The sequence below is a fragment of the Crinia signifera genome, chromosome 1 (genome assembly GCF_055691185.1).
Source record: "Crinia signifera chromosome 1, ASM5569118v1, whole genome shotgun sequence".
Lineage (NCBI taxonomy): Eukaryota > Metazoa > Chordata > Amphibia > Anura > Myobatrachidae > Crinia > Crinia signifera.
In genome coordinates this window covers 291,082,022-291,370,023 of record NC_139217.1, presented here as the reverse complement: position 1 = coordinate 291,370,023, position 288,002 = coordinate 291,082,022, and the positions used below count along the sequence as shown (strand labels likewise).

Sequence of the window (288,002 nt, the reverse complement as noted above, 5' to 3'; positions counted from 1 at the left end):
TTGCGTGGGCCCGCCATCAAATGTCGCGTCAAGAAATATGTGCTGCACATAATATCTACCTCATTGAAGGAGCGATCGCATGTGTTTTTTAACCACATACGATTGTTCGAATGTAATCCGCAGGTGGGGGCCAGAGGGAGCGCGTTCAGCGGAATCGGGTTTGGAGAGAGGGGGCTGGAGGAACCGCTGGCGGCATCCGTCTGAGTAGTTTAGTGATGTGAAGGAGTGCTAGCGGGCTGCGGGGATCAACAAGTGCTGCGAAATATGTGTGCGCTATATAAATACCTAGTAATAAATAAATTGTCCAAATTCCCCAGGTAGGTAATAAATAAATAAATGCAATGGCTCTACTGACTTACCATTTATTCAATATTTACAGGAGTTTCAGTTTTGTTATGTATACTTTATTATATGTATTCTTAAATTAAGTGAAAACATTATGCACTATTTATTTATATAAAACCACTTTTATTACACTTTTTGTTCACAAATAAATTAAATCTGAATGGCAAAAGTTTGTTATACAGCGAATCAGACATATACAGTTAGGTAAGATGCATGCAGCACACAATCAGCTGTTACTAGGCATGCATGAGACATACATTTGACCTAACAAGGAAATATTAAAGCATATTTAAAATACAAACCAAAAATTCTCCAAGGGTAATGAAAGTGATATTGTGACCATAGGTGTGCGCAGCACATTTTATTAGGGGGTGCACCACCTATTGTGCATGTCTAACAAGACCCATTGGATGCATCTAACACCACCAATCAGGCGTGTCTACCATCAGCTATTGGCACTCACTACAATATAAAAGTCTCTCAGCCACAACATAATCTCCTGCCTATTTCAGTCAGTTTTTAATCTTCTTATTACTCTCTGTAACAGTTCATGCAAATAAAGTCAAAAACATATATGGATGACACAGGTATGTAGTGATACGACAATGGTCTAGTACAATTAACAATGCAAAACACACATAATTGAATGATGGGCTCTTCTTTTAAAAGAATACAGTTCTAAAAAGCAAAAGTCTTTGGTAAAAGGCATTGCTGGTTGCTAGCGGCAGGGAGGTGTTTATAAGGGCGAGCACAGCATTAGGGGGTGCCTGTGCACCCCAAACACTCTATGTGCGCATGCCTATGATTGTGACCTAATATACTTTGAAAATATAAATATATTAACAATATTCGATGAGGACGATATATAAGTAGCTATACAATATGGAGGGAAAGTTTTCTAGAAATCATATTCTAAAAAAACTGAACCTTATGCTGTGTACACACGGGGGAGATAGGTGCTATAATCGCTGGGAATATGGTCGCAGGCGACCATATTGCCAGTGATTGGAGTGCGCACCAGCGATAAATCTCCGGGTGCGCGCTCCCGTTTTCTGCCCCATTGTAATCGCTGGCGACCAGCTAATTACCTCTGCGGCTCCCCCAGCAGAGGTTCATTTTCAACAGCGACCATCTCTGGTCGCTTGTTGAAAAAGAGACACTGAGCAATATATTGCTCAGCAATATATTGCAAGCAATATATTGCTAGCAATATATCTCCCCCCGTGTGTACGCACCTTTAGAGGATTACCTTTCTAGCGCTGGTATCAATTGAAACATTTTTTGTACAGAATTACCATATATAACACAACAGATCTATGACTAATATTATTAAAAGAGAGTTGACCAATTTTATCAAAAGAGTAAAATACCCATAAATAATCAGTAACACATAAACAGGCATAAACAAACTATTCATCATGGGTCCGTTACACATACATAAAGATGCACTGCACATCCACAAGTCATGTGTGGACAGTCAGCTGGGTCTCATCCTGTAAGGTAAGGTGTAAAGGTGCCCATACACTGAGCCGATTTGGGCCGTCGCAATCGGTTTGATGTCCCCTCAGGTGCGCATCGGACCCGAGCAGGTGGTCGGACCTGTTGGTCATCCGTCCACCTGTCCTGGGACCTCCTCCGCGTGCAGCGGGGGGTGGGCTGCGGGGTCCGGCCAACTGGTTGGGTGGGCGGGCAGCGGGTCCTGACTCCCTGTAGTGCTGGTCAGCGGGTCCAGTGGATGGGAACTGAGTGAATAATCTCAGCCAACCAGCATCTGGCCAGTGTTTTCAAATTCAGCAGCACATCCCGCGCTGCCGTCCGGCGAATAGCGCTTCTCACTCAGTTCCCATCCACTTTTTTTACCCGAATGTCAATGCGATTTATCGCATGCGATTTATTGCATGTATAATTTGGCACATCAAGTGCCAAATCACAAGCAGCCTCCCGGGCAGCTACCAGGGGTCTTTCAAGGGCAAACTGGACCGACTTGTCCTAAAGACAAGTCAGACCCAGTGTATGGGGGCCTTTACTACCATAAGTGCAGAGAGCGCAGCTGTAATGCCCAGACCTGAAGGGGGCCCATCTTTCCTGTGTAAGGTACATGTGTATACCACTGATTAGTACATAGGGCCCTTACAATGTTCCGCTATAGGGCCTGCAAATATCTAGTTAAGCCCCTGACTATAAGGTATATACAGAAAAGTAAAGGTGGCACTCCAGAGGTTTCATTAAAAAAGTATGGATTTTATTCCATCCTAAGTGGTTAATTGATACTCATTTCATACAGAAAAGCAAAATGCAGGTTCAAACATTTCCGCCCAGTAATTTGACGTCCTTTTTGCTCAGGAATGGGGAACCTTTGGTCCTCCAGCTGTTGTTGAACTACACATCCCAGCATGTCCTGCTACAGTTTTGCTTTTTGCCCATGTTGCAGGGCATGCTGGGATGTGTAGTTCAACAACAGCTGGAGGGCCAAATGTTCCCTCTCGCTGTTTTAGCTATTAACACAGGTATTCTGTGTGAAAGGGTAAAACCGGCAGGTCTTCACATACTGTAATTCCAATGGAGTCATTTAGGAATAATCCAGTGGCAGGCTGAGATGTAATCAGTCATACTGTATAAACTCTCGTCTTGAAATGAACATCCCTATTAAAAGGATGATTTGTTTACTTCCCCAGTCTAGTTGTGTTGATAATATGAGAACTAGTATGACATAGTATCTATGGGAGTATATGTTCACATACCTCCAAACTGTCCCGTTTTTCTCAGGAATGTCCTGATTTTTTTGAGACGTTCCCACTTCACTCCCGGGGCCGGCAGTGTCCCGCGGCGTGGAAGGGGGGGGTTGGGAGTACCCCCTGTGAACAGATGCTGTGCACAGCGTCTATTCCTGCAGCCTGACGGTCTGGAGACATAGCCAGCAGCTCCCAGAGGCGCTAGCCATGACCCCACAGTGGCAAAAACAGGGGCGTGGCCTTGTGACAATATGCCACGTCCCCTTACTGCGAGGCCATGCCCCCAAAATTTGGGACGAGCGTCTCTGGCACACGAAGCATCCCTCCTCCCCATTCCTCAATGTTGGGAGGTATGGGTTCAGATGGTAACATCTAGGTGTGTTAGCTTACACAAATTACAAGTAGACCCTGGGAAAAGTTAGTGCAAAACCAAACATTTATCCAATGGACACATGTTACTTTATATATGATATCTTTGTATTATGTGGTATTGATTAAATACTGATATAGTACCTTTTTTAGAACTGTTCACTTGTCTTTTCATAATATTATCATTGTTATATATTGTATGTTACTTTGTCTTGTGTATATTTTAAGACCAAGGCATTGAATAGGCCACCAGATGGTACACTAGGGATGTAAGTCAAGGGTTGCTCTATACAGGCGCACACGGCAACCAGCACTGATACAACTGTTATGTTGTTCCGTCATTTTGATGGGCTGGCAACTAGTAATTCATAAAGAATGTAACTTGTATCTTCCAGGTGACCGAGGAAAACTAGGATATGATGTCTATCTCAAATGCACATATACCTTACTTCTATTCATCTAATCCAGGGACAGGAACCGTTGGCCCTCCAGCCATTGTTTAACTACACATCCTAGCATGCCCTGCTTCAGCTTTGCTATATGGCCTTGCTAAAACTGATGCAGGGCATGCTGGGATGCGTAGTTCAACAACAGCTGGAGGGCCAAAGGTTCCCCATGCCTGATCTAAACACTTAAAGTATGTTTTCCAGTATGCACCTTAAATATAATCATCCATATCTTTTCTATGTATCATTGTTTTCAGTTGAAAGCATTCTCAGTACCACTTATTGGGGTATGGATCATAGGATAGACCGACATTAGACCTACAAGCATTAGGTCAACCACTGAAGGTCGACATGCATGAAGGTCGATATGACTGAAGGTCAACATGTGTTAGGTCGACAGGGTCATTAGGTCGACACAAGCATTAGGTCAACACAGGGAAGGTCGACAATCAAAAGGTTGAGGTGGGTTTGTCACTTTTTTTACCCGAATGTCAACATGGACACTAAAATAGTGCACCGCGGCACACTGTTTTATTCTCCCACCACTCCCTAGTGGATGCTAGGGCATATGTAGGCTCAAAAAAGTGAAAAACCCCATGCTGACCTTCCCCTGTTCGACCTAATGCTTGTGTCGACCTAATGACATTGTCAATTTAACCCATGTCGACCTTCAGTCATGTCGACCTTCATGCATATTGACCTTCAGTGGACGAACTAATGCTTGTCAACCAAGTGACAGTATCCCCACTTAATGTAATAGTTCAAGAAAATGTTACCTAATTTCCTGAATACAATATAGCATTTCCGGATTACCACTGCCACTACTATTGGCTCTTACTGGTGTCCATAAGACTTGTCGCCCATATTGGCAAAGACTGTCCCATGATGAATATACCTATGTACAACACACTTGCATTCTTCCACCATCATTATAACCTTTACCACATTGCTAGATCCTGAGCAGTTCAGCGTCAGGTGATTCATGGTGAATTTGAAAGGCTGGCAATGGGAGCAGATGTTGAGCTGGTCCCTCTGGTTGGGTACGTAGATAGAGTTGCATATCCCAAAGCACAAATTATTCTGTATCACCAATTTGTCACAATTCTCATGTATAATATTCTGCAAAGAAAAACATTTGACTAATAAATATCAAGTAAATACACCACTCTATTTTACATTCAAAGTTATCATTTCATATTTTCAGAATAAAATGTGATTAGAACAATTGTACGTTGGCACAAATATAGTAGCCCACGAGTTGTGGGCAGTGCCTAACTTTCAGTTATTCTTTCATTACATTTGGGCCCTTTTCTTTCATATACTTGAAGGATGTCATTTTGTGGGTTGAACCAATATTCATTACAATTAAGCTGATCATTTCACTAGTGAACAATGCCATATACTGTATAGATTGTTCTTAGTGTTCCTCAGGTATGTAACTCTCCTTGGAGTCTTTGTACTAATCCTTGGCCAGAGAGGAGTGGCCAAAGAAAAAGTAAGAGCTAAATCAGCTCCAAACTGCCATGTTACAGGCTGTTTTGAAACATGACAGGAGCTGATTGGCTGATCTCCATCCATTTAACCTCTCTCCAAGGCTGCAGTCTTTATTGAGGCAGGCCACAAAGTGTGTCACTTCACTATGTAGGAGTGAAGCTTTGATATGCTACTTGTGGTTCCAACTTTATAAAAAAATATAATTAAACACCCTGCACCTGTTACATCTGCCCCACCTGCAGTGCACATGGTTTTGTCCATCTGCAAAAATTGCTGCCTTGCTAACAGGTCTGAATCAAGCCTTGTGTGCATTTTAACTATGCGATTTCGCTTGAACTCTCAAGAGCCATATAACCTTGACTATATTTAATAGAGATTTAGACTATACTAGTACCGATGGTGTAATGGTTTGCATGAGGTCATGGGTTTGATTCCCACCATGGCCCTAACTGTGTGGAGTTTTTATATTCTCCCCGTGTTTGAGTGAGTTTCCTTCGGGTACTCAGGTTTTCTCCCACAATCTAAAAATATACTGGTAGGTTAATTGGCTCCCAACAAATTAACCCTAGAATGTCTGTGCGTGCACATGTGTAAGCTCCACTGGGACAGGGATTTATGTGAATGTTCAACTGTTCTCTGTAAATCACTGCAGAATATGTGTGTGCTATATAAGAAACCGGTAATAGTAATAATATATTAGAACACTAGAGACTGTATAGAATATAGTCACAATTGGCTTGCCTACACAGTCTACTCTTTCTTGTGATGCCGAGTCTACAGATATGCACATCGGCATCACTGTGTGATTTGTGCTATGTGTTATTCTGATTTTGACTATATAGTCAAAACAGGAAGCTCACATCACACCGTGTGTATGCACCTTTACACCTGTAGGATCTTATAATTTTTAAGGGTCTTTTGTGAAAAGCAGAGTGGATGGGACCAGTGTTATGTTAGCGTGACTAGTGCCATATTGGCATGTACATTCCCTAAATTGTCTGCCAATGTCTCCCTAAATACGTTAAAATAGTAGAATTGCATAGTTTGAGAAAAACAGAAATACAAATATTATACTGAGCAGTTGGGTGGCTGGTCATCATCATGCTGTCAAGATTATGGGCTTATTTTTATGTAGAAGTCTGGAGCTTTAGTCCTGTCTGCCCCATTGTTAATCTGTCCCTTTATATGTGGCTGGAATATGACTGGAGGTGTGGCTTCACTGTGTTCCGAAGAAGCATAAACCCATAACACAATGCATGCAACTTTCATTTAGTAGCTATACAGTGTACATAATAAGTACAGTACTCTAGTACAAGGAGCATCTTATTGGTAAGGGAAACAAGCCCTGTTTTTTCCCTTTAAGGTCCATACACACTGGGCGATTTTGCCCAGCGTGCATGGACAGCGATGATGATTATTATTTATTATTTATTTACAGTTTCTTATATAGCGCAGCAGATTCCATTGCGCTTTACAATAGTAGACAGTGATAAGACAAACTGGGCAACAACAGACAGACTTGGAGGTAGGAGGGCCCTGCTGCAAGCTTACAATCTATAGGGATCGTTTTCATCGCTGGGGGGGGGGGAGCCGCTCATTGCATACACACTGAGCGGCTTTCCCCCTGCCCGCGGTGCCGACATCGGGGGGGGGGGGGGCAGACGGCTTTGCATAGCACAGAGGGCTGGGGCTGATGTAACATGTGCAGAGAGAGTTAGATGTGGGTGCGGGGTGTACTTCAAACTGATGTCTATATTGCAGTGTAAAAATAAAGCGACCAGTATTTACCCTGCACAGAAACAATAAAACAACCCCCTCTGACTTTCTCTGCACATGTTACATCAGCCCCACCTGCAGTGCACATGGTTTTGTCCATTAGAGAGTGATTGTGCCTTTCCGAGTGAATCAGAATAAACCCCAATGTCATTATTTACTATGAATACTGTATCTGCTGAGTACATTTTTTTTTTATTAAAAATACATGTAGGCACAGTGTAATGTAAGTAATGGCTATTCACTTACCTGGAAGAATGGCACTGTTTTACACACTTCCTGTTGTACCTCCTGCGTTTTAATGGGATAGATTAAGTCTTCCGGAGCTCCATTCATTTTATATATGAAATAGTCCCAGGACTTTTTGTCATACTTTTCATGGACATCTGATTTTCTTACATTGAAAGAAAGAGAGGGCAAAGAGTTTGTTCTGGTCCTGCTATGGCCCATCATCCTAGGCGAATCCATGGTCTGCACAGTTCTTTGTCCTTCTTTCACTAAGAGCTTTAACTTGGAAGTTTTGTTTTTCTCTGGATTATGTTCACTGGCTTCGGATTTGGCATGTTCCTTTCCCAGGAAGGTGTCTTGCAGCACAAAATTCCAGGTACGTCCACTCTCTTTTCCAGAGTGTTGCTGATAAACGGTTGGGTGATGCTTGGCTCTGCCGCTTGCTTCTACATGTTTCCCTTCTGCTTCAATAACAACATAAAATATAATGAGGTGGAAGATTTGGAACAACATGGTGCGGTCCACTTCTTGCTGCCACATAGCTCCCTGTGTGAGGCATTCAGGTTTTAAAGACCGGACTGATCTAGTTATCACATCCCCTGTGATTTCAGTGATAAAATCTTGGTCCTTTGTTTAATTTATGTTAATTCAATTGCTCTTTTATAGTGATGTGTATGTGTTAAAGTGTTTTTGAAATGTTTCTTTTATGTCTGACTTCTAATGTCTAATGTGCTACTTACCTGGGCAAGACCAAGAAGACTGAATGTGTATTAGTGGCATGATCAACATAAGCATTAAAGCCATCATCATGTACAGTGCACATATTGAAAGCATTTCAAGAATATTTTAACTACAGTTAAATTATACCTTTGTATAAGTAATATGTAGTTCCATCATTATTTATAGTCAAAGACGGGGGTGGTGGCGGTGTTCCAACATGGGAATGACCAGCGTTTCCATGCGAACACTGGGCGTTCCAATGTAAATTTCGGCAAAGCGAAACGGCGGTGGAAGGGGCGTGTAATCGCCGGGGCGGCGTTATATGGACCTCTGTAAGCTGCGAGCTTTGCGGCTTACCTACTCAATTGAAATCAGGGCATCTGTCTGTTATCTTCTAAGATGCAATAGAGAAATTATAGACAGAATCTGATTGGTTGTTTTGGGCAACATCACCTCTTTTCCTTTTTAGAAGCTTTAGTAAGTTTACCCGGTACTGTTGCTATAAAGGGTATGGATCATAAGGTCGACAAGTTTTAGGTTGACAGTCATTAGTCGTAGGTCGACATGGACACCATATAAGTGTACCACATCCCCTTCCATGAGTCGCTGTGATCGCCATGCTTCCGCACACTGTAATATTTCCCCCCCACATCTACTGATATGGTAAAATATGAACAAGCTCTATTATTGCAAATAAAAACATGAAAAACTTATGTCGACCTGTTTCATGGAAACCATTTGTTTGTGTCGACCTAATGCATGCCGACCTTTGTCATGTGTCGACCTAGTGCCTGTCGACCAATAGTGATCAACCTGATGCTTACACATCCACTCGCAAGCATCCACACATGAAAAATTCTTCAATGGTTACTTACCATCGAATGATTTTCCTCTGTTTGAAACCGAAAAGTAGCCCAGGACTTACATTTCCACTGCATGATGTTCTGCGAATTGGGGGCAGGGGCAGATGTCATGTGACATTATCCACCCGCCCCAATCAGGCAGGGGAATGCCTGTGTTCCCTGGGGCCCTTCCAGCATTTCTATGAGTGAGCCCACCGTTTCAGTTACAGATGTCCCCAGTTGTGCTTTTAGTGGGAAAAAAAAGTACATTCCGGAAAGTGAAGTTTTCGGAATAATTTGGATAACAGATATCCGGATAAGGGGTACTCTACCGGTTCTATGTATATTTTTTTACAACATTAGTTAAAATGAATATTAAAATGTGAAGATAAACACACTGGCCCTTATTCTAATTGAGTCAGACCGCTGTGTGTGCGTTCGGAAAGCTGATGTTTGGTGTTTGCGCATGTGCAGAGGCATTTCTGTGCATGTGTAAACGCCTTGCACGTCCGAACATGGTGTGAATTCCATGCAGAAAATGATGGGTCGGATCCATCTGAGCAGGGGGTGGAGAGGGGCGTGAAGGGATGTTTTGGCTCATTACCATATGCGTACGCCATGGGCGTTCCCCTGAAAACGCTGGGCTACGTATGGTAATGTGGCCGTCATGCACGTGTGGGGGGCGGACCGCTGACATAGCCGGATGTCAGCTGCCCGTCCATATCCCTGCTTTCATATGGAAAAATGTCCGAGTGGTCTGGAGCACTCGGTGCTGCCTGACCACTTGGTCCATCATTCTATGGTCTGCGACCATCCGAGGATGGGGGAGGTTTTCACAGATAAGGGAGGTGTTCAGATGAAACATCCGCTCGTGGTCTGTTCGCTCAGCGTTTTACCACATTCAGACGGTGTGAGCGATCCGTACGGTAGGCGGTGGCCATCCGAAAATACGCATCCGTCCGTTTCAACTAGAATAAGGGCCACTATGTAGATTGTAATTGTGCATTTTGATTGTGACAATAAATATTTTGTTTTTTTTCCTGCATGTGGGAAAAAGTCAATGTTCGATTCTAAGCACCTACCAATAGATTGAAGGTAAACATTGTTGGAAACAATGTCCAATTGGGAAAGAAAATAGACCTTTGGAAAAAAAATATGCAAATTACAGAGACACTGGAGACCATCTTGAGAAGTTGCAAAAACATTTACAAACTAAACATTTCCTTTGAAAATCTTAGCTGACAACATTTTAAATATCCTGTTTATGTGAAGAAAAGACTTGAAGGTTTAACTATAGCCTCACAAATCCTGACAGCAAGATAAAAAGAAACACCTATTTCCGAGGCTGGCTTTGACAATAATTGCTAGCTCAGTGCCAGGATTTGTAATCCACACACCGCTTGATTCAATTGGAAATTTCAATCAACAATTAGGTTGGCAACCATTTGCTTCAAAACAGTGTGATGATTACTGCTAATTATTGTCATGTTGATCCGAGCTAAATACGTTTGTCATTATTTGCATCTTACTTCAAAGGGATTCATTTTTATTACCTGCTAATTTGGCTGAACCAAGTGCCACTTATTATTGTGACATAGGACACAGATTTGCAGCCTGTGTATCTCTCATTGTACTTGTGGATATTTAAATCTCAATTCTTACCTCTTGCTGGTGGAGGTTTTTACATTGCAAATTATCATCACAGGATGTAACACAGATTCTGTTCCCTCCTCCTAAAGAATAAACTTGTCTTGGAAGTTTTTTTCGAAGAAGAAAATACATTGCAAATTAGCCTTTAAAGGCAAAATAGTTGCCTTACAAATGAATGCATTTTTTTTAGCATTCTAGATGACTCGTGGTCCTCCTAGTGTGTAGCTGGCTATCTGATATTCCAGTCAGTGGTACAGTTATTACATTTCAAGTGTTCTATTTCGGTTTAATCTATGTGGTGCTGATTTCCATCTGAAATCTTGTTTGGAAACAGGCTAATTGGGCCTACACTAATTGTGAGCAATTTCAGGACATTTTCTAAGCGATCTGGCACTTAGAAAATGCCCCTACATCGCTACGGAGCTGTAGGCTGCCACTGGAGGGAGTGTTGAGGCTTCCGCATACAGGGACCAGTATGTGGAAGCCTCAACACTCCCTCCAGCGGCAGCCTACAGCTCCGTAAAACTAGTGAGGACATTCATCGGATGAAAAGCGGAGCCCACCACTAACTACATTGATATACCTGTACCGGTAAAGTGCACTTACCTTGTGAGTTCAATTTATACTTGGGTCTCCCACCAATCCAACAGCCAATCCTGTGACGTGTCATTGCCAACCGCTTTATTCATTTTCACACATTTGTTATACCTTGTTTTTATATGTATTTAATGTGGTCATATTTACAGTAAAAGTAACTTGCCTTTTAGTCCTTAATGTTTTAGCGCTGCTCACATGCCTTGTGCGTGACTGTTGAAGTTTTATCTTTGTGGGGATTGACTACCGCCTCTTTTGAGCAGCTGCTTACATAGAAACTCAGCCCCTGTTAAAGCGCCTGATTCTTCCTTGTGAATTTTTCTTTCTTATCTGTGTGAAATTGCATTTCATCATAGATTAGAATAAACAGGTCCATTGGTGTCACAAGGTGTGTTGACACCCTGTGTGTGCTCTGCAAAGGCAGCCCCTCCGCCTGCTGTGCAGGAAGCCCAACCAGGCTGAAAAAGGGGTAGAGCCTAATTGAAGGGTGCAGGGCTTCATGGGAACCTGTTTTTGTCACTCCGGGAACATGTCCAGTATCCCCAGAGATATATAAATGTAGAAAGTAATAACTGTGTAACAAATTGTCTTGCAAACATGAGTGGCTGGCAATACCACCATAAGCTGCCAACACTTACAGCTCAGCAAGTGTAGCTCGGGCAGACTTTGAGACAATACACTCTTCCTACTACTCTATACACCAGTGATTTTCTACCTTTTTACTTTGTGGCACACTAAATAAGATTTTAAATGCAAACTAATTACACCCCCCTCCCCTCACCCCATTAGACAGAGACAGGGCCAGTGGTAGCGTTCCCCCTGCAAACTAGAATGCTTTTCTGTGAGAATTACTGTGCAGGGCCAATGTGGACATTAAAATGTTCCACCTCATCATTAGAGGTGGTCGAACTCAGTTCCACTGTGTTCCCCCTCACTTTAACCCCGGCCTATCGGCCCCCATATAGAAAAATACAATCACATTGGTCCCCACAGGTAACAAAAATAAAATACATTGGCCCTTTACATTAAAATAAGAGACCAGTAAATAACAGTCAAACTGGTGGTGGCTGTAAACTGGTTTGGGCATCTTTAGATCTGGGGGCACACTTGAGAGCAGCTCAATGCACACTAGTGTGCCACGGCACAGTGGTTGAAAAAAACTGCTATACACTTTGTATATAATATACACTTTGTATATAATGCTCCAATGCTTATTTTGTACCTTTCCATCTTTCCAACTTTTTTTCTGCCTCCATCCAGAGGGCATCCTGATCCCGATTGCTGCAAATCAGTTCTATTTAATATTTAGAAAACAACGTTCCCCCAAAAACTAGGAATTCCTCCTTTATAAGTATTCTGAGGTTGGTTTAATAAAAAAGAAGAGTTAATATTGTAATAATAATTGCCAAAACATTAATTTCACATGAAAAGGGGTTTTAGCTTTTATTCATTTGTGTAATATGTAATGACATTTCTGTGGCCATTGTTTTATTACAAGGATCTACCAAAGTCTCTGCACAGGCAGTGTAAGCAAGTTGCATCAAAGCATGTAATTATGCTGCAAGAGAAGTACAGAACATGACATCACCTGTTATTATGTACTCTTTGAATGAATGCCTATAGACAGAAGCTAAAACACAATATTCATTTCATTCATGTTCTCTTTAACATGTCAACATAGGCCATGCGAAATGCTGACTGCCTATTTGTGATAATTATGGTTCACTGATTGCTGAAACTCACTCCATCATCTCCTTAAAATACAGACCACAATACCATTACTTAAATAAGTCATTTACTAAAGGAAATACATGATGCTTGCCTGTAGAGTTCAGCTTCCTCCGCTATTATGCTACCTATGGCCTCTATGTATCATGCTGGGGCCGCTGTATTGCTACAGATAGTTTATATACATTGAAATAGGCTGGATTTTGTATTGCAAAAGGCAGAATGCATAAAACAATTTTATTTAAAAAATATTATTTATGGAAGTTTTTGTCAAAAAGATTATAGGAATACAAAGGGTGGGAAAACACAATCCAACATTCTTCGGATATGTGAGCAGTTTCTACAGCCCATGTCTTAGATTCCCATACTCCTCCACTGCTGCCCTGCTCTACTGCATAATGATGGGCACGGGTGTTGTATAGAGTTCCGACAGTTGGGATCCCGACAGTCATTAGCCTGATGTCGGGATCCCGACTGGCTGGACTCAGACAGCATTGCGAGCGCATGAAAGCCCCTGGCGGGCTCACTACGCTCACCACGCAGCGGGCATTGGTGGCTCACTACGCTCGCCATCTATTCTATTCTCCCTCTATGGGGGTCGTGGACCCCCACGTGGGAGAATAGCCGGTGGCTGTCGGGATCCCGTCTGTCAGTGTTTTAACAGTCGGGATCCCAAAGTCGGGTAAATGACTGTCGGGACCCGGTCCGGCACCCGACGGGCACATGGCTCGATCTGTTTTTTACTTGTGAACAGCTGATTAAAATCAGGAGTATATACAGTACTTGAATGTCACACTTTGCAGTGTCTTAGCTCTATACTTTGGGCTGTATTCAATGAGAAATATTCTCCGTGCATGGCGAGAGATTTTTTCTCTCGCCATGCACTCGCCCTGTTCCGGAGGGCTCGCTGCCACTCCTGCTCCCACTATTCAATGTGGTTAAGACTCGCCGCCACTCGCGGCGAGTCTTAACCCCTGCAGTGGACGAGCGTCCACGGCAGGGAGCCGGCAGGGAGCCGGGGGACGGTGGCAGCCAGGGAGATTAAAGTCTCCCTGGCTGCCCCAGAACATATGTTGAGGGGAGGAGGGCTCCCCGGGACCCAGGCAGCACAAGCTGCCCCCCCTATAGCCAGCAGGGGACCCAGTATTCACTGCACCCGATCGTGCATATGTAATGATCGGGTGCAGTGAATATATGAATATCTAATACACAGAGCTCCAGCCCCCTGCTGGCTGCTCTGTGTAAAAAAAAAAAAAAATTTAAAAAATATATATTTTTAAATTAAATATATATTCATGTGCTATAAGCACATGAATAAAAATAACATGCCCCTTCACAGAAAAAAATTCCTGATTTTTTGACACCAAAATTAAAAAAAAAACCTTTTAGTTTAAAAGTTCACATTCCAGTTCTCCATGAAAAGATGGAGAATTACTACACGGAGAAAATCACTTAGAAAGACGGCTAAAATATCACATTGAATAGGGTGGTTCACTTTTGAAGAGCGAAATGCTCCTTCCAATGCGAAAATAGCACAAACTCGCCATAAAACACGGCAAATTTTTCTCATTGAATACTGCCCTTTGTCTGCCTATATTTCAGATTCATATTTGTTCTGATGCTTCTTCTGTTTCAGTGAGGGAAATTTACTAAGATGTGTATTCTACTTCACATTAGATGTTGCTACAACATCATACTGTCATTGATTTAGTCTGTTGCCATTTGGGGGCAGGGAGGGTATGGATGGTTGCATGTTGCCGATATGGGGAGGGATGAGGCCAGGAACTCCAGATTTCTTGGCCTCATTGTTGTATCTGTAGAGGCTGGCTTGTGCGACTTAATGGGCCACACAGCAGGCCAATGGTGCTCTAGATGTTCCTATACTGCGTCCTAGACTTTACACTTCCTGCTGAATTAACATATTAGCACTTCCATGTAAGCAACAGTGAGAGCAAATCTGAATCAGGCCCCCTTTGCAATGGAGACCCATTTGGGCACTTAAGGTGCTTTATTATGATGAATTCACAGGGTTGGACCGGACCCAGGGACCTACCGACGGGACCTCAAGATAGGTAAGTATCAGTATGTATGGGCTTTGTATGTATTAAAGTTTTATTTTAAATGGGTGTCAGTGTGCTTATTTAACTATTTCTTTTACTGTGGAACTACAAGTGCCAGCGGGCCCTTTAATGCCCCGCATGCTGGGACTTCTGGTTCTCCAAGTCCCAGCATGCGGGGGAGGCTTGCTGGGACTCATAGTTCCACGGTATAAGATAATAGGGTACTTGTGAGTTATCTGGACGCCCGATTTTTTGATTGTATGCCTTAAGTTAAGGCATACAATCAGATGCGATGCGATGCGATATCGCATCGCATCGCATCGCATGCGACCATCGGATGCGATGACCCGATTTTTCCATAGGAATCAATGTTAAAATGATTCCTATGGAAAAAGGGGTCCTTTTCATACCCCTACTATCCAAGTGGGCATGGAGTTGGATATAAACCTGTGGCGAGCGTAGCGAGCCACCGAGCCCGAAGCGTGGCGAGCGAAGCGAGCCCCGCGAGGGGACGGTATTCCGTGTCCCCTCGCGGGGCTCGCTACGCTCGCCACGCTTCGGGCTCGGTGGCTCGCTACGCTCGCCACAGGTTTATATCCAACTCCATGCCCACTTGGATAGTAGGGGTATGAAAAGGATCCCTTTTTCCCATTGAATTCCATGTTAAAATGGACTCAGTCCATTTTAACATTGATTCCTATGGAAAAATCGGGTCATCGCATCGCATCGCATCCGATGGTCGCATGCGATGCGATGCGATGTGCCCGATCCGACCCGATTTAGAAATCGGGCGTCCGGATAACTCACAAGTACCGATAATAGTTTTTCATCTAATTTTTTACACCAAATATCAGCTCGATGCCCACCGCCCAGGGCATGGAGGACAGCCCCGGGCTTCAGCATGGGCAGGTAAGTTCTGGAGGGGGGACCCCTTCTTTGGGGGGGTCCCCACTCCCTCAGGACCCCTGCCCATGCTGACCGGTCAGGGGGATCAATGCTTTGGCCAGGGGACTTGTATAAAAAGTCTCCCCCCGGCTGTGGCATTCCCCTGCTGGCTGGTTGGGCCCGGTGCTGCTTCTTGAAATACTGGGGGCCCCTAGTCATTTTGTCCCCCGTATTTTAGGAACCAGGACCGGCCGTTGAGCCTGGTGCTGGTTTTATAAAATCAAGGGGACCCTATTTGTTTTGCCCCGTGATTTTATGAACCCAGGACCGGCTCTTTGAGCCCGGGGCTGGTTATGCTCAGGAGGGGGGACCTCACGCCACTTTTTTTCACCAGAAACATGCACAGATCACAATGATCTGTACATGTCTCTGACCAATTCGCACATCAGACCCTGGTCTGAAAAAAGTGTGAATTGTATAGACCAAAAAAATGTGATTTCCATTTGCGCGTGCTCTTAAATAAGCGATTTGTATACTTTTCTGTGCGAAAAACATCTGGATGCGAATTAAGTGCGATTTTAGTGCGATTTTTAACTCTTTTAGAAAGTGCGATTTATCGCCAATAAATGCGGAAAACGGGCCGTTGCACACCCTATTAAATGTGCGATTTGGCCAAAAAATACAAAAAAAAAAAAAGAGAAATCACCTTTTTTATGCGAAAATATCTAAAAAAAAAACAGAAATTGACTCCTATTAAATGTCACCCAGTATGTCACACACCATAATGCCCATTACATATTATGCCATAAAAGTGTGCTTACCTACATGCTCGTTGTCAGGAGTTACATGTTCGATGCCAGGGTTAACATGCTCCTTGCCATGGGGTTACATGCTCCTTGACACGGGTAGGGGGTGCATGCTCATTGCCACAGGGACTAAATGCTCATTGCCAGGAGGGATTACACGCTTGTTGCCCAGGGGGATTACATGCTCGTTGCCTGGGGGTTTACATGATCATTGTCTGGGGAGATTACATGCTCGTTGCCCACCTATAATGCCCCCCTTATTTCTACACACATAAAGCCCCCCATAGTGCCACATGCATAATACCCCCATAGTGTTACACATATAATGCCCCATATTGCCACACACATAATGACCCCATAAAGCTACACACACAGTGGTGTCTATATGGTATGGAGCTGCTGGAGCCTGCCACAGGGTGTGGAGACAGAGCTGCCGCTGTCAGGTGGGGAAAGATGGTGAGGCAGAGGGGGGATGGAGCTCCCAATGACGAACAGAGGGGGAGCTGCCACTGCCAGGCAGATGGAAGTGCTGGGGCGGAGGGGTGAAGGACTTCATGCTGCTAGGAGGGACACATTTGCAGCTGCTATGTAGAGGGGGGGAAAGGGGGCGGCGCAGAATCCGGGCAGTGGCTCAAAGAGGAAGGAGGAGGCCCGCAGAGGGGGGGGGCGAAGGTGGAAGGAGAACTAACGTCTCTGGTTGCCCGGCAACCATAGATGCGGCACGGGCTGATTGGAGCGCCAGAGCTCAATCAGCCTAAACAAGAGGCTGTGCCACTACCTGCGGCTGAGAATTTAAGCACAGCGGGGAGTGGGGGAGCAGGAGAGCGGGCGAGCAGGGCAGAGGAGCCGCGACTCCGGCGCCCTGTTATATGTCGGCGCCCAGAGCATGTGCTCCGACGGCTCCGCCCTCCCTACGCCTCTGGTCTTTAAAGGGTAATTAACACTTTGGTGTACTTCTACTAGATATATTTATGTGACTCACCATAAAGCAGTCTGATTAAACATACTAACTTCTGCAGGTATTAAGCACAATAAGGGTATCAGCGCGTAACTAAAAAATATTGCGCCCCGCCCACCGAAATTTAGGCAGCGCCCCCACAGTTAAATACCCCCCCAGCCACCTGTGGTTCAAAGCCCGGGACCCGCAGAAGATTTGTCTATGGTCCCGGCTCCCCTGTTAGTTCCTTGCTCCAACGTCTAATGCAAACGGACCATCACAAAATGTCTGCCCCCATACAGAAGACACTTTTTTGCTGTATGGGGGCAGACATTTTGTGATAGTCCGTTTAGATTAGAAGCAGAAGCCAGGAAGGGACAGGGGTGCCGGGACCACAGACAAATCTTCTGCGGGTCCTGGGCTCCGATCACAGGTGAGTTACCGGCACGTGGCAGTGGCAGCGGCTGTCACACTTGAGGACGGACTTGACACTGAGGCAAAATGAAAACTTGGTTGTTTAATGAATTTTGCACACATAGACAGGTAAGTAACATCAGAAGACTGGAGATAAGCAAAACATCACTGAGATGATGAGGACTGGACTATATGAAGAAAAGAGAAAGAAATCAGTTTAACTAGGATGCACTCCTCATCCATCTTGTCCCGTAGGACCTAAAAAGTATATAATGTATGATAGTATCTTTATTAGCAATTAAAGGTAAAAAGCCATCCTTTAATATTTGTACTTGTCAATTGTATTTATTGTTGCTGACCTGATATATTATGTCCCTGTATAAGGGAAATCGATGGCGAAATATAAAAACAAAGTAATGAATATAGAATAGAATAGAAAATAAGAAGATTAAAATCTGTAAACTGTTTATTGAATCTGTTTTATTTATTTTGGTACTTTTGTTTATAAGTAGCAGTGATATTGTACCATTGTGTACCTTTCTAATGTGCAATATAGGGCCGCTGTGTGCGCTGTATTTTATGCTAGATCTGCATCACTTAAGCTTATGTAGCTATTTTAGTAATTGTTGCGGTTTGAAGTTATTAGCATATACTGTTGCAACAAATTGGATACTCTTCTCTTTAGAGCCACAATAAATCTGTCTGGCTGCAAAGATTCTCAATCAGGATTTGTTTCAAATAGTGCTATAGTTTATCTGATCAGGGTTGTCAGGTGTTATAGTGAGAGGCTGTGATTGCTGTATACACTTTATTAGCACATATTTTCAACCTGATAGAAGAATGTTGGTATTTCATATGCAACAATGTTTGTTGGTGATACTTTAAAATAATATCCCCAATGTGCATGCAGCAGTTTGATACATAGTCTATGTTTCTAATGTGCACACTGGCCGCAAATTGCAGATCGCATCTACAAACACTCAGAGCGGGCCGATGATTGAGATTGGGGATATTATTCTAAGTGCCACCCTATCTCAATCATCAGCCCACTCTGAGTGTTTGTAGATGCGATCTGCAATTTGCGGCCAGTGTGCACATTAGAAACATAGACTATGTATCAAACTGCTGCATGCACATTGGGGATATTATTTTAAAGTATCACCAACAAACATTGTTGCATATGAAATACCAACATTCTTCTATCAGGTTGAAAATATGTGCTAATAAAGTGTATACAGCAATCACAGCCTCTCACTATAACACCTGACAACCCTGATCTAAACTATAGCACTATTTGAAACAAATCCTGATTGAGAATCTTTGCAGCCAGACAGATTTATTGTGGCTCTAAAGAGAAGAGTATCCAATTTGTTGCAACAGTATATGCTAATAACTTCAAACCGCAACAATTACTAAAATAGCTACATAAGCTTAAGTGATGCAGATCTAGCATGAAATACAGCGCACACAGCGGCCCTATATTGCACATTAGAAAGGCACACAATGGTACAATATCACTGCTACTTATAAACAAGAGTACCAGAATAAAACAGGTTCAATAAACAGTTTACAGATTTTAATCTTCTTATTTTCTTTCTATTCTATATTCATTACTTTGTTTTTATATTTCGCAATCTATATCCCTTATACAGGGACATAATATAGCAGGTCAGCAACAAGTAATACAAATGACCAGTATAAATATTAAAAGATGGCTTTTTACCTTTAATTGCTAATTAATAAAGATACTATCATACATTATATACTTTTTAGGACTGGACTGGAGCCAGCAACACAGTAACTAGAAATGTCCAATAACACAATATCACAGTGATCTGGATTCTGGAGGTTCACTTGGCAGTAACCGATGTTGACCATCGATGGCGTGTCAGAGACAACAATGGAGCACTGCAGGTAAGTATGTAGCTCGGGATAGTACCAATAACACAGTCACTGAAAGAAAGTACACCGATGATGATAGCTGTTCGATGTTAGGTCACCGATGGTGGCTGTAATCGATGATGACTCTCTGAAGGGTGTCTGGTAATAGAAGATGGTACCGGGTAGTAGAGCTGTAGGTGGATGGGAAGCGCAGTGGTCGATGACAATGTTGGTGAATCGATGGTGAACCAGATAGACACTGTGGTAACTACAGGAGCAGAACTGACTGGAATCAGCAGGAGAGAATGCAGCAGAACTGCTAGGAGTCAGGCTGTGCTGGAGATGACAATAGCACTGGTCTGGAGGCTGAATAACACAGGAGCAGATCCTTAGATGCTACTTAAGGCCCCCATACACTAGCCGATTTTGGTCAGATTTCGGCCAGATCAGTCGGATCTGGCCGAAATCGGACCAAAATCGGCTAGTTTTGATGTCCCCTCAGATCCGATGCGCGGTCCCGTGCGCATCGGATCTGCGTCGGGTGGTCGGACCTGCTGCACGTCCGACCACCCGACTAGGGACCTAGTGGGGCGGCGCGGCGGTGGAGGGAGCAGGGGGGGCTGGGGACGCTGCGGGGGACACAGGCGGCATAGAGCCGGGCAGGGGGAGCCGGGAGCTGTCAGTAGTAAAAACAAAAAAAGCCCATACAATGAATGGGCGGCCTGTGATTGGCTGAGCGCTCTCACAGCCAGTCAGCAATTGGCTGAGAGAGCGCTCAGCCAATCACAGGCTGCCCATTCATTGTATAGGCTTTTTTTTTCTAGCACTGACAGCTCCCGGCTCCCTCTGCCCGGCTCTATGCCGCCTGTGTCCCCCGCAGCGTCCCCAGTCCCCCCTGCTCCCACCAGCAGCCCCGCTCTGTAGCCCCCCCCTGCTCCCCAGGTTTTTTACATGTGATAAATCGAGATGATTTATCACATGTAAAAAATGGCACATCAAGTGCCAATCTAATCAAGCTCCCCCGGGGAGCAGCCGGGGAAACTCAGGGGGAAGTCGGGGGCGACTTGTCCTAAGGACAAGTCGCCCTAGTGCAGACCTGGCCAAAAGGTAGATCCTGATCTACCAGTAGATCTTGGGGCATCTGCTGGTAGATCACAGCCAAATTAACAAAATACACGTGAACTTGAACATCTGACGTTTCAGAACGCCAGCTCCCGGTAGTGCCCCTGATGTCATGACGTCACCGGAACGCTGTGAAGAGCCCTCTGCAGCTGCTATATATCAGTCTGGCCCCACACCCACAGATTGTAATGCTGGGCTTACCGCTCTGTACCAGCACAGAGGCTCCTCACAGCACCAAGTACACCCTGAGCGACTCCTGGATGTAGTGTGTGGGGTGTAATTGTCTGATATGGGTGGTACAGTGGCTGCAGGCTGATGCTGCTGGAGTACAGCCGCCGCCTGCTCCGTTATATGATATGATACCCGAGTGGTTCTGTGCTTGTGTCCTGGTTATCAGTTGCTGGCTGACTAATAGATCCTAGAACAGAAGAAAATGGCTGCGCCCCTGTCGGACCACGGTGTAACAATTTATGAGCAATCACAAATATTCTGTTCAGGCAGCAGTCAGATGCGGGTACTTGGACCACATATAGAAAGATCATAGAAAGATCACAAAGAGAGAAAAAGACAGACTGTGCTAAAATAGAAATCAAATGCAATCCAAAAATAAACATAAAGGTATCAAAGCAATTCAAATACAAAATAAAATATAACAATATAAAACCAATTTCATTTGAAGGTCACTATGGCCAGTATTAGTAATACTATTAGTAATCCAATCACATATAGCATCTACCATTCTTATATATGTGATTATATAATTAATAGTAGAGAAACTTGTATGCTGCATAGGTGCATATTGTGTGTAGGTATTTTAGCAATTGTCCCTGCGAATGTGGGGCAGAGAAGCGGCTGGCCTGCGAGGCGTGAGACTTACTTTTACCGAGCGAATGATTTTAAGCTCAAACAGTACGAGCGCTCTCACAGTGGAGCGAAGCCACCGCCCAGCACATGTAGTCACCACCCCAGAATACGCCCTGGTTACCGCCTAGTTGTGCCCAGATTTGTGGCCGCGCCAATCCATACGCCCACATTACGACTACTCTGCACAAGTTTGTTCGCTAGCGTATTTCTACTCGTATGGTCGCGAGTGTGCACGGTTGCCCAAACCTACACATGCGCCTTGCGAATGGTACGCATGCGCAGTGGGCTAAGATACACTATGCAAATGAATTGGTGTCTGAGCGAGGCAAGCAGAATATGGCCCTATGTGTGTAAGAGCGGTCAGCAAAACAAAATCTATTGTGGGAAGCATAGGGACTCTGAGCCTGGTTCAGAGGTGGATGCTACGTATGTATGTAAATATATATATATATATATATATATATATATATATATATATATATATATATGTACTGTATGTATGTATGTTTGTGTATGTATATGTATGTATATTAGGGCAGAGTGAAAAAACTGAAATTGAGAAATTCAAATTCGGCTAGTGTGGAAAAGTTGTGACTTGACTTGAATAAGAAACGTGCAAAAGCTTTTTGATCTGAGTCAACATCTTCTGTTCTGGCAAGAGGCCTGAAGTTTCACTTTTTTGGTGCAAATGATGAAAACTATGAAGATGCTACGATCTAGTTAAAATTATGTCAGGATGTCTTAGCGTGGTTCATTAATATACTTTAGCATAGTAAAAGAGTACGAGATTGTCCTAGTGCAAAGTGACTGACTTTGGTGGGAGAAAAAATCCCTAATAATTGACCCATTTTCATGGTCACAATTGTGAATATTGTGTGTTTTCTCCTGAACGTGTTTATAATAGAAGCACAAATACTTTCAGTGACACTGTGTGAAATATAACACTGCATAATAGCCCTTAATCAGACCTGATCCCAGTACAAATTTGTTCTCAAAATGGGCAAAACAAATGCTGCATTGCAGGTGGGGCAGATGTAACGTGCTGAGAGAGTTAAATTTGGATGGGGTGTGTGGAAACTGAAATCTAAATTACAGTGTAAAAATAATGCAGCAGGTATTTACCCTGCACAGAAACAAAATAACTCAACACAAATCTAAAGGTGGCCATACATCTACAGATCGATTGTCAGATTGGGCCGGTTGGAACAAACAGCTGGTAATATCTGAATGACAGTTTTTCAACATTTAAAGCAAATGGTCAACTGTCATTTGCTCTCATCTTTTACCAGGATTTTGTTCCAACCAGACAGATCGGACAATAAATCTGTAGATGTATGGCCACCTTAAATCTCTCTGCACATGTTACATCTGCCCCACCTGCAGTCCAGCATTTTTTTTGCCCATTTTGAGGTCTGGTTAAGGGCCATTATGCAGTGTTATATTTCACACAGTGTCACTGAAATACATGAAATTGGATTTATGCTGCTCTCTTTGCAGTGCATATACAAAGATAGACAATCCTGTGTATATAAATAAGAAATAACTGTTGCAGTCTGTTATTGAAAAACAGTAACTGTTACAATAAGTATTACAAGTAAGTGTAAACTGTCTAATGTATCATTTTACATATCACTTCTGTTTATTGACAGAAAAACAGTGTTGCATCCCCTATGCTGGGAACATAAAAGGGCTGCATTACAGCATATAATTATGCCAAAGATAAGCCAATATATTAACTGTTAAATACGTTGAAGTGTATTATGATGTAATAAATTGTAAGCTTGCAGCAGGGCCCTCTAACCCCCAAGTCTGTCTGTCATTACCCAGTTTGTTTTATCACTGTCTACTATTGTAAAGTGTAACGGAATCTGCTGAGCTATATAAGAAACTGTAAATAAATAAATAAACAAATACATCTTATGTTTAGGGGGAAAAAAACAAGAACATTGATTTAAAAAATAACAGGTTAATCATTCTATGAGTGGTGTCCAGCAGTACATATATGCCAATCACTGTGTTTATTTCTAGGCAGCAGGGCCGTCTTAACAGCAGTGTGGGCACCTGGGCAAAGCAATGCACTGGGGCCCTTACCCATTCTCCCCTCCTAGGGGTGGGGGGTGCTATCAGCAGCAGCTTTGATGTCCCACGGGTGGCAGGGGGTGCTCTATCTTCCATTCAACATGTAGGACCTGGAGCAGTAATTTGTGATAATTACTCCTTTACTGTGCAGGTGGTGGGAGGGTGAACACTAACGTGTGAAAGGGGGCACTGAGCTGTATGAAGGGTCCCTTGTAAATGACTTCCAGGGAGGTAGGGGGTGTTTTATACCCAGGGGATGGTTGGATAATGGAGTGGGCTTAATATTCGTCATCTTCCGGTGGAAGGGCAGCTTGTTTGACTGCAGATATCGCCATTATCTGGAAATAGATTTCTTAGCCTAGGATAAAAACCTGGAGTCCCAACTTTCAGGAGGTGCTGGGAACTTGGGTATCAGAGATCAGGAGCCAGAGCAATCCATTGACAAAAATATAAAACTACACCAGTAGTTTGGAGCTGGAGCAGGGACCGGCTGCTTGAAGGCTGATATCTCTGGTTCTGGGCATGATAGAGACAAGCCGCTAGTGTCAGAGAAAACCTGAGAAATATGACTGGAAATTGTATTTAACAGGTCGGATGTGGACTGCTGCTTTGAAGTTGGATATCTGCAGTTCCCCTGGGCCGATTTTCAAAATTCTGGTATCCCTGGAAAAAGGGGATCCTCAGCTATCAACATAGAGCCCTTATACACCTGGGGCCCCTGGGCAAGTGCCCATTAAGCCCATACAAAAAGATGGCTCTGCTAGGCAGGATTGATCAGCAATACTTATTACAGCATAATGCACTTTAATGTATTTAACTGTTAATATATTGGCTTATCTCTGGCATAATTATATGCTGTAATGCAGCTGCAGGTGGGGCAGATGTAACATGTGCAGAGGGAGTTAATGTGGCCATACATCTACAGATTTATTGTCCGATCTGTCTGTTTGGAACAAAATACTGGTAATGGATGAGAGCACTTTGCTTTGAAATGCTGGAAAACTGCCAAAAACTGTCATTCAGATATTACCAGGTTTTTTTTCCAACTAGCCAGATCTGACAATCGATCTGTAGATGTATGGCCACCTTTAGATTTGTGTTGAGTTATTTTGTTTCTGTGCAGGGTAAATACCTGCTGCATTATTTTTACACTGCAATTTAGATTTCAGTTTCAACACACCCCACCCAAATTTAACTCTCTCAGCACGTTACATCTGCCCCACCTGCAATGCAGCATTTGTTTTGCCCATTTTGAGAACAAATTTGTACTGGGATCAGGTCTGATTAAGGGCTATTATGCAGTGTTATATTTCACACAGTGTCACTGAAATTCCATTTAGAGTATTTGTGCTTCTTCTATTATAAACACGTTCAGGAGAAAACACACAATATTCACAATTGTGACCATGAAAATGGGTCAATTATTAGGGATTTTTTCTCCCGCCAGTCAGTCACTTTGCACTAGGACAAGCTCGTACTGTTTTTTACTATGCTAAAGTATATTAATGAACCACTCTAAGACATCCTGACATAATTATAACTAGATCGGAGCATCTTCATAGGTTTCATTATTTTCATCTAAAAAGTGAAACTTTAGGCCTCTTGCCAGAACAGAAGATGTTGACTCAGATCAAAATGCTTTTGCACGTTTCTTATTCAGGTCAAGTCACAACTTTCCCACACTAGCCGATTTTGAATTTCTCACTTTCAGTTTTTTCACTCCGCCCTAATGTATATGTATGTATGCAGGGCCGGCCACTGGAGGGCGGCAGTTCGACCCTCGCCCCCCGTGCAAAGGGGGTCCATGCCGGCTTCTGACAGGAGCCTGCAGTGGTGTCCTTGCAAGCTGCTCTGAGTATAAAGCTGGTGGCGGTGGCGGGGTCCCTTCAGTGAATAAGAAATAACTAGTGCTATGCGGCGGCGCGGGAAGCGCTTCTGTTTTGAAAACACTGGCCGCACGGCGCACGCTGATTGTGCGCCGACTGACTGGCTGAGATTCACGCTGATTGTGCAGTTCTTGATTATTATGTATTTATATCTACAGAAATATACAGTTACCATCTCTACTGGCAGCAATGCCATGTGCAACTCTGCCCGCCATCGTACAGTTAGATTTACGGGTCTGCAGTTTCCGGTACTTTCATGCATGCGGAAAATAGCAAAACAAAATATCAGTACATGGGCCACCTCCGAATCAGGCCCATTGATAATGGTAGATCTCTGCTAAATATGTGAACTAAAAGTACCTCCCAACATGACCCATTCCAGGAGGGACAAAATGCTCTGCTCCTGGACTTGCTGCCAGTGGTAGTTGCAGAGGTGGGACTGCACCAATGTCGCAAATTCAAAAAGGGGAGCCACACCTGCCAGTAAGTCCAGACTGTGGTGTTTAGAGTGGCAGTTGGTGGGGCTCCCCTATCCGAATTGTGGACTGTGCTGCAGCCCTGCAACTGCCACTGTCTGTCTCGCCCCTTTACCTTGTCTGTCTCTCCCCCCTACCTTGTCTCTCCCCCCCCATTACTGTGGACATGCGCGTGCCCCCCGGTGCCATCGGGTGCGTTCTTCATCATCTGGGAAAAAAGTTAAAATACAGATTTGGGGTGACAGAAGGGATGACGGGTTATATAAGGTTAGTGGGTGGGTGGTTTGGGCAAACTCTGCAAAGTCTCTTAATGCCTAGAGGGACGGGCAGTCCGTCAGCCATGGGTCCCCAGAGGTTTCCCCCACAGGGGGTTTTTCCTCTCCTGAGTGCTAATGGATGACTCCACCATCTTGTTCCTCTTATAGGACAAGTGTGTAAGAGTTCTGGAACAATCCTGTTCCAGTATTCCCTATTTTATAATGCAGAGCAAAAATAACATATACATTTTACTTAAAATAAAAGTTTGAATTTATTTATTAAATATATTTTGTGTGAATTTGTCTTTATTTATATTAATAAATGCTCCAAAAGGTCAGGAGGTCGCAATGAGGGCTGGTGGGTAAATGAGATTAGAGGTGGTAATGGAAAGTAAATGGAGTAGGCTTACACCCTGATCTCTGAGGTAACCATACAAATGGGAGGGGCGTATGGAGTAGGCTTACACCCTGATCACTGAGGTGACCATACAAATGGGAGGGGCATATGGAGTAGGCTTACACCCTGATCACTGAGGTGACCATACAAATGGGAGGGGCGTATGGAGTATGCTTACACCCTGATCACTAAGGTGACCATACAAACTGGAGGGGCTTATGGAGTAGGCTTATATCCCGAACACTGAGGTAACCATACAAATGGGCGGGGCTTATGGAGTAAGTTTACACCCCGATCACTGAGCTGACCATACAAATGGGTGGGGCTTATGGAGTAATGAATCAATGCCTCCGACTAATATGTGCTCAAGGTTTGGTAGGGAAACATTATATTTGTATGTGTTGTATGTGAATAATGCAAGTCGGTTATATGATATATGGGTTATTAACTCCTGATCAGGGCCGGATTTGTGCCTAGGCCCGTGAGGCACCGGCCTCAGGGCGGCACCATTTAAGGGCGGCAGGCAGGCTGACATTCTGTTAAATAGCAGCATGGCACAGCGGGTGGGCAGCGGCGAGTGACAAGCGCCGCCGCCCCAGACATGAATTATCATATGTCGGCGGCAGTGCCGCTCGTCACCCGCCACTGCCCACGCACTCTGCCATGCACATTACATCACCGCTTAGTGGCTGGGTCCGACGGTCCCCCTGCGTGTCAGGAAGTGGCTCAGGCTCACTGCTGCCGGCTCCCGCCCATTGGCTACTCTACACACACACAGTCTATTGGCTGCTGTGTATCCAGCAGCTGAGCTGAGCGGCGCGCAGTTCCTCCGGGCGCTCAGTCAGTCTTAATGACAAGACAATGTGCTAATCACTATTCTAATAAGTGCCTCCCCCCCCCCCCCCCCCCCCGGGTCCTCCGGGTCCTCCTTACAGTGAGCAGTTCAGAGTGCTTAAAAAAATATTGAGGTGGGCTAGAGTTTAATTGTAATGAAATATATAAATAACAATGTATATACATATATGATTACATTAAAATAGGGGGAGGGGGGCACAAAAATGTTGTGCCTAGGGGTGGCCTGACCCCTAAATTCGCCCCTGCTCCTGATAAATAATAATAATAATAATAATAATAATAATAATAAATACAAATAAAAACAAGATTTAACAAAGGAAGAAGAAGAAGAAGAATTATATTTCTACAATATTTTCTCCAATTCGGCACAGGACACGTTACAGATAACATGAACATATTACAGAAGTTTAGGTTTTCAGAGAATACAGAAATAATGAATAAAATACAAAGGTGTGACAGACATTTTGTGTTATCGATGCCAAGGATTATTCCTCCTACGCACATTGGGATTAGGAGAGATCATTGCATAATTATCAGAACCAGTCACGGCTCTTTCTACACAGGAGAGTCCCAGGCGAGGCGACCATCTTGGACGCACTACGTAGGTTAAAATGTGCAATTAGCAATACCTGACAATAGGACATACAAGGGTAAAATAAAAAGCAACCTATACCCCTTTCCCATCGCACCTACTGTGATTACCAGGTTCATGCCGGTTTCTTGCCGGTTCGACCCGGTAATTGGTGCGATGTGAAAGGGGTTACTGGGTCCTGCAAAGCGGTAGCAACACTGCAATATGAACCAGTAAAAAAGAAGGGTTCTTACCGGTTCGTTGCCGTGTTGCTTTGCGGTATGAACAGGTTAATAAGGTTGAGTGACTCGTTTCCCGTTCACACCAATGGAGGAGGCAGTGCTTGGAGCAGCGCCAGCACTAAGCGTTGCCTCCTCCACCTCCCCCGATGATGCTCTGCCACGCCCCTGGGTGAGGTCAGCGAACCGGCAATATTGGCAGTTTGCTGAGGGGATGTGAACAGAGTAAAATGCAGGGTTGTCCAGGGACTGAACCATTTCAAAGTCCCAGTGCGACCCTGCATTTTGTGATGTGAAAGGGGTAGAACAGGATTCACACTGCAGAGGTTCCAATCACAGACAATAAGTACATAACTGACCGAAAGTAAAAAAATAAATAAGAAAAACAATATTAATTCCGTGTTACATTTGGAAGATGTTAAACTCTGAATTGCATATAATATAGGCATGATCCCACGTGGATTGCTGACAGCTCAGGAGTGATAACTGTGGGCTGTGGTAATGGTTCCAGTGATACAGACTGTTCGGTAGGTTGTAAGCAGCCTAGCGAACATATGTATGTATGTATGTATGTATGTTTGTGTATGTATGTGCAGTTGCTGATTCTTATATATTCATATCTGCAGAAATATAGTTACCATCTCTACTGGCAGCAATGCCATGTGCAACTGTGCCCGCCATCCTACAGTTAGATGTACGGGTCTGCAGTAAGGGGTTTCCGGTACTTTCATGCATGCGGAATAGCAAAACTAAATATCAGTATATGGTCACCTCTGAATCAGGCCCATTGGTAGATCTCCGCTAAATATGTGAACTAAAAGTAGATCCCGGACACAAAAATCTGGCCACCCCTGCCCTAGTGTATGGGGGCCTTTAGGCTGTAGACACCATTGCACTGACAACTCCAGACCATTTTCCCAGCATACTTATAGGAAAGTATCAGGGCGGGCTGATTGGACCCAGCTGGATGATGTCAGAATCAGGCAGACAGGTTTTGGTTTCTGAATTTCATGTGAGAGAAATCAAGAGCACTGCACTGAAGTTAATTAGGTGTACACCTCAGAGCAAGTCTGGACAGGCACTTAGAAGAAAGGTAAGTGTTCTTTAGACTCTGGATCGTGACAGCGGCATTATAATATTATAATTAATAATAAATGAAACAAGCATGCTATTAGAATATATCTAGTTAGCATAAAATTGACAATAAAGCAACAAGATTAAAAAAAAATAATAAATAACAAGAATAAACAAAAAAATGGTGATATAGTTGGTTATAGTCATCCATGACCTCTAAATTCGTTGGCTCTTTTTTGGTAGTCCAATTTGATAACACTCCTGGTATTTTGTAAGGATTCTTCAAATAACTGTTGTGGTGGGATGATAGATTGCCAAGATGTCTGGAGCTCCACCATTATTGGTACCACTGCATAGCCAGTAATCTTAGCAATCCATTGATGGAGTCTTCTCTTGGCACTTTGAAATACTGCAATGATCAGAAGGATAAGGGTAGTTCCTTAGGCGTCCCAGTGGATGTTTTAATCATTGGACCCTTAGCAGAATTTCTTTCCTGGAACACTGGAAATACAGAAAGCTTTCTCACAGAGCCGGTCCTGGTTGTAAAAAATCAGGGAATAAACCAAGTAGGTTCCTCGTATATTTTAAAACCAGAACCAGGCTCAAGGGGCAGTCCTGGTTCCAAAAATACGGGGGACAAAATGACTAGGGGTCCCCCGTATTTAAGAACCAGCACCAGGCCCAACCAACCAGCAGGGTAATGCCACAGCCTGGGGGGGAGGCTTTTTATACAAGTCCCCCCAGAAAAAGCATTACCCCCTGACTAGTCAGCCTGGGCACGGGGTCGTGGGGACCCCTCCAATGAAGCCCCCCCCCCGAATGTCCCTGCCCAGGATGAAGCCTGGGGCTGTCCCCGGTACCCCTGGGTGTTGAGTACAGGGCTGATGAAAGTAGTAAATAATAAAAACTATTGTCTAATACTGTGGAACTATGAGTCCCAGCAAGTCTCCCCCGCATGCTGGGACTTAGAGAACCACAAGTCCCAGCATGTGGGGCATTAAAGGGCCCGCTGGAACTTGTAGTTCTACAGTAATAGAAATAGTTAAATAAACATACTGAAACACACATGAAAAATAAAACTTTAATACATACATAGCCCATACATACTGATACTTACCTATCTTGAGCACGTAGGTAGGTCCCCATCCATCGGTCCTGGGGTCCGAGGTCCGGTAGTCCTGGGGATCCTGGTGTCCGAATCAATCCTTTTGGGGACCTGTGAAAAGAAATTATTCTTACCAATGTCCTCTGGCATAGATCGGTCCTCTTGGTTCCGCCGGAGTCCAGGGATCTTGAAGAAAATAACAACCCGCAAAAGCCGACACCACCTCTCGGCTCCTGATTGGACAATACAATCATTCGTGGGGGAGGCGCTGAAGATGAAACTTCAGTGGCACTGGCAGGGAGGCTGCCACCCCCCTGCATTCCGCCATCCTCCCTGTTGTGTGTGGCGTTCGCCGGATTAGAAAATTTTCGCCTTCAGGGAAAGCGAGCCCCTGATGATTTGAATAGGGTGAGAGGGAGGGCTAGCGGCAGACAGGCTAGCCGGAGCATTAAATACTAACCATTAAATGTATATTAAACCTACTTCCAATAGACTCAGAGCCTGATTGAGATTTTGCAATGCTGAGGTTTAGGCACCTGAACATTTATCAATAGACGTGCCAAGGTATTCTAGTGATGCTGCTTGCAATCAGCAGCAAAAATATAGTGTTATGGATTGTTTTAGGGAGGAGGGCCCCAAGCCGGCATCTTGCTTAGGGCTCCTTGTGGTCTTAATCCATCTCTTTTTTGCCATGGTGAAGTCATTCGTATTTGGCTGCAGAGTCTTCCCGAAGCTAAAAGCGGATGACCCTGAAGCATTGCACAGATCAGTCAGATCTGCGCAATGCTTTTCTGTGAAGAAAAGGGTAACAAAATTAAATAAAACAATGGCGGACTCTTTGAACTGGAGCTGGTTCCAGAAATACAGGGGAACTGGGGTCCAGGAACCAGCTTTTGCCCCTTGGATCTATCCTAGTTACAAATATATGAGGGACAAAAAGATTAGTGACAAAAACAGTTAGCGATGACATGCCACTGCCGGCGGAAACTTTTTACACAAATTCTCCTGGCTGGTCAGTCCTGGCTATGTCCTTGGGGGAGTGGGGAGCCCCTCAATAAAGGGGTCTCCCCCTTTCTGGGCTGAAGTCTAGGGCTGTCCTCGGTACCCCTGGGTGGTGGGTGCTGGGCTAATGAGCGATCAGGTCTGAACCAGGTCTAATAATCACAACATAACATAACATAACCTAGTGACCAACAAATCTCACTATCTGTACCCTAGATCACCCAGAATTTGGTCTAAAAAATGCACTTAATGCTTACATTTCAGATACACAACCAATATATTCACATCACTGTCTGAATGTTATCAGTTGCTCATCTTTATCAGAAGGTGAAAAACACCTGTTGAGACCTGTAGACAGCTTTCACTGTAGGTGTCAGATTTTACAGCTGATTATCTAACAAGATCAGCAGACGTAAAACAACAGAGGACAATCCTTAGTAGACAATTATAAAAGGGACCATTAAAAAGATTAATGCTTGGTAAACATGATCATTGAAAAACAATGATAGACAAGTAAACACTTAAGGGCATATTTACTAATGTGTAATTTTGTGTTCGATTTTAAGTTTGATTCAAATGGACTAAAATCGACATTCCTTTCACTCATAAAATCCACCATTTATTAACCCCTTCCCGACATTTGACGTATATATACGTCATGGCCGGGATGTACTTCCCGACACATGACGTATATATGGGATGCGGTTAATTTCCCGGCGGTCGGGATCCCGGCGGTCGGAATCCCGACACTGGAATCCCGACCGCCGAAATCCCGAAACTTTCTCCCTCCGTGGGTGTCCACGACACCCATAGAGGGAGAATAAAATAGCGTGCCGAGCGTAGCGAGGCACCGGGTCCGCTGCGTGGCGAGCGCAGCGAGCCCGCAAGGGGGGGCGATCCATGTCCCCCCCTTGTCGGGATTTCGGCGGTCGGGATTCCAGTGTCGGGATTCCGACCGCCGGGATCCCGACCGCCGGGAAATCATATTGGATCCCGTATATATACGTCATGACTTTAAACTGTCCCCGCGTCTATAGACGCGGTGACAGTTTAAACATGTCTGCTGTCCCTGACAGCAGACATGTCCCTGCATGCCCAGGGGGGGCGGCGATGCCTCCCCACCGTCGGCGATCGCTGTGATTGGCTGTTCAATGTGAACAGCCAGTCGCAGCGTTTTCCTGTGTTACCGGCGAATCAGACGCTCGGTAACACAGGTGTCAATCACCGTCGGGTGTGAGGGGGTCACCAGTGATGACCACACCTCACCCCACCTGCCCCCAAGGCTGTGATTGGTCCGTCGGACCGACGGACCAATCACAGCCAAGGCGCGTCATTTAAACTAACGGTGACTGCGCTGCAGACGCCATTCCGGTCTGTAATTGCGTGCAGAGCGGTCACCGGCCAATCTGTCGTAATATACTGACCTGATCCTTGCCTGATACTTACCTGATCACCGCTGGTAGCGTGCTGCCAGCAGCTGGATGCTTCCTGGATCTTGTGACTTCCTGTGTGCTGCTGCTGCAGTGTCATAGTCACAGATCGTGAGAGATAGTGACAGATAGTGACAGAGAGTGACAGAGAGTGATAGAGAGTGATAGAGAGTGCTATATTTTGTGTCTGCTGCACCCCTTTTGTGCTGATCAGTATATCTGTGCTGATCAGCAACTTTTTTTTTTTTTTTTTTTTTTATATATATATACCTGTCAGATGCACCAAAGGTTGTGCTGCCTGTGCAACTGACTGCTGCCCCCCCTGCTGCCCCCCCTTTTGTGCTGATCAGTTTAAATTAATTTAGATCAGCAACTTTTTGGGGGTCCAGGTTTTTTTTTTTTATATATATACCCTGTCAGGTTGCACCCACAGTTGTGTGCCTGCTGCCCCTCACTGCTAATCAGTGTTGCATCACTGCATCACTGATCTGCATTTTTTTTTTTTTTTGGAGAGTGCAGTGGGGTTTTGTTTTTACACCCACGTTGCTTTTGTATTTTGTTTAGTCATCTTTTTAAAATTTTATTATAAATGCATATCTTTTTATTTATTTGTAAAATATTGTGATTTAACTAGTAAAATTTATAAAAATATACCGTCTCAAGTGTATGTTTCAGCCAGCGCCGGTACAAACCCTTTTTCTTTGCTTTTGTGGGTGTCCTGTGGCCGCTGATCAGTGACGTACATCACTGAACAGCATTTTTGGCACAGGGTTGATATAATTTTTTTTCTGCAGTTTTTTTAAATTGTTTTTTTTTGGAGAGTGCTGTGGTTTATTACACCCACGTTGCTTTTGTGGGTGTCCTGTGGCCGCTGATCAGTGACATACATCACTGAACAGAATTTTAGGCACAGGGTTGATATAATTTTTTTTCTGCAGTTTTTTTAAATTGTTTTTTTTTTGGAGAGTGCTGTGGTTTATTACACCCACCACCCACGTTGCTTTTGTGGGTGTCCTGTTGCCTTTGAGCGCTGTTCAGTGACGGACGTTACTGACCAACATCTGTGCTCAATTTTTGGCGCAGGACCTTTTTTTTTTTTTTACCCCTTCAATTTTTTTTTTTTTTATTGGGATCAAATTCCTGTATAAAGTATTTTTTCTTTCTGCACTACATACACACTACACACTACATACCCCCCGTGTTGAAATAAAGTTTGTACCCCCCCTACACTATACACGTGTTGAAACATTACACTTACAGAAACACAAAAATAAAAATGGCATCCCAAATGTCATCCCAAATGTCATCCCAGTCATCCAGAAGAATGTATTCAGCGGAGGAGGCATATGCCATGCTTGCCTCTGACTCTGACACAGCCAGTGATGCAAGCGGGGAATTTGAAGGATTCGTCTTAAGCTCCTCTTCCTCCTCTAGTGATGAGGGACCCCCTCAAAGACGCCCCCGTAGAGCAGCTGAGACCCCCCCCCCAAATGATTGATCCCGTATGGACCCCACCACCAGACAATTTTGAGCCCCAGGTTCCTGAGTTTTTGGCCATCCCAGGAATCCAATTTGATTTAACAGGTCTCAGAGAAATTGACTTTTTCAAATTATTTTTCTCTGATGATTTTATAAATTTAATGGTGGACCAAAGTAATTTATATGCCCAGCAGTTTATTGCTCAAAACCCCACGTCATCATTTGCTAGGTGGACCCCTGTAGATGCAGTAGAGATGATGACGTTTTGGGGTCTGGTGTTACATATGGGCATAGTAAAAAAGCCAGAAATTAGGCAATATTGGAGTACAGATGTTCTGTACAGCACCCCATTTTACCGTATGGCCATGACTCGGACTCGTTTTGAGACAATCCTTAAATTTTTACATTACACCGATAATGCACAGTGCCCACCCAGAGATGATCCCACCTTTGACCGGCTATTCAAAGTCAGGCCGGTCATTGATCATTTCAGTGCCAAATTTGCAGAGATGTACATCCCTGAAAAATTTATTTGTATCGACGAGTCCCTTATACATTTTAAAGGAAGGGTTAAATTCCGCCAGTACCTTCCCAGTAAGAGGGCAAGGTATGGCATAAAAATGTATAAACTGTGTGAAAGCACCTCAGGGTACACCCACAGGTTTAGGGTATATGAAGGGAAGGATTCAAGAATTGAACCGCCAGAATGCCCCCCCTCCCTCGTAGGTGTTAGTGGAAAAATTGTCTGGGATTTAGTGCACCCCTTCCTGGATAAAGGTTATCACCTCTATGTGGATAACTTTTACACTAGCATCCCCCTGTTTAAGGCCCTTGGTTCAAGAGGTACAGCAGCTTGCGGTACTGTGCGCAAGAACCAAAGAGGCCTCCCAAAAACGCACATTGCCCAAGTACTGAGAAGGGGTGAAAGCAGGGCACAATCCACCGAAAATATGTTGTTGGTCAAATATAAGGACAAGAGGGATGTCCTTATACTGACAACAATTCATGGAGACAGTACCACCTCCATCCCTGTACGAGGTACCAGTACCCACACCTCAAAACCTAATTGTATCCTAGATTACAATAAGTACATGGGCGGAGTGGATCTTTCAGATCAGGTACTGAAGCCGTACAGTCCCCTGCGGAAAACAAAAATCTGGTACAAGAAGCTGGCCGTGTATATCATCCAGATGGCACTGTATAACGCTTACGTGCTATTCCGTTCTACCAGCCAGAGGGGGACATTTATGCACTTTCAAGAGGAAGTCATAAAGAGCCTAATATTTGGGAACCAGCAGGCAGAGGGCCCCAGTACTTCTAGTACTGGACCCCGTATTGTACCAGGGCAGCATTTTCCTAACGAAATCCCCTCCACTGCAAGAAAGGGCAGGACACAAAAAAGGTGCAAAGTTTGCTATAAAAAGGGAATAAGAAAGGATACTATTTTCCACTGTGAAACTTGCCCCGACAAACCCGGCCTATGTATAAAGGAGTGTTTTAAAATATACCACACATCTATGGATTATTAGGTTCATCATTTCACCGTGCTTCGGGGGTCTTGCTAAAGCCACATAGCACCCACATTTCATTCCACCAGAATCTGTGCTGCAAAATCCAAAAATCACTCCTTCCCTTCTGAGTCCTGCCATGCACCCAACTGGTATTTTTTGGTCACATATGAGGCATTGCCATACTCGGGAGAAATTGGGGCACAGATTTTGGGGTGCTTTTTCTCCTTCATACCTTATGAAAATGAAAAATTTTGAGCCAGAACTGCATTTTTGTGTAAAAAAATGTAATTTTTCATTTGCACAGCCCAGTTGTTTTAAAATTGGTGAAACCCCTGGGGGTTTGAAATGTACACTATACCCCTAGATGAATTCCCTGAGGGGTTTAGTTTGTAAAATGGGGTCATTTGTGGGGGGGTTCCACTGTATTGGTGCTTTGGGGGTCTTGCTAATGCGACATAGCACCCACCAACATTCCACCAGAATCTGTGCTGCAAAATCCAAATATCACTCCTTCCCTTCTGAGTCCTGCCATGCACCCAAATGGTATTTTTTGGTCACACGTGAGGCATTGCCGTACTCGGGAGAAATTGGGGCACAGATTTTGGGGTGCTTTGTCTCCTTCATTCCTTGTGAAAATGAAAAATTTTGAGCCAGAACTGCATTTTTGTGTAAAAAATGTTATTTTTTATTTTCACTGCCCAGTTGTACCACAATTGGTGAAACCCCTGGGGGTTTGAAATGTACACTATACCCCTAGATGAATTCCCTGAGGGGTGTAGTTTGCAAAATGGGGTCACTTGTGGGGGGGTTCCACTGTATTGGTGCTTCGGGGGTCTTGCTAATGCGACATAGCACCCACCAACATTCCACCAGAATCTGAGCTGCAAAATCCAAAAATCACTCCTTCCCTTCTGAGTCCTGCCATGCACCCAAATGGTATTTTTTGGTCACATGTGAGGCATTGCCGTACTCGGGAGAAATTGGGGCACAGATTTTGGGGTGCTTTGTCTCCTTGATTCCTTGTGAAAATGAAAAATTTTGAGTCAGAACTGCATTTTTGTGTAAAAAATTTAATTTTTCATTTTCACTGCCCAGTTGTACCACAATTGGTGAAACCCCTGGGGGTTTGAAATGTACACTATACCCCTAGATGAATTCCCTGAGGGGTGTAGTTTGCAAAATGGGGTCACTTGTGGGGGGGTTCCACTGTATTGGTGCTTCGGGGGTCTTGCTAATGCGACATAGCACCCACCAACATTCCACCAGAATCTGAGCTGCAAAATCCAAAAATCACTCCTTCCCTTCTGAGTCCTGCCATGCACCCAAATGGTATTTTTTGGTCACATGTGAGGCATTGCCGTACTCGGGAGAAATTGGGGCACAGATTTTGGGGTGCTTTGTCTCCTTCATTCCTTGTGAAAATGAAAAATTTTGAGCCAGAACTGCATTTTTGTGTAAAAAATGTAATTTTTCATTTTCACTGCCTAGTTGTACCACAATTGGTGAAACCCCTGGGGGTTTGAAATGTACACTATACCCCTAGATGAATTCCCTGAGGGGTGTAGTTTGCAAAATGGGGTCACTTGTGGGGGGGGGTTCCACTGTATTGGTGCTTCGGGGGTCTTGCTAATGCGACATAGCACCCACCAACATTCCACCAGAATCTGAGCTGCAAAATCCAAAAATCACTCCTTCCCTTCTGAGTCCTGCCATGCACCCAAATGGTATTTTTTGGTCACATGTGAGGCATTGCCGTACTCGGGAGAAATTGGGGCACAGATTTTGGGGTGCTTTGTCTCCTTCATTCCTTGTGAAAATGTAAAATTTGGAGCCAGAACTGCATTTTTGTGTAAAAAAAATAATTTTTCATTTTCACTGCCCAGTTGTACCACAATTGGTGAAACCCCTGGGGGTTTGAAATGTACACTATACCCCTAGATGAATTCCCTGAGGGGTGTAGTTTGCAAAATGGGGTCAATTGTGGGGGGGTTCCTAACTTTTAGCATCTTATGGTGCCTAGAATCCTACATGGTGCCTAAAAAATAATCTCATAAAAAGGAGGCTCCAAAATCAAGTAGGTGCTCCTTCTATAATGAAGCCTGTGGTTTGGTCAACGTGCACACTAGGGCCACATATAGGATATTTATGAAAACAAAAGAATTGGGGGAATCAATTTTTAGTCACATTTCTCTAGTAAAATCTACTGTGTTCCTTAGAAAAATGTATTAAAATTGCAAATCTGCAAAAAAAATGAAATTTTGAAATTTCACCTACACTTTGTTTTAATTCCTGTGAAACACCTAAAGGGTTAACAAACTTCCAAAATGCTGTTTTGAATACTGTGATGGGTGCAGTTTTTGAAATGGCATCATTTATGGGGGTGTCTCACATACAAGTCCCTCAAAGTCACATCAGAACTGAACTGGTCCCTAAAAAAATCAGTGTATGAAATTTTCTTGAAAATTTGAGAATTTGCTATTCATATTTTAAGCCTCCTAGTGTCCAAAAAAATGAAAAGGAGGTTGTAATAATGATGGAAACATAAAGTAGACATATGGTCTATGTTAGTTATTAACTATTTTGAGTGGTATGATTATTTGTCTCACAAGCAGAAAATTTAACATTTTGAAAATTGCTAATTTTTCCATTTTTTAACGACATTTTGGTATTTTTCACAAAAAAACACAGACTGTATCGACCCAAATTTACCACTAACTTGAAGTACAATGTGTCACGAGAAAACAATCTCAAAATCACTGGGATAAGTAAAAGCAAAAAAAAGTTATCCCCACTTAAGTGATACATGTCAGATTTGAAAAAAAGGGCTCTGTCAGGAAGGCAAAAACATGCTGCGTCAGGAAGGGGTTAAGATCTGATTTTGAAATGTATTTAAAAAAAATTAATAATAATTCAATGTTGTTTGATTTTAGCTAGTGATTTTGTTTTCAATTTAGGATATCCATTTGAAAATCAAACATAAAATAACCTAAACAAAATCAAATATAAGATCGAAAGAAATAGAACACTTTCCTATGTTTTTTTTTATTGAACAAAATATATCACATGCAAGAAGCTGCTGTGGTTCCTTTAATTCTGGCTTTCATACATCTCTGATGGTGGGGTTTCTGTGCTGTGCACCTCTAGAACAAGTCCTACAGTACATCAGTGCAGGGCCGGTGACAGGGGGGGATCAAGGGGGATATCTGACCCATGCCTCAAGGATCAACGCAGGGGGCCTATAGCTGGGGGCATCTGTTCCAGTGTCTCCCGTCCCATGTTCTACCTGTTGTAGTAGAGTGAACTCAGTGCTCCGCTGAGTGCTCTGGTTGTGGCTGCGACCCTGGCTGCTGAGATAGCAGGAAGACAAGGCAGCGTGCAGGGAGGGGGCGGAGCGGCTGTCTGTCTCCCAGCAGCAGCAGTAGTGAATGGGAGACAGGTAGGAATGGCCATCGAACATCGATGATTCAAAATCATCAATGGTTTATGGCCGATGTCGAATACTTTTGCCATCGATGGGGGAGAACCAGATGGTTTCCTCCCATCGATGGCACAGCAAAACCAATGTTGTTTTTTTAAGTGCCGGGACACAGAGCATAGCTTCACCCCCGACACCCGCAAAGCCCCGCCCCTGTGTTTTGATTGGCCTACAGGCCAATCGGTCAAACAAAATTGATGACCATCGATAGGTAAAAATATTGATGGCCATTCATTGCATAATTTAGAACCATTGATGGCAATATCGCAACTGGCCATCGATGGTGCTAAACTATGCAACCATCGATGACAATAGCAACAATGGCCATCCGTAGAGACAGGACGTGCACTCCGTATGGGTGGGGGACTCGGAGTATGTGAGGGGTTTGCTGAGCATGGATAAGTGTCACTAATGAAATGTGCAGAGTACTCCCCTGCTGTCGTTGCTCAGCAGCCTCTTAGAGGCCCCCCCCCAGCTGTACATCCACATGTGTAAGGAAGCTGCCGGCTCCTAGTAGCAGCAGTTCATCAGGATGTATTCCAGCACAACACAGAAAACATCAAACAGTTCAGCAAGTTAGAGGAGCCCCCCTGCACCTGCTTACTGCCCCAACAGCAGGCCAGCACCCTTCACAGGTACTATCCTACTATGGTACATATTGTACAGTATGAGTGTCTTACAAAGTATCTAGATGAGGCCGTATACTTACAGTATACATAATAAGACAGACAGAAAGCTACTGTCTAGCTATATGGGCGCTGACAATGGATGTTTTGTAAAGCTGCTACCAATGGGACTGAGTGGGTCCCAAAAAAAACAGAAAGAACAAAGAAAAAGGTAGCACTAGGACCAATGAGGCAGTGAACCTTGTTTTTATTTCCAATTTTTAATGAGATTTAACATGTATGTGTACCAATAAATGTAATTTTTTTATTTCAAATCCTCATTGGTCCTAGCGCTACCTTTTTCTTTGTTCTTTCAGTATACATAATAAGACCTGCTCCTTACATAATTGGGTGCAGCAGCATACAGGATCTTATACAGTAAGTGAGTGCAGAATATGACCTTTTACGGGATACATACGTTATCCCAGCACAGGGGATGCTGGCAGACCGACCCCGGTGTCCTGATGCAGAGAATACCCACTAGGGCTACATTCTAACCCTCTATCTTACCCCATCACCATATCCAAGCAGCGTGCCCCCCCCCCCGCGTCATCATGAGCAGGTCGGAAGAAACAGTGACAACCCACTCACAATGTGCATCGTGAGCGGGTCATCCTGGTGTGTACCCCACACACCAGGACGACCCGCTCACGGTGCACATTGTGAGTGGGTTGTCAGTGTTTCTTCCGACCTGCTCATGATGACGCGGGGGGGCACGACCCGCTCACGATGTGCACCGTGAGCAGGTCCGATCCGATGGCGACTCGCACCCAGGTGTATGGCCGTTATTCAGATCCTATCTGCTGCAGGTAGGATCTGAATAACGACCGATCGACCCGCGGGACTGCACATCAGATCGGTATCGGTCCACACCAGGACAGAAAAGGGCCCAACCACCACACAATCAAGTCAGAATTGGATCTAGATTGATGGGATTGGACCCTTGTCGTCCTGGTGTGTACCCAGCATTACCCTTCCTCACCTCAGCCTGAACCTAAAACGTCCTCCCTGCTAGGGCCTAACAGTAACTTAGCTCTCAACTGTCCCAATTTTCCAAGGGCAGTCACTATTTTGAGTGACTGTGCTACATCCTAGCCACCTAAATACTCAACGATCGGGATGCTGGCTGTCAGTATTCTGGCATCTGCATCCTGATCCTTTGAAAGTGCCAGCGCTGCTCTTATGACGGCAGTCAGGAAGCCGGCATATATGTATGCTGACCGCATCCTCTTATGATTCAATAACCCATTTGTCATTGTATATTTGCAGCTATTTCCCTAAAAAAATACCTGTTTTTGGAGTATAGCCACAATTCAGTATCCCCCGAATTTATGAAGGAGGGACCCCCGCAGTTATCTCCTATACCTGCTGCGATCCCTCCATTAACTTCAGCAGTCCTGGACTTAGGTTAATGACCCAGGAGTTCACCTGTGCCTGAACAAAAGGAGAGAGCGCCCGTGGGTAATTCTATGGGGGAAGGGGCATCACAGTGTATTTTAACTCTGGGCTTCTAGTATGAACTTACACCTCTGATCAAGGGGCACAAAAAAAACCATGCAGCTTTGTTTGTATGATGCAGCTTTGTTTGTATGATGTCTGCTCCGCCGCCGGGTTGGAGCAGACAATAAACATCCCGAGTAAACCCCCGGTTTCTCGTCACATGATTTGATCCTGCTGAGACTGTGATGCCATGACGCTGCACCGTGTGGGTCCTACCAATCTGCTGCCATTGAGGAGCTGCTCTGTCCCCACCCGCACTGATCTTCAAACACCAACGCATACAGTGCTTCATACTCTGCGGCTGTTTCAACAGCAGCTCCGCCGAGCTGTCCATCAGGCTACATCCACATTCCACCCCGCTCCCCCTAAAGTGCACAGAGTGGAGCGGACTGCACTTATGGAGAGCAGCTGCCAAGGGGGACATGTTCAGCTGCTGCAAGCCGGTTGAAAGAAGTCACCACCAACGTGAGGCATGTGTGAAGGGGTGTGTGTGTGTGTATGGGGAAGGACTGGGGGGTGTAAGTGGGGGTTAGTATGCTAGTCATGTGTTGGTGGTCATAAGGGGGCCCCAGAGATAACAGTGTATGAGGTCCCAAGATTTCTGTTGCCGGCCCTGCATCAGCGTACACAATGCCTCCTAAGCTGCAGCGCACCAAAGATGGGGCTCTGCATTTATTTCTGAATGATGCCCATAATTACTATAGCCACAGAGAACCACGTTTGGGTCACTTTTCATTACACATTTTCTCAAGTGTTTCTGTATTTGGTACTTGTTTCCTAGCACGGCCACACCGATTTACATCGGGGTGGTCGTGTCGGAATAATCGGGTCGATCGCATCGCATGCGATTTGGTCGCATGCGATGCGATCGTCGCGACCGACCGATTTTGGACCCGATTTTTTTTTTTAATTAAATGTAAATCGGGTCCCTGGGACCCGATTTTACATTGGATTCAATGTAAAATATTCCCAACCCCCCCAAATGTCACGGCGTACACCCCACCCCACGATAGACGCCAACCCGAAGCGTGGCGAGCGCAGCGAGCCCGCAAGGGGCGGCGGTGCGCGTCCTCCGACCTTTTCATTCCCCTACTATCCACGTCGGCGTGGAGTTGAGAATAGAATAGTGTGGCGAGCGCAGCGAGCCACCGAGCCCGAAGCGTGGCAAGCGCAGCGAGCCCCGCGAGGGGACGCGGATACCTTCACAGGTAAACGCGTCCCTTCGCGGACTTCACAGGTGTCCGCGTCGCCACGGACACCTGTGAAGCCCGCGAGGGGACGCGTATAACTGTGAAGGTATCCGCGTCCCCTTGCGGGGCTCGCTGCGCTCGCCACGCTTCGGGCTCGGTGGCTCGCTGCGCTCGCCACACTATTCTATTCTCAACTCCGCGCCGACGTGGATAGTAGGGGAATGAAAAGGTCGGAGGACGCGCACCGCCGCCCCTCGCGGGCTCGCTGCGCTCGCCACGCTTCGGGTTGGCGTCTATCGTGGGGTGACGACGGGGACATCTAAAATGTGAAATGGGTCATATTGGCCCATTTCACATTTTTCACATTTTTTCAGGATTTCAATGTTAAAAAATCTTTTAACATTGAAGCCTATGTAAAAATCGGGGGCATCGCGTCGGGACCTATGTTAATGGTCCCGACCGACGCGATGCCCCCGATATTTTACCTTTCCCGACACGATTTCAAAGTTAAAATATTTTTTAACATTGAAGCCTATGGGGAAATCGCGGGCATCGCGTCGGTCGCGTCGGGACCATTGTTAACGGTCCCGACCGACGCGATGCCCCCGATATTTTGTCCTAGCCGGCCAAATGGACCTGATTTCAAAGGAAATCGGGTCCATCTTATGGATCGTGTACCTTAACTAAAGGTACACGATCCATAAGATTTGTGGCCGTGCTAGGAAACAAGTACCCTGTATTTTTTTTTAAACTGCTAACTCATCTAAAATCATGTCATTTGGCCCTGTCAAATAGAGCCTTTACAATATTATTAATATCTGGCCTGATTCATTGACAGACAGTATGGGTGAAATTTTATAGGATGAGAGAATGAGAAATAGAGAGATTTGGTAATAACTCTCCAATTTTTTTTAAATTGGCAATCATTTACACTGCAAAAACAGTTTGATTTGGAAGTGTAAATAATTTCTGCTTTAAAAAAAACTGGAGATTTCTTACCAAATCTCTCATCCTATTAAATTTCACCCTATATGTGTGTGACATTATTCAAAAAAATCCAGCAGCCGTGAAAACTACATCCAGTTGAGCAACTACAAAGGCACAGCAACTGTGTACGTATGGGTTTATTCAACATGGATCGCAACTTAGAGAAAACGCAAACCAAGCTATTATCGGCTGACTATATAAAAGTACATGTTTTGCTAATACAGGTTGAGTATCCCGTATTCGGGCATCCCATATCCTAATTATTCCAAAAACCGTGGTTTTCGGAATAATTTGAATTATTATTATTTTTTTTACCCCCCCCTAACCCTTTTTTTATACTTACCAAGTCCCCCGGCATCCACGGCATGGCCTTCAGCATCCTCTCCGGCATCTCCAGCAGTCCCAGGAGTGCACTGCGAGAGTGTGTGCATGCACCGGCGCGCCTGGGAACTCGCGCAATGCACTCCTGGGACCACTGGAGATGCCGGAGATGGTGCTGAAGGCCTGCCATGGACAGCGGGGGACAAAGTGGACGCCGAGGGACCATCGGGGCACCACCAGGGGACAGGTAAGTATGTTTAAAAAAAATATTCCAAAATCCTGAAAAATCCCTTATCCAGAATGCTCGTGGTCCCGAGCATTTCGGATAAGGGATACTCAACCTGTATTCAGTTTTGAGTGGGATTTTATTTTAAATTCTATTTTACATTCAATTTTGACTCTATTAAATGAAATGCAAAATCAGATGAAAATCTCCTGCAAAGTGAATGCACCAAAAACCCATATTTGAATATTAGTAAATGTACCCCTTAAAATAAAAAAATAAAAACCCTTATACGTTGTCCTTAGATTTAACCCATTGAGTGCCAAGTGAATTTGTCGAAATAGGTGTCAAAATTGCAAAGCAAACATTTTTATTCATCATAATGACCTGTAGTGTTTACCTTATACAGGAAATATAATCTTTTTTCCACGCCGACGTGGATAGTAGGGGAATGAAAAGGTCGGAGGACGCGCACCGCCGCCCCTCGCGGGCTCGCTGCGCTCGCCACGCTTCGGGTTGGCGTCTATCGTGGGGTGACGACGGGGACATCTAAAATGTGAAATGGGTCATATTGGCCCATTTCACATTTTTCAAATTTTTTCAGGATTTCAATGTTAAAAAATCTTTTAACATTGAAGCCTATGTAAAAATCGGGGGCATCGCGTCGGGACCTATGTTAATGGTCCCGACCGACGCGATGCCCCCGATATTTTACCTTTCCCGACACGATTTCAAAGTTAAAATATTTTTTAACATTGAAGCCTATGGGGAAATCGCGGGCATCGCGTCGGTCGCGTCGGGACCATTGTTAACGGTCCCGACCGACGCGATGCCCCCGATATTTTGTCCTAGCCGGCCAAATGGACCTGATTTCAAAGGAAATCGGGTCCATCTTATGGATCGTGTACCTTAACTAAAGGTACACGATCCATAAGATTTGTGGCCGTGCTAGGAAACAAGTACCCTGTATTTTTTTTTAAACTGCTAACTCATCTAAAATCATGTCATTTGGCCCTGTCAAATAGAGCCTTTACAATATTATTAATATCTGGCCTGATTCATTGACAGACAGTATGGGTGAAATTTTATAGGATGAGAGAATGAGAAATAGAGAGATTTGGTAATAACTCTCCAATTTTTTTTAAATTGGCAATCATTTACACTGCAAAAACAGTTTGATTTGGAAGTGTAAATAATTTCTGCTTTAAAAAAAACTGGAGATTTCTTACCAAATCTCTCATCCTATTAAATTTCACCCTATATGTGTGTGACATTATTCAAAAAAATCCAGCAGCCGTGAAAACTACATCCAGTTGAGCAACTACAAAGGCACAGCAACTGTGTACGTATGGGTTTATTCAACATGGATCGCAACTTAGAGAAAACGCAAACCAAGCTATTATCGGCTGACTATATAAAAGTACATGTTTTGCTAATACAGGTTGAGTATCCCGTATTCGGGCATCCCATATCCTAATTATTCCAAAAACCGTGGTTTTCGGAATAATTTGAATTATTATTATTTTTTTTACCCCCCCCTAACCCTTTTTTTATACTTACCAAGTCCCCCGGCATCCACGGCATGGCCTTCAGCATCCTCTCCGGCATCTCCAGCAGTCCCAGGAGTGCACTGCGAGAGTGTGTGCATGCACCGGCGCGCCTGGGAACTTGCGCAATGCACTCCTGGGACCACTGGAGATGCCGGAGATGGTGCTGAAGGCCTGCCATGGACAGCGGGGGACAAAGTGGACGCCGAGGGACCATCGGGGCACCACCAGGGGACAGGTAAGTATGTTTAAAAAAAATATTCCAAAATCCTGAAAAATCCCTTATCCAGAATGCTCGTGGTCCCGAGCATTTCGGATAAGGGATACTCAACCTGTATTCAGTTTTGAGTGGGATTTTATTTTAAATTCTATTTTACATTCAATTTTGACTCTATTAAATGAAATGCAAAATCAGATGAAAATCTCCTGCAAAGTGAATGCACCAAAAACCCATATTTGAATATTAGTAAATGTACCCCTTAAAATAAAAAAATAAAAACCCTTATACGTTGTCCTTAGATTTAACCCATTGAGTGCCAAGTGAATTTGTCGAAATAGGTGTCAAAATTGCAAAGCAAACATTTTTATTCATCATAATGACCTGTAGTGTTTACCTTATACAGGAAATATAATCTTTTTTCCCCTTTTTTTTTTATTTGAATTTATATAACAAATGTGAGTGATGCTGGCATGTTTAGAGGATATTCTGCACATCTCTCACAGAGATGTTGGCACTCAAAGGGCTAATAGTGCTGTAATTATTCTCTTAGAATTCCAGTACACTTTACTAAACACAACAGCTGTGAGGGTTACCCAGTTGTTAATTGTCGGATAAAATCCCTGTTTGTTTAGAAAGGCTACAACATTAAATAGGCTTTTTCCTGCACCTAAAATCAAGGATTGCCACACAGTAACCCACTGATTCTGCGTAAACTGTGGAATCAATGGGCTTTCTTTGCATGTGAACCCCCGATTATGCATTTTTTTGTGTGGACTTTACCTTGCAGCTATTCAGTCAACTATTGGAGTTTAACACGAAAGATAATCCAGCTAATTGAATCAGTCCAGCCTCGCCAATTGACTATGCCCATAACATTTTTGAAAGCTGTAGGTAACATTGAAGCCCACAGGAAGCAAGGCAGAGAGGGCACCTGTCAGAAAGTGTGTTTGGAAAGGTTGTTTCTTATCAGTAGATCTAAATGGGATTTATTTTCTCTGGATAACCATTTGCACATGTGAATCCTGGGTGAGTCAAACTTTTATCCCCCGCCCCTAGGAGAAGCAATTAACATGTAGTAGGCCTACTTTCAAATTGCATAGTGTGTAGCTAGCTTTAGGGTTCAGGAGGATTGGGATTGAGTATCACTACTGTAGTGAATTTCTTCTGAGGTACAAACCAACAAAAGAAAAGCAACAGGATTTATTCAAAATAGCAATAAATATTCCTACAAAATGTACATCACTTAATGAAAATCAGATATACTATACATTTAATGAGCATATATAGTGAAAAGTCTTCTGGCAATTTTTTGCCTGCCATTTCCCTCTCTTTTGAACTGAGACACAGTTCCTCCCCTTCCTTGACCTATGTTGTGGACTTCTTCTCCAATTGGTGAATACAGCCTTCTGCCCGGTACTCCATTCCCATTTGCCATTGGTTACTCGGTCACTGAGGCCTATAAAAAAAAAAATTTGCAGTTTTGCATTTGCTGTAATCTTATTGTCTTCTGTATATTAATAGTGTGGAATAATATGGAAGATGGACTTGGCTTCAGTACATTTTTTTCAATGTTCAAATGTAGGTCTAGTATTTCATTCCTTTCAACATAAAAATGTTTGCAATTAAGGAAATGAGGCACCAAAAATGACAAGCATGAGTGTTTGCAAGTGTCCAGCAGATTAAAGTTAAAATTACTAATGTTCTTAATATGTAAGCAGCCTGAACCACACCTAGGAGCTGATGTAGTGAGTAATATGCCAATTTATGTATTATGCGTTATAGTTTGGGTCTTCTACACACCCACGTGGCTGTAAGTGTGTACACCAGTGAAAGGATCCCACTTAAATTATATACATACATGGGCTGTTCATACTGAAGGCCGCAGTCCCGAATCAGGCACCAGAAAAAATATTGGCGGCCCCTATATGACACATGGTCGCCCTGTCATCCAGCCCAGCCCACCTACTGCTTGCTGCCCATGTAGAGGTATAGATAACCACTAACGCACCTTCTAGGATGTGTATCTATGTAAGATGCTCTGATTAAAGAGTTCACAGATGATAATGACAATCTGCAGCAATTTTTCTAATATTTAAAAGTAAATAAAAGTTACATAGAAAACATCCCCTTTCCTGAAAGTACTTCCCAGGTCTAGCACTCATTACTTGGCTGGTAGTGGCAAAATCAGGGAAGAATGTAAATAGCTGTTATGCCAGACCATGGGGAAGGTGTACTGGAATAGATAGAAGTAATGGTCCAATTCATTGACATTCTTTTTTTCTAGTTATTGTGGATTTTGTATTTTAAAACAAGAAGGAAGCAAGATAAACAGTTGGTGCTGCAGTTCCGAGTAGGCAAAAGAGATAGCAATTAGCCCAGTTTCTTCCTCTACCACATATACATTAAGCGTCGGATTCCCGGGTCATTTTCGTCCTATCCGACAGTAACTAGGCACTAGGTCAAATTGACAAAAGGTTGTCACAAACAAATTGTCGACATGGAAATGTTCAACACAGGAAAAAGTTGACATGATTTTTTTTTTTAAACCGACTTGTTCTTACTTCAGAACCCAAGTAGGCATAGAGTTAGATTATGATTGTGTGCCGAGCGCAGCGGTTCATGGGTCTGATGTATCAAGCTTCAAAAAGTGATAAAATGGAGAGTGATAATCAGCCAGCCAATCAGCTCCTGCCTATTATTTTTCAAACCCAGCCTGTGACATGACAGGTGGGAGCTGATTGGCTGGCTGTTTATCACTCTCCATTTTTTTCACTTTTGAAGCTTGATACATCTGGCTCCATGGGAGAGGACACGGTACCCTTATTGGGTGATATGTCGACAGAAAAAAATGGTGAAAACCTGTATCGACCTTTCCCTGTGTTGATCTTGTGCATGTGTCAACCTTTTGTCACTGTCAACCTAGTGGAGTTTGACCATTTTTAGGTGTTGACTTAATCACTGTCGCCCATTAGTGGTCGACCTAGTGACTGATGACCTAGACATTGTCTACCATTTATCCCAGAACCTTCCACCCCTACTGAGGCTGTTTTGATCATATGGCCCAGAGATCCCACACTGTTATGAGCACACAGCCAGTCTGACAAAGCAAGGTGCTGGTTATTACTCCTGCTGAGACCCCATGCTTAGGTGAGAGCTGTTAACACTGCAACTTTATTGACTTTACTGTAATTTATTGTGGCCACATAATTCACTTTTATACATTGATGTGAATGTTTTATGGCAGGTTTAGCCATTTTTTTCTGTTTTATTTACCATTGCAATGCATATGATTTTAGGTAATAAAGTGTGATAGATCATCAGATATATCATTTAAATTATTGCCACATTGGAGCTCTTTGTAATTTTTCTGAATAGTTAATTAAAAAATCTTCGCAGATAGAGTTCTCTGAAACTTTAGCTGATGACTGGATTAGATGATAATGATGATTTAATGATTTATTTCATTATGCAGGTTCACAACTAGGTCCAGACTAGACCCAGGGATACAGGGGAAATCCCCAGTGGGCCCCACTGCCTGATGTCTCCATCCGTTACTCAGATACATGGTCTCAATTGGCTTTCTAAGCCTCTGTGTGGGCTGGTCTCACCCGATGGTAACTGGCCACACCCATTATCCATGAGCACCAACCACTGCTTTCCCCCAGTGGGCTCTTCATGCCCATGTCCGACACTGTTCATAACCACCACTTTCCAAAATATGGAATGAGGATGAATTGTGCAAAATTGTTGTTGCCAGGCAATGATAAATTGTGAAACAATTGGTCTTGCCCTAATTTCCTCCCAAATACCATGCACACCAGTGAAAAGTACATTATTCATAAGGGAAACAAGTATACTGATAGTCAGTATTATTCCAGCCACAACCATTCAAGGGTGTTTTAGGTGAGATTAGCATATGCCCAGTGTCAGACTGAGGCATAAAGGGCCCATAAGGGAAATGCAGTGGTAGAGGCCCATGATCATGGTGTGGCCAACCTCTATATCGTGTGTGAGCATGACTGTATCCTTTTATAAATATATATGGCAATACTCATATAGATGGAGCAACCACCGGAAAGGGGGGGGGCATGCACGAGACGCTCGCGTGCCCCTTTCCGATGGAAACCCTCTGTCACACGCTGTAGCTCCCCTGATGCCCCCAGCAGCTGCCCCCAATTTTTCCCTAACCCTGCCCGACTCCCTGAAGCAGAGAAGGGCAGGAATTCTGTTCCTCACCGCAGAGTGACAGGGATGCCTGAGTGTGTGAGACACTTGTGTTTCCCCCGTCAGATGGTGCGCCTCTCTGCCGGCAATCGTCAGGTAAGGAAATCTAGCGATTCCCAGTTCTGGCTGAGAGGCGCACCATCTGTAGTTCACACAAGATAATGTCCCTTATTAATAACAGCAATACACTGTAGTGAATACACTTTAGTCCTAGGCAGTATAATATAACATATGCATCATGTATAATTGATTTGCACAGTGTAGAACCTGGTCCCTAGAGGAGAAGGTGGGCCAATGGGCAGTTGGGCTCACCAGAAATTCCCCTGTACACATGTGGGCCAGTCCAACATTGCGGATAAGCCCCACTTTAGTAAGTTTGACATGTTTCCATTAATCTAAGAGAATATCATTCCATTTGTATTTGTCTGGGACATTGTCAGCTCTATATAAGGTTCTAATGTTAGAAGTAGTTATATAGACCCATCTGTCTACAAAGAAGCTCTTATCTGCTGTATTATGGCAAGTAGACTTCAGCCTTCACTTCACCTGTACTGTTCCTTATGAAATGCTAATATTTGTAGATATTTATCAGTTTAATGATTATTAGAGACAGATAACGTGTTGTTTTATATGAATATATTAATAAATACTTGCCTATCCAAAATGGCTTTCTGCCGCTGAAGTTCCACAGCCAGTCCATCTGCTCCTTACTGGAAATGTCTACAAGAGTGGCTCGGTGTCTGTATAGAGTTACAAACAATATAAATAAGCGCAACATATTAAGGCTATGTACATATTTCAGATGTTAGAAAACATTCATATACAGTACAGTTATATTTACCATATTCCAATTAGTATAAGAGATATTACATTCTGCACAACTGTGCTTATACAGAAGATGTACTGTATGCACACTTTCCACTTAGTTACATCGTTATATAGGAGTTAAGGCTGAATAAAGACATGCGACCATCAAGTTCAACCTTCGTTATTAAAGCGCATGATCAATTTGCTACATCCCTTATATAAACTGAAATCGGATTTAATTATATACAGATTATGATTGTTATTTGTACCCCTGAATGTTTTTGCCCAATAGATGATTGTCCAACCTTATTGAATGAATTTATTGTCTCAGCCGACACCAGGGCCGGTGCTAGGGTGTCCGGCGCCCTCCTGCAAACCATACATTTTTCGCCCTTTCACATTGCCATTGCAACAAGCTGCAACCCGATTGTGGGAGTGTATGCAACATGCGATCCTATGGAGGATCTTGGGTGCATGTACATGTATGCATACACCATCTCAGTGCTTGGGTGCATGCACTGAGCATGCACTGAGATGCATACACCATCTCAGTGCCATCTTCTACCATCTCCTTTTTCTCTCCCCTCCTTTCCCCCTCAGTCACGAGTGCTGCACATACTTTTTGTACAGCTTTCGGATCGCATCGCACACACATTGCATGCATGCTGTGCGATGCGATCTAGCCCATAACGTATGCGATTTGTTATGGGCTAGATCGCATCGCACAGCATGCATGCAATGTGTGTGCGATGCGATCCGAAAGCTGTACAAAAAGTATGTGCAGCACTCGTGACTGAGGGGGAAAGGAGGGGAGAGAAAAAGGAGATGGTAGAAGAGGGGAGGAGATAGAGGGGGCGGAGTGTTGAGGACTGGCAGTGGCACTGGCACAGCACACTGAGAAGAGGGAAGGAAGGGGAGGCGGCGCTGCTGCCTGTTCGTCATTTGATTGACAGCTGACAGGCGCAGGGAGCAGAGGCAGAACTCTAGGAGGCAATGGAGTCATCTGCCACCGGGCTCCTGCTCCCAAGGGGGCACCTCTCTTCCCCTTGGAAGTTTAAATCCGTTATTTAAAGTCCAACTATATTGTTTTTATGGCTGAGTTTTGAAATATTTATGTGTTCTCCGATCTGTCTGTCTATCTATCTATCTATCTATCTATCTATCTATCTATCTATCTATCTATCTAGAAATATATATTTTATATAGGGGTGTGTGTGTGTGGGGGGCACTAATATATATCTTGCCTCCGGGCAACTGGAACGAACTTACGCCACTGGCAGGGAGCAATGGGTAGGGGGCGGATCCGGACATGACATGTCATCCAGGCATTCACAGACAGCGCTACATGCCTCAGTGCAAGTGTACGTGAGGAAGAGGGGGCAGGTCGCAGGAGGAGGACAGTGTGTGCGTGGTGCAGGGAGCTGCTCAGCCTCTCCATACTGCCGCCCGCTGTCAGACAGCCGCTGCGGGCGGTGTGCAGGAGGCAGTGACAGTGGGGCTGAGGCAGCTTTAGCAGAGCAGGGAGGGAGACAGCGCCTTTTCAGCATGGCGCCTCCCTGCTTTGCAGGAGCTGCTGAGTGGGTAGCGCCGGCCCTGGCCGACACCACCTCTCCAGGAAGAGAGTTCCACAATTTTACTGCCCTGACCGTAAAATAGTTTTTTCTTTTAAGGTTACAAAATCTTCTCTCCTCTAGTCTAAACTCATGCCCACATGTTCTTCCTCAAATTAAAAAGGGTACCTGACAATTCGTTATATTGGCCCCTGATATATTTGTACATGTTAGGCATGTCTTTAATTAAATGTCTCTTTTCTAGGGTAAACATTCCCAATGTTTCCAATCTGTCTTCATGATTTAATTTCTCCAAACCTTTTATTAGCTTTGTTGCTGTTCTTTGAACTTTGTCCAGTGCAGGGCCCAGAATTATACTCCATATTCAAGGTGCAGTCTGACCAATGCTTTATAAAGTGGCATAATTACATTTGCGTCCAGGGCCGCCGACAGGAGGGTGCTGTGGGTACACCAGTCACGGGCCCTGCCTCTCTGATGGCCCGGGCCACTCATTCTGCCCACCGCACCAGATTGGAACTCTACTACGATCCGATCTGTGACACAGCAGCTGCAGCCGCAGCCATGGGAACCCTTTTGCAAAGCAGGACAGCTGCAGCCTTCCAGCATAATATCCACAGAAAGCTTACAAGCTTTAAACTTGCAAACTTTGTTTTATGTTTATCGTGTGGTACCAAGGGGGGTGCAGATTATTGGCTGGGGGGGCAGACTAGAAATCAGTACGGGCCCCAAAATTTCTAACGGCAGCCTTGTTTGTGTCCCTAGTTTCCATACCTCTTTTTATACAGGCGAGTATCCTATTGGCCTTCACAAGTGCCCACATGCACACTTTGCACAACTTACACCCAGGTCCTATGTGTATTCATGGTAAGATACTACTCATCAGTATTTGTGTTTAGGTCCAGCTCTACATAGCCCTCACTGAACTCACTGTCTAGAATATGTGCAATGTGAGAACGCCCAAAAGGGCCACTTCATACCTGATCTCATGGCTGCAAATTAGCAGTGCCAGCGATCAGTCAAGCCCACTGCCCTGCTCCAGTTAAATCCGACCTTGCGAATTAATGGGCTCACCCATGCGAATATGTCCGAAATCCTTCATAACAGGCTCACTATCTAATGATTTTTACATAGGACACAAGACATTGCACGACACTGCAGTCGTCACGTAGCCTAAGACTTACTTGGCGCTGCAATGAAAAACAGGCACATATGGACTGATGCTGACGTCACAAACCCTCCACTAAGCTGTCTTGGCATGCCAGCGTGTTGCCCAGCACTGCCAGATTTTTTTCTAGGCATGTCTAGCATTTTTTTTAGCACTCCCGCCTACTTCCTGTCTATCGCCTTGCAAATGGCGTGCGAATAATAAAAGTAGCAGGAGTACATCGCAGGATGGACTTGTGCATGCGTACTTTGGGCCGTACGCATGCGCAGTGTATTGATAATCACAGCCATGCGATTAGGCGCACATTTACCTCTGCATCAGCAGCACAAGGTCATTTTTCCTAAGTGGACTCCTATGTGTTCAGCTTGTAAAGAGCCTTATTATTTTTTTTGTTCAAATTTTCTTCTTTTATAACTACTATTTCCGATTTGTTAAATATATTTATTGGCATAATACATATTATTATTAGAGATGTGCGGCGGGCACTTTTTCGGGTTTTGGTTTTGGATCTGGATCTCCCTTCGTGTTTTGGATCTGGATTGGTTTTGGCAAAACCACCCTTGCGGGTTTTGGTTTTGGTTTTGGATCTGGATTTATTTGGAAAAATGCTAAAAATTGCTAAAATAATAGTTTTCAGGCCTGTTTTTGCCCCTAAAGTGTTATTAAGCTCAATAACATTAGTTTCCACTCATTTCTAGTCAATTTTGATCACCTCACAGCTCACAAAATCGTTTTCATTTACTGTAGTAGGGCCAAAAGGTTATCCTGAGGTAGCTGGATGTCTAGGCTAGGCGACAGCAGTGGGCATCACATACAGGTGGACCTTACACTTCCAACCTGGCACATGTTAGAAGCAGAGCAGCACTGCAGGGGCAGATAGGGTGGCAGTTGAAATTGTCCTTGTAGCTGCGCTCCTCTGTTAGAAGAACCTCCACACAAGTACCAAGAGCCCAATGTGGATTGATTTTGCAGTTTGGCATGTGCAGCCAAGGAACAGTGGGCAAAAAAGGGGGAGTGTGCCGGCGCTGTCTGCTTCAATAAGGTATACTCAACGGTTTTGAAAAAGTATAAATTTATTTTACCAAATTAATCTAAACATTTTATATAAAACACAACTGTGTATGCATACATCAACACTAAAAATATGGGAAAGATAAAAACAAGAGAATCACTTGAAGCTGTGGAATAGCACTGCTGTGGTTTTTTTTTGGGGTGTATAGCAATATTGCACAATGAAAAGTCTATGACTCCATATTAGGAAATAATGTTACCATCCTTATTGTTGTTTGTCTGGATGTAGAATGATCCGAGAAGGGTGACTCCAAAATGTCCTTGCCTTGGTGATGAAAGGCTCCCTATTTGGCGATGTCCTCTTATTGGGCTGGAATTAGGGATAAGGCGTCTATCCCAGATGAGAGTCCAGTTAGGAATGAGGCTCTTGGTCGTCGTCGGGAGTAGGACAGGTCACTTGTAGAATGGATGGAGGGTCCAATAGTGGAATATTAACAGGCTCAACGCGTTTCCCCAGCTGTATCAGTGGCCGGCTTCCTCAGGAGCAAGGAACAGTGGGCGTTTGGTGCAGCATTGACTGTGTCTGCAAGTTAGTATCTGTTTGTATCAGTTTAATATCTAATAAGACCACTATCTGGCGTGAGGTCAAGTGGTTTCTGGATGCTGGGAACAGTTGCCTGCTTATCAAGCTTGAACAGACTGGATAGGCGTGCATTCCACCACTTCACCACTTGACGTGTGTTCCTCCCGAAGCCACGCGCTTGGTCTAGTACGCTGACCATCAGCAGCTGTTGGGCCTTCTTCTTCCCAACCAACCATCCATCAATCCATCCATCATATCCCAATGATATGACCAATTCATGATTGTTCCTCCCAAAGCCAGGCACTCGGTCTAGGAATGGATAAGACCATGGATGTGCCTGAGGACATTTTTTCATCCATTATGGATGAGGTGGAGAGCGAATCACCCATCTCCCCACCATTCATCCATCAGATGCCCAAAAAGTCTTTCTTGCTCCGAAGAGCCAAAAAAGACGCAAAAAGATGAGGAAGGAAATGATTGGCTGTGGCCCCCCCACCCAATAAATATATATATAATAATTAGAGGAATGGCGAAGACCACGGATGTCTCTGAGGACATATTGTCATTCATAATGGATGATGATGGAGAGCGAATCACCCATCTCCCCACCATTCATCCATCAGATGCCCAAAAAGTCTTTCTTGCTCCGAAGAGCCAAAAAAGACGCAAAAAGATGAGGAAGGAAATGATTGGCTGTGGCCCCCCCACCCAATAAATATATATATAATAATTAGAGGAATGGCGAAGACCACGGATGTCTCTGAGGACATATTGTCATCCATAATGGATGATGATGGAGAGTGAATCACCCATCTCCCCACCATTCATCCATCAGATGGCCAAATATTTACTCTTGCTCCGAAGAGCCAAAAGACACCAAAAGACGAGGTAGAAAAAGATTGGCTGGGGCCCTCCCACCCAGCCCGACATCCGGGACATCCCATCCAATAAATATATATGATAATTAGAGGAATGGCGAAGACCATGGATGTCTCTGCTCCAAAGAACCAAAAGGCACCAAAAGACGAGGTAGGGCCCTACCACCCAGCCTGACATTTACATGTCCGATTGTACAAAACAGAAAGAAAAATGACCAAGCCATAGTACAGAAATGCAACAGAAAAATCTACCAAATGATCAGTCTCCCAGGAAAAGGATCTGCAATGGAACCTCTGCAGAGAGTACAACTTACTCCACGCCCAAAAAGCAAAAGGTGATGAAGTCTTCAGAAAAGTCTTCCGAAAAGAAAAGTGAGGAAACCAGGGTGAAACGTCGATTAAGTGCAAAATCACCAACTGCTTTCCAACGTATCGACCAAAGTCCTGTAAAAAAGAGTCCTGCAAAAAATTCTGTACAAGAGTCCTACGAAAGACTCACCACAAAAGGAAAGCAAAGCGCTTGTCAATTCAAGTCAAAAAAATAAAAGGCGAGAATATGTAAAAGATATATTTAGTATCTGTTTGTATCACTTTAAAATCTAATAAGACCCCTATCTGGCCTGATTTTCTGATTAATTATTAATTGATAATATAATAAACTGATGGGTGTACTGGGGAACATTTCCAGTCGCCTCTTCATTTATCACCTAATTGGTGGAGGGGAGGGTGGTTGTTGCTTATTAATAAAGTTGTTGCTTATTAATACTCAGACTATTGGGAGGGAGCTCCCATTACAGTAAAATCACTTAAGTTATTGAGAACTGTTTGTAAGGTATGAATCGCTTGTCATCGCTTACTGTAGTGCAAGATGTGTTTTTTTTTGTATTGGTCACAATGATCCTACTATTAGATAGTGATGTTTAGTGCTGCAAAAGTTTGTTATTTATGTATTACATCCTCTAAAGATTAATCCGCCTCTGCTTGCAGTAAATAAGTGAGCCCCTGGACAGTGGTCACTGCAGCCCCTGCGTGGGAGCACTGCAGCACCTAGTTAGTTAAATGACTTGAGTCTACAACACAGGGCAGTGAGGGCACAGGACAGGTCACGGAGCACAGCACAGGGCAGTGAGGGCACAGGGCAGGTCACGGAGCACAGCACAGGGCAGTGAGGGCACATGGCAGGTCACGGAGCACAGCACAGCAGGGAGCACATGGCACGGAGCACAGCACAGGGCACACGGAGCTTCCCAACCACCCTCTTCCCTCTCCAAGAGTGAAGATGGCGGGGCGCGCGTGCGTCTTTTATAAGATCCCGCGAGAATCCGACAGTGCGATTATGACGTGTGGGCTCGTTATCGGATCCCCGTTATTCTGATCTGTCGGATCTCGGGTATCAGGACCCGCTCATCTCGAGTTAGTATCTGTTTGTATCAGTTTAAAATCTAATAAGACCCCTATCTGACCTGATTTTCTGATTAGTGATTAATTAATTATCAATTGCTATAATAAACTGATCGGTGAACTCTGGGAACATTTCCAGTCGCCTCTTCATTTATCACCTAATTGGTGGAGGGGAGGGGGGTAGTTGGTGGCAGATGAACAAATTCCTCCACCTCTCTAGGACCCCAGGTTTGGAGATCTAGTCCACCCTAGACTGTGGTGTTTGTGAGGTCAATGAGTCTGCGACATCTGTCACCCAATTTACCGCTAAGGTTAATTTGTTTGGTATGGCTGGCTAGAGCCAAAAAAAGATGAAAAAAGAAGAAGAAAAACATTTGCTGGGGCCCTCCGACCCAGCCATCCATCCGGGACATCCCATCCAAAAAGAAGTACGATAATAATAGTTAGGGTGAGTTCATGGATGTCCCCGATGACATCATTGAATCTATAATAGATGAGGTGGCGAGATAAATCGCCCATCTCCCCACCATTCATCCATCAAAGATTTTAAAATTAATGACGCTCCAAAGAGCCCACAAAACGACGCAGAAAGAGGTGCAAGATGACATTGTCCTTGGGCCCTCCCACCCACCCTTATGTTGAATACAGGACATGCACAGTTTAACAAACCAATCATTTCAGCGACAGGGACTGCAGCGGGAGGGACTGTCAACTGTGGCTGAAATGATTGGTTTGTTTGGGCCCCCACGAAAAATAAAAGGCAATGGGCATTGCACAAACTGGCTTTACAAGAGGTCATCCTCAGCGTCAGATTCCTCAGCCTCATCCTCTTCTTGACACACAATTAATTCGTCGTCGCTGGAATCAACCAATACAGGAGGACTGTGTGCAGTAGGAGGACGTAAGTGTTGGCGAAGGAGGTCCAGTTCGTGGAATTTGAAATTCATTTTTATGAAGAGCATCTTCTCCACGTTTTGTGGAAGTAACCTCCTACGCCGATCGCTAACAAGGTTCCCAGCTGCGCTGAAGACTCTCTCAGAATAGACACTGGAGGGTGGACAACTTAAATAAAGCAAAGCCAGTTTGTGCAAAGGATGCCACATTGCCTTTTTTTCCTGCCAGTAATGGAATGGACAGTCTGACATACCTATATTGATGCTATCAGCAAAGTAGTCATCCACCATTCTTTCAATGGTGATAGCATCATAGTCTGTGGCAGTCGACGTGTCCATGATGCTAGGAAGCTCCTTCAGTCCGGACCAGATGTCAAATAGATTTCCGGACTGAATAGCAGTCGGTCTTCTAGGAAAATTGAGCTTTTTCCTCGCAACCCCTGTGGTAGAAATTGAAGGAGAAGTTGTGCGCCTGCCACGTTCCGCTTCAGCTGACAATTTTTGGACCAAGAGGTCTTTGCACCTCTGCAGATTTGTTCCCATTGGTAACAAAGACACGATGTAAGACTTAAACCTAGGATCCAGCATTGTCCCCAAAATGTAAAGATCTGATTGTAAGACATCCGCGACCCTTGGATCGTTGCAAAGGGAACTAATGGCGTGATCCACTAGCCCAACATATCTAGCAGAATCAGTGTACTTCAACTCCTCCTTCAATTTCTCCAACTGCTTCTGCAAAAGACCTATCAAGGGAATGACCTGGCTCAAGCTGGCAGTGTCAGAACTAACTTCGCGTGTAGCAGCCTCAAAGGGCTGCAGGATCTTGCACACCACGGAAATTATTCTCCACTGAGCTTGGCTCAGGTGCATTCCCGTTCCTCTCCCTATGTCATAGGTCGAGGTGTAGCATTGGATGGCCTTTTGCTGCTCCTCCATCCGCTGAAGCATATAGAGGGTGGAATTCCACCTCGTGACCACCTCTTGCTTCAGCTGATGGCAGGGCAAATTTAGCTTTTCTTGCAAGTCTTGCAATCTCCTGCACGCACTTGCAGAATGGCGAAAATGTCCACAAATTTTCCTAACAACGGACAACATCTCTTGAACACCCCTGTCCTTTTTCAAGAAATGGTGCACCACCAAATTTACTGTGTGAGCAAAACATGGGACATGTTGGAATTCGCCCACATGTAATGCACTCACAATATTGGTGGCATTGTCGGATACCACAAATCCCGAGGAGAGTCCAAGTGGGGTAAGCCATTGCGCAATGACTTCCCGTAGTTTTTCTAGGAGGTTTTCCGCTGTGTGCCTTTTACTGAAACCGGTGATACACAGTGTAGCCTGCCTCTGAATAGCAATGGGAGATGATGTTGCTGCTGCTGCTGTTGGTGCTGCTGCTGAAGGCAATACATCCACCCAGTGAGCAGTCACAGACATGTAGTCTTTTGTTTGCCCTGTTCCGCTTGTCCACATATCCGTGGTTAAGTGGACAGTGGGTACAGAGGCATTTTTAAGGACAGTAACAACGCTTTTTTTAATGTCCGTGTACAGCCTGGGTATTGCCTTCCTGGAGAAGTGGAACCTAGATGGAATTTGGTAACGGGGACACAGGATCTCTAGCAACTGGGTAAAACCCACAGAATTAATTGCGGATACTGGACGCACGTCTATTACCAACATAGTTGTTATGGCGTCAGTAATACGCTGTGCAACGGGGTGACTGCTGGCATACTTCATCCCCCTTTCAAAGGATTGACTTACAGTCAGTTGCTTGGCTAAGTGATCAGGACTAGCATTCCTGGTCCCTTTCCTTGAAGCAGCAGCAGCAGCAGCAGCAGAAGCAACAGGTGTACCTGATAAGGATGCTTCTGAGGAATCCAGGATAGGAGAGGATTCAGTCAGGATCATGACATTGGGTGCAGGACTACTTCCCAATCCCATAATCTCTGAGGATGGGGATGATGCAGTTGTTTGAGGAGATTGCAGGACCTTGGATTTAACAGAGAAAGGGGAGCAGGACGGTGACGCTGGGCGGGCTGCTACATGTTTGTTCACAGTTTCTTTTGACAAAAACTTCTGATGGATGCGCTGCAAATGCCGTAACAGTGAGGAGGTCCCAAGGTGCTGCACGTCCTTACCTCTACTTACAATAGCTTTGCAAACGCTACACACGGCTTGACAGTTGTTGTCCGGATTTGGGTAGAAATAATTCCATACATACGAGGTGGATTTTTTGGTCTTTTGCCCTGGCATGACAATGGGCTTTTCCACACCCCGGACAACAACTGTCTCCGTCGGTGCCTTAAAACAAACAACATCATCCCCAACATCGTCATCATCCGCATCCCTCTGTGTGCCAGCTTCACCAACAGAATCCACATCCAATTCCTCAGAAGCATCCTCAATAACCAGGTCAAAATCTTGACTGGGGATGCTCTTGCACACACTTGCAGAGGGCATGCAAATGGTGGAATGAACCTCCTCTTCACAAACAGTATTTGAAAGGTCCGGCTCACATATGGCATCCACGGACACACTTAGACTCTCCTCTGGGATTTGTGACATTTGTGAACTCGCCTTTGTCTTAAAAACTTTCATTCTTTTTTTTGTAGTAGCAGAAGGGCTACCATCATTCTTCTGAGACGCTGTACCATCAGTCAGAAACAAAGGCCAAGGCCGTAGCCTTTCCTTCCCACTGCGTGTGGTGAACGGCATATTGCCAATTTTATTTTTCTCCGCACGTGACTTAATTTTTTTTTTATGGACCATTGTAAAATTTGATTTCTGCTTTGCTTTTACATGGCCTCTAGGCCTTTGACCATCGGCCTTGCCATCATGAATCTGACTGGTGGTAGCAGCTTCAGAAGTTCTATCAGGTTGCTGATCTCCCACTATTTCCTCCTCCATCATCCTCCCCCCAAAAAAATTTTTTAATACTTTTTTTTATTTTTCTGATTTTTTACACTGGACACAGCCTGTGACACTGGACACTGCCCCTGGTCACTGGACACTGCAGCACGACACAGCCCGTTACACAGGATATATGTCGTCACACTGGACACTGGATTTATGTCGTCACACTGGACACTGGATATATGTCGTCACACTGGACACAGAATATATGTCGTCACACTGGACACAGGATATATGTCGTCACACTGGACACAGGATATGTCGTCACACTGGACACAGGATATGTCGTCAGTCGTCACACAGGACAGGACACAGGATATATGTCGTGAGTGACTTGTGACACTGGATAAGATATAGGCCGTCACACTGGACACAGCCCCTTGTATTAATGCTGCCCCTGTACACAGTGTACTACTCAGCAGCACTGCAGCCCCTGCGTGTGAGCACTGCAGCACGACACAGGATATATGTCGTCACACTGGACACAGGATATATGTCGTCACACTGGACACAGGATATATGTCGTCACACTGGACACAGGATATATGTCGTCACACTGGACACAGGATATATGTCGTCACACTGGACACTGGATATATGTCGTCACACTGGACACAGGATATATGTCGTCACACTGGACAATGGATATATGTCGTCAGTCGTCACACAGGACAGGACACAGGATATATGTCGTGAGTGACTTGTGACACTGGACAATGGATAAGATATAGGCCGTCACACTGGACACAGCCCCTTGTATTAATGCTGCCCCTGTACACAGTGTACTACTCAGCAGCACTGCAGCCCCTGTGTGTGAGCACTGCAGCACTGAGTTAGTTAGTTAAATCACAAAAAAAACAAAGGGTTCAGGGCTAAACACAGGGCTTAGGGCTAAATAAATCACATCAGGGCACGGGCCACAGGACAGCCCCTGGACAGTGGACACTGCAGCCCCTGCGTGTGAGCACTGCAGCACGACACAGGATATATGTCTTCACACTGGACACAGGATATATGTCGTCACACTGGACACAGGATATGTCGTCAGTCGTCACACAGGACAGGACACAGGATATATGTCGTGAGTGACTTGTGACACTGGATAAGATATAGGCCTTCACACTGGACACAGCCCCTTGTATTAATGCTGCCCCTGTACACAGTGTACTACTCAGCAGCACTGCAGCCCCTGCGTGTGAGCACTGCAGCACGACACAGGATATATGTCGTCACACTGGACACAGGATATGTCGTCAGTCGTCACACAGGACAGGACACAGGATATATGTCGTGAGTGACTTGTGACACTGGACAATGGATAAGATATAGGCCGTCACACTGGACACAGCCCCTTGTATTAATGCTGCCCCTGTACACAGTGTACTACTCAGCAGCACTGCAGCCCCTGTGTGTGAGCACTGCAGCACTGAGTTAGTTAAATCACACAAAAAAAACACAGGGTTCAGGGCTAAATAAAATAAATCACAACACAGGGCTTAGGGCTAAATAAATCACATCAGGGCACGGGCCACAGGACAGCCCCTGGACAGTGGACACTGCAGCCCCTGCGTGTGAGCACTGCAGCACGACACAGGATATATGTCTTCACACTGGACACAGGATATATGTCGTCACACTGGACACAGGATATGTCGTCAGTCGTCACACAGGACAGGACACAGGATATATGTCGTGAGTGACTTGTGACACTGGATAAGATATAGGCCGTCACACTGGACACAGCCCCTTGTATTAATGCTGCCCCTGTACACAGTGTACTACTCAGCAGCACTGCAGCCCCTGCGTGTGAGCACTGCAGCACGACACAGGATATATGTCGTCACACTGGACACAGGATATGTCGTCAGTCGTCACACAGGACAGGACACAGGATATATGTCGTGAGTGACTTGTGACACTGGACAATGGATAAGATATAGGCCGTCACACTGGACACAGCCCCTTGTATTAATGCTGCCCCTGTACACAGTGTACTACTCAGCAGCACTGCAGTCCCTGTGTGTGAGCACTGCAGCACTGAGTTAGTTAAATCACAAAAAAAAAACACAGGGTTCAGGGCTAAATAAAATAAATCACAACACAGGGCTTAGGGCTAAATAAATCACATCAGGGCACGGGCCACAGGACAGCCCCTGGACAGTGGACACTGCAGCCCCTGCGTGTGAGCACTGCAGCACCTAGTTAGTTAAATCACACTACAGGGCTCAGGCCACAAGTCTACAACACAGGGCACAGCACAGCACGGAGCACATGGCACGGAGCACAGCACAGGGCAGTGAGGGCAGGTCACGGAGCACAGCACGGAGCACATGGCACGGAGCACAGCACAGGGCAGTGAGGGCACAGGTCAGGTCACGGAGCACATGGCACAGAGCACAGCACGGAGCACACGGAGCTTCCCAACCACCCTCTTCCCTCTCCAAGATTAGAGTGAAGATGGCGGGCGCGCGTGCGTCTTTTATAAGATCCCGCTCCCGCGAGAATCCGACAGCGCGATGATGACGTTCGGCCTCGTTATTGGTCCGGAATTCAGGCGGGAACACCCGAGCCGGCTCGGATCTGGCCCGGATCCCCGATATTCGGATCTGTCGGATCTCGGGGATCCGGACCCGCTCATCTCTAATTATTATACACACCATTTTGATTCCATATATATATTGCCTTTATTATTTGGAATAATAATGTTAATAAAGTAATTACCATGTAATACAATGCATGGCCTATATACCATATTTATCAACATTAATATAGATATACATACTTTTTCTTATCTTTTGTACAATATAGGACAGATTGCGTTAATGTAAGTGTAGGAAACATCATAAATGTGATCTATAGAGAATGGCAATGTTTGAGCATTGCAGAGGAGTACAGGATTATTCCATTCCAAGTAATACAGAAAACACTAAAATGTTCTTACTGTTCTCGACATATTCGGGCTGCGGTGATCCATGTGGCCTTCTGCTCAGTGATGTGCCTGTAGCAGCTGCTGTCATGTGGAGTCCAGCCAAATGGACATTTTCTTGCCTGAAACATATACAATTTATAATTGATAGAAGAATGGCTTCCTTCCAGGAAATGGGCTCAACCACCTCATTGTGAGTTCAGCTTAATAACTGAGCTTATGTGAAACCACAATGTAGAAAATGGCTCTAATATGGCCAGGACTGTGTTCAGCCGTAAATTCTGCTCCAGGACTCTGGATAATAATTACAAGAACTCATGCACCAAAAATGTGACAACTATGGAAGTAGAATAATTGGAACCTCTCTAAGGCCCTTATTCAAATCTGATTTCAGTACATTTTTTTGGGGGAAAATGGGCAAAACCATGTGCACTGCAGGTGGGGAAGATGTAACATGTGCAGTGAGAGTTAAATTTGGGTGAGGTGTGTTGAAACTGAAATATAAATTGCAGTGTAAAAATAATGCACCCAGTATATACCCTGCACAGAAACAAAATAACTCATACAAATCTAACTCTCTCTGCACATGTTACATCTGCCCCACCTGCATGGTTTTACCCATTTTCCAAACAAATTTGTACTGCAATCAGATCTGAATAAAGGCCTAAGTAACAACATCATGGGGGGAATTTAATAGGATGAGAGATTCATAAAGTGAGAGATTTGGTAAGAAATCTCCATTTTTTTTAAAGTGGCAATCATTTACACTGCAAAACCAGTTTGATTTTGAAGTGTAAATGATTGCCGCTTTAAAAAAACTGGAGATTTCTTACCAAATCTCTCACTTTCTGAAACTCTCACCCTATTAAATTTCACCCTATATATCTAGTTTTTGAGTTGTTCCTTACATGTTATTAGTTTTTATTTGATTCATTCATCCAAAACATTTTAAATATTGGGTGCAATGTAATGTGGTGGGAGAATCAGAAAGTGAGACATTTGGTAAGAAATCTCAAGGTTTTTTTAAAGCGGCAATCATTTACACTGCAAAATCAGTGTAAATGATTGCCGCTTTAAAAAAACTGGATATTTCTTACCAAATCTCTCACTTTCTGATTCTCTCACCCTATTACATTGCACCAATTATGTGCATAACAGAAACACAGCTTAAAGGGTTGTTCCTACAGGTCGAGTATCCCGTATCCGAATATCCGTTAAATATCCAGAAAGTGAAAAAAAAATTTTTTTTGATAAAAACTCACTGGGGACATTTGTAACAGCATCACTGGGGACATGATATGTAACTGGCACTATATATGTGCAAGACAATGATTGCTTGGCATTCAAATTCAGTGCTGAGATAGTACACACATTTTGTTTCAAGTTTTGAAACCTTGTTTTTTGAACAAATAAAATATATTTGTGTGTATTTTATGTGGTAATAAAATATATTTGTGTGTATATTATGTGTTTATACAGCATACATGCAAGATACTTCAAAATACATCATTGAAATATTAAAATATTCCGAAATACGGAATAATCCGTTATCCAAAATTCTCCTGGTCCCGAGCATTTTGGATAAGGGATACTCAACCTGTATTAAGAAAAAAAATGTTCTCAGCAAATGCCTTAAGTAGCAAGTTGGAAGGAATGAAAGAATATATAAAACCTTTTAAAAATAGGACACCACTTTAATCCAAACCTACACTCTCAAACTGCATTAATGCATTTCATTATCACACACCATACAATAAGTAAGGCACAGTATACAGAGCCTTATTCAGAGATGTACATTAAGGCACATATCCTGATTCTACGATGTTGTCCAAAAGCTGGGCTTGCTGAACCAGTGGCTGCGTCTTTGGAATTAGTTTCACTGATTCCAACAGAATGATTTCACTGGACAATCTGCATAACCTGAGGGTTACTTATATGGCCATGTAGATACTGATGATCCAATGCTTCATCTTTGGATGCAGTAGTGGATCAAAGAAGCGAGCAGGAGGCGTCTATTTACATGAGTTGCCTCCTGTCTCTTTTACATAATGTAGCACAGCCTTAGTGTCCACCTCTGAATCAGCCCCATAGCGAATTGTTCAAACGGGGCAATTGAGAAGTATTCATAGATAAGGTAGTTATAATATCTACTCTTAAGTTCACCTACCACCATTCAGCAATATTTACGCATTTAATGGCATTTAAAGGAAAATATATTTATTTTTTATTAGCTGTTTATATAGTCTAGAAATTATTAAATCGCTTCTTTTTTTTTAATTTTCCAAATTTAATTTTTGTTGTTTTATGTTAAATTTATTTTGTCAGTATGCAAGGGAGAGAATACATCACGTATATAGGTGTAAAATATTGATGTTATACTTTTTAGAGAGATAATAGATTATTACATAATGCACCGTATCTAATGCATAATATACATGAATGTGACATTACATTTGAATGACAGGTCCAATTTGAAACTTTTATAATATAAGAAAGTGAGCAGCAACATAGTACAATAAAACCAGTATAAAGCTGACAGATTCCTTATACAATTTTGAAAGGTTTAATACTTGGTTAAGTAACTCCTGACTATCAACACAAATAATATGATGTAGTAAGAAACCAGTACCTTGGCTGAAGTTAACCAGGGATCCCATGTTACACCATTACACTGGAAAAGCTTTTGGGTTTTATCATCAAAATGCAGGAGACCTTTCAAATCCGCAGTACATTTCTTAGGAAAGGGAATAGTTTTCGGTACTTGTGAGTTATCTGGACGCCCGATTTTTTGATTGTATGCCTTAAGTTAAGGCATACAATCAGATGCGATGCGATGCGATATCGCATCGCATCGCATCGCATCGCATGCGACCATCGGATGCGATGACCCGATTTTTCCATAGGAATCAATGTTAAAATGATTCCTATGGAAAAAGGGGTCCTTTTCATACCCCTACTATCCAAGTGGGCATGGAGTTGGATATAAACCTGTGGCGAGCGTAGCGAGCCACCGAGCCCGAAGCGTGGCGAGCGAAGCGAGCCCCGCAAGGGGACGGTATTCCGTGTCCCCTCGCGGGGCTCGCTACGCTCGCCACGCTTCGGGCTCGGTGGCTCGCTACGCTCGCCACAGGTTTATATCCAACTCCATGCCCACTTGGATAGTAGGGGTATGAAAAGGACCCCTTTTTCCCATTGAATTCCATGTTAAAATGGACTCAGTCCATTTTAACATTGATTCCTATGGAAAAATCGGGTCATCGCATCGCATCGCATCGCATCGCATCCGATGGTCGCATGCGATGCGATGCGATGTGCCCGATCCGACCCGATTTTGAAATCGGGCGTCCGGATAACTCACATGTACCTAGTTTTCTTCTAGAAATACATAATTGCAAACATTATACATGAAGAGAAATAATACCACTTAAAGCATCTCCAAATTTAATGCTAGGTACACACCAGAACGATCACGATCATGAGCAGATCATGAGCAGATCGTGAGAAGATTGTAGGATCTGTTGGAGCACACGATCTGCATACGATCTGATCAGTACCCAGCATGAATGGATCTTTTACAGATCCTGACTGCAGCAGGAAGGATCTCCAAAACGACCAAACGAATAGCAGGGACGCGCATCGGATTGGAATCTAAAACATGCCAAAACATGTCCAATTTACATACAATCGGTCAAGAATGCATCAAAATTGGAGGAATTGAGGCCAAATTGTTCTGGTGTGTACCCTACATTAGTCCGACAGAATGATATGAACTAAAACTGTTAAAATGTAGTTTGCTTTAATTAATCTTAAAAATGACTTAAACAATAAACAGTGCTAAAAACCCAAAACACATTGGGGGTTTTTAGACCTGATTGCACAACTTCAAATTTGCAGCACAAGAGATTATCGATAGATTGTGCTTGCATAAGGATCCTAGAACGCAAGCTGACTGACAGAAAGACGGCGTTTGTGGTTGGGGTGTGTTCAAACTGAAATCTATATTGCAGCATAAACATAAAGCTGTCCAACATCTGTGGGGTACATACAAAAGCAGCCAGTATTTACCCTGCAGAGAAACAATATACATGTATTTGCTCCCCTTTCATAGCAATATGGGTGCCAATTTAGACCCGTTCATTACGGGCCCAATTCGCTCCCATCCCCAATGGTTGGGGTTTGCGTATGCATAAACCATGGGAACGAATGGCTTGGGTGAGTTTCACACTCTGAGCGTCCCCATAAAAATATTGGCCATTTCCCTGTAGACACAGGCGTGGCAATGTCTGCTTGGGGCAAACAGCTGACATCACATGACATCAGTGTCCGTCCTGAATTTGGAGGACAGCGGGCGCTAGAAAAGCCAGTCTAGGCTGACTTTTCTTAGCGAAGGCAGCAAAAATTATTCAATGGTGAGCGATCATCGAATGATTTCTCCTCCTTGCGGTGGCTTGCGAGGGAATCTGTCAGCGCACACATCCTGTTGCATGTTAGAGAGCCTGGCGACGGGCTGCATTTACCTGTCCGCTAGGCTGCGAACATATGCAGCTTAGAGAACAGGTCTGAATTAGGCCCTTAGTTTGTTCCAGACAAAAAATGACTTTCTTTTTTTGCTATACTAAATCTGGCCCATAATCTTTTATAAGGGAAGTTATCTACACCTATGATGGTAGGCACACTCATTTACTAAAAAGGTATGCAGACCCCATTTTTTTAGCTCAAAATTTAAAAACATAATAAGCATAAATATAATAACAAAGTAAGGCCCATAATTAGTAGTAATGTTGGGAAAGGCACACACACCCTTTCTAGTAGCTTTGCAAAATGAAGGTATAAGGTAAATGGCTTACAGTTTACAAAAAAGCCATCAACACGGTGCTATCGCCTGGTAAAATAGACAGGCAAGACAATTTTTACTAAGCCATATATTTGGCCTATGACCAAAATGGCCTTAGTCAAAATCGCTCATAGACTTAGTCAAAATCCCCCATGGGCTTAACCAGAATAGGCTTATTCAAAATTGCACTGTCTGTACGACGGTAGATTTAGTCACGTGGCATACAAGGGGTTATTCTGGTTGATTCACAGCCTTGCAAGCAGAGGCGTACCTAGATATTCGTGGGCCCCATAGCAAAAGTTTGTAAGGGCCCCATATTTAGAAACTGATGGTGATAAATGTATGTAAAACATATTACTTAGACAGCAAAGATGGGCCCCCTTCAGCTCTGGGCCCCATAGCAGCTGCACCCCTTGTAGTTACGCCCTTGCTTGCGAGTCCACCAAATCCCACCCGGTGAATGCCGGGCCGCCCACTCCCTCGCAGCAGGTGTTCGCACGCACTGGCTGCGAATGGATGTTTAACATAAACATCCATTTGTAGGCTGCGGGGGAAAACACACATCATTCGATGGTCAATGACCACCGAATGATATGGAAGGCACACACATATCTAAGGTTGCTTTGAGGTAACCTTAGATGTGTGTGGGCATTCTAAAGGAAGTCAGCTGCCCGCCCTCGGCACCCAAAGCACCGGGCGATATCCATGGGAACACCCATGAAACGCTGGGCATTCCCATGGTCAAATCCCCCCCATGCTGTACCTCACCTGCAATTTTGAGTGCGTGCACCTGGTGAACAGTTTATTCGCCAAGGCAGTTTACTTACTAGATTATACTAATGTGTATATCAGCTTGTCTGTGTGAGTACACGTGTCTACATGCATATGAATCACTCAACACCTTGTTATTTACTACTGTTATTTACTACTGTGCATCCATCTTCATTAATACTTACACTTCCATCCATCCCATACTCAGCTAAAATGCTCTGTCTTAAAAAGGAATCTCATCTCTGTCCAGATGCCTCAATCAATTTCCAAAGTTGGGACATATGCCCAAGACACTCCCACAAGATGCATCTGTTCAGCGGGTCTGCATGCTCGCCCTCCACAAATGCCCATATGAAGTGAAGATACCTCCATCTAAGGTATGACCCACACTAAGCTAATGTCTCATGCTGACACGTCATGTTATTAAAGCCCTACGATTAGCTGCAAATCCATTTGAAACCGCTTACCATTCAGTGATTTTACCAGTCTGTGCAGTCAGTGCACAGCCCAGGAGCCACGATAGAGACAGGCAGATTAGGGGCAGAGCTGACGTCACACACCCTCCCTGAAAACACCACACATCCTCCCTGAATTCGCAGCCATGCAATCAGGTCTGAATAAACCCAATAGTTCCATACCTGGCTTGAGGCAGATGTATCAGAGGTCCCCACAGCTCTATCTGACTGTAGAAATTCCATAGTGTGCGGGGGAGCTCTCAGCCTCTGCTGCCGATGGCTTGTTGCTGCTAGTTTGGTTGTTTTGGTTGAGTTGCGTGATGGTCTTTCTTCTTCCACTCGAAGAGACATCATACCATGATACTGTAAAAAATGCATAAATAATGCTTCATTTATAATTAAGCTACATTATTTATGATGTGAAAATATATACACATATTAAAAATCTCCCAGACTGGTTATTACATTACATATCATGTTGTACATTGGCCTACAGTATGTCCTTTGCAGCCAGAGCTCCACATTAAGGCTTCATTAACCCTTTAAATGCCACGTGAATTATTTTTTAAAATTGGTGTAAAAAATTGCCAAGCAAACATTTTTAGACATCATAATGACCTGTAATGTTTACCTTGTAAAGGAAATATACTTTTTTTTACTCATTTTCTATTTGACATGATATAACAAATGTGAGCGTTGCTGGCATTTTTAGCGGATATTTTGCACATCTCTCACACACAGAGCTGTTGGAAATTTTGGCGGACATTTTGCGCATCTCCCACAGAGATGTTGGCACTCAAAGGGGTATGGATGTTTGCAAGGGTCTTACATTGTACTGTGTATGGAAGGGGTGCGGGTGCAAAGGAAAGCCCTATGATACTGGAAAGGATGTGAGAACAGCATTTTAAAGTGAACATTTACCAAAAGTATAAATGGATTTTATTATTATTCAGAAAAGGACATTATTGTTTCAGGGATCATGTAAAAAACACAGAATGCTTTGAGTGGGCTCAAAGATCCACTTTTTGTTCAGAGTATATATTGTAGTGACAGGGTGTGGGGCCTGCCTGCTAATGATGCTGGATGCACACCATTAAATAGCTGGCATCAAAGCACAGTATTGCTGCTTGAATGGGGGCTACTATGACACTGACATCTGGATTACTATTTACATTTGAGGCCTAAAATGTATTCTACAGCTTCACTAGTGCATCTTTTCTCCCATGGAACTGAGCTAAAAGCACAGGCAGACACCTTCTGGATTGGCTTTTCCTGTAACACTTGGTTAATTCATAAATTTCTTAGCCAACAAGTCTCAACAATCTTTTGGTGCCATTCTAGTGCAACTCTTCTTTGGGATATATACAGTTTTTCAATAATGGGGCTGACAAATGTGTTGTTTTTTCCAAAACTTCTGCTGCAACATCTCATCCTACTGTACTGGCGCTGCTTACATATTAGGTTATGGGTTCCCTACCTCCTACTACACCTGGCAGTACTCCCTCTTATGGACCTTGGAGTACTCTGCGCTTCAGGAATGCAACACTGTGTTCAACATGTAACATTTTCTGTGAGTAAAACATATATTACATCTGAATTTTAACTTCCTTTAGCTGAAAAAACATGTTCAGGAACTGTGTGAATACACATTGGCCCTTTTTCTGGTTCACTCGCAAAGGCAAATTCCTTCTCAAAACCATGTGCACTGCAGGTGTGGCAGATGTAACTTCTGCAGAGAGAATTAGATTTGGGTTTTTTAAATTAGTTTTTTTAAAATCTCTCTGCACATGTTACATCTGCCCCACCTGCAGTGCACATGGTTTTGGCCATTTGAGAAGGAATTTGCCTTTGTGAGTGAACCAAAATAAGGTCCATATTTGTTGCACGCAGGAGGCGTGCACCGGAGCTGCAGGGCCGCCCGGCCGCTCACTCCCCCTTCTCCGGCGGCGCCTGGTCTGGTTGCTTAGCAACCAGGGACGCCGGGGATGATGTGGCCGGACGCAGCCGCCGACGGAAGCTGCTGGTTTTGCCCAGCAATGGTGGACGCCAGCAGGAGCAAGCGGCGGAAGCGCTCATCCCCACTCTGGCGTTGCTGGGCAGTGTGCAGGACTTCTTCTTCTAATTGTTGCCGTCTGGGTAGTCACCTGGTTACGGCTTATTCTGTGTTTATTGTGGTTTGTTCTGTTTGTGGTGTGCTATTGGTGTCAGGTCTGGGGTCTGTTGTGTTCCCGGCCCTGACCGTGGTGGACCAGTGGAGGGCGCTGTGTATCGGAAGGCTGGAGGCCTGATGAATGACATGCACAGAGGCAAGGCCTTGCGTACCGGAGTGTTGGCGGAGACCGTAAACAGAGGCGCGGAGTCTAACCTGCCAGCGGTATTCACCAGGGACCCCCGCAAGGGGATATGGACTTCGTTGCGTCTGACAGGCAGGTCGCGGCCCTCTGCCCTGGCCCTCTGGACGTAGGCTGTGAGTAGTAATGATACTGGAGACACGGGTAGGTGGAATAGTCTCTGGGAGGCTCAGTGTGAAAGTGTCAACACTGATGTCAACAGCAGGGTCGAAGGGATCACTCAACTGCACGGTGGTAATTGCAGGAGGCTTCTGGAGATGGTATGCCAGGTGAGGATGGAAACAGGAGTAGTTACTCGACTGCAGAGTGGAATGGCAGGAGTCTTCTGGAGATGACAAACCAGGTAGTAACGGCAGAATCTGCGAGAGGTACACGGGGAGACCGGATAACCAGGAGCCTTTGGAAACAGCTGAACACAGGAGGTACTGAGGTCAGATGAACACAAATTCAAGGCGATGACTGAAAGTTAGAGGCCGGAATATATCCCCCTCGCTGAGTACTGATTGGCTAGCTGCAGCAGCACCACCAATCAGTACAGGGAAAGAGTGAGCACACCTGAGAGGTATGCAGGTGTGTGGGTCAGAGGTTACCCTGGCTGAACAGCGGGATTGGATCCTCTGGTCAGCTGAGCGCAAGTGTCATGGCGGCGCCCATGACGCGCGGAGTCCAGCGTGCCGGCATGTCGATTACACGGGTCAGCACCAGCCACACATGGGACATCCTGCCAGACACTGACAGCGACCAGAGGCCTTACTCTCAACACTGACCACCGGGAAGGTAATGGACGTGGTCTCAGACGGGGCTGAGACCCACGGTTTGTGACAGTACCCCCCCCCCTTTTAGGGTGGGCACCGAACACCCTTTAGGCTTGGACGGGTTCTCTTCATGGAATACTTTGAGTAAACGGGGGGCATGCACATCTTCTGCATCTGCCCAACTCCTCTCCTCAGGACCGTATCCTCTCCAATCAATAAGATACTGGAGACGCCCATACCTCCGACGAGAATCAATAATTTTGTTTATCTCGAATTCTACTCCCCTGCTGGTTCGAACTTTGGGTAATGATGGTGAAGAAGTATGGAAGCGATTCAGGATGAGAGGACGTAACAAAGAGATGTGGAATGAGTTGGGAATGCGTAAAGATTTGGGTAACTTCAGTTTATATGCCACAGGATTGATCCTTTGTAGAACCGTGTAAGGACCGATAAATCTGGGAGCAAATTTCATAGAGGGAACTCTCAGTCTGAGATTCCGTGTAGAAAGTCAAACTCTATCCCCTGGACGCAACTCAGGAACAGCTCTCCTCTTGCGATCTGCAAAGAATTTGTACCTTGTTGAAGCTTTCTTGATGTTAGAATGAATCTCTCGCCAGATTTGAGAGAAATGGTTAACGGCTGCTGCGGCTGCAGGTACATCTAAAGCAGGTAAATCTTCAAAATTGGGGACCCGGGGATTTTGTCCATAGACTATAAAGAAAGGGGAATGACCAGTGGTAGTGTGGTACCTGAAGTTATGAGCAAATTCTGCCCACGGGAGGAGTTTCGACCAGTCATCTTGAGAGGATGATATATAAAGACGTAGGAAGGTCTCCAGATCCTGGTTCACCCTTTCTGTCTGACCGTTGGACTGGGGATGATAACCTAAAGAAAACTTTAATTTGATTTGGAATGCATCAGACAGGGCTCTCCAAAACCGTGCTACAAATTGTACCCCACGATCGGACACAATTTTGTTAGGCAAGCCATGACTTTTGAAGATATGTTGTACAAACAGCTGAGCCAGACTGGGAGCGGACGGTAGCCCGGGTAACGGGATGAATCGGGCCATCTTGGAAAATCTGTCAACTATTACCCATATGGTGTTATACTCTTGAGATTTGGGTAAGTCGCAGATAAAGTCCATTGAAATGTGAGTCCAGGGACGAGATGGAATGGACAGAGGATGGAGCTGGCCGGCTGGAGCTTGTCGGAACACTTTGTGCTGTGCACACTCTGGACATGAAGCCACAAACTCTTTCACTTCCTTGCCGATTTGCGGCCACCAATAGGATCTCTGAAGAATTTTTAATGTCCCTTGGGCGCCAGGATGCCCAGAGAATAACGACTTGTGTGCCCAGCAGAGAAGTTTCTGACGCAGTTCAGTGGGGACGAAGATTTTACCAGGAGGAGGCGCAGGCGACACTTGAGTGGGCGCAAAGGCGATGGGGTCAAGAATGGGCCGATTCTCCTGCAGGTCAGAATCCTCTTGCATGGAACGAGATAAAGCATCCGCTTTCACATTCTGAGTGCCTGGACGGTATAACAACTTGAAAGAGAAACGAGAGAAAAACAAGGACCAACGAGCCTGTCGAGGATTCATACACTGGGCAGACTGGAGGTATAACAGGTTTTTATGATCTGTGAAGATCGTCACGGGGAACTTGGCACCTTCTAAAAGATATCTCCATTCTTCGAGAGATAATTTGATGGCCAATAATTCTTGGTCTCCAATGGAGTAATTTCTTTCTGCTGGAAGAAACTTGCGAGAGAAGAACCCACAGGGGTGGAGTTTTTCATCATTGTTCTTTTGGGATAGTACAGCACCGACTCCTATGTGAGAGGCATCTACCTCAAGAAAAAAGGGTTTGTCGACATCAGGCTGGGACAGGATAGGAGCAGTGACAAAGGCTTGTTTTAAAAACTGGAAGGCTGCGACGGCTTCTGGAGGCCAGCTGGCTGGATTAGCCCCCTTCTTGGTGAGTGCGGTGATGGGTGCAATCAACGTGGAGAAGCCTCGAATGAATTTCCTATAGTAGTTGGAAAACCCTATAAAGCATTGGACTGCTTTGAGGGAAGTGGGTTGTGACCACCCATTAATAGCCTCCAACTTCTCTGGATCCATACGTAAGTCGAAACCAGAAATGATGTAACCCAGGAAGGGCACGGAAGGAACTTCAAAGGTACATTTGGAAATCTTGCCATACAGTTTGTTTCGGCGAAGACGAGACAATACTTCCTTGACCTGAGTTTGATGAGAGGATAAGTTTTTTGAAAAAATGAGGATGTCATCGAGGTATACCACAAGACAAACGTAGAGCATGTCCCTGAAGACCTCATTTACAAATTGCTGGAATACTGCGGGGGCATTACAAAGGCCGAAAGGCATTACCAGATACTCGTAGTGACCATCCCGGGTGTTAAATGCGGTCTTCCACTCGTCACCTTCACGAATTCTTATCAAGTTGTATGCCCCACGGAGATCCAATTTGGTGAAGACTCGGGCACCTCTTACTCGGTCAAAAAGTTCGGTAATTAAAGGAAGCGGGTAACTATTCTTGACTGTGATATTGTTTAAACCTCGGTAGTCAATGCACGGGCGAAGGCCTCCATCTTTTTTCTTTACGAAAAAGAAACCTGCGCCTGCTGGGGAACTTGAGCGCCGGATGAAACCTTTCTGAAGATTCTCTTGTATGTATGTAGACATAGCTTGGGTCTCAGGAATGGACAATGGATAAGTTCGACCTTTAGGAGGGAACTTCCCTGGGAGGAGGTCAATTTTACAGTCCCAATTACGATGAGGAGGAAGAGTATCAGCAGACTGCTCGCAGAACACATCAGCGAATTCACTGTAGACTTCAGGGAGCCCAGGAAGAATTTTTACATTGGCTGAACGAGTGGGTACCACTGACTTGATACACTGCTGTTGGCAATGAGAACTCCATTGCTCGATCTGTAGCGTCTTCCAATTGATGTTGGGATTATGAAGACGAAACCAGGGAAGACCGAGGACGATTTCATAAGAAGATTTGGGAATGACGAGAAATTTGATTTGCTCCTGATGCAGCATGCCGACTCTAAGGGTGAGGAGGCTGGTACAGAAACGAACCTCACTGCCTGGGATTCTGCTGCCGTCAACTGCTGTAACAGCTAGGTGTGGAACTAATGGTTCCATTGGAATCTTCAGTTTAGTAACCAGGTCTTGAGAAATAAAATTCCCGGCCGAACCGGAATCTGCCAAGGCGGTGCTAGAATGGGCACCGGCAGGGGTATCCAAAGATACGGGCAAAACAAAGTCATTTTCTGGGGGAGATTTCACCACTTGACCCAACCTGACTCCTCCCTTACAGGTTAGGCTCGGTCGTTTCCCGAACGCTCGGGACAATTATTAATGAAATGACTAGGAGCAGCACAATATATGCACAGACGATTGCGCTGCCTACGGGTACGTTCTTCGGGAGTCAGTCGTGATCTACCCACTTGCATTGGTTCTTCACGCGTAGGAGACTCAGAACGAATCTTGGGAGAAACTTTGGGAATTAACTTCTTGTGTTTTTCTAGTCCTCTCTCACGAAGACGTAGATCAATCTTGACACATAGGGATACAAGATCTTCCAATTGGTCAGGAAGATCGCGAGATGCCAGCTCATCTTTAATCCGGTCAGAGACTCCTAACCAGAAGGCAGCTGTCAGGGCTTCATTGTTCCACTGTAATTCAGAAGCAAGCGTTTGAAAGTGGATTACATATTGCCCCATGGGGCGGGACCCTTGCTTAATCTGGAGGATGTCGGTAGCTGCTGACATGGGTCGACCTGGCAAGTCGAATATGTGGCGGAAGGTCTGGATGAATTGGTCATAGTCTGCCAGCAGCGGATCCGCTCTTTCCCATAAGGGTGATACCCACTTCAGGGCAGAACCAGTCAATAACGACACCATGTATGCAATTTTAATTCTGGCCGTAGGAAAGTTCTGAGGGATCAATTCAAACTGAATTTGGCACTGGTTGATAAACCCTCTGCAGGTCTTGGGGTCACCATCGTATTTGGTGGGTGCTGGCAGGTGAAGACGGGAAGGTAGGGCTGGTGTTACTGACCCTACAGGAGAGGTTGACACAGAAGTCGACAGGGACTGTTGCAGGGTGTCCAACCGACTGGACACATCCTGTAGGAATTTAATCACCTGCTGCTGAGTGGCTTCTTGGGTCTCCATTCTGGCAGCAACATTTTGAAGAACCGCTGGTCCCACACTTGGGTCTTGAGCCGAGTCCATCGGCCTTGAATTTACTGTCAGGTCTGGGGTCTGTTGTGTTCCCGGCCCTGACCGTGGTGGACCAGTGGAGGGCGCTGTGTATCGGAAGGCTGGAGGCCTGATGAATGACATGCACAGAGGCAAGGCCTTGCGTACCGGAGTGTTGGCGGAGACCGTAAACAGAGGCGCGGAGTCTAACCTGCCAGCGGTATTCACCAGGGACCCCCGCAAGGGGATATGGACTTCGCTGCGTCTGACAGGCAGGTCGCGGCCCTCTGCCCTGGCCCTCTGGACGTAGGCTGTGAGTAGTAATGATACTGGAGACACGGGTAGGTGGAATAGTCTCTGGGAGGCTCAGTGTGAAAGTGTCAACACTGATGTCGACAGCAGGGTCGATGGGATCACTCAACTGCACGGTGGTAATTGCAGGAGGCTTCTGGAGATGGTATGCCAGGTGAGGATGGAAACAGGAGTAGTTACTCGACTGCAGAGTGGAATGGCAGGAGTCTTCTGGAGATGACAAACCAGGTAGTAACGGCAGAATCTGCGAGAGGTACACGGGGAGACCGGATAACCAGGAGCCTTTGGAAACAGCTGAACACAGGAGGTACTGAGGTCAGATGAACACAAATTCAAGGCGATGACTGAAAGTTAGAGGCCGGAATATATCCCCCTCGCTGAGTACTGATTGGCTAGCTGCAGCAGCACCAATCAGTACAGGGAAAGAGTGAGCACACCTGAGAGGTATGCAGGTGTGTGGGTCAGAGGTTACCCTGGCTGAACAGCGGGATTGAATCCTCTGGTCAGCTGAGCGCAAGTGTCATGGCGGCGCCCATGACGCGCGGAGTCCAGCGTGCCGGCATGTCGATTACACGGGTCAGCACCAGCCACTCATGGGACATCCTGCCAGACACTGACAGCGACCAGAGGCCTTACTCTCAACACTGACCACCGGGAAGGTAATGGACGTGGTCTCAGACGGGGCTGAGACCCACGGTTTGTGACAATTGGTGTGGTGTATTTTGCTTGTGTATACAACTCGGTCACTGGTGGATCGGCGACTAGGTCGCTGGCGCGCTCAGTAGCGTTAGCTATTTCGGCAATTCGCCGCCTACTTATTTTTCCCAGTTAGGTTCATTAGTCAGTTTACCTCTTGTTGTGTACTTAGGATTGTCGATACTTTGTCTCTCCTAAGACCTGGTGGCACCTGGCTGGGGCGAGACCTAACTTGACCCCACAAACGTGGCTATTAGAGGTGAAGCCTTAGTTCCGCAGGTATCAGCCATCCTCGTTCAAAAACAACAGAGTCAGAGTAGGACTTGCCGTGGCCGTCCTAAACAGTGGTCCTGGCTTCACACCCGAAATCCGTAACAATATTGTTTGGAAAGGGGAGAAAACTGGTTAACCTGTGGTGTGATCCACACATCCTGGGTTATCTGACCCGGGTCATGGTAAAAGGACTTGAAGATTATCTATCCCGAAAATACAGCAATTCGTATTCGTATTGATGTGTAGTAAATTTCCCCCTATATATCAACAGATCATGCAAACAACAGGTACAATTTAAAAGGGGTCGGGTCTGTGGTGTGAGATGAATTTTAGCTGCTGTAATTCAGCTTGAAACCATTTTCAATAACCCAGGTTTGACCCGGCATTTTGGTGTAAAAGGGGTATTAATCTTAATTTACAAAATGGTTATGTCATTGTTATTATTTGCCTTTTCCTCCTACAGATACATTGACATCCATCTTACTTGCTATACTTTACCAGAGTTGGGCAGAGGTTTCCTGTGGACCTAGCTTACATTTATTGGTGTATCTATAATAGGTTCATGGTGTGTGGTGCTCCAGGGGGGCCCACACTGTACACCATGCACCCATGTAAATATACTTACCTATTCAATGTACCACAGCAGCCAATGTGCAATTTTCCGGGTGATTTGTGCATACTTAGTGCAGATGGCCAAGGGAACAAGGGTGCCATGTTCCTAAAGACACTGTCCCACTCCTCTCTAAATCCACCCATGATTAGATCTATATCCTCAAGGTGAGTAAAGGCACTGCATTTATGAATCATAAGGTGAGTGATGAGATTCAGGGCTGCCACTAGGAGTTTTGGGGCCCGGTACTGATTTCCAGTCTGCCCCTCCCCACCCCCCCCAATCCTCTCCCTCCCATCATCATCTCCCCTGCCTCCCTTCACTCACAGCAGGTCCCGAAGCACAGGCTTCTTCAATGCAGGACGCCTGCGGCCAATTAAAATGCAGCACAAGCTCTGAGTGAATCAGAGCTTGTGTACCAGCAGCCACTCTGATTGGCTAATGGTACACGAGCTCTGATTGGCTCAAATGCCGGCACAGCGTTTTAATTGGGCCCCAACATCCTGCATTGAAGAAGCCTGTGCTTCATTCAGTGCGCTGGCATCACAGCGGAGGCAGTCGGGGGGAGGGGGAGGGTGTTTGTTGCGGTGGGCAAAATGAGCTTCAGGGAAATGTTGTGTAAAAAAATTATATTTCCTATATGAATAAAAATGGTTGCTAGGCAATTTTCACATCTATTTCGACAAATTCCCTTGGCACTCAAAGGGTTAAACTGCAGCCTGCATTGCAAATCATGTTTTGTGACATCACTATAATTTTGCGAAACAAAGCAGAAACAAAAACTTTTCTCATCTGCAGTTCTCCGGCAATAGAATATACTACCATTTCATATCTTTACACTTTTGTATACTGTATTCCTTTAACTGACAATGAGAAAATAGTACCTAACGTAATGAGTACTTACTCGATAGATAGTATCAGTTCCATTTTTGTACACAAAAGAAGGTTTTACCTGTAATAATGAGGGAGAAACAATTTAATTTCAGTTAAGATCATACATATACCATTGCATAATACAATAATACACAATGGAGGTCATTCTAGTTCATTCTCCCCATTGCGAATATGCATGCGCATATTCATTTATGCGCACATTCAGGCCATCTTTGTGGATGGATGTGGCGACTTGCATATCCGCTGGCCCTGTTCGAACGAAGTAGTGCGGGTGTGGGGCATGGGTCGCACACATGGGAGTGCCCAGAGTTTTATGGGTGTTCCCATAAAAAAACTGGGCACTTTCATGGTAATTAGGCTGTGGCGTGGGTGCCGGTGGCAGGCAGCTGACGTCACCTGATGTCAGCTACCCGCCCTGCTCACGGAGATGTGCGCCGCAAATCAGAAAGTGAATTAAATTTGCAAGTGCTTTAGAAATCATTCGATGGTCGGCGACCATCGAATGATTTCTGCCCTGCACGCAAGCTGCAAATGGATATTTATGCAAAGCATCCATTCGCATGCGGCGGCCGTTCGTGTAGCCGGTGTTTAGTTACAGTAGCTTGCAAAAATTCGAAATGCAAAATTCTCAGCTTTATGATACAACCAGAATGACCCCCAATACGTAGAGCCGGAGTCCTTGAAAACAAAATAACGTAATGTAGGATTTTGGGGTCATAGCATAAACTTATCTGAGGTTCAACAGTAGTAATTTTATGATAACCATAGCCCATGGGAATGCCCAGCGGGGGGCGGGCAGCTGCCCGCCCATCTCCTAGACAGGAAACTCAGAGATCTGAGACATCACAGAGGTGTCTCAGATCTGCGGTCGCTGGAGAAATCATTTGATGGTCGCCGACCATCGAACGATTTCTCCCCCACAACCAAGGCTTCAAATTTATAATTATGCAAATCATCAATTCAGGGATCGTGGCGTGCGAAGGGGGCGGGGCAGGTGGGCGGCATATGGGGGACTTGCAAGGCTGCGAATTTCAATATTAACGATATTGGCACTGCCGCGGGTCATCTAGTGTGTACATGGGTTCATTTTCCTTCTTTGAGGAGCTACAGTAAATTATTTGTGTTTTATTTTTCTTCAGCCATGTGTTTTATTTATTGCGATAGAATACATGTGTAGTTTTTGTATCTCCAGTAAAGTATATTTTAACATTTTTGTATTCTAAAATATTTTTTTTGCATTATTTCATAATTGGAGGACAATTGGAAAGGTTACTCCTGTCCATTGGTCATATTTTACTAAGTTCTACAATAAGGAGGTATAAAATAAGCAAATAGAATTACATGTGCCGGTTGTGCTGAATTAGAATTAATGGTGTGTAAGATGCCAGCAGATTACAACATTTGGGCATTCTGTTTAACAGTAAACGTGGGCCTTGTCATTAAGCGCCTAAGGCAAACTCCAATATGTCTATGGATAATTGGAAATAATTTTCCTATCTGAGTGTTGGGCATTCCAAATCATATTGCAACATTTAAGCATTATCTCACATAATTAGTGTGTAAGTCAAACATTTCCCCTGGGTTCCTATTAAAATACTCTAACACCAAGTTCCAATCACAGTGGAATTTGTATGTTGTGTCCAAGTTTTATAATGCTATGAATGCAGGATTACTTTTCCCCTGCACAATTTATTAGCTTAGTTGATATATATAAAAAGCATTATGCTTACAAATGACCTCTGTATATTTGATATTTATTAAAACATTAAATACCAAATTATTCACAGCCCTAAAATAATCATTTGGGGTTTTTATTTAAAAAAGATGATGGGAATATACTTTTCTATATTTATATATTTTCGATATTTTTATATAATTAAACATAGTATCAGCTTTTAAAATTCAGTTGACTGAATTAAGAGGTCATTCAGGTTAGGTTGGATTTGGATGAGTCTTGCTCATACTGGACATCTTCAGAACTGTCCATCTGCACAGTACAGCCTGTACCTGTCCGATAGTGATACTAACGTCACTTGCATAATTTATTGAATCATTCATATAGTTAATGATCTAATTATATTATCTATTTCTTATTAACTGTGAACAAATACCTTCATTTATCACTTTTGAGTCACATGGTCCCGCAGTGCAATTTATTTTATTATTTTAATTTTAATTATAATGCATATTGTTTAAAATATTGAAATCAAATTTGTGCTTTGTAATGTTTATATGTTTTCATGTATGAGCATGTTTATTCTGTTCTCCAGCTGATGCCAGGTGAGGTGTATCTGATGTGCTGTAAGTGTGATGAGATATAGCTCAGTTCCACTATTAGATACACAGGAGTCAATTTACTAAGATGGGAGTTCTTTTGAAGATGGGATTTTGCCCATAGCAACCAACTGGATTCTACTTACGTATTTAGCACCTGTTAAAAGATAATAGATAGAATCTGACTGGTTGCTATGGACTTCAATAGAACTCACATTCTGATTTTGATATAAAGAGGGAAAGGAGGTTGATTTCCTTCATTCATGTTCCTCGCCAGCTGTTATATCTCCTATCTATTCAATTATATACTTTTTGCAATTTAAACACCAAAATTGTGTTAAGATCTGAACCAGGTCGCTTTTCAGATGCAAAAAATTCACATGCTTGGGATTTCTAAAGAACCAAACCACACTTCTCTGTTATTTATGAAACAAAAGCACTATTAATTTAATGTTCAGTTGGTTTGAGAAGAAGCTACAATAAATAAACATGGGTGCTAAAGTAAACATACTCATTGCAAAAAAAACATATTGCTTGTATTTGAAAACAGGGCTCTAATATTCCAAAATTCTCCATCTGGCATCCTACTTGCTTCATAGTGCCGCTGCTATTGGACCCAGAGTTGAGAGGTGCCCACCTTCCCTGACAAATTAACATGTGTTATAGACATTTCACACCATTGGGTGATACATAAGGGTCCTTTTCTGTAGACAGGTAAGGGACATTAGTTATTGTGAAGAGGTATAAAATGAACTTGAGGGCATTATAATGTTACACCAGTGCACGATGTAGCATTAAAAGAAAAGCAATGTAACGTAGGATTTTGTATGCAGATTCACTCAGAATATAGGCATGCCACATATTATTTTGATCAGTAGAATATGCTTGTTCTATTTGCTCCATTTTAATGGAACAACTCACAAAAAGATGCCCTGCACTGCCGAATCACTAGATGGGCTGTTTAACGTGAAAGGAGGCTAAATGTATGTGGATACATCTGTATTGTTCAGAAAATGAACAAAAACATTATTATGGCATAAAATTAACAACTGCTGCAGAAAGGTGTTCCTCTAGAAGCATTGGGACAGGGTTCCTTTCAAAATTTTTCAATGGGCCCACAAAGTTGGCTATGCCCCTGTTTCCATTCCCTTCTTACACCATAACATTGCCCCTGTCACTTAACAATTCCATAAATGCACGGGATACGGGTCGGTTGGGTGACCTAAAGATGGTCCACAGTCATTAGGTCGACACCACTAGGTCAACATACTGGAAGGTCGACAGGGGTCTAGGTCGACATGGCACAAGGTCGACAGGACATTAGATTGACACAAGCATTAGGTCGACATGGTCTAGGTCAACAGTCAAAATGTCGACATGGGGTGTTTCACTGTTTTTTGAGCCGACATATGCTGACAGGCTGTATTTAATGCCCTACCATCCACTAGGGCATGATGGGAGAAGAAAATAGTGTGCTGAGCTCAGCGAAGCACCGTGCCGGAAGCATGGCACGCACGGCGAGCCATGCGAGGGGACGCGGTGCACCTAAAACAGTGTCCATGTGACTGTGTCGACATTCGGATAAAAAAATGTGAAAAACCCCATGTCGACCTTTTAACTGTTGACCTAGTCCATGTCGACCTAACGACCTGTCGACCTTGTGCCACGTCGACTTAGACCCCTTTCGACCTTCCAGTATGTCGACCTAGTGGTGTCGACCTAATGACTGTCGACCATCTTTAGGTCGACCATACAATCCATACCCAAATGCACTTGCTACCAACTCACTAACGTCTGTACTGTGGTGAATATTTAATGATGTGATTGGTCTGTTATAGTCAATGACAGGAGATAATGAATTCTAGCATATTGTTTATGTGGTACTAGTCAATGTAATTTTAACAACACTTCCAATTTAGGCTTTGCTAATGCATAGTTCTTACTGATTTCCCATTGCCAATGAGCTTGAGCCTTTTCTTTCCATTCTGTGCAGGGCTGAATTCTTCTGGTACAAATCCTCTAGTTTCTTCTCCTCCAATCCCTTTCAATCTATTAAACTGAGATTCCTTCAGACCTTTGCTGCAGTGCCCGGCTGCTGGCTGGGAGGTGCAATTTCTTGGACTGGATTCAGCAAAAGTTGCAGAGTCTAAATGGCAGCTCCCTAAAATACATATATAAAAAAGTAATAGCAGAAAACATTGCACCATTGGAATTATGGTCACATTCGAAATATCTGTTTTAAAATAAAAACAAAAAAAAAAATTTAAAGCTGCCTTCTAAGCTTAGCTGCATCTATAAAATTGCATTGAGGTTTTTTATTATTGTAGTCAGAGCCGTAACTAAGCATTTTGTTGTCCTTTAGCATTGGTGCACCCCACCCATATTTTGTGTGGTAACACAGAACTATCAATTCACATTACACCACACCACACAGTAGGATCCATTATTCAAATTACACCACACAGTAGTTATCATTATTCACATTACACAGCACAGTAGCCCCTGTTATTCACATTACACTACACATTACACCAAACAGTAGTACTCCTTATACACATTACACCATACAGTGGTCCTCATTACTAACATTACACAGCACAGATATGTCCATTAGTCCCATTACACCATACAGTAGTCCCTGTTACACCACACAGCAGTCTATTTTATTCACATGACACCACACAGTAGTGTTTCTTATTCATATTGCACCAGACAGTAGACCCCATTATTAATGTTACATTACATAGTAATATCCAATATTCATATTACACCACACAGTATTGCCCCTTAGTGATATGGAGACATTGCATACACATACAGTTATGGTACTTATGTCAAATGCAGCAGTTTTTTTCGATAAACAAAAATAAGGTACTTGTTTCCTAGCACGGCCACACTGATCATGATCATGGGCATCGTTAGTAAAAATCGGGGGCATCGCATGCACTAAAAAATCGGGTGCGATTTCCCATAGTGAACAATGTTAAATGCCTCAATTTACCCAAATCATCATAGGGAACAATGGTAAATGGTCCAGAACCCCCCAAAAACACCCCTGAACAGTGAAATGGCCCCCCAAAATTAGTTTACGCCACCCCACGATCAACGTGAACCCGAAGCGTGGCGAGCGCAGCGGTACGCGTCCTCCGACCTTTTCATACCCCCACTATCCACGTCGGCGTGGAGTTGAGAATAGAATAGTGTGGCGAGCGCAGCGAGCCACCGAGCCCGAAGCGTGGCGAGCGCAGCGAGCCCCTCGAGGGGATGCGGATACCTGTGAAGCCCGCGAAGGGACGCGTTTACCTGTGAAGGTATCCGCGTCCACTCGCGGGGCTCGCTGCGCTCGCCTCACTATTTTATTCTCAACTCCACGCCGACGTGGATAGTGGGGGTATGAAAAGGTCGGAGGACGCGTACCGCCGCCCCTCACGGGCTGGCTGCGCTCGCCACGCTTCGGGTTCACGTTGATCGTGGGGTGGCGTAAACTAATTTTGGGGGGCCATTTCACTGTTCAGGGGTGTTTTTGGGGGTTTCTGGCCCATTTACCATTGTTCCCTGTGATGATTTGGGTAAATTGAGGCATTTAACATTGTTCCCTATGGGAAATCGGGGGCATTGCGTCTGGACCATTTAAGCCTTTTTTAGCCGCCTGCGATGCGACTGACGCGATTTTGACTTTTTTCAATGCATTTCAATGGGAAATCGGGGGCATCGCATCGGTCGCGTCGCAGACCACTAAAAATTACACCCGATGCCCGCGATTGTGGCCGTGCTAGGAAACAAGTACCAAAAATAATGTATGAGCATTAAGCACCGGGTAAAAGGGACTGTCATAGATGAGAAGAAGGCATACGAGTACCCCAGGAGCTATGAGGCTGCATAGAGGGAAAATTATTTTTCTTCTCTGCCTCATTCTCTCTTCCCTTGCACTATTTTCTCACTTCTCTGCACTCTCCTTGCTCTTCCCATAGGATCTGATCTTTTTTTTTTGTCTCTTTCTCCCGATGCCCAAGGTTCTGATACAGATCAGCCCAACAAATTTGGTTCCAACCCTAATGGTGGGGGTTTGCATATGTGCATGTGAAAACCCCAGGAGCGAGCAGCTTTGGTGAGTTCCACACCCGCCGAGCTGTTCACTCCATAGTGGACGGCCAGGGGGCAGAAGAAACCCAACGTTTTATGAGTGCGCCCATCAAAATGCTGGGCGTACCCCTGCTAACACAGGCATGTTAATACCTGCTAGGGGCGGGCTGATGACGTCACATGACGTGAGCGCCCGCCCCCAATTTGGTGAATAGTAGAAAAGTCAGTCCAGGGAGCGACCATCAAATGATTTCTCCTCCTTGACAAACAGGTCTGAATCAGGCCCTAAGCTCATCTATCTCATTTTCTTATGTCCATATCCTTGTTTCTGATATAGTCCTCATCTATTTGACCCTCTCCCTATAAACACTCTTTTCTCTCCTGAACATTATCTCTATACTCATACCTTATTATTTAAAGCTGCTCCTGGTAGTAAGAGCCGGGTAGCAGCTCCGCAATGATGTTGACAGTGTGATTTGACTCCGCCCATCATGTGGCTTGCATGCCCTCCCTCTTCCTGGGAGAGCTGTGTAGGGACTCTTCCAGTTCCGTGTTTCTCTGCGGGAGCTGGGGCCGGTCGAGTCGGGCAAAATTGAGAACATGGGTGGGCAGTACTACTTATTGCCTCTAATTCTAGATCATTTTGACAGTAAATGAGGAAGCAACACTTCAGAGGCGCATGTAACCTTATCAGAGTAATGCAAGGAAATTAGTTAACACCAGGGATGAGCATTACGAGCATTTGGTAATGATGTTTAGATTAAGAAATGCCCCAGAAGTTTTAAGAGATTTACTACATTTCTTAGTAGTTCTCTTCTTGATTTTATTCCAGTGATTTTTCTACTCATTGAAGACATGCATCTGAGGTTATACAGCATTTGTGGGTCAACAAGATATTCTGAAAACTTGAGAAGTGTCTCCACCTCCCCTTCCTGTGCGAGCACCATGCCAAAAGTGCAGGTCGGCGAAGGCACCGGCACAGAAGCCCTGCACATGCACATAACCGATTATGTGCATGCACAGTGATTCAACATCGGTCCCCCGTACGAATATGCGGGAGACCGATCAAATTAGAATCAGGGCCAAAGTACAATACTATATATGTTATTCATCCGCAGATTAATGGTCCCAAATGTTATATAAACTGTATTAAGTCAATTGTTTCAAATCACTTTTTGTCATGAGGTTATCAGTATTGGCGACATTTTGTAGATGTTTTCCTAATGCTGTTCTAGATTTTAAAATGGAGAGCAAAAAGAATACCTCCTCTGGGGTCCACAATTTTCACTACAGCTCTTGTCTTCGTGCCAAGAACAGCATTCACAGGAGAATTTAGAATCACTTCAAAGGTCTCATCGTCTTCTTCTAATCCATCCTGGGTAATTGCTATATTCCACGTCTTGGTTGACACTCCTACAACAAGTAAACATTTCAATTACTCTTTTAATTGCTATTTCAAACAACCTAGTAATAGAGAAATATATTAATTAGCATGTCTGCAGTTAGATGGGAAGAGACGATGGATGCCATTGTGCCCGCGAAAATCTGATTGCTCGCCTACTGTTATCTTGAGTCACAGAGCACGCCTGCAAGAGCCTCTGGATAGACTTATTTAACCTCTGATCTACTGTATCACATGCAATATGTATTATTCCAAATCAATGTAGAAACATTCTTCCTTACCATAAAAGGTAATAAGCAACGTTCCATAAATCCAAATTTGAATGCTAACTTACTGGCACACAAATGGCTGTATAACTTATACAAATGAAAAGGAGACTTTTTCTGTAGCGGCATTGTATCTAATCGCAGTGTGTTAATGTGTTTGTTGATAGATGGCTTAGCGTTTCCCCCAGTTGCACATGTGTAGTGAACGGCTTCGCCTCAGTTTCTTCATTCCTGAAAAGCTATTTTGCGCAGTTGGATGCATGATGGAGTCCTCCGGATCAGTGCAAAGAGCTGTTATCCAATTTTTTTCATGCAGAAATGTGTAGAGCACGTTCAAATTGCAGACATATTGCTAAGTGACTATTTCATTAAGAAATAGACGATACAAAGACAACACGTTTAATTAGAAAAACAATTCAAGCACTATAGAGGATATAATATTGTAAAAAAAGAGTCTTATAGCCATCTACAGTATAGTGCATGCTATATAAAACACGTGGTTCATTCCACTGTAGGAATGTAATCCCTCCAGGAAAACCACAACTGGAGACTGCACTGGTGAGTATGAAATACTCCATAGAGTTTGAGGATGCTCGATAGTGTAATTCAAGATGGTGCTCACTTGAGGGATAGTTCACAATTAATCCCATCTGGTTATATTGATTTACCATACGGGATTGTAAAACTAATAACTAGATTTTCCATTTTTCCATTCCAGTATCCAGACAAATAACATCCTAGCTTAAGACACAAGCAGCGGCAGGTAGTGGATGCTGCAAGAACGAGTAGGAGAGAGCAGACAGTTTGTCAAATTCCTTGATTTTGGATACACAGGGCCATAACTAGGAATGTCCAAGACGTACCATTGCACAGGGCACCACTAGGCAGAGGCCCTATTCTGCATCACATGTTAGTTTTTGTTTTAGCCAATCACACCTATTGCCCTCACTTCTCCCTAAGCACCTTCAGTCACGCACTCTTCTATTTATAGCACACATTTCAAAATACTCTCATACTTCCAAAACAAGAAAAAACAGCTCCATAAGTATGGTGTCTGCAATACGGAAGGTCAGGGATTTTTTTCTGGTATTTTTCAATATGTGCTTTAAATAAAGGAGAGTACAAGTGGGTACTCCATGGGGGATCTGATGAAGCAATGTGCACTGCCCTGCCCCCCCCCCCCCCCCCGTTATACAGTGCCGGCTTTTTGCAGCACCGTATAGGGTGAGACGGAGCCATGATGATGCAATCATGATGTCACGCCCCCGATGAGCCAACCTTCCCACCCAGTCATATGAATACCACACTTCCCCTTCCTGTAGAAAAGGTCAGCAAAGTAGGCAAGTATGAACTAGGCATGAAACAGTTACCAATTGGTACAAGATTCAGGCGCTTTAATGGGTTGGATTTCTAGAATCAGCTGCTAGAGGAATGGGTAGTCAAACCCTTTAGAGGTAGATATACAGAGAATATGTGTTAGAGCACAAATAGCAGTGCTAAAAGTAAATTAATAGTGGGATTGTCTGTTTAAAAATGAATAACCATTTATTAACATAAAAAACACAGTGCAAAATTAAAATACACACACACATAAAGTATATCAATGTTTGTCGCAATTTGTTTGGCTTTTGGAATGTAATAAATTGGAGAGCATCCATAGGGTTTAGTTGCTTGTGGTGTGACAATCATTGATATACTTTGTGTATATATTTTAATTTTGCATTGTGTTTTTTATGTTAATAAATTGTTATTCATTTTTTTAAACAGACAATCCCACTATTAATTTTCTTTTAGCGCTGCTAAGTATGAACTAGGGGCAAAATGAACTGGGCGCACACAGTGAATTAACATTTGCAACAAATCTGTGGGTAGATTTTGCAGTTTGTAATTATCTGTATTGGCGCATTTGTAATGCAGGAAATATTTTTTTTTTTAAACAACCTTGACACTGAACTCAGTCAACAACTGCTATTTGGCAGTAGCTACAAATTAAATGCAATTTGCATAATTGTATCAGATGGGCTTGCTTGTAATAGTGTTGACGTCTTTTACTGGCCTTCCTTTCCATGCTATATTTTCTTTTAATAACTCTGGCAGAAAGATTCATTTTTACTAGTGAGACATTACACAGTAACCTACATTCCCACTTAATGAAGATCAGTAGCGACTGAATTATTTGGACTGGACAAAAATCTTCATGTTATTTTATTGCAAAATCATCTTTGCAAACTACAATCTTCATTTCACTCTATCATAGTTTACAGGTTATGAGTGAAATAAACACTAAAAAGTGCGCTAAGTCACACCTGTAATAGGGTAACAATAGTAAGAAGAATGTGCAATTTTTTAGTAAAGGGACAAATACGTTGGGCTCCTCAGTATTTCAAAAACAAGCACTGGGCTTTTGAACGGGTGCTGGTTCCAAAAATATGGGGGACATAAAGAGTAGGAGTCCCCCATATTTTGGAACCAGCACCGGGCTCCAGCAGCCAGCGTTATAATGCCACAACAAGGGGACACCTTTTATACAAGGATCCCCAGCCAAAGCATTATCACCTTGGCTGGTTAGCCCTGGCCGGGGTCCATGGGGTAGTGGGTCCCCCCAGCCATCTCCGTCCAGGGCTGAAGCCCGGGGCTATCCCCGGCACCCATATGTGAAGGGTGCCCTGTTGATAGTTTGTTTTAAAATAAAATAAATAGTATTGGGTTGTACTGTGAAACTATAAGTCCCAGCAAGCCTCCCCCACATGCAGGGACTTGATGACCCACAAGTCCTTGCATGCAGGGTATAAAAGCGTCCCCTGGGAGTTGTAGTTCCACAGCATAACTAATACTAAAACAAAGACACCAGTAAAATAAAAACTTTATTAACATACATACAGTACACTCATCTACCTTTGCATGTAGCCTTGGTCCACTTGTCCAGTAGATAAATCCAAAATGGACCTGAAAAATAATATATACTCACCTTCACCAGTGTAGATCGGTCCTCTTGTGCATGTCAGCAGTCGAAGGGTTAAAAAAACCCAGTCCAGCACAATTGAGGACAAATGTGAACCCAATTAACTTTGCGGTCAGGTTGTTTGGCTGGTTCCCATTGTAGGCATTCATGTTAAACTCAACATGGGCTCCTACAGTGAGAACTGCCCACAGACTCCCATGTTAATTTCTTAACATGGAAGTTTATGGAGATGGAAACACTTAATAACGCTCAGAGCTCCACTGGAGCTCAGCCCTGATTGGCTAAGGGGAGTCCCATTGACTAACATCACTGGGATTCCCCTCATGTGTAAGCATGCAGATCCTCAAGTGTGCTGGACTGGATTTTTTAATTTTTTTAACCCTTGGATTGCCAACATGGAGAAGAGGACAGATCTACATTGGAGTAGGTGAGTATATATATATATATATATATATATATATATATATATATATATATATTTTTTTTTTTACAGGTCTATTTTGGATTTATCTACTGGACAAGTGGACTGAAGCTACATGTCAAGGTAGGTGAGTATGTGGATTTATGTTTTTATATATGGTGTATGCATGCAGAGCTGGATTAAGGCTCTGGAGGGCACAGGGTACTTTAGACTGGAGTGCCATGAGTTCTAAAATTAAAATCATAATACAAATATAATATTATATATATATATATATATATATATATATAATGCAGATTGGTTTTGGCACTCACTAAAATGTACAGTATTACTGTCCCTACTTGCCTTCCATATGTTAAGGGGATGCACCCAAGACAGCTGCAGTAGATGGCACCACTCAGGTGAAAAACTCAGAAACTGCCTATTGATAGCCAACGTTTCAATGAGCTTTACTTTTTTGCATCAGGGCAAATGTATTACAAAAATGTACTCATCATTTATGTGTTTACATCCAATTACCCCAACATCTGAATGAGCCATGCGGCTGCCAGCCAGAGACCGTTCATCACCATTAAAAACTTTATAAAAACTGTCAAGAAATACAAACTTTGGAAATGGAACACTGTATAACAAATATATAATATACAATGTAGCTGAAACATAAACATTCTAACAAGGAATACAAATAATTAAAGAAAACAATTATGTCCTAGCATCTCATTCAACCGCGGGGACTTAGTGAATCAATAAAAAAAAATCCACTGTGCCTCTCTTTGCAATAACACTTTGGACCTATTCCCCCCTCTCTCCAATGGTGGGATGTGGTCGATAATTTTATGTTTCAATGCAGTGGGTGAGTGACCCATTACTGCATAATGTCTAGCAACAGGTTGTTCACTAGTACTTAAAACAAGAAAAAAAACTAACAACCAGATCTTCTGTCCAAATTGGTTCAATACAGCTAGTAGTGTGGCCACGTATAGCTGTAAAATCATACTGGCCAATAATTTTGTCAGATATTTACCTGGCCTGACCAATAAAAAGCTTGTGACCAGTTATTCCAGGATGCGGAATCTCTGTGATTTTCTTGTACACAATTTTGATAAATCGAACAGTAACACCTTCTTTGGCACACCTAAGTTAGGCTGTGTAAAATTTGCAGGATGTGTCACATGCAGCTATATATGGACAGGTGACACCATCAAACATCCATTTAATAATAAAACATTTCCCATCAAACATTAGATGTCCTGTTGTACTAAATTTCTTGTGTATTTCCCTTGTGGCAAATATTACATAGGTAAAACTGATTGCCAATTTAAGGTATGAATGGCACAACACAAGCAAGCCATTCATGCACTGGTTTTAAAAGGTACCAGTGAACAACCTGTTGCAGTAATGCAGTAATGGGTCACTCACCCATTGCATTGAAACATAAAATTATCGACCACATCCCACCATTGGAGAGAGGTAGAAATTGGTCTAAATTGTAATTGCAAAGAGAGGCACAGTGGATTTTTAACCCCTTCCCGACATTTGACGTACATTTACGTCATGGTCGGGATGTACTTCCCGACACATGGCATAAATGTACGTCATGCCATTAAACTGTCACTGCGTCTATAGACGCGGTGACAGAGGGACGATGTCTGCTGTCCCTGACAGCAGACATCTTCCCTCATTGCCCAGGGGGGGCAGCGATGCCCCCCCCCCATCGGCGATCGTTGCGATTGGCTGTTCAAATGTGAACAGCCAATTGCAGCGTTTTATGAGTTATGTGTATAATTTTGACTCTGCTGCCCCCTAGTGTCCAAAAAAAATAAAAGGAGGTTGAAATAATGATTAAAACATAAAGTATACATATGGTCTATGTTAGTTATTAACTATTTTGAGTGGTATGATTATTTGTCTCACAAGCAGAAAATTTAACATTTTGCAAATTGCAAAATGTTCAATTTTTTTTATGACATTTTGGTATTTTTCACAAAAAAAAAATGACTGTATCGACCAAAATGTACCACTAACTTAAAGTACAATGTGTCAGAAGAAAACAATCACAAAATCACTGGGATAAGTAAAAGCAATAAAAAGTTATCCCCACATAAAGTGATACCTGTCAGATTTGAAAAAAAGGGCTCTGTCAGGAAGGCAAAAACAGGCTGCGGCGGTAAGGGGTTAAATTGATTCACTAAGTCCCCGCGGTCTGAATGAGACGCTAGGACTTAATTGTTTTCTTGAATTCTTTTATTATTTGTATTCATAGAATATTTATGTTTCAGCAACATTCTATATTATATATTTGTTATACAGTGTTCCATGTCCAATGTTTGTATTTCTTGACAGTTTTTATACATAGAAACATAGATTTTGACGGCAGATAACAACCACTTGGCCCGTCTAGTCTGCCCCTTTTTAAACATGTTACCGCAAACCATATTTGATCCTTATTTTTTTGGATATCAATATGCTTATCCCAAACATGTTTAAATTGTACTGCTGTATTTGCCTCTACCACCTCTGATGGGAGGCTATTACACTTATCTACTACTCTTTCTGAGAAGTAATTCTTCCTCACATTTCCCCTGAATCTTCCTCCCTCTAGTTTCAGTGCATGTCCTCGTGTTCTGCTGCTCCTCTTCCTGTGAAGAATGTCTCCCACCTGTACCTTGTCAAAACCCTTGATATATTTGAAAGTTTCTATAATATCCCCCCTTTCCCTTCTTTGCTCTAAACTATACATATTAAGATATTTAGTCTTTCCTGGAACATTTTGTGATGTAGGTCATGCACCATTTTAGTTGCCCTTCTTTGTACAGTCTCTAATGTATTTATATCCTTCCAGATATATGCCTCCAGAACTGTACCAATGACCTATACAATTGCATTATTACTTTTTTCTTTCTACTGCTGATACCTCTCCCTATGCAACCAAGCATATGACTTGCCTTCTTCATTGATTTGTTACATTGCCTACCTGCCTTTAAGTCCCCTGAAATAGAGACTCCTAGATCCCGCTCTTCTTCAGTAGTTTCCATTATAGTGCCATTTATACTATATTTAGTCTTTGGATTTTTGAGACCCAAAAATCCAGCCCTGTTACAGTACTGCAATTGGTTCCCCCCCCCCCCCCCCACCCCCATTAGTACCTGGGCCTGATATTTCTCATGATTATGCTGATTACAGGCACCATTTGAAAACAAAATAATATAAAAACTATCATCTTGACCAGCACTTGCTCTATTTAGAGGCGACTTTGCTTATATAAATACATGATTACTACCGTTACATACAGTACATATTTCGGGGTTTATAACAAAAATACAAAGGAGTTATAATATATATTAATATAAACTGTGACTTATGTTTAAGTATTTTGCTGAGTAAACAAGTTAGTTCTATTATATTGTTTAAGTTTTTTTTATATGTTTTTTTTTCCTTTTAAAATCTTTCTTTACTAAATTTCCCATCAACCTGCCTGGATGTCTTTTTTAATGTTGACAGAGATTAAACGTTACAAGGTTACATCTGTCTCTCCAGCCGTTACACTGGCATGCATTTCCCACAACCTCATGCAGGACTGGCATACTGTCAGATAGCATTTGAGAAAGCACTTCCTACATTACTAAACATTTGGCACCTGTGTGATCCCCAATAGCAAGGTGTCAGTTCTATGCAATCCATAAATGGGGAGACAGAGCTTGTTATCTGAACACAGGCTGAGTTACACTGCAGTTCTTGATAAATTGCAATGAGAGAATCAGAATCAAAGGCAATCAAATACCATTGGGTACAGTATGTACACATTATGTATCAGGGTATCAGCAGGATTTAAAACATGCATACAGCTTGATTGATATAAACATAAACATCAATCCTTTCTATGAGAAATGAGCTGTCAGTACACTATAACACCATTTAAAGTTTTGCCAAAGTGTTATATGCAGCTTCTTAGAGAATGCAACCAGTGGTGCCAAGTAGGCTGGGCCGGTACTAGCTACCGGGGACTGGTAACTTTCTGCACATGCTGCTGTGTGCTGGCCTGTGGTGATTCTAGGGAGTGCTGCTACTGGGTGCTACTTTTCTCCCCAATCCCTGCTCTTTTCCTGTGCGAACTGGTGCCATTCAGTATTCAACTCTGAGCTCCTCTGACTCCTCTGACTGTACAGTGACAAACTCATGTAACACGAAGGGCGTTTATGAATGGACCTTTTTTCATTGATTTTAAATGTATTAAGCAGAAAATAAACTAAATAGTACAACAGTTATTTCACACTATGGGAAGGATGTAATGGAATCCGAAATTGCCTGACAAATGGGATGCTGGCTGATACAGGACATCTTTTTAAAGGGGCAATCATTTAAAGGTTTAAATTCCTTCAGACTCCTGCAAGTTCCAGGACCCCTCACACTAACACTTCCAGGCCTATCACCTGGCTTGCTTGCCCAGCATCTGGAGCCCTGTCTCTTGTCTTGGAAAGCATTTTTATAAACAATGGACAAGTGTCTGCAATTAGGCTTGCTTTAGACTTTACTACAGTATACCTAATACCTGGCCAGGATTCAATGCAACCATGTCTTACTGTTCTATACCCCTGCAAGGTTCATGCTGACCCATCACAATATATATATATATATATAGTTAGTGGTTTATATAAATCTATTACTATGTTCTATCCAAGAAAATGTATGTACACCTATTAATATTGCTACACAAATATACTTTTATATTTTTATATGAACTATTTTATTCTTATGAATACATATCTTCCAACTGTCATTCTGACAGTTTGGTGCATGTAGGTAAGCGGCACTTATTTGGCATATGTAAAATGCATTATGGTGTGTGGCATAATGTGTAATAGGTATTACAGTGTGTGATATAACATGTAATGGCAATTACTGCCTATGGCATAATGTGTAATAGGCAATACGGCGGTGTGTGGCATAATATGTATTGGGCATTATGGAGTGTGGCATAATATGTAATAGACATTATGGTGTGTGGTATAATATGTAATGAGCCTTATGGTGTGTGGTATAATGTGTAATAGGAATTATGGATCATGGTATAATGTGTAATGGGCATGTAAATATATGCAGCATGCCTTCGGCACTCTCTATATGATAGTCTAGCTCTAGCTCATTATTAAAAAGTTGGCAAAAATGTACTCTTTGCACGAAATCCTTTGTCCAGGATTGATGGGGTGTTCAAGGGAAATCTTTAGACGCATCTTATTTTTTTAAACATCTTTCTAATAGTGCGTGGGAACCTTCAGTCCTCAGCAATAATGTCAATGAAATACATTGATTCATTGCTAATTGTTTTCTGTATGTGAGATGGTACACATTTATTGGAGGATCAGTGTGTCAGTTAGTACTAATAAATACCTGTCTCGCCTAGCCTATTCATCGGAAATGGGATGTCAAAATCTGAAATATCAGTGAATATAGGACACTGCTAAAATTACAAACAACTTTATTGGCACATAAACTGTATACAGCATTATGTAATTATATGGTTGTAATATTTTCATAACCAAAAATAAAACTGTATGCTTGTAATAAAATGTTTAACTGTGCTTCAGCCAAAGTGATAATTCTATCCTATGAAGTGAACAAAAAGTCTAACTGTTGGCAGGCAAAAGCAAAGGCTCTCTACTTGTAAGGTCTAGGAAATGTAGAAACATGCCAAATTCTCTCTGCAAATAACTATGTTTTATAACAAATTAATTAGATATAATGTAACTAAGATAATGCATTGTTATAGCACATTCGACTCCTGCTGTTTAGATAAACAAGGGCTTGTACATAAATTTGTAGACATACTATAAGCATATTATTAAGTTTGAAAGGGGTTCCATTGGAAACTATTCCGAAAAATCTCTGATTTACATGTAGAAATTTAAAAGAAACAAGCAACTGATTTTTAAAAACTTTGGTCCTATAATGTGTAAAAGACGGGATACGGTCAATGGTTTGACCATAAGATGGTCTACAGTCATTAGGTTGACACTGTTGGGTCAACATACTGGAAGGTCGACAGGGGTCTAGGTTGACAGGGGTGAAGGTCGACAGGGGTCTAGTTCCACATGGGACAAGGTCGACAGGTGTCTAGGTCAACACATGCATTAGGTCGACAGGGGTTAGGTCAACAGACAAAAGGTTGACATGGGTTTTTTGACTGTTTTTTGTGAGCCGACATGTGCTGACTGGTGGTATTTCATGCCCTACCATTCACTAGGATGCGGTGGGAGAATAAAATAGTGTGCCGAGCGTAGCGAGCCATGCGAGGGGACGCGATGCACTTAAAACGGTGTCCATGTTGACTGTGTCGAAATTTGGGTAAAAAAAACTGTCAAAAACTGATGTCGACCTAACACATGTGTTGACCTTGTCCCATGTCGACCTAGACCCCTGTTAACCTTCACCCATGTCGACCTAGACCCATGTCGACCTTCCAGTATGACGACCCAACTGTGTCGACCTAATGACTGTCGACCATCTTATGGTCGACCAAATGATCCCAACCCATAAAAACTGCTATAAACTGTTCCATAGTATATGTGCAAAAAAAGTGGTATGGTCCATAGGAAGGAATCAGGGGGTTGTTTTCATTTTCAACTTGGTTCCTCGGACCGGCAGCAATTTTAAAACATTTTGTTCTGCAAGTTCTGATAATACAATTCTGATTTTAAACCTCCATACTGAAAGCAGGATACAGTTAGCACTTCTGATATTTATATAGGGAGTATGGGCTCGTGGGGATAGGAATAAACAATAATGAGGTTTTATGCCAAACAGAAATCAATATCAGAAAACTCCCATGGAAATAACACCAGAGATCAACCGGTTTCTATGGTTCACATGAATGTGAATATATTGAAGGAAATTGTGTACAATGAGAACATAATTGTGGCCATCCAGTGGCCATCCAGTATTCAACAAACTCCCAAAAATTTTTGGGGGTAGTTTGCCTGTAAGAATCAAGGACATCTTCAAATGTCATTAGTTCCCAGAGCACCCCTCCTTCCTATGTGGAAAAGAGTGATATGATCAGGTCCCTCTACTCCCTTTGACCAGGGCCAGATTTGTGACAAGGCCTGTGAGGCACGGGCCTAGGGGCGGCACCAATTAGGGGTGGCACAGCAGGCTGACAGTCACAAGTGACCTATTCAGGAAGCAGCATGGCCGACCCGAGTGGTTCAGCGGCGAGCGATGAGCCATGATTCATGTCAGCGGCGCCGCTCATCACTCACTGCTGCCTGTTCTCTCTGTCATACACATTACATCCCCATCAGTCCCGCATCGCTTCTGTAAGGCTCGTCCATTGACTGTCTCAGGCTCAAATGTATAGATCTCTAAAAGTCTGCCTTTTGGGGCCGAAACAAATTGCAAAAGTTATGACATAACTTAATAATGATATGATATGTTAACATGGGGGGGGGGGGCAGCTAAAAATGTTGTGCTTAGGGGCGGCCTGACCCTTAAATTCGCCCCCTGCCTTTGACTTTCCACTAAAAAGATACAGTAAAACAAATATTGACTTCATGAGCTAACTTACTACAGTAAATAATTATACTGTAAATACAAATTAAATGTGTTTGTATACTCAATAATAATAACACGGGGACATTTACTACGATGTGTATTTTTCTTCACATGTGATGTTGCCATGGGCAACCAATCAGAATCTACTTCTTTTTTATTTGGCACCCTCTAGAAGGTAGTAGACAGGATCTGATTGGTTGTCCATGGTAACATCACATGTGAAGTAGAATACACATCTTAGTAAATTTCCCCTAGAGTGTTCAAATAAAAAAAATATGTTTCAAAGATAAAAAAAAAAAAAAAAGCCACATATACAGCTGTTTTTATATATATATATATATATATATATATATATATATATATATATATATATATATATATATATATAGTTTGAATAGCCGGCACTCCTCTGCTTGCAATGTGTGATGAGCGCCCGGTGCCTTCCCAAGCTCTAGCCCGGCAGGGTTGGCAAATATAAACTGGTAAACTGGCGGCACTCAGATGACTTGAAATAACAGGAGACCACACAGGTTCAAGATCTTTCGAGATTAAATCTGGTATTTCGTTCGTTATTTACGCAGTTTCACTTCACCACTTTATCGTGGTGAAGTGTACCTGATTTTCTCCTGAATTTACCATTGCCGGTGCGACTTGCGGGGATAAGCTTCCTCCCATAACGAATGTTGAGATCCCGGCCGGCGGCATCTTCTGCACATGCGCCGGATACCTTGGTCTCGCATTGTGTACCCGGTGCACATGCATGCGCCGGGTAATGTTCGCCGGGGGTGCTGTGTACCCGGCGCATGCGCAGTTTGAATTTGCAGACTCCGGAGACCAGAAAGCGGTGAAGAACAAAGCAGGAGAGACCCGCAGTGCCAGATAATTCTGACGATGTGCACATACGAAAAACAGAGGAGCGCGCGGCCATCCAGCAACTTAATAAATAGGGTATATTAGGCAGGCGCCCAGTTAGATAACGTATATAGCGTTATCCCTCCTTCCCCGTAGCGCCGCCGTTACAGCACCCGCACAGCGGGTTTGATAGATGAGGGGAAGTGCTATCCCCTGCTTTAGCGCACCGGGATAGCGCATATGCCCCATAGCGCTGTTTGATAAATCTACCCGAGTGTTCTATAAGGTATACTTAAGAAGGATTTCCCAATGTTTACAAATTGTGTTCTCATGTTCATACCACTTTTCCACACCAGTGGAACCCATGCACATGCGTTCGCACATGCGTTCGCAGCCGTGCACAGTGGTGGGGAAGAATGGGGAGGGTGCATTCCACGGAGCAGCATTAACCTGGGCTCTGAACACTCGCAGCCCAGCGAGCAGGTGAATTGGGCCCCTCATCCCTTTAAAGGATGGGTCCTCAAACTGCAGCCCTCCAGATGTGGTGAAACTACAAATCCCAGTATGCCTTGCCACAGTTTTCCTATAAATGAGTGTTAAAACTGTGGCAAGTCATGCTGGGAATTGTAGTTTCACAACATCTGGAGGGCCGCAGTTCGAGGACCCATGCTTTAAAGGAAATGTATTCATTTGTAGAATACACATGGAAGTTCTGAAAAATATATAACCATTGAACCATTCAACAATGCAAAAGGTAGCAAAAAAAAAACTTTACCTATATAATCTCCTGTGGGACTCAAAAGCATTTTTCATACAGGGAAAACATTTGGAAAATCACTGTAGTTATCTGACTTTAGACCTTCATTTGCCAAATATTGTAGATTATAAACATATGGTATATAATATGGGTGCTCTAACAGGGCCGTAACTAGGGGGGGGGGTAGGGGGTCACGCGCACCGGGTGCTGGAGGGCGCTAGTGTGAGGTCCCGGGGATGTGCAGCGGGGGTCCAGGGACTGGTGGGTTAACACTGGCTCCTACCGGGGTCCCGGGGACGGGCAGCAGGGGTCCGGGGACTGGTGTGTTAACTCCAGCTCCTACTAGCGCTGCCGGGCGATGGGCGGGAAGCAGGTTTTGAAAAGACTTGCCGGACGCTGATTGGCTGAATTCAGCCAATCAGCGTCCGGCAAGTCTTTTCAAAGTCATCAGCGCTTCCCGCCGCCAGGCAGATAGCGCTAGGAGATGGAGTGAGTGAAGGCTGCCGCTACACCAGTCCCTGGACCCCTGGACGCTGCCTATCCCCGCTGGCTGCACACAGGTATGTTGGCAGCGGGGGTCCAGGGACTGGTGTAGCGGCAGCTTTCACATACACAGCCGCTCACTATTTGCCTGGCGGCGGGAAGCGCTGATGATTTTGAAAAGACTTGCCGGACGCTGATTGGCTGAATTCAGCCAATCAGCGTCCGGCAAGTCTTCAAAATCTGCTTCCCGCCCACCGCCCGGCAGCGCTAGGAGCCGGAGTTAACCTTCTCCAGTCCCCGGACCCCCGCTGCCTGTCCCCAAGGCAGTAATTTGGTGTTTTGTTTTTTTTTGGGGGGGGGGGGGGGGGCGCGACCAAGTAAATGCCGACACCTAGTTTCGGCCCTGGCTTTAATAAATATATCACTTTTCATTTCACAGTGGGCTTATAATGCTATGCATCCTCTTTTTAAGAAGGGTAAGTTTGAGTGCAGGTGCATACATTTATACCAGGCGCCGGGAGACCAAATACAGATGTAGCCATGTGCGACTCCTGTGGTGATTGGCTCAATCGTGTCTCCATGCGTATGTGATTGAGTTGGTCCCGCAGGTGAAAGAAACGCATTGAGCATGGAGAACGCTGATGCTGCTGTACTAAATATAGGGAAACCTTGAGTAGGTGCGCAATAAAGATGAAAGTGCAGCTAGACTTATAGTGCATTAGTGTGCATCCACATAAACACTTAAAACAGATCAATTAAAGTAAAATAATACTTAAAAGGAGAAGCACTCTTATCATCCACATGTTTAGAAACACCATAGGTGAATACAAAATAATGAAAAATCATCAGAAAAGGCAACTGCTGTAAGTCCCTTTTAAATTCATGTATTACCGTCGCACAAATTTAGTGCTCCTTATTAATAGATGGAAATTCCCTTGAACATTTAATAACAATTTGCACTTACAATGCAATAATGTAATGAATTTAATCTCCTCAGTGGCAATGCAGTAAGCCATTTGGTCATCCCATTTGGAATCCCAGATGTTATAAACCAGCATATGGTTTCCACATCTCTGCCAGAGGGGGAACCGGAAATTTGTCACTTGCGAGGAGTTCTAATAATAGAGCTCAATTGAGTCCTTCATCAGAAGCATGGATTATTGTAAGTGCAAATTATTATGAAATGGTCATCATTTACTAAAGAATTACTGCACTATTTTGTCTTTATGTAGCTCTACTACCCAGTCCGCTAAATGTAGGCTTAAGGCAGGAGTGGGGAACCTCCTGGCCACGGGCCGTAAACGGACCCCATAGCCAATGTGACTGGCCCACCCACCTGCCCGACGGTTTGGAAGGGTGTGTTCTTGCGAGAGGCCGGGAGATCTCACAAGAAGTGTCTTAATCAGCGGCAGCCAGAACATGGGACGGGAGCGTGGAACGGGTGAAGCTGCCAGCCGGTGCGCAGAACTTTAGTAAGTGCCTAATGTAGATATGGCCCCCAAACAATTTTACATATTAGAAATGGCCCTTGGAACAAAAAAGGTTCCCCACCCCTGGCTTAAGGGAAGGGAGACACTTATTTTCACAGCTTTGAACAACAAGGGAATCGTCTCCCCGCAATGAAGATTGTATTTTCGTGGTGGTGATACTTTAATTAAAAGAAGACTTATTTACCTTTTATGGTAATTATAATTTTTTTGTAGTCATGTTTTTAAACATGAGGATGTGAAGAGCGCTGCTACTGTACTGTAACATATTCCACACCTCTCGGCTCAAGTCCCTGACAAAGGGGCTATTTATGTATGTGTGGCACCCCAGAACTGGGATACCCCTTTTCTGTGCCCCTGGATAAACATTGGTGGCCAGTGCTGCCCTTTTCAAATATGGTGGCCTGTTACACGGGCCTCCGGGGGTTGCTAGGCAACCACCCCGCAGCTAAACTTCTTATCTTACGGGATGAGGGACCCAGTGCCTACCTGGACTCCCTGCAACCGAAGGGCCTTTCTCATTGGTGGCTCAGTGGGCGCCCACTCACAGGGGCGTCCCTACCTGTTGCTGGGCAGAAAAAGTTGTTGGAAGCCTGAGAGGAGGAGCGTGCTGGGCGCCAAGCAGAGTGTCCCGAGAGTAAGGAGTAAGCAGGGCATTACGCTGGGCGTGCTGAGGAGAGAAGGGAAGAGTGGAGCGGAGGTAGGAGAGCAGCCGGAGGGAGACCTCAGCAGCAGCTCCCGGCGGTAATTGACTGCGGGGACAAGCAGCGGCAGAGGACGGCTGAAGAGCTGCTGATGGCAGAGTGACCAGGCGCACCAGCGGAGAGAGGGAACAGCGGCACCCCGCGCCCACAGACCGGTGCAGAGGCGGTGATTGACAGGAGCCGCCTGGGACCAGAGAGGGAGAGAGTGAGCACCCGCATAGCTGCCTTTAACACTTGGAGTCCAGCGGTGACCCCCGGCAGTCGTGTAGAGAAGGTGTGCGACACCCCACAGAACTAAGGCCAGCATCAGTGATCGGTGACTGGCAGGAGCCGGCAACGGAACCAGAGACTCGGGTACCTTGACACTACCCCACTTACGCTTACCACTTACGCTTGCCACCCAGCATTGCTACAGGCCTGTTAACCACATTGACACCACCGCACCCAGCCGCCATCTTAGGCCAGACTACCAGCCGTTTGTGCCAGGCTGCCTTCACCTCCCCCATATTGGCAGTACTCCCCCACAACAGCAGCCCTAGGGAAAGGGCTCTCTATCTAAACAACCAGCTGCAACTACCCCCTGTTAGCCCCAGTGACTTGGTGCAGAAAACACTGAATCTCTATTTGTTGTGTTGGACCACAGTGATACAGGTATAGCCTAAGGAGACCTTCCCTTTTGGGAATGGTCTTAAGTACCGGCGCAGGACACCAGTACCTCGGATTACAAATCATGCATTCGTTTTATTACAAGTACGGTGCACCTAGGCCCAAACGGGTACCTTGTGCTATAGTAGAACTGCGCAGTTCAGGGACTTCTTCTCTTCAGCCTGGGCACTTATGGTTATTTATACAAGGTTTAAATTGCTGCATACTATTGTCATTCACTTGAAAGCTATTGCATGTCTCTTGGATGGTTTGAATTGTTTATACTGTAGTCTAATTGCATAGTGATATTGGTGACGCAGCATACCGTGTGAATTGCGGCCTGCAGGTGTTACAGGTGGCCCCATCGCGCACGATATCCTCTTTAAAGAATATTATAATTCTTTTGTCATTCGTTGCAATTGTTGTGTGAATTAGTTCATTATTTTGTGCGCAGCATATTGTGTGAGGTGCGGCCCACAGTGACCCAATTGCACACAATATCATAATATTATTTAGACCTTTATTCATAAAACTGTCCATTGTCATTATTGTTTTTGCATTGCCTAATGCCTTTCGTAGTGGTGATCTGTGATTTCTTCTGCTGTATAATAAATTATTTTGATCACCGTCCTCACGTGTGGTAAACATTCTGTGTAGTTGTTTTGGGGTATTGTCTTCCCGGGGTCCCTTTGTCCCTCCGCCCTCTGAATTTTACGCGGATGAAGCAGACAGGTCACAGCCAAGCAGTGTCGAGAAGAGAACGGGAACACCAGGTAACGGTTACACACCTGCACGCAGTCTGACATCATCACATATGTATTACAAGCTATTATATAGCGCACACATATTCTACATTGCATTACAGAGAATATTTGAACATTCACATCAGTTCCTGCCCCAGTGGAGCTTACAATCTATATCCCTACCACACACACACACACACACACACACACACACACACACACACACACACACACACACACACGCATATTCTAGGGTTACTCATTGTTGGCAATTAACCTAACAGTATATTTTCAATTGAGGGAGGAAACAAGATTGCCCTGGAGGAAACTGGCTCAAGCTGCTTGGGGGAATGTACACTCTCCGCACAGTTAGAGCCATGGTGGGAATTGAACCTACAGTATGACCTCAGTGCTGTGAGGCAGTAATGCTAATCATTAAAACATCTGTGCTGCCCATCAAGGGGGCTTAGAAGCAAGGACAGCCATCAGCAGTGACTGCAGAAAACCCCTTATGAAATGTGTGAAGAGAGACAGTGACATAACTAGGTCTCCACAGTCCTAGCAGTGGCGGGGGCGGCAACACACGTGGACGCACGTGGACCAGAGCCGGTGCTAGCTGCTCAACAATGTATGTGAAGCAGGAAGGCCCTCTCCCTGCTCTGCTCCCTTGCTTAGATGAGGTGCCACTGCCCGGCTGCCAGCTGCCACAGCCTGCACCTGTCTGTGACAGGCAGCGGGGCCAGCTTCATGATGATATCACTCTCTGCTCCCATTACTACACTTGATTTATATAGACTGGGGCAGACTTTACAATCAACCTAAAATCCACAGTAAAGCACATTACAGTGAGGCTTAGATTGATTATAAAGTCTGCAGCAGTCTGAGGGCGGGATTCTCTAAAATCCGCAGCCCAGTATCGCCGGCATTCGCATTTCTAATGACCTCATATTCTCTAAAATATGCGGTCATTAACGCAAGGGACAGTTCTTGCGGTAAGAGCTGTCCCTTGCGATGCGGTGCCGTTGCTGTACTTCCGGGTCTATGACGCATGACGTCTATGCCGGCCGTGGGGCATGCTGGGAGGGATCCTTGACGGATCCCTCACACAGCGCTGCGGTAAGAAGCCCATAGGCTTCTGCAGGGGATCGCCAGCTTTTTCTGGCGATTCCCTCCGCAGCGCTGACACTGCGAAGGGGGATTAGAGAATACAGAAATGCGGTAAAAACCCCGATAACGGGGTTTTTACCGCATTTCTGTGATAGAGAATCTCGCACTGAGTGAGTTGAGTGCTGAAAGAAGCACATGAACCCTGCTGTGTCCGGACACGTGCTCCTGGAGCATGCCTGCCACCCACCATTAACATCAGGAGAACCTGGCACTCTGACTCCTATCCTGTGTCAGGTCTGAAACGCCTCTAAGTTGTATGTTTAGTGGGGGAACAGGCACATTAGGGATATTTGTGATGGTGGCACAGGAGGGATAACTGTGATATGAGGGATAATTTTGATGAGGGAACAGGAAGGATATGTACAGCATACAAAATATAATTAATGTATGGGAGGGGGGGTCATCAGAATTGTTTTTGCCAGGGTGTGTGTGTGGGGGGGGGGGGGGGTGTGCCACTGAAGAGAGATCTGTCCTTCTGTCCTTTCTCATCAGCCCCCTTGCTCCTTGGTGCCCCTCTGACAGCTGGTGCCTGGAGTGAGTTAAACCACTGTTCAGGTGAGATTTGCAGGTGTATAGCATAATCTATCAGATCATTATAGTCCTCCCCCACATAATGGGGACAAATACAGGGTGACAACTTTCACTGGTTAATATGGTAAGACCTGGGATGGTTGTCTAATTTGTAAGTCTCTTAAACATTGTAGGAGAATAGGCAAGTATGTTCATACCTGTGACTCAGGACTCCTGCCCCCCTCGCTCATGTGAATAGCATCTATTCACTGCTGCTCTGCAGAAGCGATTGACAGGTGGTCTTCCAACTGCAGAGCAGCGAGTGACAGGTGGCCCCCGGCAAACAGGACATAGCTGGCCGTGGATTGGACAGCAGTACAGTATACAAAAAATTGAAAATCAGTACAATTGGGAGGCATGTATTTGCTTGCAAAGCACCTTATGAACTAGCATTAATAGTGGTATATGTTCCCATACAAGGTTTTTGAGGTGAGTAAGTAGTTTTCATGATTTTACCTGGGTCAAACTGAATGAGTCTTGATGGACTTGCAGAAAAATCTTTCCCATCCACAGCACTTATTCCATTCACCTTAAAAAAAGGATAAAACATGATATACTAATAATGAAGAAATAATAATGTATATACAATATATTGCAGAGGTTTGTGCCGCTCTGTTCAAGTTGCATGTTTCTTTGAGTCTCTAAGGGAAGAAAAGATTACACGGCCTCTGCAGGATACAACTGTATAATTTAAAATATTTCTGCATAAATACTATTAATTTTTTTCCTACAGATTTAAAAATAACAAAAGTGAAAATGTTATGTACAGACATTTGGGCACCTGTCACTCAGTAATTAGTAATATTTCATTTGTCAATAATCCCAGCGTCCACATGTTTCTGGTCGCCAGCTGAAATCTTTATATTCTTGCTTTAGGCATTTGTTTCCACTGATCTCTGAACACTTGTAGTTAAGGAATAAACTTAGGTCTTTCTTGCATGATCTGCGTGTTTAAGATCTCCCCACAGTGTCTCAGTAGAATTCAAATCTTTTATTACTTTAAAGGTGCCCATACACGTACCAATTACCCAGTACTTTTTGTGCTAAAATAGCATCGCATCCCATGCACAACGATGCTATTTTAGCACAAAAAGTACCGGGTAATTGGTACGTGTATGGGCACCTTAAGTTTGTTATGGTGATTTTTCAAGTTTGTTTTTGGATTGTTGTATACGATATCGTTGATGATAGAATGGTACACTCAGTATGGTTAAAGATGCATGCTCCTGCACATTGTTATTGACCCCTACCCCCTTCATCTGTGCTGCATGCCCAATGTTGACAAAGAGGCATGCTATCTGCAAGGGTGCGGAAAGTTACAGAACGATATCGTCAATGATATTTTTCAGTATGTACACACTAGTTCGCCCGTAGCACAGCCGATATCGTTACCAATACTGGCGATGACAAAAATCAAATAGTGTGTATGAGGCTTAACCTATTTTCATCTTAATATCTCTAGTGACTGGCATATCCGCTTTGATAGTACAGTAGGTAGGAATTTATGATGTGCTACATCAGACAATATTTCCCCTGCCACTGGTTGCCACACAGTCACAGCCCAAAGCGTAATACACTCACATCAATCCGTAACAGCTCACGCGGTGGTCTTTTCTTTAAATGCCCTCTTGTGAACATCTGGTTATATCTGGATAATCCATGCACTGTCTGGAGTGCCTCTAGGCCACTAGTGATCAAAAGCCCTTACTGGAATATTAACATGTAAAGGATTGGCTCTAGACCAGTGGTCAGGGAACTCGGTCCTCATTACCCCACACAGTGCATGTTTTGTTGGTAACCCAGCAGGTGCACAGGTGTACTAATTACTCACAGACACATTTTATAAGGTCCGCAGGTGGAGTTAATTATTTCACTTGTGATTCTGTGAGGAGACCTACAAAACATGCACTGTGTGGGGTAATGAGGCCCGAGTTCCCTGACCACTGCTCTAGACCTGGGGTAGCCAACCCTAGTCCTCGAGAGCTACCAACAGTGCATGTTTTGCAGGTCTCCTCACAGAATCACAAGTGAGCTAATTAGCTCCATCTGTGTATATTTTAAAATGTGTCAGTGATTAATGAGTGCAGCTGTGCAGCAGCTAGGTTGTCTGGAAAATGTGAACTGTTGGTAGTTCTCGAGGGCTAGGGTTGGCTACCACTGCTCTAGACCATCAAGCCATGATCTGAGACTCGAGAGGCGCCAATTGGAGCCACACAAAAGACAAGGCCTTGATATGAGCCACCAGTCTTCTCAGAAACTGCATAAAAGGAGAATAGACACCTGACTCTGACAAAACAGAGTTTTTATCTAAAACCGAAGAGCTAAAATCTTGGTCCACAAAAGAAACACCTTCTGTCTCTTGTTTCTCAAGGAGAAGGCCCAGAAAAAACACTTAGAATTAGGGTAGCAAAAAAGAAATCTGGAGGGACAACCCGACGGCTAACCATTCACAAGGCAGGGTTAGGGTGACTCGCAAGGATGCAAATTCGCATCCGAGCAATTCAACCAGAATAAGGACCATAGTGTAGCAATCCAGGTGCCACCCAGGGTGTTTGCAGAAAAGGATACAGATGTTCCGTTTCCCCAGGCCAAAACGACTTGGGTTTAGGACTAAGAGAAATACTGGAGAATCCCATCCATGTAGGTCCTGTCCAGGTGTTGGAGCAAGTACTTCCAGTAATAAGGCACACATGTGTTACACTCTCTTAAAGATTGTTAGTGCAAGGGCTCAGGGCTCTTGATGCCAGCAAGTGACCAGGCGATAGAGGGTGGTGGGCCAGTGGGCTAGAGACAGGAAGCCAGTACGCCAGGAAGCCTAGCGGCTGCAGGAGCCATCAAAGCTGTGACACAGACTCCACAGACTTTGCAAACTTCCTCTGGTCTGGTGGAAGGTCATTTGTTACAATAGAAACAAAGAAACAGAATTTGATGGCAGATAAGAGCCATTCGCCATCCTTATACCAATCCCATGTTTAAATGTTCTTCTGTCTTAGTCTCTATCACCTCTGATGGGAGAATATTCCACTTGTCCACTACCCTCCCTCCAGTTTCAGTGCATGTCATCGTGTTCTAATACTTCTCTTAATTTGAAGAATGCTTCCCTCCTGGACATTCTTACAACCCTTTATATATTTGAAAGTTTCAATCATTTCCCCCTTTCCGTTCTCTGCTCCAAACTATACCTATTAAGATTTTTTTTAGTCTTTCTGTGTATGTTTTGTGATGTAGACCATGCACCATTTTAGTTTCCCTTCTTTGTACCATCTGTAATGTATTTATATCCTTCTGGAAATATGGCCTCCAGAACTGGATACAGTATTGTAGATGCAGGGCCACCAAGAGGTATGCCGGGCCTGCTAACATTTTTAGGGCGTGGCCTAATCGCGGGAGGCACGGCCACCTCCCACAATTAGGCCACACTTTAAAGTTGAGGGGGAGTGTTATTGTCACTCCCCCCCCCCGTCCTCAGCAGCAGCAGCACACACCTACACCTCATTGCTTTGTTACATTGCTTACCTGTCTCCTGAAATAGTGACACCTAGATCCCTTTCCTCCTTAGTAGTTTCCAATATAGTGCTATTAATACTACATCTACTACTGTATATTTAGCCATTTTATGTTTGATAGTGCATGATTTTAATATTATTGGCATTAAACTGTAAATGCCATGCTCTTGACCATTCCTCTTGTCTACCTACGGTAAGTCATCAACCATTTGTTTTACCCCTCCTGGCGTGTCTACCCTGTTGCATACTGTACCTTTGTGTCAGCTGCAAAATGGCATACTTTCCCTTTAATACCATTTGCAATATCACCAATAAAGCTATAAAAAAGCACTGGTCCAATACAGATCCCCAGGGTGATCTGCATGTGATTTTTATATATTTATCTTATTATTTAACCCCTTCCTGACACAGCATGTTTTTGCCTTCCTGACAGAGCCCTTTTTTTCAAATCTGACATGTATCACTTAAGTGGGGATAACTTTTTTTTGCTTTTACTTATCCCAGTGATTTTGAGATTGTTTTTTCGTGACACATTGTACTTCAAGTTAGTGGTAAATTTTCGTCGATACAGTCTGTGTTTTTTTGTGAAAAATACCAAAATGTCGGAAAAAAAATGGAAAATTTAGCAATTTGCAAAATGTTAAATTTTCTGCTTGTGAGACAAATAATCATACCACTCAAAATAGTTAATAACTAACATAGACCATATGTCTACTTTATGTTTCCATCATTATTTCAACTTCCGTTTAATTTTTTTGGACACTAGGAGGCTTACAATATGAATAGCAAATTTTCAAATTTTCAAGAAAATTTCAAACACTGATTTTTTTAGGGACCAGTTCAGTTCTGATGTGACTTTGAGGGACTTGTATGTGAGACACACCCATAAATGATGCCATTTCAAAAACTGCACCCCTCACAGTATTCAAAACAGCATTTTGGAAGTTTGTTAACCCTTTAGGTGTTTCACAGGAATTAAAACAAAGTGTAGGTGAAATTTCAAAATTTCATTTTTTTTGCAGATTTGCAATTTTAATACATTTTTCTAAGGAACACAGTACATTTTACTAGAGAAATGTGACTAAAAATTTATTCCCCCAATTCTTTTGTTTTCATAAATATCCTATATGTGGCCCTAGTGTGCACGTTGACCAAACCACAGGCTTCATAATAGAAGGAGCACCTACTTGATTTTGGAGCCTCCTTTTTATGAGATTATTTTTTAGGCACCATGTAGGTTTCTAGGCACCATAAGATGCTAAAAGTTAGGAACCCCCCCACAAGTGACCCCATTTTGCAAACTACACCCCTCAGGGAATTCATCTAGGGGTATAGTGTACATTTCAAACCCCCAGGGGTTTCACCAATTTTGATACAACTGGGCAGTGAAAATGAAAAGTTACATTTTTTTACACAAAAATGCAGTTCTGGCTCAAAATTTTTCATTTTCATAAGGTATGAAGGAGAAAAAGCACCCCAAAATCTGTGCCCCAATTTCTCCCGAGTACGGCAATGCTTCATGTGTGACCAAAAAATGGCAGGACTCAGAAGGGAAGGAGTGATATTTGGATTTTGCAGCTCAGATTCTGGTGGAATTTTGGTGGGTGCTATGTCGCATTAGCAAGACCCCCGAAGCACCAATACAGTGGAACCCCCCCACAAGTGACCCCATTTTGCAAACTACACCCCTCAGGGAATTCATCTAGGGGTATAGTGTACATTTCAAACCCCCAGGGGTTTCACCAATTTTGATACAACTGGGCAGTGAAAATGAAAAATTACATTTTTTTACACAAAAATGCAGTTCTGGCTCAAAATTTTTCATTTTCATAAGGTATGAAGGAGAAAAAGCACCCCAAAATCTGTGCCCCAATTTCTCCCGAGTACGGCAATGCCTCACATGTGACCAAAAAATACCAGTTGGGTGCATGGCAGGACTCAGAAGGGAAGGAGTGATTTTTGGATTTTGCGGCTCAGATTCTGGTGGAATGAATGGTGGGTGCTATGTGGCATTAGCAAGACCCCCGAAGCACGGTAAAATGATGAACCTAATAATCCATAGATGTGTGGTATATTTTAAAACACTCCTTTATACATAGGCCGGGTTTGTCGGGGCAAGTGTCACACTGGAAAATAGTTTGCTTTCTTATTCCCTTTTTATAGCAAACTTTGCACCTTTTTTGTGTCCTGCCCTTTTTTCCAGTGGAGGGGATTTCATCAGGAAAATGCTGCCCTGGTACAATACGGGGGCCAGTACTAGAAGTACTGGGGCCCTCTGCCTGCTGGTTCCCAAATATTAGGCCCTTTATGACTTCCTCTTGAAAGTGCATAAATGTCCCCCTCTGGCTGGTAGAACGGAATAGCACGTAAGCGTTATACAGTGCCATCTGGATGATATACACGGCCAGCTTCTTGTACCAGATTTTTGTTTTCCGCAGGGCACTGTACGGCTTCAGTACCTGATCTGAAAGATCCACTCCGCCCATGTACCTATTGTAATCCAGGATACAATTAGGTTTTGAGGTGTGGGTACTGGTACCTCGTACAGGGACGGAGGTGGTACTGTCTCCGTGAATTGTTGTCAGTATAAGGACATCCCTCTTGTCCTTATATTTGACCAACAACATATTTTCGGTGCATATTCCCCTGCTTTCACCCCTTCTCATTACTTGGGCAATGTGCGTTTTTGGGAGGCCTCTTTGGTTCTTGCGCACAGTACCGCAAGCTGCTGTACCTCTTGAACCAAGGGCCTTAAACAGGGGGATGCTGGTGTAAAAGTTATCCACATAGAGGTGATAACCTTTATCCAGGAAGGGGTGCACTAAATCCCAGACAATTTTTCCACTAACACCTACGAGGGAGGGGGGGCATTCTGGCGGTTCAATTCTTGAATCCTTCCCTTCATATACCCTAAACCTGTGGGTGTACCCTGAGGTGCTTTCACACAGCTTATACATTTTTATGCCATACCTTGCCCTCTTACTGGGAAGGTACTGGCGGAATTTAACCCTTCCTTTAAAATTTATAAGGGACTCGTCTATGCAAATGAATTTATCTGGGATGTACATCTCTTCAAATTTGGCACTGAAGTGATCAATGACCGGCCTGACTTTGAATAGCCGGTCAAAGGTGGGATCATCTCTGGGTGGGCACTGTGCATTATCGTTGTAATGCAAAAATTTAAGGATTAACTCAAAACGATTCCGGGTCATGGCCATACGGTAAAGTGGGGTGCTGTACAGAACATCTGTACTCCAATATTGCCTAATTTCTGGCTTTTTTACTATGCCCATATGAAACACCAGACCCCAAAACGTCATCATCTCTACTGCATCTACAGGGGTCCACCTAGCAAATGATGACGTGGGGTTTTGAGCAATAAACTGCTGGGCATATAAATTAGTTTGGTCCACCATTAAATTTATAAAATCATCAGAGAAAAATAATTTGAAAAAGTCAATTTCTCTGAGACCTGTTGAATCAAATTGGATTCCTGGGATGGCCAAAAACTCAGGAACCTGGGGCTCAAAATTGTCTGGTGGTGGGGTCCATACGAGATCAATTATTGGGGGGGGGGTCTCAGCTGCTCTACGGGAGCGTCTTTGAGGGGGTCCCTCATCACTAGAGGAGGAAGAGGAGCTTAAGATGAATCCTTCAAATTCCCCGCTTGCCTCACTGGCTGTGTCAGAGTCAGAGGCAAGCATGGCATATGCCTCCTCCGCTGAATACATTCTTCTGGATGACTGGGATGACATTTGGGATGACATTTGGGATGACATTTGGGATGACATTTGGGATGCCATTTTTATTTTTGTGTTTCTGGTAGTGAAATGTTTCAACACGTGTATAGTGTAGGGGGGGGTACAAACTTTATTTCAATGTAGTATGTAGTGTGTAGTGTGTATGTAGTGCAGAAAAAAAAAAAAAGGTCCTGCGCCAAAAATTGAGCACAGATGTTGGTCAGTAACGTCCGTCACTGAACAGCGCTCAAAGGCAACAGGAATTTGATCAAAAAAATTTGATCAAAAAAAATTAAAAAAAGACCCCACAGCACCCTCAAAAAAAAAAAAAAAGGTGATCAGTGATGCGACACTGATTACCAGTGAGGGGCAGCAGGTGCACAACCTTTGGTGCAACTGACAGTGCAACTGGCAGGTATATATAAAAAAAAAACCTCTGCACCCCCAAAAAGTTGCTGATCACCTCAGATATAGTGATCAGCACAAAAGGGGGGGGGCAGCAGACACAAAATACAGCACTCTCTATCACTCTCTGTCACTATCTCTCTATCTCTCTCTATCTCTCTCTATCTCTCTCTATCTCTCACTATCTATCACTATCTATCACTATCTATCACTCTATGACACTGCAGCAGCAGCACTGACAGTTATATATATAAAAAATAACCCCTGCACCCCCAAAAAGTTGCTGGGGGTGCACAAAAAGGGGGCAGCAGACACAAAATATAGCACTTTCTATCACTATCTCTCTCTATCTCTCTATCTCTCACTATCTACCACTCTATGACACTGCAGCAGCACTGGTATATATATATATATATATAAAAAAAAAACCTGTGCCCCCAAAAAGTTGCTGATCAGTTAATTTATACTGATCAGCACAAAAGGGGGGGGGGGGGCAGCAGTCAGTTGCACACGCAGTACAGCTGTATATATATAAAAAATATATAGCACAATCTGTCACTATCTCTCTATCTCTCTCTATCTCTCTATCTATAACTCTATCACACTGCAGCAGCACAAAATGTAGCACTCTCTGTCACTAGCCCTCTCTATCTCTCTCTATCTCTCTCTCTCTATCTCTCTCTATCTATAACTGGAACACACTGCAGCAGCACAGCAGCACAACACAGCACAGCACAACACAGGAAGTCACAAGCTCCAGGAACGCTACAAGCTGTGATCAGGTAAGTATTTTGCAAGGATCAGGTCAGTAAAACGGCAGATTGGCACGGTGACCGCACTGCACGCAATTCCAGACCGGAATGGCGTCTGCAGTGCAGTCACCGTTAGTTTAAACCCCCCTCCATGGCTGTGATTGGTCCGTCGGTCCGACGAACCAATCACGGCCTTTGGGGGCGGGTTGGGTGAGGTGGGGTGACACCAGTGTCACCCTTACACCCCGTGGTGATTGGTGCTGTACTTTACAGCACCAATCACCACCGATCCCTGTGTCACCGGCGAACGTTATTCGCCGGTGACACAGAAAACGCTGTAATTGGCTGTTCACACTGAACAGCCAATCACAGCGATCGCCGACGGGGGGCGGCATCGCAGCCCCCCTGGGCATGCAGGGACATGTCTGCTGTCAGGGACAGCAGACATGTTTAAACTGTCACCGCGTCTATAGACGCGGTGACAGTTAAATGGCATGACGTACATTTATGCCATGTGTCGGGAAGTACATCCCGGCCATGACGTAAATGTACGTCAAATGTCGGGAAGGGGTTAAATTGTAGCTATAGTGTTAAATACAAAATAACAGAGCCTGCCTGCCCTAGATCCTCCAAACAATAAAACTGCATTCAGCATCAGTATGTGTTTCCAGGAAGTAAATGGAAGAGATTGGGGTGTTACCTTTAGTGATATGAAAGCAGAGTCTACAGGGTAACCTCTTCGTGTCATCCTCAAAGACACCACTGCTTCGGTCTCACACACCACATACATAGCCTGCAGCAATTCAATGCAAGACCATTTTATCTCCAAGCTGTGAAATATAGAAAAACCCCAGTGAAGTAATTAGTGTAGGTCATACTGGTGTTCATGCTGACTGATGCACTGATGTGGGTATATATATTACATCTTCTGTTACAAAACTGAACACATAACACTTACACTTCTTAAAAAACAAGGACTGTGGCTCTCACCATGCTGCCACCTCAGCAGACTGAAGTCAGAGCATTTTGTGTTTATTCAAACAATGGCATTTACACAAAACAAACACAGATCCCAGTAAACAATTGAAATATAAGTAAGAACACTGTAATTAAAACTTTAGAATTCACTTGGGTTTCATTTAGAACTTACTGGGTTTTACTTTGGAACTAGCTCTTAGTACATAGGGACTAATTCATGTTTGTATGCTATTGCCTACGCAGCTGCAAATTTTAAGGCTACAGAATTTCTAATCATCACAAGTGAAGCTGCCATCCAAAAAAGATGAGGGATGCCCATCTGTATCATCAACAACTAATTCACAGTTGTGTATGTTCTGTATCCACAGTTCTGTATCCACAGAGTATATGCTATAAGGAGGAATACTGACAGCTGGGGTAGACCTACGGCTACACAGACTGAACACAACAGCAGTCATGCAGGAGCCATGTTTTTTGTGCATACATGATTTTAGCTGACGCCCAATATATGCCACAAAAGTGGCCATGACATACATGTTGTTTTGCTGCCACTCCATGTTACCATCTGCAAAAGGTGACTTCCTGTCAATCACTCTGCAATGAAATCCTCACTGCGGTCAGCGTCACAAAAGGTACCTTGGTGCATATGCAGTACAGAATTTCTTGGGCAGGACCACCAAATATGTTGGAGAACCCGCCTCTCATCACAACCACGTCAACAAATTGAAGTAGAGGTAAACATTTTGAGAATTCGAGAAGATACTTTTGGATCCATTTATCATTGAATATTTGTAGCTTTAACCACAAATAGATAGCATCTCCTGAATGTATTACCGAGGGTCCATAACAGATATCTCCAATACTTGCTGCAATCCCTGCACTGCTGCTGATTTACCAACTGCCGGAACTGGCAAACTGGCATCCCAGGGATACTGCCATCTGCCATCTGAAGACAGCCTGCTATTGCCTATGGTGTACACACAGCAATCTAGGCAGAGGAGGGTTCCACCTCTTTCACAATGGCTGCCACTCATGTGTGGTCAGCAGCACTCAGAGCACATTGTAGGGGCCAGCTCCTCTCGGAGCCTCTGTCCCAGCATGCCTGAAATTATACATCCCGCCAATGTAATCGCATCCTGCAATGCAAGTCTGGGATTTAATATCAACCCAGATAGCATTGCAAATGTGATTCCTAATAAATGTGTCCGCAAATACGGACTTTATTTCAATTTTCTTATTAAGAATAGAGGCCTTGGCAACTTTAGACACAACTCTGCCAACTATGTACAACTGGCAGCGGGCCTAAATCTGTCTTCTAGTCCAACTCATGCTTTAAAAGATAATCTACATGATTGGAAAGCAGCATATTATACAAAATGCAGATAATACATTTTTAAGAGGGTTATAATAGCATCAACATCCAAATGCAATATGATATGAAAATCAATTTGTATTGCTACAAAAATAGATTTTATATTCATAATCATCAACAAAATGAACTACACAGATGAGACATGTAATAACCGGCAAATACTGTTAAATCAGATCGCCTAGGCACAGTTTCCATCACGGCACTAAAAGGCCACAGTCTTCGATAGGTCGACAGTATTAAGGATGATAGTCAATAAGATTACCACTATTGGTCAACAGTTAGGGTTGACATGCATTAGATTGACATGGTGAAAAGGTCGGCATATGCGTGAGGCACCGTGCAGTTGGGAGTCCCCCCAGTCTGAAGGGAATAGACACTGTTCTGGGGGAACAACAGCGATGCAGAGGGCGAAACCAGGGTGCTTGGCCTTGAGGCCATGGCAGCCCCACGAGGTCACGCCCTCTGTTCATAGGCCACGGCCCTTTATAGCCGCGCGACTATCCCTCTTCCGAGCCACCTGAAGTTGGGAGGTATGTAGTATTACATTATAGAATGGGTTTCACACTGTAACTCATAGACAAAAGATATGCTTTGAGATTTGAGTTGTTCCTACCATTTAAAATATACAATGATTGTTGCACTCAAATTTAGGGCCATATTTTAATCAGCTAGGTCCCCCGCACGTTCGCATTTTGGCTCATGTGCAATTCTACACAAGTGCATACGCTTGGTGCGAGCAGGCACGGCAAACTGCTAATTTGGGCAGTGGTGAGGCTGGGCGTTCCCATGAAAATTAGGCAGTGATGCGGCTGCCGGGGCGGGCAGCTGACATCACCGGATGTCAGCTGCCCACCCTGTTCCCGTACAAGGAACACGCAAAACTAAGGCACCTGAGAGTGTCTTCGTTTTGCGTACTCATTCCAAATCTTTCGATGGTTGGTGACCATCAAATGATTTGGTCCTTTCACCCAAGGCTGCGAATGGATGTTTCTGCAAAATAGCCATTCGGGGAACTTGCCGAGCCAGGGGTGGGGGGCGGGCGGCTGTGCGAGCAGCATTAAAACCACACGCAGCGCTGGGAAATTCTCTACACGTGAACTAGAATAAGGTCCTAAATGCAAAGCTATAAAAGTATATATTTTCTGGTTATGCTTACAAGATCTACAGTGTTTTGATAGACAGTCAATAGGTCTACCCCAAATGGTCAACATGTAATATGTAGACAAGGTCAAAAAGTCGACAGGCTCAAAAGGTCAACATCAAAAAGGTCAACATACAATAGGTCGACAGGAACAAAATGTTGACATGAAAAAGGTAGACACATAACAAGATCCACATGAGTTTTTAATTTAGCGTGTTCTTACTTCGTAGAGGGAGAATATAATAGTGTGCCAAGCGCAGCCATGCGAGGGTACGCGCTAAACTAATTGGTGGTCCATGTCGACAGTTGTTAACATTGACACCAAAGAAATTTGAAAACTCATGTCTTTTTATGTTGACATTTTGACTCTATTGACCTTTTGACCCTGCTGACCTTTCCCAGGTTGACCTTTTGACCCTGCCGACCTTTCCCAGGTCGACCATTTGACCCTGTTGACCTACTGATTGTGACTTTTGTAAGTTGACCTTTTGACTGTCTATCTAACTGTCTACCTAAAAATCCTCACCCATATGTTCAGATGTCTTGTGTAATAATATACAGATTTATATTATATACAATACACAGATAAATAATTAGATATTCAGAGATATGTGTTAAAGTGCAGATTTGCTCCCTGGGTGCACAAATGGGCTAGACAGAACATTGGCCCTTATTCTGATCGGTGCGGATATTCCCGCATTCTTACGGAGCGGTCCGCACGCCACGGTGTTTTGCCGCATGCGGCCATCGTCCGTAGAAACGCCCACGTGTCCTCCGCATTCGGACGGACTCACTCTTTAAGAACAGGGCGTGTTTACGGACGACATACAAACCATGCGTGTGCGGGAGAAACACTCAGATTCTGCACGGTATTACAGAGTATTACAGAGTATGCTCGGAAATACCGCATCCGACCGGGAGCCAAGCGGTGCTACCGCACGTAAGCGGAGTATTTACGCCAAACAACCCACTATTATATATCTTCTGTATTGCTAGTATTAATATTCAGTCATGTCCATTGTTAGCAGTTTTAAAGTGTGTGACAAGTACAGCATATGTGGGGGATTAGTACGGTTTCCTTGAAGCAGCAATGGTTTCAATTAAAGCACTGACAAGCGTCCTATTAGTGAGTAATGAGTAAAGGAGTCGATTCTATTGGGTTCAGGTGTTAATGCTTGTAGTCATTAGGCGTACGTTCGCCTACCGCATGGTAGAGTGGTGTCCGCAAAGCAATAGTACACTTGTGGACACCGCACATTTCTTCCCTTTTTGATCGCGTGCATTCGGAGTGGTATCCGAATGTACGCCCCCCAACATAAGTGTACTCCCCCGTGTCCGCCCATGTTTCCGCCCCGTTTTGCCCACTTTGAAACTACGCCCATGTGTCATTCCGCATGACGCCCATAATACGCCCATATTTCCCGACTGATTGCGGGGAACAGTTTTGGACGGGATTTGGCCGAACAGGTACGGAGTCAAGGCGTGACACATGCGCGTTGCGTTCTCCACGCATGCGCAGACGCCGTAAAGACGCGATCCGAAAGTATGCGGTAAAGTCCGCGTCAATCAGAATAAGGGCCATTGTACTGTACATTTGTTTGTACTGTTAGCACTGTACATTTAAATGCTTTTCTGTCCATACTAAATGTGCTTAAGCAGCAAAAAGCCAATTGAGGTCTTTTGTGGTTGTTTATATTATAACTGAAATTGTATTTTTGTGGTTGAAAAGATTTTAGCAGATACTTCTAGGTATCCCATTAAGGTAACAGTGTACACACGATCATTCCAAAGGACTCGTACGCTAACAGTTTCGCTCTACCCTATAAGCAATGGTGCTGAAATGTAGAACAAGAGGGACATCTGCTGGTGAACTTTAGGTAACATGGCTGAGTACAACAGCTGGATAGGAGTTAATTTAAAACATTGTAAATAATGTTTAGATCCAGTTTAGAACATTATAGAGCCTGGGAATCTGCAGCATAATATGAAAGCTATAGCTCGGATCATTGTCAACTTGAAACGACTGGTATATGTAGAAAATAGAGATAGACATATAACTTGTGACAATTCTAAAATTCAGTTTTTCAGAAATGTATCTTTTTACAAATTTGTGAATGGCTCATAATTACTAAAAAAAATGGATAATAGCTATCACCCACTGGAGATTCAGAGTAGCGCATCCCTGGTTACTAATCAACTGGAGCCACTACTAATCTATCATTACTTTCTGATCTTCACCAGGGGCCCACTGTACCAAAAAAGTATATAAAAACCATTCACATCATTTAAATTCTTAATTTTGAAAAATTTGCAAATCGACAAAAAAATTGGATTTTCATCCAGACCTAATCCACTAGCAACAGAAAGACATCATGTGGCTGCACTCAATGGTCAAGATGAAAGTGAGATAAAATAAGGGATCAGAACATTCTGATTTGTTAATGGAAAACAAAATGTAATACAGACTAATGAAAATGTCCAATTGCACATGCAGATTATTTCCCAACGGTGAATATTTGAATCTATCATGACTTACACTTGAGGCGCAGCTTTGTTTCCAGCTGGATCTGTAACTTGAAATTCCACAGTATCGTGATATACATCAAGTGCTGGGTTTATAATATACAATACAGATTTGCTGCTTAAATCCTTTTGAGTGAATTGTTCTTTAATAATTCTACCTAATAAGAGAAGAGATGATTAGTTGGGTTCAAATATCTATCTATCTATCTATCTATCTATCTATTCTATTCTATTCCTTCTATCCATTCCATTCTACATTGGTACTATTTGGACTGAAAATGTAATGGTATATATTGATCCTTGTTGGGTTAAATTTCATTAGGAAACTGATCTCCACATTTCCGTTCTTGTCAGACTGCTAAACCCACATAATATCCCAGTGCACCAGTCCAAATAAGGATTTGTGTGAAAATATATTATACAACAGATGCGCCTGGCAAACCGCTTAGTTGCTTCATGCTGCTGGTGGGTCCAGCCAATCGTGTGTATTCATTTGGGACATCCAAAAGTGCAGAGTTTTCTGGGACTGTGATTTTTGTGATAAGCCCTGATTTGCATTTACATCTTATATACACATTATTTGATTGGTATCCAAGGAGTGTTTATTTATATTTTTATGATGTATTTATATGCTTTTATGGTACAGTATTTTAATTTATTTGTGTTCATTTTTTCTATATGCTAAAATTGTTTGTGGAGAAATGGATCCCTACACAACAATGTAGAGGAATGATTATCGATGATTTACTATCTGGTAGGCAAAATGTATAAATAGATGTTCTCCTTTCCATTTACTCTCTGGTATTTTGCATACCATATGCACACTATATGGAGGGGAAATAGTGTGTTACATTATGGAGCACTTGCACTCCAATGAAGTGCATTATGAAAAGGAGGGAACTATAGTATGGCATAATATAAACTAGGGCATTGCAACATAGTATAACTTGAACTGGTGGGCACTCTAATGTGGAGCGGAAAAGCGGGGCACTGAAATGTGGAAAATTGTCAATTGGGAATACTGTGTGGCGTAAAGTGTACTGGCAGCCCTACCATGTGACATATAATTCAGGGAGCTAATATGGTTCCAAAATAAACTATTGCACTTCTTTGGGGCATAATATTAACTAGGGTACTACTGTGGATCAGAAAATGAACTATGCACTATTATGGGGCATAAAATGAACTACTGCAGAAAAGTACTTGGGGCCCACAAAGCTCTAATTTCTCCAGTGTGCAGTTAAACAATCACTTCAATTCGTGCAATAGTAATGGCCCTTTGTCCATTCCTCCTTGATGAACGCAGATCTGTTGAGGTAAACACACCTGGATACTTCAATCCTTTTTCTTCTACTTTAATACCGCTTTCACACTGCCAAAACGTTTAAAGAACCGGTATTTTTAAACTGTATTTAAAACGGGAATGAGCCTTCACATTGCAGTAGATTACCATTTTAAATAGAGTCAACCCGTTTAATCCCTTGAACACGTTTCAAGGCAGAATGCAGGGGACAGCCTATCACAGGTCTGTAATCTGTTGTTTTTACTAAATACCGTTTCATAGCCATTCTCACTACATAAAAAATGGCTCTGAAACGTGCAGGACTCTGCTTTTTAAACGTGTTGAAATACCAGTTATCTTTAACCGGTAAATCAACTCTGGCGCTTTCCCACTGCAGCCTTAAACGTTTTGAAGTGGGAAAAAAACAGCAATGTACCGTTTAACAAGTGCAGTGTGAAAGGGGTATACAAGTTTTGTTGTATAGTGAAACAACTTTCCAGAATTATAAAAAACATAGAAGTCACAGAATTTCTGTGACCATATGAAAGACACTTCTACTGTACTTACCTGAGGTAACATTTTCCAAGTAATTTTTCTGAGGACCACTTAATATCTTAAAGACAATGTTTTCCTCCTCTGTCCCTGGATCATTAGCCTTTAGCTCCCTAGATGTTATGTAGATTCCATATCGACCATCACTTAGGAACTGAACTTTAGTAGCACAATTAATGTGCACAATTCTAGGGATTGTGCTATCTGGAAAATCAACCTAAGAAAATATATTTAAAAACAGATTAGATCATAAGTAATTGAAAATGAAAGTTCCTGGTGAAACTCACATAAAAAAGAAAAGTGCATTCTGTTTTGCACAAATGCCTCGGAGCCAGGTTAACATACAGGTTCAGATGGAGCTACAACTCTACCCCCCCCCCCCCCATACACACACACACAGTAGCGCGCACACCAGAACCACCGCCCCCCCGGGAGTAGCGAGCGCACAGAGGCCCTGCTTCGTGTATGCTCCCGGGCCGGATTGTGTTGCCAATCAGCCCCTGTGCATAGTGTCCTGATTGCCACCACAGATATGACTACAGTTTAAGTTTGTCACGTTTGAAATGTCTCATTGATATTAACTTAAGATAACATTGTATCATAAAGTGCTATGTGAGCTATTTTCATGGCTCACTAATCATCATACAGGATTTGAACATGGCTGCATCATATAAACATGTTTTAGTTTTAAAGTCATTTTGAGTTTGGTAAACATACCTTTGCATTAATGCGATATATGCTTTGTTTTATGATAAAAAAAATAAAAACGTCATTACTTCAATATAATAATAATATTAATAAGAATAATACATTTTATTTATATAGCGTTCTTTCTCCAATAGGACTCCGGGCACTTATATAGTAATATCCAATAATCTGAAAGTACTGTAGAAAACTATTTAGGCTTTGTGCAGTAAATTGCAGCCTTGGCCACCAAACCGTTGCTTGCGAACTACTGGTAGCTTGCACAATGATCCGGGTAGCTCGACCACTCCGTCTTTCCCTCTCCCATACCTCCCAACATGACCCATTCTAGAAGGGCCAAAATGCTTTGTTCCTGGGCTTCCTTTGCAATTGCAGTTGCAGATGTGGGTTTGTAGAATAGTTCAAAATACAAATAGGGGAGCCACACCAACTGCCACCTCAAACACTGCCAAACATTACAATCCAGGACTCACTGGCAGTTTGTATGGCTCCCCTATTTGAACTTTGCACTGTGCTAAAGCCCCTCTTTTGCAACTGCCACTGGCAAGGAATTCTAGGAACAGAACATTTTGTCCCTCCTGGAATGGGTCATGTTGGGAGGTATGCTCTCCTCCACCTGCCCATCCCCCTCCTCCACCTGCCATCTTCCCTTGCAGCCTTACCCAGGAGTGCCAGAAATGTTTAGCACTGATTCCACATGGAGAAAGGTGCATCTTCTACCATGCAACTTTGTGGCAATGAGCATTAACCTTGGGCAACAAGCATTGACCCTTTATAATGTGCATTGACTCATGGCAACGAGCATTGACCTTTGCCAGTGAACATTAAACCCTAGCAATAAATATTGACCACTGACAATTAACATTGCACCCCTGGCCATGAATAGGTAATTTAAAATTTATTAGAAGTATATGGCATATTGTGTCAGGGGCATTGCGGTGTGCGGCATATTGAGTCAAGGGCATTGTGGTGTATGGAATTTTGTGTCAGGGGTATTGCAGTGTGTGGCATAATGTATCAGGGGCATTACAGTGTATTACGGTTAGTGGCAGAATGTGTAAGGCATTTTTTGTTTTTTGTTTTTAATTTCTTTTAAATTTTTGTAACTCTTCAGGTTTATTTTGTCTCGAGTAGATCACACCCAATTAAGGTTGGAGACCACTGCATTACAGCATTCTACATGCATTTGAAACACAAGTATAACACATCAATATGGTTTCTAAGAGACCATACACACAGTGTCGGACTGGGGCATGAAGGGCCCACCAGGAAAATGCACTCACAGGGGCCCACAAAGGGACGTGGTGTTTTTGAAGGGGTGTGGCCACCTGACCAGAGAGGAGTGGCTATACACTATGCAATTTTGGGCCAATTTCATCCAATTTCGGCACTTTTGGCCGATAATCGGGTAAAATCGGGCCAAAATCGCAGGTGTGTGACATCTGATCAGTAAATCCCCCACCCTGATAATAAAGCACATAGGTCCCACAGATAATACAGCAAATAGCCCCCCAGATAATAAAGCACATAGGTACTCCACACACAGATAATAGTACAGCACATAGGCCCCCCATATAGTACATTACATAGGTCCCCCACTCAGATAATAGTACAGCACATAGGCCCCCCCCCATAGGCGAATCTAGAATTACGGTAATGGGTGGTCCCAAATCCAAATTCACAAGTAGGGGGGACCTTTGCACGGGGAAAAGGGGTGTGGCCTCATGGGACAGAGGCGTGGCATTACAAAATGGGGCGTGGTATTACACTTTAGACCACACTCCATAATACCCATTACACATAAATCAACATGCCGTAATGCCAATTACACATAAGGCCACACACCATAATGCCCATTACATACTATATAACAAAACATTATGCCCATTACATATTTGACACATAAGTGCCACGTACCTATGTGCTCATTGCTAGGGGTTCTTGCTCTATGCCAAGGGTGCTTCATGCACGATGCCAAGGGGGCTTCATGCTCAATGCCAAGGGGGCTTCATGATCTGTGTTTGGGGCCCTGGTGGCAGCTGCTCCCATCCTGTGCAGAGTCCTGTGCTGCACCGGCGGGAGTCGGGAGTCTCGGGACAACTGTGGAGTGGCGTGTGGCGTCTGATGTCATGACAGTGTGACAGGGTCCCAGGCAAGCGGCTCCTCTGCCCTGCTTGCAGCCGCCGGGATATTGCTATTGTGGTGGCGGGGGGAAATAAAGAGCGATAGCCTCACCCCCTAAACAAGTGGGCGGGGGCCAAAATCACCGGGGCCCACCAGGGGTTTTCCCCGGTTCCCTGCCAGGCCAGTCCGAGCCTGCATACACAGGCAGTGTAATGTGCACTCCCAGTAAAGGCAGGCTGCCTTTCGGTTAAACATTTGTACATGCATTTCAGGTTCATTAAGGTGATTTATGTTTTTCCACTTCTGTAGATAATCAAATGATTTTAACTTATATCATAAAACTTACTTGTATTATGAATGATATTGGCTCAGACTGAACCTTTCCATTAACTATGAAGCCTTGATTTGTCTTATCCGTAACAACAAATGTGAACTTGTCAATCTGAGCATCTTGTCCTCCATGTCTGTAGGCAACATCCATGTTATCAATATCTTTCTGTGTAAAGTTGCTCTGCTGCAGGGGTACACCTCTCAGATACAATTGCCCATATTGAGGTGGATCCACCAGCAAAAATGTAATATTCTCCACAGAAGTATCTGGGTCTGTTGCGTGAAGGGTTTCTGGCAAGATCACCGCCATTGATCCTTTGCCTTGTCTGAGACCATAATTCTTGGATAATGTTGGAAGAATTCTGTCTACCATCTCCACTGCAATGTCCAAGATACCATGTTTTGTTCGCAGCCCATTACTGACAAGGAATCTGGAAAAAAAAGGCAAGGGAGCCTTCAGTAAGATTTCCTTTTTCACCATCTACACAAAAGAAATAATAACATACCTTTACTGAAAGGCTTTTCCATAACTATGCTTACCTCGTGTATTTTTGTTATGTTCTGTGTAATGTCAGAAAGTGACAATTTTTTTTCTTCGTAAATTCTAATTGACTTTTGATCATTTTGTATTGTAGTATAATTAGGACAGTTGTCAAAGCCCATAAATCTCCCCTTCAGACTTAAGAAGTTGATATTTCAAACAGTGAAAAGAGAGGAGAAATTGTCCAAAGCAACCAATCAACTTATACCTACAGTTTTATAGAATGTACTTGAAAAATGCTCCCTCAAAGCTGATTGGTTGCTATGGACAAGTTCTTTATTTGTCTATTTCTGTGCAGTGCATGTGATACATCATACATATAGAGTGTCAGTTCTAACAGTACTAGGGCTAACCTGTTTTTCATGGATGTAGGCAACTTTACATACAGTAGCTCAAGTCTGGCAGGTCAGGAGAAGACATCTGGAAATATATTTACAATTTGGTCTCTTTATACACTGGATACTATATATATAATACAGTATAATCAATATATATGTCTAGTGTCTGATTGTGTGTCTCTGAAAACCCTGGCATCTGTTGGCAGCGAGTGAAACTCCATCTCTTTCTCTCTCTCACACATGAACGAACACAGAGGCAATCACAAGGTAGCAGATTAACTTTTGAGGCATTTGCTTCGAGCAGGCTTACTAGTTAATGATCAGCACTATATACTGTATATCCTATACTAGTAAGCCTGCTCAAAACTAATGCTTTGAAAGCTAGTAGATGTAGTTTCACTTGCTGCCAACAGATGGCAGTGTAAGCCCACTCAAAGCAAATGCTTCCAAAGCTAGTAGATATAGTTTCCCTTGCTGCCAAAAGATGGCAGTGTTTCATGGATACATGGACACTAGACATATATATTATAGATTATAGGCTAAAGGGCTGAGAATCTAAACACAACATTCTTTACTAAACTCCATGTTTCTGGAGACCTGTGCATGTGCAATAGACTTAGGCACAATGCCAGAACCTTCTGTACTGGGAAGACGAGGGGCCACCCAGAGACTGTACAAGGACCATGTACTCTGTTAAAGCACCTCTGTCCAAGCCGTACCATTTATGGATGCCTGTGGGTAAGTGCATATACACTCTAATGACAATGTTGGTCACCAGAACTACTTAACTGGTTCTGATTGCCCTGATTTCAAATGAATCTTTGGAGATGATTGGTGCTTTCTTCACTATTGTTTTTTCATGCAGCTTTTGGAGTGGAAAGTAGATCCAGCATGCAGGCGCTTAGTATCTGGGTTCTAGCATTTAGCTGAAAATTCTAAATGAGACATTAGAGAATTGTGACAGTTGTGGGTGAGCAGGCATGGTACAATATGTGCAGAAGGTTTCTTGTCACCCAGTGAAAGTCACTAAATTCTAAGTACTAAATTGTAATACATTTTCTGATTTTATAGCAGTAAAACCATCCTTTGGCTTGCCATTTTAATATGTCTATGTAATGTTCTCTTAATTTGAATATAAAATTATATCACAACGTTAACTATGTATATATTTTATTTGCTGTTAGTTATTTATATACTGCACACATATTCTACAGTGCTTCACAAAGAAAATTTGTTGTCAGGACCTAAATAATCTACCAGCATATATTTTGATTGTGGGGAGAAACCAGAATACCCAATGGAAACCAATATAGCAGTGTAGGAATCTTCTCCACACAGAGCTATGGAGCGAATCAAACCCTAAAACTCAATGCATTAAGCCAGCAATTCAACCATTCTACCCACATATTTATATGTTTTATCTGCATTTACCCAATATTTCATTGGCATAGGTCTTTGTTTATCCTTGTCCTAACACTCAGGCTGACACTCATACGTTTTACCAGTGTGGTTGCTTACAGGGATCTTTTTCAATTTAAAATATCAAATTATTCATACCAAAGCATTGGCTTCTTCTGACACTATAGAGAAATATCCATTAGTATAGTTGTTTGTAATGTGTGATGGGCTTATTTATAAAATTCAACAGTCAAACAGCAGTTTCTGATATTTCCTGTGCTCGGCTAATACCCCTTTCACATCGCACTTTTAAAACGGTATATTGCCGTTTTTTTCCATTTTAAAACGTTTAAGGCTGCAATGTGAAAGTGCCAGAGTTGATTTACCGGTTAAAGTTAACCGGTATTTCAACACGGTTAAAAAGCAGAGTCCTACACATTTAAAGCCGTTTTTTAGGCAGTGTAAATGGCTCTATTTCAATGGCTTGAAACGTGTCCCTTGGGGGTTAAACGGGTTGAATGTTTGAATGGTATTAAATGATTTTTAAAACGGTTTTCACCTGCAATGTGAAAGGTCTCAAGGCTCAGACCCGTTTTAAAGTCCCATTTCAGAATACCGTGTCATTACCCATTTCTGCAATATGAAAGCAGTATCAGTAAGTCAGGATACTGGAGACCCCTTTAATTGGCACAGCAGAGCAGACTTCTCCAATTTATTAAGCTCTGAAAAGCAGGCTGTCTTCAGATGTTGCTAGCCATTTTAATGGTAAATTTACTAAGATGGGAGTTCTATTGAAGATTGGATGCTGCCCATAGCAACCAATCAGATTATTCTACTTATTCATGAAGCAACTTCTAGAAAATAATAGATAGAATCTGATTGGTTGCCTATAGCAACACCCTATCTTCAATAGCACACCCATCTTAGTACATTTACCTCTTAGTCTGTGGGCTACAATTTAAATTTTTCTTTCTGAGAGGGAGCCTTATTAACCTATGCCAGAACATACATATACTGTACAACCTCCTCACCAAAAAAGGTATTTGCCAAGTGTTTCCCCCCCCCCCCAAAAAAATGATATTCAATTACCGTTATATGAGGTGATGAGCCGTGTTCATTTTGAGAGCTTTGAGACAAAAATAAACAAATAGATCTGTTTTGTTGCCGTCAATGTTAAAATAAACTGATTTGAATTTTAAATTTCAATTTTGCCAACTGCCAAATAATTTCTGGCTTGTGGCAAAACAAGAAAGAGAGATGACTTTCTTCAGTGCAGTGTTCCATAAATTCATAGACAGAACTAGACGTAACTCACAGAAATAACTGCCTTAGCTGAAACAGTTAATATCTGAGAGTGAAAGTCTTTGGTACTCAGCAGGGTCCACATATTCAATGGAACATTACAGATCCTCTGTGCTGCCTGCAGCTCCATGGTGATGAATCTGGCTACAGAGGCTGCCATCTGTCATGGAATTTGAAAAGATAAAGAGGAGGAAAAAAAGCACAGGAGCAGTAAATAGTTCCAATTCTATGCAGAATCAAGGCAGCGTGTCAAAATGGAGGACATTTGCGTCTGTACTTGGCATACCGCTGCCGGCACCTGATGTCAGGGGTTGCTAATCACTCGGTGTCATCTGCCCAAACAAGAAGTGCCACATTCTTCTTCCAGCCCAGAAGCATCAGACAATACATAGTAATATTTCTGACTCACAGAAAGTGCAATAGTGGAACATAAAATCTGTACTCAGACACGCATAAATTGATGTTGCCCCGGCTGTTCTGGCCTTCTACCGAAAACAGCCAAGGGAAGAACACCAGGTTAACAGACATAGGGGTTTCTGCCAGATTTTTAACAGCAAGAAATGTTAATTAAAAGAGTTTCAAAAATTAACAAGTCTTTGTTTTAGGCATCCTAATTATATTTTCATTTTAAAACAGCCTGTCCATACTGGCTTTATATCACTGACTTGGACCAGTGACAATCTCCTGTGAGATAACACTGTAACACCAGGTGCGCCCATCCCGCCACCAGATGCAGGGGCTACTGAAAACACTCATTAGCATTCATGGTTTATGTGTCCAATTTTTGGTTATTAATTCTTAAAGGACTATTAACATGGGACCTCAAAGCTCAATGTCCCTTGCTTTTTTATAGCATAATAAATGTGCCATGCTTTTATTATTAGCTAGAATGAAAAATAAAATTAAATACTGACGTTATAAATTGCAAATGACTGGGATTAACAAGGAGCATTGATTTTATAGGGCCGGCTAGTGAAAAATACAGATCCTGCATCCTAACTGCATTGATATTTATGTGCTAACTAAAATTCATTAACATGAAATTGTCTCAAATATGTTTGAGTTTCCCAGCTGGTAAGGTGGGCTCTATGGTCTGGTCTTTGGGAAGCACAAGCTCTTTAGAGACTACAGAATACAAGATATTGCTGTAGCTTCAGGCAATCAAGATTTATGTAGCATTTATCATCAACAATTTCTGTGTTTTTTTTTAACATTTTTGCTCGCTTCCATTTATGGATGCTTGAAGGTAAATATATTAATATGACCACGTCACATTTATGATTGCTAAGAACAATCAAAGTTGATTTTTGTACTGCTTCTTGAAAATGATTAATGAACTAGTTAAAAGGCTATCAAAATGACGGCTTTTGCAATGTACTTTCACTTTGAGCTGTGACCGTTTTTTACTTTTGCTTTGAGCTGTGACCGTTTTATTTTAACTTTGATCTCTTACTGTTTTTAGCCCACAAATTCTCCACCCCACCTCAGTCCCTTTCTGCTCCAATCTCCAATACATAGTTGCCTACATTTTAGATTTCCTCTCCGGGAGAAGCCTTAACAGACATGGTGGAGGATGCAGGGGAGAGGCTGATGTCATGAAGCCCCACCCCCATTCCACAAAAACGCAGTGATTCGCGGGTCCGCGAAGAGGGGGCAGGGCTTAAATGCAGCAAAAAAACCCACAATTTTCATAATTTTAGCCCCGCCCCTTCCCCGGTACAGCGCGAATTCCAGCATTTGTAGTTGCGGGAAAGGGGATGCCTGGGCTCCTAGAAAATTTAGACTTGGAGCCTTGCCAACCATCCCGGGGGGCTGGTAGGGGGACCCAATTTTCGGGAAACTCACGGCCATTCCGGGAGGGTAGGCAAGCCTGCTCCAATATCTGTCTTCACAGCTCCCTCTCTCCATATCCAGCAAGTTTGAAACAGATCAGTGTCCCTGCAAAAATTGCTTTAACTTTCTGTTAGAACATCTTTTAGCACACAAAGCAGTAATTTGGTCTGTTGAGTGGCCTTTAGTGGTCTCTCATGGTACTTCTGCGCATAGAGGTGAGGAGTAGTTAGCAATATATATATATATATATATATATATATATATATATATATATATATATATATATATATAAAGCACTTACCCCCTTGGTTGTAGAAGGATAGGAACCGGCACACGGGAGTATGGTGAAGAAAAGTTGATTTATTGTACAAACATGATTGCACACAACGACAGCTGTACACCTGTTTCACCCAAAATAAACCTCTGATGAAAACCGTTTATTTCGGTTGAAACAGCTGTCAGGTGTACAGCTGTCATTGTGTGCAATCATGTTTGTACAATAAATCAACTTTTCTTCACTATACACCCGTGTGCCGGTTCCTATCCTTCTACAACCAAGGGGGGTAAGTGCTTTTCATGTTCTAAAACTTTATGTTCCTGGCACCGGGATTTTTTTCTATTTAGAGTGCCATCCTGCAAACCAAAAGTCTATATATATATATATATATATATATATATATATATATATATATATATATATATACACACACATATATATATACACAGGTTGAGTATCCGGTATCCGAATTATTCCAAAAACCGTGTTTTTTTTTAATAGTTCAAACCACCCCCCCCCCCCCCGACCCTTTTTTTATACTTACCTAGTCCCCCAGCGTCCACGGCAGGCCTTCAGCTTCATCTCCGGCGTCTCCAGCGGTTCCAGGAGTGCATTGCGCTAGTTCCCAGGCTGGGACCTCGCACAATGCACTCCTGGGACCGCTGGAGACGCCGGAGATGAAGCTGAAGGCCTGCCGTGGACGCCAGAGGATTCCATGGATGCCAAGGGACCATCGGGGACCCACCAGGGGACAGGTAAGTATGTTTAAAAAATATATATTCCAAAAACCGGAAAAATCCCTTATTCGGAATGTTCGGGGTCCCGAGCATTTCGGATAAGGGATACTCAACCTGTGTGTATATATATATATATATATATATATATATATATATATATATATATTTTATATGACTATGTGAACATGTATGAACAATGTATGAATCTAAATGCGTATTTATCCCCAGCTTTAATAACTACAATTGATATGCATATAATAATAATAATATGGTTAGTAATAAATCTGTGGCAGATAAAACAGCAATGTAGGGCTAACTATAGTGCAGTGATTATTACATTATGAATTAAAATATTTGACCATTGTGTCTAAGATCCATATATATGTAATATAAATAAATGGATTTTAAACGAAACCTTATGAAGCATTAAACTGTAAGAAGATGATTTTGGACAAGACCTAAAGCTTTAAAATAAATATAGATTAAAAAACACTTCATGTGCTTTTTTTGGTGCCAAGAAATGCCAGGCTACCAAGTGGTCTCCTGGCACTGGAGAGATTAGGTCAATAAATCATCTGTTAGCTTTGAAAGAAAAGACAGACAGGGGAGGCTTGCCATCCAGACACCTACTTGAACATATCAGCAGCAGCTGCAGCTTTGCCATTGTGGACATAGCAGACAGTCTGAGCAGCCACATCCATCTGACTGAAGCTTGTTATGGGAATTCCAGGATGGTTAACATATTCAATCTGCCCGTACTGAGGCGGCGAGGAGAGCAAGTAGAGCAGATCTTCTGGTTTATCAGTGCCATCAGTAGCCAGAAGGACATTAGTACTTAAGATGACCCTGTCTCCCCTTGATACATGAAGTGTTTTCACAAATATTGCAATGTCTCCTAATGGTGGATAAAAAATGATCACTGAGGACATCATAGCAATCTATATAATAAATTACATGCATTTACCAACATGTGCTATTTGCATAAGTAGCATTGCTATCTATCGTGATATGTGGATTTGTACAGCCATCGATTTATAAAAGGAGAGATTCAATAACAAGCTGTGAACAAGCTGACAGCATCCTTCTTTATCCATTTGTTTTGAAGCAGGTGTGAGCTAACTTTTCCACTGCTGAAGGAAGCATTTGCAAAGGCACCATTTTGTATTGTATACAAATCATAAATGACAAATATTTACAATGAAATAATGAAAAGATCGACCCAAGATAGGAGGATACTCCACCAGAACAATTAGAGACTTATACCCCTTTTACACCGCCGCAAAAACCCGGGTCAGCGGCGGGTCAGACCTGGGTCAGCGGCGGTGTAAATGGGTCACACCATGTCCCTTTGCACGGGACTTCTACCCAGGTCCTGACCTGGGTTGAACACGGCTAGGACCTGGGTAGAGGGCAGTGTAAACGGGTACGCAGGGTCATCCGACCTGGCTCCTGTTTACATCAATAGGGGGGCACACACAGCCTCCGCTGCTGTCTGCTGTACTCTGCAGACAGCAGCGGAGGAGGTGAATGGATGCTGGTGTTCGGCATCCATTCACTTGCCGGACGAGGGCTGTTCTGCCCCCGTCTCAGCGGGGGTGATTGCGGTCCCGGCGCCTGGAGATGATGTCATGTCCAAGCTCCGCCTCCGTCTACACTGCGGTTAGGCACCGCAGTGTAAATGGTGACAATCCCGGATTCGACCTGGCTTGGATCTGTGTTCAAAATGCCGGGTCGGATCTGGGTTTTTTGGTGTAAAAGGGGTATAATGGTACTTGTGTAGTTTATGCTGGCACCGTGCGTCTGAGTCCCCTTGCGGGGCTCGCTTCACTCGCCCACGCTGCGGGCTCGGTGGCTCGCTACGCTCTAAAATCAACTCCATGCCAACATGTATAGTGGGGGTATGAACTATCCACGTTGGCATGGAGTTAAGTTACTTTATTTTAGATAGTTTACAAACTACACAAGTACCGGTGTAATTTAGGAAGGCCCAAAATAAAATAAAAAAAAATACTTTAATATCTATTTAATAATCATTACAATCATTGTACGTGTAAAAGATTCACATTTGTAAAATGCACACGGGTTAATTCCTATATTTGAAGGGAAGTCATGTGACATCAGCTCTGGCCCTGAACAGCCTATTTCTATGGCAGATGAGTAGGTACTGGGCTACTCACAGACTGCACACACTGAAGAAATCATTAAATGTTGAGCGGCTTGCAAATGGATTTTCAGTTATTCACAGGCCTGCAACATTTTTGGAAGCCGTGCTACAGTAAGCAATTCACAAGCTTGCACAAGGAAGGTTTTTCACTCTGGCAGGACGGCGTATACCTGATCGCAGCGCTCTGAAAATTAGCAGCCGTGCGAACGGGTCGGAATTAGGCCCAATGTCTGTGCTATATAAATAACTGGCAATAAATATTATTGAAACATCATTTCACTACTAAATAGTCTCCATAGTATATCTTTCAAATGTGTTCTTTAATACCCCTTTTACACCCAAATCCTGGATCCAACCCGGTATTTGAAACACGGTTCCAAGTCAGTTCAGATCCAGGATTTGCACCGTTTAGACTGCGGTGCCGACCCACAGTGTAAACGGGGGCGGCGCTTGGAGATTACATCATCTCCAAGCGCCGGGACTCCCAGCACCAAGATAAACTGCGGGGCAGCCCCTGTGTACCCCCATCCCCTGTCCATGAGGTGAATTGATGCCGCACACAGGCATCCATTTACCTCCTCCCTGCCCCCGCTGCTGAGTACAGAAGACAGCAGTGGAGGCTGTGTGCGCCACCCGCCCAACCTCCGTGTTGTCCGCAGGACGCTGTGGTCCGGAGGTTGAGCTTCCCCCATTGCTGTAAACGGGAGCCGGGTCGGATGACTCGGCATACCTGTTTACACTGTCCTCTACCGAGGTCATGCCCATGTTCTACCCTGGTCAGGACCTGGGTAGAAGTCCCATGCACATGCGCAGTCTAATCCCAAAATCCTGGGATTGGAAACTCCAGTGATTTTGGGGCCAAATCCCAGAATCCCGCAGATCCCGATCCCGGGTTTGGCCACACTAGCCATGACAGATTTTATGGTTTTGACTTGTCCAAATTATCATACACATGTTTCTATCTTACCCTTCTTCATATCTTTGATCATAATATGGAACTGCAGCTCGGGTGATCTGTTCTTGCTGTCCCACAAGTGGAAAGAGAAGCTGTCTTGATTATTTGAACCAATTGATCCTTTGTGAACATATCTGATGAGGTTCATATCAATATCCACTTGAGTGCACTTCATTCCAGTCTGTAAGCTCACCCACTTGTCATGTTCCTTTAATTGAACACATTTTTACACTTAAAGTGACAGTTCTATTTTTTAATCACTACATGTAAAGTACCACTGACAGGAAAGAGAGAAACATAACATATTTTTATAATACAGGCACAAATAACAGAATGTTAAAGAAAAAACATAAAGACACTCTGGAAATGGTTAATATAATAGAAATATTGTTTTAAAATATGCCCTTTATAGTGTTTAATGAAAATATATATTCTGAGTACATTAACAAACACAGTCAAACAACAATTTAGAGTTGGTGTACTCTGGTCAGGAAACTGTCCTACCTACCTACAAAAGTCTCCTTTTCATTTGGGCACACCTTTTATGTGGGCCTATGTGTGCTTTTGGCAAAATATGAAGGAAATTACATTGTTTGCAAATAAGGTGCCCTTCTGGGATGGCACGGGTCACAAACAAAAGAACTACTAGTAATAATATCATAGGGTATTGATATCTCTCATGTAATTATTGAAAAGTAATTTTACCCTTGCAAAGTAATTTAAAAGGATGTTATGCAAATAATGCAACATGCCTTATAAAAAAGGTCATATAATATCCAGTAATGTAAAATGGCAAATTGCACGTGAACTAATGCAAGCAGTAATAAATCACTTCGAACAATGGGCCTAATTCAGATTTGATCCCTGGGATAATTTGTTCTCAAAATGGGCAAGACTATGTGCACTGCAGGTGGGGCAGATGTAACAAGTGCAGAGAGAATTAGATTTGGGTGGGGTGTGTTCAAACTGAAATCTAAATTGCAGTGCGAAAATAAAGCAGCCAGTATTTACCCTGCATAGAAACAAAATAACTGATAACTGATACCGATAATGCAGCTGCCTTATGTTATTATTCTTTGGTCACAGTGATATATTTTAGCACATCGAACAATATTGCTGGTATCAGGATTCCAAAGCTATTTTAGCAAGGACATACGCAAAGACAGGGCCAGCCTAACGTATATGATGCAGCTGCTCAGGGTGCCATGATAGCTAGGGAGCTTTAAACAGGGGGGGGGGGGGAGCAGGGGGGCAGCCCGAGTGTCATCTCCCCTGGTCCAGTGCCTAAAGAGCTTTTTGTGAAGCAGGCAGAGAATGCTGCTGCTCTGACTGCAAATTACACACAATCATAGCAGCCAGGCAGCTTTCTCTACCTGCATTCTCCACCTGCCTCAGCCTGCAACCAGACGTTGAATAGCTGTCAGCATGCGGTTTAACGGATGGCTGGATGGCTGGAGCTATCCATCAATCCAAGTTCTGAAAGCCATTCACTGTATGGAAGCATGTGTAGAGACAGTGCAAGACTGCAGGAGGGGTAATCTATGATTTTATTTTTATTTATTCTCACGATTGGGTGATTTAGGGCACCAGTACATTGCTTTGTCCAGTGCCTAGAACACTGTTTGGTACTTATGTAGTAACTGGGCTGCCGATTTCTAAATCGGGTCGGATCGGGAGATCGCATCGCATCGCATGCGACCATGCGATTCGATGCGATGCGATGACCCGATTTTTCCATAGGAATCAATGTTAAAATGGACTGAGTCCATTTTAACATGGAATTCAATGGGAAAAATGGGTCCTTTTCATACCCCTACTATCCAAGTGGGCATGGAGTTGGATATAAACCTGTGGCGAGCGTAGCGAGCCACCGAGCCCGAAGCGTGGCGAGCGCAGCGAGCCCCGCGAGGGGACGCAGATTTCTTAAACAGTATTCTGCGTCCCCTCGCGGGGCTCGCTGCGCTCGCCACGCTTCGGGCTCGGTGGCTCGCTACGCTCGCCACAGGTTTATATCCAACTCCATGCCCACTTGGATAGTAGGGGTATGAAAAGGACCCCTTTTTCCCATTGAATTACATGTTAAAATAGACTTGGTCCATTTTAACATGTAATTCAATGGGAAAAAGGGGTCCTTTTCATACCCCTACTATCCAAGTGGGCATGGAGTTGGATATAAACCTGTGGCGAGCGTAGCGAGCCACCGAGCCCGAAGCGTGGCGAGCGCAGCGAGCCCCGCGAGGGGACGCAGATTTCTTAAACAGTATTCTGCGTCCCCTCGCGGGGCTCGCTGCGCTCGCCACGCTTCGGGCTCGGTGGCTCGCTACGCTCGCCACAGGTTTATATCCAACTCCATGCCCACTTGGATAGTAGGGGTATGAAAAGGACCCCTTTTTCCCATTGAATTACATGTTAAAATAGACTTGGTCCATTTTAACATGTAATTCAATGGGAAAAAGGGGTCCTTTTCATACCCCTACTATCCAAGTGGGCATGGAGTTGGATATAAACCTGTGGCGAGCGTAGCGAGCCACCGAGCCCGAAGCGTGGCGAGCGCAGCGAGCCCCGCGAGGGGACGCAGATTTCTTAAACAGTATTCTGCGTCCCCTCGCGGGGCTCGCTGCGCTCGCCACGCTTCGGGCTCGGTGGCTCGCTACGCTCGCCACAGGTTTATATCCAACTCCATGCCCACTTGGATAGTAGGGGTATGAAAAGGACCCCTTTTTCCCATTGAATTACATGTTAAAATAGACTTGGTCCATTTTAACATGTAATTCAATGGGAAAAAGGGGTCCTTTTCATACCCCTACTATCCAAGTGGGCATGGAGTTGGATATAAACCTGTGGCGAGCGTAGCGAGCCACCGAGCCCGAAGCGTGGCGAGCGCAGCGAGCCCCGCGAGGGGACGCAGAATACTGTTTAAGAAATCTGCGTCCCCTCGCGGGGCTCGCTGCGCTCGCCACGCTTCGGGCTCGGTGGCTCGCTGCGCTCGCCACAGGTTTATATCCAACTCCATGCCCACTTGGATAGTAGGGGTATGAAAAACACATATCTCACTCAATCTCACTTGCATCTGACACATTAATGACAACTGTAGTTAAGGATTAATGATATATTTGTGACAGAAAATAAAGCAAACAAACAAATTAATGTGACTTATTAAGTAATGTTAAGGCATGCAGGATACGGCCAAATACATCATCGCCAGCTAGGGACTTGCGCCATACAAATTCGGTCATGTAGCTGGTCAGATTGCTGCGAGCTGTTCCACGATGGCACTTATTCCTCCACTTGACACAACCCCATAAACGTTCTATGTTCTGGGTGTGTGCCCCACTTTCTGGATCCACAAAGTTGAAACGGTGGTTCACCCTGGCATGAGTGTAGCCAGCCGCCTCCAAATCAGTGGTTCGGTATGCTCGCCAGCAATCCGACATCACAGTGGACCCAGGTTCGATGTTAGCTTGAATAGCAGCCATCAGGGTTGCAGCATCTCTCTGGGCAACTGGCAGCATGAAGCATTGCCCAGTCTCTCTGCAGACACCGCCGAACACCCATTGCTGGGGAAGTAGTCGGCCCACATTGGACTTACGACGGACAAAAAGAGTCTCATCCACCTCGACCACTTTTCCTGGGCCTCCAATCTTGCGCTGCGGCTGAGCAAGAATATCCTGCTCACAGGCCTGACGCATAAACGCATTATATGCGACCACTGTCTTGATTGACAGATTCAGTTCCTTTTGACACAACTCCACTGATGTCAACTCCTGGCTCCACAAATATATGAAACGGACAATTGTGACAAAAGGGAGTCGGCACCCAGGACTAAATAGCGCAGCACGAACACTTTTTTTCTTGCCGCAAGCCTTGATATAACACCGCCACTTTTGATCAGCCATGTTCAGGCGCATGGGATGCCCGTTGTCGCAGGTGGCTGTGGTGGGCAGAAGGCCATGTTGCTGCAGGAAAAGAACAGCAGCTTCTTCAGTCTGCGGCAATGTAAACAGCCTTGCCGACGACGCAGCTGCTGACGTGGAAGCTGTAGCCATATCCGTATCCAAATCTCCTCCAAAATCACCTCTCTCAAAACAGCACTTTCTCCTCTCAAACACCCTCACATTTTACTCCTCCCTAACCTCCTAAAATACCCTTTCTCCCAATTTTTGCCACCTGTGCCAAAGCCTAAATTAAAAATTAGGTGCAATAGGTGAAAAATCGGGCCCATCGCATCGGATCGCATCGCATGCGATTTGGTTGTATGCGATGCGATGCGATGCGATATCGCATCGCATCGCATCGGATTGTATGCCTTAACTTAAGGCATACAATCCAAAAATCGGCAGCCCAGATACTACATAAGTACCCACTGTTTAGATGACCCTGCACAGATTTTATTAGATAAATTGATTGACTAGTCTCAGTTGGTGGGTAATAGTTGGCTAAGGTCACCTGGGCAAGTGCCGCCCTTCTCTTCCAGGGCACCCATGGGCCCGGACTGAAGCCTAATGCTATGCTTGCCACTCCTGGGCTGTGGGTGGTGGATTAATTGAATTCAAGTATGAAAAATATAATTAATATTGTGTCTTACCAGTGGAACTACAGGTCCGAGCAGGATTCACATACATGCTTCTACATGGAGAACTACAAGTTTGAGCATGCGGGGCATTCAAGCCAGCTAATCAGGGTGTACCATGTAGTAGTGCTTTCCTGATTGGCTGAGCTGTCACAAAAGTAGAGCTCATACACTTCTATGTTAAAAAAAATTATCATAGAAGTCTATGGGAGGGAACCAGCAGTTTGCATGGATAACTGAGGTCAATTGAGGTCACTCGAGCCCGGTGTTGGTTCTTTCAATAAAGGAGGATCTCAATAATTTTTTCCCCTGTATTTTAGTAACCAGGACCACCTCCAAGAATCCAGGGCTGGTTATGCTTAGGAGAAGGGACCCCACACAGTTTGTTTTTCTTTACATTTAACCCTTTTGTTAACTGTTAAACAAAGAAGCACTGCACTCATCCGTCTTCATGTTCGGGGGTGTTAAGCTGGCCATACATCTACAGATCGATTGTCAGATTGGGCTGGTTGGAACAAAAATGGTAATGGATGAGAGCAAATGATAGTTGACCATTCGCTTTGAAATGCTGGAAAACTGTCATTCAGATATTACCAGGTTTTTGTTCCAACCAGCCCAATCTGACAATCAATCTGTAGATGTATGGATACCTTTAGGCTGCCAGCAGCCAAACAAGAATGAGTGCACCATCAGAAAACACAAATCCAGCAAACACAGATTAGTAAAATACCGGATTTACAAAAAATAAATAAAGTACATTGTGTACATTCATAACCAGCCAAGCCAAGTTTAAACTGAGATACAAATGCCAGTAAATTTACCCCTGTGTGCCTATGGAAGTGACAGGGCAGTGAGAGAGCCGGGAGATCATATACTGATTTAAATACAGACAGATCTGCTTTTGGCAACTTCCTGAATACAAGATACACAGCGATGGTTGAAACATATCCATACATATATGCAGTTTACTTGGTATATACAATATGATATGGTTAATTAGTGGGAAGAAACTTTTATTGTCCAATTAAATGTAAGTGAATCAGTTTAAACCTTTATCTGAAGTTCTCCTTGTCCTGGAGCGCTATCAATTATATAATAAATTTCTTCTCTGGGAGTATCCTTATCTTCAGCTGAGAGTACAGCACTTGAAATGATGTAATGTTCACCTATGCTCAGCTCTAAATCACAATGCCTGTAATAGAAAATATTTAGAAATTTTCAGTTGATATACAGTAAGTAGGGAGTGTCTAATTTATGCACAATACATATCCCTTTAACTGTTCAAAAATTAGTTATACAATCATTATTAGTCATTTAGGGCCAGATATATCAAGCTCCAAAAAGTGATAAAATAGAAAGTGATAAACAGCCAGCCAATCAGCTCCTACTTGCCAGGTGGAAGCTGGCAAGTAGGAGCTAATTTTTTTGAAGCTTGATACATCTGACCCTTGGTTTGTATTATAGTATAAATTAAAACACACCAGACCACAATTTACTAAGCATTACTTTTTTTAAAAAAAAGCTGGGTCTCTAATGATTTTGGAAATTGTATTTAATTGGGCAAACATGTTGCAGTCATAAGGATTACGGGGCCTAATTTAGAGTTGTGAACTATGTGTGTTCCAGACTGTTAGCGGAGCCCTGCCACCTATGAGCGCTGATGGTCACAGTCACATGGTGCCTCTAATTAACAGACAGCTGTACATTTTATTCTGATTTATTTCTGTCTGTGAATTAAAGGCAACTCACAACCTGGGCCGGCGACAGGGGGGTCAAGGGGGACATGTGTGACGGGCCCCGGTGATCTGAAGGGCCCAGAGCCCGGCATGGGCCTGTCTGTGTTAACCCTGTTTCTACGGTCCGGGCCGCGGCAGTCTGGTGTCTGTGCTGGGCTGGCTCTGTACAGCCGACTCACTTGTGTTGTGCGCGCCGTCGCCCTCGGGTCTCTCCACCTGCCGCAGTGCTGATTGTCACTCTGTCCGCCCGCTGTCCAGGTCAGCCACTCAGCACTCGGAGGTTGAGCCTGAGTCGGCTGTCTCCTATGCTGCACTACGCACCGCGTCACTGACCTTACTGCGCATGCGCAGCACACATAATCTGTGTTCCGCACTGTGGTGGCTGCCTTCGGAATCCTGCCCTGCTGCTGTGGTCTTCCTGTGGACGGAGATTCTATTCTACTACACAGTTGAAGACTGAAGTGTAAAAGCCCCCCTGGATCCTCAATGGTATAGGTAAGGAGTGGACTAAGGAGGCAAAGAGCTGCCTGGAGCTCATCTCAGAGAGAGCCAGGCATGGCCGCATGCCAGGGGGAGGGGGGGGGGGGTTTGAAGGGCGAAGGGGGGGTTGACGGGCGGGGGGCCCAGAAATATCAGTGTACAGGCCACCAAGATTTACTTTGCCGGCCCTGCTCACAACCGGTGTAATTGGGACTGTCAGAGTATGTCTGACTGAGTGCCAGGAGTGCAGAGTGTGACAGGGGCCAGATGTACTAAGCTTGAAAAGTGATAAAATGGAGAGTGATAAACCAGCAGCCAATCAGCTCCTAATTGTCATTTTTTAAACACAGCCTGTGACAAGGCAGGTAGGAGCTGACTGGCTGGTGGTTTATCACTCTCCATTGTATCTCTTTTCAAGCTTAGTACATCTGGCCCCCTGTCACACTCTGCCTCCCCCTGCCTTACACAGTCACAGTCTTCCTTTCCCTGTCACCCACAGCCGTGTTGTATATTACGATCTTGGGTTGGGGTGGAAGAGTGGGGCCTAAATTATATTTTGCAATTGGGCTCACAAGCTCTGCCATTGACTGGGACTATATCAATTGTGATTGGATCTGCTTTTAAACTACAGTATGTTTGCTCTATTTCTGGTCAAAAGTGTAAATACTGGTAACCATTGCAATTATGTTTGACAAATATTGCTATATCCCAGTTTTATATATATGTCCCTATCTGTTTAAACCAGCAGTTATCAAACTGTGGGTCCTGGCCCCAAAGTGGGTACCGACTTTCTCAGCATGAGGTTGCGACTCCATGTTGCTGACCACCAGGCTGATGACATTTCTAATCTCAGTCAGTCTGAAAAATCTGTTGAATTGTCTGTTATTTTAGACTCCTCGCATCATTTTGTGCCTCCACAATGCTGCCATGTATGTGCGGTCTGCTGACTACACACGTGATGTGATGACCTTCTGCAGTCACTTGCTGGGGTCTTGTCATTATTTCTATTGTCTAATGGGGTCCCAGAGCAAAATAGTATGAGGACCCCTGGTTTAAGCTATACAAACAGTACTACTTAGGGTGCGTACACATTAGAAAATATCATTAATGATTTGCATGATAACAACCATCTGTATATTTTTGTGCATATACTGTACACACTACATTGTTAACAATGCATGCTCCCGCAGGTCATTAGCAATGTCCTCCATTGTCTATCCATGCAGGACGATGGAGGATATTGCTAGTTGCGAGTACATGTTGGTCAGAAAGGAGAGGCAGGAAGAAAACCACTCCTATTTGGACAGCACTGATGAAAGTATGATCACTGCAGTCTTTACTATGGACCGCTGCAGCCTTCACTATTAACCGCTGCAGCCTTCAATATGGACTGCTGCAGCCTTCACTATGGATCACTGCAGTCTTCACTATGGACCACTGCAGCCTTCACTATTGACCACTGCAGCCTTCACTATTGTCCACTGCAGCCTTCACTATTGTCCACTGCAGCCTTCGCTATGGACCGCTGCAGCCTTCACTATGAACTGCTGAAGCCTTCACTATTGTCCACTGCAGCCTTCAATATGGACTGCTGTAGCCTTCACTATGGATCACTGCAGTCTTCACTATGGACCACTGCAGCCTTCACTATTGACCACTGCAGCCTTCACTATTGACCACTGCAGCCTTCACTATTGACCACTGCAGCCTTCACTATTGACCACTGCAGCCTTCAGGGGCGGATCCAGGATAAAATGACAGGGGGGGCACCATGATAAAAGAGGGTTTAGGTGGGGGAGGGGTGGTGTTAGTGGTGCCAGTGTACATGCTAAGAGAGCGGCAGAGAGAGGGTGGGAATGGGATTAAAAATAGGCCCTGGCATTTAAAGTACGCAGGCCCACCATGGTGACAAAAGTGAAGGATGTAGTTGTGCGCGCGCCGAAGGCGCGCTCTGGAAAATGGGGTGTGGCCACTCAACAGGGGGCGTGTCCTTGAGTGTAGTGTACAACACCATATACAACTTCTACACATTATGCAACAAAATACTAGACCCCATTATACTTGCCCCTTACACATGATGCCAAATGGAATGAGCCAAAATTCACATAATGCCACACGGATTGAGCCAAAATTCAAATAATGCCACATGGATTGTGTCAAATTCACATCAAGCCACACGGATTGAGCCAAAACTCACATAATGCCACATGGATTGAGCCAAAATTCAAATAGTGCCACATGGATTGTGTCAAAATTCACATAATGCCACACGGATTGAGCCAAAATTTACATAACAACACACGGATTGAGCCAAAATTCACATAATGCCAAATGGATTGAGCCAAAATAAACATAATGCCATATGGATTGTGTCAAAATTCACATAATGCCACACGGATTGAGCCAAAATTCACATAATGCCACACGGATTGAGACAAAATTCACATAATGCCACACGGATTGAGACAAAATTCACATAATGCCACACGGATTGAGCCAAAATTCACATAATGCCACACGGATTGCGCCAGAATTCACATAATGCCACACAGATTAAGCCAAAATTCACAATACGTTTCATAAACAGGAACATTGTCCACCAAAGGCGCTCATTAAACATTTACACTCATTGTCCATTACACGTTAAGTTACACGCCATTATGTCCATTATGTATTATGTCAATAAAATATGCTACATAAGTGCTGCTTATCTACATGCTCATTGCCAAGGGTTCCATGCTCATTGCCAGAGGTTCCATGCTCATTGCCATGTAGGATTACATGCTCATTGCCAAGGGGAATACATGCTCGCGGTAAATGGGGGACAGCCGCCAGGCAGAAGTGATAGCCACTGACAGTGGCAGAGCCTGGCTGCATACAGAGCACTGCAGGTTCCGGCTATTTGAAATAATACCCCTTTCACACCAGAAAATGCATTCCCAGGTTGGCCCCTTTTACACCAGCCTAGTCCCTGCATTTTCTGGTGTGAGGGGGAGAGAAAACCACCCCTCCCCCTCTTTAACCAGATAGCTTATTTAACCGGCTATATCTTCGGAACCAACTGATCCATTTACATGAGACAAGTATCATATTGAGAACTTTTGTGTGGGCTTTGAATGATTTTGGTCCAGTGAAACTGGAACGTTTGGTTCCAGAGTAATCTGCCCTCAAAGAACATGAACAGCCATGAAATTACATTTCAAAAATAAAAAAAATAGTTTACACGTAATATCTCTGGAACCGATTGACCGATATGGACCAGCCTGGTATCATATTAAAGGCCCAGCGATTTGGAATTGGATGAGAACCACAAGCTTCTGTGATGCCAGGGGGGAACTAGCAGCCGTCGGAACCGGGTGGGGGTCGAAATTGACGGGTCCCATATTATCCTATGGGGAAAAAACGTTACAGCTTTGCCAGGCGATATCTCTGGTTCCAGGGGGGCTAGAGATACGGGGCTGGGCTCGTTGGAAAGCCCTCATTTCCTCAGCTACAAAATGAAATGACAGGGGGGCATGTGCACGTGCCCGGCTGGGCTCGTTGGAAAGCCCTCATTTCCTCAGCTACAAAATGAAATGACAGGGGGGGCACGTGCCCGGGTGCCCCCCCCCTGAATCCGCCACTGGCAGCCTTCACTATGGACCGCTGCAGCCTTCACTATGGACCGCTGCAGCCTTCACTATTGACCACTGCAGACTTCAATATGGATTACTGCAGCCTTCACTATTGTCCACTGCAGCCTTCACTATTGACTGCTGGAACCTTCAGGGGAAAATGTCACAGGTAAATATGACATTCATTTATGGTATTCCTTTTGTAATAATGAATCAGATATCATCTGTAAATAACATATTTCTGATTGAATACTGTACGTCATCTCCTCGAGTCGCCTGACCCAATCCCTCTACCCATTATCTTCTGGTACTTTTCTATATGGGAATCTGAAGCTGTGGGTAACAAGCTGTGGTTAATAATAACAGCAGACACATTAAAGTTTAAAAGTCCCATTTGGCTCTATGAAGCATAACATTATCTAAAGAATGGGATAATCTGCAACCTTACTTTGTCAATACTGGTTTTTCATCATTAACTCCTATGATAGTGACAAAAATCGTTTTCTCCAATTCATGTTGTCCATCTGACAATCGGATTGTAAAGCTGTCAGAAAGATTTTCAGAGTCATCATGCACATACACCAGCTTCATACCTAATACAATAAAGAATGGTTATTGTATCTGTCTCTCTACTTATCTACCTATATATGTAGGGATTTAATAGGTTCCAACATTGGCAAAGTTACATGGGACATATTGAGGCTAGCTGAATGACGACATATACAGTATGTATCAAGCATTCTTTGGAGTGGACAAGTGTAGAAGATACCAACCAATCAGCTTTTCGCTATCATTTAATAGAATGTACTTCATAAATATTAGCTAGAAGCTGCTTAGTGGCTACAGGCAACTTCCCCACTTGTCCACTCTTTAAAATGTTTAAAACATTTCCTCCTATAATCCCGACATGTTGATTAGCCACACACATTTTACAGAGAACATTATTATAGACTTGCCTTTGTCCTCCAATAACTTTAACTTATCTGAGTGTAGGCAGCATTAGTTGCATCAGGCCATTTCAGGAGCTTGGAAATGGAGATAAGCGACAGACACCAATAGGTATATGTCGCTTTAAGAAGTGCAGTCCTGTTCAGTAATTTGAATACAATGGATTTAGGTAAAGTGGAAATATTTATTAAAATCATACATATAATAATTCATACATATAGACAGTTGTGCACAATAATTTCAACAGACAGACAAGACTTACAACACATAACATGTATGATTTTAATAAATATTTCCACTTTACCTAAATCCATTGTATTCAAATTACTGAGCAGGACTGCGCTTCTTAAAGCGACATATACCTATTGGTGTCTGTCGCTTATCTCCATTTCTGTCTCCAAAAAAGGTTACACACCTTTGATAAGAAGCAGCAAATCCTGCACAGTAATAAGAAATTGCTCTGTGCAACAGCACATTATGAGTTTTGCTATGGACTTGGTTATATAAAATACAATACAAGTAATTATTGTGGCTTTGTGATTTTGCACAGCTAGCGCTCTCCAGCAGCCCTAGGGTTACTACCTCTGTTTTCTTGTTACAACATTTCAGTGATAGTGAAGAGGGGAAAGATGAGTTTCAGGAATTTCTGGAGGAACCCACCTGTTATCATCATCAAATAACTCACATACTGTACATTCTTTTTTCCCTTCAGTAGGATACTGTGCCCTGCCACACTGCAAAAATTGTTCATGAATGACAGAATTCATGAATGACAGAGTTCAAGGTGTTGACTTGGCATCTATTGTACAACTTGGCTTCTATGGAAAACAAGTCCGTCATATGGAGGTCCACCTCGCAATTTAAAGGACTTAAAGGAATTTAAAGGGGTTTGATGCTAACGGCTTGTTGCCAGATACTACAGGACATCTAGAGATGTTGTGGAGCCCACTCAGCAGAACAGAGCTGTTTTGGTGTCACAAGGAGGGCCTATGTAATATTAGATTGTTTTAATGTTATGGTTGATCAATATAGCTTTCCCTTTTTTCAAAGAGAGAAGCACCAAGCTATAACTTGCCTTCACTGGAAGTATCACCAGTGATGGCACTTGTGAGTAGCACATTCTGTGTGGGACAGGAGACATCCACCCAAACAAGGAAGAAAAGTAGTATGGGAACACACCTCGAGGCTGGCTTTTTGCACACAGCCCAGATAGGGTTGAAACAGTGATACAGGTAGGATGGTCATGGTTCATCCTGTGGGAGACAGAATGACCCTATACTGTAACTGGGAAACTGTGGCATGCAGACCAGCAATTCAAAGACCATGCTAGAGCCTATGTTATCCTGCAGGAAGCAGGACTGAAACTGCATGTGGGAACAATTGTGGCAGTCCAAAGCCAGATACCAGAGCTTGTGTTATTCTGCTGGAAGCATAATGTAGAGCAGGGGTGGCCAAACCTGTCCTCAAGATCTACCAACAGTTCATGTTTTCCAGGCCACCTGGGGATCTATAGCAGGAATGAATGCATCATGTTTAAAAATGTGACAGTTAGTAATGGCCACAGCTGTGCACCAGCTAGCTGGTTTGGAAACGTGGACCATCGGTAGATCTCAAGGACCAGTTTGGCCACCCCTGGTATAAAGCCTCATACACACTAGATGAGATTTTCTAAGATATCATTCAATAAATTTGTCTGTGATATATATGTACACACAGTCTGTCCCTTTTCTACATGTAAGTTCCATCATTCCAATGGATTCAACAGTGAAGTTGGGTGGTGTGCAGCGTAAAAGAGCAAAAGACCAGGCTGGACAGAGTGAGGGCAAAGCAGACAGCACTCAGAGGCAGAGCAGGGGATGAGACAGAGTGGAAAGCGGGCACAACTGGGTTCCATTACAAGTTACTTACTAACATACCATTCTTAAGGCATTCCAGTGTGAAGTCATGTATCATGGGAAATGTGTTACTAATGAGACCTTTAGTTAATTGCTTCAAGTAGTCTGTGCCATAGGTCTTTTCCATAATGAAACCATGGCGGGGCTGTACTGTAACAATAAATGTTAAGTGATTCTGCGGGACATCCATGTCTGATACATTAATTACAGATGGATTAAGTTCCTTCATTTGACCTTCCTCCAGCTGAAGAAAAGAAAAACAGAACATGCATACAATTGTCATTATTATATAAACCCAAAATCTAGTACCAATATTTTAATTGCACTCATGTTCTGAGCTTGGGTTGTTCGGTAAATATACAAATGCAGCAAGGTTGCTGAATCTCATACACTCTCTGTAGTATGTGTATTTTATGTGTCCAGATTTAAATAGCTATCATGACATCCTTGCTATTAGATACATTTGATAGCATAATACATATTTCACAATATAATGGCAAGTCATGGAAAATAGATATCTAAGATGCTACCTATTTTCCTTTAATAATTGAAATAGCAAATAGTTCTACAATCATTTAACTTCTCTCTAATATTCTGTGGACTAACATGAGACATTACGGTATAGGAAGAAAAATGCCCGTACACTGCTAAGATCGAAGTCTGCCATAAATAGACTCAAGGTATATGATACAGTAGGGGGATTTAGTATTCGAACAGTCATAATGCCGATAGCAGTATCTCGAGGGTCTGATTCCCAACAGATCCTAATGAAAAGTGCCGGGGTTAGGGTTAGTTTTAGGGTGGGGCTTAGGCTGTGTGTTCGTGGGGGGGCAGTTAGTGTTAGGCTGCAGGAGGGGTGGGTTAGGGTTAGGCTGCAGGAGGGGTGGGCTAGGGTTAGGCTGCAGGCGGGGTTGGTTAGGGTTCGGGCTAAAACACTATCAAATGTTCCTGTATTCTAATTCTATGTGACATGGCACACTGTGGTACTGGCCAGATCCGTTGCACAGGTGTTGGGACCTGGGACTGGTGGTTGTCTTCTCTCACAGCACAGAGGTAGTGGCAGCCTGCCTACTTAATCTAAATATGAGTCTCCACTGCTAATGAGAATAATTATGCTACACAGCTACTCTGAACTGGCAGAGAACAATGCAACATGCAACACTAAAGCAAAAGCCTTCTCCTGAACCAGAAGAGGCAGTAGCAGGGGTGCTTTATGAGAGGAGGAGGCCCGTGTGCAGCCTCCTCCATCCAGGTCCCATCCCCCCTGCTGGCAGCCGCACAGCGCTACACAGACTGAGCTCTACCGGGCTCAGACTCTAATGAGCATGTGCAAATATCCAGTAAAATTGTGTTGTGGCCATTTTTCCTGTGATTTCCGCAGCACTGCAGACATTGTGAGACTCAGGAGGGCAAAGTATCATAAAAATGGGTGCAGCATGTGCGGAGGGAGCCTCCCTGGACTCAGGGGCTTATGTGCACCACACACTGCATCCATTATAAATACACCATTGGGCAGTAGGTTACGTTATGATAAATGGTGACAGACCGTCATATCGGCCAATTGATGGCTGTCTTAAAATTTCAACAACGGCCACTGTAGTTTGTTCTTCATTTCCCACCATCCAACGACTCTCCTCATTCCAACTATAGCACACTCTGTTAGCTGCCTACAGATAGCATTCACCAAAGGCTGCTGTAATTTTGCTGACTGTTCATGTTTCTGCCAAACAGTAGCCACCCCCACCAACAGTTACCATTGTTATTTTACTAACTGTAATTAAAACTTTCAAATATAAAATAACAACACATATAATAGTTACACCTCCCCTTATTGCAATAAATTAATGAAGACAGTAAAATAACATCATATAAGTATAAGTAATACACAATGTATGATCATTATCCATGTAGAATCAGGCATGTCCAAACTGTGGCCCTCCTGCTGTTGTGAAACTACACATCCCAGCATGCCTTACCATACTTTTAGTATTCCCTAATAGCAAAACTATGGCAAGGCATGCTGGGACTTGTAGTTTCACAACAGCTGGAGGGCCATAGTTTGGACATGCATGATGTAGATTATTGTATACCCCATAATGTATGAAATATCTGACAATGAAATACATTGCTATGTCAATACGTTACGAAAAATCCATGTGGAACCGTATTATTATTTAGGGAAAAGAAAAGTAAAAGCGCACATAACATGGAAGAAGATGTGAAACAGTAGCAGCTTTTCCACATAGGTAAGCCAAAGTTTATCATCTTTGATCTACTCCAAAACATATAGTAATGAGCCAGCATGCTGCTAGGGGGACACATGATGCTATTATTCTGGTAAGACATTTTCCCTCATTTAGGGCCAGATACAATAAGCTTCAAATGTGATAAAATGTAGAGTGATAAACAACCAACCAATCAGCTCCTGCCTGACATTTTCAAAAACACTCTGTGACATGGCAGGTAGCTGCTGATTGGCTGGCTGTTTATCACTTTCCATTTTATCACTTTTGAAGCTTAGTGCATCTGGCCCTTAAGCTGTGTACACACGGAGCAATATGATCGCTCACAATGTATTGCTAGCAATATATTGCTCAGCAATCATATTGCTCAGTGTTTTCCGTTTTAATCAGCGAACAGAGATGGTCGCAGATGAAAATGACACACTGCCGGGAGAAAAGGCAGGGGAAGTCGCAGGTCGGAGGAGCATGCTCCTCCGACCAGCGACCATTAGGAGACTGAAAACGAGAGCGCGCACCCGGCGATTTATCGCCGGTGCACACTCCAATCGCTGGCAATATGGCCACTCATATGGTTTATGCCCGTGTGTACACAGCTTAAGACTGTTTAGAACACTTCCGTTAGATAACGCTTCCATTGCCAACATTCCTTACTGTAATGTTTCTGGCCATGTATTCGGGTACTTCATCATTTGTAGGGTTAATCAATATGTAAAATGGCTTCTCCAGCGAGCGATGCTTCCCGTCGGTGACATACAATGTAAACTGGTCAGCAGTTGGCTCTAGGCGGTAATGTCTTGACTGTACATAGTTTATGTTATGAGATAAGATGTCCTTCAGTAGAAATGAATCTGGGAGACAGAAGTATTTTACTTTTCTTTTGCAAGAAGAAATAAAAATATTTTCATAGCAGATGAATGTCTAACCCAAGCATGAACCAATTTTAAGGATGTTTATTCTGCCGACTGCAAAATAGGAATCTGTGATGATGGATATATGCATGTAAACAAACAGTCGCCCTTGGGTAATAAACATCACAAATGCAACTGAGATAGGCCATGTATATGCACATCCGCAGGCAAGCCAGTTATCTCCTTTGCACCTTAACTACTATAAGCTAGGCTGCAGGCAATGCTAGTACTTGGTTTGTAATACTATCAGCAGTATACTGTATACATGCTTTTACCATCATAGCTACAAAAAATAAAAACCAAGCTTCCACCCTTTCAGTTTTGACAGATATTTGCATAATGTACCATCTTTAAACAAGGTGGCAGCATTTCTGGAAAGATAACAACATTCCATTGTAGCTTTATAAAATAATGCCTCATGCTGTGGAAATTCTATTACGGGAACAATAAAATATGTAAAATCATGGTGATCATTTAAGAAGGAACTATGCATATTAAAAATTGACTTTTATTTGTTTTGTGAATGCTCCTTATCAGCTAGGAGCAGGAATAGACAACCTTCAGTACTCTGGTTATTGTGGTTAGCTTGCTGGGCATTGAGGAAAATGGCCTTCAGCAACAGGGGCTACAAGTTTCCCGCTCTACTGTATGAATTATCATTTAACTACGGCAGCGTACTTACCAATACTTATGCCCATGTTACTTTTCTCAAACCCTGGAGATGGGAGGATATTTTCAATGTAGCCGTACTGAGGAGGAGACACTAATATAAACTGCAATGTGTTATTGTCTGTGTCTGGGTCGTTAGCAAATAAATGGCTCACTGTAATTGTGCTTGACCTTCCCTCGTCCACAATAAATATTTCACCTGTTCAAGAAACAAGTTAAGATGTGGTAAGACAATGCTGGCATTTATTTGGTAGTCTGCTGTGTGTAATAAAGTGCAGCTAAACAGGTGTACATATCTTTATGCTTGACCACCATTTTAAAACATGTTAAAACTTTATTTAAACAATTTGTAGACAACTGCACCATTTTAGCACAGTTTCTTGTTTAAAAAAAAAAAAGAAAATTCAGATTTCTGTCTAATGCATTCCAAAAAAATCAGTAGTGCTTATTCCACAGTAGCACAAGGGTGGGTGTGGTGTTATAAAATAGTTTTTAATGGGACAGTAGCAATGCAGACACCATGGGCCTTATTCTGATCGGTGCGGCCAAACGTGCGTACGTTCGCTATTAACGTACGCTAGCCGCACGCGGCCGTTGGGGTTAAGTCCACCCACAACTCAGCCGCATACGTACGGGCATAAACAATGTAGAAGGGGAGTGGTGTACAAATGAGCGTACGCCAACGTACACGGACGGGCCGGCCCTTACACTCCGACAACTGGCGTACAACTGAGCGTACGCCGCCGTTTACGGACGTCTCTCGTCCGTCTTCCCACCGCCTTCTTGCGGAGATCTGAGCGTACGCCAGCTTGCACGGACGGGTCCCTATTGTTTTCAATGGAAAACTCAGCTTATGTCACCGCTCGTGAGAGTGAGCGTACGTCCGTGTCACACGCAGCCGCGGTGGTGCGCGGCGGGCATACTACTCACCCGTCCGCGCCCGCCGTCGGCTAGCGTGTAGTGGTCTCCAGGTCAGCGGCAGCAGGCAGCGGCAGTCTGGTGGGCAGCAGGCAGCGTGGGACGCCGGCAAGTGTAGCGGTGTGTGCTGTAGGGGTGCCGGGAGGCCGGCGCCGCCATCTTGGTTAAGGGCAAATAGCAGATTGGCTCATGTCTGAGGTTTCCACCCATACTGACCTGACAGCCAATGGCAGCCGCCCTCTAGGGATATAGGGGATCTGCCTAGGCCTGTTCAGTGTCAGTACAAAGAGTCTCCAGAGGCGTTCACAGCTCCCAGCTGACTCCGGCTCTCTGACTCACCTCTCCTGACTTGGTGCCTTGCTTCCAGTGCTCTGTGGTTGATCCAGGTCCTGCTTAACCCCATCGCTGCCAGTTCTCTCCACAGTCTGGTTCCTGCCTGCATCCCTGAGCTCCCTGGCCTCGCTCTTCAAGTCTTCTGCTTCCAAGCAAATTCTTCATTCTTCAGTCATCATCCATCTTCTTTCAGTCTTCAAGGATCCTTCATACCATCAAGTACATTCTCTTTCCGGATCCTCTCATTCTTCAAGACCCTAGCCTGCCGTCCTCAGTGCCTTGAACTGTCATTATTTAAATGAACTTTTCTTCTTTCAAAGTGCCGTGCTGGCTCAATTATTATTTACCATTAACTGCCACTTAAAGAAAGTATTCAAGTGTGTATTGTTCCATTTATGAATTCTATTATTAAACCTGCACGATTTAATCCTTCCTCCTCTGGTCCGTCTCCGGTTGCTACACACCACACGACTTCATCCAGCCCTTCAGTCGTGACAGTTTGTACTGACCCGATGGAGTCGGGTGAAGAACAGGCTTCCATGGCGGACGCATTTCACAGCATCGTGGCTCGTCTGGAGCAAGTAGAGGCTACCCAACGCCAAGTGGCTCAATTTCTTCAGGCCTTGTCTCCGCCCCAGGCGGCTCCCTCAGTTTCTGTGACTGCAGCACCAGAGGTTCCAGTTCCTGTTCCTATACCTGGACCCGTAGTTCCTCATCATATGCAATTACCAACCCCCAGCAAATATGATGGTTCACCGAAGGGATGCCGTGGGTTTCTGAACCAATGCGATGTTCATTTCACCTTACAGTCATCTCACTTCCCTACCTCCAAGGCAAAAGTGGCATATATTGTGTCTCTCCTGGCAGGGTCAGCTCTGGACTGGGTGTCTCCTCTCTGGGAACGCGCTGATCCCCTGCTCAATGACTATGAAGCTTTCATTACCTCTTTCCGTCGCATCTTCGACGAACCTGGCAGAGTTTCTTCTGCCGCTACTGAGATCCTGAGGATTCGCCAGGGTAGTCGATCAGTGGGACAATATGTTGTGCAGTTCCAGACTCTGGCTTCGGAATTAAAATGGAACGAAGAGGCTCTCGTCTCCGCCTTCTGGAATGGGCTGGCAGGTCGTATCAAGGACGAATTAACTACCCGTGACTCTCCTGCTACTTTGGTTGAACTCATCTCCTTGTGCAACAAAGTAGATCTACGGATGCAGGAGCGTCAACTAGAGAGAAATCGCTCCGATCGTCTCCGCTCTCGTTTCACCACCAACGCCGTTCCTGTTCCTAGACCAGGTTCCTCCACAACTACACCCCCAGATGAACCCATGCAGATCAACCGCTCCCGGCTCTCCTTAGAAGAAAAATCCCGTAGACGTCGAGAGAATCTTTGCATGTACTGCGGTTCTTCCGCTCATCTGCTGTCTTCCTGTCCACTGCGTCCGGGAAACGACCGCTCCTAACCTCCCCGAGGGAGGTCAGGTTAGGAGTCCTGCTTTCATCTCCCTCCTCAACTGTTTCCACCATTCCGGTTACCCTTGTGTGCCCTCAGGGGAAAATCAAGATTCAGGCCTTACTAGATTCCGGAGCGGCTGGAAACTTCCCTTCTTCTTCTTTCGTCCTTCAACATTCCTTGGCGGTGCAACCTTTGGCCCATCCCTTGGTCCTCACTGCAGTAGATGGGAGTCGCATCAGCAGTGGGCAAATCACTCTTCAAACCAATCCTGTGACGGTTCTCGTGGGTGCTTTACATCAAGAGACTCTAGAGTTTTTGGTCCTTCCTCAGTCGTCACACCAGGTAGTCCTGGGCCTACCATGGCTTGCTAAACACAATCCTCATATTGATTGGTCCAGTATGGAGATCAAAGCCTGGGGTACGAACTGCCTAACTACTTGCATGCCTCGTGTCATTCCACTCCATCAAACTAATCCTCAAGAAGAGGGAGGCCCCAGTCTTTCGTCTTCACCAGCTTCACCCTTGTCGATACCCACACCATATTCTTCTTTTTCTGACGTCTTCAGCAAGGGAGGTGCCGATACCCTGCCGCCTCATCGTCCCTGGGACTGTCCGATTGAGTTGATGCCTGGGAAGTTTCCACCTCGGGGCCGCATCTACCCCTTGTCTCTACCTGAGACCAAGGTTATGTCTGACTACATTCGTGAGAACTTGAATAAAGGGTTCATTCGCCCATCTACTTCGCCAGCCGGAGCGGGGTTTTTCTTCGTAAAGAAAAAAGATGGAACTCTCCGGCCGTGTATCGACTACAGGGGTCTGAACGATATCACGATCAAGAACCGCTATCCTTTACCCCTTATCACCGAACTTTTTGACAAGATCCGAGGGGCTTCTATTTTTACTAAACTGGATCTAAGAGGGGCGTACAACTTGATCCGGATCCGTTCTGGAGATGAGTGGAAGACGGCTTTCAACACCCGAGACGGCCACTACGAATACCTGGTGATGCCATTTGGTCTTTGCAATGCTCCAGCCGTCTTCCAACAATTTGTAAACGACATATTTCGAGATTTGCTGTATCATTCCATTGTGGTGTATCTCGATGACATCCTCATCTTCTCGTCTAACCTCCATCTCCATCGTCAAACAGTATCTGAAGTCCTGCGGCGTCTTCGCCAAAATAAACTATACTGCAAGCTAGACAAGTGCGTCTTTGAGGTCACCTCCATTCCATTCCTCGGCCACATCCTCTCCAGCACTGGGATAGAGATGGATCCAGAAAAAGTAAAAGCCATCTTAGACTGGACAGCCCCCACCACGCTCAAAGGCATCCAGAGGTTCCTGGGCTTTTCAAATTATTATCGTCGCTTCATCCGGAACTTCTCCACCCTTGCTGCACCTCTTACTGCTCTAACCCGTAAGGGGTCAGATCCAAGTCAGTGGTCACCTGAGGCCTCTCAAGCCTTCCAGCAACTAAAGAATGCTTTTATCTCCGCCCCAATCCTTCTCCAGCCAAACCTAGACAAACCCTTCATTCTCGAGGTGGACGCATCCTCAGAAGGGGTAGGGGCAATCTTGTCGCAGAGAGGGGAGGACCAGGAACTTCACCCATGTGCCTTCTTCTCCAAGAAGTTTCTTCCAGCGGAAAAGAATTACCCCATTGGGGAGCAGGAGTTACTGGCAGTCAAATCAGCATTGGAGGAGTGGCGGTACCTCCTGGAGGGGGCACGACATAAAATCACTGTATATTCAGACCATAAGAATCTCTCATTCCTCAAGCACGCCCAATGTCTTACAGCTCGTCAAGCCCGCTGGGCCATGTTCTTCGAACGTTTCAATTTTCAAATCAGATTCAGACCCGGGACGATGAATGCCAAGGCCGATGCTCTTTCACGCTCTTTCAAAACCCCAGCAGACCTTGAGACTCCGCCTCGACCAATCCTTGATCCGCTGGTCTTTGCTCAAGTAACAGTCCAGCCTTCACCCCCACCAGGCAAGACCTTCGTTCCTCTCAATCTCCGCAAGAGAGTGCTGTCCTGGGCACACGCTTCCCGTTTTGCAGGGCATACGGGGGCACAGAAGACTTTAATGTTCCTGTTGCGTTCATACTGGTGGCCTACCATTCGTCGCGATGTAACCAGCTTTGTTGCCTCCTGTGTAAAATGCGCTCAGCATAAGTCCTCCAGAACGTCCCCTGCCGGTCCTCTTCTACCTCTAGCCATACCAACAGAACCATGGTCCCACCTGTCTATGGACTTTATCTGCGAACTTCCTCCCTCCAAAGGGCATACGGTAATCTGGGTGGTAGTTGACCGGTTTTCTAAAATGGTGCACTTCTTCCCATTGAAAGGCCTTCCATCCGCTCCAGTTTTGGCTCAGCTCTTCATTTCCACCATCTTCAAACTCCATGGGTTGCCCAAAGAGATTATATCCGACCGTGGAGTACAGTTCGTCGCAAAGTTTTGGAGGGCCCTCTGTTCCGCTGTACAAGTCAAGCTCAAGTTCTCCACTGCTTTCCACCCACAAACCAACGGACAGACAGAACGTGTCAACCAGGACTTGGAAGCCTTCATTCGTTTGTTTGTCTCTTCCTCTCAAGACGACTGGGTAGACCTTCTGCCTTGGGCGGAATTTGCGCACAACAATTCCTATCATTCATCCTCCGGCACCACTCCCTTTTTTACTGTCTTTGGCAAACATCCTCGATCTCCAGAGTTCTCAGATTTATCGTTTTCCGATGTCCCTGCAGCTGCTTCTTCTCTACAACGGTTTGCAAAAATCTGGTCAGACGTTCATACCGCTCTCCTCAAAGCATCCGCTCGATATAAAAGGATGGCGGACAGAAAAAGAAGAGCGGCTCCTAGATTGAAGGTTGGAGATCGAGTATGGCTGTCTACCCGCCATATACGCCTTCGGTTACCCTCCATGAAGCTGGCTCCCCGGTTCATCGGGCCATACCCAATCACTCAAGTGATTAATCCGGTGGCCTACAGACTACAGCTCCCTTCTTCCTTGAAGATATCGAATTCTTTCCATGTGTCTCTTCTGAAGCCTTTGAGATTGAACTTATATCAGAAGAAGGTGCCTAAGCCGCCCAAGATTGGCTCAGAGAGAGAGACAGAGTTCGAGGTGAGGCGCATTATCGACTCACGTTGTCGCAATACCCATCTTCAGTATCTGGTAGAGTGGCTTGGATTCGGTCCTGAAGAGAATTCCTGGGTTGATGCTGCAGACCTCCATGCTCCCCGTCTGGTGAGACAATTCTTTCAAAGGAATCCACACAAGGTGCGTAGGTGCCCTGGGGTCACCCAGAAAGGGGGGGGTACTGTCACACGCAGCCGCGGTGGTGCGCGGCGGGCATACTACTCACCCGTCCGCGCCCGCCGTCGGCTAGCGTGTAGTGGTCTCCAGGTCAGCGGCAGCAGGCAGCGGCAGTCTGGTGGGCAGCAGGCAGCGTGGGACGCCGGCAAGTGTAGCGGTGTGTGCTGTAGGGGTGCCGGGAGGCCGGCGCCGCCATCTTGGTTAAGGGCAAATAGCAGATTGGCTCATGTCTGAGGTTTCCACCCATACTGACCTGACAGCCAATGGCAGCCGCCCTCTAGGGATATAGGGGATCTGCCTAGGCCTGTTCAGTGTCAGTACAAAGAGTCTCCAGAGGCGTTCACAGCTCCCAGCTGACTCCGGCTCTCTGACTCACCTCTCCTGACTTGGTGCCTTGCTTCCAGTGCTCTGTGGTTGATCCAGGTCCTGCTTAACCCCATCGCTGCCAGTTCTCTCCACAGTCTGGTTCCTGCCTGCATCCCTGAGCTCCCTGGCCTCGCTCTTCAAGTCTTCTGCTTCCAAGCAAATTCTTCATTCTTCAGTCATCATCCATCTTCTTTCAGTCTTCAAGGATCCTTCATACCATCAAGTACATTCTCTTTCCGGATCCTCTCATTCTTCAAGACCCTAGCCTGCCGTCCTCAGTGCCTTGAACTGTCATTATTTAAATGAACTTTTCTTCTTTCAAAGTGCCGTGCTGGCTCAATTATTATTTACCATTAACTGCCACTTAAAGAAAGTATTCAAGTGTGTATTGTTCCATTTATGAATTCTATTATTAAACCTGCACGATTTAATCCTTCCTCCTCTGGTCCGTCTCCGGTTGCTACACACCACACGACTTCATCCAGCCCTTCAGTCGTGACAGTCCGTGTACGCTGGCATACCCTTCACATATATGGACCTGCAAATCTTGCCTTTCAACTACAATTCTGACAATTGATTAATTAATCTATTTGTTATTCAATTATTGTTTTCTATTAACTCAATTGTCTACCTTAATAAAGACCTAATAAAACAACATTTTAACCCTCATTACATGTATATTTGTTATGTTCTAATGTGGCATTTTAATCACTATCTATGTGTCCCCATATTGCTGTTACTTTTAAATCAAGTTATGTTGGTGTTTCTGTATATGTACTAAATTATGTCCATAATTACTTTGTCCACAATGTGTAACATGTATACCTACCCTGATGTTATGTGTGATGTTTTAATCGAACAACATTAAACATTCATGCATTTTCACTATGTGTTATTTTACTCAAAAACACACACATTCACACATCAATCATTACCCCTCACCTCAAATTACAAATATAACTTACATTACACATCTGTATGTACCTACCCTTACAAGCCCTCTAACATATTTATTATTAAAAACACAGGCAATTAATAAGACAATAGAAACGTTTATTTAGAACAAAAATAATAAGGGGGGGGGGATAAAAATAAATTAAATGCGGGCCTCCAGAAGGCCAAAAAGAATCTGTAAATACAGGAGGGTCAGGACGATCTCCCGCATGAGGGCTGCCACCTCCTCCTGCTGCTGTTCAGTGTCTGTAGTGAAGGGATAAAAAAAAAAATTAATATATAACATACACAAATGTTTGTTGTATTTGTACACAATAAAAACTTCAGAGTTATGTGTGAAGGCCACATACATTTTTAAACTACATTGAAGATGGGTCTGCTGTAAACACAGTACTAAAAAATAATATGTTAACACACACACATACTGTACATAGTAAATAACATTAATTCAATTACTCCTTCTTGGATGAATGTATGCTGTATCCCAATTGGTAGTTTGGTTTTGGGGGACTGTCCTCTAACCTCACAATTAGGCTGTGCTATTTAAGGGTTATGACATTGTTGTGGCTTAAGCACTCCTTACTATTTTAAATTTAGGACATTGCTGTACAAATTATAGGCCTACATCTATGTTTGTAAAGCATGCATCCGCATGGCCTCACACACTATTAACAAAACAATCTCTACATTTATGTTGCACATCATGCTGGGAACTGGAGTTACCCAACACCTGGAGCCACATAACTACCACACCACTAATGTCGGATATCTCATTGGATGTACTGTTATGTCAATTATTCAAGGGGTGAGGCATGGCCACACTCCAAAAAACCACCAAGGGGACCCTTGTTCCTGGAGAAGGACAGGACACACCTCATGGTCGCCCTGCAGTGATATGTTGCAACTAATGTTGATGTTGGATACACATAGGTGGTTGTTGTGATTGTTTATGTGTAGAAATGTGTAGGTAAACATTAGACACATTATTTACTTACGGCTACTTGAGCCATCCTGGTCGCCGCTGGTTGGCTGTGCGGTGGTTGGGGGGGTCAGGAGCAAGGGGGATGGGATGGGAATTTGGATAGAGGTAGTGGGTGTGAGTGGGGATTGTAGAGGTTTGGGGGTGGGTGGTGGAGAGGTGTAGGGGGGTTGGAAATGGGGTGGGGAGGGGGTGGGGGTGGGGGTAGGGGTGGGGGTGGGGGTAGGGGTGTGGGTGGGGGTAGGGGAGGGGGTTGGGGAGGGGGTGGGGGTTGGGGAGGGGGTGGGGGTGGGGGTTGGGGAGGGGGTGGGGGAAGGGGATGGGGAAATTGTGTGGGCCCCAGCTTGAGCCATTGTCTCGGCCTCCTCTTCCTCCTCCTCCTCTTCCTCCTCCTCTTCTTCCTCCTCCTCTTCCTCCTTCTCCTCTTCCTCCTCCTCTTCTTCCTCCTCCTCTTCTTCCTCCTCCTCCTCTTCCTCCTCCTCTTCCTCCTCCTCGTCTGGCTGCTCCTGGGCTGCCTGGTCCCGGGCTGCCTGCTCCCGGGCTTCCATGCGTGCCCTTGCCCGTGCTGAAATGTTCATGTTGATGACATAGAAATCAAAGATTGGGTTGCATAAAAAAGGGGGAAAGAAAAATTCACATTAGTCATGCTCATAACCTTCCAAATTATCATTGCTGTTATATTTCAGACATTTATCATGCAAACTAATTGATATGCTACACCCAAAAACTGAGCAACTACTTAAACCCCCCCCCCTATACACCCCCTATACACCCCCTATACAACCCATATACACCCCCTATACACCCCCTATACACCCCCTATACACCCATATACACCCCCTATACACCCATATACACCCCCTATACACCCCCTATACACCCCCTATACACCCATATACACCCCCTATACACCCCCTATACACCCATATACACCCCCTATACACCCCCTATACACCCATATACACCCCCTATACACCCCATATACACCCCATATACACAGGAACATATTTATAAAAAGTACAGAAAACATTTGCAAAAAAACGCAGACATACTAGTAATAAAAACTTACATCGGGCAATATGGCGGCGAAGTGTGCAGAGCAAAACTGGCTGCCGCCGGCGCAGGTCAGACCAGCGCCGCTCCACTTGCCCCAGGCTTCTGCGGACGCCGGTCGTGGAGTAGATTAGGCGGCGGGCAGCAGTATACGCCCGCCGCTTGTCCATATTGCTGACATGTGGGCCCCTGGGCCCCAGGTGACGGTCCATGACCTCAACCAAGGCCAACAACTCCTGGGTCGAAAACGGCCTAGCCCTGGTTGAAGTCATAGTGCCAATGGCGCAGTTATTAATTGCAGGTACATATATCACTTTTGGTGCTTGCTGATTGGTGTAAAAAATGGTTTGTTTAGTATTAACTTTATTAATCCTTCTTACATTAACAAACTGGATGCGAATAGAAACTTACGCGGACCGTTCCGATATACACAGACCAAAACCAACAGCATGCATTCAATGTATAGAGAGGAACTGTATATACAGTGTGCGGAAAATAATACACGCAAGCGTCTACTTATAAATACGCTGCTTAAAGGGGCACAATACACCCATTTCCATGGAGAGACGTACTGTATATACAGTGTGCATAAAATAATACACGCAAGCGTCTACTTATAAATACGCTGCTTAAAGGTGCACAATGCAACATGTTGGTGTATGACAATTTCAGACTCATTACATATGTAAGGAAAGTATTATAACGTGATGTTTTGAAATGTGACTCACAAAGCATACACGAACTCCAACAGATACCAGCTGACAACACTCATCATTGGAATGACAGGTGCACACATTTCACGATGCAGAACACAATGCTCCACAACCTGTGTATGTGCATATACAGGTGATTGATCAGGTGCGTGGAGACCTGCGTAATTTAAGCGGCAATTATCGGCGGGAAATATCGGCGTAAATTAGCAAGTACATTGCGGGAAAAAATATACGCCCCCTTGTTCATGGCGGGAGATTAACATATAAATATTCAGTCAGATGCAGGCCAGAATTGCTGCAAACATGTCTAACTCAGACGATTCCGCAGCTGAGGACGCTCTGCAGAGAGCACAAGCAGAATCCCTGCTTGAAGCGTTACAGAAGAGGGAACAGGAGCGGAGAAGGAGGGCTCAAGAGAGAGGTAGCCTGCCAGACCAAGCGGGCCCCTCACTAACAGGCCCTGTTCAACCTCCACCAGCTCCACAAGGGCCAAGCAACCAGCCAGAACAAGAGGTTGCATCTCTCCAAACAGGTGTGACCCAGCAGGTGCATGGTGAGAGAACTGGGGCCACCAGAAAACGAGCTGCAACATCTAGGGTGAGGACTGAGCAGGATACCACCTCCAAAAAGAGAAACCCTGCATTTGTAGAGGCAGAATTAAGAATTTTAGTGCCCAGAGCACGTGAATGGATAGAATTGCCAATCAGGAAGCCGGGTGCCAGTGCAAGGAGAAACCTTTGGGACAAGATAACAGAGGAAGTGAACCAGGTGTCACTAGTGGTCAGAGATTGGCTATCGGTGAAGAAAAGGCAAGTGTGTTTGTCCCCCTGATAATGTCATATGTGTGTACATATGTTACATGTATGTTTTGAGAATAATAGAAAGGTGTGTTTGTAGATAGTGCTACACTTCAATGTCACATGTGAACACAACCATGTCTAATAACCCACATTGATATATGAAACATGCACCATTGGTGTGATGTGAGGTTATGGGCACAGTTCTGCTCATGTGAAGTATGTGAAGTATGTGATGGGACAAGAGAAAGTGTGTTTTGGAAAGAGTGGTTGTAAAGGTGCCCATACACGTTACAATTATTGTATACAATATTGTATACAATATCGCATCTCATAGCATATCGGTTTAGCGATGAGTACAAAAAGTATGTGCAGCACATACTTTTTGTACTAGATCTCATCTAATCTGATCTCATCGCAAAACCGATATGCTATGAGATGCAATATTGTACACAATAATTGTAACGTGTATGGCCACCTTTACATGTTCCATATGATGCAACTGAAACAAGAATGAGCAAACTGTGCACATGTAGCTGGTGAGAAACTACACATCCCAGTATGCCATCCCATAGTTAAATGACTCCATAATAACCACACTGTCAAGCTATGGTGGAATGTGTAGTTTCACAACAGGTGGAGGTGCCTAATTTGGCCAGGGATGATGTCATTTCTGCATAGTGATCTATGTATGTGCATTTAGTGGCCTAATGAATGAGATGAGACACTGAAATGCCTCCTAATGGAGACATTAATGTATGTGTGGGACACATATGGATAAAAAACATAAGATCACCCACACTAGGAAATGTAACGTAGTCATGATGTTCACTAGCACAGTGGTGCACATATCTCATGGTGATATTTGTATTTTTAAACTTGTAGGTGGACCGACTTCAAAAGTACACTGAAGAGGAAGATGACTGACCGGTACAACCACAGCATGTCCACCGGGAGAGGTCCTATGCCCGATACTTTGGAGTATACCCCCCTGGAGCAGGACGCCTTGGACGTCATTGATGTTGCCGAGGTCAGGGGGATCTCCAATATGGACAGTGAGCTCCCGGCGGAGGTCTTTGATGCTGCTTTTGATGGTAAGTCACAGTAATGCATTGTATTTTGAAAGAGATTTTTTAGTGCGTATGTGATGGTGACATTGTTTTCAATTATTATCCTAGCAGAAGCAGAAACCCAGGATGTACCGGCAGCATCTTCCTCTGCAGAGCCACAGGTGGAGCAAGTGGTTCAGCCTCCACCAAGAAGACACCCCCAGCCCCAGCCACAGGAGACATGGGAAGAGAGCATGATGGTGACGCTGGAGAGGATCGAGCAGCAAGGGGTGGATGCTGCGCTCCGTCAGCAGCAGATTGGGGAATTTTTGGAGGATTGGAAGGCCACAAACAGGCAGCAGTGTGAGGCCTTCAACCGCATTAATGACACTCTGGCGGCTGGCATGCAAAACATTGGCCAACACCTCAGCCGCCTGAATGTCATTCTTGCGGAGCTGCTGCCCACCGCCAGGTCCCTAAGGGACAATCCCCCATCTGCTGCCCCACCCCAAGCTGCTCCCCAACCTTCCACCTCTGCTGACCCTCCTGTGTCCACTAGGGAAGACGCCGAAAGCCATCTGACCCAAAGGCCCCTGTCCCCAAGGCCCCATCTAAAAGGGGGAGAAAAGGGCCCAAATAATGAGACCTGGTTCACTTCCTCTGTGGTTGGACCCCAAATGTTTCAATTGCACTGGACATCCACTTCCTGAGTTGGCCATCTATCCATTTTCGTGCCATGGGCATTAAAGTTCTTATTTTGACCTCTACAAATGCAGGATAAATTTTTGGTGGTGTGTATCTTGCTTAGTATTCACCCTGGTTGTTGCAGTACGTATTCTGGTGTCCCCATTTCTTTCACCATTGCATTTGCAGGGTAACACATGTTTGGAGATATGCAACCTCTTGTTCTGGCTGTTTTTTTTATTTTTGTGTCTATTTTATTTGTTTATTTGATTTATGACATTAAAGTGTCAAGCTGTGATGCTGAACAGCAAATAAATTTATTTTAGCAATTAAAACAAAATTGTTGTATGTGTAATTTCTTGTGTGAAACAAATACTAGATTTATGTGTACTTACTGACCAGGGTATTTTTGAACATTTGTTGAAGTGTGGTCGAAGTTTCCCATGTGTAACCCTCTCCATGGTCATTCCCATGTTCCTATCCAACTTTTCCCTGCTAATTAGTTTGTGTCAGCACATGTGCAGAGCAACTTAATAGGTGAGAAAGCAGTTTGTGTGCAGGTGAGGTAGCTCCTACAGTAGTAGGTAAAAGCAGGTCCAGAACAATGCTTTCCTCATGGAGTGGGTGAGGCAGACAAACAAGGGTCAAAAGGTACATTTGTGTAGGAATGCATATGTGTCCTCCCTAAAAAAAGATGTGTGAATCGGCCAAACATGATAAAATTGCTTGTGAACAAACATGTATAAGTTTTTAAATATATATGATTTTACAGTGTCATAAGCAGATGTAGGAATCCTTTGTTAGAGAGATGTGAGTGCAATAATGTGGTGGCATCTTACATCCAGAGTGTAGTCAAATCCAATTCATAGCAGATCAGATAGTGGTACAGTTCTGTATTTTGGGTACTATACAAAGATTGTGTGCAAAATAGTGGGCATGGGCTTCAAACATTGCTGAAACATCCTTTGTAGGTGTTAGATGTGGTTTATGTTATTGTATCATAAATACAAAACCTATGTTTGTATTAGAGTGAACACGTTGACACATGTCGACTTGTGTAGATTGAGTGTGCTACTGTGTAAAGTCTATGAAAGCACGTAGTGAATGTGTGTAACTGTTTAGCAAATAGCTACCTTAGCATATATAAGCAGGTCTTAAAAAGATTCTTACCTTAAATTAAACAAACCTTTAAATGTGGAGAAGTATAGAAAGATAAGCTTCCAATGTGTTTGAGTGCTGTGTGTGGCTTGCAGGTAGTGAAATCATGGTTTGGACTTAATAGACTGCAGCATTGGTTATTACATTCAGGTGTATGTGTTTGAGTAGTAATCAGCGTAAATTAGCAAACCCAGGCGCACGCTGGCATGCGGTATCTGTAGGGGTGGTTTGAGATGGCGGTTGGCGGCCGCCTGTTTTGTGTCCGAAATGAACGGTGCCTTAGTCGATCGTGCGGTAGTAGCACCGCTCATTTTTGGTGCACACCCCCGTGTACGCCCATATTTACGCCCATTTTCCCTCATTATTTCGGCCGCTCCCCTCTTCACGCCCCTATGCCGCCCCCAATGCCCGTACACTCGCGTATAGGTTTTTTCGCACGTAGAGGCCCGTCCGTAAGCGTTGTGGAGTGGTCGCGCCTGCGCATTAGCGAATGTACGCATGCGCAGATCATAAAAAATCCCGGGACGTACGCGTACGGCCCGGCCGCTCCAACCAGAATAAGGCCCCATGTTATTGTTTGCTAGGGCTCATGTTTTTTTACAGCCACTCCCTGCTAACACCATGTTAACACCCCCAAATGGTCACTTCTGTCAACCACTTTGCAGGAGCATCCTTGGTGTGTGTAGGCACGCAGCGGCACCTTGATGCATGCACAATGCAATTAGAGTGCATGTGCAGTCTGCATATAATTGGCCAGTTCTATGAAACATCGACTTTGTGCCCATCTCTGAATCAGGGTCACTGATAAATTGCTTGAAATCACATTATTAGCATGTTGGCATGCTGTGTTCAATCTGACAGTGTCCCCGGTCTCATTGCTAACATTTTAAATGTCCAAAATACATATTGAACTCATTTAGGACAGTCCCACCAAAATCAGTTTAGGTTAGAAAATGGTTATTTACCCGCAATTAATGAGACCCCAAGGGATATCATGTAAACACCCAGTCTATATGGATATGAAATATGTGTGCTTCTCTACAGATACTTATATAATGTACATGATGATATGTTTCATAGATGTAACTAGAGTGCTGTGGGAGCTGTACTGTGAGAGGAGGATGCTGACGCTGTGGTCACTGGTTCATTAAAGTTCCTATATGCATTTAATGACTTTAATTAAGGACAGCAGTACCCACGGCTGACACCCAATTTATAAGTCACACTAATGGTCATCTAAGGGTAGAATAGCCTCCATTGTGGCCTACTTCTAGGGCAACATGCTGGCACCTATTAGCAATATGTGATGTTTACAGCTTGCTATTTAAAGTAAAATTGAGCATAATACCTAACAAAAATATGTTTTAGTTATTTGTATTATTTATAATTATACAATATTGAATTCCTCTTACCTATTGTAATTGTTGGTGGCTGGTTATTCACTGGAAGAACCGTGATATTGAGGTCATATACAGGAAAAGAGTCATGATTTGGCAATAGAGGATTATGTAGTCCATTAAAACAGCACTTTTGCACTTCTGTGTCCAATTCAGCATCAGATATAACAAGTGTTAAAATGTCAAAGCAAGGCTTTATTCCAATCTCCCCACCTGCAGAATTAGATATTAACAGCTGTTACAAGCATGACATACTCTTTACAACATTTTACCAGGTGGCTCACACATTATCCTACAGTCACAGAAAGCCTATTTTACTTGTATGCTTTCAACAAACATTCAATCATTATACCGTGTTTGTTTTTTTAAATTTTCATTAAAGTTTTTGTTTCTTTTCTGAATACACTGTGATAACAGATGCACATAAAAAGCTAAATCATTAACTACGATTAACATGAGTGACACTGTGTTCCTACCGGTATGTGTGTATACCACAGATCCTTCCAAAACATCCTTTTGAGAGAATCGGTCAATGGTGATTCCACCCTTTTGGACAGTGCCCCAACGAGGCTGGCGAGCAATCATGAAGATCAGCTTGATATCTTCGCTATCTGCATCTGTGGCATAGATATAATCAGCAGAAAGGACCACTTCTTCACCCTCTGGACAATATATGATGGGTAAAAGGCTGTCCTTCATAACTGGGGGCTCATCATTTACTGGGGAAACCTGAAAAATTACAATAATTAGTAAACCACCTATTGCGGATCAGTTGGCTTTAAAGGCAATCAAGCCAAAGTAATAAGATTCCAAGAACAATTTATGTTGTATTTATTTTCTATTAGTTAAAATAGGTAGAGGCTGTCTAGACATCATCCCACTTACCTAGATCATCTGGCATCTTATATTTAGTTATTGGTCAGTTTTTTTGGTACTTATGTATTATCTGGGCTCCCATGTTAAATGAACCCCATTTTTTCATACCCCTACTATCCAACTACGCATGGAGTTGACTTTATATAGTGTGGCGAGCGCAGCGAGCCACCATGCCCGATGCGTGGCGAGCGCAGCGAGCCCCGCGAGGGGACGCGGTCTCATAAGAAAAACGGGAGCCCAGATATTACATAAGTACCGTTTTTTTCTGAGGACAGAACTCGTGATACTTATTCCTAAACAGACTCATCATCAATTATAGCAACTCTGATGGGTTTATTTACTAAGATGGGAGTGCTATTGAAGATGGGATGTTGCCCATAACAACCAATCAGATTCTATCTATTATCTTCTAGACGGTGCTAAATAAATAAGAAGTAGATTCTGATTGGTTGCTATGGGAAACATTCCATCTTTAATAGAACTCCCATCTTAGTAAATAAAGGCTGAAAAACTCCACTACGGAGGGAGTTTAAAGGAAAACAGATACTTGCGAAGGGAGGGTGGTGTTTCTGTTATTTTTATACCACAGATTTTGCTTTATAAAAGAAAAGGACATACTATTGTATTCTGCACATGAACATGGTATTGCAAGGGTGATTACACCTGGGTCCATATAGAGTTTGTGGTCTGAGTAATCTGTGTCTGTTTTCCACAATTTTGGGGCCAGTGATTCTTTAAGGATAAGTCAAATAAAGTTGTAACTGAGGCAGATGCTATACGTCTGAGTCAAACCCATGTTGATAGTGATATCTTGGTCAGACTAACAATGAGATGGGTGGGACTACAGTTCCACCTGCCACATCTGACCAGCTTTTCATACTCTGACTCATCAGAGCAATGGATGGGTTAAAAGCTAGATGAAAGAATATTATCCCACATTGAATTTGGGTGATTAATACACTGATAAAAGATGCAAATGCAAATGCAGAGGTTAGAAAATCTCTGGGCAACCCTGAAAAACCCTCCTCCTAAAAGGCAGCAAAATTCCTCTGTTTTCAGAAATGGAGGACATCTCCCCCTCCTCCCTACCCACCAAATGGCTGCAGCCCTACAGCTAGCATATGCTTAATGGATCCTATGCATGTACAAAGAAACCGATAACCAATCTCCAACCACATCTGAAAAATCCTCATTATGACTGGTGGAAGACTTGCCATGGGTTTCCTTTATATAGTGTAAATAGCCCAGCCTGCTATAGATTGGTGCTGGTGGTGGCAGTATCCCATTATGTTTGTCCAATCATAAACAGTTGATTTTGAATTTCACCTATTGCAAGATATGCACGACTGAAAATAAATTTATATATGTATGCCTGTCCTATGGATCCATATGCATCCTCTAGATCACAGGTTCTCAAACTTGGTCCACGCACAGTGCCTGTTTTGCAGGTCTCCTCACAGAATCAAAAGTGAAATAATTAGCTCCATCTATGGATCTTTTAAAATGTGTCAGTGAGTAATGATTGCACCTGTGCACCTGCCGTGTGACCTGGAAAACGTAAACTGTGTGGGGTCCAGAGTTTGAGATCCCCTAATATAGATGATCCTCAATTTACAAAAATATACTTTTTTAAACACAGTTCTTTATGTTAGATTAAACATGTCTAACTAGAAGGCCACTGTGCCTCTGCATAGCTGCACCCAACATGGATATTTCAACCCAGTTCAATTTTAGCACTCCAGATTGCTCAGTTCATAGAGAACAATAATTTAACTGTGAATACAGTACATCAATTATTATTCCCTTATGTTCAGAGCAAACATTTTACCAATAATAGATTGAATGTTATGCCTGTCTGTGGACAATGTTGTATTAAATATTACAATTACCATTATATAATACCACTAACCTGTATTTTTAGAAGAAACTCAGCAGCATTGATACCATCTGTGGCTATGAATTGAATGTCATCCTGCAGGGTCTCTGAGCCATCATGCCGGTACCTTGGGTAACAAGAGGGCACATTTACATACTAAATGTTAGTGGTCTTAATGTCATTTTATAAATGGTTATTGCAGATTTATTAAATCCCATTCAAACAGCTTGGCCAATGACATGCTGTTTGGATGAAATGGGGAAAAGCCTTCTTCTTTCTGTTATGCACATTATTCACAGTATTTTCAGTTTGAGCAATATCATCAAAGCAGATGTTTATTGCAATCAAAACAATGCAATTTCGTGACAAGATCAGTTCTTAACATTATCACTTTTGGATCACTAAGCTTAAAGCTTAAAGTGCATACACACCTATCCGGCATTGGCTAGTTCAAACACAACTGCCAATGCCAGCAGGCAACAAACAGCACATTTTGCAGCATGGCTCTTGTTAACGATCTGCTCCGTCATCTGTGCATGCATGGCTAGCATGCATTGGCCTCCGGGTGCAGCATGCACACGGTACGATAAAATGAGCGATATCACTCATAAGGGCTAAATTGAGCGATATTGATTATTTTAGCGCACAGTGAGCCAGATGTATCAAGCAAGTGGAGAGTGATAAACAGCCAGCCAATCAGCTCCTACCTATTATTTTTCAAACCCAGCCTGTCACATGGCAGGTAGGAGCTGATTGGCTGGCTGTTTATCACTCTCCATTTTATCACTTTTGAAGCTTGATACATCTGGCCCAGTGTATATGTATCTTTAGAGATATCTGTAACACAACTACAAATCTTAAAACTTTGACATATATTAAAACAATTATTGCAACAATCCTAACCTAACTTTTAACATGCTGAGGTCCAAGTGGCTGAATTGTTCTCCCTCCCTCATTGGTGTTCCGTCAAGTTGAAGTATGCCATGTAGCGGTGCTCTGTGCAGAATGATTCTAAGATGATTTTGCTTTGTGTCTTTGTCAGTGATATAAATATGATGCACTGTCATCTGCTGAAAGCCACCTTCTTCCACTCTCACTTCATGTGTTAATACCTGTCAAAAATAGGCTTTAAGTTATTCTAATACTTGTATAAAACCAAATCTACAAATTGCTTGAAAGCCAATGATGGCAGGCTACAAGCTTAGTCGGGCCTGTCCATTAAAATTAAGTAATTAGTTCAATTCTGTGTCACTGGTACACATTTTGAAGGTCCGGCGCTGGCGTTCTGACAGCAATTGGGATTCCGGCAGCTAGTATCTCGACCACTAGGAATATAACTGTATCCCATTACGGTATATGGTTCCTTTCTTCCCATTTGAAATCAATTTGTTACTGACAATACATTTCACATCTGGCCATTTATCAGCAATGATAAGAAAGCTTAAATATTCTTTTCAATGGCAACATTATAAAACTGGATACAACACCATAAACAAGCCCAGTACAATTGACATTATCATTGTACATGTGTTAAACATGCTCTCGAATGTTAAATTGCCATTAGTGGACCCAAAGGTTAGGTGGTCAAGTATTACATGATTATATACAATATAAATGCAAAGTATTCTAGCTAAATTAATATTAATCATATAAAATCTGTGTGCTATACAATATCTATTTTTAGTTCAGCAATAATTACAATAAGTGCTGTATATCCCAGTCCCGCTATACTAATGTAGGGTATACACCAGAACGACAAGGGCCCAATCCCATCAATCTAGATCCAATCCCGACCGATTGGATGTAGATTGTAGGTAGATTGGGCCCTTTTTTGCCTGTTCTGATCCGATCCTGATCCGATCCTGATCCGATCCTGATCCGGTCGGTCGTTATTCAGATCCTACCTGCAGAAGGTAGGATCTGAATAACGACCATACACCCGGGTGCAGGGCGCGATCGGATCGGAACCCGCTCACGGTGCACATCGTCAGCGGGCTGTGCGCTCCGCACAGGTCATTAGGAGGATGGGATCATTAGGTCGATATGGGTAAGGTCGACAGGGTCATTAGGTTGACATGGGTAAAGTCGACAGTGAAAAAGTTTACATGTTTTTTTTTTTAATTCACCCTTTTGAATTTCAGCAGAGTCAACATAAACACTAAAATGTACCACCGTGTCCCCTCACTATACTCACCTTGCTTTAGGCGCACTTTTTTATTCTTCCACCACGCCCTAGTGGATGGTAGGGAATGAAATACTGCCTGTTGGCACATGTCTTGTCGACATGGACACCGAAACATACCACCGTGTCCCCTCACATGGCTCGCTGCGATCGCTATGCTTCGGACATGGTGCCTCGCTGCGCTCGGCACACTATTTTATTCTCTCACCACGCCCTAGTGCATGAAATACCACCTGTCGGCACATGTTGGTTCAAAAAACAGTAAAAAAAAAAACATGTTGACCTTTTGACTGTCAACCTTCCCCATGTCGACCTCATGACCCTGTCGACCTAACCGTGTTGACCTAACTCATGTCGACCTAAAGTCATGTCGACCTACCTGCATTGTATGTCAACCTAGTGGTGTCGACCTAATGCTTGTTGACCTACTTGGTGGTGACCCAATGACCACATCCCACGGCACTGTAGAGCATGCTTTACAGTGTATACATACCATTAAATACAGTTTACAGTGTAATATATAATAAGATTTTTGTTACTAATTTCTATTTATACATTTGGGGGACACTGGATACCAAGATGGGGTTGTATAGTGATTGTGAGATGTATCCTCTTCCTCTAAATCCCATAGTGCAGAGCCCCTTAATTTTCTATTCTTACAATGCAGCTACATATTGCCTTATTGCTTCAATAGTCCATTTTCAGTGGTTATGTATAAATGCCATAAGCATAATTTATTTGTACAAAGACCAATTACAATGTCACCATTTCTAGTTGAACCTGAATAAAAGTAAATCTGGAAAGATATTTGGCACTGTGTCAGTACATGATAACATTAATATTTACTTTTGGGGGGGCTGTGCAGACTCCTGAATCAAATCATTGAACACTGTAGAATATATATATATATATATATATATATATATATATATATATATTGTATTTGATCATTATCCTGAACAGAATAGTCATGGTTGAGTGTAAAAAAGGAATTGGATAATAAAAGGAAACAATGTACAAAATACAAACGTCAATCTTATATTTTACGGGGATACAATGGCCCTTAAATCTATAGAAACTATATAAATATTATTAGAAAACTTGCAAAACGGGGGGGGGGGGGGGGGGGGTAATTATGGACTTTAATTATGGATTTTAAGAAAATACATAGACAGGTAAATGGAAAAATACACAAGAAATGAACAAGAGTTTGATTAAGAATTAATAATCCTTAACTCCTTTTACACTGTATATGTGCTCTCAAGAGGGGATCTTTAATAAGATGGAAGTTCTATTTCAGAGTGGATGTTGCTATGGGAAACCACAGTCTGCATAGTCTTCACAGCACTAAACAAAATATTTACGTTATCACATTTTGGTATTCGGTGTCACCCACTTACATGTCTTTAGTTGAAGTTAGGAAGAGCACTGATATATAAAATTACGACTTTTATCCCCACTGTGTCATTACATACCTGTGGTGGCTGATTGTCTACAGGCAGGATAGTAATATTGAAGCAAATTCCATGCAAGATACCTCCATTGCGGTTCTTAACTGATAACACAAACTTTATATGTAAAACATCAGGACCTATATCTTCTATTGGTGGCATATATGCAACTTTCATGTGACTCACAGCATGCTGCAAAATGAAGACATTCATATATGAAAAGTAATCCATCAATCAGAGTCCAGGATGTGTCATTCAACAAAGGACATGGAATATTGAGCAGAAATTGTCTGACTTTGGGCAGGGTTGCCTACACTCCTGGAATGGCCAGGAGGCTCACGAAAATAGGGTCGTCCCCCTCCCCCGCAGCAGTGTTAATTTCCCACGATTGCGGCTTTCCAGGGGAGGGGCGGGGCAAAAGATACAAATTGTGTTATTTGCAGTACTGGGGGGCAGGGCTTGAAGATGTCTACATCAGGCCCGCCCCCCGAAGTGCTGCTGACAGTCTCCTCACCGGGAGAAAGAAGACTTTAAAAGTAGGCAACCCTGGCTTGGGGCCTGATTCAGCATGGATTGCAAAAGCAGAATCTTTCTCTAATAGGCAAAACCATGTTGCACTGCAGGTGGGTCAAGTGTAACATGTTAGATTTATATTTGGGCGCGGTGTTTTCAACTGAATTCTAAATTGCATTGCAAGAATAAAGCAGCCAGTATTTACCCTGCACAGAACCAAAATAACTCACCCAAATCTCAAAACTCTCTCTCTCTCTGCACATTTGCTCAACCTGCAGTCAGTGTTCCCTCTAAGCTGTGCGCGCGCACACAACTCGTCAAGTGTGCGCACAGACATTACAACAGAGCGCACAAAGCAGCAGTGGTCCGTTTTTGCAGTTGTGGACTCAATTAATGTGTGTTTCACCCATTAACTACATTGTCTGCTAGGTTTTGAATGTTTAAATGTTTAATATAATTTTGAAGTAAAGTTAACACAAATGCTGAATGTCATTTTCCAGTTATATATAAGTGACGCACAAAAATTTCAATTTCCTTCAAAAGTTGCACAGCCAAAATCTTTTGCCTCACACAGCCTTCGTAAAATTAGAGGGAACATTGCCTGCAGTGCACATGATTTTGCCCATTAGAGAAAGATATTGCTTTTTGTGATCCATAATCATGTTTTGACATACTAAAAATAAAACTAGCTGCGCAGAACCTTACAGGTATGGGAAGTGGTATATATTAGCCGCTGACTGACTGGAAATAGCAAAATATTAAACTATTATGATAATGGCTATAACATAATTCCATTAATATATATATTTACTATATAGAAGTGGGCAGACCTTTATGTTTGGTTCCAAAACTAGGTTTGCATTTTGGTAAAAACTACACTGATGTGCTTTGATTTCTGGATACTATTATGCATCTGCATGCTTCACGTAACACTGGCAGAGAGCTCCTTTAAAACAAATGTGGCGAATGGTGCGCATGCACAGTTGTTCAATAATCGCTCAATTTCTGAATGATCTAATTAGAGATCCATGCTGAACCAGGCCCATGGATAGGTCTCATTGGTACTTGTTTCCTAGCATGGCCACACCGATTTGTATCAGGGTGATCGTGTCGAAAAAAATCGCGTTGGTCACGTCGCATGCGACCAAATCGCATGCGATGCGACCGACGTGATCGACCCGATTTTTACATTGAATCAAATGTGAATAGGGCCCCTGGGACCCTATTTTACATTGGATTCAATGTAAAGTATTCCCCAGACCCCCAATTTTACCCCCTCAATGGCACCCCACGATTGACGCCAACCCGAAGCGTGGCGAGCGCAGCGAGCCTGCGAGGGGCGGCGGTGCGCGTCCTCCGACCTTTTTATACCCCTACTATCCACGTCGGCGTGGAGTTGAGAATATAAAGTGTGGCGAGCACAGCGAGCCACCGAGCCCGAAGCGTGGTGAGCCCCGCGAGGGGACGCATATAACTTCACAGGTATACGCGTGCGCTCGCCACACTTTATATTCTCAACTCCACGCCGACGTGGATAGTAGGGGTATGAAAAGGTCAGAGGACGCGCAACGCCGCCCCTCGCGGGCTTGCTGCGCTCGCCATGCTTCGGGTTGGCGTCAATGACGCTCACAATGGGGTTGCGTAACTTTTGAACCATCACGGGGCCATATACAATGTGAAATGGGTCATATTGGCCCATTTCACATTGTTTCCTATGTAAAATGGACTTAATCAAGTCCATCTCATCTTGTGCCATTATAATGGCACAAGACCGACGCAATGCTCCCGATTTCAATGTTAAAAATATTTTAACATTGAAGCCTATGGCAAAATCGCGTCCATCGCGTCGGTCGCGTCGGGGGCCATGTTAATGCACGCGACCGACGCAATGCCCCCGATTTTGCCTTTGCCGGCAAAATGGACCTGATTTCAAAGGAAATCGGGTCAATCGCGTCCATCGTGTACCTTAACTTTAAGGTACACGATGGACGCGATTGTGGCCGTGGGAAACAAGTACCGTCTCATTTGATTAGGCCATGATTTAATTGTATACTTTTATAGAGCAACATAATTGGCATGAAAACTGGCATCTTTCATTTTTTTTTTAAATATACACTCAGCATGCCTGGTAGACATACTGTAGCAGTGAGAGGGCCAGATTCTATAAGCTTCAAAAGTGATAAAATGGACAGTGATAAACAGCCAGCCAATCAGCTCCTACCTGCCATGTCACAGACTGTGTTTGAAAAATGTCAAGCAGGAGCTGATTGGCTGGCTGTTTATCACTCTCCATTTTATCACTTTTGAAGCTTATAGAATCTGGCCCTTAGACATTTTAAAAACAACCGTAAAGGTGTGTACACACAGTGCAATATGGTCGCTGAGCAATTTTGGTTTAATATCTCTCAGCAATATATTGCTCAGTGTACCGTTTTCATCAGCAAATTTGGCCGAAATTTGCAAGCTATTCTATCTCTACCTCATTTTGACTAGAAATCAAATCGCTGGTCGCTGGTACACAGTGCATTGTGCGCCAGCGGCCAGCAATTTTTAGTCATTTCCTGGGACCAGTGACCATTAAGATCAGGAATGCTCTCCTAGCAATTTATCTCCAACGACAAAAAAACACACTGGCAATATGGTCGCTCAGCATCCATTTAGCCAGCGATAATGGCTTAAATCGCCCCGTGTGTACAGGGCTTAAGAAGGACGCTACTTTGATATTTGCCAAGACCACCCATGTCAAAATGATCGTGCATGCTATATTAAGTATCTAAAGACAGGTCTTACCTGGGTAAATGTTAATGCTATGTTAGCAGTGGGATCCTTTACAAATTTGGGGATGGTTTCTACTAGGACAATCTTCCCAGCTTCTAGATCACTGCTCAAATGAAGAGAAAAATGGAGGACTTAATTTTAAAAGGTATAAAGAAAGTTACACAATTAAATATTTAAAACAGGTAAAAAATGTCTGTTGATAAATAATGGGGATTATTCAGACCTTATCGCTGCTGTGAGAAATTGCAGCTTCCTGCGATCGTATAGCTGCCGCCTCTCCAGAGTGTAACCCTTCCCCGTGCAGTGTGTGAATTACTTCTTGTTGCACAACTGCAAATCCATTTGCAACTCACTCACCATCTAATTAATTTTCCACTGTGTGCAGTCCGTGCGTAACCCTGACTCTTCCACAACTCTGTGATAGGAACAGGCTGATCGATGCCAAAGCTGACGTCACACACCCTCCCTGAAAACGCCTGGGTATGCCTGCATTTGTCCTGGCGCTCCGCAAAAAAAAAGGCAGGTTACCACCCACAAATGGAGACTTGGGGGGTTAGTCCATTCTTTCTGACAAAATCCTTCTTAGATGGACAAAACCATGTGCACTGCGGGTGGGGCAGATGTAACTTGTGCAGAGAGAATTAGATTTGGGTGGGGTTTTTCTTCAAAGTGAGATCTATATTGAAGTGTAAAATCATGCAGTCAGTATTTTCCCTGCACAGAAACAAAATAACTCACCCAAATCTAATTCTCTCTGCACAAGTTACATCTGCCCCCCTGCAGTGCACATGGTTTTGTCCATCTAAGAAGGATTTTGTCAGAAAGAATGAACTAGAATAAACCCCTTCGTGTCAGTCAAACTGCCGGGTTGTGAATGAAAAAAGTCTGTGATTTTTGCCCCTGTGTGCCGTCATCACCATGCGAATTCGCACAGCAATGATCAGGTCATGATAACCCCAAATGTGTGTTAAAAGGCAAGGGGCTGAGTGATTGTCATTTCTGGGGTCAGTTAGCATTGATAAGTACTCTCACATTACTTGAAATACCCTTAATAACCCCATCAAATCTAGCAACTTAGTCCCAAAGGAATCCGAAGAGCTCTTATCCGGTATATTTCTTTTACTGTAAAGGGGGAGTACTTAAGAAGAGTAATCACGGCAACTTGGGGTCACCTGTGCATAGGGTTGCCGTAATACACCTTGCATCAGAGATACTACAGGTAAAGTGGCGGCTAGCCTTCAAGTCTCAATTTCACCTGGTTCAACTAAGCCATACAACCTGTGTAATTCCTATGTGTCTCTGAATAAAGGGTTTTGCATAGTTCTACCCACCTGCAATTGCAGTCATCAGGTTTCATGCATACTTGCAACTATAATGGGGCATACACAGGGTTCGATCCCAAAGGCCGTCGATACCGATTCCATATTGATGGCCGCCGGCACCCGGAGGGTTGCCGGAATCAAACAAAAGGGAGGGAGGGCGGCGGGGGGACTGCGTGCGGGGGGGAGGGAGGGGCGATGCGTCATAGAGCAGCATGTAACTACATTCGATCTACCAGATCAAAGCAGAAATAGATTTGCCAGGCAAGTCTTTTTCTGCTTTTGATCCTGGTGCTGCGGGGCCGTTCATCGGAATCCAATCAAGATGGAAGGCAGTTAACACTGTCCGAATTAGATTTGATTTTGATTCGATTTTGCTTCTAGAAGCAAAATCAAATCAAAAGCGTGTCCAAATCGAACCTTGTGTACACCCCTTAAAGCTCTGATGTGTCAATTTACAAAACAAAAAGTGAACTTGCTACTCTGGGTGTGGTATATTATGTCTACAATGTCTAGGTCCTCACCAAAAGATTAACATGCACAAGGTCGACAATGGAAAATGGTTGACACAAGCAAAAGGTAGACACAGGAAAAGTCGACACAAGGTCAATATGAGTTTTTCACTTTTTTTTGTGTCAGTATCGACATCTGAGCACCTGTCCCCACAATAAGGGTACCACATCCCCTTGCATGGCTTGCTTTATCATTACAAGTATTTATTTATAAGGTGAACGTGGAGCTGAGGAGCAGCTCTTTCATTGCATTTTATTACCTGGTAGAGGGTGATGAGCGACATGGTGGTGTAGTAACAGAATAAATAAGTTCCCTTTCTGGAGATTCGGTATCTATAAAGTGCAGATGTTTCTTTGTAATGTAAGCCATCTCAGTTTCTTTAAGAATCAAATGACGAACTGTTCCAGGGGCCTCCCTAGGAAGCTGATCATCCACTGGTGTTATATGTATGATCACAGACTAGAAAAGGAAAAGTATTGGGTGATTATTCCTGTCCAATGCACTGCAACTTAAATAAAATATAAGGGCGTATGTATTAATAATCAGGGGAACACTCCATTTTGCTGCAGATATTTTATATTTGAATGAAAAAATTAATGTAAATAGGGAAACGTGTTGGAACAGTGGTAGCGATCCAGCCTCATGCCCCCCACCCTGTGACTCTCCAGTTTAATTTCTCCTTACCCCATGTCTCTCTAGCATCATGCCCAGTGGCGCTTCAAGAAAGGAGGAGGCCCATGTGCAGTCTCCTCCATTGGAGCCCGCTCCTCTCTTTTGGCGGCAACGCCCTGGCTTGCAGTGCAGTATAGTCTGAGCAATAGTGCACTCATGACCTTATTCCCACAGGTGAGCAATGTTTTGCATATGCGCATGCACAGACACATTTCTACTCATGTGTAGACGCAGGGTGCATGCGGCCATGGCGAACAGGGTGTTCACTGGGCACACGCACCCAGGATAGTGGGTGTGGGGGGGGGGGGGGGGGGGCGTGCGACGGGCTGGGCGATTTCCCCATGGGAATGCCCAGCATTTCATGAGCATACTCATGAGAACACTGTGTGTTCCCATGCAAATTGGTCGGTGACACAGGTGTGGGGGCGGGCAGCTGACATCACCAGATTTCAGCTGTCCATCCCCTTCCTCCCAAGGGTGCACGTATATCTACGTGACCTGAGAGTCACTTAGATATACATGCACCTTCGCCATCATTCCATGGTCAGTGACCATGGAAAGATAGGGGTGGTTCCCCCTACCCTGTGAATGGATGTTTATGTTAAGCATCCATTCACAGCCAATGCGGGCGGACCCGCGCTGTGAGGGTGGGGACGGGTGGCCCAGTATTCACCGGGTGGGGTTTGGTGGACTCGCAAGGCTGAGAATTCACAGTCTTGTGAATCAACCAGAATAACCCCCTCAGACGTGCCCCTAATGTATGCCCAGCCTCATGCCACCCTGTGACTTTCCAGCCTCCTGCCCTTTGTGCCACTCCATTCTCATTACCCTTGTGTATCTCCAGCTTCATGACACATTTTGTCTCTCCTCCATCATAAAGGTGCAGCCTCATGCCTCCTGTGACTCTTCAGCCTCATGCCCCCCTGTATCTTTTCATTCTCTTTACCCTGTGTCTCTGCAGGCCCCTGCCCTTTGTCTCTCCTACATTACACCTATAATATATGCCCAGCCCCATGCCCACCATGACTTTATAATATCATCATATTCTTTTCATTCTCATGCCCCCATGTCTGCCCAGCCTTGTTGACCCCCTTATATCTCCCCTGCATCATGCCTCCCATGTCTCTCTAGCCTCATGCTACCCTCATGTCTCTGTAGCCTCCTTCCTCACGTGTATCCAACCTGGGGGGATGTATTCATAATCACACACCCCAAAGCTGCACAAAGAATTGTTGACAAAGTTGTTTTCAAACAGCTGCACATACCTGAGGTCCAGAGAGGTTAGGGGGGATATGACTGTCACAGAGAATAAACTCAAATGCATCTTCAAAAATTTCTCCTCCATGATGCTTATAGTATATAATGCCACTGAATAAATCTCTTTGCAGAAATGTGCTCACAGGATAAGCTTATAATTGAAATAAAGATAAAATGTATAAAAATAATAATAATAATAATAATATGTATATGTATATGTATATTTGTAGAGTTAGCCTAAAGAATATAATATAAATATTAACTTGTTTGCAAAGCAAAGAAAAATCATTTGCACAAATGTTCATTTTTTCTTTTAAATATAAAATTTGTAGTAGAACTTTTGTAGTATAAATTGGCTATATATGTTCTCCCAAATCATAGATCCACGTACGATATAAATGAGAAAAGTACAAACATATGTACTTGACTCAAGAGGGGAGTGGGGACTAATTTACCACTGCTAATAGCTTCACTTGGAGTATCCAATAAGCTCCTCTTATGGGGAATTATGCTTCAGTTGCTTCGGGTGGCTCAATCCCCATACACACTTGCCGATGCCAATGGGGAAGGGTGCAATGGTGGGGCAACGACAAGGGAAGCGACAGCCATTCTGCAGCCGCAACACGGCATCTGGCCCTTGGTGATATGGTAAAATATATATTTTACTATAGTGCCTAGTGTGTGTGGGGCTTTAGTCACCCAAAGCATAATCCATGAAAATCCAATCCTCGGAGCTCAGATTACCCATGAGATTGGGAGTTTTTCCTGGATTCCATTTGTTCTTGTGCAATCACAGGTCCTTTTTGTGGCAAAAGTGATAATGAACATCGGTCATAGGTTGCAATATCAAGCCATTAATATTGGCTGAAAACACAGCACATGTAATTGCATACCCCCAGTAACTGCAACTTGCTGACAGCAATCTGTTATGTGCAAGCACAGGAAAATAGAGTTATTTTAGATTTGGAATTTTTGCTTTTAACTTCTGAAAACAATAAAATGTTTTATCTTGTGTTATAAATCTCAGTATGATGTGTTATGTATGATGGGAAAAACCAGAAATTACATTATAAGTACCACACCTAATGCATTTTGTCCTGGTTTCTTCATAATGTTCCCAGCCACTGACTGCTTGGTAATATTGAAGTGAATATAGTCATCACTAGAGTCCATGTCCGAGGCACACAACATAGAGCCTTGAATGAGAATGGTTTGTCCTTCCAAGAGCTCAATGACAGTATTTGTGATGAGAAAAGGGGGACTGTCATCTTTAGGAAGGATGTTAATTGGAAACTTGTGACGAATGCTGTGGCGTCCATCAAATATTCTGAAAACCACAAAATCTTTGGTTGTGTCACTGTCATCATGATGGTAGCAGACAACTCCAGCCTGTATGTCCTTTATGGTGAACATGAATCCCTTGCCTCCTGAATGTAGAACAAATGAGATATTAGTATCAATTACATAAATATTAAATGAGAAATGTCAATTGTCTGTGAGTCTCTGAAACACTGCCATCTGCTGGCAGAGAGTAAAACTACATCTCTATCTCACAGGCTAGCTTTCAAAGCTTTTGTTAGACTACTAGTATATAATATCTATGATAAAAAGAAGAAGAACACGTATTATCCCTTCTGGGGCAGGTGAAGGTAAGTCTATTCTTGTAGCTATGACACTTTTACAGGTTCTATGTAGTTCCATACACACTGGGCAATTTTATGACCATTTTTGTGATTTTTCCCAAGCGTGGACGTCTTTCCATAGCAGGACGCTATGGAAAGCTGTCCACCCCGTCGCCTATATGTGGGTAATACCAGCAGCTGAGTGGTCGGGCCAGCGATGATGCAGGAGAGCGCATCAGTGCTCACCGCTCATCACTGCCCCATACACACTGGGCGGCTTTCAAGCTGAAAGCAGCTCAAACGAGTAAACTGAGCTACTAAGCTCAAAATCACCCAGTGTGTATGGGCTGTTAATGTTATTTTATGCATACTTTAATACTTAAAACATGTATGTAGATGCTGTGCATGTAGATACTACAATAAAGCACAGGGAAACATTGATTTGTGTATAGTACTATAATATATGTATATGTTGGTTTTTTTTTGGTGTGATTAACAAGTATGTAGGAACTGATAGAAAAGAGTGCACGGTGCATACTACTAATGGGTTACACATACACAGACTCTTCACTAATGTAAGATCACACATCACTGATTCCAGATTTGTTAATGTCCATTGCCATTTGTCAAAGTTCCATACCAATTTGTAGAACTTATTTGTGTAAAAGCTGAGCCACGTAAACTACAAGATTTTCCCTAATCTCTCAATTTTTCAGTTCAACGATTTGTTCCGGGCCTGTGGAAATTCAATTTATTTTGAATATTTAATAGCCAGAGGATTACAGACTATCAACTCAAATCTGACATCTAGGTGGATTTACAAGTCTGCTATTTAGGGGTTTAGCAGAATTAAATAAGGTGACTTCTAACCTCTCCAGTGATCAAGAGGCTTAAAACATATTGCAGTACTGTGCTTCAACTCAAAAGACTGCAAGAGTGTCATATTTTCAGGGTGGAATTCAGGCGATAATGTGAGAATTAGAAGAATCCAATATTTATCATTTAGGAGAGCAAATACTCTGCAGGACTGGATGTAGAGCCTACTTGGCAGTGGAAGAACAGTAGCAGGTGTGACTTTAGATTTAGTGTTGCTAGAAGATATAGTACATTTTGTTCAGAGTTCAGTTGGTTCCTTGGGTTTGTTTCAAGTAGCAGGAAGCAAAATAGTAACACCAATAAAAAGTCACATAACATGGAGTTATCCACAACATGGATCCAGACATTATGGGGGTTATTCTGGTTCACTCCTTCCACAAATTCCTTCTTAGATGGACAAAACCATGTGCACTGCAGAGGGGCAGATGTAACATGTGCAGAGTGTCATTAAGTTCTGTGAAGAATGGTTCATGTGACCCGACCACATTGGACCATTGTTCTTTATTCACAACTAAATTCAGTTGTGCTGAGCAGTATTTGTGTTGCAATTGGACAATAATAACCAGCTCTGTGGAATTCTTGTCTGAGAATTTTGTACACAGTTGCTGCTCATGCACAGTGTAAAGTTGTCAGTCAATTGTTCTTCAGTTGCTCATCTGTTTAGCTTTGTATTTTGAACAAAGGTAAAAACTGTTGCAAAATGCTGTCCTTTGGAATGCTAAATAACAAAATTCTTTCATGTTCCGAAACTGAAATAGGAACTGTAGTCTCCAGCAACTAATGTGTGAACCACCAGCTCAGCTGGGCTGGCAATTCTGGCAATTTCCAAAAAGGATGATGGGAAGGAGCAGCGTCAAGCCGTCTGGAGGCTTGGTCAAGAGGTACCACCCCCTGGCGCTCTGTTTAGATGGCAAGCTTTCTGTAACTTCCATGTGCAATGTGGCATCATGATGTCACATCAGACAATAATGGGTACAATGCAAGTCCATATCCCCAGGACTTGCGGCACACCCTCACGTTTCACAGCCAAGTCCCTTTTTTTTGTATACAGAATAAATGCTGTAGCTGATTACTAGCTCCAGTCCATCCATGAACACCAGCCTTCTATGTCTCACTCTAGTGACACCATTTCCTACTCATAAAAATGCCTTGCTACTGTATCTTCAAATTGCTTTATTCAGGAAGTCATTGGCAATCTTTTACCTTTAATTTGCTACATAGTGGCCTTTATTCAGATCTGATTGCAGTACAAATTTGTTTGGAAAATGGGCAAAACCATGTGCACTGCAGGTGGGGCAGATGTGACATGTGCGGAGAGAGTTAAATTTGGGTGGGGTGTGTTGAAACTGAAATCTAAATTGCAGTGTAAAAATAATGCAGACAGTATTTACCCTGCACAGAAACAAAATAACTCACACAAATCTAACTCTCTATACATGTCTGGCCCACCTGCAGTGCACATGGTTTTGCCCATTTTCCAAACACATTTGTACTGCAATCAGATCTGAATAAGGGCCAGTGTCTTCAAACCCACACAGGTAATATACATAGTAATGTAGGGTACACACCAGAATGATCATGAGCAGATTGTGAGATGACCATACGATGGTCGCACGATCTGTTGACGATCTGCTCACGATCCGATCACGATCTGTGCCCAATCGTTTTCAAATCCTGACTGCAGCAGGTAGGATCTGCAAAACGACCAAATGACCAGCGGGGATGCGCATCAGATCGGAATCAGATCTAAAACCTGCCCAAACATGCCCAATTTACATACAATCGGTCGAGATTGTATCGAAATTGGGGGAATTTTAGCCAAATCGTTCTGGTGTGTACCAAGCATAACAGTAAAACATGACACATCATGTAAACAAAATGTAAGTTAACATATCATAGGAATAACACAGCAATAAGACAACAAGTGAGGTACTGTAGGACTTGCTGTATCTTGATGAGCAAGTGGAGGTGAACAAAAGATCAACATGTGCCTAATAAAGGGGAGAAGACAGCATTAAAGTCACTGAATGGGACAAAGATATAAAAGTGGTCAATAGGGGCGAGATGTAATAGGATGCGATTTTTAGTCATGTTTTAAACTCGCACTAAATCACATATTCTTAATTGGAAGCCACAAGCACTGATTTTGCATATTTCATTGGCCATAAATAACTTGAATTGATTCTGGACCACCAACCTGAGGCACCCCTGCAAGTGCTCCAAGGCACCCCAGGGAGCCTAGGCGCAGTTTGGGAACCACTTTTGTAAGGAAATATGATTACAATTTAATATACAACCTATGGAAACAAAGTTATGCATAATAGTCATACAGTATGTTTTATAATAAAATATGTAAAACAGATTTGGAATGGACATGAGAAAATGTAAACTTTTACCTCTTAAAGTAATACGTCCATGCTGCAAGCCATCCACAATAACCAGACGAACTGCATTGATATTATCATTATCTACCACTTGAAACTGTTCCCATGTGATTGCTCGAGACTGACCTTCCAAGAGATCAAGACCTATACAAGGCAGATTAATTAGCAGATTATTTCTAAATTAGACTGCCAGCTGAGATTTTCCTCAAAATAAAAAATTGGATAACACCCTAATTACCATGTAAGCCCACAGAGGGAAATGTAATAAAAGTGTTTGGTATTTTGGTAGATTTTATGTTGATTTTGCAATCTGCCCATTTACTCAAGGCCAAACCATCAATATAAAACCCGAAAAACTGACTTTAGTAGAACTACGGGGGGGTCATTACATGTCAAATAACTCAGAAAAATCTTATTATGACATCCACCGACTTTTCATGAAATTGGGTACACTAGATAATGCCACATAGCTACAAAGCCCATGTAAGATTTTTTTTCAGTCTGATAGTTTTTTAGATATAGGGGTCAAAGTTTCAAATATGTGCTCATGTGGAATTTTGTATATGTAAAAAATATTCTATCTTACTGCTTAATTCATATATTACTTTGAAATGTTAAATAATTGTCAATCAAAATATGGAGATTCCATACCTCCCAACATTGTTTAGTGAGAAGTCAGGAATCCTGCACTTTGAATAGACGTGCCCTTCAGAAAAGAGCCTCTGCAAAAGGGAGAGTAACTTCCTGGGAATTCTGCAATCATGAACCACACCTCCTGTTTTTGTCACTGTGGGGGCATGCTCAGCATTCTGTCTGCTGCTGACCATGCCTCCAGTCCCTCTGTCTCCCGTAAATAGTAGGGTCGGTGGGAAAGGTGAGGTGCCAGGACGGAGTAGAACAGCATCAACCACGGGACCAGAAGGTCAGAAAGTCCCAGCGACTTCTGCAGCTACGGTTAGCAACAGAGGTGAAAGTCAGCCAGATGATGGAGGCTCAGGCAAAAAGGAAAGAGAACAATAAGAGGCATCATAGGAACCAGAGCAGTGAGGTGCATCTCCCTCCTAAAGCAGCCTCTTTACCAGCACTGGAGGGCCAGGTTAGCAGCCACAACCAAGTGGTAAAAGTGCTCCAACCTTAAGGGTTATCAGGAGCCAGCCCCATAGCCTAACCCTAGTCATAAATCACACCCCCACAAACCCCGCAGCCTAACCCTAACCATACACCCTCCCACACACACACACACTGAAATGACACACCATGGTTAATACTAGGACACAATAAATAGCCCGCTATTTACACATTTGTCACACTTTGGATAACTACTTAGAATACTATTTCAAATTCAATTATGACTATACCATTTTTTTTAAATAAATTAATTGTTGCTACCAAAAAAAGCAATATTAATTATTTGAAAATCAATTAAATTTATTGTGAATACTCACCCATATTCCAAGATACACGGGGGGCATTTGTGTCAGTTGTTCTAATAGATATATGAACTGTGATGGGAGAACTCCTTTCAAAAAAGAAATCGTGAACTTCAAACTCCACCTATAAATGGACAATGTCTTAGGATTGTAGTTAAATAAATTAATAACCAAATGTATTATATGATATTAATAGATTGTATATAATATGCCAAAAGACCAGCAGTCTTCATCTAATATTGACATACATATTTATTTGGATGTTTCAGTCTCCTATGGAGAGTTTCATCAAGGGGGATATTGTTGAAACCTGGCAAGTACTACTGAGCAGCTCCTACAGGAAGGGGGGGGAGGTGTCAGTGCCGGCAACAGATATGTTATGTTGGGGCCCCACACAGTGATATCTCTGGGGATCTCCAACCCCGCCGCCCTTGGTGTTAGGTGTGTGGCATCATGGGGAAGAAGAGTGGTCACATAATAGTACTAATTCACATTACACCACACAGTAGTGTCCATTATTGAACCCACATCCTGAGCTATATCACACTGAAGCATTCCCTAACCTTGCAACTTGCACTTTATTGAAATGATGGGCTCACTTACTATATGGCCTGTGCTCTATCCCTCTGACCTCACCTTGCAACCTGCACTCTGTACCACTGACACACTCCTTCACCCCATAACCCAAGCTCTCTATCACACTGTCTCTCTCTCTCTCTCTCTCTCTCACCATGCAAACTGCATTGTCACACTGATGTGCTCCCTCACCTTGCAAGCTGAGCTCTATCTAACTGACATATACATAGTTACTGTTACCAGCTGCCTCTGGCTGCTCTCTTTAATTATACTCTAACAGCCTGACTGCATGATTCCTGTCTTCAGCCCCAGCTGCTGCATAATCATCAGTTTAGAGCAGGCATGTCCAACGTTGACCCTCCAGATGTTTTGAAACTACACATCCCAGCATGCTTTGCAATAGTTTTAGCATTCTCTAATAGCAAAACTGTGGCAAAGCATGCTGGGATGTGTAGTTTCAAAACATCTGGAGGGCCAACGTTGGACATGCCTGGTTTAGAGCTATGTGCCTGGCTGCCCAGCTGCAGTGAATTTATGTATCAGGAGGCTTGTCCTTTCCTAGCCATCCTGAATGGGACTTGTTCCCTATATTACCCATCCTGCCCTAGACTCAATGCTGGTTATCCATGATCCTGAACATATCTCGACAATGCCTGTGTAACTCTCATCAACTCTGAAACTACCCTGTTAACCCTGATCCTGAACAGATCCGGATTAAACCTGTGTTCTTTGAACAACCCTGACATACCTTGAGCTGTAATCCTGAGATACTTTGAGCTTGCTGTTACTCTGCTAGTGCCTGAACCTGTGTATTCCAGCCTACACTGCCTAGGTTAAGAGCTTCTGTTTGTGTAGTAACCAAATCTGCCTCACAGTCTGGGCGCTGTGAGCGTCGATTCTGCTATCTTTTTGCCTGTTTACCTGTCTGTTACCGGTACTGTGTCGCTATTAGTGATTACTTCCACATACCAGCCCTGCCTGGAATACACAAATGTTGTCTAACTATTGCCAGATGCGTACACTTGTGTACTTGCATGGGACTCAGTACCTGTATGTGAATGTTTCTGTCCAATGAAGGTACTGTAATCTTAAAAATATTAAAACATATTTAATAAAAATTATATTAAACTATAGAAATACAACTGGACCAGTAGCGATTGCACATATCCTACTTACACAGATTATGCAACTGTTCATTTACCTCCAAATTTCTTCTTTCAGTGTGACTGCTGTTGGGTGGCTGATACGCTATGAGCATCTCATTCAGGTCTCTCCAAGTGAAAGACGTTATGGGCTTGGTGTGATCATTCAGGTTTGTAATGAATCCCTCACGTGGAGGGTCTGTAATGTTGAAGATTAGCAGAGGTTTGCTTGTTTCACTGTCCTCGGCATCGACTGCAGCTGTGGTCAATGGAGTGAGAATGAACTGATCCACTTCTAAGATAAACATTGACATGAATGCGGCTTTGGGGATCTGATTGGGCATTGCATCCTGAATGTGGACTGGAATCCAAGCACATTCTGACTGAAAAAGGTACAAATGTATTTCACAAAATTAATATACTCTTGAATTCAAAAGATCATGTTTTAAAGCATTCAATCAATGAAAGTACTATGAAAATGTATCAATCCATATCATTAAAGGGTCCTGGACTCTATATCTTGCTATGCTGCATAATACAATGCTCTTATTATATTTATATATTATTATTATTTATTTATTTTACAGTTTCTTATATAGTGCAGCAGATTCCGTTGCGCTTTACAATAGTAGACAGCCATAAAAAAAACTAGGTAACAACAGACAGACTTGGAGGTAAGAGGGCCCTGCTGCAAGCTTACACTCTATAGGGATATAGGAGGGAAACACAAGGACAGGCACCAGTAATAGCATACCAGTCCCACCAAGTTACAAGTCCAGAAGGGAAGCTATATAATACATAACTGCCTAATGCCCCCCCCCATACACGGTCCGTTTTTTCGGTCCGTTCTGTACTTTTAAAGTACACATCGGATCGGATCGCATCCCTAGTACATGCAGTGTGCATGCACTGCAATCCGTTCCAATGTGTACCTAGTACAAAAAGTATGTGCAGCACATACTTTTTGTACTGTACTATGTGATGCGCGGGAGCATGCATCGCATAGTACAGAACAGAGCCCTACACAACGGACCGTGTATTTACTCCTTTAGAGGGTTAAGCGTGTAGAACAGTGGTCAGGGAACTCGGTCCTCATTACCCCACACAGTGCATGTTTTACTGGTAACCCAGCAGGTGCACAGGTGTACTAATTACTCACAGACACATTTAATAAGGTCCGCAGGTGGAGTTAATTATTTCACTTGTGATTCTGTGAGGAGACCTGCAAAACATGCACTGAGTGGGGTGATGAGGACCGAGTTCCCTGACCACTGGTGTAGAACTTAACCCCTTCCCGACATATGACGTACATTTACGTCATATGTCGGTTGCGGGGGAATCAAGCCAGCTCACGGAGTGAGCTGGCTTGAAAGAGAGCAGGTAATGGCTGTATATTACAGCCAGGTACCTGCTCTCACGGCCACGAGCGGCGAGTTCGCCGATCGTGGCCGTTTAACCCTTTAAGCACCGCGGGCAAAGCGCCCGCAGTGCTTAAATAGCTGATCGGAGGGGGGGCGCCCCCCTCCGGCACCGATCGGGGCCCCCCGCGGCGAGATCGGAGGGTGCCGATCGGTTGCCATGGTAGCCAGGGGTCTAATGTAGACCCCTGTGCTGGCCGTGTCAGTATTCCTATTACATCCTGCCTGAGGCAGGATGTAATAGAAAGTGCTGAAAATCACTATGTTCAGCCATAGAGCTCTATGGCTGAACCTAGTACAGGCGATCGCGCCCCCTAGTGGTCAAGTACACTAGGGGGCCTTGTAGTAAAAGTAAAAAAAAAAAAATAATAAGTTTAAAAATAAAAAAAAATAAAAAAATATTAAAAGTTCAAATCACCCCCCTTTCCCCATTTCACAAATAAAAATAAATAAAAAATAAAAAAAATAAACATATTTGGTATCGCCGCGTTCCTAAAAGTCCGATCTATTAAAATATAACATTAGTTATCCCGCACGGTTAAAGGCGTAAACGGAAAATAATTCCCAACGCCAAAACTACGTTTTTTGGTCGCATCGCCTACCCCAAAAAAAATAACTAAAAGAGATCAGAAAGTCGCCCATGTCCCATAATGGTATTAATTAAAAAGTACACTTCAGCCCGCAAAAAATGAGCCCTCACCCAGGTCCGTAGGTGGAAAAATAAAAAAGTTATAAGCCGCAGAACATGGCGACGCGACGCAAATTAGAAAAACCGTAAAAGTTGCTATTTTTTTTTTTAGTGGTAAAACATAACGAAAACTATATAAGTTTGGTATCACCAGAATCGTAACGACCCATAGAATAAAGATAACCCATCATTTTAAACGAACTATGAACTCCAAAAAAACCGTAACCAGCGCAAAATTGTGGAATGGCGTTTTTTTTTTTTTTTTTACCCCACATTGAATTATTTCCTGATTCCCCAGATTATTATATGGTATAGTAAATGGTACCATTAAAAAGTACAACTTGTCCCGCAAAAAAAAAGCCCTCATGTGTCTATATAGCCGGAAAATTAAAAAAGTTACGCTTATTTGAACGCAAGGAGGAAAAAAAAAAAAATTAACAAAAAAGGCCTGGTCGGGAAGGGGTTAAATATGATAGGCTTGCCTGAAGAGGTGAGTTTTCAGGGAACACTTGAAAGTTTGGAGGCTAGTGGAGAGTCTTATTGTGCATGGAAGGGCATTCCATAGGGTGGGAGCAGCCCAATGAAAGTCCTGTAATAGTGAATGGGAGCTAGTGATCCGTGCAGATGAGAGACGCATATCATGTGCAGAGCGGAGTGGTCGAGATGGGAGATATTTTGTGATAAGTAAAGAGATATATGCTGGTGCAGTATGGTTAATAGCTTTATATGCGAGTAGAAGTGTTTTATATTGAATACGGTAAGATACAGGCAACCAATGGAGGGACTGGCAGAGCGGATAGTCAAAACGGGCGCTATAGTCTATAGACAGCTATATATAAGCGAATAGACAAAACGGGCGCTTCATAGTGCAGATATCATAAAAAAATTGGTACTTGTTTCCTAGCACAGCGCCACCGATGTTAATCTTATGTCATCGGGTCTATCCGATTGGGTTGCATCGCATTGCATGTGACCCGATCGCATGCGCAAGACCCGATTTTTAATTGTACAGCCACCCTGATGGCTGATTCCTATGTTAAATGCCCCCCAGACCCGATTTTTAATTGTACACCCACCCTGATGGGTAATTAGTATGTCAAATGCCCCCCCATTGCTAACTTCACCCCACTATCAACACCAACCCGTAGTGTTGCCAGCGCAGCGAGCCCGCGAGGGGCGGCGGTACGGGTCCTCCGACCTTTTCATACCCCCACTATCCATGTCGGCGTGGAGTCAATATTATACAGTGTGGCGAGCGCAGCGCGGCGTGCCCCGCGAGGGGATGCGGATTACTTCACATGTATTCCACGTCCCCTCGCGGGGCTGGCTGCGCTCGCCACGCTTCGGGCTCGGTGGCTCGCTGCGCTCGCCACACTATATAAAATCAACTACACGCCGACGTGGATAGTAGGGGTATGAAAATGTCGGCGGATGCGTAACGCCACCGCTCGCCACACTTCGGGTTGATGTTAATAGTGGGGTGGCGTTAACAAGGGGGGGGGGCATTTGACATAGTAATTACCCATCAGGGTGGGTGTACAATTAAAAATCGGCTCTGGGGGTGCATTTAACATAGTAATCAGCCATCAGGATGGCTGTACAATGTGAAATCGCATCGCATCGCATGCCATTGTAATGGCATGCGATGCGACGTGATCTTAAAATTGTACAGGAACCTCAGAAAACCCTTATATTTGGTCCCATCGGGTCCCATCGCATACCTTAACTAATGGTATGCGATGGGACCCGACGGGCGCCGTGCTAGGAAACAAGTACCAAAAAATTTTTTAATCACATAAAACACTAATACAAGTAGTGGATCACTTTCCCGAGATTGGCGGCTCCCAGTGCTGCACATTTAAAAGCACAAAAGGTCAGCACATGGCGTCTGACAGGTGAAGATGGTTACACTCCTCGAGACTCCGGCTTCCTTGACCGACGCTGAGCCATGTCCCTACGCGTTTCATCACGTCGATTTTGTCAGAGGGGTGGCACAGCATCGGTCACTATCCTCCATATACCTGGACAGCCGCCAATAGCAACCAATCCACTTCACAGAAAGTTATTTAACCGGCATGATACATATCATTCACAATTTATAAACAATTTAGTATATCCTTTAACCAGACATAAAATTATCCTTAAAAAATACACTTATAAAGTGACATTTATAAAAACAGAAACATACAATACAATTAAATATATTAAAGAAAAAATGTATATACTGTAAATATAAAAATACGCGAGAAGATATTAACCCCTTCGTATCACAACCACATATTAACCTATAAACGAGGCTATATCAATGCCCTCTTTAAGCCCTCTGGGTACATCGTATTTAAATCTTTTAAAAAGTAGTTTTTCTCGAATTTCCCCCCCCCCTTATATCCAATTTAACTTGTTCAATCACCATAAATCGCATACCAGCGGGGTCACTGTTCTGACAAGTAGAAAAATGACGTGGAACACTATGGTTCACAATCTTATTTTTTATGTTTCTATAGTGCTCTAAAATGCAGATTTTTATCATTCTTTTAGTTTGTCCAATGTACCTTTTTCCACACGGACAAGTGAGTAAATACCCTACATGACTTGTAGTGCAGTTAATTAAACTTTTTATCTCACATTCTTTTCCGTCTCTATTAGTCACTATTTTCTTCCCTTTTAGTCCATGAGCACACATCTAACATTTATTGCAGCAAATGAACCCCTTCAGAAGTAACATATTAGGAAATAAACTCAGCGGTCTGTTTTCTGGTATTTCTATTGGTAGCAGACTAGGTGCCAATTTATTCTTTAAAGTGCTAGCTCTTTTAAATATCACTTCTGGACGTTTCCCAATGGAACCTTGTAGAACTGGATCCATTTCCAAAATGGTCCATTGTTTTCTTAAAATTCTCTCAATATTCTTACTGTGCATATTGAATTGTGTCACAAAGGGGCAGAATACTGTTTTCTTTGTGCAAATTTTGGAAAAGGATCCAGTTCTACAATGTTCCATTGCTGGGTTCCATCCAGAATTCGGACAAATTGTCTACCCTAGACCGACCTGACATTTGCAAAGTTGGGGTGGTGTGGTGGCATGTAATCGGGGGGGGGGGGGGGACAGGGGACAGGGGACATCACTTAGAGCTGCCACTGTCTCCAAGCGCTGCCTCTTCCATAGTGTGAACGGAAGCCAGATCGCTCTACCCGGGTTACCCATTACCCAGGTTACCCATTCACACTGAACAGCAGCCCAAGTCCGACCTGGGATCAATCCTTACTTTAACCCAGGTTCGGATGCCAGGGTGCGGGTCATGGAAATTCAAAATCGCACAGAGACCTGGGTCGACCTGGCAACAACCTGGCTGGACCCGGGATTAAGGATATCAATAATACATTGCGCTGCTATGGAGGTGGAGGAATGAATCCTTGCGTGATGTGATCGAAGAAACCGGAAGTGACCTCAGCCGGAAGTCTTCAAAGCGTTTCGTTGCCGCTAGACTGGCAACTTTTTCAAGATAAGGGTATTAACCCTTCCAATCCCCCTATACTCAGCGTGAGTGAGTTTCTGCATTCCCAAACTCCCTAAAAGGAGTTAGATACCTACTAACACTTATAAGTGGGACATACTTCCGCTCTATTACAGCATTCACCTTGCTACTTAAGCATTCTCTATTAAGAAGTGACGTCCATCCATTTTTATTGTGTATTTTTTGTGCATTTTATTGTGTATATTATAGTTTTATTACTCATATTGTTGGTTACTCATTTTTGATTACATATAAAAATTACTAACTTGATCAGTGTGTCCGGCTTATTCATTTATGTGTAACGCTTAGTTCACTTGCTTAGCTAATGTTTTGTGCCTCCACCCAAGCTTTTGTTATAATGACCCTATGGGTAATTAAAATAGGTTAGCTAGGGATAACCTCTAATTCTAATATACAGATTAGTTATTCAATACAATTATAAAGTAAAAACGTCTTTATATTTTTTATGATAAATTAACAACACTTAGGCTATATTAGTATACATTAGTATAATAACAATTATCAAATATTAAAGTGGAAAGAAAAACAAATATATATATACCTGTACAACAGACTACTTGCATGCAATACAAAAAACTTTAGAAAACCAATTTGTTATATTTAAATATATATATATACCCGGGTATAAATAAAAAATTTAAAATATTATTATTACTAATATGTCAATACCAGCTGTGCGCAGTTGGGGCCCATATAAGATCCAGTGTAGCCACTTACTGGATAAAGTCTCTGTATGCTAGTAGAGCATTAAATTCCGCTATGTTCTCCTTTTACGTAGTTTGACCTCCAGTTAATAAAGTGTATCTTAGGTTTGTGTCTTTTGCAACAATGACATCCAAACTATACTTGTGCTGAATCACACCCTGAGAAGTATACTGTACAACTCTTCTCTATGGTCCAATTCTGAACAATTAAAGTTATTTTCTTTAATGTAAAGTAACTGTGTTCGCTGCATATGCGTTTATCTGAGCACAGTCCTGCAGAAGTACAACAGGCTATGAAGGCAAATGATACAACGTTGCAATCGCTAGCAAATCACTTGAATCTCTTGAAATGTAACATTTAGATGAAAGCATGTATCAATGTCCTCAGCTCAGTTTTGTAAGTTCAGGCCAGACTGTCAATGTATAAATGTATAAAGCTTTACTTTTATTCCTGAAACTGTTCCTCTGGAGCTTATATTGAGACTAAACTCACTTCTTAAACATGCAACGTGTCCTCATCAGTTTACGTTTGCAACAGATATTAGAAGCTGTCTGCACTTAGGATGTTAATAATTATAGTCTCTGTATTCATAAAACGACAGGAATTATCATCACTTCATATGACGTAGCTAGCAGCTCTAACATAGCACCACACACAGATTATACTGGCTGCCTGGTCATTGTACTACAGCTTGGCTGCTCCCCCAATCTCTGACTTGCTACGGCTGGCTTGTGTATGCTGCAAGTAGTGTCTGTACACAAGGCTGCTGGCTTCACTGATGCCACTCACCGCAGCGTGGACTATATACTCATCAGTCCTTCTTCACTTTATGGCCACTACAGCATCCATGGAAGAAAGTCTAGCACAGAAGCTGCTGCTGCTGCCAATTATAGTTAAGGCCCTGTATGGCTTTACTCTATTACTGACTCCTGCCGATGCCGAAAAGACCACCCTAACGACAGGTATTGCTCCCTTGATGCCCTGCCCTGGCTGTCACTCACTCACAGTGCCAGTCTTTGCTCTAGTTACAGCACATCTCCTTTACCAGTAGTGCAGGTAGCTCCTAGGATGTCAGTCCTGTCTGGGGTAATGGCGGTTTTTTTCTAACTGTCACTATGAGATGTTTTCCTACTCTTCCCTAGGACTGTCATGTGACTGGCATCATGTGACTGGCATCATGTGACTCCCTTGTCACGAAGCATAAGGTGGCTCTGGAAGTTTCCACAAGTGTCCCTTTATTCTCTTGCCAGCCGTGTGTAAATACATGAAATACATTAAAATGTGTAAACACATGCAATATCTAAGTATATACATCATACATTAATTATGTTCCATCAATAAAAATGACATATATACACATACATATACCTTCTCATGAACTACAGATTAACTTTTAAATCCTAGCCTGTGCCTATGGAAATATGTATTTATAGACAAATGTCATTCACAGATATGACTATATTTTCAGCAATGTATGCCTATCTGTTAGCATCTCTTGTAGCACCCCAGTGGGTTGCTAATCACTATAAACTGACATTTTGAGTATCTGCCTAAGGTATGGAGCACTGAGGGTAAATTGAGTGCAGGCCCCTTTAATGCTACCAGCAGGGGCGGGATCAACCCAGCAGGAAGAAGCTTGTGGAAGAGAGAGAGAGCAGCAGCATGGTGTCTGAGCTGAATGGAACTGAGGTGTGAAGAGAGTGACACAGAGAGAGTTCTTAATCTCCCCAGCTAATCTGCCAGCCATCCCTGCTAGCAATAAAAGTGCAGGCTACTGAGTGGAACACAGTGGAAATAACTGCTAACAGCAGCAGCAGCAGCAAGGTGCAAAGACACACAGAGCCCCATGTGCTCAGAGGAGACCCTGCAGAGCAGGACAGCATGCAGAGTGGAGGACACTGTAACAGCCTGTACCAGCAACATCCAATAAAGCGTGAGTCTGACTATAACACCCCTGTGTAAAAGTGTGCTCCCCACTAGATCCAAGTTTGCACCACTCACCCCAACTCCAGTATTAACAGAGGAAAGAATCCACAGAGAACTCAGGCAAAAGATAGCTCCTGGCTATAGAAGTGTGTCCCTGTCAGACCCCCCAGCAGAGTATAACAGGACTGCCCTAAAAAGACTGTAACCTTTATAAAAGGATCTCTCAGTAGACTGTGAATGCAGAGACTTCATTTAACCCCTTCATGCTGGAAGCTGCTTTGAATGTGGGATTCAGCATTAACTAAGCCCTGTCTAAGGATTTGAGAACAACTAAATGAGTTGGCCTTGGACTGTTTTCAGTTAGCAAACCTATTGCAAGACTCTCAGCCACTGACCCCCAAATAAAGACTGTGCTTTACTGCTGACTGAGCCAACCTGAAGAGACTGTTACACATCATGTGATCTGCAGGATCATTACAAGGAATAGTGACTATTGAGTTGTATCTGGGTACCCAGTAGTAGGATGATATAGCAGAGTCTAGTTAATGTATGCAGCTATTGCACATAATAGTAAGTGTATTGTGAAGAGAAGTTTGCATATATTGCAGGTAAACAGATTGTGTTACAAGAATTGAATTGTTCATCGGATTGGATATATTGTACTCTTCCGCTAAAGATGTGTACAGAAGTGTGCAGTGCTTTGTTTGTTTGATACCATAATTGACGTTATTACTGAAGGTGATCATTTATACCCTCACCCAAGTGTCACAAAATTAAACTGTTATAAATGTACCAACTTGTCCATTCATTGTGAGCAAAAAGACTCCTGACCGAATTGGAAAAGAAGAACTGAAGTAACCTCACAGTGTGAACTCCACCCAGTTCAGGTAAACCGGGCCACCACTGGCCTTGGGGGTGTCACATATGGCGTCATACCGAACAGGATCGGACATGGAAGTGCATAAAGGCAACCCCACTGCAGATGACAAAGCCTTTAGGGAATTGTCTGTAACATTGGATGGACTCCTCAAAATGACTGCAGAGATGAGGAAGACCCTAGCCAACCAGAGAATAGAACAGACTGTATACAGAAACGGGGAATGGCGTTCAGAACGCAGAGTGAAGCACCAATCCAGATGGGACGTTACCCAGGAGATGGGAAGATGGGGGACTAATCAGTTTCATGCTCGAGGGAGGCCAATATGTTGGCAATGTAGACAAAGTGGTCATATTGAGAGGCATTGTCAACAGTCCTCAGGAAGACCATCACGAGGAGGACCACCCTGGGAAGGACGACCCAGAAATGCAGGCCCATCTGCAGTATTACAGAGCCAAATGAGAGTGTCTGGGGTACATAATGCTGTGGCTGGTGAGCGAACCAACCCAAGAAGGATCTCTGGTCGTGTCGTGTGGTTCAGTGTACCACGTGGGTACGGGTTCATCAAGAGAACAGACACCAGACAAAGCGTGTATGTACATTTTACTGCCATTCAGAAAACCAACCGAAACTGGTTTCGGAGCCTGAGAAGTGGCGAAATGGTGGAATTTGAGTTGGCAAATGGAAAGAAAGGTATCAAGGCTGTACACGTGATCAGTCTAAATGGGGCTCAGGTGCAAGGCAACAGGCATGCTGCAGAGGGCAGCCAGCATTGGCGCTGTCCACCTTTCAGAGAGCATTCACGCTACTGCCAGCAAGATTACCATTACAGTAAAAGTAGAGAGGAACCAAGTGAAGTTCTGCTGGTTGAGGAAAGACCCCGGGGAGGTAACAAGATGCAACCGAAGCTGCAGGATGTAGTCAGATGGCAATTTCCCCCAGAACCAAGAGAACGGGAGGACAGAAAAAGGATAGAGCACACTGGTTCCAGGACAGCCAACCCCAGACCAACAGATTCCAGTGCAACTCACCGAGAAAGAGCCATTGAAGCTGTGGGGCAACTAGTTGTGGCAGAGAGATCTAGAGCCTTGGAAACCAATAGCAAAGAGTCAGATGTATCAATGTCTGAGTGTAAGGCCCCGGAACAAACCCCTAGTGCAGCTAAGGAGAAGGTGACATGGCTCTTCCCAGAATTGCATGGGCCCGACGTTGAGTACCACACGATAAGCAAGGAGGAGGTCACCTTGTGGTTACAGCAGGCATCAAGAAAGAAAGAAAAAAGATCCAAAAGGAATTTCTACCAGCCAGAAGCACAAGGAATATCTTGCCCGCCAGTTATGGGGATTGATGGTTCCCGTTGCCATTAGCTGTTGATGCGTGAGGACACGCACATGAAAAAGCGTGGGCGAATGTAGCACCCCAGTGGGTTGCTAATCACTATAAACTGACATTTTGAGTATCTGCCTAAGGTATGGAGCACTGAGGGTAAATTGAGTGCAGGCCCCTTTAATGCTACCAGCAGGGGCGGGATCAACCCAGCAGGAAGAAGCTTGTGGAAGAGAGAGAGAGCAGCAGCATGGTGTCTGAGCTGAATGGAACTGAGGTGTGAAGAGAGTGACACAGAGAGAGTTCTTAATCTCCCCAGCTAATCTGCCAGCCATCCCTGCTAGCAATAAAAGTGCAGGCTACTGAGTGGAACACAGTGGAAATAACTGCTAACAGCAGCAGCAGCAGCAAGGTGCAAAGACACACAGAGCCCCATGTGCTCAGAGGAGACCCTGCAGAGCAGGACAGCATGCAGAGTGGAGGACACTGTAACAGCCTGTACCAGCAACATCCAATAAAGCGTGAGTCTGACTATAACACCCCTGTGTAAAAGTGTGCTCCCCACTAGATCCAAGTTTGCACCACTCACCCCAACTCCAGTATTAACAGAGGAAAGAATCCACAGAGAACTCAGGCAAAAGATAGCTCCTGGCTATAGAAGTGTGTCCCTGTCAGACCCCCCAGCAGAGTATAACAGGACTGCCCTAAAAAGACTGTAACCTTTATAAAAGGATCTCTCAGTAGACTGTGAATGCAGAGACTTCATTTAACCCCTTCATGCTGGAAGCTGCTTTGAATGTGGGATTCAGCATTAACTAAGCCCTGTCTAAGGATTTGAGAACAACTAAATGAGTTGGCCTTGGACTGTTTTCAGTTAGCAAACCTATTGCAAGACTCTCAGCCACTGACCCCCAAATAAAGACTGTGCTTTACTGCTGACTGAGCCAACCTGAAGAGACTGTTACACATCATGTGATCTGCAGGATCATTACAAGGAATAGTGACTATTGAGTTGTATCTGGGTACCCAGTAGTAGGATGATATAGCAGAGTCTAGTTAATGTATGCAGCTATTGCACATAATAGTAAGTGTATTGTGAAGAGAAGTTTGCATATATTGCAGGTAAACAGATTGTGTTACAAGAATTGAATTGTTCATCGGATTGGATATATTGTACTCTTCCGCTAAAGATGTGTACAGAAGTGTGCAGTGCTTTGTTTGTTTGATACCATAATTGACGTTATTACTGAAGGTGATCATTTATACCCTCACCCAAGTGTCACAAAATTAAACTGTTATAAATGTACCAACTTGTCCATTCATTGTGAGCAAAAAGACTCCTGACCGAATTGGAAAAGAAGAACTGAAGTAACCTCACAGTGTGAACTCCACCCAGTTCAGGTAAACCGGGCCACCACTGGCCTTGGGGGTGTCACACTCTTACAATTATATGCCTATTCAGAGCACTGAGTTTAGTTTGAAAATAGGGCGCTACACTCTCCCCCTGGGGATTCTGACTTACATAAAGGTCAGGATCACCATACAGATTCATATTGGTCTTTCATGTACTAAATGATATCGTTTTAAGCTTCAATATTAATTTAATTTCCTACATATCCAAAATAAGGCCAGGACATTACTATTCTAGGATGTACTAGCAAAGGGATTTCTGTAGGATTTCCTAGTTGTTCATATGTAAAGATCCTAGGCGGTTTACATTCCCTTTTTGGTCTAGGTGATTTAGGTATTTCAGGTGCTTCTACACCTAAATCATCACCAGATGGGTCTTGTGATATTTGATCAATACTCCCACTCCAACACTCTTCATTAACATTGCTATTATTTTCTTTTTCCCAATCATTGTCAGTAAAATTCATCACAGGAGCCATGGGCCCAACTAACTTCTCACTACTGACAATTAGGGGCATATTCTCTTTGTACAGATGGGTCTTGTCCCATCTTGGCAGGGGATGGCGCTGGCGTCGCCAGCCGCCATCCCCCGCCAGCGCCATGGCGATCGTGAGAAGGGGACGCGCGCGCACGAGAGGCGCGCGCGTCCCCTTCCGACGGCGCTTCCATACGTTTCCCCGGGTCCCCGCCGGCTTGCCGGCGGTAACCCGGGGTCCCCGCCGACTGCCCGCACCCCCCCCTAACCCCCCCCTAACCCTGTCCGTCTCCCTGAGGCGGAGACGGACAGGGTTTCCGTCGCGCTAGCGACGGAGACTGAGACGCGCGTGCGCGTGAGACGCACGCGCGTCTCAGTCTCCTCGCTGGCGTGGCTGCTGGCGGGTCGCCAGCGCAGACGCCATGGCGACCCGCCAGCAAGGATGGGACAAGACCCATCTGTAGTAACACCCATGTCTATAGTCACAGGTATCTAACTCATCTCCATCTGCTATCTCCTCATCTGGTACAGTTGCCTTCAGGAAAGGTTTTGGATCAGTATCATTCAGTAATACATCAGTGTCTTCCCACCTTATATCTTGTGGTATGGGTAATAAATGCTGTCTATGATATGTTAATACAGGGCCTTGCCTGTTCTCTGATATTAGTTGATAGACAGGAATATTAGGTAGTTGATTTAAAACAATATAGGGTTCTGTTTTCCACCTATTTGCTATTTTTTTTCTTCTAGGTAACCCCAAATGTCTAATTAATACCTTGTCTCCAGGGGATAGTGGATGTTCCCTCACATGGGTGTCATATCTGAGTTTGTTTCTGTCTCCCAACTTTCTAGCAACATTTTGTGCCAGGTTGTGGGCTTCTTTTAATTGTCTCCGTAATTGTTTCACATATTTTGTGTGAGTGGGAGCAGAGGGGGTAGTAATCTTAGTTCCCAAACACACATCTATAGGTAAGCGAGCTTCCCTTCCGAACATGAGTAAATAGGGGGAGTATCCTGTGGCCTCATTTTTTGTACAATTATAGGCATGGACCAGATGTGAGATATATTGTCTCCATTGATGTTTTTGTTTTGTATTTAAAGTGCCTATCATATCCAGTAAGGTCCTGTTAAAACATTCTGGTTGTGGATCTCCCTGTGGGTGGTATGGGGTGGTCCTCGATTTCTTTATACCACAGCAGTCACATAACTCATGAATTAGACGGCTCTCAAAATCTCTTCCTTGGTCAGAGTGAATTCTTCCTGGAAGGCCATAATGTATAAAAAACTTTTCCCATAAAGTCTTGGCTACTGTAATGGCTCGTTGGTTAGGGGTCACATATGCCTGAGCGTAACGTGTGAAATGATCTGTAATAACTAAAATGTTACTTTCCCGTCCGCTTGGATCTTCCAGTTTCAGAAAATCAATAAATATTAAGTCCATTGGCCCAGAGCTGGTTATATTTACCATATAGGCTGATTTTGTGGGCAATGTTTTTCTTACTATACAACTGCCACATGTTTTGCAGAAGCGCTCTATGTCTTGATTCATAAGAGGCCAATAAAATCGTTCAGAGATTAACCCCTTAGTCTTTTCATATCCCAAATGGCCATGGTTATTGTGCAAGGATTTCATTACCATTGTTTTGTACTTTGCAGGTAATACTAGTTGTAATTTCTTGGTTCCATCCTGTCTTCTAATGCGTCTGTATAACAATCCTTGCATTACAATCAAATTCTTCCTTTGTCGAAAAAGAACTCTGGAATTGATGGAAAGGCTTGAATAAGTAATATCTGTTTGATGGTTTTCAACTGCATGGATAATGGGAAAAATATCTTCATCTTCATACTGCTCTTTTGACATCTCATCTTTACTCACTACTTCCAATCCCTCCATTATAGAATGGCTTAGCCAGCAGTACAGAGGAGGGATGGCCCTTTCTGATGCCCCTATCGATGTTATAATGATAGGTTCCACATGTCTTGTGATATGAATTTGACATAACCCTTTTACTTCTGCAGCTGGGACCTCAATCCACTCTTCCTGTGCAATATGGACATCATTCCTTGGCAATCTAGATAATGCATTCGCATCCTGATTATTTATTCCTGGACGGTATTTAATGATAAAATTATAATTGGATAATGCTGCTAACCAGCGGTGACCAGTTGCATCTAACTTGGCCGTGGAATGTATGTAAGTTAAAGGGTTATTATCTGTCTGAACTACAAAGGAAACACCATATAAGTAATAATGGAATTTATCAACAATGGCCCATTTTAAAGCCAAGAACTCTAATTTATGAACTGGATATCTTTTCTCACTAATGGATAAACCCCTACTGACATATGAAATGGGCTTTAATTTATTTTCTTGCAGTTGGTACAATACTCCACCTAGTCCTTCATAGGAGGCATCAATGTGAACTTCATAGGGGAGTTCTGGGTTGGCATAAGCTAACACTGGTGAATTGGTTAAACTATATTTTAACTTTAGAAAAGCTTCTTCACACTGGACATCCCATCTTTCTCCAAAGGATTCCTGAGGTTTATAATAATTATCTCTTTTCAGGGATAGTTTCTTCTTCCAATTAGTGGGAGGATATCCCTTGGTTAATTCAGTTAAGGGTCTAGCCAGTTTGGAATACTGGGGTACAAATTTCCGGTAATATCCACAAAACCCCAAAAAGGACCGTAGATCTTTCAGGTTATCTGGACGGGGCCAGTTCTTCACAACCTCAACTTTTTCTGGGTCGGTAGCTATACCTGCCCGGCTAACAATATGGCCTAAGTATCTTACTACTGATTGGCAAAATTTACACTTTTCCACTGATTTTTTCAGTCCTCTAGCTTGCAGCCTATCTAGTACTTTAAGGAGCCGCACATTGTGTTCCTCAAGAGTCTTTCCAAACACAATTATATCATCGAGATAAACCAATACTTCTCTGTAGCACATGTCCCCAACTGTTTTCTCCATAGTCCTCTGAAATGTAGCAGGAGCACCCTTAATTCCTTGGGGCATTTTCAAAAATTCAAAAAATCCGATCGGACAAATGAAAGCTGTTTTAGAGCGATCTTCTTTACTCATGGGGATTTGGTAATAACCGCTTCGCAAGTCTAGTACTGAGAACCACTGACTACCTTGAAGACAGTCTAGAGCTTCATCCACTTTCGGTACTGTGTATTGATCTGGTATAGTACGATCATTTAGAGTTCTATAATCAACACATAATCTAATTTCTCCATTTTTCTTTCGGGCGACCACAATAGGGGATGCATACGGACTTTCTGAATCAGCAATTACACTAGTTTCTAAAAGACCCCTTAAGTGTTTTCTCACATCCTCAAAGTCTGCAGGTGCTAACCTTCTTGACCTTTCTCTAAATGGGGTGTCATCTTTCAATCGAATATGATGTTCCACACCAGTAGCAGAACCTATATCCCACTCACTTTTGGAAAAAACTTGTTCTCTAAGTTGAAGTTGTTCCATCAACTGTTTTTTTCTTTCACAATCAATATCACTACCATCAAAACAGGGTTCTAAATTCAGGGACATTATTTTATTTGTTTTTCAATCTGTGGCAGGAAGTCCTGGTGCACAGTTCACTCTCTGGCATATGTAATTACTGTTACCTGATTTACTATCTACAAAGCTAGGTTGTTCTTTTTCTTGCTTTTCACACCACTTAATCAGATTTTTGAACATGTTAGTATTAGTTCCTACTATGGCAGGTAATTCTCCGTTATCACCAGGGGAGTCAGGACAAACTGAAGCTATATATGGAACAGTTTCATTTGGTGTGATCAACCCAGGTTCAAATGAAATTAGAGCCACAACATAGCCTAAATAAGGATACTTTTGTTCACTCAAGCCCCAGATTGTGAGACCACTATACCAGGACTCAAAAATAATGGATACTTGAGATCCACTATCCATTAATACAGTACATTGATGTCCATTGATCATTGCTTTAACCAGTGGAGCCTTTCCCATTAAGCTATCAGGAAGACTATTTGACCACTGGACACTCCCCATTGCTCGGACATTTATAACTGGGGAGTCTGTGAGGGGATCACAGAGCTCCCTTGAGAGTTTCCCGATTGGGATGGCATCCTCCGTGCAGCATAATTATTCTCTCTATTATTCCCAGAATTAAGGCATTCAAATGATCGATGTCCGATTTGCCCGCAACTATAACAAGTATAGGTAATGTGGTTACCCCTTTGCCTATTGGCTCCTCTTCCCATACCGGAAGGCATATTAACATTGTTGGTTTGTTTTATCTGTAATTCTATGAGTTGATCTATTTTCTTGTTTTGCTCTTCCAGCAATCTGAATAGCCTCTCATCCATAGTGGGTTGATCAGAAGCAGGAAGAACCACTTTTACTTTTTTTATAGTTTTCTCCCTATTTGCTATCTGGACTTCCTCCAATTTGACTTCTCTGACCAGCTCGGTTAAAGTAGGAGGAGGAACCTTTGTCATAGTACATCTTAATAGTTGAGCAACCGGATTATTAGTCAAAGCACCCTTGAGTATTTGCTTCATCCGTTGCTCATCCTCAGTTCCCTTAGCAAGACCTCCCTTATCAATAATTTTATAAATTAATCGATCAACTCTGTATATATAATGTGTTAATGTTTCTCCAGGCTCTTGATATGTGTTATTTAACCTGGCCAACAAATCCCCTACATCTTCCAATGTACCATATGAAAAATCTAAGGCTTCTATATAATCTTTTAGAGTAGCCTGGGAATTACTTCTTCTGGTAGCCTGAATAACTCCCATGGCTGGTCCCCTTAAACTTTCTACAACTCTCTGTTTCTTTATATGTTCCGGACACTGCCATTCTTCGGAGTGTTGTATTGCAGCCTCCCTCCACAATTCATAATTCTCTTCACCTGCAGGCACAGGTGATATCCCAGAGAAGATCCTTAAACGTCGGTATCCTCCCTCATAGTGCCACCTTTCCAGTTGACTAACAACTTTATCTACCACAGTTTCTACCTGGACCCCAGTTATTTCACCTTTATTCTCTTGTGGAACAGAATCTGAAGTGGTAGCATGGAAACAGCCCCCAGAAAATAATTCTCCTGATCCATGGTCCTCTGTTTCTGTGGCGTCTTCTCCCCCAATATTACCACCGTCTGGCCACAAAAGTTGTATCCTTCTTCCTGGTACATTTTCCATAGCAATCATTCTTGGAAAAAATACTTGGTCTAAATCGTTTCTGTTACTGATCAGTAAAGCAAATGGATCCCCATATTGTCCCTTCCACTTATCAACAATATATGGGTAACTTATTCCATACAATTTTTGTACCTCCTTTAGTACATTTTCCTCACTGACATCAGAGAAATTTCCTCCTAGCCCAAAACTACACTGCACATTAACCCCTTTATCTCTACACCAACGGAAAATGTCTTCCCCAGTTACTATTTCCATCTTTTAATTTTGGTAAACAGGAGACAACTATATGTTCGGATCTCGGCTGGTGCCTCCAAAATGTAACGCTTAGTTCACTTGCTTAGCTAATGTTTTGTGCCTCCACCCAAGCTTTTGTTATAATGACCCTATGGGTAATTAAAATAGGTTAGCTAGGGATAACCTCTAATTCTAATATACAGATTAGTTATTCAATACAATTATAAAGTAAAAACGTCTTTATATTTTTTATGATAAATTAACAACACTTAGGCTATATTAGTATACATTAGTATAATAACAATTATCAAATATTAAAGTGGAAAGAAAAACAAATATATATATACCTATACAACAGACTACTTGCATGCAATACAAAAAACTTTAGAAAACCAATTTGTTATATTTAAATATATATATATACCCGGGTATAAATAAAAAATTTAAAATATTATTATTACTAATATGTCAATACCAGCTGTGCGCAGTTGGGGCCCATATAAGATCCAGTGTAGCCACTTACTGGATAAAGTCTCTGTATGCTAGTAGAGCATTAAATTCCGCTATGTTCTCCTTTTACGTAGTTTGACCTCCAGTTAATAAAGTGTATCTTAGGTTTGTGTCCTTTGCAACAATGACATCCAAACTATACTTGTGCTGAATCACACCCTGAGAAGTATACTGTACAACTCTTCTCTATGGTCCAATTATGAACAATTAAAGTTCTTTTCTTTAATGTAAAGTAACGGTGTTAGCTGCATATGCGTTTATCTGAGCACAGTCCTGCAGAAGTACAACAGGCTATGAAGGCAAATGATACCAGTAGCGCACGCAGGGGGGGTTTCTGAGTACCCAGAAACCCCCCCAGGAGTCTAAGGGCCTTAGACTGAAAGCTGAGGGTCCCCTCTTTCTATGGGTGCAAGAATTTTAAAAATCGGCCCTTGGGAACCAGAGATATCTGACTTCAAAACAGTGGTCCCCATCTAAGGCTGTTAATTGCTCTTCCCAGTCAGATATTTCAGGTTCTGTCTGACTTAGGGTTTCTCTGAGGGTATATTCCAAAAGCCGGGACTCTCCCGATTTGATGGACACTAGTAGCTTGTCTTTACTGTTCCCAGAACCAGAGATATCAGCCTTCCAGCAGCTGGTTACTGCTCCAGCTCCACACACCTGATATGTAGTTTTATATACTCGTTGGCAGATTGCTCTGCCTCCTGAACTCTGATCCCCTAGTCCCCAATACAATTTAGTAGATGGGATTCTCTAGATTTTAATTCCATTAAAATCTAAGAAATCTATTTCTGGGATCTGGAGATATCTGCAGTCAAGCAAGCTGTCCTCCCACCAGAAAATTATGAATAATAAGCCCACTCCACTATACACCCCTCCTCTGCGTATTAAACATCCTCTACCACCCTGGAAGTTATGTATAAGGGCCCCTTCATTTAGCCCAATGCCCCCTTCTCCCACCCCATCTCCCACCATCTATGCAGTAAAGGGGTAATTAGTGGAAATTACTGATCCAGGCCCTATATGCTGAGCGGTTGATATAATACCCCCTACCACCCGCGGGACATCAAAGCTTCCCCACCCCTACCGCTGGAGGATCGGTAGGGGCCCCAATACATTGCTATGCCCAGGGGTCTACACTGCTGTTATGTATGTATGTATGTATATACATATATATATACATATATATATATATATGTGTGTGTGTGTGTGTGTGTGTGTGTGTGTGTGTGTATATTATTATTATTATTATTATTTATATACATTTGGTCTATCTATAATACTTTAACTGACCCGCATATACTGGGTCACCTAAGTGTCCATCTCCGTGCTTTGCTCCGCCCCTCTGGAAACCCCCTTCTGAAAATCCTGCGTTTGCCACTGGATACAACGTTGCAATCGCTAGCAAATCACTTGAATCTCTTGAAATGTAACATTTAGATGAAATTGTATCAATGTCCTCAGCTCAGTTTTGTAAGTTCAGGCCAGACTGTCAATGTATAAATGTATAAAGCTTTACTTTTATTCCTGAAACTGTTCCTCTGGAGCTTATATTGAGACTAAACTCACTTCTTAAACATGCAACGTGTCCTCATCAGTTTACATTTGCAACAGATATTAGAAGCTGTCTGCACTTAGGATGTTAATAATTATAGTCTCTGTATTCATAAAACGACAGGAATTATCATCACTTCATATGACGTAGCTAGCAGCTCTAACATAGCACCACACACAGGTTATACTGGCTGCCTGGTCATTGTACTACAGCTTGGCTGCTCCCCCAATCTCTGACTTGCTACGGCTGGCTTGTGTATGCTGCAAGTAGTGTCTGTACACAAGGCTGCTGGCTTCACTGATGCCACTCACCGCAGTGTGGACTATATACTCATCAGTCCTTCTTCACTTTATGGCCACTACAGCATCCATGGAAGAAAGTCTAGCACAGAAGCTGCTGCTGCTGCCAATTATAGTTAAGGCCCTGTATGGCTTTACTCTATTACTGACTCCTGCCGATGCCGAAAAGACCACCCTAACGACAGGTATTGCTCCCTTGATGCCCTGCCCTGGCTGTCACTCACTCACAGTGCCAGTCTTTGCTCTAGTTACAGCACATCTCCTTTACCAGCAGTGCAGGTAGCTCCTAGGATGTCAGTCCTGTCTGGGGTAATGGCGGTTTTTTTCTAACTGTCACTATGAGATGTTTTCCTACTCTTCCCTAGGACTGTCATGTGACTGGCATCATGTGACTCCCTTGTCACGAAGCATAAGGTGGCTCTGGAAGTTTCCACAAGTGTCCCTTTATTCTCTTGCCAGCCGTGTGTAAATACATGAAATACATTAAAATGTGTAAACACATGCATATATACATCATACATTAATTATGTTCCATCAATAAAAATGACATATATACACATACATATACCTTCTCATGAACTACAGATTAACTTTTAAATCCTAGCCTGTGCCTATGGAAATATGTATTTATAGACAAATGTCATTCACAGATATGACTATATTTTCAGCAATGTATGCCTATCTGTTAGCATCTCTTACAATTATATGCCTATTCAGAGCACTGAGTTTAGTTTGAAAATAGGGCGCTACATATGCACAGCAGGCACCACCCCATTATCTAAGTATAATATAGCAGCACAATGTATTATTGATATCCTGACTCCCCCTTTCTTTGTGTGAGTATTGGCTACTCACATTTACATTGCTGCAGCAACTTCACTATTTATACAAATTTCTGACATACCCATTAGCGCCAGATATCGGTTTAGGGAGCTACTTCAGCCTAGGCTGGGTCTCTCCTTATTCCCCAGTGTTCTCTTCGATCCGGGATTAACCCTTCCAGGTCAAAATGCCGGGTTGCTGGACCCAAGAAATTGAAAAAGGCCCTTTCACATCGCACAGAGACCCAAGTCAACCCGGCTACAACCTGGGATCGACCCGGGTTATTTTTGTGATGTGAAAGGGTTATTATGGAGCTCCTGTCAGGATTCTCAATATTGGGATGTCGGTTTGGTCTTTTGAAAGCTGTCATCCTATGTATACTATTACCACTATGGAGGGCAATGTATAGTATATAGCCGGTGCTAAATGGACATTAAACCCATTGCATAATAGATAATATTATTTATAAAAATTTTACCAGGAAGAGATACATTGAGAGTCACCATTCATTTTCAAGCAATTTCATATATAGTTGTACAATATATATGTAAAAAAGTGCGTGTTGTACGCCGATAAATACGGTATATATTTTAGCTTATTTTTGTATCTTAGAAATTCTCATAAAAGAAAATAAATCAAAAGAAAATAAACTTTGTAGACGTTCAAGGACAATGTTTCCAGTATAAACAGAAAGCTGGGTACATAAACCTGTGATTTGGGCTATAGTCACTCAGAAACTAACATATTTATTCATTATATTATGTTTAGCCTTTGAATATATACTGTACATAGTATTTATCTTAAGACTGATATTAGTGCTACTTTGTATTATTACATGCAGTTGAAAAGATCTCAGAAAAATTGTTCTTGTTATTTTAATTAAATACACATATTTGTTATTGACTTAGCAAAGCACCATCTGGATGACTATGGCAGATGTAAAACTATACAGCGGTATAACAACACAAACAAACAAATTAATTGTAATTCTTTCAATGACAAGAGTTCATATACAATTAAATGACACACTTTTTTTTATAAAACATTGACTGATTTTCAGTTATGTTATATAATTCTACACTATTTTCTCTTAAATGTGGATTTATTAATATGATGTCATATTTTAAATAGTAAATATATGAAATCAAGAAGGCTCAATGTTTTATCCCATGGCAACCAATCCTACATGTATTTTCATTACTTGTCTGACTTAAGTTGGCTTGTATGAATTACAAAAAGTAGTATGCATCTTTTAAGTTATACTATCGTTCATTTACTGTCAGATGTATAGTTAATGCCTTAAGGGTATGTGTGCGTAAATTAGACTACAAATAACTCTTGAAGAAATGTGCACAAATAATAATAATAATAATAATAACAATAATAATAATAATATATCAATATAACATTTTTCTCACATTATAATGTGTTATAGAAAACCGACTGGTGTGGGTTGTTCAAGGTGCTTCTCTCAGACTTTGCACACCTACAGCAGAGAGGCTAGTGGTTCCCCAAAACCCAATACAGTAATGACACTTTATATAAAATTATGTATATTTACTAAGGTGTTACTCTTTAATAAACTGGTAACCTCCAATCTACAGTATATAGGGATCAATAGTATATTACATATTATAATACAAAATCATATATTTTAAATAAAATACTATATACATTTATACAACCAGCTTCCTTTTCAATAGCTTACAATGCTAGAGAGTGGGACAGCAGCACAGCTACAATAATGTACCAATATTATAATAATCCTTTCATTCAAAACAGCAAGTTATGTGCTGACTTTATGTGCTGTGCGATGGGATGCCCGTGGGAGCACGCATCGCATCGCACAGCACCCTCGCCAGAGGCAGAACTCTAGGAGGCAATGGAGTAATCTGCTACCGGGCTCCTGCTCTCAAGGGGGCACCTCTCCACCACTGCCAGTTTAAATACATTAATTGAAAGCAATCAAATATGCTTCTGTGGCTGAGTTCTGAAAAATATATATGCTCTCTCTCTCTCTCTCTCTATATATATATATTGAATAACGTTGTGTGAGTGTTGTGGGGGCACCAATATTCATCTTGCCTCCGGGCAACTGGGATGAAGTTACGCCACTGACCCTCGCACCGTGTATGGGCACCTTCAGTCCTCACCAACTGTCACTTATATCTGTCACCATCTGACAATGGTCATGTGACATGCTCCTGGCCTTTTGTGCAGCTGTAGAGGCTGCTAGGAATGACCTGCTATGTGTAATCACACCCACTGTAGTGCACACTGCAGTGTCAGGCATAATACCTTGCATAGCAAAGTACAGTATTACATAATGATTCTGTGAAGCACAGTTACCTTGTACACAGCTCTGCTCCTGGTATCAGTTAGGTCTAGCCGGATACTGATGTAATCAATGTTTGGTGACGGAGGGTCTAGGTGCTGATACTTTATCCCCATTAATAGGAACTCCTCACAGCTGGTTTTCAGGACAGTCCTCAGCTTATTAATGCCTGTAATACAGCCCCCACTCTTGCACAAGGGGCTTGCTTTCTGATCTGAAAGAACATATTTCATTATTTCCATGTCATTCTTTTATAAGAGACAAAAAATATTACTACAAATTAGTTCTATATATTTAAAGAGAAGAATATGTATATAAAAAAGAGGATTTATGTTACCTTCTTTTATAGTTCAGCATAAACCCTACATTGCCTTATCGTATTCATTGTACTGCTGAAGCTAACTTCTACACATGACACACCAAATTATATAGTCACCATACCTTATATCTGATCTACATTGCAGTCAGAATTTCTGGCAAATCACTTTGATATAAAAGCACTTCTTTGCTATTATCCATCTAGTAAGCCCGGTGGAAGCAAATGCTTCGAAAGCTAGTCTGCTACCTTGTGATTGCCTCTGTGTTTGTATATGTGCGAGAGAGAAAGAGATGTAGTTTCACTCACTGCCAACAAATGGCAGTGTTTCGAAAACACACAAACGGACAGTTTGAGAGACATGATATTCAGTTTAGCAAATCAAATTGACCACAGCACATCACTAGTTCTTGATATTTTTTGCCTACTTTTTAATCTTAGAACAGGTTCAAGGGTCCATGATACTGCAATCAGCTGCATTAGTCTGCAGTATCGGCCATGGTGCAGCAGAGAGCGATTCCTCATTAAGATGCCCATACGCTAGTGTGATTTTACACTTATCTGCATGATTTCGATGCTCTGGACAATAAATCACATTAAAAGTATAAAATCGTACGTCATTTACGTAAAATGCACAGCGTCGTACCCACAGATTGTCATGGCTAATGCAAGGTTTTATCATACCCGGGGTAATGAATGGGATCCCTGGCAAAACATTGTATGCAAAATTTTAGCATACTGTACCATGTATCGCTAGCAATGGAGCTGCCGAGTCGGTTGAAGGGGTATCGCATGCAAGGCTAGCATGCAAAATCTCGCACAAGTGTTTGAGCATTTGTTACACTACTTACCATGAATGAAATCATCAAGCCGCACTTTACTTTTTTAATTGATAGGCCGCATTGGTGTAGGCCCATTGTAAACAGGCACTATAGAGACAAGTATTTGTCCCAATCATAACCTCAGCGATGCTTATCAGTATCTAATTTTTACATATACTACTTGACAGCATAAGTGACTGCAGCAAGAAATAACAAAGTTGTTTGTGTTCCCACTTTGCATTATACTTTTCAGAGATTGGCAACTAAAACTGATACAGAGACTGCATTATACACTCATCAGGACCTACTCATTAATATGTGTGGTCAATGCCTGTCAACTTTCACAAAACTCTTGTCAGGACAGTAGTCTTGGAGAGCAGCTCAGCATTGCACTGTCTATTCTGATACTGCACATGTATTACATACAATAAGGTAGCAAATGTGCAGTGTCAAATTGTGATTGCCAGAAGGGGCGGGGCATGTAGGCTACCATGGAGGGATCAGATGATCGTCCCTATGGCGATAATGCCTCCATAAGAACAAAATGGTAAATGCCATGTAAAAACGATAGGTGCTAGCATGACCAAGCTCAGAAAATCTAAGCCTTTGTACCATTGGGAATAATGAGGATTGCAGTCATTTGTTTTAGCTCGCACAATGCAGGACATATAGGTGATATTTCCTGCATTAGGAAATTCTTAAAATTAAAAAGTATGCATTATTTATGGGGGGAAATACCTTTTATTAATAGGCCCCTTTGAGGGATGAATATATGCAGTTTAGATATGGGATTATATCAAAAGAATCAGTAGATCAAGAAGGATGTATGTTTATTCAGCAGCCATACAACTGAATGCACAAAATGTTCATTGCTAATTAAAGAAACTCACTGAATCCACTGACGATGCTGTGTGGGTGATCTCCGCGTGGAGGCTGCTTCACAGGATCTCCAGTCACGAGTTGGCCATGAGCTGGCAAATGAGACTCCAAAGATGCCACTCGCACCGTGCACTCCAGATTTATTCTTTTCTCATAATCGAAGATCAGTACGTTTTTGTCAATAGGATTTGATAAGCCATAGAATTCTGTCACTTCCAGTTTCTTAGGTCCCTGATTTATAATATTACAATCAGGTTCCACTAACTTCACACGTAATATAAAATTTTCGGTGAATGTTTCTGTTTCTGTAAACCTGCGTAAACATTAATGGTAGAATTAGTCATGGACATTACATACGCTTCTGGAGACCTGACATGTCTAAATACTAATAATCTAAAAACAAACAAAAAACAAACAAACCACTGTCTAAAAGCTATATGTAGCCCATCTCAGCGATGGCTCCTACCTTCTCCTTGCAGGAGAACTGCACCGCAGTGTGCACAAATGTAAGGTCATGCGCACCAAACAAGAAGCCGCCATTGAAGAGCGGTATTGGCTGCAGCCCATAGAAACTATGAAGGGCTGCCAAATATGCAGGGGATTTGCTTTGCCTTGTAAGTGCTCTCTGCTAATCCCCCTGGACCTGCCTGTCCGGTATGTCACTTTCATTGGATAGCCACTGCCTGTCCACCCTTTGCAACTTTACTAACTGTGGGGCTAGGGGTCACTGGGATTGCTGAGGGATTTTACTATGTGGCTCCCACTGGATGAATCTACCATGCTGTCTATAATATATTAGTTGAATTGGCTTTTATATGGCTCTTATTGCCACACTTACGTGTACTCTTTAAGCCTATATGAAGGTCAGCATTATTTCATGTGCTTTACTGAAAGTATAAAGTCCCTTGTGTAAAGGTAAAAAAGAGGAAGCATGAAAATATAATAGAACAGTAAGGGGAATTTATTTTGAAAATAAGGCTACCAGCTCACGGGGCACATCTCCTTGTACCCAGCTTCCATCGTCAACAGTGCCAAATGCTGCTCAGATAGTCTCTTCATCATTAGAAGGTCACGTCTGAGGTCACGTCTGCTGGTGTGGCTCTCAGCACCAGAGAAGACAGATGGAGGAAATGCCAGTTGGAGAGGTACCTGTCTGTAAGGTAAGAATAAAGCAGGGAACGGAAGGGGTCCTCTGTTTGGTATAGGACAACATGTGGTATGGAGGTGAGGGTGAGAGGTGGGGGCAGGGCAGGACTGGCCATCTGGCACTTCTGGCAAATGCCAGAGGGGCTGATGGCCAGGTTGGCCGATTTCTTCATGCAAGGTGGAGGCTCTGCCTTCCAATCGGTGCACAAAGAGAGCTGCTGGACTTGTGGTGGGTCCGACATCTCTCTCTGTGTGCTGCTGAGGTCCAGGAGAAAGGGCGGCATCACACGCCGATATTCTGCAAGCCGGGAGAGGCAGTGCGCGCATGCACAAATGCCAGGGCTGATTCAGTGACCCAGTTGGTCGCTGGGTGGGGGTCTATATTACATATAGGAAGATTACTGGGTACTTATGTAGTATCTGGGCTGCCGATTTTGTGATTGTATGCCTTACCTTAAGGCATACAATCAGATGCGATGCGATTCAATGCGATTTTGCATAGGATTCAATGTTAAGAAGGTCCTGTTCATTTCCCCACTATCCAAGTGGGCATAGAGTTGATTTTATATAGCGTGGCGAGCGCAGCGAGCCACCGAGCCCGAAGCGTGGCGAGCGAAGCGAGCCCCGCGAGGGGACGCATATTTCTTAAAAAGTATTCTGTGTCCCCTCGCGGGGCTCGCTACGCTCGCCACGCTTCGGGCTCGGTGGCTCGCTACGCTCGCCACAGGTTTATATCCAACTCCATGCCCACTTGGATAGTGGGGAAAGGAAAAGGACCCCTTTTTCCCATTGAATTGACTCAGACCATTTTAACATTGAATCCTATGGAAAAATCTTGACCATCGCCTCGCATACGATTTGGTCGCATGCGATGCGATCCGATCCGATTTCTAAATCGGACGCCCAGATACTACATAAGTACCGATTACTGCCATGGTGCTTATTATGAACTAGGGTGGATACAATCCTCTGAGGCAAAGTATACACTACTAGGGGCATTATTTGTAGGCATATAAAGAATTGGGGCACACTTATATGGCATAAAAATATCTAAGGCACTACTATGGGATATAAAATGGACTATAGTAGGGCAATACTAAGTTGCATTAAAGAAACTCAGGCACTAGTATGTGTCATAAAATTAACCCGGAAATACTGTAAGTTGTATTATAAATTGTTGTCACTGCTGTGGGCATATAATGGCATTGGATCACTACCGTGTGGAATATTTACTTGATGTAACAATAGTCTACATTTGAATAATACAATATTCTACATATTAATATTGTAGTTTTTTCATTGTTCATTCATTTCAGCTGCTCCCACAGCCCTGCTTCTTCTACCAAGCTTTCTGTATGTGTGGATCTGAGCCCTCAAGCAATGCAATAGACCAGAGAGTGGCTGCCAGGAGGAAGAGACAGGAACCTTAACATAAGGTGGGTGAATGTGAGCTTAGAAAATGCAGTACTGGTTATATTATGTCTGTGTATTCATTTATTATGGCATGTTAAACTTTCCTGACCACTTATCTTATTTAAATGTTTGCAACAGCCTATACTATAGACCAGCGGTGGCCAACCCGCGGCTCGCCGTCTAACTTCCCTACTAATGATGCCCGGCAGCATGCCTTTGATGCGATGCGCGGCTCTGCGGCGCCGGCTCAGACACTACCTTTCATGTGTGAGGAGCTGCGGCCGCCGCAAGCCAGCGCATGTGCAGTCACATTGGAGCTGTGTCCCCGGCGCCATGTTAGTCACACTGACTGCGCAGTCGGCATCACTTTGATCCACCCTTCTCTCAGTGCTCTGACAGTGACTGGCTTCTTCATTCACCGCCCCAGCCGCCTGCCATCCTAGTAAAGTGTATGTTATCATGCACAGAAATATATTTATTGAAGCCTGAAGTGTGTGTATGTGTGTGTGTGTGTGGGGGGGTTTCTTTAGGTCAGGATCTGGGGGCATATGTGTGGCACTGTGGGGGCATATCTGGCACGGGGCATATGTGTTGTACTGTGGGGCATATGATATCTGGCACTGGGGGCATAACTAGCACTGTGGGGGGCATATGTGGCATTGTGGAAGCATATCTTTAGCTAGGCGCATAACTAGCACTGTGGGGGCATATGTGTGGCATTATGGGGCATATCTGGCACTGGGGGCATAACTAGCACTGTGGGGCATATGTGTGGCACTGTGGGGGCATATATGGCACTGTGGGGCATATATGTGTGGCACTGGGGGGCATAAAGTTTTGTCATGTAGCCACTCCCCCTTGTGTCATATGACCACGCCCCTGACCACGCCCATTTTTTAGCTCTTTGGCCTGACTGCCGGTAATTTTCGTCTCTTTACCTCTGACCGGTTGGCCACCCCTGCTATAGACCATTTGTACTGTTAATACTGTATTCCATACTGTATCCATTGTAAAAAAAGACTAATTATCAGGGCTGTTACCACTCCCCCAGACTCCCTTTCTTTATTCCAATGTGCTGTAGAGTGGGAGACTTTGGATTATATTTGGAAACACCCCCTCTAAAAATCCTGCGTTTGCCACTGGACCTGTAGTCTGCGTCTGTTCACAATTATGCGAATGTGCCTTACTGTACATTAGACAGTCCCTTCGTTCTATCAGCTGTTCAATGGACCCCTCCAGTCACACGCAGGATCACATTCATACATGCACAAGCACACAGTATATTCCGGAGTATGCACAGAAACATTTTGCTTATTTTTCAATCTGCAAACTATTTTATGTCCAAATGAGCATCTGCCCCTTTGTGTTTACTTACGTGTGTGAGCTTACTAATATAATCTGCTTCATTCAGGGGGTCGTCCCATATTCACAGAATCTACTGTACATATAGAGCAGGCAGCAATGATATGCACTGGTAATAGATGATTTAGTGCCACATGTATCAAGCTTCAAAAAGTAATAAAACAAGAGTGATAAACAACCAGCCAATCAGCTCCTACCTGTAATTTTTCAAACCCAGCCTGTATCATGACAGGTAGGAGCGGATTGGCTGGCTGTTTATCGCTCTCATTGTATCACTTTCTGAAGCTTATTACATCTGGCCCATAGTCTCCATTAATGTAAGCTCACTTAAAGGCACGTTACTCCTAACTTCTTTTCCCCTTGAACAACCATACAGAACACTTTGGCAACCTATAAATAAAAGAAAGTAACAATATCTGAGTTGTCCCTTGTGCGTATGTAGTAAATCTCTACATATTTGAAGCAGTTTGTAAAAATGTGATGCACAGTGGTTTAAAATATAAAATAACCCCTTAGGTAAAGGTGCATTAACAATATAATAATAATAATAATAATAATAATAATACTAGTAATAATAATAATAATAATAATAATAATAATAATAAAAATAATAATTCTGTGCCTTTATTCCAACTATGTATAGCTATTTTCGGTTGATAGATCTGCAGTGTTTAGATAGACAGTCAATAGGTCTACCCCAGAAGGTCGACATGAAGGAGGACAACAGGGTCAAAATGTTGACAGGGTCAAAATGTCACCATGAAAAAGTTAGACACATTGGGCCAGATGAACTTAGCTTCAAAAGTGATAAAATGGAGAGAGATAAACAACCGGCCAATCAGCTTGTGCCTGACATTTTTCAAACACAGTCTGTGACATGGCAGGTAGGAGCAGATTGGCTGGCTGTTTAACACTCTCCATTTTATCACTTTTGAAGCTTAGTAAATCTGGCCCATGATAAGAATAAAAATAAATATAGATTTTGGCAGCCTGCGCTCTTGAAACTACAGCCAAGGATTCACACAAGGGTACCAATGTCAAATTTTCCAACACTCAACACATGGGCCCTTATTCTAGTTGCTCGGACGGATGTGTATTTTCGGACGGCCACCGAGTATTCTTAGCCCTGCCTACCATATGGATCACTCACACCATCCGAATGCGGTAAAACGCAGAGCGAACGGACCGTGAGCAGATGTTTCATGCGAACACCTCCCCTATCTGTGGAAACCTCTCCCATCCTCCGATAGTCGCCGACCATCGAATGATGGACCGAGTGGTCAGGCAGGACCGAGTGCTCCAGACCACACAGACATTTTTCCGAATGAAAGCAGGGATATGGGCGGGCAGCTGACATCCGGCTATGTCACTTGTGCGCCCCCCAAAAGTGTCTCATTCCACTTACTAGAAGTCCTTCAGAGTTTGTACTGACTTTACTGGTCCTACTTGTGTAAACCGCCCATTCATTTTAAAGTGTTTTTGTGTTTTTTATGGAAATCTGTCAATAAACCCCCCTGTTTTAATGGAGGATTGATGATGTCAGTTACTGCATTGGAATAAGGATCCAAGTTCAAAGATACCCTTATGTGAACATAGGGATTATACTTCAGGTCAGTACTTTGGTCCATATATACTATTTGTGATGTGTGGTAACAGATGAAGTTGAAATATCCTTTACATGAAAATAGGGATTGATCATAAGATCAGTACAAACTTTGAAGGACTTCTGGGAAGTGTAGAGCGACAATTTTGGAGATAAAGATACCTTTATATGAATATAGGGACCAGAATTAAGGTCAGTGTGGTCCCAAAGAGAGGTCCATAAATAACACCTGGCATTGATTATTATCCATTACAAACAGCGCCGGTGGGATCCCACTAATGTGTTGAGTGTTAGACACATGACAAAGTCGAAATGGGCTTTTCATGATTTTAATTCTTTTAACCAGCTTGATTTACTTCACCATGGCCATAGAGTATAGAATATAAGAGTGTGCCGAGCATAGCAAGGCATAGAGCTTGAAGGATGGCAAGCCATACGAGGGTACATATTACACTAATTGGGTGTCCATGTTGACAATTTTTAACACTGACACCAAAAAAAAAGTGAAAAACTCATATCAACCTTTTCATATGTCTCCCTTGTCGATCATGTCAACATTTGACCCTGTCGACCTTTCCCCTGTTGTTTTGACCCTGTTGACTTTTTGCATGTCGACCTTTTGGGGTAGACCTAATGACTATCTAATAATCCACAACAATATTTCTGTCAAAGTTTTTATGGGGCAGATGTATTCAGCCTGGAGAAGAGATAACTGGAGCTAAACTGGAGATAAAGTGAAAGGAGATAAAGCACCAGCCAATGAACTGTGTTTGAAATTGACAGTTTGGAGCTGATTGGCTGGTGCTTTATCTCCTTTTACTTTGTCTCCACTTTATCTCCAGTTTATCTCTTCTCCAGGCTTAATACATCTGCCCCTATGTTTCTGTTCCACAAAACCACCAATATAAACTGACCTGTAAAGCCGGAGCATAACTTCATCCTCATCTAAAATGGGGCAGCCATTATGAATATATTGCACTTCATCAGCCAGAAAATGACAGTCAAATACCTGGGCAAAGTATTACATACTGTGAATACCATCAATCTGACACAGTATTATTTGTCTGATTTTAACTGTAAAGTAACAGGAAGTCCATTGTACTTTCCATCCATCCCCTGAATATCAGGGCTTTAGCAAAAAAAACACGCTGTATAATTAGTATAAGTGTATTGAAACCTTTGAATGGATACTAAATATTGAATGAATATATACATATATATATATATACAAAAAAGATAAGGGTAGTCAGCGCCAGGTACAAGTAAAGGGAAGACGGGTAATACAAAGGGTACTTGACACACTAACTCCCCTAAAGTATATGGGGTGTCAGCACAGGTCTTGGTTGGAAGCGGTGGTGTCCCGCCTTTTAGAGCATAGATATGGGAAAAAAAATTTCAAGAACCCGGCGACTGAGTGGACAAGAATATGCAAGATAGTATAGGTGTGAAAAATTTATTTTCACAAACAGGACATGTAAAACATATATATAAAAAAAAAAAAAAGATATATCTATTAAAAAAGGGGGGGGGGGATGTACCACTATAAATCGGAGGGGAACAACACGTTTAGTAGAAAAATTGAATAAGATGACCAAATAAAAATATTTTTTTGACTATGTAGGTAAAAAACAGTAATGTGTTAAAAACCACCTAAAAAGTCATAAAAAACCAAAATAGATGAAACGAGGAATCATAAAACAAGTATCATGGAAGATGTGATAAAAAGGAGGCTTAACTTAGTGCAGTGAGGTAGGATTTTCAGAAGCTGCCCAACATGTTTCGTCACAAAAGGACTTCCTCAGGGGGTCCTTTTGTGACGAAACATGTTGGGCAGCTTCTGAAAATCCTACCTCACTGCACTAAGTTAAGCCTCCTTTTTATCACATCTTCCATGATACTTGTTTTATGATTCCTCGTTTCATCTATTTTGGTTTTTTATGACTTTTTAGGTGGTTTTTAACACATTACTGTTTTTTACCTACATAGTCAAAAAAATATTTTTATTTGGTCATCTTATTCAATTTTTCTACTAAACGTGTTGTTCCCCTCCGATTTATAGTGGTACACCCCCCCCCCCCCCCCCCTTTTTTAATAGATATATCTTTTTTTTTTATATATATATATATGTTTTATATGTCCTGTTTGTGAAAATAAATTTTTCATACCTATACTATCTTGCATATTCTTGTCCACTCAGTCGCCGGGTTCTTGAAATTTTTTTTCCCATATATATATATATATATATATATATATACACGTGTGTGTGTGTGTGTGTGTGTTTGTATCTGTCGTAGGTAGATTGTGTCACTAACTAACTTGGTGCAAGAGACCACTACCAATATGAAACGATTTTTGGGATACATGGAAGAAGCATGTATTGAATTATATACTCATTTCTGGATTATGCATTTGAACACTTTGAACAATTTTTTTGTACATGATAACTCAGTGTAATCTAAGTAATGCACTGTTCACTTTTCAACATAGTCCTCATCCCAGGCGGAGGAAGAATAAAAAAAAAATCCACGGGCGTCTATTCATTTCTAATTTTTTGCTGCCCGGTTCCCCCAGCCCCGGCTCTCTATGTCCCCCGCCCAGCTCCCAGCATCCCTCCTCGGCTCCCTCCACCCGGCTCCTGGCGTCCCCCTGCAATGGATATGATACATCGTGGGTGCTAAAAAGTACGCACACCTCCTCCATCTGTGGGAACCTCCCCCATCCTCCGATGGTCGGCGACCATGGAATGATGGACCGAGTGGTCAGGCAGCACCGAGTGTTCCAGACCATCGGACATTTTTCCGTATGAAAGCAGGGATATGGGCATATGGTAATGAGCCCAAACAACCCTTCACACCCCTCTCTACCCCCTGCTCGGATGGTTCCGTACGATCATTTTCTGCATGGACCTCACGCCGTGTTCGTACTATGAGGCATTCGCACATGCGGAGATACGCCTCTGCACATGCACAAACACCAACCATCGGCCGTCCGTCCGCACTCGGAGCCATCTAACTCAATCAGAATAAGGGCCAATATGCTGCTGCCAGCTGCACATAAGATTTATTTTATGTGCTGCCTGTATGATCTCTGGCTCCGATACAATGCGCGCGGGACCACACATTAGATCGGATCGGATCGGATGTCATACATGTGATTTTTCTACAGTATTGGCTGAAATTGACGGGTTTGCCCAACTCCTCCCACATGCATGTTAAGGAATGGGGACTATGTTGAAAAGTGAATAGTGCATTACATAGAGGATAAACTGAGTTATAATGTACAAAGTGTTTAAATGTGTTCAAAAATAAAAAAAAAACGTATAGCCATGGAGGCATTACTTTTCAATCCAGCTTCGTATATACATGTGGATTACTATATATTGCAAAAATCTTAATATATTATATACCCTTATGGGATGGTTTATGACTGGAAAAAACGTCACCTTATGAAGACAGACTAAAGCCCCCCATACACTATGCGATTTGGGCACAATTTCCCCCGATTATTGTGAAATTGGCCCATATTGCATGTGTATGATCTCAGTGGCACAATGTGGGTGCTTTTTAACAACTGCGATGTATCGCATCCAATGCAGGGGGACCCTGAGAGCCATACAGAGAGAGCTGAGGAGGGGTGCCGGGAGCTGGGCAGGGGAATGCCGAGAGCCATGCGGAGAGAGCTGAGGAGGGGTGCTGGGAGCTGGGCAGGGGACGCAGAGAGCCAGGCAAAAAAACATAGAAAAGAATAGACGGCTCTCTCATCCAATCATTGGCCACCCATTAATTTGTTTGGATATTTTTGTATTCTCCTCGCAATCTGATTTATCACATGTAAAAAATGGCACATCAAGTGCCAAATCGCATGTAAGGCCACCCAGGTCCGATTTAGCCTTACAACAAGTTGGCCTAGTGTGTGTGGGGGCTTAAAAAAGTGTGTGTACAAAAACAACAACTGTGAGTGTATAAAAAAAAAAAAAAGAAAATCCGTTTTCTGCCAGCAGGGGTCAGCAATGTATTCGGTTGGCCAGTGCTGCTGTATACATTTCTGAAAGATTGTAAAAGCTGATCCAGCACATTTTTTTCATTTCATTTGATGTTATATAACTAGCAAATGGAAATTGCACTAATAATATAACATGCATTATAGTGTGGGACAATCTCAGAAATGCTTCAATTCTAAAAATTAGTAAATCTCATAGCATCACATATGCCATAGAAACCTATGGGGGATGCGCCTGCATGCGAGAATGGAGGGATCCTTAGTAATAGTGTAGTATGAATATAAACTAGCCCATTTTCTGAAAATGTGTTACGTGGAAAGAGCATTACATGTATTTTAGTTTTATTATTACACATTTTCTTAGCACTACTACTCTCACCAGGTTAATAATGACAATATAATATTGAAAATACACAGTCCACTCACAGAATATGGCAGATTACTAGGAAATATGTGATATTTGGAAATAAAAAGGTGCAAGACCTGACTACTCTTTCTTAAATATGTCAACACCGCATAGAAGGCCTAGCTCAGAGCATAATCTACATATACTGAATTGTGTTACATGTGATCATCCTTGTGTACGGGTATGGAAGATAGGGTCGACAGCACTAAGGTTAACATGAATTGGGTTGACCACTGAAGGTCGACATGAGCCAAGGTTGACACATGGGAAGGACGACATGGGCTTAGGTCAACACAAGCTCCACATGTGCTCGCTGTGCTCACTATTTTATTCTCCCACCACGCCCTAGTGGATGGTAGGGCATGAAATATGACCTGTCGGCACATTTCGGCTCAATTTTTTTTTTATTAAAACCCCATGTCAACCTAGCCCATGTCAACCTAATGATTGTGTCAACCTAATGACGTTGACCTAAGCCCATGTCGACCTTCCCATGTATCGACCTGCAGTGGTCAACTCAATGCATGACCTTAGTGCTGTCAACATAAGGACCATATACCCTTGTGTACAACAGGAATAGAGAGTGTGTAAATGTACATGTGGTACCCCTGGTCATCAGTTCCTGTGATATTCATGTTCAGCATTGTTTCAGTTTCTTTCATGTTGTATATGGTACAACTAACATACTGTATGTTATTTTTGTAACACATTAGTTATATTTTACTCAATCCAACTTCTATCACATTATTTAACAAAATATAGATGTCAACATTTACTTTTTGTTTTAATATGTCTAAATGTTTGTCACATTAAATGTAATTACAACAAAAACCTCAGCAAGCCCTACCTGTGGGGACAGCTTCCCAACTCTTTGTGTTATCGGTTCATTAACGATGACTTCCACTTTGCAAGCATCTTTCTCTTTGGGGATGGAGAAACGCAGGTCATTTTCTGATAGGTAACTGCTCTGTCCTTTCATCACTGTGATGCCATTATTAACTTTGATAAAGGAAGAGTTCAGATACCTCAAAGTCAGCAGTAACAGACAAACTGATTGATTCAAGCGACATCTCCAAAAAGGATTCATTTTTACTTGTGCTAATATATATATATCCTTAAATGTTCAGCCTTTTCCCCTACTCGGGATTATTTTCCACACCATCCAGCAGTAGTGAATCTTCAGTCATCTGTTGAACGAGCAGAGCATCAACACCACCCTCAGCCAAAATCTTCACAACAACAAGCTCTTTCAGGAAGTCATGGTGGTTTAATAAAACTCGATGAAGAATCCTGACAACGCCAAATATTAATGTGCTCCTTTGGATCTCTAATCCTGTATAAAGAGGAAAGGCAGACATGACCACAAGATCACTAAAAAAGACCAGCTTTAAAGAAAAAAAATCATATTTTATCTTACACACAACTGGGATGGAAAGTGAATCAGCTATGTGTAACTTGATTGTTATACAACGGCTGTGACACAGATAATGATTTGCACCTGCACACAGATGGCAGATTGCAGTACCATTATACGCTAGTTAGCATTTCTACAACGATTAGCTACTGGACTTAAAACAACAAATTAAGTTACCTTTAACAATATTAACTTTTTTCAGATATTAAACTAATCTGTGAAAAAAATAAAATAAATACGGTATGCAGTAAATGTCAATAAATATGGAACACAATAAATGTCTAGAGTAATTATGTACTTGCCTGTATATGTCATATAATAGTTCTAAGTTTTGCTGGTCTATATTTCTGTATGGTGATTGCAATCCCCCTGCAGATAATCTTCTACTGTCTGCTGCAATATAAGGTAAATGCAAACAGATTGAGCAATGACATATCTGGAATAAACAGTACCAATGACATCATTAACAGTAGTATAACATTTTTTAATAATTACAATTATTCTCAACAAGCATTCCATGCTATTTGATAAAAACTGTATATAAGAACATTGGACATTATTTTTATTAAAGAGATTTTGTACAACGGACACCAATTCACATGCTTGTCAGGTCATAAACTATCTCACTGGTCAACTTACACTTGGCAAAAATCAAAATCTGGTGATCTTCCACAGGCCAATACGATGTAACAATATATATAGTGCCCACGTACACACTGCTTCACAGAACAGCACCATACAATGGGGCAGATGTATTAAGCCTTAACAAGAGATAAATTCAAGTGTGATAAGAAGAGATAAACGTCCAGCCAATCAGCTCCTTACTGACTTTTTTTCATACACAGCCTGTAACATGACGGTTAGCAGGTGATTGGCTGGACGTTTAGCTCTCCTTATCACCCTTGGATTTATATCTTGTTAAGGCTTAATACACCTGCCCCATTCTTTTGGGTGATCAAATGCAATTATTTGTTTCTCCTGTACATTAACCCCTTCCCGACATTTGACGTACATTTACGTCATGGTCGGGATGTACTTCCCGACACATGGCATAAATGTACGTCATGACTTTAAAGTGTCACTGCGTCTAGAGACGCAGTGACAGAGGGACGATGTCTGCTGTCCCTGACAGCAGACATGTCCCTGCATGCCCAGGGGGGGCTGCGATGCCGCCCCCCCGTCGGCGATCGCTGTGATTGGCTGTTCAGTGTGAACAGCCATTCACAGCGTTTTCCTGTGTTACCAGCGAATCAGACGCTCGGTAACACAGGTGTCAATCACCGCTGGGCATCAGGGGGCATGAGGGGGTCATCGGTGACGACGACACCTCACCCCACCTGCCCCCAAGGCTGTGATTGGTCCGTCGGACCGACAGCCAATCACAGCCAAGGTGCGACATTTAAACTAACGGTGACTGCGCTGCAGACGCCATTCCGGTCTGGAATTGCGTGCAGAGCGGTCACCGTGCCTATCTGCCGTGATACTGACCTGATCCTTGCAAATACTTACCTGATCCTTGCAAATACCTTACCTGATCACCTGATCACTGCTTGTAGCGTGCTGGATGCTTCCTGGATCTGACTTCTTGTGACTTCCTGCTGCTGCTGCAGTGTGATAGAGAGATAGAGAGAGAGATAGAGAGAGATAGAGAGATAGTGACAGAGAGTGCTATATTTTGTGTCTGCTACCCCCCCCTTTTTGGGGGTGCAGGTTTTTTTTTATATATATAACTGTCAGTGCTGCTGCTGCAGTGTCATAGAGTGATAGATAGTGATAGATAGTGAGAGATAGAGAGATAGAGAGATAGTGATAGAGAGTGCTATATTTTGTGTCTGCTACCCCCCCTTTTTGGGGGTGCAGGTTTTTTTTTTATATATATATAACTGTCAGTGCTGCTGCTGCAGTGTCATAGAGTGATAGATAGTGAGAGAAAGAGAGATAGAGAGAGATAGTGACAGAGAGTGATAGAGAGTGCTATATTTTGTGTCTGCTACCCCCCCTTTTGTGCTGATCAGTATATCTGTGCTGATCAGCAACTTTTTGGGGGTGCAGGGTTTTTTTTTTTAAATATATACCTGTCAGTTGCTGCCAGTTGCACTGTCAGTTGCACCAAAGGTTGTGCACCTGCTGTCCCTCACTGGTAATCAGTGTCGCATCAGTGATCACCTTTTTTTTTTTTTTTGAGGGTGCTGTGGGGTCTTTTTTTAATTTTTTTTTTACACACACTGTGATTTTGTGGGTGTCCTGTGGCCACTGTGCGCTGATCAGTGACGTACATCACTGATCAGCTTTTTCGGCACAGGGTTGATCTTTTTTTTTTTTTTTTTGATCAAATTCCTGTTGCCTTTGAGCGCTGTTCAGTGACGGACGTTACTGACCAACATCTGTGCTCAATTTTTGGCGCGGGACCTTTTTTTTTTTTTTTTTCTGCACTACATACACACTACACACTACACACTACATACACCCCCGGGTTGAAATAAAGTTTGTACCCCCCCTACACTATACACGTGTTGAAACATTTCACTACCAGAAACACAAAAATAAAAATGGCATCCCAAATGTCATCCCAAATGTCATCCCAGTCATCCAGAAGAATGTATTCAGCGGAGGAGGCATATGCCATGCTTGCCTCTGACTCTGACACAGCCAGTGAGGCAAGCGGGGAATTTGAAGGATTCATCTTAAGCTCCTCTTCCTCCTCTAGTGATGAGGGACCCCCTCAAAGACGCCCCCGTAGAGCAGCTGAGACCCCCCCCAATAATTGATCTCGTATGGACCCCACCACCAGAAAATTTTGAGCCCCAGGTTCCTGAGTTTTTGGCCATGCCAGGAATCCAATTTGATTCCACAGGTCTCAGAGAAATTGACTTTTTCAAATTATTTTTCTCTGATGATTTTATAAATTTAATGGTGGACCAAACTAATTTATATGCCCAGCAGTTTATTGCTCAAAACCCCACGTCATCATTTGCTAGGTGGACCCCTGTAGATGCAGTAGAGATGATGACGTTTTGGGGTCTGGTGTTTCATATGGGCATAGTAAAAAAGCCAGAAATTAGGCAATATTGGAGTACAGATGTTCTGTACAGCACCCCATTTTACCGTATGGCCATGACTCGGGCTCGTTTTGAGATGATCCTTAAATTTTTGCATTACAACGATAATGCACAGTGCCCACCCAGAGATGATCCCACCTTTGACCGGCTATTCAAAGTCAGGCCGGTCATTGATCATTTCAGTGCCAAATTTGCAGAGATGTACATCCCTGAAAAATTTATTTGTATTGACGAGTCCCTTATACATTTTAAAGGAAGGGTTAAATTCCGCCAGTACCTTCCCAGTAAGAGGGCAAGGTATGGCATAAAAATGTATAAGCTGTGTGAAAGCACCTCAGGGTACACCCACATGTTTAGGGTATATGAAGGGAAGGATTCAAGAATTGAACCGCCAGAATGCCCCCCCTCCCTCGTAGGTGTTAGTGGAAAAATTGTCTGGGATTTAGTGCACCCCTTCCTGGATAAAGGTTATCATCTCTATGTGGATAACTTTTACACTAGCATCCCCCTGTTTAAGGCCCTTGGTTCAAGAGGTACAGCAGCTTGCGGTACTGTGCGCAAGAACCAAAGAGGCCTCCCAAAAACGCACATTGCCCAAGTAGTGAGAAGGGGTGAAAGCAGGGGAATATGCACCAAACATATGTTGTTGGTCAAATATAAGGACAAGAGGGATGTCCTTATACTGACAACAATTCACGGAGACAGTACCACCTCCGTCCCTGTACGAGGTACCAGTACCCACACCTCAAAACCTAATTGTATCCTGGATTACAATAGGTACATGGGCGGAGTGGATCTTTCAGATCAGGTACTGAAGCCGTACAGTGCCCTGCGGAAAACAAAAATCTGGTACAAGAAGCTGGCCGTGTATATCATCCAGATGGCACTGTATAACGCTTACGTGCTATTCCGTTCTACCGGCCAGAGGGGGACATTTATGCACTTTCAAGAGGAAGTCATAAAGGGCCTAATATTTGGGAACCAGCAGGCAGAGGGCCCCAGTACTTCTAGTACTGGCCCCCGTATTGTACCAGGGCAGCATTTTCCTGATGAAATCCCCTCCACTGGAAAAAAGGGCAGGACACAAAAAAGGTGCAAAGTTTGCTATAAAAAGGGAATAAGAAAGCAAACTATTTTCCAGTGTGACACTTGCCCCGACAAACCCGGCCTATGTATAAAGGAGTGTTTTAAAATATACCACACATCTATGGATTATTAGGTTCATAATTTCACCGTGCTTCGGGGGTCTTGCTAATGCCACATAGCACCCACCATTCATTCCACCAGAATCTGAGCCGCAAAATCCAAAAATCACTCCTTCCCTTCATGAGTCCTGCCATGCACCCAACTGGTATTTTTTGGTCACATGTGAGGCATTGCCGTACTCGGGAGAAATTGGGGCACAGATTTTGGGGTGCTTTTTCTCCTTCATACCATCTGAAAATGAAAAATTTTGAGCCAGAACTGCATTTTTGTGTAAAAAAATGTAATTTTTCATTTTCACTGCCCAGTTGTATCAAAATTGGTGAAACCCCTGGGGGTTTTAAATGTACACTATACCCCTAGATGAATTCCCTGAGGGGTGTAGTTTGCAAAATGGGGTCACTTGTGGGGGGGTTCCACTGTATTGGTGCTTTGGGGGTCTTGCTAATGCGACATAGCACCCACCAACATTCCACCAGAATTTGTGCTGCAAAATCCAAATATCACTCCTTCCCTTCTGAGTCCTGCCACTTTTTGGTCACACATGAGGCATTGCCGTACTCGGGAGAAATTGGGGCACAGATTTTGGGGTGCTTTTTCTCCTTCATACCTTCTGAAAATGAAAAATTTTGAACCAGAACTGCATTTTTGTGTAAAAAAATGTAATTTTTCATTTTCACTGCCCAGTTGTATCAAAATTGGTGAAACCCCTTGGGGTTTGAAATGTACACTATACCCCTAGATGAATTCCCTGCGGGTGTAGTTTGCAAAATGGGGTCACTTGTGGGGGGGTTCCACTGTATTGGTGCTTTGGGGGTCTTGCTAATGCGACATAGCACCCACCAACATTCCACCAGAATCTGAGCTGCAAAATCCAAAAATCACTCCTTCCCTTCTGAGTCCTGCCATGCACCCAAATGGTATTTTTTGGTCACATGTGAGGCATTGCCGTACTGGGGAGAAATTGGGGCACAGATTTTGGGGTGCTTTGTCTCCTTCATTCCTTGTGAAAATGAAAAATTTTGAGCCAGAACTGCATTTTTGTGTAAAAAATGTAATCTTTCATTTGCACAGCCCAGTTGTATCAAAATTGGTGAAACCCCTGGGGGTTTGAAATGTACACTATACCCCTAGATGAATTCCCTGAGGGGTGTAGTTTGCAAAATGGGGTCACTTGTGGGGGGGTTCCACTGTATTGGTGCTTGGGGGGTCTTGCTAATGCGACATAGCACCCACCAACATTCCACCAGAATCTGAGCTGCAAAATCCAAAAATCACTCCTTCCCTTCTGAGTCCTGCCATGCACCCAAATGGTATTTTTTGGTCACATGTGAGGCATTGCCGTACTCGGGAGAAATTGGGGCACAGATTTTGGGTGCTTTTTCTACTTCATACCTTCTGAAAATGAAAAATTTTGAGCCAGAACTGCATTTTTGTGTAAAAAAATGTAATTTTTCATTTTCACTGCCCAGTTGTATCAAAATTGGTGAAACCCCTGGGGGTTTGAAATGTACACTATACCCCTAGATGAATTCCCTGAGGGGTGTAGTTTGCAAAATGGGGTCACTTGTGGGGGGGTTCCACTGTATTGGTGCTTGGGGGGTCTTGCTAATGCGACATAGCACCCACCAACATTCCACCAGAATCTGAGCTGCAAAATCCAAAAATCACTCCTTCCTTTCTGAGTCCTGCCATGCACCCAAATGGTATTTTTTGGTCACATGTGAGGCATTGCCGTACTCGGGAGAAATTGGGGCACAGATTTTGGGGTGCTTTGTCTCCTTCATTCCTTGTGAAAATGAAAAATTTTGAGCCAGAACTGCATTTTTGTGTAAAAAATGTAATTTTTCATTTTCACTGCCCAGTTGTACCACAATTGGTGAAACCCCTGGGGGTTTGAAATGTACACTATACCCCTAGATGAATTCCCTGAGGGGTGTAGTTTGCAAAATGGGGTCACTTGTGGGGGGGTTCCTAAATTTTAGCATCTTATGGTGCCTAGAAACCTACATGGTGCCTAAAAAATAATCTCATAAAAAGGAGGCTCAAAAATCAAGTAGGTGCTCCTTCTATTATGAAGCCTGTGGTTTGGTCAACATGCACACTAGGGCCACATATAGGATATTTATGAAAACAAAAGAATTGGGGGAATCAATTTTTAGTCACATTTCTCTAGTAAAATCTATTGTGTTCCTTAGAAAAATGTATTAAAATTGCAAATCTGCAAAAAAAATGAAATTTTGAAATTTCACCTACACTTTGTTTTAATTCCTGTGAAACACCTAAAGGGTTAACAAACTTCCAAAATGCTGTTTTGAATACTGTGAGGGGTGCAGTTTTTGAAATGGCATCATTTATGGGGGTGTCTCACATACAAGTCCCTCAAAGTCACATCAGAACTGAACTGGTCCCTAAATAAATCAGTGTTTGAAATTTTCTTGAAAATTTGAGAATTTGCTATTCATATTGTAAGCCTCCTAGTGTCCAAAAAAATTAAAAGGAAGTTGAAATAATGATGGAAACATAAATTAGACATATGGTCTATGTTAGTTATTAACTATTTTGAGTGGTATGATTATTTGTCTCACAAGCAGAAAATTTAACATTTTGCAAATTGCTAAATTTTCCATTTTTTTACGACATTTTGATATTTTTCACAAAAAAACACAGACTGTATCGACCCAAATTTACCACTAATTTGAAGTACAATGTGTCACGAGAAAACAATCTCAAAATCACTGGGATAAGTAAAAGCAAAAAAAAGTTATCCCCACTTAAGTGATACATGTCAGATTTGAAAAAAAGGGCTCTGTCAGGAAGGCAAAAACATGCTGTGTCAGGAAGGGGTTAAAGGCCTTATTCAGGTAAGTACACTAATGTACAGTATATATGCAGCTACAGTCCTGCATGTGGTGGATGTGCAGAAATATGCAAATGCTGGAGCCATCTGGAAGTGCCCACCAATGCAGATCCAAACAACTGCAAATAAACACAAAGAGTTAGTAGCAGGTCCTTAGGCAGGCAACTATATTCCTTCACATCTGTCTTCTTTTTCTGTTTATCTCATTCTCAACCACCTCTATCTCGTTGGGCAGTATTCAATGAGGATAATTCGCCCTGTTTCACGGCGGATTTGTGCAATTTTTTTGGTCAGAAAGCAAATCACCCTATTCAACGTGCAGTTCTCGCCATCTTTCTAAGTGATTTTCGCCGTGTGTCGCCGTGTAGCAAATCGCCATCTTTTCATGGTGAAGTGGAAAGTGAACTTTTAAAATAAAGTTGTTGTTGTTTTACATTTGGTGTAAAAAAAAATCAGGAATTTTATTCTGAGAAGGGCCATGCTATTTTTATTCATGTGCTTATAGCACATGAATATATATTTAATAATAAAAAAAAAGCAGGGGGCTGGGAGCCGAGAGCCGCTCATTAGATATTCATATATTCACTGCTCCCGATCATTACATATGCACGATCGGGTGCAGTGAATACCCGGTCCCCTGCGGGCTCTCCCGGGGGGGCAGCCTGTGCTGCCTGGCTCCCGGGGAGCCCACCCCCCCCCCCCCCACATAGGTTCTGGGGCAGGCAGGGAGACTTCCATCTCCCTGCCTGCCGCCGTCCTCAGGCTCCCTGCGGCATCCACCTCAGGGGTTCACATTCGCGGTTAGGGGCAGCAAGCCCCTACATCATTGAATACTGTGTCAGCGAGAGCTGGCAGCGAGGGCTCCAGCTCTCCGGAACATGGCGAATGTGCAGCAAATCCTAAACAGGATTCGCTGCACATCGCGACTAGGGACATTGAATACTGCCCTTTGTATTTTATTCTGTCTTTTATACATATATACATCCATATACTGCCTCTTTCATATATACAGATACAGTACATACATACATACATACACTTTATGGACAAAAGTATTTGGATGCCTGACCATTACACCCAGTGCCATCAACAGAAATCTTGGGGCCTTGTAGGCTGATATTTCTTGGGCCCCCCATCCAAAACCTTAATTTCTTTATTACTCTTGGTCACTAAACAAGACATCCTTAAAATAATAGTTTATGCAAATTATCCTTTCTCTATTTTTCTCCTTACCTATAATCTGCCACCAGTCTTTTTTGCCAGTAGCCTCCTCACAGCCAGCACGCCACCTCACTACCCGTCCCAGGGGGCTGGCTGGCAACTTTCAGCCTGGGGGGGGGCAGACTCAAGCAAGTGGCCCAACTTTCCTACCAGTACAGGCAACGCAAAAATGATTATGGCAAAAAGTGTTGTGGGTGAAGTTTGCGAGGATTAAATAGATGTTGCCTCTCTGGGCTTCTCCAGTGTGTGGGGTAAATTCAGAGTTGGGGACAGGCATAGGCAAACCAGATAATTGCCTAGGGCATTTGCAATACCTAGGGGCTGGCTCATCTTTACATTGGTGGTTTACGGGGCACCCGCTGGCACTGCCTACCTGAGATGAGATCATGGGGCCCCTCAGATCGTCGAGGCCTGTCACAGTTGTCCCCCTTGACCCCCCTGTCGCTGGGCCTGATTACACCAACAGGGACTGTAGTGACTTCATATTCAGATACATGGGGGGAAATGTAATAGGGTGCGAGAATCAGAATTTGTTTTTTTTAAAGCAGCAATCACTTACACAGTTTGATTTTGCAGTGTAAAACACAAGAAGGAAAAGGGACTTTTCTCGGGAACGCACAGAAAAATATAAAAATTTAACCTTTAATGTTCAATAATATCGAGCATTAAAGGTTACATTCTAAGATTTTTCTGTGCGTTCCCGAGAACAGTCCCTTTTCCTTCTTGTGTTTTTCATGATAATTCCTGACTGTTGGAAACTGCACCCCCATACCTGATAAAAGATATTTTTTGAGGGATACAAACCTTCTCATATAGCTTAAAAATATACCAGTGTGCAGGTATATATCCAGCTCCCAAAAGGAGCTAATATCCCTAGTTGATTTTGCAGTGTAAATGATTGCTGATTTAAAAAAAAAAAATCTGATTCTCTCATCATATTACATTTCCCACATATACTTTAATATGGAGTAGGTCGTCCATTTGCAGTGATAACAGCTTTCACTCTTCTTGGAAACCTTTCCACAGGATTTTAAAGTGTTTCTATGGGAATTTGTGCCCATTCATTCTGTAGAGCCTTTAAGCAGCCCATACACACCCGATGCGGACGTGCGTTGTGGGCTTGAATAGCACGGATCACATCACATTGCATTGCCTGTGCATGCGTTGTGCATGCAATGCGATGTGATGAGAACAAAGTACAAAAAGTATGTGCAAGCACATACTTTTTGTACTGTGCGATGAGGTGCCGCGGGAGCGCGCACCTCAAATCACAGAACGCACAGCCCGGCATCGCAGCGTGTATGGGCTGCTTTAGAGTCAGGTAAAAGGCCTGGCCTAACAATCTCTGTTCCAGTTCATTCCAAATTGGCCTGTGGGGTTCAGGTCAGGTCTCTGTGCGGACCATTCAAGTTCTTTCACCCCAAACTCATTAAACCACATCCTTATAAACCTTGCTTTGTGCACTGGGGCACAGTCATGTTGGAATAGAAAAGGGCCTTCCTCAAATTGTTGCCACAAAGTTGAAAGCATAGCATTGTTTAACATGTCTTTGTATTGCCCTTCACTAGAGATAATGGGCATAGACCAAACCCTGCAAAACAGCCACACACCAAACTTCACTGTTGGCATAATGCAGTCAGCGAGGGAACATTCTCCCAGCTTCTACCAAACTCAGACTCGCCTCTTTGACTGCCAAATAGAGAAGCAGTTGAAAATGGATCCAGTCCAGGATGTTGTTGAGGTCAGGAATGCACTGCAAGTTAATTCATTTAAGAATGCTTTCTGTACACATGGATAATGCTCCTGATGCTGGATAAGCTGGCCAAAGGGATAGGCTGGTGGTCAAGGGTTATGTAAGAAGCCAGTGGAGTTTATAACACCATTGATTTTCATAACATTTAACCTGCTATGAATGGCTGTTAAAAACACATGAGTGACCTAACTGCTGGAGAGAGAATAAAACTTGCTCCTTGTTACATATATACATTCATACGCTGCCTTTCTCATAAGTACATACATACATACACACACTGCCTCGCTCATACATACATACATATATACAGCGGATGGAGTTAAAATCCCAGCTGTCGGAATCCTGGCGGTCGAAATACTGACGCCGGAATCCCGACCATTGAAATCCTGCCAATTTCTCCCTTTATGGGTGTCCACGACACCCATAGAGGGAGAATAAAATAGTGTGCGCAGTGAGCCCGCAAGGGGGGGCGATGCACGGCCCCCATTGTCAGGATTTCGCCGGTCGAGATTCTGGCGTCAGTATTTCAAACCGCCGGGATTCCGACCCCCGGGATTTAGAACTCAATCCATATACACTGCCTTTCTCTCCCATATACAGATGAGTCCACATACAGCTTTCCTACATGCAATACAAGTTGTGTTATACATAACACGTGAGCTCTGTGTGACTTTTTTTGCTACTTTTTACATAGCACATGGATATGCCACATATCATTTTAATCCCCGAGCACTGCGAGCAGTCCCTGACTGTCTATCACTTTATGAATAAATCCTCACTGTGGGCATTATCACTAAGGTACTTTGAATGCACAATGAAAGTACAATTAACACGTGCATTTTTGGCCAATAGTACTATGTAATAAAAAAATTTTGTCCTTGTGATCAAACTGTTATTTCCTAATTGTCTATGCTCCAAGAGTATAGAAAATGCAAATTATTCCAGACAAACTATGCTTTTTGACCTGGACAGAGTTATTTTGAAATGTGCTTATTTTCCAGGATATTTTTGATACTCCAGTACGAATTTCAGAGCAGTTCAACTCGGGTAGAGGGAAGCCCAATAACACTGACTGTACCTCCAAATGAAAACAGTGTGAGAACTGCTCATTCAACTTAGTAATGCCCCTCAGGTGCTGCAAGGGAGGGGCATTTATCCCCCAGCACACCAAAGGGCATTAGTAACAAGATATGAAAAACCAACATAATAAAAGGTAATTCAGAAACATTAGTTACATATATTTTGCAAGAAATATGATACTCTTGCAGACCTTCTCTGGTACCGGAAGTCCCTATGCTGCATGATAACAGCACCCATTCTGGGCCATATAATTGTCTATTTTAAGGCTAGATGATAACAGCACTTACCAATATATCTAAGTTGAGAGCCAGCCTATAAGGAGTTGCCCCTTAATTCTCCAAATGCTAATTCATATTAACAGGAGTCTGTGGGAATGGTAAGCTGACTGGGGATTAGTTGTTATTATTATTATTTTTATTATTATTGCATTTTATTTATAAGCTGCCACAAGTAGTTTGCAGCGCTGTACATACAGTATGGTACACATTAGAACAATAAAGGGCACACACAAGTACTAAACTTAACAGTAGCTGAAAAATTAAAGCAGAGCACAGGTAAAAATTAGCAGCACAATTCTTAGTACACAATACAGCTGAGATGTAAAGGAGCTGTCCGCTTACCACCAGGGGTGGGTTGTCGTTGGTAGAGATGAATGAACACCAGTCAGATGAGATGTGGGTATATGGTAGCTAAGTAGGAGAGCTGTAATTGAAGTGCGAGAAAAGAGGGCTGTGAGAATGGGAGGGAAAAAGGCCCTGCTCCAAGGAGCTTACAGTCAAGAGGGAGGGGGACTGTAGGCAAGAGGCCTAAAGGCAGGAAGTGAGCATAGCAGGGATGGCCAGGACATGAGGTGGCAGGTATGCAGAGCGGCCTAGGTACTAGGTTATGCAGAAGGGTATGCTTTCATGAACAGGTGGGTTTTCAGCTCGGTGTATATTACAGTCACCACCAGGAAACCTCATTCAGCCGCATCCCTGCTGTATCTGCTCATGCCAGAAACTCACGTGTCACGGTCAGCTAAATTACTGGATGTATCTTTTAAAACTTTCTAGTAATATAAACAACTTTAGTATAAACAAGGGGACCTTAATGGTGTGTACACACGTTAGATGTGCCTTAAGATCCTATCCACGATCTGATCAGATAGGATCATGGATAGGATCTTAAGGCACATCCGATTTGCATCCTATCTTGACTATATAGTGCAGATCTGCACTATATAGACAAGGCAGCCAAGACTTTCTGGCTTCCGATACATGAACGCGCATCGGGATCGGATCGGGATCGCAAGGGTTAAAACCCTTGCGATCTGCATCCGATGTTGATCCGATGTTGATCCGATGCCGATCCGATGTTGACTATATCGTTAACATCGGAAAGGAAATCGGACTGTGTGTACACAGCATTAGTCAACAAACTCAAGCATCTCTTAAGATGTGTGAGGCATACAGAGCATTTTCATCATATCTGTCAGGAACCAAGAGCTCTAGATAATTATTCAACAGCTTTCAAGTACCTTCAAGACTTCTTCCATAAACTGTCTGCAAAGGTCAAGGCCAGAGTTTTTGCTGAACCACCTACTTGGATGAGCTTTATTGCAGTGGTTTTGTTCTTCCTGGGCAATTACAAGGCCAAATAATGTATGCAGTCAGTTAAGACTTTGGTGAAGAACATGGTGAAGATCGTATTGTTGATAGTCATCTTGAAAAACTTAAAGAGAACACAGAATTGCACTCAGGAGAGGAAGGCAAACGCTTCCATGAGGATATAGAGACGTTTGAGCAATGCTGCCGAAGATACCGTGTGTGAATTATAGATTGTGTGTACATACTATTGGTTGAAAATACCACAATCGAACAATATAATGTAAAGACTATATCCAGCTTTACATTTTCCTTGGATCTGGAAAGATGGTAAATTCATGGACTATAGTATTTCATCTAGAACACTGAATACAAAAAGGAAAGGATGTGCAGCATTCTTGTATAACATGTAAACATCTGTTTGTTACACACATGAAGAATCTAATGGTTAGACAGGCTTTTATCTCATGGAGTGGTGCTAAGGTGAGAAGCGTTACTGATCTGTTTACAAGCACTGCTTCCTCAAGTGCCTGGGGCTGTATTTTAATTAGTCTGGCGATGTCCTTTCATTAAGCCATGAGAATCACATTTTATTGTGAAAAACAACTTTAATTATGTGCTCTTAAAAGACATAAGTGTTCTGAGGAAGAGCTCTAATTGTTTGGATATGTACGTAATAATAACAAGTTAAGCCAATAAACACACACAAACAGCAATGCAGATGTTCTACAAAGGGACTTTGCTACACACAAGTATTACTTACTGTTTTAAACATTTTGCTAAATTGTTACAATGATTCTTCCACAAAAGTTATGTTAAGGGATTATGGACCTAATCAGACCTGATCACATGGCTGCTCATTTTTGGAGCCCTGAGATCATCTATACACTGCCTACCAGAGTGAAATCCCACTCTGTGCAAGCCTGTGAATTGCTTAGCATGGCTTGCAAAAATACTGCAGGGCTGTGAATACCTGCAAATCCGTGCGCAAGCCGCTCACCATATAATGATTTTTCCACTGTGAGCAGTCTGTGAGCAGCCCAGGACTTACTCGGTGGCTGTGATAGAAACAGGCTGATCAGGGTGAAAGTTGATGTCACATGACTGTACTTTCCCTGACACCCACAGAAAACGCCCGACTACCAACTTCAAACGCCGGCTTCCTGTCAATCACCTTGCGAACAGCTAGTGATTCAAAAAAAGTAGCAGGCTTTTATTGCAGGAAGCCCTAAAGCATGCGTGCTCCGGCCCATATAAATGCACAGTCTATCCACAATCACTATGGGGGTTATTCTAGTCCATTCTTTCTGACAAAATCCTTCTTAGATGGACAAAACCATGTGCACTGCAGGGGTGCAGATGTAACTTGTGCAGAGAGAATTAGATTTGGGTGGGGTTTTTCTTCAAAGTGAGATCTATATTGCAGTGTAAAATCATGCAGTCAGTATTTTCCCTGCACAGAAACAAAATAACTCACCCAAATCTAATTCTCTCTGCACATGTTACATCTGCCCCCCTGCAGTGCACATGGTTTTGTCCATCTAAGAAGGATTTTGTCAGAAAGAATGAACTAGAATAAACCCCCATATGACCTATTTATGAGTTTACCTTTATCGGAAAAAGAAAATTGTGATACCACAAGGACGTGTGACAGTGTGGAGGGAATGTACTCAAATTAACAAGGAAATCTTGAAGCGGGATACGATCACTAGGTCTACAAGCATTAAGTCGACATGCATTAAGGTTGACCTGACTGTAGGTCAACATGCAGGAAGGTTGACAGTCAAAAGGTCGACATGGGGTTTCTCACTTTCTTTGACACGACACGTTTTTTAAAACCCCATGTCGACCTAATGCTTGTGTCAACATAATGGCCTGTCAACCTAACCCATGTCGACCTTCAGTCATGTCGACCTTCCTGCATGTCGACCTTCAGTCATGTCGAACTTAATGCATGTTGACCTAGTGGTGTCGACCTAATGTTTGTTGACCTAGTTGTGGTCTATCCAATGATCCACACCCCTTGAAGCCACTACTGCCATCAAAAACCTGTTGTAAGTAAGCAATGATAAATGCAATGGACATAAATTATGTACACAAAAGTGGGTAATCAACTGTGACAGTCCCTGTGCAACTAGATTCTTTAGCTGCTAGTGGAAAGTTCAGTCCAACACATACGGCATCTCCACGCCGAAAGACAAATAAAATGGAAAGGTAGGTATCAGGGATACCAATCAAATCGACCCCACCAGCAGCGCTGTTTATAAATATCTACCATACATCCCTTAGGATTGATGGACGTCTCCTCTTTTCCTAAATGGAATGCTCAACTGGATATTATTCCATCTGGAAGCTCTCGTACATATTCCTTCCTCAATATAGATGATCAATTCCAAAAGATAGAGGAGAGGTGGGACCCAGTGATTGGATCGGCTATCACAGATTCCCCTATATTAAGCAGGGGAAAATTACATGCAGCCATTCTCCTTGAAAAAGGACACAGGAAGGTGTCCGAAACGTGTTGGCGGGCTGCATTGGACCCACTGAATAAAGGGTGGACTCTCATCCAGCATTACCGGTGGAACCATCCCGGGTCCTTTAACATCCATTTCCACTTTATGCCAGTTTAAGAGCCGCATACATGGTTCTCCACCTATCTGGTAATCTATGATGTGTTTTTTGTAAATAGAATATTTTTTATTCATCTATACATCTTTCTCCTTAATATTCATATACCGCTCCTCTATCTTGTGGAATTGCGCAGGGGATTAGGGTCACCCCACCCCCGTCACTGCTGGGGGCTGTAAACTAAACTGGAGTCTGCCTACCCCTGGCGCTGCTGGACTGGATCTACCTGCGTCCCCACTTCCGCACCGACACCTGCCCCCTACGCGCTGATCGGGAGCAGGAGACCTCCACATGTGAACGGAACCATCTCCTCAAGCAGCCTCTCAGTACAATACTGGCTTCTTGGGTCTGGCACAGCAACAATCAGTTTCTTCTTCCTCTCAAGCTGCACCACAACAACATGGAGAGCAGGAGAGTCAGCAGTGACAGACTGCAGACACCAGGGCCGTCTTAACATTAGGAAGGGCCCCTGGGCAACCTAGTTCACTGGACCCCCCCCCCCCCCCAAATTAGTTTGCCCAGGAGCCCACAGTCACCTCCCCAACCCTCACCTCTCTGGCTCCATGCGGCAGCCAGTCAGCTTCCGGCGGCCGGGGATCCGATCATCTTCGCTGGGGGATCCGGGCAGCGGGATCAGGGCAGCGGCGGTAGCTAGGAGCCTGCCCTGAAGTGGCAAAGCGCTATTAACTGGCGGGGCGGGAAGCGCTGTTGCATTTGAAAAGACTGGCCAGACGCTGATTGGCTGAATTCAGCCAATCAGTGTTCGGCCAGTCTTTTCAAATGCAGCAGCGCTTCCCGCCCCACCGGCAAATAGCGCTAATGGGAAAGATGGTGGCCGGGTGGCGGGGATCCGACCATCCTCGCTGGGGAAGGGGATCAGGGCGGCGGTGGCGGTAGCTAGGAGCCCGAAGCGGCGAAGCACTATTTGTCGGCGGGGGCGGGAAGCGCTGTTGAATTTGAAAAGACTGGCCGGATGCTGATTGGCTGAATTCAGCCAATCAGCATTCAGCCAGTCATTTTAAATGCAGCAGCGCTTCTCGCCCCCCCTGCCGGCAAATAGCGCTTCGCCGCTTCGGGCTCCTAGCTAACGCAACCGATGCCCTGATCCCCCTGCCGGATCACCCAGTGAGGGTGATCAGAACCCCGGCACACGGACCCCCGAAATTAAATTCACTGCTAGCTAGGAGGTGAAGCGCTATTTGCCGGCGGGGTGGGAAGCGCTGTTGCCTTTTCAAAGACTGGCCGGATGCTGATTTTCTGAATTCAGCCAATCAGCGTCCGGCCAGTCTATTCAAATGCAACAGCGCTTCCCGCCCCGCCGGCAAATATAGCTTCGCCGAATCAGGCTTCTAGCTACCGCCACCGCCCTGATCCCCCTGCCCGGATCCCCCAGCGAGGGTGAGCGGATTCCCGGACCCCGGTCACCATCTTTCCCATTGGGCTGGGTCGGGGGCCCCTAGGTCCTAGGGCCCCCGGGCAACTGCCCATCGTGCCCAATGGGAAAGACGGCACTGGCAGACACAACAGTCTCCAAGCAGCAGCAGCATGTGCATGGGCCAGGTCAGTGCTGCTATCCCCCTTCACCCCAACCCAGTGTCCCGTTATCTAATAAACAATCCCCTTTATTTAGCACAGTGCCAACTCCCCCCCATCCCAGTATCTGTCACCCTGCCACCTTGTCCCCCTCCTTCATTTGCCAATTGGACAACTGACCCCATCCCATTGCCCCAATCTAACCCACAGCCACAGTTACAGTGCCCCACGCACAGTGTCCCCTCCTATCCAAACTAGTGATTGCCCCTCTCACCCCCATTTTACTGCCCCTTTTCCCATCCAGGCCACTGTCCTCCAAATATAATACCCCCTCCCCATCCAGTACAGTGGCCCCATCTGCATCTGCTCATAGACCCCCACCTGACTCACACTCTGCTACCCAATTTTTCCTCTCTTCAAATTCAAACCAACCCACTGCCCCCATATTAAATCCCCTCCAGCCCAGTGTCCCCTCATATAGCTATTCCCCCCAACACACACACACACACACACACACACACCATGTTCCTGTCTGTCCTGCCTTTTGTTCTGTCATCTCTCTCTTCTATTTGACCCCAACATGTGTCGTCGTCGTCGTCCCATCATTCTGGAGGATTGCTGGGGGGCCCTTTCAAAAAATGTTGCTATGGGGCCCACAAAAGTCTAGTCACACCCCCAACACTGACGTATGTATCAGCATGGCAGAAAGCTGCAGGTTTTGGTGTCATCAAAGATGGTTTAAGTAAGAAAAGGAAAAGCACATGAGAGAAGAGTTCCCTGTTCATGTTAGGTAACATTCTAAAGAAAATGTATATGGAATTCTCACATCATCAGTAAGTGCCTATTAAGTCCTCCTCATTCTAGGTTGTAGAAAGGTAACCACCAGACTCCTGCAGCTGAATTTGAACAGCTTACTTCTTAGAACAGTATGGGCGGTATTCAATGAGGCTGATTCGCCAGGTTTTTATGGCGATTTTGTGCTGTAAGGCAAATTTCTGACTAAAACGGTGAATCACCCTATTCAATGACCACATGGCGAATACATTTCAAGGTTTTTTTCGCCATGATTCACCGAGTAGCAATCACTATCTTTTTATGGTGAAGTGGAATGTGAACTTTTAAAATAAAGTGTTTTGTTTTTTACAATTCAAAAAATCTGGAATTTTATTCTGAGGAGTGGCATGCTATTTTTATTCATGTGCTGTAAGCACATGAATATATATTTAATAAAAATATATATATATATATATTTTTTTACACAGACCAGCCAGCAGGGGGCCGGAGCCGAGCTGCTCATTAGATATTCATATATTCACTTCACCCAATCATTACATATGCATGATCGGGTGTAGTGAATATACCCGGTCCCCTGCTGGCACCCCCGGGGGGCAGCCTGTGCTGCCTGGCACCCGGGGAGCCCACCTCCCCCCCACAAACGTTCTGGGGCAGGCAGGGAGACTTCCATCTCCCTGCCTGCCACCGTCCTCAGGCTCCCTGCGGCGTCCGCCACAGGAGCTCAAATTCGCCGTTCAGGGGCAGCGAGCCCCTGACTCGTTGAATACCGGAGCCGGCGAGGCTCCGGAACGCAGCGAGCAGTGGCGAATGTGCAGCGAATCCTAAACAGGATTCGCTGCACGTCGCCAGTATTCACATTGAATACTGCCCTATGTGTAGTCGTGCTCCTGAAACACCTCTTGATTGGTGTTGGCTAATTTTCCCACTTTCTACTTACGATGGGTCAATGCTATACTTGGTAGTGGCCAGAAAGTGGGTTTAAAGACACACTGGGCTTAACCTCTAAAGAGATGGATAGGCATATCTAGATCTAGTAGTCACAGCATACAGAATATGCAGACACTTTTTAGAAGCAGGGATATATTCATTAGCACCAATAGAATGTCCTTAAAAAGACAGTTCCAAGTTATGGGCACCAGGAATATCATAGATGTTCTTGGAAGATGAAATGCAGTGCTCTAGGTAGTCACTCTTTGTGCTCACATAGCACTTCTTATTTAGAGTAAAATCACACACTACAACAGAAGACAATCCAAACCCTGTGTTGCACGCCGTCCGGGTGTCCCTGCACCCGGACGGACGGCGAGTACAGCGTCATCTGACGCTGCAGACGCAGCGTCATCTGACGCGGCGGGGGACGTTGCTGAGCAGCGTCCCAAGCCTCGCTCTGAGGCTACGCGTCGGGGCGTTGCTAGGCAACGTCCCCGAGCTTCCGCCCGGCAGCCAGCAACGCGCGCGCCTGACGTCAGTCAGGCGGCGCGAAATTCAAATAAATAGCCGGCGTCTGCTGGGCACAGACGCCGGTTATAGCTTTTGCTCACCTCAGCAGTGTGCTGCGCTCCCCGGTCCCCTGGTTCCTTGGTCCCAGCATCCTTTGTGGTCAGTCTTTGCTGCTGTCCTCCGGGTCTCCCAGCCTGTCAGCTGCTGTCTGCCGTTGGATTCCTGTGTCCCTGCATCTTCCCTGGTCTCCTCTGCTGTATACCACCCTCAGCCTGTGAGCCTGCCGTGGACCCACAGCTTCCATCTTCCGTGGGTCACGTAAGTGCTCCAGTGGAGCTCAGGTCCTTTCCTTCTTCGGTTCCCTAGCCCTCCGCGGCCTAACCCCTCCGTGGGTTTATCCTTGCTTATCCTCTTTTGTCTTGTAGTCCCTGTCTTTTGGTAGTTGTTCCCTCGCCCCCGTCTGTCACTAGTCTTCTGGTTAGGCAGGAGTGTCACCATTCATCCTGATCCCTGCTTTGGGAGTCACGGTCCCTTTGGAGTGTTTTTGGGGACTCCCTTATACCCTCTGGTGTCTGCGACTTGGTCGCACTCCCCGTCTTGGCCTGGTGCCGGCAGTCAGGGGCTCATTACCAGTCAGGTCCTTTAGTCAGCTTATCCTCTTGAGACTCCTCGTGGCGATCGCTTCCCCTTGTCCCCACATAAGACCTGGCTGCATCGGGGTCGGAGCGGGCTTAACTCGCTCCTTCGAACGCGGCGGCCACAGGTGAAGCCTAGCTCCGCAGGGGTTTGCCATCTGCCTCGGAGACTCAACAGAGAGAGTGTAGGACCCGCTGTGGCCGTCCTAACCGGCGGTCCCGGCTGTGGGCTCACGCCCTGTTCTCTCTCCGTCTGGAACCTGTGTTGTCCCTGGTGCCCAGGCCAGGGCAACGTAACACCCTGTTCCTTTGCAATCCAGACAAATGCATGCACTGCACAAATGCATTTATCTAGACAGGCTACACAAAGTTTATCCATTTTGGTGGACATGTGGGGAATGTACTCCCCTATGTGCATGAGGTTGCCTGGGAAGAAAGCATACCTGCTGTACCAAGCATCTGAAAAACTAGGTGAGGGTCATCTTATATCTAATTTTACAACATAAATTCTTCCAGATCTGTCCAGGGACTAATGGGCTCCAAAGGGTAGGCTGTCTAAAACTGGGACAGGAGAGCCCAGTGTAACATATAGTTGCATGTAACTCTCACTAATTGTAGCTGCTGGACCTGGTGAGAGGGTGTGGGATACAGATGCAGCCTTCCACTAGATGATCTGTAAGGGGAATTCGCCATCAATGGATGAGATCAACCAGCCCACCAGGATGAGTGCAGCATGCTTTGAGTATTTTTTGCATTCAGACGTGCCCTCCTACACTATTGCCGAAGTTGTGACAAACAGCCCTTCTGGAATGTCAGGTATTGGGAGACTAGGCTTGCACTGAGCATCTTATTCACTGAAACATGCACCACCTTAGTTGCATAAGTTAAACAGATAGATATTGCTTAACCCCTTCAGTGGTGGGATTTCCTGGTAGCAGGACAAACCTCTCAGGGAAGGTTTGTTCTGCCCCAAAAATACTCACCACTGAAGGGGCTGCCGCTGCTCTTTTATGGCTGCCCCTGCTCCCTTGAGGCGACTGCTGCTGCCCTTGAGTGTTCAAGGCCAATCAAGGAAGTTCGGGGGACACTCGGGCATACATATGTTTATGCACTCGGCCCGGGCACCTGGGCGATCGTGATGGGGAGTGTATGGCAGCGGGGAGCAGTGCAGGGACCCATGGCGGACGATTGGCAGGGTGGGGGGTGAGTGATAACAGGGGGAGCAATGGCAGTGAGTGATAAAAGGGGTGCTGCCAGATGGTGGTGTGCCAGTGGTACACCACTGGAGGCACCGCTGGCGCACACCTACTTATCAGTGGTCAGTGCAAATTTTTGGGTCATACCAATGAAGCGGTTAATGAGGGCTAACTGGTTAGTTTGTTATGCCACATTTGTACATACCAAATTCCACTGGGCCTCATCTGCACTTTTGTGAATAAGATGCAAATTTAAGAAAAATTAGCTTCCCTATACAGCTCAGCGTGGCTCACTTACTCTGGTGTTTTGTTTCACATGGCATATTGAGGCTTGGAGAATGAGGGCACATCTGTATTAGTCAATTTACAGTACATAAACTTTTAACTTGCCAGAGTTATTTTTATAAAACTACACTACGATCCAGATCTACTTTCCCAGCTGCAATACTCTAAAACACATCGCAAGACATATTTTAATCATTTAAAAAAAATTTACTAATGTTGATCAATTATACCAGGCTAGGCACCTAGTGGTGCCAAAAGCATTCTCAGAAAACATGCTACTGACTGCAGCAAACACTTTCCTTGCCCAAAAATTCCTTGGATGAACCCTGGCTACAGTGAAGAACTGGTTGATTTAATTTATAAAGCAGCGAAACAGGAGATAGGAGCTTCAAACTAGTCTCTCCCCAGGATCTTGGAAGGTACCCAACTATTAATATGGGTTAATCCTTTTGCTGCCATGGCACAGGTTATTAGGGACTAAGCAAAAACCGGACCGGACAAGATTTAAAAAAAAACAGTGAGCTGAACAAATAAGAACATACATGACCGATTAAAACACTGATTGATGGCTGGGTGCAGAATCGCCATCGATGGCGTCTGCACCGATGGCCATCCCTAGCAGCAGCAGCCTTGTTCTTTCTTTCACTTGCAGTCACAGCACTGTACTTAGTCTCCAGAGTTAGTACATCTCAGCTGCCACAGATGGCAGTGCTGAGCTCAGGCAAATGCATTTTAATGAAAAGCAAAACTGAAAGTAAAAGAATGACGGTTCACCTTTTTGGGATTGGCAACTCACTCACTCTTTTATGGGATCCGTCCAAAAGAACTGCTTCGTTCATGAACGACCCATCTCTAGTTTGATGTACGGTCTGGCATTTCGGGTTTTGTCCAGGTCCGGTAATTACCCATACTCCGGGTTATTAGCCCCTTTGGTGATACAGTTGCCATATTAGTGCATAGACAGGACTATGTGTAAAGTTGACTACTCCAGACATAGCAGCTAAGAACATGCTGTAGCCCTGGTTGCCAACCCAAATCTGGCTGAGTTGGGGCATATGCCGGGAGCCTTGCCCATTTCCACCATAACTGCCCTTGTCTATCCCACAGGGGAGGTCCACTGACAGTAGGTGTCCCCATGTTCTCAGTACCCTGAGTCAACATTGCACTCTTTACACAATACATGGACCTCAGTGGATTTGTTTTTTACAACTTATCTTCACACTGGTGCCTAAAATAACGCAGGAAATATAATGTTTCAAAAGCACATGTTTAAATTAAACCTGTTTCAGGGTGATCATATTTCCTTCTCTGTGTTAAGCTCCATTATTTCATGGCAACAGAGATAGAAGTTGTTCTTTCCCATGACTAAACAGCTTAGCAGGGTTAACCTCTAAAGAGATGGATAGGCATATCTAGATCTAGTAGTCACAGCATACAGAATATGCAGACACTTTTTAGAAGCAGGGATATATTCATTAGCACCAATAGAATGTCCTTAAAAAGACAGTTCCAAGTTATGGGCACCAGGAATATCATAGATGTTCTTGGAAGCAGGGCCGTTTCTAGAGGCGGACAAGCCGTGCAGCAGCCCGGGGCGCCGCACGGCTTGTCCGCCTCTGAAACAGCCAGGGCGCCCGGCAGTCTAACCCCCCCGCCCGCAGCCGCAGCCGCAGCCGCAGCCGCTGCCGCTGTCTCCCCGGCCGCCCGACTCCACGCTGGAGAGGGGAGGGGAACGCATCGTGCGTTTCTCCGTCCCCTCGCCCACGTCACTGGGCTGCCGCTGTCAGCCAATAGGAGCTCGGGCGCGGGATAGGAGAGAAGCACGATGCGCTCCCCTCCCCTCTCCAAGTAAGTTTGTTACTGGGGGCATATGTTTGTGACACTGGGGGGCATATATCTGTGGCACTGGGGGGCATATATCTGTGGCACTGGGGGCATATATCTGTGGCACTGGGGGCATATATCTGTGGCACTGGGGGCATATGTTTGTGACACTGGGGGGCATATATCTGTGGCACTGGGGGGCATATATCTGTGGCACTGGGGGGCATATATCTGTGGCACTGTGGGCATATATCTGTGGCACTGGGGGCATATATCTGTGGCACTGGGGGCATATGTTTGTGACACTGGGGGGCATATATCTGTGGCACTGGGGGGCATATATCTGTGGCACTGGGGGCATATATCTGTGGCACTGGGGGCATATATCTGTGGCACTGGGGGCATATGTTTGTGACACTGGGGGGCATATATCTGTGGCACTGGGGGCATATATCTGTGGCACTGGGGGCATATATCTGTGGCACTGGGGGCATATATCTGTGGCACTGTGGGGCATATGTGTGGCACTGTGGGGCATAATTGTGGCACTGTGGGGGCATATATTTGTGGCACTGGGGGCATATGTGTGGCACTGTGGGGGCATATATTTGTGGGACTGTGGGGGCATATATTTGTGTCACTGTGGGGGCATATATTTGTGTCACTGTGGGGGCATATGTGTGGCACTGTGGGGGCATATATGTGGCACTGTGGGGTATATATTTGTGGCGCTGTGGGGGCATATCTGGCACTGTGGGGGCATATTAGTAAACAGCATCGGTTGTGCGGCAGCGGCACATGGGGCATAATGTGTAATGGGCATTACGATGTGGGGAGTATTGTGTAATTGCCATCACAGTGTGTGGTCTAATGGGCATCTTGGTGTGCGGTGTAATGTGTAATTGTCATCACGGTGTGCGGCGTAATATGTAATCGTCATCACAGTGTACGGCGTAATGTGTAATTGGCATCACAGATAAATAGTGTATAATGATTTAAGTAGCCTGTCATTGTGAGGCGTACTAGGTCATTGTGTGGCCTTCAGCCAGCCAACTTAAGTGCGGGAGGACAATAACAATTCCTGCAGCAACCAATGTCTGGTCTTGCAGGTTGCAAAAGTGTGATATAAGGTAATTGTTTTCCTGCTAGACCACGCCTTACATTAAGCCACACCCCTTTTAATATCAAGCCACACCCCCTATTTCGGCGCGCGCCTTCGGCGCGCGAAATTACTATAATACCATGCTATGTATTGGGGGGGGGGGGGGCGCATTTTTATTTCTTCGCCCTGGGAGCTAAATTGTCTAGAAACGGCCCTGCTTGGAAGATGAAATGCAGTGCTCTAGGTAGTCACTCTTTGTGCTCACATAGCACTTCTTATTTAGAGTAAAATCACACACTACAACAGAAGACAATCCAAACCCTGTGTTGCACGCCGTCCGGGTGTCCCTGCACCCGGACGGACGGCGAGTACAGCGTCATCTGACGCTGCAGACGCAGCGTCATCTGACGCGGCGGGGGACGTTGCTGAGCAGCGTCCCAAGCCTCGCTCTGAGGCTACGCGTCGGGGCGTTGCTAGGCAACGTCCCCGAGCTTCCGCCCGGCAGCCAGCAACGCGCGCGCCTGACGTCAGTCAGGCGGCGCGAAATTCAAATAAATAGCCGGCGTCTGCTGGGCACAGACGCCGGTTATAGCTTTTGCTCACCTCAGCAGTGTGCTGCGCTCCCCGGTCCCCTGGTTCCTTGGTCCCAGCATCCTTTGTGGTCAGTCTTTGCTGCTGTCCTCCGGGTCTCCCAGCCTGTCAGCTGCTGTCTGCCGTTGGATTCCTGTGTCCCTGCATCTTCCCTGGTCTCCTCTGCTGTATACCACCCTCAGCCTGTGAGCCTGCCGTGGACCCACAGCTTCCATCTTCCGTGGGTCACGTAAGTGCTCCAGTGGAGCTCAGGTCCTTTCCTTCTTCGGTTCCCTAGCCCTCCGCGGCCTAACCCCTCCGTGGGTTTATCCTTGCTTATCCTCTTTTGTCTTGTAGTCCCTGTCTTTTGGTAGTTGTTCCCTCGCCCCCGTCTGTCACTAGTCTTCTGGTTAGGCAGGAGTGTCACCATTCATCCTGATCCCTGCTTTGGGAGTCACGGTCCCTTTGGAGTGTTTTTGGGGACTCCCTTATACCCTCTGGTGTCTGCGACTTGGTCGCACTCCCCGTCTTGGCCTGGTGCCGGCAGTCAGGGGCTCATTACCAGTCAGGTCCTTTAGTCAGCTTATCCTCTTGAGACTCCTCGTGGCGATCGCTTCCCCTTGTCCCCACATAAGACCTGGCTGCATCGGGGTCGGAGCGGGCTTAACTCGCTCCTTCGAACGCGGCGGCCACAGGTGAAGCCTAGCTCCGCAGGGGTTTGCCATCTGCCTCGGGGACTCAACAGAGAGAGTGTAGGACCCGCTGTGGCCGTCCTAACCGGCGGTCCCGGCTGTGGGCTCACGCCCTGTTCTCTCTCCGTCTGGAACCTGTGTTGTCCCTGGTGCCCAGGCCAGGGCAACGTAACATTATAACCGGCCAGAATAAAGACAGGTCTCCCCTGTCAAATACCTGGAGGGGTAGTGTTTTGTGTCGTTTGATATTATGAGTACCCCGTCTCAGACGTTTTCTGATCAGCTTCAAGGGCTTACTCAGATGGTCCGGGAATTGTCCTTGAAGGTAGCGTCTCAAGAGCAGAGGTCGCGACCTCCAGACTCAGGGGGTTCAGATCCCAAAATGAATTTGCCCGATCGGTTCTCTGGAGACCGCAAAACCTTTTTTAATTTTCGTGAGAGTTGCAAATTGTATTTTCGGCTCAAAACACGCTCCTTCTCATCCGAAGCCTAGCGTATTGGACTAGTTATCTCTTTGCTCCAAAGTGACCCCCAGACCTGGGCCTTTGGATTGCCTTCGGACAGCCCAGCCCTGGCTTCCGTAGACACTTTCTTTAGTTCTCTCGGGTTGTTGTATGATGATCCTGACCGTGAAGCCTCAGCAGAGACCCATCTTAGAGCCCTTAGGCAAGGGAAAGACCCAGCTGAGGTTTATTGTACTGAGTTCCGCCGATGGGCGAATGATTGCGGGTGGAACGACCCTGCATTACGCAGTCAGTTTCGTTGCGGTCTTTCCGATGAGATTAAGGATTGCCTCATCCAATACCCGGCACCTAAAACATTGGACAAGTTAATGGAATTAGCCATTAAAATTGACCGTCGCCTCCGTGAGCGAAGGTCGGAACGGGGCTCGTTCACTCGGGTGGTTCCCTATGTTCCGATGACCCCTGAGGAAAGTGAGGAGCCCATGCAACTTGGGGCAGCCCGCATTTCCCCGGAAGAAAGGGCTCGTCGATTAAGTTCAGGTCTGTGTTTATACTGTGGCTGTAAAGGTCACATCTTGAGAAATTGCCCCAATAGGCCAGTAAAAGGCCGGGCCAAGTGAACGAAGAGAGGGTTCCCTTTGGCCTCCAGCTCTTTTCCTCTCTAGATTCATTACTAATCCCGGGGCATATTTCTTTTCAAGGGGGTAATTTTTCAGGGTCAGTATATATTGACAGCGGCGCGGCCAGTAATTTCCTGGACTCCGCCCTCGCCCAGAGTTTGGGGATTCCACAACTCCAGCTTCCTATCCCCATTACCTTACGGGGCTTAGATGGTGGGGTTCTGTCCAATGGGGCAGTTACATTTCAGACTCCACCCATACAGTTGACCATTGGTCTATTTCACCAGGAGGAGATCACTTTCTTGTTAACCTCATGTCCTTCGGTACCCATCGTGTTGGGTTTCCCCTGGTTGAGAAAACACAATCCCATCATTGATTGGCGCCTTGGGGAGATTACCCAGTGGAACCCCAATTGTCAGCAGAAGTGCTTGCATATTTCGCTCCCTGTGAAATCCACCTCTTTAGCGGGGATTCCCATTCCCTACCGGGATTACGCAGACGTGTTTTCAAAGGGTAAGGCCGACAGTTTACCCCCGCATCGGCCGTACGACTGTGCCATCCAATTGGTCCCCAACGCGCCATTGCCCAAGAGTAGACTTTATGCATTGTCTCTCCCGGAGACAAAGGCCATGGATGAGTACATCCAAGAAAGTTTGTCCAAGGGGTTTATTCGGCCCTCTAAATCTCCGCTCAGCGCCGGCTTCTTCTTTGTGGAAAAGAAGGATGGTTCTTTGAGGCCGTGCATAGATTTCCGTGCCCTTAATAAAATTACGGTGAAAAACACCTATCCCCTTCCTTTAATTTCGGTGCTGTTTGACCAACTACGTTCCGCTACCATTTTCTCTAAAATTGACCTTAGGGGGGCTTATAACCTCATAAGAATCCTGGAAGGGGACGAGTGGAAAACGGCATTCAGTACTCAGACAGGGCACTATGAGTACCTGGTAATGCCGTTCGGGCTATCCAATGCCCCAGCCGTTTTTCAGGATTTTATTAACGATGTCCTTCGGGAATTCTTGGGCAAGTTCGTGGTTGTCTATTTAGATGATATTTTAATTTTTTCCCAAGACTTGGACTCGCATAGGACACAAGTTCGTCAGGTTCTGCAAAAATTGCGCGAGAATCAGTTATTCGCTAAATTAGAGAAATGCGAATTTGAGGTGACCCAGGTATCTTTCTTGGGATATATAATTTCTTCGCAAGGATTCCAAATGGACCCCAAGAAATTACAAGCCATTTTAGATTGGGTGCGACCCACCAATTTAAAAGCAGTCCAGCGATTTCTTGGGTTCGCCAATTATTATAGGCGATTCATTCATGCCTTTTCTTCAATTGTGGCACCCTTGGTGGCATTGACCAAGAAAGGTGCGGATCCATCAGCATGGACTCCTCAGGTGGAACAGGCTTTCAAGACCTTGAAACAAGCCTTCATCTCGGCTCCAGTTCTTCGACATCCCAACCCTGAGTTGCCATTTGTGGTGGAAGTCGACGCCTCCGAAGTTGGAGCCGGGGCAGTTCTCTCTCAGAGAGATCCGGAGTCTTCACAATTCCACCCCTGTGCCTACATGTCCAGAAAATTTTCTCAAGCTGAGTCCAATTACGATGTGGGCAACAGGGAGCTACTTGCCATTAAGTGGGCCTTTGATGAATGGCGTCAGTGGCTGGAAGGAGCGGTTCATCAGATTCTGGTCTTAACCGATCACAAGAATCTACAATACATTGAATCAGCCAAAAGACTGAACGCTCGCCAAGCCCGGTGGGCACTCTTCTTTATGAGATTTAATTTCATCATTTCTTATGTCCCTGGATCGAAAAACATTAGGGCAGACGCCCTTTCCAGATGTTTTGTTCCTCAACAAGAGGGTGGGATCAAGTCTGGGTCCATCATTCCTTCATCCTGTATCCATGCCGGAGTTAGCCAGACCTTGGAGGGTCTTCTCCGGCAAGCCCAAGGGCAAGCTCCAGCCCAAACTCCGGAGAATAAACTGTTTGTTCCTCCTTCATTGAGACGCAGAGTATTGGCAGAATGCCTTGATACTAAGATTTTGGGTCACCCAGGAGTATATAAAACCCTTGCTTTATTATCCCGAGTGGTCTGGTGGCCAGGGATGGCCAGGGACAGCAAGGACTTTGTCTTGTCGTGTCCGGAGTGTGCCCGACATAAAGTTCCACGTTCTCGACCTTTGGGAGAGTTGTTGCCTTTGTCCGTTCCAGGCAGGCCTTGGTCCCATCTGGCCATGGATTTTATTGTGGGTCTTCCAGTCTCATCACACTGTCAAGTCATTTGGGTCGTCATCGATAGATTTTCTAAGATGGCGCATTTCGTGGCTTTAAGGCAGTTGCCCTCGGCTAAAGAACTGGCCACGCTATTCCTTCAACACATTTTTCGTCTACACGGGTTTCCCAGTGATATTGTGTCTGACCGGGGTCCACAGTTTGTGGCTCAGTTTTGGAGAATGTTCTGTGCTGCCTTGAAGGTTAAGGTCAGCCTTACTTCCGCATTCCATCCACAGGCCAATGGACAAACAGAACGCCTTAATCAGTCTCTTAAGCAATATCTGAGGGGTTTTGTTTCCAAACTTCAAAACGATTGGGTTAGTTTCTTGCCGTTAGCCGAATTTGCGTATAATAACGCACATCATTCGGCCTCTAAGACGTCGCCCTTCTTTGCGGTCTACGGATTCCATCCACGGGCTAATTCTCTGGGACCGAATGCCTCTGGCTACTCTTCGTCTGCTGCCTCTCGCCTCAAAGTCATATGGAGGAAAGTCCACTTGGCCCTTAAAGAAGCTGCTTTCAGAGAGAAGGTATTCTCTGACAAATCCAGACGGCCTTGCTCCTTCAAAGTTGGTGACTGGGTGTGGCTATCCACCCGTAATATAAAGCTTCACCAACCATCAGCAAGGTTAGGGCCTCGATTCATTGGGCCTTTTCGGATTGTCAGGAGGGTTAATCCGGTAGCATTCCGTCTTGCCTTACCTAAGTCCCTCAGGATTTCGAGTACCTTTCATGCTTCGCTTCTTAAGCCAGTGGTGTTTTCGCAGAAATTTCCTCGCAGACTGAGGAATGGCTCCGCCCCAGTGATGGTGCAGGGGCAACAGGAGTTCCGCATGGAAAAGATCCTCGATTCTAGACTTGTGAGAGGTTCCTTGCAGTTTCTGGTACACTGGAGGGGATTTGGTCCCGAAGAGAGGTCCTGGGTTTCCGATGGAGATTTGCATTCACCCAATCTTAGGAGGGCCTTTTTTCGTCAATTCCCGGATAAACCTGGTGGGAAAGGGTTGTTAACCCTTCCTCAAGGGGGGGGGTACTATTGCACGCCGTCCGGGTACATCTGACGCTGCAGACGCAGCGTCATCTGACGCGGCAGGGGACGTTGCCGAGCAGCGTCCCAAGCCTCGCTCTGAGGCTAAGCGTCGGGGCGTTGCTAGGCAACGTCCCCGAGCTTCCGCCCGGCAGCCAGCAACGCGCGCGCCTGAAATTCAAATAAATAGCCGGCGTCTGCTGGGCACAGACGCCGGTTATAGCTTTTGCTCACCTCAGCAGTGTGCTGCGCTCCCCGGTCCCCTGGTTCCTTGGTCCCAGCATCCTTTGTGGTCAGTCTTTGCTGCTGTCCTCCGGGTCTCCCAGCCTGTCAGCTGCTGTCTGCCGTTGGATTCCTGTGTCCCTGCATCTTCCCTGGTCTCCTCTGCTGTATACCACCCTCAGCCTGTGAGCCTGCCGTGGACCCACAGCTTCCATCTTCCGTGGGTCACGTAAGTGCTCCAGTGGAGCTCAGGTCCTTTCCTTCTTCGGTTCCCTAGCCCTCCGCGGCCTAACCCCTCCGTGGGTTTATCCTTGCTTATCCTCTTTTGTCTTGTAGTCCCTGTCTTTTGGTAGTTGTTCCCTCGCCCCCGTCTGTCACTAGTCTTCTGGTTAGGCAGGAGTGTCACCATTCATCCTGATCCCTGCTTTGGGAGTCACGGTCCCTTTGGAGTGTTTTTGGGGACTCCCTTATACCCTCTGGTGTCTGCGACTTGGTCGCACTCCCCGTCTTGGCCTGGTGCCGGCAGTCAGGGGCTCATTACCAGTCAGGTCCTTTAGTCAGCTTATCCTCTTGAGACTCCTCGTGGCGATCGCTTCCCCTTGTCCCCACATAAGACCTGGCTGCATCGGGGTCGGAGCGGGCTTAACTCGCTCCTTCGAACGCGGCGGCCACAGGTGAAGCCTAGCTCCGCAGGGGTTTGCCATCTGCCTCGGAGACTCAACAGAGAGAGTGTAGGACCCGCTGTGGCCGTCCTAACCGGCGGTCCCGGCTGTGGGCTCACGCCCTGTTCTCTCTCCGTCTGGAACCTGTGTTGTCCCTGGTGCCCAGGCCAGGGCAACGTAACACCCTGTTCCTTTGCAATCCAGACAAATGCATGCACTGCACAAATGCATTTATCTAGACAGGCTACACAAAGTTTATCCATTTTGGTGGACATGTGGGGAATGTACTCCCCTATGTGCATGAGGTTGCCTGGGAAGAAAGCATACCTGCTGTACCAAGCATCTGAAAAACTAGGTGAGGGTCATCTTATATCTAATTTTACAACATAAATTCTTCCAGATCTGTCCAGGGACTAATGGGCTCCAAAGGGTAGGCTGTCTAAAACTGGGACAGGAGAGCCCAGTGTAACATATAGTTGCATGTAACTCTCACTAATTGTAGCTGCTGGACCTGGTGAGAGGGTGTGGGATACAGATGCAGCCTTCCACTAGATGATCTGTAAGGGGAATTCGCCATCAATGGATGAGATCAACCAGCCCACCAGGATGAGTGCAGCATGCTTTGAGTATTTTTTGCATTCAGACGTGCCCTCCTACACTATTGCCGAAGTTGTGACAAACAGCCCTTCTGGAATGTCAGGTATTGGGAGACTAGGCTTGCACTGAGCATCTTATTCACTGAAACATGCACCACCTTAGTTGCATAAGTTAAACAGATAGATATTGCTTAACCCCTTCAGTGGTGGGATTTCCTGGTAGCAGGACAAACCTCTCAGGGAAGGTTTGTTCTGCCCCAAAAATACTCACCACTGAAGGGGCTGCCGCTGCTCTTTTATGGCTGCCCCTGCTCCCTTGAGGCGACTGCTGCTGCCCTTGAGTGTTCAAGGCCAATCAAGGAAGTTCGGGGGACACTCGGGCATACATATGTTTATGCACTCGGCCCGGGCACCTGGGCGATCGTGATGGGGAGTGTATGGCAGCGGGGAGCAGTGCAGGGACCCATGGCGGACGATTGGCAGGGTGGGGGGTGAGTGATAACAGGGGGAGCAATGGCAGTGAGTGATAAAAGGGGTGCTGCCAGATGGTGGTGTGCCAGTGGTACACCACTGGAGGCACCGCTGGCGCACACCTACTTATCAGTGGTCAGTGCAAATTTTTGGGTCATACCAATGAAGCGGTTAATGAGGGCTAACTGGTAAGTTTGTTATGCCACATTTGTACATACCAAATTCCACTGGGCCTCATCTGCACTTTTGTGAATAAGATGCAAATTTAAGAAAAATTAGCTTCCCTATACAGCTCAGCGTGGCTCACTTACTCTGGTGTTTTGTTTCACATGGCATATTGAGGCTTGGAGAATGAGGGCACATCTGTATTAGTCAATTTACAGTACATAAACTTTTAACTTGCCAGAGTTATTTTTATAAAACTACACTACGATCCAGATCTACTTTCCCAGCTGCAATACTCTAAAACACATCGCAAGACATATTTTAATCATTTAAAAAAAATTTACTAATGTTGATCAATTATACCAGGCTAGGCACCTAGTGGTGCCAAAAGCATTCTCAGAAAACATGCTACTGACTGCAGCAAACACTTTCCTTGCCCAAAAATTCCTTGGATGAACCCTGGCTACAGTGAAGAACTGGTTGATTTAATTTATAAAGCAGCGAAACAGGAGATAGGAGCTTCAAACTAGTCTCTCCCCAGGATCTTGGAAGGTACCCAACTATTAATATGGGTTAATCCTTTTGCTGCCATGGCACAGGTTATTAGGGACTAAGCAAAAACCGGACCGGACAAGATTTAAAAAAAAACAGTGAGCTGAACAAATAAGAACATACATGACCGATTAAAACACTGATTGATGGCTGGGTGCAGAATCGCCATCGATGGCGTCTGCACCGATGGCCATCCCTAGCAGCAGCAGCCTTGTTCTTTCTTTCACTTGCAGTCACAGCACTGTACTTAGTCTCCAGAGTTAGTACATCTCAGCTGCCACAGATGGCAGTGCTGAGCTCAGGCAAATGCATTTTAATGAAAAGCAAAACTGAAAGTAAAAGAATGACGGTTCACCTTTTTGGGATTGGCAACTCACTCACTCTTTTATGGGATCCGTCCAAAAGAACTGCTTCGTTCATGAACGACCCATCTCTAGTTTGATGTACGGTCTGGCATTTCGGGTTTTGTCCAGGTCCGGTAATTACCCATACTCCGGGTTATTAGCCCCTTTGGTGATACAGTTGCCATATTAGTGCATAGACAGGACTATGTGTAAAGTTGACTACTCCAGACATAGCAGCTAAGAACATGCTGTAGCCCTGGTTGCCAACCCAAATCTGGCTGAGTTGGGGCATATGCCGGGAGCCTTGCCCATTTCCACCATAACTGCCCTTGTCTATCCCACAGGGGAGGTCCACTGACAGTAGGTGTCCCCATGTTCTCAGTACCCTGAGTCAACATTGCACTCTTTACACAATACATGGACCTCAGTGGATTTGTTTTTTACAACTTATCTTCACACTGGTGCCTAAAATAACGCAGGAAATATAATGTTTCAAAAGCACATGTTTAAATTAAACCTGTTTCAGGGTGATCATATTTCCTTCTCTGTGTTAAGCTCCATTATTTCATGGCAACAGAGATAGAAGTTGTTCTTTCCCATGACTAAACAGCTTAGCAGGGTTAAAGTCATCCAAAACAATCAGGAATATGAGAAAAGATTTAGATCTGAATGCTGACCATGCATTTGCCTTGATAACCTTAGCTTGTACAGTAAATATCTTCCAGATGTTAGAAACTGGGTGGCATTACATAGAAAATGGAAATGAAGCAAGATTTGCTCAATTATATCAGTCAAGTATAGTTGTATATAGTATTTTAGTAATTGCTTTGGTCTTTTCCTACAAGGTAGACTGCAATATACAAAATTTGACTCAGTGGATGAAATAATAATGTTTGATAAAAAATGACATGATACACAGATAGTCTTTCTAATGGGAGGGCATGGGAAGCGCAGCTAGCAGGGAACTGCCAAATAATGGTTTACAGTATGGTTCTATTTTTATGTTACATTAAAAATTATTTTGTTAAGTTTTTAAAGGACTATAGCCACATATATCTAAGGTGTACATACTGTAAAAAGGGTATGAAGCAGGGGTTACAATGGGGGGAATGGGGTGCAACTTGGTTCCACCACCAGTAATAGTGAGGTGGAACTACTGTAGTTCAACCTCCACCTTGGCTCTGCATAGTAGTTCTAAAGGGGGGTGTCAAAAACCACCCTACTAGCCCTGGGTCTGCCTAAGGGGGTAGGGGAGAGGGAGGAATTAAGTGGGAGGGGGAAATGAGTACCACCACCTCTCCAGGACCACTTAAAGCCCTGGGATGAAATTGTTTCCAAACATCATCTATGCAATATTCATACCTCCCGACATTGAACCTTGTTCAGGTCCGTATGCTTGCATGCAAATTTGCATACGAGCGCAATGTTTTTAAAATGCGCATGTGCATGCGTCGGGTGTGTGCATCCACAACAAACAGATTGCATGCACCCAACACTTGCTCCTGAGGAAGCCGGTCAGCTATTAATCTGGAGAAATGCGTTGAGCACTTTAAACTGTCAGTTGACTGGGACTTTCTTCTTTGGAGACCTACCCACTACTCCCGACTAAAGAGCACACCACGCTGAACTGAATCTGAGAACACTGAGGTTGTGGGATAAAATCACGATTCAAACCTGGTTCTACAAATATGGTGGGGGAAAATGAGTAGGGGGTCCCCCTATGTTTTCTGAACCAGCACAGGGCTCCAATAGCTGGGGGTGTAATGCCATAGTCAGGGGATACACTTGATGGAGTCTCATGGCTAAAGCATTACCCACCCCAACTAGTCATCCCAGCCCTGGGTGGTGGGTGCAGGGTTTAGAGCTGCATAAAGATATATTGTCCTTTACAATGGGACTACAGGTCACAGCAAGCCTGTCTCACATGCTGGTACTTGGGAGAACCACAAGTACCGGCAAGTGGGACATTAAGGGCCCGCTAGTACCTTCTGCAAAGGCAATATTAAAAAAACCACGTTATACCTATGGTTTTTATATATTTTTTCTCTGGGCCTTCACCTAGGGGCCTTTAAGCTCTTTTGCATGCCTCTACCCTAGGGCCTCCTTCTGCGTCTTTCCATTTTCTCCACCTGGAGGCTGCAGCCTTTACATTTTTTTGCATTGGCCGCCACCCAACCATGATTTTGGCTTCTTCAGGAGCTCTTACTAGCTTCTCCACTGCCATTAGACTGCCTGCCCCCTGTCTCACACTGGAGTGCGGGCCCATGACGATCATAGGGCTACTGGCAGCATGGGACACACACCCTTATGGAGATGCCGCTCATGGCTAGCTGTAGCACCACTATTTGTCCTATGTCACATGAATTCACTCCACACCATTATGGAATCACCACTAGCCTACACGGTGCCATGATGACAACTTTAGTCAATGGCCTCATGGGATCACAGTAGCAAACGCAGGATTTTTAGAGGGGGTTTCAAAATGTAATCCCCAATCTCCCATTCTGCAGAACATTGTAGTAAGTACAGGAGTCTGGAGGAGTGGTAACAGCCCTGAAAATTGGTCTTTTTATAGACTGGATACTGTATGGAGTACAGTATTAATATTTAACAGTACAGATGGTCTATAGCAGTGGTAGTCAACTCCAGTCCTCGAGAGCTACCAACAGTTCACATTTTCCAGACAACCTAGTTACTGCACAAATGCACTCATTACTCACTGACACCAGATCCACAGGTGGAGCTAATTACTTCACTTTTGACTCTGTGTGGAGATCTGGAAAACATTAACTGTTGGTAGCTCTCGAGGACTGGAGTTGGCTACCCCAGGTCTATAGTATAGGCTGTTTCAAACAATTAAAGTGGTCAGGAAATGTTTAAACATATAATAAATAAATACACAAACATAATAGAACCTGCACTTTCTAAGCTCACAATTTCCCACTTCACGGTAAGGCTCCTGTCTATTCCTCCTGGCAGCTGCTGTCCATTGCAATGTTTGAGGGCTCAGATCCATACATACAGTAAATGTGGTAGAAGAATCTGGTACACTAGTCATGTGCAGCAGCTGTGCTCTATCCCAGTGGTTCCCAACCTTTTTTCTCTCCCGTACCCCTTGATTAGGCTTTTCATTGATAAGTACCCCCTCCTCTCATTTTGAAATATGGACAGTACTTAGCGGTATGCGGATCCTTATGCATGTCCTTATGTTAAGGAGGAGCAGAGGAGTAGTATACAGCAAGGAATCTTGTCTAGACCCTTCTGTGTCTAGACACTTGTTGTGTACTATCTCCAGGATTCCGGCTATCACCGGTAGGATTAATGCGGCTGCTTTCTCCACCTTTGTCAGTGCTGGGCAGATGACTGCTGATGTCTGAGGGCAGCATGGGAAGCTCCTAGTGGATTGCTGGTCAGGCATATGACACAACATGGTTTGTCTCCATGGCAATGGGTCTTCTTCAGCCATCAAAAGACCTTTTCATTGTCCGCCATTACCAATATTATTTTCAAGTACCCCCAACTGGTCTGCAGAGTACCCCCAGGGGTACTAGTACTCCAGGTTGGGAACCACTGCTCTATCCCTACACTGCATGATGTGTTGGCAGCTCTATTGATCATATTATATACCAGTGAAATTGTTGTCATAATTTAAGGCACTTGTAAATAGGAGGGGGGTTTCCGGGCAACCAGAAACCCCCCTGCATTTGCCTATGGATCTGTGCCACATGGGAATCCTCTCCTCAGCTTGAAATAACTAGAACAGTGGTCTGACAGATCACGCCACAGGGTTCAATTGGCAACATCACAAGATGTTTGGTGTCATTGTGTTAATAGGGCCACTCTGGCACTTGAGTGTATACTTTTTATACTGTATAATTTATGACAATCACACCAAAGACTGAGATGTGCTGGACCAAATGTAACTATCACTTCCAAATGTTTGAGGAGCTATTTACTCTATTTGTTTAAGGTTGTTTCAGGACATTCATGTAATATGCTGCAAGTCACACATGTGTTTAATTGTAATTTACCAATCCAAACTATTTATGTACAGTATACATGCTATAAATATGGAATCAATTACAGTAGCACACAGACAAAATAGTCGAAATTTAGCAATAAGCTGTACAAAAAGACATTACAGTAATAAAAAGTTAAAACTCTTGCCAGTATTTTCTATGGTTGACTTTGGCCAGTCTGCCATTTTTATCAGGTTGGGATTTATCAAGCAACACATATTGGGGCAGATGTATTAAGCCTTAACAAGAGATAAAGGCATGGGTGATAAAGAGAGATAAACATCCAGCATACCTCCCAACTGTCACGATTCCGTCGGGACAGTCCCGATTTTCGGGTCCTGTCCCGACGTCCCACCCGCGGCAGGCATTGTCCCGCTGCGGGGGGTGGCAGTTGGGAGACTCCCCAATCTAGTAGAATAGACGCTGTGCGCATGCGCACAGCGTCTATTCTCGTATGAAAATGAGGTTGCGGCTAATTAGCATAAGCCGCGCCCTCATTTGCATACGCCCCGCCCCGTTTTCGGACGCTCGAGTGTCCCTATTTCCTCCGGACGGAAGTTGGGAGGTATGATCCAGCCAATCACCTGCTAACTGCCATGTTAGAGGCTATGCTTGAAAAAAGTCAGTAAGGAGCTGATTGGCTGGATGTTTATCTCTCTTTAACACCCTTGTATTTATCTCTTGTTAAGGCTTAATACATCTGCCCCTTTGCCAATTATTGGATGCATTAATAACTCTGGTAGCTAGGACAAAGAAGCCTATTTAACTATTAGAGATAATTATTGCCTCTGACCTGTTTACTACCTTAGTGTTATTATATCAGTGTTGCCGACCCTCCCGGAATTACCGGGAGGATCCCGAAAATCGGGTCCTCCTCCCGGTCCCCCGGAAAGGTGGGCAACCCTCCCGGATTCCGGGGGACCCCCACGCCACCCCCCGATTGCGTCGTTTTCCTCATACTTTTGGATTGACATCCGTCAATCCGCGGGTCTCAGGAGGGGGCGGAGCGAAAATCGCGTCATTTTAGCCCCGCCCCCTCCACGAAGATCCGTGAATTAGGGGGTTTTACCATCCTGGGGGCGGGGCTTAATGATGTAAAGCTCAAGCCCCGCCCCCCGAACTGCAGCTGCAAGTCTCCTCTCCGGGCTTCTCCCGGAGAGGAGACAGAAAAAGTCGGCAACCCTGTATTATATATTTGTCTTATTTCATTTTTGTTTAATTTACTGTCATTTGTGTGGTGACCATTATTTTCTCCATCGTGATTTCCCTATACCTATGACTTTTTACTCCCCATTTAATAAATCTACTTAATTATTCCTCCTCCTTTGTAACTTTCATAGGATATGGCCACTGTGGCTGCAGTGTTGCACGTGAGATCACAGCCGCATGCTGAAATGAGCCTCTTTTTGTGAAGACTTTAGGTCATTTGCCAGTATCCACCCAAAACCATCAGGACCAACAATACCATTAGGCAGCTTTAGGCAACAGCCTAGGTACACCGAGTATGCCGATCACTATATTATTGTATGGTATTGAATATGGATGGTGACTGTGGAACTTCTTAGACAGCACTGCCACACTTTCACTAAAGGGGCTTGAAAGTGGGTATTGTGGCTTTGCCTAGAGCAGGGGTGGCCAACCAATCAGAGGTAATGATCCAAAAAATATTATATGGTAAGACAAAGAGCCGTTATCATGCAAAAATGGGAGTGGCCGAGTTTCCTCTAGGAAACGTGGGAGTGAGCTTGGGAGCCGCAGCTCGTTGAGAGAAGAGCCGCATGTGGCTCGTGAGCCGTGGGTTGGCCAGCCCTGGCCTAGAGTGTACCGTTGCTTGCTTCAGTATAGCCTGTGCGGTACCAGACAGGAGCCTTCCCCCATTGTAGGTTGTAGCTGGAATCCCTGGACAGAGCCAATTAACCATGCAGCAGCAGAGGCTGTGCTGCAAAGCTTCATTGGAAGAGCTGCGGTCACATTTGGATCACACTGTGAACCAAACTGGTGCTGATATATATGTAGGTGCCCCTTCAGGGCTTGGAATCTGAAGGCAATTGACTTCATTGCCTCTAGGAGTTAAACCCCTGGTGTCATGTTAGTGTGCATTTTTAGATAATGTAATTTTTAGTATGGGGTTGATGTATCAATCATTGAAAAGCGGACAACTGGACCAGTGGTGAAGTTGCCATAGCAATGAATCAGCTTTGAGGTATCATTTATCATATGCCTGCCTATCCTCCTAGAAGCTACAATTTTCTGGATAGTCAGCCACAGCCCTAGAAATCTATGTGACCTTCCTGTATCCTGCCTGTTTTCTAATGAACCAACAGGATGGGAATTAAATCACTACAATCGCATCAGCTGTGTGAAGGAGGCGGAGCTGAAAGGAGTGAATTGTATAATTTAGCCCTTCCCCCTACACAAGGACTCGTGAAAGATGGGCATTTTTTGCATTGGCCACCACCCACCCAGGACTTCAGCTTCTTCCGGAGCTCTTCCGCTGCCATTAGACTGCCTGCCCCCTGTCTCACAGCCCCAGGACTCTATGTAACTCTCCTGTATCCTGCCCGTTTCCTAATGAACCAGCAGGATGGAGATAAAATCACTACAATTTCATCAGCTGTGTGAAGGAGACGGGGCTAAAAGGAGTGAATTGTATAATTTAGCCCTTCCCCATAAACAAGGACTCTTGGGGGCAGTACCTAATGACATCACAGTCTGGCCCTGCCCCTTAAACTAGTATGATGCATCTCCTCTTCAGGCTTCTTCCAGAGAGGAGACCAAAAATGTAGGAAAGTGTGATTTATCAAGTACATTGGTTTCTATGGGCAGCTTGCCTTGTCTCTTGTAGAATATTTACTCTGTACAGCAGTACATCATCTCTATAGAAATAAGTAGTAATATGAGAAACAATTTCCTTTTAGCCTCATAAATCTTCCATTAAGGCCACCACTACTTATCCTTGAAAATCTCATGTTACGTCCAACCACCATCGTAAAAACGGCTAAATGAGCTCCTTGATGTTGCAGTAGCCACAGAAAATTACACACCACATTAACTTACTACAAACAGCTGTTGGTTAGGTAGTTACAATCACTAATAGCTAATAACTTCTAAAGAAAAATGGCGAGATAGACTATCGTTAATGTAGTTTGTCTCCCACCAGGAAGCTGTACATAATCCAAATAGCAAAACATCATATGGTAAATGCTTCAAATTGATATCCTAATCACCGCTGTATAGTAATAAAGGGAACCCTAAAGCACATATCAAGCAATGCAAGAATAAAATCACCATATCATTAGAACAAAAAAGACAGAGCAAGTAAGCAGCAGTATAAATATTTAAACGTCCATCTTTCATTTCAGTGGCTGTTATAACGGTCTCCAGCGTATGACTGAGTGCCTGATAGTAATGTAATAAATTTGCTCTGTCGGTCAGTGATGACCATGGAGTAAAGGTGGAGACATTCTCTAGTAGTCATGGACCCCAAACAGAAGCTTTTTCATTGACTGATGTGGTACCGACAGTGCAATACAAAATATTTATTAGATGTGCTATACTATAGATTTTCAATCTAACCAGATAAAACCCATTCTACTTTTCCCAAAGCAAAAGAATGAATTTATAAAGCAAGTCACAAATAACCATAAAATGCTGAAATTCATACATCTGCCATGGCAAATGAGGCATGAATATCCCCATTGTGTTCAGTACACAGCCATAATTGCTGTAGTCAGCTGGCTGCTGTATTTATCTACAAATCAAACAGATCACAGTTATAATTTTCCGATCTTCCAAGCCAGCATACAGAAGACTTTAAGCCAATGCTCCAGGCTGACAATAATAGCTAACACAGACAAAACAAATCATTTTGTGTTTTACAACCTTCCTCTGTCTGCTCTTAAGTGAATAAAACGTCATAATTAGGGACACACAAGTGTCGATGTGTCCTAACATGGAAATATTAGGACCCATCAATCACTACCAAAATCAAGTTTCCAGTGTAATGATATATTAATCCGGAACCTTAATTAGGAAAAGCAAACATTGCAAAATGAATGACTTGTACGTTCTAAACTCAAAACTTACTTTGGTAATCTTATGAAAACTGACGTACAGTACACCATATGGGCAGCACTTGGGTGATTGAGTGCCCCAACAGATGCATGCCACTAGCCTTGTTTATGTAAAGCATTTTTCAGTCACATGGAGAGGGGGGCCGGCCAATTGTAAGCACGACCAATTGTTTTGTAGCTTTGTAATCCATGACAACCAATAAAAATAAAAGCAAACATATCATTGTTTATTGTGGATTACAGCACATTTACCTGTGTACAGTACCAGTTTGAATGAAACATTCTAACAGTTTACCATAAATAACTGTATATATAATCTGTGGGCAGTTTACTATATACACCTTTATATACTAATAGAAAAATCCAGTGTAGCAGAGCTCTTCCTAATCCATTGTTTCCCTTCTACATCATTAATCCTTTTATATCATGATAATACCTGCACTGTTTGCAAGCAGGACCCTCTTCTTGCGTCATCCCTCCCCTTGAGCTCACAAACTCAGCCAATAGCTACAGATGTAGCCACGCTCATCATTGTGGCGATCCGGATGCTCGTGCTTGTTGGTCGCCACAAATTTGCATCCATGGTGGGTTTGTGCCAGTCACCACAAGACTCACTATAACTAAGGTTGGACTGAACCACAGGGGTACGGGAGACCCGTCTCCTTTTGGGACTATCGGTCTAATTCAGACCTGATAACACAGCTGCTAATTTTCAGAGGCCTGCGATCAGGTAAACGCCACTCTGCCAGAGGGAAATCCCACCTGGGCAAGCCTGTGAATTGTTAGCAGAGCCGCTCACACACCCTCCCACTAAACGCCTGGGAACACCTATGTTATCACCCCCCAAACACTGGCTTGCTCTAAATCAACTTGCCAAAGGCCAGCAATGAAAAAAGTATCACAGGACGGCCTTGCGCATGTGCGCTACGATCTGTACACATAAAAAATCGCCTGGGCTACGAATTTGCAGCCGTGCGATCAGGTCTAATCTTTTTACATTTAATACTTATATGTCTGTGTTTAGGGGCATGTGGAGCACATTAAAACTATTGGAAGGGCATCATAATACTTGTTTACATTGGGCATCAGGGCATCAGGCTATATCTTTGCATCCACTGGGGTCAGTATTGGACCCCACAATTTCCGATGCCAACCCTGTCATCCTCTATCTCCTGTCTCCCACTATTCCTCCTCTCTCCCATTCTCCCACTATTTTTCCTATCTCCCGTCTAACCATATTCATCCTCTCTCTCTTATATTCCAGTATTCCTCCTCTCACTCCCCCTTTCTGTCTCCTGCCTATTCCTTCTGTTTATCTCTACCATTGCGGTCCTTTCTTTTTCTTTCTTCTCTTGCTTCCTCCAATTCCCATGGGAAACACTATGGGGGCCCTGCCTATTTTGTCAGTCTCAGGCCCCACAATTCCTAGTGGCACCATAGTTGCTGATATTTCAGCTGTTCCCTCCAGCAGCCAGTAATCCGTACATTCCGGTGGGTGATGTAGGAGGCATAATTAGGTCATTGTGTTCTGTCTATACAATGCTGTGATTACCATCATTAGATACAGTACTGGGGGACAGGACCAGTACTGCACCATGATGATGCAGTAATACAGTGCCGTAACTAGACATTTCGTCACCCTGTGCCAGAAAGGTAATTGGTGCCCCCCCCCCCCCGCCATGCTTATAATAGGCACGCTAAATATGTAGGGGTGTGGTTTCATGATCAAGGGGCATGGGCACATAATGCCTCAGACAGCGCTGCGGAAAAGAAGCTCATAGGCTTCTATAGGGTGTAGCGATCTTTTTCTGGCGATATCCCCAGCAGCGTTACCCTGGCGTGTGTGCTTTAGTGCATTAAAAAATGCGGTAAAAACCCCAATGACTGGGTTTTTACCACATTATTTTGTTAGTGCATCCTTTTTCATGATTTTAAAAAGATTTCCCTTCTTTTGTCCTCCAGGTCTATATTTATTTATTTATTTACAGTTTCTTATATAGCGCTGAAAATTCCATTGAGCTTTACAATTCTAGACAATGATAGGGTAGGTAAGAGGGCCCTGCTGCAAGCTTACAATCTATAGGGACATAGGAGGGAAACACAAGGACAGGTACCAGTAATAGTCTAGCAGTCCCACCAAGTTGCATGTCCAGAAGAAAAGCTATATAATACAAGTGCTTCAGAGGGTTATGGCCCTTATTCTGGTTGGTGCGGTCGAGCCGCATATGCGGCTCCGACCGCACCAGACGTATCCCCGCCCACACTACGGATCGCCACGGCCGTCCGTACACGGACGGCTGGCGATCCGCACGAAAATGGTGGAGGCGTACGCCTCCACCATGGTGGGAGCTGCCCCCTGCATTCGATGGTCGACGACCATCGAAGGCAGGGCCGCACGCCGCGGCAGCTCCCGCAAGCTGAGACCACACGGACAATCGTCCGTGTGGTAGCTTGTATGGGGGCTGAAAGCTGACATCCGCCGACGTCAGCTTTCCGCCCCCATGAGTGGCGTCATGCCCTCATTACCATGCGTACGCCCCGCGTTTGCATGGGAACGCCCATGAAACGCGGGGCGTACACATAGGGAAATGAGGGGATGAAGCCCCTCACGCCCCTATACGCCCCCTTTGCGGCGGACGAAATCCGTCTGCGGCGAAGGGGGCTGCACATGCGCAGATTGACCTCTGCGCATGTGCAGAAGAAAAACATCGGCGGTACGGCCGCACGCGGGCCGTACCGCACGAATCAAAATAAGGGCCTATGTTATGATAGGCTTGCCTGAAGAGGTGAGATTTCAGGGAACGCATGAAAGTTTGGAGGCTAGTAGAGAGTCTCATTGTGCATGAAATGGCATTCCATAGGGTGGGAGCGGAGTGGTCGAGTTGGGAGATATTTAGAGATAAGTAAAGAGATATATACTGGTGCAGTATGGTTAATAGCTTTATATGTAAGCAGAATTATTGTATATTGAATACAGTAAAATACAGACAACCAATGGAGGGACTGGCAGAGCGGATAAGCAGATGATGAGCATCTTGCTATAGATTGATATTATTATAAGGACCATATCAGTGAGAATATACATACTGTGGTCCAAATGTAATAGGGTAAGAGTTTCAGAAAGTGAGAGATTTTGGGAGAGTTTTCTCATGATTTTCAAAGCAGCAATCAATTACATGGCAAAACCAGGTTGATTTTGCCATGTAATTGATTGCTGCTTTGAAAATCATGAGAAAACTCTCCCAAAATCTCTCACTTTCTGAAACTCTCACCCTATTACATTTGGCCCTGTATATTGTGTAATTTTGATAAATATCAGTAAAAGTACCCTTTTATAATATATGTTTTTTATAATGAATAAAGTGACTTTAGTGAAAGAGAACTTTTTTTTTTTTTATTAATGTATCAAAAAAAGTGAGAATGCTTACATATATATATATAAAATACATGTGTACATACATAAAACATACAGAAAAAATAGAAGACAAACATTATTGCATGGTATAATATTCACTATTTTCGTGTTCTATCTATTTCTTCTTTTTTATATAAACCAAATACACCCAATGGGCCTTATTCAGATCTAAGCTCAGTAAAAATTTGTTTTCAAAATGGGAAAAACTATGTGCACTGCAGGTGGGGCAGATGTAACGTGTGCAGAGAGAGTTACATTTGGGTGGGGTGTGCTGAAACTGAAATCTCAATTGCAGTGTAAAAATAATGCAGCCAGTATTTAACCTGCACAGAAACAAAATACCTCACACAAATCTAACTCTCTCTATAAATGTTACATTTGCCCCACCTGCAGTGCACATGGTTTTGCCCATTTTCCAAACAAATTTGTACTGAGCTCAGATCTGAATAAGGCTCTTTGGGTGAGGGAAACAATCAAAAAGAATAAACCAAGGTGAAAAGGCAAAGTCTCATGCAACCCCAGGGTACTACCAACGTTGTGCAGTTTGAGTATGGGAATATATCCACTATTCCTGAAGTATTGCAAGGAAATACACTTAAAATAAGGACACATAATAATAAATAAGCTCAAACTTTCTGAATCTCTCATCCTATTAAATTCCCCCCGTTGTGATTAAAACCTAAATGCGCTGTCTCTGGGTGTTTCTTGCTAAGCTGTTATATTCACTGCTAAATCGGTTTCTCCATAAAGATACCTGGTAAGTATATTATAATTGTCCATATGTTCAAGCTCCTACTGTACAAAATGGTTAAGTATATTAAAAATAAGAGTATACTTATCTGCCTCTGCAATTGTCACAAGGGTAAACCAATGCATTTCATCAATCTGTTATGCTGGTGATGTCCAGATAGTAGGACCATGAACTAGGTACATATTTATAACTTATTTCGGTACTTATGTAGTAACTGGGCTGCCGATTTTGAAATCGGGTCCATCGCATCGCATCGCACCCGACCATATCGCATGCGATGCGATGCGATGCGATGGACCCGATTTTTCCATAGGATTCAATGTTAAAATGGACTGAGTCCATTTTAACATAGAATTCAATGGGAAAAGGGGTCCTTTTCATACCCCTACTATCCAAGTGGGCATGGAGTTGGATATAAACCTGTGGCGAGCGTAGCGAGCCACCGAGGCCGAAGCGTGGCGAGCGTAGCGAGCCCCGCGAGGGGACACAGAATACCGTCCCCTCGCGGGGCTCGCTTCGCTCGCCACGCTTCGGGCTCGGTGGCTCGCTACGCTCGCCACAGGTTTATATCCAACTCCATGCCCACTTGGATAGTAGGGGTATGAAAAGGACCCCTTTTTCCCATTGAATTCCATGTTAAAATGGACTCAGTCCATTTTAACATTGAATCCTATGGAAAAATCGGGTCATCGCATCGCATCGCATCGCATGGTCGTATGCGATGCGATGCGATATCGCATCGCATCGCATCTGATTGTATGCCTTAACTTAAGGCATACAATCAAAAAATCGGCAGCCCAGATACTACATAAGTACCCTTATTTCTTTGGTACAGTAACTGTTTACAGCCTTTAACTAGAGATCTTAATCATATATATATATATATATATATATATATATATATATATATATATAGTTGGTCGACGGACTGGCACTCTCCTCTCCTAGGTCAGCAGCCCTGGTGCTCGGCTAAGCAATATTGAGAAAGATAAACAAAAAAGCAGGCACTCCAGGGACTTGATGCAAATGGTGTATTGAAAAAAGCAGCAAAAAGCACAGCCAACGTTTCGGGGCAACAGCGCCCCTTTATCAAGGCACAATCAAATAGTGAAAAACACAGCAATCAAAGATTGCTGTGTTTTTCACTATTTGATTGTGCCTTGATAAAGGGGCGCTGTTGCCCCGAAACGTTGGCTGTGCTTTTTGCTGCTTTTTTCAATACACCATTTGCATCAAGTCCCTGGAGTGCCTGCTTTTTTGTTTATCTTTTTCTATATATATATATATATATATATATATATATATATATATATATATATATATATATATATATATATATAGTGGACATGAGTCTCCAAAACACTGCCATCTGCTGGCAGAGAGTGAAACTACATCTCTTTCTCACACATGCACAAATACAGGAGGTAGCAGACTAGCTTTTGAAGCTTTTGCTTCGAGCGGGCTTACTAGTGTGTATATATATATATATGAGAGAGAGAGAGAGAGAGAGAGAGAGAGAGAGAGAGAGAGAGAGAGAGAGAGAGAGAGAGAGGATAGGTGCCACTCGCAGGTTTTATGAACACGGTGGTCTTTGGTTTTTATTGACATCCTCAAGCCCAAGCATAAAGACCAAAACATTGCTTGAAGACCGCCATACCTGTCTAGCTATTCTACATAAGACCTGCAAGTGCCACCTATCCTCTCTTTTCTTGTATACCGTGTTCTACACGTGGGAGGGCACCCAGGCATATCACATGTTTTTCCAACAGGAGTGACGATCACAATTCTGCTATATATATAGTTGCAAGAAAAAGTATGTGAACCCTTTAGAATTACCTGGATTTCTGCATAAATTGGTCATAAAATGTGTTCTGATCTTCATCTGTCACAACAATAGACAATCACAGTGTGCTTACACTACTACCACACAAACAATTATATGTTCTCATGTTTTTATTGAACACACCATGTAGACATTTACAGTGCAGGGTGGACAAAGTATGTGAGCCCTTGGTAACTGGTTGACTCTTCTTTGGCAGCAATAACCTCCACCAAACGTTTCCTATAGTTGCATATCAGACCTGCACAATGGTCGGGAGGAATTTTGTACCATTAGTCTTTACAAATCTTTGTTACCTCAGCAATATTCTTGGGATGTCTTGTATGTATCACTCTCATGAGGTCATGCCACAGCAGCTCAATTGGGTTGAGGTCAGGACTCTGGACCACTAGAGAAGGGGTATTTTCTTCTGTTGAAGCCATTCTGTTGTTGATCTACTTCTGTGCTTTGGGAAATTGTCTGATTGACCCCAAACTTTTGAATGGTAGTGTGTGTGTATATATATATATATATATATATATCAGGGTGATTTGGCACTCTCTAATAGCAGTCAAACGTCCCTGTTGCCATCCAATATTAAAGGACTCCAAGATAAACCATCGTTCACGGCGGCACTCAGGTAAGAAGACACAATAGACAGTTGCTGGATCTAAGCCAACGTTTCAAAGTGTTTATCTCATTTTCATCTGTTTGCCCTGACGAAAAAGAGATAAACTCTTTGAAACATTGGCTTAGATCCAGCAACTGTCTATTGTGTCTTCTTACCTGAGTGCCGCCGTGAACAATGGTTTATATATATTTATATATATATATATATATATGTGGGTGGTTGGCGGCACTCACTCAGACTTCTTATGTATCAAATAATGTTGAGGTGACTAGCCCTTGAAGCAGGTCAACACTTCAGTTTTATATATTAAAACTTTCCACAGGACAAGTGAATACAGTAAATGACTAATTGTGAGACAAGTTGCTCACCGCGTGGTGGGGGTGACGTCACAAGATGGCGCCAAGGCGCACAATGCTGACTGCCCCACACTCGCATTGCTGGGCAACCAATTAATAGTAAATACAGTGAGCAAACCAAAAATAGTAACTGAACATTACAGATAATGAAAATCATGTACACAGTGGCAGCAGCACTAGTAACAGAATATGCAGCTCAGCAGAGTCAGTAAATTATTACAGTAGTATCAAGAAAAAATTATTACTGAGAGACAAGCTTGTGCAGAAAAGCATAATAAAAAGACCGGACCAGCACACAATTGCATGTATACATACTGAGTAACAAAGTCTAGGTCAATGCGTCAAAATGTAACTAATATCCCTTCATGCAACAGTGACACTGGAAACCAACTGTAGCGGAGAGGTCCAGAACTTGGATGCTGACAGTGAATTCTATAAGGTATGATCTAAATACCTGGCAATGTGGTTTGGAAAAATGGTTGTACTGTAAATAGTGTAGCTAGTAGGCATACTAACGGAGAGCAATAGAGGTGATAATGGGAAGAATCAATTGTAACCAGACTGACCATACAACTGTAGATCTCATAGAGAGCATCTATGCCTTGGAAACAGGGACACTGCGATAATAGGGAGACCGGCGGGGGGCGACTTGTGTATATGATAACTTGTTAATAATATAACAATATAATTACATATGTGGTAAAACCAGAGGATTGTAAATGCCAAAATTCTTAATCTGTAGTCATAAAAAGGTTGCATGTAACTATCACAATTAAAGCACAGTGAAGGAGTCCGTTACAATCCAGGATCAAAGAAAGCAGCTAAACGGAAGCATCTCATTTAGGCCTTTGGGAGATGCAGTATTAAGTGTGTGAATCCATCTGCACTCTATATGGAGTAGTCTCTTACCACAGTCACCGCCTCTGATATTGACCAGAACATGGTCTTATATCTTATATCATAATGCTGCCAGGCTATGTTTTAATGCTTTAAAGTGTCTGGCAATGGGAAGCTCATGTTCGCATCCTTGCAAGGCTTGCCTGATCGACATCCTGTGTGTAGCCATCCTCTCTTTGAAGTAGTATTTTTGCAAATGTAGAGGAGTCCACAGGGGCATCTTATGAAGTAGACAATGAATTTGCTAGTGCAGCATAGAACATGCTTTATGCCAGGGCTGGGCAACACCGGCCCTCCAGATGTTAATGAACTACGCATCCCAAGATGCTTTGCATTAGTTTTGCTATGTGGCCTTGCTGGAACTGATGCAAGGCATGCTGGGATGTGTAGTTCATCAACATCTGGAGGGCCGGTGTTGCCCAGCCCTGCTTTATGTCTATCCTTTTTCCGGTGTGTCTGTGGATGAGAAAAGGAGTTACCGGGCTCCATATAGTTGCAGGTTGCACATTCCGTGCATTTGTAACAGCCAGGCTTGTGTGATAGAAAGGTGTTGGGATTGGCCATTGTATATATAATATATTTATATACAGTAAAATGACACATGTATATTTTCTAATACTCTGCAACTGGAATGGTTTGACTATACTTACCAATCAGTCAGTGAAAGTCTTTTAAAAGGTAGATATACAAAAAACATACCGGCGGTATATGTAGGGGTACTTGTGTATTATCACGGCGCCCAAGATGTTCATCTTAGTACATCGCATGTAGCATAATCGCATGCGATGCAATCCGATTTTTAATTGTACAAGCACCCTGATGGGTGCTTTCAATGTTAAATGCACCCCCATTGTCAACGCCACCTCCACTATTAACGCCAACCCGAAGTGTGGCGAGTGCATCGAGCCCGCGAGGGGCGGCGGTACGTGTCCTCCGACCTTTTCCTACCCCCACTATCCATGTCAACTCCATGTGGAGTTGATTTTAGATAGTGTGGCGGGCACAGCGAGCCACTGATCCCGAAGCGTGGTGAGCGGACGCAGATGACTTCACATGTATTCCACTTCCGATCGCCACGCTTCGGGCTCATATTACGCTGCACTCACCACGCTTCGGGCTCGGTGGCTCGCCACACTATCTAAAATCAACTCAACGCCGACGTGGATAGTGGGGGTATGAAAAGGTCAGAGGACGCGTACCGCCACCTCTCGCGGGCTCACTGCGCTCGCCACGCTTCAGGTTGGCGTTCATAGTGGGGGTCGCGTTGACAATGGGGGGGGGGCATTTAACATTCTGGGGGCATTTACCATTGTATGCACCCATCAGGGTGCTTGTACAATTAAAAATTGCATGCGATGCGATATTTAATTGTACATTTTTCCTTTCTGTTTTGACGCGAAAATCGCATGCCATCGCATACCATTGCATACCTTTTTTAGTGGTATGCGATGCGATGGGCGCCGTGATAATACACAAGGATTTATAGAGGGTGGCAGTCAGTCAACATACCAGCACCGGAATTCTAACTCATGGCCAGAAGACTGGTGCCAGTATCCCACAATTGCTGGAGATGCCGATGCCAGAATTCTGACTGATTACATCCTGATTGTAAGCATGCTGGGCCAGGTTAGGCTAAGACCTCAGGGCACTAGGGGCTTGGTTAGGCTACACGGGGGAAGGCGGTTAGGTTAGGCTGTGGGGAGGGAAGGTAAGGCACTAATAGGGAGGCTTAGGGTTAGGCTGCCAGGAGTGAGGGTTAGGTTTCGGGGGCACAGGGAGAAGGTAAGTATGCTTACTGGACCCCTGTCTGTATTCTGGACCTTATTCAGGTCATCAAGCTCCCCTGTGTGTTCATGCAATGGTGAGCGACTGCCCATATACATTTATGCACATGTGCAGCCGCTTGGTGCGAGTGGGCGCGGCAAACTGCTTGTTCAACATCCCTTTCACACTTAGCCGTGCAGGCAGCGGTAAAGGATCGCACCCATGGGAATGCCCAGTCTTTCATGGGTGTTCCCAGCATTTGTGTTCCCATGCTAATGCGTCTGTGACATGGGTGCAGGGGGAGGGCAGCTGATGTCAGCGGGTGTCAGTTGCCCACCCACTTCCCGTACAGTGCCCGGCAGATCCAAGACACCACAGAGGTGTCTTGGGTCTGCGACCACTTGCAAAATTATTTGATGGTTGTCAACCATCGAATGATTTTGTCCCTGCAAGCAAGGCTGCAAATGGATGTATATGCAAAACAACAATTTGCATGGGGAACTCGGTGTGCAGGGGGGGGGGGGGGGGGTGTGCAGGCGGCAGCCAGAATTTCAATGATTTTCAGCTTTGTGAGTCAACCAGAATGAGGCCCTCTGTGTATGGAGATGCCACTGCTGGTCTTCTGTCCACCAGCATCCTGTCCGCCAGACATCCGTATATAGGGCCTTAAGCCCCATACGCACTAGGCAATATTATGAACAATATCGCTCAGAAAAGGCTTTTCAAATACATGCAATGAATCATCAAGAGCAAATTTTTCCTAATGTTCTACCAATATTTTTTTTTACTGTGGTATCCTGTTAAAAACTTGGTACTTGTTTCCTAGCATGGTGCCCACTAAGCAAATAGCTTAGTGGGCTATTCTGCGTAGGAAAATCGCATCACATCGCGTAGCGTGTATAGTGCTGTGCGATGCGTGCGATGCAATGTCCATATAAAGTGCACAGGAGTGCTTATACAATTAAATATTGCATGGGATCGCATGGCACCAAATGCGTTGCGATATTTCATTGTACAAGCACCCATGCCACGAGATGTGATGTGTGCATTGTATGAGATGTGATGGGTGCTTACAATTGTAAGCACCTGCACCTATGAAATTTTTTACCGTCAACCCCAGTATCAACGCCACCCCGAAGTGTGGCGAGCGCAGCGGAACGCGTCCTTCGACCTTTCTGCATCCCCTCAGATGGAACCGTACCAATGTGAGAAATGGTAAGCAGCCAGGGAACCATTGTGCCGCTCGCAAGCTGACCTTAAGTCAGCACGCCTTCATGCGGCACGACACATTGCCTCCTTAACTGCAAGGTGCATTGTGTGGCCGTTTGCGCAATTCTGCACGACTGGGAGAAGTCCACCGTCCTGAAATAACGTAATCGCCTCCTCCTCGGACTGAGGCAACGTGAATATATTCAATGATGCTGCCATATCAATAGATTTAATATAGTATATCAATAAAACAGAAGGAGCTCTGAATGCTGCATCCACTAGTCACAGAAAATCACATTAGAGTGATTTCTGAGAGAATCCAACAGGGGGCGGGAATGTCAGTGAGCGGGAACGTGAACAGTACTGAAATCGCATCGCACGCATTGAATGTCACTATAACGCGCCATGCCATGCAATATCTGTATGGTACCGTACATAGAAAATGTGGGCGCCGTGCTAGGAAACAAGTACCGAAAACTTATTGTGTAATAAAAAAAAATCAGTATCCCCAAAGTGTTAGCGCTCATCAGTGATTTTGTTTTGCCTGTGGCTAATAGGATAGCTCCCAGCAAAGAAATTGTCTGTGATCAATGATCCTGGGTAATTGCATACCCCCTTGATATAAAAAGTTGAAAATAACACTGTGTGTATGTTAATCTATCCCAACAATAGCCATAAACAATCATCTATAAATATGTCTAGTGTCCCAGAGTCTACGAAACACTGCTATTTGCAGGCAGAGAGTGAAACTACATCTCTTTATCACACATGCACAAACACAGAAGGTAGCAGACTAGCGTTTGCTTCGAGGTTCAATAAATGATTTTACTATACCAAATAGTCTTGCACAATGAGCAAAAACAAAATGCAGGGAACATCAGGGTTGTCTGGCTAATCAGTGAGTGCAACAGTTGTGCACAAGTTCCAACAGAAGTGGCTGAAACTGTTTCCAAAGTTAAAAACATGTCTCTTATCTATATTACAATAGAACCTGTATGTTTCTAGAATATAGTTTTAGTATGCAAAAACCAAATAAACACTAATATAACAATGTACAGTAGATTGAAGACAATTTCTCATTTACACAATAAGCACTACCTCAATTTACATATCACTTAACATCAAACAGCACAAGAAGATTACAAACAGCTTAAGCTACCAAATAACACCCCATACAGTATTTACTAATATATAGTATCACATAATGTTATACTAAGCATACATGTGAGCCTACTTCACGATAGACTATTACACAGTAAGTAAATGTAGACGCATACAATGTAACTTCTAAAATTAATACTCACAAATCGTTTCCCTTGTAGGCAATTAGAACATCCTGCGGAAAGTCCCTGTGCCCAGCTCTGTGCTCCAGCGCTTGTCTCCGGGATTGCACCTTGGTATTCTGGGCAAGTGGCAGCAAAGTAGTTGCAAATGTCCAGAAAAGCGAAATCTGGGGGATTAGTGCGATAACAGCACTTATAAAAAAAAAATATTTTAGAATGTTTGTACAAGAGCAGTGTTTGGCAGCAAGCCACCGATCCTGCCTCCTCCTGCACCGGTCGGCTGGGACCCCACAGAGCACTTGTTAATGGGATCTGGGATGTATCAGGTCCTGTCAACTGCAATCCTTATTCCCCCTCCCCAGATGACACAGCTGGAAATCCCACTCCCACACTGATGTGAATGGAGTTGGAAACTCGGTGTTCTAGATTTTCATGCTGCAGAGATTTCCCATCACATAGAACGATCTAAACTCCAAGGTTATCACAATGTCACTTCTGAGGAATCCAGCAAGAGCAGCCAGAGATGAGAGATGTACTTAGTTGGAGTACAGATGGATGGTTCTGTTTCTTCTAGGACGTCACTGTTACAGGGCCTCCTGGCAGACAGACAGTTGTAACATTCTCATACACACAGTATTCAACAAAACACAAACAAATACTCCCATCTGAAACAGTATTCATGTGATGTGAACAGAAAAGGGCACTGCTGGAATCAGAGCACCGAAAGGACAAAAGTGATAATCATCATGTGCAAACAAACTTCAGGGGCCAAATGTAATAGGGTGTGAGAATCAGAACGTGAGAGATTTTGGGAGAGTTTTTCCTTTTTTTTTTTTTAAAGCAGCAATCATTTACACTGCAAAACCAAGTTGATTTTGCCATGTAAATGATTGCCGCTTTAAAAAAAAAAAAAGGGGGGGGGGGGGGGAACTCTCCCAAAATCTCTCACTTTCTGATTCTTACACCCTATTACATTTGAACTCAGGTGTCAGGCACTGAAAGTATAACACAGTACACAGAACAACAACAACTACTTTAGGAAATCTTTAAAAATTACTCTACAAATAGAAATAAAACATATCTATCAGTTTATTTTGTCTCAGATGATTAAAATCAGTTGTTATCACTTCCCATGGGAATATTCACATTGCATGCGATCGACGCGATCAACGCGATTTTACATAGGGAACAATGGGAAATGGGCCAATATGGCCAATTTCTCATTGTATATGGTTATAAAGGATGGTTATGCCCCCCATTGTTAAAGCCACCCCACTATTGACGCCAACCCGAAGCGTGGCGAGCGCAGCGAGCCCGCGAGGGGCGGCGGTACGCGTCCTCCGACCTTTTCATACCCCCACTATCCACGTCGGCGTGGAGTTGATTTTATATAGTGTGGCAAGCGCAGCGAGCCACCGAGCCCGAAGCGTGGTGAGCGCAGAAAACCCCGCGAGGGGACGCGTATACCTGTGGGGACGCGTATAGCGGTGGCTCGCTGCGCTCGCCACACTTTATAAAATCAACTCCAGGCCGACGTGGATAGTGGGAGTATGAAAAGGTCAGAGGACGCGTACCGCCGCCCCTCGCAGGCTCGCTGCACTCGCCACGCTTCGGGTTGGCGTCAATAGTGGGGTGGCGTTAACAATGGAGGGCCATTTCACCCATCAGGGGGGGTTGCTATTAAAATGGGGGGTTTGGGGGCTTTTTACATTGAAATCAATGTAAAATTGGGTCTCAGGGACCATTTTACATTGATTCCAATGTAAAAATCGCGTCGATTGCATCGCATGCGATTTGGTTGGCATGCGATGCGATCGACGCGATATTTCCGACCCGATCAATACAATCAAAATCGTGGGCGCCGTGCTAGTGCTAGGAAACAAGTACATATATATATATATATATATATATATATATATATATATATATATATATATATCATTTCCAGCAACCTGCACCCACAGACTTGCTTCAGCAAAAAAGACTCATACCAAACAGGCTCTTATAGACAAGCTTTCGGGCTTTATTGCCCTTCGTCAGGTCAGCAGCATGTTACATAGGGAACAATGTTAAATTCCCTTCCAATCAACTAGATCAACCCAATGGACCCGATTTTACATAGGGAACAATGTTAAATTCCCTTCCAATCAACCAGATCAACCCAATGGACACGATTTTACATAGGGAACAATGTTAAATAGCCCCCAGACCACAAATTGAATTGAATAACCACCCTGAAGTGTGAAATCCCCCCCCCCCCCCATTGTTAACGTCACCCCGCGGTCAACGTCAACCCGAAGCGTGGCGAGCGCAGCGAACCCGCGATGGGCGGCGGTACGCGTCCTCCGACCTTTTCATACCCCACTATCCACGTCGGCGTGGAGTTGAGAATAGAAAGTGTGGCGAGCGCAGCGAGCCACCGAGCCTGAAACGTGGCGAGCGTAGCGAGCCCCGCGAGGGGACGCGGATACCTGTGAAGCCCGCGAGGGGACGCGGATACCTGTGAAGGTATCCGCGTCCCCTCGCGGGGCTCGCTGCGCTCGCCACACTTTCGCCGTTTTTCCCTGCAAAGGGATTGGAGGTATATATATATGGACCATGGACCAGCACATATTCAGTAGCTAGCCCGATTTTACAGTATGCAACCAAGGCCCTCTGGCCTATTGTAAAAAATGACCCTGATCTTCCAGTGCTTAAAACTGTACGACCACTAGCAGCCTTCCGGAGAGGCCGTAATTTGCGTGATCGTTTGGTGAGAGCAGACATCACGGGCCTAAATGCCCCTAGGCCCACAAATGTTTATTTTAAACCCCCCGGCTGCTACAGTTGCTATAACTGCACAACTTGCAGACACCTTGTGCCATGCAAGACTTTTAAGCACCCACATTTGGATAAACACTATGACATCCGTCATGTGTTAAATTGCAGGTCAGAGTATGTGGTCTACTTTTTAACGTGCCCTTGTGGCCTCTATTATGTAGGCCAGACCACCCAATCCTTCCGTGTCAGAATGGGGTTACACAGGTCTGCCATAGATCTGTCACTAGCTGGCAGATCTGTGGACCAGCCTGTGGCACGCCATTTTAAGAGTGCTGGACACCCGTTGTCCTCACTCAAGTACTTTATCATCGATCATATCAAAGATTCATTACGTGGCGGTGATAGGGCAAAACGTTTACTTATCACCGAGTCACGTTGGATTTTCCGCCTTAATACAATTTCCCCTAATGGGTTAAATGATAAAATCAGTTGGAATGCGGTCACCTGAGATTCCTATGATGTGTTCTTGTTTTTGTTTACTGCTGAGTGTTTGTATTTATATATGTTTATCGTTTTCCTTGCTCCCCCTGTGCCCCATCCCTTGTTGATGTCTGTATTAGTTTGCGTTTTGTTATTTGTATTTTAATCCGTGTCTCTCCCCTCTCCGCCAGCCTTGCAGGGTCCACAGCGCTACCAGGAAGTGAGGAGGATGGCGTCGTGGACTGCGCTGGAACGCAAGCGCCGCTCGTTGCTTGGCAACGGCGTCGTAGCTGAGACGTGGTCAGATGACGTCATCAAGTCCCGTCTTCCGGTGAGAGGTGCGTGCGCCCGGGCATTGGACGGCGTGGTGAGGTGAGACCTGCGGTCAGGTATTTATGTATGTTGTGTACTGTGTGTCTTTTGCTGTAGTGTATCCTGATGAAGGGGATCAAACCCCGAAAGCTTGCTTCTTAAATACACGTTTTTCCTGCTTATACCTGCCTCCGGAGTGCCATTGATTTTGGACATTGTATTACTTTCACTATTGGGCACCGGGGCCCAGGGGAGCCGAGAGAGGGGGGGAGCGGGTACTAATTACCCGGGCCCACACTTGCTGAAGGGGCCCTGGTCTGACCCCTCCCTTCCCCCTCCATCCCTCCCGGGTAGCAACAGTAGCACACACTTCTACAGCATGTGCTGTGCTGACAGCAGGCTCAGCATGAGTGTCTCACTGACAGCGTGAGAGGTCATGCTGAGCCTGCAGTCAGCACAGCACATGCTGTAGGTGTGTGCTGCTTCTGAGATTACAGTTTTTAGAGTTTTCTTTCACCCTCCTCTAAACATTTTGGGGGCGTGGCCTAAGTGTGGGAGGTTCCCACAACACACACTTAGGCCACGCCCCAAAATTTTACCGGGGCCCGGCATTCCTCTCGGCTGCCCTGCCGGGGCCCGCTGTACCTGCTAATTGACATTGAGTGCCGGCAGACTTGGAGTTGTTATATATATATATATATATATATATATATATATATATATATATATATATATAGTAATTGACAGCCAGTGTGTGTTTATGGGATGTAACAGGGGACAAATACAGGTGTGTTACAAGCATCTGTATACACAGTTGCATTGGCAATGACAGTCTACATCCAACAGATATTGGAGGGTGCGACTGATGTTACCAGTAGTGCATCTTTGTATGCAAGTGATGGATTGGAGACTTTGCTGGCTGGCTTCTCTTTTCAAATTCCAGTGCAATTGTATTGGCATATATTCGCTGTACCACTGTGTACAAAGACGCAGTCATAATGGGATATGTGTCCAACTGAGCATCAGGCCCAATATGTGCTGAACTTAGTTTTTTCTGCTGGATTGTGGGGCTCAGCACAATTGCTCAGCACACAGCATTGCCGGGTGCATCGTGGGTGTACCGCAACATGTTCTGAGTGATCATGCTTATGTCCGTTGCTCAGCACGGAGCACGGGTTGTCACATCTGTATGCCCCTTTAGATTTTTAGGAACAATTTAAATAAATAGAATTTTTGGTCAATTTCTATATTCTTCTAGATATAGTTTTATGTTATGCCCCATAAACATGAGGCCACGGGAACAGTGTGCTGAGTGATCTAGTTAAGCACAGATCACGCAGCACACAAGGCTGCAGCAGCACTTTGTGCTGAGCGATCTGTCATGGCCACTGTTTCAAGTGAGAGAACACTGGCAATGACTAGATTTATACTGTATTCACTATAAATCTAGTCAGGTGATAGCGACGCACGGGACCATGCATTGCTGTCACTGGAGGCCGTACAGATGGAGCGATATGTGCTTCATTTTTGATAGCTTACAAATGGAGCTGTAATGCCCTGTGTTTATGGCCCAATAGACTTTTTCAAGATATGTAAATGTATAAAACACATAGGATATCGATTGTAAGCTTGCGAGCAGGGCCCTCCTACCTCTATGTCGGTTTGTTTCTACCAAGTTTGTTTTATCACTGTTGTTTATAATTGTAAAGCGCAATGGAATATCCTGCGCTATATAAGAAACTGTAAATAAATAAATAATGCTGTGGACACACGGTGTAATTCTGGCTCCTGGACGATTTTGATTATCCAATTTTGGCTAACCACTTTTCATGTGTTTTAGATTAAAGCACATCCACTAGGGCCAGGTATCTCATTGCCTCGCATGCAATGGGTGTGGATCGTTTTATCGACCATGGTTAGGTCGACAGTCATTAGGTTGACACCATTGGATCGACAGGTGGGAAGGTCGACAGGGTTCTAGGTCGACATGGATGAAGGTCAACAGGTGTCTAGGTCAACATGGGACAAGGTCGACATGGGTTTAGGTCGACATATGCGTTAGGTCGACATGTCGTTAGGGCGACATGGGTTGTTTCACAGTTTTTTTACCCGAATGTCGACACAGTCAACATGTACACAGTTGGAAGTCAACCGCAGCCCCTCGCTTAAGGCACAGTGCAACAACTTGCTGTTCTGTGATTGTGGGCTGTTATCCTGAGGACGGGGGGAATCCCCGAAAGTGCTCGATGTAGCTGAGACCTTGTCTGCTATGCCCAATACAGCTTATTTATTTTATCACCATTTCTGGTATTGTCAGTGTGCCTTCTTCATTGGACACCTATTACAGCTTTTGATGTGCACCTGACCCGTTGTATATATTATTGGAGTGCCGGTTAAAAAGGATTATATATATATATATATATATATATATATATATATATATATATATGCTGTAGTAAGATGGTCTGCATGGAAAAACATTGGCACATTTATATAAAACAAAAATAAAAAAGAGACAAATCTTTTAAGCCTGATTTTTCTCTAATTTAGGGAACGTTAGCAGCTATGCATGCAGTGGCAGGAACAGGGCAAAGTTCTATATGGCAGCCAAATATAATGTTACAGTATTTACTACAGGTATACAGACCGCTTAATCACTTGTTAATTGTTCTTCCACTTGTGCTTTCCTAGGTACTTATGTATTATCTGGGCTCCCATGTTAAATGCACCCCATTTTTTCATATATCTACCATCCAACTACGCATGAAGTTGATTATATATAGTGTGGCGAGCGCAGCGAGCCACCGTGCCCAAAGCGTGGCGAGCGCACGCGGTCTTATAAGGAAAACGGGAGCCCAGATATTACATAAGTACCCTTTCCTATGTTCTCCCGGATCCAAAGGATACAGTGTCTGCACACCAATCTCATAGGAGTGGAGAAAAGAACGTTCTCTTATTCATTTATTAGGTGGTTTTATTTAATATGCATAAAAACAACATAATAATACATAAGAGTATGATACCCCTTTCCCACTGCAGGTCTTAAATGGTATATTGCCGTTTTTTTCCCCCTTTCTAAACGTTTAAGGCTGCAGTGGGAAAGCGCCAGAGTTGATTTACCGGTTAAAGTTAACCGGTATTTCAACACGTTTAAAAAGCAGAGTCCTACACGGTAAAATACAGTTTTTGAGGCAGTGGGAATGCTTCTGAAACTGTATTTAGTAAAAAAAAAATCGGCGTGGGGTCCCCCCCCCCCCACTGCCGTAACCAGCACCAGGCTGAAGAGCCAGGGCCGGCAATAAAAAATCAGGAAACCAGACAAATAGGGCTTTGCTGATTTTTTAAAACCAGCCCCAGGCTCATGGGCCGGGCTGATTCCCAAAATACGGGGGACAAAATGAGTAGGGGTCCCCCGTATTTTAAGAACCAGCCCCAGGCACAACCAGCCAGCAGGGTAATGCCACAGCCGGGGGACACTTATTATATAAGGTCCCGGGGCCAAAGCATTAACCCTACCGACCAGTCAGCCTGGCCAGGGGTCCTGGGGGAGTGGGGACCCCCTCAATAAAGGGGTCCCCCCCTCCAGAACTTACCTGACCAGGCTGAAGCCTGGTGCTGTCCCCGGTGGCCCTGTGCGGTTCCACAGTTTAAAACAATAGGTTTTTCATCTATTTTTTTTACACAATGATCAGCCCGGTAGCCACCGTACAGGGCCACCAGGGACAGCACCAGGCTTCAGCCTGGTCAGGTAAGTCCTGGAGGGGGGGACCCCTTTATTGGGGGGGTCCCCACTCCCCCAGGGCCCCTGGCCAGGCTGACTGGTCGGTAGGGATGAATGCTTTGGCTGGGGGGACTTGTATAAAAAGTCTCCCCCCGGCTGTGGCATTACCCTGCTGGCTGGTTTGGCCTGGGGCTGGTTCTTAAAATACAGGGGACCCCCTACTAATTTTGTCCCCCGTATTTTGGGAACCAGCCCTGGACCTGGAGCCTGGGGCTGGTTGTTAAATATCGGGGAACCCCTATTTGTCAGGTTCCCTGATTTTTAATTACCGGCCCCGGCTCTTTCAGCCTGGTGCTGGTTACAGCTGTGGGTAATTTACCGTTTAAAAGCTTCAGTGGGAAAGGGTCTTTATGGCTCTTGCCGTTTAAAAACCCGTTTTAAAAAAAACGGGTAATGACCCGTTTCTGCAGTGGGAAAGCAGCATAAAACCAACATTAGAAGGTTATCCTTCAGGTTGGACCACTTCTTTATATACATAGATAAAAATCATGGCTTTAGGCCAGGCATGTCCAACGTTGGCCCTCCAGATGTTGTGAAACTACACATCCCAGCATGCTTTGCCACAGTTCTGCTATTAGAGAATGCTAAAACTATTGCAAAGCATGCTGGGATGTGTAGTTTCACAACATCTGGAGGGCCAACATTGCTTTAGGCCTTTAGTTCTCAGTCTGTTTCAGCATGCCAATCAAGATTCAATCTAGATAACGGAGAAGTGGGATACGGTTTTAAATATACTCTCTTGTTTTGTTTTGTTCTCCATTATGAACAGAAACATTCGGAAGCTATTCAAGAGTAATCAGCTTTAGTCATGACACATGTGGGTGATGGCTGCAAAGGTTGCAGGTGGAATCCCCTTGTTATGCTCATACAACGGCGTAAGTTACCAGAAGCCCAGAGGCAAAATAGTTGTTGCCTAGCCCCCACACACACACACACACACACACACACACACACACACACACACACACT

The 288,002-nt window shown here is 43.9% G+C and overlaps 2 protein-coding genes across 7 annotated transcripts; both read right to left on the bottom strand.

Annotated features, from left to right (window-relative positions):
• Nucleotides 1-4,726: 4,726 nt before the first annotated feature.
• CER1 (cerberus 1, DAN family BMP antagonist) lies at nucleotides 4,727-7,927 on the bottom strand. Its single transcript, XM_083183440.1, has 2 exons — nucleotides 7,409-7,927; nucleotides 4,727-5,011 (listed from the first exon to the last, which is right to left on the bottom strand). Exons 1-2 carry the CDS (start codon nucleotides 7,925-7,927, stop codon nucleotides 4,727-4,729), a joined length of 804 nt encoding a protein of 267 aa, XP_083039566.1.
• A 39,633-nt stretch (nucleotides 7,928-47,560) lies between these two features.
• Nucleotides 47,561-280,283, bottom strand: FREM1 (FRAS1 related extracellular matrix 1). 6 transcript variants are annotated; one of them, XM_083185856.1, is made up of 37 exons: nucleotides 279,722-280,255; nucleotides 226,927-227,017; nucleotides 226,058-226,543; nucleotides 221,720-221,814; nucleotides 215,293-215,594; nucleotides 213,280-213,479; nucleotides 190,022-190,345; nucleotides 188,260-188,368; nucleotides 186,827-186,958; nucleotides 183,015-183,359; nucleotides 181,941-182,083; nucleotides 180,263-180,462; nucleotides 178,184-178,274; nucleotides 174,905-175,072; nucleotides 172,151-172,359; nucleotides 171,281-171,374; nucleotides 168,972-169,224; nucleotides 168,511-168,708; nucleotides 153,334-153,519; nucleotides 152,395-152,591; nucleotides 149,522-149,744; nucleotides 147,106-147,250; nucleotides 141,878-142,019; nucleotides 136,270-136,465; nucleotides 133,769-134,033; nucleotides 126,729-127,143; nucleotides 123,569-123,770; nucleotides 121,733-121,877; nucleotides 116,406-116,535; nucleotides 107,759-107,831; nucleotides 88,559-88,708; nucleotides 85,156-85,373; nucleotides 80,949-80,996; nucleotides 70,995-71,174; nucleotides 64,767-64,873; nucleotides 51,258-51,343; nucleotides 47,561-47,835 (listed from the first exon to the last, which is right to left on the bottom strand). In XM_083185856.1, the coding sequence occupies exons 3-37, from the start codon at nucleotides 226,295-226,297 to the stop codon at nucleotides 47,642-47,644; spliced, it is 6,405 nt and encodes a 2,134-aa protein (XP_083041982.1). In that variant the 5' UTR covers nucleotides 226,298-226,543; nucleotides 226,927-227,017; nucleotides 279,722-280,255; the 3' UTR covers nucleotides 47,561-47,641. The 6 variants fall into 6 exon arrangements, 5 of the variants coding, with proteins under 5 accessions (XP_083041982.1, XP_083041991.1, XP_083042001.1 ...); XM_083185865.1 differs by having other exon boundaries at nucleotides 226,927-227,014; XM_083185875.1 differs by lacking the exon at nucleotides 226,927-227,017.
• Nucleotides 280,284-288,002: the final 7,719 nt, after the last annotated feature.

Excerpts from the sequence above, each read along its gene's own strand:
- CER1 (XM_083183440.1), bottom strand. The coding sequence starts at position 7,927 with ATGTGGCAGCAAGAAGTGGACCGCACCATGTTGTTCCAAATCTTCCAC. Across the intron at positions 5,012-7,408 it reads AAACAGTGCCATTCTTCCAG|AATATTATACATGAGAATTG; the intron begins GTAAGTGAATAG and ends TTTTCTTTGCAG.
- FREM1 (XM_083185856.1), bottom strand. The coding sequence starts at position 226,297 with ATGAATCCTTTTTGGAGATGTCGCTTGAATCAATCAGTTTGTCTGTTA. Across the intron at positions 215,595-221,719 it reads GTTATGCTCCGGCTTTACAG|GTTTACAGAAACAGAAACAT; the intron begins GTCAGTTTATAT and ends ATGTTTACGCAG. Across the intron at positions 186,959-188,259 it reads CCGTGTATCTTGGAATATGG|GTCTTGATCTCTTGGAAGGT; the intron begins GTGAGTATTCAC and ends TGCCTTGTATAG.